Source organism: Schistocerca nitens, chromosome 2 (genome assembly GCF_023898315.1).
Source record: "Schistocerca nitens isolate TAMUIC-IGC-003100 chromosome 2, iqSchNite1.1, whole genome shotgun sequence".
Lineage (NCBI taxonomy): Eukaryota > Metazoa > Arthropoda > Insecta > Orthoptera > Acrididae > Schistocerca > Schistocerca nitens.
In genome coordinates, this window is record NC_064615.1 from 139,872,951 (window position 1) to 140,139,361 (window position 266,411).

The 266,411-nt window shown below is 39.7% G+C and overlaps 1 protein-coding gene across 1 annotated transcript; it reads right to left on the reverse strand.

Annotated features, from left to right (window-relative positions):
- Window positions 1–24,462: 24,462 nt before the first annotated feature.
- On the reverse strand, window positions 24,463–210,699 carry LOC126235840 (importin-5). The gene is made up of 22 exons (XM_049944703.1): window positions 210,543–210,699; window positions 210,000–210,149; window positions 196,597–196,823; window positions 183,240–183,336; window positions 183,057–183,161; window positions 170,022–170,147; window positions 152,882–153,093; window positions 151,516–151,638; window positions 137,504–137,612; window positions 124,314–124,467; window positions 119,775–119,884; window positions 96,968–97,186; window positions 92,459–92,585; window positions 83,635–83,808; window positions 81,263–81,454; window positions 61,638–61,750; window positions 60,805–60,945; window positions 60,566–60,715; window positions 54,671–54,878; window positions 45,464–45,626; window positions 41,400–41,619; window positions 24,463–26,537 (listed from the first exon to the last, which is right to left on the reverse strand). Exons 1-22 carry the CDS (start codon window positions 210,636–210,638, stop codon window positions 26,451–26,453), a joined length of 3,303 nt encoding a protein of 1,100 aa, XP_049800660.1. The 5' UTR covers window positions 210,639–210,699; the 3' UTR covers window positions 24,463–26,450.
- Window positions 210,700–266,411: the final 55,712 nt, after the last annotated feature.

The window sequence follows — 266,411 nt, forward strand, 5'->3', positions numbered from 1 at the left end:
ATGACTTACCAGTGACTGTGCTCAGCAGATTGGAAAAAGTGCATAGAAGTTTGTTTAGCAAAAATGATTTAATGTTTACAATTTACAGATCTAGAACTGCTAGTTTAGCAAGCACTCTGATGTTTATATCATCTGTGTGTTAAGAGTTTGCAGATTAGTCTTCAGAAACATTTGTAGCACATTTAGGAGAATAACACTAAAAATGTTAGCATACTGTGTTCACTTTCAATCCATATTGTTGTACGGGGTTATTTTTCGGAGTAATTCATAAACCAAACTAAAGTTGAGTCCAAGAATGTGTAATATGAATTACTTGTGTGAAATTAAGAACATCCTACAGAACCCTGTTGAGGGAGCTAGGAATATTAACTACTGCTTCCAACATGGTTATTCCTTAATGAAATTTGTCAGTTAAGATATATCTTTTTCAAGCCAACAGCTCAGTTCATTGTATCAATAGAAATCAAAATAATCTTCGTAAAGATTTGAAATCAGTCACTTTAGTCCAGAAATGTGTTCCTTCTACACTGCATCAATACACCAGCCACCTGACAGAGTGTCACGGAGGGTAGTTCTCGTTCCAATACCTGATCCCCACCTTTCCTGTTCCATTCACGACTGAAAAACCTCTATATTAGCTCTAATTTCTAAAAAATGTTTTGTCATTTCATGAGACGCTTATGGGAGATAGTAATATACTGTCCGATTCTTCACGGAACACACCCTCTCAGAATTTTAATATTACATCACTGTGATGCTCATAGCATCTCTCTTATAGTGTCTGCCATGGGGTTTGTCGAGCATCTCTATAACGCTCACGTCGACCAAATGACCCTGTGACAAAAGTCATTGCTCTTTGTTGGATCTCTCTCTCTATTCTACTAGTCCTACAGGATAAAAGTGCCAAAATATTGAGCAGTACTCAAGCATCAGTCAAACAAATGGTTTGTAAGCCAGTTCTTTTGGAGATGAGACACATTTACTTAAGATTCTTCCTGTGAATCTCAATCTAGCATCTGGTTTTCCCACCTTTTCTTTTATGTGTTCATTCCACTTAAGGTTGCCCCAGATGGTAATGACCAGGTATTTTATTGTATATACTGTATCCAGCAATTTGTCATCAATAGTGTAGTTGTTCAGTAATGTGAAATGTATTTTTCCCTATGTATGCACAATGTGTTACATTTATTCACATTCAGAGTCAACTGCCAGAGCCTGCACCATTCATCAATCCTCTACAGGTCTTTCTGCGAATTAACACTGTCTTCTGGTGTTGCTACTTTCTTATAGACAACTGTGCCATCTGTGAACAGAAGGGCTTCTGACATTTTCATTTATATACACTGTAAACAGTAACGGTCCTATCACACTTCCTTTGGGGTACTCCTGAAATTACTTTTACATCTGTTGATTTTGTCCTGTTTAGAGAAACAAGTTGAGCTCTCTGCAAGGAAGTCATGAACCCAGTTGCAAATCTGATCTTATACTCAGTACTTTCATATTTATTTTTTCACTATATGGCAGTGTGGAATTCTGTCAAATACCTTCCCGAATTCTAAGAACACGGCATAAAACTGATCGCTGTACATATCACGAAGGGATAGAGCGAGCAGAGTTTCACAAGATTTGTGAGGAATTCACTTTAATTTTTATGGAGGAGATTTTTGTTCACCAACAACCTCATAATACATGAGCATAAAACATGTTCCATAATTCTACAACAGACTGGCATCAACAATATAGGCCTATAATTACGTGCATCTGTCGTATAACCCTTCTCGAAAATGGGAAGGACTTGCACTTTTTTTCTAGTGATTAGGTACCCATCAACTTACGATAAACTGCTACTAGTAGGGTAGCAAGTTCTGTCACATAACCTCTTTAGAATCGGGTATCTCATCTGGTCCTGAAACACTTCTACTACTAAGCAACTGTAGACTTTTTTTCCTCTCCATCAGTTATCTCAATATCTTCCATTTCAATGATCAGACAACGATTCAGAGGGCCATATTACTATCTTCTGCAGTGAAACAATTTTGGAAGATCAAATTCAATATTTTAATCTTCTCTCTGTCATCTTCTGTTATTGGTCAGGAACACACATTTTAAATAACTTGCTGGCAGTCACAAAAAGTTTAACGATTAATAAAGTTCAGTTTAAGAGAAGCCCAAAAAGATTTAATGGTAGCCAACTACTACTACTCCTCCACTAATAATTATCGTAGTAGAACCAACTGATGATTATGGATTACTACTAACATCAAATAATACACGTATTGTGAACAGTTTGAATTCTGTACAAATTCAGTGCAGTAATGTGACCATTAGAAATAAGTATTGTAAAATGACTTTTCTATTTGATTCTGCATATTACATACTAAGCTGAGCATGGGCTGTTATCTTCTTAGGGTTCTCAAATGATGCATAAATGAACAGGCACTATTGTGTGCCTATTATGCATACTTCAGTGCCCATCTCAATTATGGACTCATATTCTGGGGAAATTCCCCAGCAGCTCAAGGGACTTTCAGAATACAAAAAAGAGCCACTAGGATTAGGACAGGGAGTGGTGCTCGACAGTCCTGCAAACTAATATTTAAAGCACTGAATATACTGCCTCTACCGTGTATGTTTATTGTTGACACACTAATGTACGTAAAAAAGTACATGATTGGAAATAATGATAATACTTTAAAAAACAAAGATATACATGATTATAATACTCGAATAAAATATAACTTGCATGTACCCCCAGCCAGTACCAGTTTGTATCAGAAAGGTACATGCTATCTGGGTATTAAACTCTATAATAGACTATCAAATAGTACAAAATGCTTACAAAATATTAGTGCTTTTGAAAGATCTGTCAGAGAATATCTACAGTACCACTGTTTCTACTCAGTAAAGGAATACGTGGACCAGAATAACTGTTAAGAACTAAAGCTGTTGTAATTTGTAACATTGTAAGAACTACAACTATTGAAATTGGTAGCATGTTGAAAAATGATTATTTAAATATGTATCATTTTGAACTTATTACTAAGTCCAATATCATCCTGTACACTGTACTACATATGATCAAAGGACTCAATAAATAAATAAAGAACTATAATATGCATCTTAGTGTACTAAACATTTACATGTTTTTTGACAAGTTTGCTATTACCTTGTAAGTGAAAATATGTTTAATATTTTTGATGTATTCCCACTTTCATAGGGACAATTTCATTTGGCACCTGTGAAAGGTACATTAGCAAATTTTTTGTTCTTTGTAAATCTGTGTTGTGTTTTCTGACATGTTCTACATTCTGGAGGACCACCTCACCATGGGTCTATTGGAACGTAAAGTACCTCACATCTAATCTAATCCAACTTGACCTTGTTAGACTACGGACTAAGGAGAGGACATGCATCTCTACTATGTGTCCTAATGATGACATCCTCTTGGGTAAAATACCCTGGAGGTATAATGGGGTAAGAGGTTATGTTGGATGGAGTGAGGGAGAGCAGAAAGGAGGATAGGGAAGGCAACAGGGTTGAGAAAATCATGGATATTTTTAAAAACTGACCAAATGGGCAAAACTGAGTTTTTATGTTTTCTTTTTGTATTGACAATAAAAAGGTTCAGTTTAAATTTGTATGATCAATTTTTCAAAACGCTAACCCATTCTCACAGCTACTTTATTAGCATTTCTTTCCTTGCCCTGTCAGCACTGCATCCATTGATGAGAGAATCTTGTTTGGTCAAAATCAAGAAATAATTTAGGATAGAAAATACCGAAGAAATTAATGAAGATGTATAAATTTCTGCATGCTTCCAGAAAATAGTGAATTGTACTTTTCAGTCATTATGATTTTTCATCAAATTAAAGTTCCCCACCCAACCCCACATTGCAAGAAAGGTTAAAATACAATTTTAATTAAGTAAATTCCTGTGATGGTAAATAGTTGCTTCACTGAATATTATGGCTGTTTTTAATTTATTTAAGGCTAACTATGTAACACATTGTATCTTAATTAAATTTTCATAATTAAATATAGTTATTTTTTTAATGTTTGTTTCTTTAACAAAAAAGCATTTTTTTTTTTTTTTTTTTTTTTTTTTTTTTTTTTTTTATCTGATTACATTGCAACTACCCTGGAAGGCAGGGCTGGAGAGAAGGGTGGCTGGCAGCTGGGAAGGAGAGGTAGCAAGAGAACAGTATAGGAATCTGGCACTGGTGAGTTCACCCTGGTGCAGGCAAGAGGAGTTGCATGTGGAACACAAGACAGCACAGGAGTGGGTTGGGAGTAAGAGGCAGTGAGGAGACAGAACAAAGGAAGAGGACGACTACATACAAGAAAATGTGAGTGTTGATTGATAGTGTGAAGTAAGCGCCATGAGGACAGCTGCAGAATTGAGAGTGGCATGGGGGACAGCAGAGACTGAAGTGGGATCAAAGAATGTGTAATGGGGACCATTCCAATCCATGTAATACAGCGAAGAAGCTGGTATTGGGGAGGAGGAGTTGTGAAGCAGCCATTGCAGTCAGTCAAATTCCAAGTTCCAGCACACTGGATGGCCATCTTTGGCCTTCAGATTCTTTATTCCATTGACCACATACAGTAGAATAGGCTTTTACAATGATAGTAAGATACAAATATTGATCACGTTACATGTAAAAATTAAATATCTTATATACAGCTATAATCTTAATTATTAATATCAATATTGTCAATATCATAAAACTCTTTTATATGATAACATGGTTTTTTTTTTTAGCCTGTCATATAATTTTATTTTGAACTTGTTAAAAGGCAAGGATTGAGCGACAAGAGGAAATTTGTTAAAAATTTTGAGGGCTTTTGCTTTACGGGAGTTTCCTGTTATTGCTAGCCTGTGCCTTGGAATGTCAATGTTTGCCTTATTTCTAGTATTGTGTTTGTGAATTGTTTTCCTGATGATACAGTCTTTAAATTTATTCCTGACAAAGATTGCAGCCTCATAGATATACAGATTCACCACTGTTAGTATCCTAAGCCTGGTAAACAGAGGGCGACAGTGTTCTACAGGACCAGCATTACACATTATACAAACAGTTTAATGTTACTGATATGAGGAGAATCCCTATATGAGTAGGCAATATGATATATGTAATTGAAAGAGTCCAAAATATGCTATACGGAGATAATTATTATTGACCATATCTCTGTTTCCACATGAGGTCTCTTGAGGGGTGTTTTTTTTTTTGGGGGGGGGGGGGGGCGGGCAGAATTGGCTTATATGCTCTTCCCAAGTTAATTTGGCATCAATATGTATTCCTAAGAGCTTGACACTTTTATTTTCTCTAGTCTTAGATAATCCTAACATAAGCTTTTGGGTTTTGTCTGGATTACACACAGATTTATTGCCTGCAAACCAGTTTAATACAGAGTCAAGAGTTTCTTGTGTAATCTTATCAAGGGTTGGGACGTCATGGTGTGAAGTAAGCAGAGTTGTATCATCTGCATAGCAGATTACAGACTGTGATACAGAATGGGGCAGATCATTGACAGCCACAATGAAAAAGAAGTGGCCAAGGATAGATCCCTGTGGCACACCTGTACCAATTTCTACTAAGGGATAATGGCTTATTTCTAATTGAGACAACCATCTTCTGTTGGTCAAATAGGAAGAAATTATTGCTAATGTAGATTTTTATACACCACAATACTCCAGGTTTGTTAATAATATGTTCAAAGGAATGCAATAAAAAAAGCTTTACTTAGATCACATAATACAAGTGACACCATCATCTTATTTTCAGAATCTGTTAAAGTCTGATCAACAATTTCCAGTACAGCTGCAGAGGTATATTTACCTGGTCTAAATCCATATTGATTGTTGCAAAGCAGATGACGCTTTTCAAAATAATTCCTTAATTGAAAGTACATGAGTGATTCAATTATTTTTGAAAATATTGGCACAGTAGGTACTGCTCGGTAGTTCTGGGGGACTTGTTTATCACCATTTCTGAATACGGGGATAATTTTCGAGATTTTTAGCAAATCTGGAAAAACTCCATTCTCTAAACATCTGTTAAAAATAAAGCTTAGTGGCTTACTTATGAGGTGGACTGTTCTTTTAACAACATAACTGGACATCCAGTAGCAATCCATACATTTGGAATTCGATAATTTAGCAACAATTTTACAATCTTGATCAGGTGTGATATTGTTCCAGTGAAACAAAGGTCCTTCAGACAGCTGGGGACCAAGCAGATCCCTTGTAGATGTGTCTGTGGCCTTAATTTTGTCTCCAAGTTCTCTGACTGATGAGACAAAGTAGCCATTCAGTTCTCCTGGATCAAGCAGAGTTTGACGTACTTGGCTGGAAGAATTATCTTGTCTAATAACTTCCCATGCTGCTTTACACTTATTTGGAGCACCTTCTATATACCTTTCACAAGCTGCTTTTTTGGCTTCTCTGAGCTTAGCTTTGTAACATTTTTTATTTCTGAGGTAAGCATTGTAGACCATATCCCTCTGTTCAGACTCTTGATTGTCCTTACTTTTATATGTTCGATACAATATGAGCATATTTTCTCTAATTTCTGCTATTTCTTTTGTATACCAGTTTATTTTTGTATTTTTTCATTTAACTGAGGACCTAACTTTTATTAATGGGTAACAGGAGTACCATTTGTGTCTATATTTTTTAAAGAAAGCTTCAAAATCATTTTCAACTCCTGTTTTTTCTGGATGACACTCTTAAACAGTGTCCCAGTTTGTGTCCTTCAACTTGTTAATAAATGACATACTGTGCTCCTCTCTCTGACCTCTTACCCATGCCACATTAAATTCATTGGAATAAGATGGTTTTTTTATGATAAAGCATTAAAAGCAATGGATCATGATCTGTAAAAACACCATCAGCCAAGCTAACCACATATTCCTCTCTCTGCAAATTAACAATAATATTGTCTAGGCATGCATAATTACAAGTAGGACACTTGTTCGTGCAGTGCAAGTTTAAAGATCTTAATATATTAAAAAATTGTTCTGGAGTCTTGTTGCCTTGAATTTCCCATTTCAGTATTAAAATCACCACAAATAACAATCTTTGTTTTAAACTTAAAAAGTTTCATAACTACTTGTTCACACTGTTCAAAGAAAACAAATTTCTCCATTTGGAGACCTATACAGGCAAACAATTATTATGTTTCCTTCAGTCAGTCTTATACAGCTGAACTCAGCATTTACTTCTGAACAATATGGCATTATATCTAATTTTGAAAATTGTTGGCCATGCTTGATATAAATTCCAGCACCCCCATTTTTTTCTGTTTTTCCTGCAAATTGTCAGCTAAAACATATTCTTGAGGAACAAAACTGTCAACTTGATCTTCTGTTAGCCAGTGTTCTGACACACATATCACATCTACATCCTTAATGTTACAAAAATGTTCTAATTCTGACAGTTCATTTCTTAAACAACAAACATTGACTTGTAGTAACCTTAATATTTTGTCATTGTTTTCATTCTCAAGTGAGTTGGCAAATCCGAGTTGCACATATTGTTTGTGACTAACTTGGAATTGCTGGAATATTTACTTCCACTAAAAAAGCATTTTCATCAATGCTCTTGGTATACGTTATTGTTACATCACGTTGCATGTTAAATTCTAAAGATACATCACTTTTGTCTTTCAAATGTATAACATAGTTTATATCCCACTGCATGTTCGATTTTGCATGAACTATATCCAATTGCGACTAACAGATGCTTTCCCCAGTCTGTTGATGTGCAAACTATGTGATGTATGGAATCGTTTCCGTAGTGTGCTTATATCAACGTATGTTGTATTTTTCAATTCCCTTTCATATATCTTGCACAGATTTATTCATTTTTTCTATTTCCTTGTTTACACTGGACCAATTATGTAGGTCATGATAATGTGGTACAGAAAAAAATGATCACATTCATGTTCCGGAATTCGTGCACCCTCCGTTTAAGGGAGAGCATGAAATCTTTTGCTTCGTTTTTAGCTACGTCATTTGTCCCCGCAAGAAAGACAGAAAAATCGCTACTGTTCAGACCTGAGATTTTCTCGTGACTGACTGCAGTTGCTACCTTGAAATTTATGCCTGGCTTCGCTATATTGTTGACCTTTATGTCTGCGTATACTTTGCAGTTCAGACACTATTCCTCACCCCTGGCTATCAGTGTAAATGTCAATTTTACTTGTGGGCCTATTTGTTGCTGGAAGATCACTGTTATTTGGTCTATAATCACAAGTACCTGTTGCGACTTGATTCACATTTTCCATGTCTTCTTTTTTGTCAACGTGAGATGATGATAACACACAAGAATTACTACCGGTCGGTAAATGAATATTGTTCACATTCATGTTATGTAGGTTGTTTTTCCGTGGTGAAATACTTCCTTCTCTCATCTTGTTTCCACCGTCTTCGATCCTGCCACATGGTTTCACATTGTTCACAGTCCATATTAGAAAGTAATTGATAATGATTGTCATTCACTAAATTTCCCTATACTACAGTGTCTTGCCCACAGTGTGGCAGTGACCATTCATTCGTGTGGGCACCTAATAGGTGGTCATTCACTTATAAAAAGACTGTGCAAAAGCAACAGCAAATCTGGCATTCTTTGAGTTTGAGTGTTGGTAGATTAGAGTACTTGAAGAAAGAAATGATTATGTTGAAATTAGATATACTGTGAATTAGTGAAGTGCTGTGATGTTAAGAATAGGATTTCTGGTCTGGTGAGTATGGGGTTATCAACACAAAATGAAATTAGCGTAAAAGTAGGAGTAATAACGAACAAAAAAGAACAGGAATTTGGGTAAGTATTATGAGCAATTTAGTGAACGGATTAACATAGACAAGATAGACACAAAGCCCCTCACTAGTTACTGCCCACAGTGGTTCAAGTATATACAGAATGATTCCATGATAATGTTTACAAACTTTCAGGGATGATGGAGAAGGGTAAACGTATCAATTTGAGGTGAGGGACCCTGGTCTGCAAACGACCAAGTTAAAAGCTGCAAATGAAAATCATTCTGATACCTTTGACATTTGAATACATGTACTAGTACTACAACTGTAGGGTATGCAACTTTCCGAGGTGGTAAAAATAAGTGTAGTAAACATGGGTTGTAAAATGCATACTTGTAAGAACTATGAGCACTTTTCATATTTGATAATGTGAAACATATCTCTTCTACTGAAGAAGTGCTCGTAGCTTTATGCTACAAATTTTGGATCCAATATTTACTGGAAATCTTTTTCTTGTTCTGGTCCGTATTATCTCCTCCAAAAATATGGAAACCAAAGAGCTTACAGCAAAGACATGCGTTTCACAGTAGAGAAGATGAGCAAGAGCTCATAACTATTAAGGAATGCATTTTAGAGCCCACATTTACAGCTCTTTTTTTCCATACTACCACATCTGAAAGTTGTCTACCCTAAAATCTCAGCAACGACAGTACTGGCACATTCTTTCCACTGGAAGAGGCATCATAACAATTTTCACTTATAACTTCTGACTCCGTCATTTCCGAATCAGGGTCCCTTAACTAAGCTTGATACATGTACCCTTCTCCATCATCCCTGAACATTTGTAACATCATCACAGAATCACCCTGTATGACTACTAGCTCTGAGATGATGGACGGAGTGTTGTCATGACAACACACTACAATGTAAATACTTCATGAGTAAGGATGTCACAAAAAAGCGGAAGCATTGAGTTGTTGAGAGGCATACACAGTAAAGAAAGAAAACTTGATAGCTTTTGGAGTAATCCTTGCCTGATGCCTCTACATGGCACCAACTGGACACACAATGCCAGTGCTGCATTTTGACAGGTAGACTATGTTGGGGCTGGGTTTTTTGTCAGGTGGGACATGGGGGGAAATGGGTTAGGGTGGGTTGCTAGTGGCTCAGAAGGTGGCAACCAGTTTGATGGCTAGGAATGCAGGAGAGAAGGTTGGTAATTGCACGGGCTAGGCGACTGATGCACTGTTGCCAGAGCTGGTGGGGAATGGCACACACTGGTGATGTGAAAACTATTGGGTGGAGTGTGTGGGGGCACAGGAGATCAAGGCCAGGACGTTGTGGGAGTGAAGGATGTGCTGCAGTTATAATTCCTATCTGTCTAGTTAGCCTGAGCTGTAAAGCAACCATTGAAACTGAGCATATTATACTCATCTTCATCTACATACTTACTCCACAAGCCACCAAATGGTGCACAGAGAGGGGACCTTGTACCATTAATCATCTTTTCCTTTCCTGTTTCATTCGCAAATAGAGCAAGAGAAAAACAATCTATGTGCTGCTGTACATGCCCTAAATTCTCTTATCTTCATGGTCCTCACACAAAATATACATTGGCAGCAGTGAAATTGTTCTGCAGTCAGTTACAAATGTCAGTCCTCCAAATTTTCTCAGTCCTCAGAAAAAAAATATCATCTTCCCTCCAGGGAATCCCATTTGAGTTCATGAAGCACCTCCAAAATAATCACATGTTGGTCGAGCCTACTGGTAACGAATCCAGCAGCCCGCCTCTTTATTGCTTTGATGCCTTCCTTTAAACTGACCTGGTAGGGATCCCAAACACTCGAGCAGTTCTCAAGAATGTGTGCACCAGTGTTCTATATGCAGTTTCCTTTACAGATGAAACACAATTCCCTAAAATTTTCACAGTAATCCAAAGTTGACCATTTGCCTTCCATACTACAGTCATTACGTGCTTGTTCCATTTCATATTGCTTCACAATTTTATGCACAAATATTTAATCGACGTGACTGTCAGGCAGCAACTACTACTGCTGTATTCAAACATTAAGGGGATGTTTTTACTACTCATCTGCATTAACTTACATATTTCTACATTTACAGCAAGGTGCCATTCATCAAACCAACTAGAAATTTTGTCTTAAACCATCTTATATCCTGCTACCATCACTCAGTGACAACATCTTCCTGTGTACCCCAGCATCATCAGTAAATAGCCACAAATTGCTGCTCATCATGTCCATCATATCATTTATGTATATAAAGGACGACGACTGTCTTGTCACACTTTCCTGGGGCACTCCTGAAGATACCTCTGTCTCTGATGAACTCCTACTGACAAGAACAATACACTGGGGTCTATTATTTAAGAAGTCTTTGAGCCACTAGCATATCTGGGAACCTAAACCGTATGCTTGTACATTTGATGAACAGCCTGCAGTGCGACACTGTGTTGAATGCTTTCCAGAAACCGGGAAGAAACAATCTGTCTGTTGCCTATCATCCATGGTTCACAGGATATTATTTGAGAACACAGTAGGTTGAGTTTCCCCCAAGTGATGCTTTTTAAAACTGTGCTGATTTGTGGAGAGAAAAGCTTTTCTGTCTCAAGGAAATTTATTATAATTCAGATTCATAATATTTTTAAGAATTCTGCAGCACACCAATGTTAAGGATATTGGTCTGTAATTTTTTGAGTCTGTTCTTTTACTCTTTTTATATGCAAGAGTCAACTGCACTTTTTTCATCACTTGGCACTGGGCATGAGATATGCAATAAATGCAAGCTAAGTAAGGAGCACTGCTGTAGAGTACTTTCTGTAAAACCGAATTGGGATTCTATCCTGACCTGGCAAATTATTTGTTTTCAACTCTTTCAGTTGCTTCTCTATGTCAGGTATGCCTGTTAGTATATGCTCCATAAGGTAATATGTGTGTCAGTCAAACGACGGTATGTTTGTGTGAAGTTCCTGCATGAACAAGAAATTTAAAACTTATTCTTTACTTTCGCTGTCTTCTGTTTCCACAACAGACTGGTGTGAATGAGCAACTGGATAGAAGCCTTTGATCTGCTTAGTGATTTTATGTAGGACCATAATCTTTTCTGGTTCTTGACTGCCTGTCGTCACATGCACATTCTATTTTGAACTAAGAGTGTAAGACACACTGCTTCCTAGCATTTTCCAAATTGTGTTATTAAACCACAAAAGGTCTGTGTCATTCAGCTGCACGTTGTGCCGCTGGGTGGTCAACATTATTATTGGTAGTGGTCATTCATCCTGGTGGACAGCTGGTTGGTAGTCATACAGACATAAAAAGCTGTGCAGTGTTGGACGCAGAGTCTGTATATGACGTGGTTGTTTTCACATTTGGCTTGGTGTCTGTTGGTGTAGGGTAAACCTGTGACAGAACTGGAGTGAATGGTGCTGGGTGGGTGGACTGGGAAGGTCTTGCACCTTGGTTTTACACAGAGATATGATCCTTCTTGAGAGCTTTGATTATTTATCATCATGCCCTGAAATGAGTGGCATCCTACCACAGATCCTTCCCAACCCTCCTAAAGTAGTGTTCCATTACTCATCCAACCTACATCATCTTATGAGGCAACTCCCAACCCTAATCCCATTCCACAGGGATCAAATTCTGTGGTAGACCAAGATGCAAGACCTGCCCAATCCATTCACCCACCACAACGTACTCCAGTCCTTTCACACATTTATCCCTCTTCATCAGGGGCTGGGATACATGTGAAAGTACCCATGTCATATACCAAATCTGCTGCAGTCATTGCACAGCTTTTTATATTGGTATGACTACCAACTATAGTTCAATTCTTTTATCTTGGCGGCTCGCGCATGCCCGCCCAGACGCGCGAGATTGCTGCGTTGCCAGTTGCAAACGACGCACGCGCCAATAGAAGCAGCGCCATAGTATAGTATAGTTCGCAAACTTACGTTTAGGGGGGAGCGCGCAGTTCATGAAGTAAAGCCACCACGGCTTCATTAAAACTTTCGCTGCTACAGAGATGTGCTCCCCGCATTCCGCGCTGTGCGCGATTTTGTCACTGCACTGCTCGCCTGTGCAGACACATCGTGTTGACAGTCTTATCATTCGATTCCACAAAAACTATTTGGCCCAAAAATTAGATTTTTACACATCTTCTTGACTGATACCTTCCCCCCATAAATGACTTAATTTTGTTTCGATGTTCAACACAGTTACTATGCAGCATTAAATATAGTAAACCATTGCACGAAATTTTGAAGAGTTTGCAGAGGTAAAAGTCCATAGAACATACTTTCCGTATGGTCGATTTTAGTTGTCACAATCTTGAGAATGAAATGTGGACAAGATACCTAAATTTCATATAAAATTTACTCTATAACAATATCTCATTTAAGTACCACATAGGTGTCGTATGTAATATTGAGAAATATTCCGTCTTTCGCGACTGTAACAAAAGTTTTATTTACACTGAGCACATTTGGCTTTATTTTAAATAAAGAGACAAAGCACTAGAAATTTCAAAAAATTGCATTCAAACGAATATAATTCGTGAAGTAATGCACTTCGAAATTGTCTTTAAATAATGAAAATATTACGCTCTGCACAAGGTTTGAACTCAAAACCTTTCGCATAGAAGCCCATCACCTTAACCATTACGCTATCGTAACTCGTTTGACTGTAGAACCCCATGAAGACCAACACGTCACGCAAAATACTGACAAACATTGTTGGTATGACTATGAATTACTCACGCTTCGTCGAAGTACAATAGGAAATAAACAATTACCACTGTTCTTTATTGCGAAAAAGCGGTTCGTGTGAATGATACAAACACCTTTCCTTGCTATCGCCTGAATTAGGAGTCTTATTGCTTGTTTGGTTTAATTAATTAATAGAATATGAAGCAATTGGTATAAAGAATGCTTTTTCCAAACTTTCTATAAAATAAAGTCTGCTATCAAGACATTGCTTTTGTTCTATTACTTAATTTATGACTGAATGTTTCTAAAGCTGAAGACACTCGTCCATGCTCTGCACTGCAGTCGAGATCTGGCAACGTCGTTCTCTGTTCATTGGCTGCCTGTTTTTTGTGACGTCAGATGCGCAGAACGAACCTAAACTCGGCCGCCAACATAAATGACGCGCACTTTAGCTATCCACCAGGATGAAAGGCCATAACCAAACTGTTGCCAAGAACAAAGTTGGCCACATGCTGGCACAATATACAACTAAACATAATATTCTTGAGTTAGATGGCTGTTTCACAACTTCGCCCATCTGCATCTTCCCACTCAACACAAGCTTTTCAGAACTGCACATCCTTTGCTCCTTCAACTGTCCTGGCTCAACATCTGGTAACTCACTGTCCCCACAGCCTCCATCCAACAGTTTCTACTATACATGTCCCTACATCACCTGTGTGTGTGTGTGTGTGTGTGTGTGTGTGTGTGTGTGTGTGTGTGTGAGAGAGAGAGAGAGAGAGAGAGAGAGAGAGAGAGAGAGAGAGAGAGAGAGCGCACATAACACATGTGCGTGCATGAGCTCTAGCTCGAACAAGGATTATGTACTACAAAAACTAGGAAGTTTTCTTACTTTTTTGTGTGCTTGTGTTGACACATCAATTTTGCTTTTCAGTATGTGGTCTCCTTTACTCAAAGTATGTACTTTTTCTGGAGATAGCATTAATAACATTAATTGTGCCTTAGTAACAAAGATGATGTGACTTACCAAATGAAAGTGCTGGCAGGTCGACAGACACACAAACAAACACAAACATACACACAAAATTCAAGCTTTCGCAACAAACTGTTGCCTCATCAGGAAAGAGGGAAAGACAAAAGGATGTGGGTTTTAAGGGAGAGGGTAAGGAGTCATTCCAATCCCGGGAGCGGAAAGACTTACCTTAGGGGGAAAAAAAAGGACGGGTATACATTCGCGCACACACACACACACACACACACATATACAGACACAAGCAGACATATTTAAATATGTCGTCCCCCCCCCCCCCCCCGACACCAGTTTCTCAGAACTCCGCAGGGAACTGGCACTACAACATGTCCTTGGTTCTTGCCACCCACCTGGCTTTAATTTACGTTAAATTCTTCCGTCTCAGCATTTCTTCACTGAAACTACTCTTTGCTTCACTCTATTTTAGTTTTCTACATCTTTCATTGTCTTTCCTGTCTTATTTTTCACTGCCCCTCCCACCTCTGTTACACACAATGCACTTAGCTTTTCACTCATGCATGATGTTTAAGCAGTAATCTCTGTCTGTATATTACCCTGTTTTCCACCTTTAAGCTCTCAGGTTTTCATATCGGATGCAGTCAGCAACAATGTCTTTCCTTCTCATCCCGTACGGTAAGTCTCCCTGAACCGCGGTTTGGGATGACTTTCCCAAAATCTACCCCTTTTCCTTCACCCTTCAAACCTTCTGCCTGAAGGAGGACCCACTGGCACCGGAAGTCTGCCAGTTGCAACCATCTTTTGTGTGTGTGTTCTGCCATTTGGTGAGTGGAATTGAAACTTTGATTGACTGGGTAGCATTTTAGAATGGAATCATTGGTTTGTATATCAACTAGTCTTGGTGCTGAAGGGTTAATAGTAGAAAATGGCATTCTTAGAAATTGTATGAAACTGGTGTAAAATATACTTACGTTGTGCATCCAAGAGACATGCTGAACCATTTGGAGAAATTGGAAAATGATGAGGAAGAAATATATTTTGCAATCCTACAAATGGTAATGGTGGTTTCAGAATGAGTATGAATGATAGTGTTAAGTTAAACAGTTATTATGTTTGCCTGCTTACTTATGAATATCAACATATCTTATAAAAGATAAAGCTTACCTCCAGGGAAAGAGGAGGATCATATCATATTGTGATCAGCAGAAGAAGATGATGGCTGATGAATATGAAATTGAAAACCTAATCTTTGATAGACAAATCTAAAGGTTTTATCATGTAAGTGAGTATTTAATAAAAAGTCATATTTCAGTGTCTATTCTTGCTAGTCTTGTCAACAGATAATGAAATTAAATAATTCAAATTACCAGAAAAAAATTATTAAACAACCCACTACAACATTATTGCAGTTTTGGACAGCACGTCTGAAGTTGGGAAGAAACTTAGTGATTTTTCTATTCAAATAGTGCCGCAGTAATCTTCCAAGTTCACACTGCAGTGAGAAAAAAGAAAAAAAAAAAAAAACTATATTTGGATAGTTTAGTTTCAGAGAAAGATACTAAGCTAAACTTTTTTTATTTTATTCATGGCTATAATTTTCAACCACTGTAGTATCTATTTCAAAATAAGATTCAATCATATGATCCTTGCTGCTAGCATAACATGTACATAGATGTGATTAGGTTACTTTAAATTGTCAATTGGTATTTACAATAATGAGATACAATATGTACTTTTTTGGACATATCACAACATTATGCTTATATGAAGATGCTGACATCTGCAAAACCGATACTTAGCTTCTGAAGATGACTACTTTGCTGAAACATGTGAAGCTAAATAAAAATATATTTGCAAGTAATGACAATCTTATTCTGAAATCAACTTTTTCACTTAATGAAATCACGTCCCATATGGCAGTTTATTACAGTCCTCATTCTCGCTTTGATCACAGAATTAACAAGCTTACATTGAACACCAGTAAATGGACAGCTAATATCTTATTGGAGTCACATTGGAAATCAGTTAAAATACAAAAACCTACATTCAACAATTCTTAGGTATATAAATGGAATGACTGCAGGCCCAATCATATGTATGGCAGGTGGCAGATGTAGTTAACTGTGGCATGTCATGTAAATGACGGCTCAGGCACCAAAAATCACTAAATTTGAGTTATTTGTAAAATTCTGCTGCAAACGTCAAGGGCAACAATATATACTCTGATAGAAGCACATCAAAACAGTGGCAAACACGAGATGAAACCCGTGTTAACATCAACGTTGCTGTTCAAATAATAGTGCCAATTCTCTGGTCTCTGTTAGTGTCTTGGTGCGCGTAAGTAATCTTAAAGTATTACAATGTGTAATTTATTATTGAAACAAACTCTGTGTTGACAACAACAGCCATTATGAGTCTGAGGTTATAGTTAACTACTTGCGTGGAATCATTTACTTCCCTGCTAAGAGCTAGGAATGTCGATTTAAAAATTAGTATATATACTGTTTCACTCTTTCAAGTTTCCTGTAAATGCCAGTTTAAATGCAGACAGCTTTCATATGACAAGAAACTTTTGTTGTTTAATGATTTCTCCTCACTGAAAGATACAGTGAAAGCAAAATACCTATGTAATATCTCATATACATGTTTGCATAGTGAAGAGAAGGTCAAAAGTAAATAATGGTAATAATGAAATTGCTCAGCCGTCTATTGAGGAAGGTGCTGAATTACAGGTAATAACACAGAGAAAAGAAGTAACTATGTTCTGTACATCACCAGATAATGGAGATGTAATAAGATTGTAGAAAGTATCTTTTTTGAGGTTCTCTGTTTGACCAAGAGTTCAGACATGAACACAGTTGAAGCAGAGTGGTGAGACTGTCAATGGAGACAAGCAATTTGATACAACAAAACAGTGGAAATATACAGAAGAAAATGAAAAGCTGGCTGTTCATCATATTAATAGCAAAAAAGCCATTATTTAACAGGAAAAATCAGCTGGCAAAGAATACTTAAGTGAAGACCTGATTGTTTTTAGTTTGTTCAAGGAATTTCAACAGCAACATGAAGACACTAAAATCACATACCACTTCTACGCTAAAGCCTTTAAAGACAAATTCCCCCAGCTAAAATTTTACTCATTGTCAAGTAGCACGTGTTCTACATGTGGTCTTCTTGAAGCCAAATTGAGGTATGATCCTAACAAAAATAAAGAAAATAAACTGCAGCTAGAACTCCATCCCTGAAAAGCAAAGAGAGCTACGGATTCTATGAAAGCTGACAACAAAGAGTCAAGGGTCTAACTCTGAAGTGTATATTACAAAAAGTAATTTATCTTCATTAATTAAGATACAGTGAAGTGTACTATTTACAGCAGTTTTGAAATGACAACTTTTGCAGTCAAGTTGGTGATAAACCAAGTCACTTGTTTTTTCTGGCATAGTGCATATGTGACAGGGGTGGAAATGAAATTGCTTCCTGTGTGCAGAAAAGCTTTACATTAAAACTTACTTGTAAAAAGAAACTGATAATGTGGAGTGACAACTGGTGCAGGCAAAATCAAACTAAGAAGATAATGTTTCTGTGGGTTTATCGAACAGCAAAGGGTTACCTTATGGAAATAGTACATATGTTTTTGGTGAAAGGATACACTTTAATGTCTTGCGATCGTTAATTTGCTCATATTGAGAAATGAAAGAGGCTAACTGAGTGTGATGTTCTGGAAGTTTTAGTTAGGCTCATTACTGAGCCTATACAAGCAGCACAATTCACAGTGACTCTCATGCAAGAAATATTTTTATTACTAAGCCAGCTGCTGAAAAATACATGAATTTCACCAACGTGCATACTTCAACAGCATAGTGGATCTGACTGAACAGTTCAAGAAACATTAGATGTTGAACAGGAACATGAAGCCTTCGGTACTACTTATCTCCAACAGGTACAGCTGGAAACACTATTGTGAATCTAGGTTCCCTGATGAAATGCAAAAGGATTTAGCTAAAATGATTACATTTGTCAAAAAGGTGAGTAGTAGTTTTACAAGAACCTTGTGAAATGAGTAAAAATGGACATGTTGGCACTTTTATCATTATTTATGTTTGAGCCATTGTATACAAAACACTTCATTTTCTTCAAATTTTCTTCTTAAGCTTAGCAATGTAGAATAAAGAAAAATCTGGTAGGGAATGTAACAATATTATGAAAAGGATAGTTGCTACTCACCATATAGTGGAGATGCTCTAAGTTGCAGACAGGCACAAAAAAAAAAAAGACTGTCAGGCAATCAGCTTTCAGCCAACAAGGCCTTCTTAGAAGATAGGAGGGGGCGAGCATGCGCGCACACGCACAAACAAGTGCGCACGTGCAACACACACACGACCACAGTCTCACCATCTCTGCTATGTGGTGAGTAGCAACTATCCTTTTCATAATATTGTAATGCAGAATAAAACCACATGTCAAGAAACCTGGTTTTTGTGTTTGTGTAGAGATCACCAGCTACTATACTGGTTTGATGCAAAAACTACAAGCATTTTGTTGATTATCTCCAAATCAGTTTTTCTGGCAATCGGCCCATTATTTACTTACATGTAACAATTGGTGTGGGACTGGAAAACTGCAGTCAATATACAAAGGAGCTTACTTTCACCTTGATGTCCCATTTTAGAATACTGCTCAAATGTGTTTGGAGCAGTACCAAATACAACTAAGAGGCTATGAAATGTACACAAGGAAATGCAGCAAGAATGGTCACATGTTTATTTGGCTCATGAGAGAGTGTGACCTAAACAAGTGCTTATTATTCCGCCAAAGTGCACTTACAAAGTACTGAAGGACCAGTATTAAGTTAAGAGTCTAGAGATGCTCTTTAGCCCCCTATGTATAGCTCCTGGAGAGAGGACGAAGACACAATTACCACTAATTATAGCACATACAGAGGCATTTAAACAGTCATTTCTCCCATGCTTGATATGCGATTGGAACAGGATACCACACAATGTAGATGTAGACAAACTTTGTTTTATTGTTGAGCACAGATGGATGTTTCTTTATGGTATGTAGTAACACATACTCACCTTTGTTGTTGTCTTCAGTCCTGCTAGCTTGATGCAGTTCTCCACACAACTCTCATCTGTATAAGCCTCTTCATCTCAACATAACTACTGCAAACTCCATGTATTTGAACCTACTTACTGTATTCAATCCTTTGTCTCCCTCTACAAAATTTACCCCCCCCCCCTCTCTCTCTCTCTCTCTCACACACACACACACACACACACACACACACGAGTTCCTCCCCTTACAAATTGACGATTCCAAACCTGGGCTTACTTGATATGACCCTATTTTAAACTTGCCTTTAAATTTCCTAAACTGCCTTGAATATCCCACAGATAAGTCATATTCTGATATCCTTTACTACTTCATACACGCTAAATGCTCAAGGGCTTCAAGTGGTAAAATGCTGAACTCTTCTTTCCTTTACTTGTTTTGAAGGTAGAACTAGTTTCTTTTCAAATGGTTCCATGGAGAAAAACATTTCACGAATCAGAAATTTTTAGCCTTGCACTCTGAACAGCTTAAGACAGTGGGAAAGGCAATATCCACATGCTACTGAAGATCGAGAAACATTTTGAAATTGTTAGTCTTTTCAGCTATTCTCAAAAAGAGTAGCACTACCCATATTCAACAGCATTTCCCAATGAGCCACTGAACACTTTTGTGATACTGAAAAATTTATGAATAGTTTTGATGGCATCCAAGAACAAGATATTCCCTAGTGTGGCATGGGGAAGACAATGTTGTCTACTTTTTGTTTGATTTTCGATGCTCCCTTTCCAACTGCTGTCAACCACCAATGTTAAAATGCTATGATAACAGTTAACTACACCAAGTCACACACTTCTGGTTTCTCGCCTGTCCAATACAATGTTATGCACTAAACAGCAAATTTTTCAGAAAAGCCACAAGTTCGTCAGTGTAATGAAAACACTGTTTTACAAAAGTATACTGCTGGCCATCAAAATTGCAACACCAGGATGATAGCAAATAATTAAATTTTACTTAGTCTGTTCCTACAGCATAGTAGGTAATTTGTCATTCCATGTTGCTTCACCTCTATGCCAGGAGTTCATCAATCAGAGGCTGATATGTTAGTGTCTCCGAAACTCATATGTTTTCAGTGGATTTGAGGTCTGGAACGTGCTGGCCAATGCAACAAATGCCTTCTATATTGAGGTGTATCACAACAGCATGGGCAACATGAGGTTTTACATTATTTTGTTGAAAGACAATGTCATGGAAACCTTGAACATAACCCATTACGTGTCAGAAATATAAAGATCGCATTCTGTACCATCACACCAAGTGCTGTGACTGTGTGATAACACTGTTGGCGAACACTGTCTGCTGCCACATCAAGGGAAGCTGCAACAATGGTCCCTAGGTTGACAGTTTGTTGTGCACCAACTATTACTGCTGCAAACCAGCCTATTTTCTGACTTACAGTGTGTGACACGGCCGCCTGATCATGCACGGCAGAACGAACAATGTCTGTCCTCTTGAGCCTAAGTCACACAGGGCCACTGAGATTCTGTGTGGCGTCTCGTATGGCACCCCTGAACCCACCAATTCTGTATTTACTTGACAGTCAAGGGATCCCAAACAACACCAGCAGCAATACCGCGCAACAAAGCGTAACACAATATTCTCACAAAACACCAGCGTTCAAATGGGATTTTTGAATGAGAGTGTTAGTTTTCCTTCTATAAAGGATGTAGGTGACCCCAAATAGTAATAAATTGCTTACACAAGCATGTAATACACTTCATGTCAATTTGATGTTAGTTGTATGGTCCCTTCCAGGTACTGCAATTTCAATGGCCAATAGCATACATTACAAACAATTATCTTCAAACTTTCAAGAAATGATTTTAAATTAGGTATAAAAGATAAACAAGGAAATTGAGATAACTTGAGCTGCTGTTGTACTTCAAATTGAATTATCAATTGGTCAAGAGATATGAATATTTTGATAGTTTGCTTACTGAAATATTAAGCACTTTCTGCAAATGTTAAACCCAGCACCAAAGTACTCAGAACAGATAAATACTTCCTACATTCTACTATTGTTTTTGCATTTACCACCAAATATTCTTCAAAATATTCACATTTTAAATCTATAAAATTTGTATTTGTCTGTGGCATACTGTACCTGTTCTACAAGTATGAAATGCTGATTGCAGCCAACAAATCTTGCACCAATGCTGACTGAGCTCTAAAGATTTGACACTGCGACATTTTGTTGTGTCATCGACAAGTGTCAGATGCACATGAGTGATAAGTGGAAAAGTGTATGTATAGTGTTGTTTTGTTACGTTCAGTATGTCGAAAATTATCCGAACAAAGAGCATTCGCGAACAACATTAATTTTTTGTTTCCATTTGAAGAAAACTGCTGCTGAATCATATGATTACTTTGAGAAGCTTATGGTGAACATGTTCCATCGCAAGATACGTGTGAACAGTAGTGTCGGCATTATAAAAATTGTGACTTCAATGTTGTGGCAAGGAACGTGGAAAACTGCCAAAATAAAAAAAAATAATAATTATGTGGAATTGGAAGCAATTTTGAACAAAGATGATTCAGAAACACAGAAACTCGTTATGAATGTAGATGAATACCACACACATTGAACAGGCAAATGGAAAAGGGCAAAAACGTGTGACAATTTTTTTTGTGTGGTTTTAGGGCGCACAACTTCAACGGTCATTAGCGCCCAGACTATGTTAGGAATGCACCGCGAGTCACAAGTTTAAAACAGCAACGAAACGGAAAACACGATAAAAGACAAACTGACAGGCATAGGATTAAAAAAGAAAACAGCGTAATCAAATGTCCTTTGAGAGGGTTGTCAAATTGATAAAATGAAGAACGCGAGCAGCTGCTCGTGGGTCATCCGCTAAAATGGCTTCTACAGTACAGGGCAGCCAAGATCAAGACGCAGGGTGTTAAAATCCGGACAGGACGTTAAAATGTGGCGGACCGTCAGCAATTGCCCACATGGGCAGAACGGCGCCGGCGCAGCCGTCAGCAGATGGCGATGGCTGAACCGGCAGTGTCCAATTCGTAACCGGGCCAAAACTACCTCCTCCCGCCGAGAAGGGCGTGAGGAGGACGTCCAAGCCACGGGAAGAGGTTTCAAGGCCCGAAGCTTGTTGTCTGTAAGTGCAGCCCAATCGGCATGCCACAACAATAAAATGCGCCGACAAATTACCCTGCTACAATCTGACGAAGGGACACAACAAGAAGCTGTCGGAGGCTGGAGGACCGCAGCCTTGGCCGCGGCATCTGCAGCTTCATTCCCGGGGATACCGACATGGCCAGGAACCCACATAAAGCTAACCGGAGAACCGACGTCCACCAGCTGCTGAAGAGAGCGTTGGATCCGGTGCACGAAAGGGTGAACCGGGTACGGATCACTGAGACTCTGGATAGCGCTCAGGGAATCGGAGCAGATGATATATCCAGAATGTCGGTGGCGGCAGATGTAAAGAACAGCCTGGTAGAGGGCAAAGAGCTCAGCTGTGAAGACCGAACAATGGCCATGGAGCCGGTATTTGAAACTTTGTGCCCCGACAATAAAAGAACACCCGACCCAGTCATTGGTCTTAGAGCCATCTGTATAAATGAAGGTCATATTAATGAACTTTGAACGAAGTTCGACAAAACGGGAGTGGTAGACCAAACCGGGGGTAACCTCCTTCGGGAGCGAGCAGAGGTCAAGGTGGACGCGAACCTGAGCCTGGAGCCAAGGTGGCGTGTGGCTCTCGCCCACTCGAAAGGTTGCAGGGAGTGAAAAATTAAGGTGTTGAAGGAGGCGACGAAAGCGAACTCCAGGGGGTAGCAGGGCAGACACATACAACCCGTATTGACTGTCGAGAGAGTCATCAAAAAAGGAACGATAAGACGGGTGGGTGTGACAATTTGTTCGCTCGGTACAAAAGGAAGTCATTTTAGCACCGTATAGTTACAAGGTGTGAAAAGTGTATTCATTTTGAGAATCTCAAGTGCAAAAAAATCATGGGTAGACCAAGGCACACCATTCACATTGACTGCAAGACCGAATTTCTTTGGCAGAGAGACAATGCTCTGTGTTTGGAGGGGCGTGTTCTATTATGAACTGTTAAAACCTGGGGAAATGGTTAGTATTAAACTTTACGAATGACAACTGACTGATCTGACCCGCTCGCTGTTTGGGAAGGGGGGGAAAAAAAACCTCACACCACAATACCAAAAGAAGCAACACAAAGTAATTTTTCTTCGTGACAACGCTCCTTCACATATGGCAAAACCAGTTCACGACACACTGGAAGCATTCAGCTGGGAAGTTGTACCCCATGCTGCTTACTCACCAGACTTGGCTCTGCTCCTGATTACCACTTGTTTGCGTTGATGGCTCATGCATTTGCTGAGCAACACTCTGGTTTGAATGAAGATGTGAATAGATGTTTCGCAGCAAAAGGGGAAAATTTTTACTGGCTTGGTATTCACAAATTGCCTGAAATATGGGGAAAATGTATAACAAATGATGGAGCACACTTTGAATAAAGCACTATTTATCATTCTTCTGAATTTAATGTGTTTCTTTGGGGGGGGGGGGGGATTCGCATTTCATACATGTACACCTGGTAATTATGTTAACAATTGTGTGTGTGTGTGTGTGTGTGTGTGTGTGTGTGTGTGTGTGTGTGTAGCGATTTAAATACTGAGCTGGGAGAGGCTGGGGCTTATTATCTTCCACTAAGTTATATACAATCACTCTATCCACATGAAGTAAAATAATTCACGTTTCAGACTTTATACATTATCATGATGCCACCAAAATTTGTGCTGAAAATCATAAAAAAAAAAGGGAGTGGAAACACTGACTGTTGCAAATGCTGTCTATTTATGTACTGATGCTCTAAGTGATAGTATAAGCAGCTAATCAAAAATTAAACTTTATTATGAAGTAGATCAGTAAACAGTGGATATATTATTTGTTCAGTAACTCTCATAAAAAGTTTTTACATTGCTTAACTGTTCTGACACATGCATTTGTTGAAGATTTGCAGTAACAGAAGTAACCAAAATTTTTGATTCCATAATATGGTGTTACTTTCAATAACCAAATATATGAGACAGAACAAGAGAGAGAGAGAGAGAGAGAGAGAGAGAGAGAGAGAGAGAGAGATCAGGGGGACTACATCTGTCATTGGCCAAATATAATCATGGAGAATTTAACAACTGCAGTCATTAGTAACATAGTTATAGGCCTCTTAGTGTTTGGACCATTTGCAGCTTGAGTGGAAAAGCAACAAATAAAGATCAATTCTGTTTTTATTTTCCATGCTTTAAAAGGATGACATGGTATTATCACAAATTCTGCTTTTCATAAACAAGAGCAGTGTCATTTCTTCTGGACCAATGCAATTCTTGGACCATCATGTATAAACCATACACAGATATGATCCAGCTAACGTCTATTATCAAGAGACAATTTTATATTATCCACCACATTTTTCTTAATACATGCAGCACCTGGGCATATTAAATTTTTGGTTTCTTAAATTTAGGTTTTTCAAAGTTGTCCATGTCATGCTGTCATAAAAACTTCTATTACTCCAAGTAGACTTTCATAATTGAATTAGAAATGGGGGTGTGATTACTTATCTCTTTTTCAGCACTGTCACTTTTCCATACAAGAGGCAAAACATAGCGCAGATTTATTTATTAAAGTCTTAAAATAAATATCCACAATGTCCTACAGTGATGCAATAATAAAGCAGTCTTGTGCCAAAGCTATATAACATTGGCAATACAGTTTCCAAATATTGGAATAATAAATCATCCACAATGATGCATGTGAATTATATTTTGTAAGCATTAGTAGCAATGTAATATTTCCTTTGGGCCAAAATTTTAAAACAAATTTTAAACAGCTTAACAGTTGAACAACAAATTTGTTTTCACAATTTTACACAAGCTACACAGGTTGAAAGTGTCAGTGTAGAAAAGCCCAAAGAAATGATATAGCATAAGTATACAGTTCAGACTTTTATAAATTCAAATCACTCCCTTAAATGGACTCCAAGCAAAATATGTGGTGGCATGGGAACAAACCTCAAGCCATGCCACTAACTTAAGCGATTTTAGTCACGTGACTATCACAGATTGTAACATTATTCATGTATTTGTTTATGTATATGAATTTCAACGTATGTAATAATACATTATTCTTTTACACATTCTATAGCAAATCTGTCATCAGATTACAATTAATATTTACAGAATTCCCTAATAATTACCCCACAAATCATTAAGAAGTCACATTACAATGCTTCGAAAGCCAATTTTGTCAACATTCTCCAGAATGAGTGAGCATTTACTATTTACATTAAATTTTTAATATGACTTCAAATGATGTGTGAAATGTAGGGACTATTTATTAATTATATTGTAAAATTATTTTATATAAAATATGGTCACTAGTATTGTATCTGTTGGTTGCTTAGCAACAAAATACGTCAACTTTGAATAGTAACACCAATACACATTACAAGAGGTGAAATAAGCAAACTCATGCTACGAAATTCTCTTAAAATAAAATCTGAACTCCAAAGAAAAAAGGCAGCATAAGGCAGGTTGAAAGACATCAGGGAATGGAAAACTCAAGCAGATGCACTAGAGCTTCAGCACGAAATACTAAATGTTGCCGACACACTTTCCAGAAAAAAATTAAATACAGTAATTTTAACACATTGTTTGGAAAACAGATATTTTCAATTATCACAGAGTGCAACAAAACATGAATTTTAAAATGTGAGAAGCAAACTAATTTAAATTTTCCTGTGTAATTCATTTCAAGATTCAGAAGTTTTATGTAAAATAAATGTGTTCATGTGCAACAGTAGTGGCACCTGGAGGCTGTCACTAGGCTCCACTGAGCACCTGGTGTAGTGCTTGCTGCTGCTCTGCAGTCAATTGACCAACACAAACCTGAAACATTTCACCTGTGCCCTGGAAATTGAAATCAATAACATCATTAGTCTGTAGCTTACTAATGGTGGCTTACTAAATACAATAAACCCCAAAAATTCATGACACAGATAAATAGAGAGAGAGAGATACAGAGAACAGGTGGGGGGCACTTAATTTGAGTTACGAATCTCCTAAACACTAAATGTAGAACATTTTCTCAATTTTGATCTGAACCGTCATGTGAGAATACATGATTTATGAGGAATTAACTCCATTCCAGTAATAATCTTCATCAACCAATAGTTTCAACCCTAATAAAACTGATATGATGTACAGCTCGAAACTGTTCATCCCCTGTATTTGTGTACTTTTGGTAACTATTTTTCCTTATTTCTGTAACAGCTTACTGGGAGGTTACTGATCAAGTTGATTATTTGATTACAGAATAGTGGTCTTCCTCAAACGTTAGTCATTGGAACTAGAACTATTTTCATATTTAGTATCCCAGTATAGATACTGATCTGTGACTGTCTAAGAGTTCCGCTTGTCCTGGTTTAAAGAAAGGCCAACACACTACTGCCTGTGATGGGACAGTGGATTTTCACTGCCTGGAGGAGAATCTCAAATGAGCCCATGATGAAAAGCTTCAGAAAGTGCTCCACATTCAATACTATGGATGGCTTAGAAGTTAACAAAATGTGAGGATTCCATGAAGAAAGAACTGGCACTAGGCTTACAAATGAAAGTAATGATGGTCAAAAAAGAGAGGTACCCTGGACTAGTGGCTTAGACAGAAAAAAAGGTTATGAAGATTAAAATACATGTAAATCATTTCTTTATTTGATTGCTTTTTTTATTACCAACATGTGGACAATAAATGCCATAGGTTTGCAGTAGGTAGTGTTCACTTTCATGACAGGTATTCAAGATATTTCATTCCATAAAACAGTTTGCAGTTTTGATTAACTCAAAACCTGTTTAAAAAAAAAATTCTCCACAAGCGACTCCAGAATGGGTTGGTAGGTGGTGGCAAGTTGAGTCATGTACTTAATTCTATAAAAATGCAACATATTTAAGTCAGGTGTGTTAACACAAGACGTGTGGAGCATCTGTTTTGAGTGAGAAATTAAATTACAAATTTTTATCCTAAAATAAGAAAACAAATACAATTCAATTAAACATTAAAGAAAAAGTGATGCTCAGGAGAGGGCTCGGGCACACATTCTGAGTCCATACTGGACTTCATTCAGGTCATGAATTCAATGTTTCCTCACCGTTTGGTTAAACTAACCAAAAAATTAGTGAAAGAGCAAGGCATTCCTCCAGTTTTAGGAAATAAGAAAGGAGTAGGTATACGTGAAGAAACAAAAAGATTCAGCAGTGTTTTAAGATAACAAAAGCAGTAGAATGTGCCCAGGTTGCAAAGATAGCAAAAGATTTGTTATAAATGGAGTTAAAGTAACAAAGCAGAAACGACTAGTGTTGTCAAATTTAAATCAACTTTATGTAGCTTTCAAAATTTCTCATCCTGAATGCAAAACTGGAAGGTCAAAATTTTGTGACCTCTGCCCTAAGTGGTGTATTTTGGCTGGATCCTCAGGGCCACACTCCTTACGTGTTTGTTTATATCGTCAAACTGTCAAACAGATGACTGTGGGTGCAATACTCAGTGATCTTAACTACAAAGAGTTACTAGATTTAATGGTGTCTGACACTAACATTTATGACTCCATGATGAGTTTGTGTAATAAATGCCCTGGTAAGGAAACCGTTATTGAATTGTATCACGAATATGATGAGGAAATGCCAGACAGTATTACCTTCAAACAGTGAGTCACAACTGATAGGGCAGAAATGGTAACAGTGGTTAAATCTCAGGATAACTTGGAATCTTTAACTGCTAACTTACAAAAACTCAAGTCCCCACTATGTTTCTAAAATCCAAAGTAAGTTTTTGAAGGTCAAAAAAAGCACGAGTTCATGAAACTGAATGCATAGTGCTAGCTGATTTTGCAGAAAATTTTACATTTGTGATTCAGGATGCAATACAAGGGTACCACTGGGTCAATGACCAGGCAACAGTGCATCCATATATTCTCTATTTTAAGAAGATGAAGTTTGCAGTTCTTCAATTTGTATTCTAAGTGACTACTTGGAGCACAACACTTTGGCTGTACATGTGTTCAAAAGTATATAATAAATGACATAAAAGAAACTTTTTCCCAAGGTTGATAAGCTGATATACTTTTCAGATGGAAGTGGTAGTCAGTATAAGAAGAAAAAGAATTTTTCAAATCTTTGCAACTACGAAGTAGACTTAGGGTTGGAGGCTGAATGGCACTTTCTTGCATCTTGCCATGGTAAAAATGCATGTGATGGAATAGGAGGTACAACAAAACATGAAGTAAGTAAAGCCAGCCTACAAAGACCAACCACAGACCAAATTCTCACAGTACGGGACATGTATGTCTTTGGCAAGGATAATATTGAAGGTATTACTTATTTTCTGATCAAGAAAGAAATGGTTCTGCATATGAAAACAACATTTCAAACCAGATTTGAAAACTATAGCAATAAAAGGAACAAGACATTTCTGATAATTCCTTGGCATTGCAGAAAACTTAGTTCGATGGTTTGTAACATCAGAAACCGAAATTTATGAGGATCATTTTGTCAGTAAAATTACATCTCTGTCTTTAACGTTGAATGCTACAGTGGCATGTGTGTATGATGGACAGTGGTGGCTTGCAGAGGTTGAAAGAATAAGTTTGGAAAACAATGATGCTTTTGTGCATTTTTACCATCCTGCTGGCCCAAGAACATCATCATTCAAGAAATCTAGTGACAAAGTTTGGATAGCATTGAAAAATGTTTTAAGGAAACTTCCAGTGCTTGAGGTCTTATGCAGTGCTAGGAGGTCTTATTCTATATCACAATAGCTGCCTGAAGAAATAAGTGTTCTTAACATTCACCGCCAGGTTTCGGAACAGTTGCACCTCGAAGGATGTTAATTGAATATTAATTTCAGTGATGTTTCTACTTTTTGTATATAATTCAGTACCTTACTTCAATAATAATTGATCATATCCTGCCAATATAACACATGAATAGGCAACAGCCACAAGATCAGTTGTAGAGTAATGTGAATTATCTTCTCATTTTCAAAAATTCATATCTTTGTTCACAGTCAGATATCAATGTTGAAATTTTTACAGTATGTTGCTATCATATAGATGTACAAACTATGCAAAAATCATATTTTTATATTCAGTCCCACCTGAGATAACTAACCACAAACTTTACAAAAAATGAAAATTTCCAAATTTCAAAAATTCGTAAAAATTTAAGGAAACATTTGTACGTGTTCTTGCTCTATATGAGGCCAGTAGTGTATGATACCAAACTATAGGAAAAAAGACAGAATCTCATAAATCACTCCTTGTTTGATATTTTTGGACCTAAAAAGTGGATTTTTGAAAATTTGTGTAGCAAACTTTGGGAGGTCATTTTGACTGGTTATTTTGAATGTAGGGTATTTTGTGTAATAGACAATGTTGTAACTTAACCCAGTGCAGAGATATTCTCATATTTTCGCTAACGTCTCTAAAACTGAAACGTTGTCGCGCGCTTACAAACAAAACTGGCCACCATTCAGTAAATGTGAAAGGTAAAATCTTTTTAAAAACTGTTTTGAACTTTTCAATTATAGGGTAATCACACATAAAAAATTAAAATATTTAAAAATGGTCAAGCAACCAACTTCATTTTTATTGGACCACTTCATTTGGATTGACCTATACAGAGAGAGGAATTAATGATCACTGTACTGTAGCGACAATGGTTATTAAAGCTCATTAATATATCAAGAAGGCTAGGAAAGTATTTTTTGAAGAAAGAGAAAATAAGTAGATGTCTGCATCTCAATAGATCTTGGATGGCCAACATTTAGTTCCAGTATGATGAACTTCGATTGGTTATGGGCAAAGTCTAAACAGATTGTGAATGACGCCCTGGAGAAGTATGTGCCAAGTAAGTGGACTAATGATAATGACCCACTGTGGATTAATAACAAAATTCAGAAAATGCTGTGGAACCAGAAACATCACAACTCTGTTCAAAAAAGAAAGCAAAAATGACAATAGACAAAGTTGTTTAGAGATTCAAGCACCAGGAAAAAGATTAATGCATGAAGCGTACAACTATAGCCGAGGTAGAGTAAGAAGACTCCAACAGCTAATAGTGCTGTTGCCAGCTTTCATCTGGGAAGTGGTAACGGCACCTGGTGAAAACTGTAACTGTCTACAGAGCTATGACAACACTAAGGAGTTGCCAATACACACATTTACAAAATCACATTATGTTGTTGGTTGAGGTAGACCTGTAAAGCTGCCGCACCCAGCCCACTGCAACTGTCGGGGATACACATAAGCAGACTCAATTACATGGCTGTCGTACCTTAGCAAAAGACCTTGCGTATTACCCAAGATAATTCTGGTACTACATAAAATCACTAAGCAGATCGAAGCCTTATGTCCGGTCTCACATTGAACAGTCTGGTGTAGCAATGGAAGATAGCAAAAGGAAAGTTGAAGTTTTTTAAATCATCCACACGGGAGGATTGTAGAAACATACTGTCGTTTGACTGTTACACAGACTCTCATATGGAGGACGTAATAATAGGTATCCCTGGCATATAGAAGCAACTGGGAGAGCTGAAAACAAATAAGTCACCAGATCTGAATGCAACCCCAATTCAGGTTTACAGGGAGTACACTACGGCATCAGCCTTGTACTTCTCTAGCATTTATCGCCTGTATCTCACCCAGAACAGTCTCAAGTGATTCAGAAAAAGTTCACGTGACTCCTGTATGCAAGAAGAATAAATGAACAGATCCACAAAGTTACAGACCAGTACCAACACGGGTTAGCTTCAGAATTCTTACACATATCCTCAGTTCAAATATAATGCATTTCCTTGAGACAAGAAAGCTCTTCTGTCCACAAATCAGCATGGTTGCAGAAAGTGTCACTCATGTGGAAATTAGCTTGCCCATTTCTCACACGATAACCTGTGACATGGGTAAAAGGCAACAGGCGGATTGCATATTCCTAGACTTCCAGAAAGCAATCGACACGGTGCCCTCCCCAGACTGTTAATGAACGTACGAGCATACAGAATACGTTCCCAGATATACAAATGGCTAAAGCACTTCATAAGCAATGGAATACCAGTGCACTGTCCTTGTCAGCGAGCATTCAGAGACAGGGGTATCATCAAGAATGCCCCATGGGAGTGTAATAGGACTGCTCTTATTCTCTACATGCATAAATGATTTGACGAACTGGGTGAGCAACAACTTACTGCTGTTTCAGATGATGCTGTTAGGTACAGGCAGATATCATCTGTTGAGTGACTGTAGGAGGATACAAGAAAAGACAAAATTTCTGGATGACAGGACAAACGGCAGCTAGCTCTAAATGTAGAAAATGGTAAGTTAATTCATATGAGTAGGAAAAACAATTCTGTAATGTTCAGATATTAGGATTAGCAGTTTGCTGCTTGACACAGTCATGTCCATTAAATACCTAAGGGCAACACTGTGAAGTGACATACAATAGAATGAGCATGTATGGACTGTAGTGGGGAAGGAGAGTGGTTGGCTGGTTTATTGGAAAAAAATTAGAAAATGGCGATTCCTCCATAAAGGAGACCATATACATCACACTAATGTGGCCCATTCTGTTTTGGATCCTTACCAGGTCAGATTAAAGGAAGACATCGAAGTAATTCAGAGGTGGGCTGCTAGCTTTGTTATCGGTAGGTTCGATCAACACAAGGTTATGATGGAGATGTTCGTGAACTCAAACGGGAATCCCTGGAGGTAAGACAATGTATTTTTCATAGGACACAATTAAGAAAATTTAGAGAACCAGCATTTTAAGCTGACTGCTGAATGGTTCTACTGCCACCATTGTATATTTCATGTGGTCACCATGAAGATAAAGAGAAATTAGAGCTCATGCCAAGGCATACACACAGTCATTCTTCCCTTGCTCCATTTGTGAATGGAACAGGAACGGCAATGACTAGTATTGGTGCACGGTATCCTCCACCATGCACTGACTTGTGGAGTAAGTATGCAGATCCAGAAGTGTTTGTCAACACTCTTCCCTTCAATGCTGGCTGTATGTACCGATAAATAATTTGTGTGACGAATACAAGTTTATGAGACTGAAAAGCCCCTCATGTGTTGGTGATGTCGAGTGTACCAATATTACGTAATAACCATATATGGTACACTCTAGATACTACAATGTACGATATTAACTCACCGAATCGACTATTTACGTTCCACCAACAACTTTTCCGTCATCCTGCATGTTTTTAGATACTCAAGCAGTGCTTGTCTTCCACTACTCCCCAATTAGTCTATCATGATAAACTTCTGGCAAGTAAAAAGTTTTGAAGTCTAGGCCATTTTCTCCCTACCCATTAATTCCATGAGAATAACAAAAAAACACCAGCAGCAACTAGAGGCTGTCACTCCTCCAACTGTACCATGAGGTAGTATATACGGTTTTCAACAGCACTAGTCTCCGGCACTCACCACTGATACTATATTGGTAGTTTGTAAAACAGAATGCCAGTTTATTTGAGAAGTATGGGCAAAGATGAAACAGGCATGAGGAGACTGACCCCAGACCGTGACAAAATCCAGAAATTAACTTATCTGCCTAGGATGACAGCAATATTCACAGTAACTTGTCTGTTGCATGCTAAAGTATCTGTATTACTATTTGGATTATTTGCTGTAGTTGTTCTATGCAAGCATGCCTACATTCAGTCACTTCTGAAGACAGATGATTTGAGAATGGATACAAGTCCAAAAATAGTCACCATCAATAAATAAAGTCTTCTTAATGGAACATCCACTACATGATCAAAAGTACCCAGACACCCCCAAAAACATACGTTTTTTCATATTAGGTGCATTATCATTTAGCTATAATATAGCAGGTCAGCAACTGGAAGCAGTGAATTCCATAAATTATCTGGGAGTAGGCATTAGGAATGTTTTAAAATGGAATGACCATATAAAATTAATCGTCGGTAAAGCAGACGCCAGACAGATTCATTGGAAGAATCATAAGAAAATGCAATCCGAAAACAAAGTAAGTAAGCTACAGTACACTTGTTTGCCCGCTGCTTGAATATTGCTCACCAGTGTGGGATCCGTACCAGATAGAGTTGATAGAAGAGATCCAACAAAGAGCAGCGCGCTTCATTACAGGATCATTTAGTAATCGCGAAAGCGTTACGGAGATGATAGATATACTCCACTGGGAGATTCTGCAAGAGAGACGCTCAGTTTCCAAATGTACTTCTGACCAAAAAGCGATTCTTGTAGCTGGAGTCCAATGTATTTGTTAATCCTTCCGTTTGCGTTCTTGTGGAGATATTTCCACATCTTTCATCCCCTAACAAATTTTTCTTTATATCTAACCAAAGTGAAATAGCTATTTTCATAAATTTAGCTTAATTTTTTTTACTGTAATGAAATATTTTCTTAAATATTCATCCCCTATTGCTCTCCCTTAGAGGTTGAATTTCCAGAACACTGAAACACATACTATTTCTAATCAAGAAGTCAAATACCAACTGTCGTAGATATAGTCTTAAAAATCCTTTAGTAGTTCTGTAGTAATTATTTATTTTCAAAAATAACTTTCACCCACTATTTTAACTCTTGTGGTTGAACTTCCAAAAATGCTGAAACATTTTTGTGTCTTCTGACTGAGTTTTTTTTTTTTTTTTTTTTTTTAATTAAGAACTCGGGTTTTTGCATTTTACCTAAAAACTAAGTTTTTAGGTAAAATGCAAAAACCCGAGCTCTTCAAAAAAAACCAACAAACCTAACTAACTCTGAGTTTTCCATTATCCAGGACACTGGATACCTCGTGACTATCTTACGATTCAAAATGCCTAATGCAAATCACATACCTAATGCCATTACTATACTGCATGGAACTAGGTTTGTTAGAAAAGATGTAACTACCATCTAAGTTCACATATTTTAAACTAGCGGTCGTCTTCTCTTTATATTTTCTATCCTTGTTTTACTGACAAGATCTTTCTGAGATGTATCTCATGCTATTAAGCACTAGAAGCCCAGCTTGTTCATGATAATTCCTGAAATATTGTGTCAGCTGTTGGTTCTACGCAGCCAAGAGAGGAGTGGGCAGACAACTTGTTTGGAAGCAAGGGGCAAAGAAAGACTGTCATACTGTCACATCAATATAAATGTGAAATCACTTACACATTTAGGGGGGGGGGGGGGGGGGCAAAACAGTGGAGTTCTAAGGCCCCGCCATAACCAGAACCTCGGAAAGCACCACAATATGTGGAAGAAACAGTCAAATATTTATGACAAGATCATAAATTTCACTACTGTTCTTATACAGAAATACATTGGCGTTTTCCTTGCTTTCGTTGGTTAGGTGGAACGATCATCGAAGATACTAATGCTACTGACAATTATTAAAAAGGATGAGACTACAGATAACTGACAGATTGTATGCAGAAATGTAGATAATCTATAAATGACGTAACAAAAATTCTCGAGGACCCTCTTGAAAAGGGAGGGCAGGGCAGGGGGATGGAGATGGTATCATCTCTTACTCTTGTAAAGACGGTGTATTTTACATATTTGTGAAGCAATGTCGTTGCTTAGTTCACTAACCAAACAGCTTGCAGAAGCTTCAAGAGAAGCAATTCTTACATTGTATGCCAATACATTTACTCCCCAACTGTATTTGTTGTTAATCATGAAAAGTGAATGTCAGAAGCACAATACAAGAAGTAAAATAATTACTATTCATATTGGAATTTTATACTCTGGTACACAGGTCTCTAATGGGTTGCTGGCAGACATGTAGAAATAAAATACTTGTCCATAACCCCGTACAGTGTCGATCTCAAAGCTACAGAAATATTAATTGCTTACATTAGTTATGCTAAATATTCCCACATAAAATTTTCAATAAAATCAGTTTATTTATCTCTGATTGCAGTCATAACACTTAGACATAAAGCCCGCAAACTTATCTGCAACCTTTAAAGGAATATTGTGCAATAGTCACAACATTACACACACACCACTCAAGTTAGATGACACACTGCTAATGTGGCAATAAAATATTGGAAAAAATGATCAGCCCCAGGCTCTTGTGGACCAGTATAATCCTTGTTGAGCCCTGTCAGTCATTCACATGTGCCCTCCTCACCTTTTTTCTTCAGTCACATATACTATCTCTTTTGAACGGGATGTGTCATTGTTGTTATTTAAATAACTTTTTGTTTCACAACTGGCTTCGGATTTTTCAACCATTACCCAGTATTTAGCTGTATAAAAAAGCACACTATATTACCACTATAAAACACTAATTAAATGGAATGAACATCAATTAATAAGAAAAGGTGGCATATCTTAAAAATATGTTTCCTTTTGTTTTGGTTTACAAATTTAACTTTTCTTGGTATTTTGATGGTTGATATACGTAAGGCATGAAATGTGCGAAGATATGATGTTGACTAAAGCCACAGCAAACAAAACCACATAATGTGAATAAGCTGCAATTTGTATATGTACTTCACCTTTTTCTGCTAGGTAACTACCTTCTTGTTAATTTACATTTGCGCCACTGTGTTCCCATTTCATAGTGGCAATGTCTGCGCTTTTTTAATGAACAGTTCAATTGGCCAGGGGACCTTTCTAGAGATTTAAAAATCACTCAGATACAACCAATGTATAAAAAGGGAGCTATCACAGACATTAATAACTACCGGCCAATCTCTTTGACTTCAACACTTGGCAAGCTGCTTGAAAGAACAATTCTAGATCAAATTGAATCTTCCTTCTGTAAATACAAACTATTCATTAAAACACAACATGGGTTTCTAAAAGGATGATCTACAATAACAGCATTAGCAACTTTTTCCCATGAACTACTGAACAGGCTGGATGAAGGAAACAAAGTTACAGGGCCTTTCCTAGATCTCTCTAAAGCATTCGATTCTGTGAATCATGCAGTACTGTTAGAAAATTACGGGATAAGAGGAGAGGCTCTAAAATTACTAAGTTCTTATCTCCCTGATAGAAGACAGTGCACAAAACTAAATTATAAGAATGAAAGTAAGATCCAAACAGTAAGTCAGCATAGAGAACTCTCAATTGTGGAGTTCCCCAAGGAAGTATTACTTGGACCATTTTTGTTTATAGTATATATTAATGATATAACACAAACTCCAAACTAGTGAACTATGCTGATGATACATCTTTTATTAGCTGGGGCTGTACAGAGCAAGCAGCATTCCAAAGCAACAAAGAGAACTTTTAAATGATCACAGAATATCTAACAGTGAATAAGCTTACACTGAATAAGGACAAGACTGTAGTAATATAAAGTTCTTGCTACATTTTAATAATACGCATACTCAATCACTTTCTACAGTTCAAACATCTGACAAACATAAGTTTTTAGGCATATTGATTGATGAACATCTCACTTGGAAAGCTCCACCTGCAAAAAGGTTTCTAGTAATATTTACTTACTAAAACGTATTGCAAATATAGTAGCTCCCCTTGTCCTTAAACAAGTGTATTATGGGTTAATACACTAACATCTGCAATATGGGATCGAGGTCTGGGGTGGGGCACCCACTGTCTATATGGATCACATTTTCAGGCTTCAAAAGAGAGCAGTTAGGATAATTGCTAATATAAGCAAACACCAGTCCTGTAGGGACAATTTCAAAAATTATAAATTACTGACTGTTTATTCATTGTGTGTATTTAAGGCCATGATGTTTCATCATCATCATCATCATCATCATCATTTAAGACAGATTATGCCTTTCAGCGTTCAGTCTGGAGCATAGTCCCCCTTATAAAATTCCTCCATGATCCCCTATTCAGTGCTAACATTGGTGCCTCTTCTGATGTTAAGCCTATTACTTCAAAATCATTCTTAACCGAATCCAGGTACCTTCTCCTTGGTCTGCCCCGACTCCTCCTACTGAACCCCATGAGTCTCTTGGGTAACCTTGCTTCTCCCATGCGTGTAACATGACCCCACCATCTAAGCCTGTTTGCCCTGACTGCTACATCTATAGAGTTCATTCCCAGTTTTTCTTTGATTTCCTCATTGTGGACACCCTCCTGCCATTGTTCCCATCTACTAGTACCTGCAATCATCCTAGCTACTTTCATATCCGTAACCTCAACCTTGTTGATAAGGTAACCTGAATCCACCCAGCTTCCGCTCCCATACAACAAAGTTGGTCGAAAGATTGAACGGTGCACAGGTAACTTAGTCTTAGTACTGACTTCCTTCTTGCAGAAGAGAGTAGATCGTAGCTGAGCGCTCACTGCATTAGCTTTGCTACACTTCGCTTCCAGTTCTTTCACTATGTTGCCATCCTGTGAGAATATGCATCCCAAGTACTTTGAACCGTCCACCTGTTCTAACTTTGTTCCTCCTATTTGGCACTCAATCCATTTGTATCTCTTTCCCACTGACATTACTTTGATTTTGGAGATGCTAATCTTCATACCATAGTCCTTACATTTCTGATCTAACTCTGAAATATTACTTTGCAAACTTTCAATCGAATCTGCCATCACAACTAAGTCATCCGCATATGCAAGACTGCTTATTTTGTGTTCACATATCTTAATCTCACCCAACCAGTCTATTGTTTTCAACATATGATCCATAAATAATATGAACAACAGTGGAGACAGGTTGCAGCCTTGTCTTACCCCTGAAACTACTCTGAACCATGAACTCAATTTACCGTCAACTCTAATTGCTGCCTGACTATCCATGTAAAGACCTTTAATTGCTTGCAAACATTTGCCTCCTATTCCATAATCTCGTAGAACAGACAATAACTTCCTCCTAGGAACCCGGTCATATGCCTTTTCTAGATCTATAAAGCATAGATACAATTCCCTGTTCCACTCTCATAACACTTCTCCATTATTTGCCGTAAGCTAAAGACCTGGTCCTGACAACCTCTAAGAGGCCTAAACCCACACTGATTTTCATCCAATTTGTCCTCAACTAATACTTGCACTTTCCTTTCAACAATACCTGAGAAGATTTTACCCACAACGCTGATTAAAGAGATACCTCTGTAGTTGTTACAATATTTTCTGTTTCCATGTTTAAAGATTGGTGTGATTACTGCTTTCGTCCAGTCTGATGGAACCTGTCCCGACTCCCAGGCCATTTAAGACCTGACATTCCACTGTATTTGATGAGTTCCGACTTAATTTCATCCACCCCAGCTGCTTTATTGCACTGCAATCTATTGACCATTTTCTCCACTTCCTCAAATGTGATCCTATTTCCATCATCATTCCTATCTCATTCTACCTCGAAATCTGAAACATTACTGATCGTATTATCACCTACATTGAGCAACTCTTCAAAATATTTCCACCATCTGCCCAAGGCATCCACAGGTTTCACCAGCAGTTTTCCTGACCTGTCCAAAATACTTGCCATTTCCTTCTTACCTCCCTTTCGAAGACTGCTAATCACACTCCAGAACGGTTTTCCAGCTGCTTCACCCAAGGTATCCAACCTGTTTCCAAAGTCTTCCCAAGTTTTCTTCTTGGATGCTGTAATTATCTGTTTGGCTTTGTTTCTTTCTTCAACATAACTTTCTCTGTCTACCTGAGTTCTAGTATGTATCCATTTTTGATATGCCTTCTTTTTCCTTTTACAGGCTGCCTTGACTGTCATTCCACCAAGCTGTTTGCTTCATCCTACCTTTACAAACTACTGTTCCAAGACATTCTTTAGCCACTTCTAGTACTGTGTCCCTGTACCTTGTCCATTCCTATTCCAATGACTGTAATTGACTACATTCAACTAACTGGTACCTTTCTGAGATCATTGTTATGTACTTGTGCCTGATTTCCTTATCCTGAAGTTTCTCCACTCTTATCCCCCTACATATGGACCTGACCTCCTGCACTTTCGGCCTCACAATCCCAATTTCACTGCAGATTAAATAATGATCAGTGTCATCAAAGAATCTCCTGAATACACGTGTGTCCCTCACAGCCTTCCTGATCTGTTATTATATAGTCAATGACAGATCTGGTTCCCCTGCCTTCCCAAGTATACCAGTGAATGTTCTTATGTTTAGAAAAGGAGTTTGTGATTACTAAGCCCATTGTGGCACAGAAATCCAAAGAGTTGTTTCCCGTTCCTGTTGGCCTCCATTTCCTCTCCAAATTTACCCATAACCTTATCATACCCTTTTGTTCGATTTCCAATCCTGGCATTAAAATCACCCATGAGCAGAACACTGTCCTTGTCCTTTACTCTAACAACTACATCACTGAGTGCCTCATAAAAACTATCCATCTTATCTTGATCTGTCCCTTCACAATGCGAATATACTGACACAATCCTAATTTTCTTGCTAGACACTGTCAAATCTATCCACATCAGTAGTTCGTTTACATACCTTATTACAACTACGCTGGGTTCCATTTCTTTCCTGATGTAAAGCCCTACACCCCATTGTGCTATTCCTGCTTTGACTCCTGACAAGTAGACCTTGTATTCTCCCACTTCCTCTTCTTTCTCACCCCTTACCCGAATGTCACCAACAGCTAAAACGTCCAGCCCCATCTTACTTGCAGCCTCTGCCAGCTCTACCTTCTTCCCAGAGTAGCCCCCATTGATATTAATAGCTCCCCTCTCTCAAATAGTGTAGAGAACAGTGACACCCATAATTACAATACTCGAGCCAAAAGTGACTATCATAGGATACGGACTAACAAGAAAGCTACAGACCACAGTCCATATGTAGGAGACAATTCTATAATACGTTGCCAAAAAATATAAAGCAACTCCATGGCAATCTTTTCAAGGGCAAGTTGAAAAACATGTTAACCGAAAGATGTTTATACTCGTTAAAAGAATTCTGAGCTGCAGTACTGTTAGTTTCTTCTTTTACATACTGCAGTATATTAGTGGTGGTATTGTTATAATTGGATAATTGATGTATATAATCATTATACGTATGGCGTGATATATAATGTGCTAATGTGTTTGTAACATTATTGCATGGAATGATATACAATGTGCTACTTGATGTATATATTAATTCTTGGAATGACATGATATTCATATAATTGTACAAAAAATGACGATGTCCAAGACTGTAAAGTTAACATGGACAAATTACTATTATTATTATTAACCTAAACAATGGATAACAGGCTTAAAAAGCCAAAACTGAGTGTTACATAACCAACTTATTGTTCCTAAAGTTAGATACTAAATTGTTTCTTGGTTATTTGGTCAGCCCCTTCCTATATATTCCTGTTCTGGCAGCCTTCAAGTAAGTACTGCTGTCACAATTATTACAACTTTAATTTGTAACTAAATTTTTGTGAAACAACATACAAAATTCAATAAATGCCGAGGAAGCAATCCTTTCAATCCTTCGAACTCCTAATGTATCAGAATGTATTAGATAATAAGTCATTTAAAACCATTTTCAAACAATAAAACTGGATCTATACTTACGAAAAAGTGAGATATAACTTGCGCACACAAAGAGTGTATGCCACTGACATGTACATACATGCATACTGTTAATTAAAAGTGACATCCAACTAGCTAGCTTGTTACATGGAATGCATTAAAATGATTCTTTTTACAATGAGGGGGAAAATCGTTTTTCTCTATGAAATAGGAGAACAGAACAGAATTTGCAGATAGTATTAACAGCCAATTAGTAAAACAATTTATTGGGTGCAGTTTTACTGTATCCAAATACACAATGCACTATACTATTTCCACTCAACTTACCTGAATGTGTCTAATTATTGCAACCATTCGTTTTGCCACATCATGTTCCGTATTGATGGCATCTTTCGCAAATGCCTCAGCAATAATAGCTATCAGTTTTGGTAAATTACTATTATTTGGACCAAGAACAAGTGGATGATTTGCTTCTATCAGGTCACATAAATAGCCATACACATGCGGTGATTCATCATCATCTTCCCATACAGGTAGCCATGACAACCTGAAGAAAATAAAACGAAGTAAATCAGGCAAATTACTTATACTGACAACCAAATTATTACATCAATATCTTTCCATAATCTGGCCTGTCCAGATAATATATTTTCATTGTTTATTGTGTACATCCTGTTAATAAACTAAGAATTTTTTGTGTATTTTCAGTATTCCACAGTGTCAACTGATTGTGGCATTCCATTTGGTTGGATATTTTATGAAGTATAATTTTGCATGCATTTTTTACTATCACATAACTTGGAAAGTGTCATAAACAAGCACATATTGTGATGGGTTTACTCCATTTCTTTCCCCATTTGTCATTTATTTTGTATGAAACTGACATTTGTGCAATGCTCGGACGCAATGCTTTTATAAAAAGCCCCTCTAGAAATTTGAAACAGTTTTTGCATTAAGGTAAGAAATAATTTCCCGTACTTGTGTAACCTCCATCAACTGGTATCCCAGTTTGGTGTAGCATGGTGCACCACTGAGTAAGTAGTAGTGCAACATGACAATGAAGTAAGACATCATAACCGGACAGAAGGAAATCTTTCAAAAAGGTCATCCCTGTAATGTCATGAGTCGAACGTATGAAATACAAGCTGTACATACAAGTGATGTTTGTAATGTTGCTAAATGTTGAATACAAAAATTGGTTATAATTTTAGAAGCAACATAAGCATTTGTTAAAAGAAGTATTTGTACTTCTTTACAGTAAGTTGAAATTACTTTAAGATTCACTGTAGCGGTGAAGTCAATCGTGCTGTGCTATCATGGTTCACAAAGTAGAGTTATTCTGAAGGTTCAACACATCAGAGTCAAATTTAAACACACAAAAATGTTTAAAGGGGAACACTCTAATTGTGTCCTTTCGAAATCAGCATGGCTGTGTACAAGATAAATGTTCCATGTTGACTGTTCAGATAATCCGAAATTATTTCTTGTAGCACTTGCCAAGCAGAAATATTTTCCTATCTTCCTGTGCATTTTAATTTAGACTTGCAGTCAGTGACACCTTGTAACACTCTTGTGATAACCGATTCCCCACCCAATGTTAACTCACTCAAAAAGTTGGGCTTGTTTGTGACCAGGACACCTGCCCTCAAAAAGGAGTCTGATTAGCTGCTGATGGCGATTTCTGAATAAGGCATTTAGAACAATTTAACATGATTCTCTATACCTACTACTAACCCCAGTCACTTCTGAAACCCAGTTTATAGCTGTCAAGTTGGAATGTCTCACTAATACTGCAACATCCACGAAATTTATCCGCAACCTTCTCATCTTCCATGAAATGTTGGGCCACTACTATTACTGAAGCACAAAGGCTATAAAAAGCATCCAATTACCATGTATGGCTAAATTAGTTCTCATTCCAATTCTGTACTAGCACCATTTGATATCACATAGTCAATGGCTATAAACAAACTGCCTCCACTGGGTTGCTGATCTTTGCGATACACGCTCCAACTGGGGTCACTGACATTAGATATCTAGCTTCAACAATTTTCTGTCCTTAGTACCAGTGTGCAATGCTACTGTTTGTAAGCGAGCCTAATTCCAGGACCTTTCCCAGTAGGTTAATGTTAAATTAATATTCTCTTTCTTCAAGCTGCCAAGATGATTGGTACTTTCTCTAATTAATGAGGCTGTTGGTTTACCCTCTGTGAAATCTGAACATTGTCAAATCAGTGGAGGCAGTCTCTACTCTAAACAACTTGCATGTGCATGCCACACATATTTTGCTACCCTAGTAGCCACTTCTTGTGTTTAGTATACACTTTACTTATTAAAGAGACAAATCCTCAAGAGCATAGGTTCGAAATCTTCATCCAAGATTGCCTATGGTTTAAGCCTTTTAGTTGGTTCAATTATTGGTTCTGGGAATTATGATGCAAAATGGCTTCCACATTGCATGTTATGTTAGCTGTCTTCACAACACTCTCGACTGCATAAAATTGTGACATTACCTTTACGTTATTTGTAATTAACACAATAAGGGGAAATCATGCATCACATAATCACTGAGCAGAAATTAACATCAAATTTTTAACATTAATAATGAACTGCTCATCTACATCTATACAGCTACTTTGCAATTCCACACTTAAGCCTTTGCCAGAAGGTTCATAGAACCACTTTCACGCTGTTTCTCAACCATTACACACTCTAATAGGGCATGGGAAAAACGCACATCTAAATCTTTTCGCGCAAGCTCTGATTTCCCCAATTTCATTACGATTGTCATTTATCGTTTGGTAGGCGAATGCCTACAAAATATTTTCATATTTGCAGGAGATCATTGGTGACTAATTTCGTTTCATGGAATGATCTCCCCATGACAAACACCACCTTTGTTTTAACGATCAGTCACCAACTCGCCTATCATATCAGTGACACACACTTTCTTGTGATTATATCCATGACACTCCCTTGCCCTTAATACAAAAATGAGTGCCCCTTTTTAATGTCCTCTGTCAATCCTATCTGGTACGAATCCCTTACCACACCACAGAACTCCAGGAGAGGACAAACATACTTAGTGTAGACAGTTTCTTTAGTAGACGTGTTGCATCTGCTAAGTATTCTGCAAAATTAAACTGTCTTTTCTATGTGATGTTTCCAATTCAAGTTGGTTGTAACTGTAACCCCTAGACATTTAGTAGAATCATCAATCTTTAAATTTGTGTGATTCACCGTGTAATTAAAATTCAACAGATTCTTTGTAGTATTCGTGTGTGATCTCTCACAATCTCTAAATCATTTTGTAATTTATTTTGAGGGTTTCATGACTTCACTGGACGGCATCATCTGCAAACAACTTAAGGCAGCAGTAGGCGACCGAGACAGACGCAGCAACAGGGAAGTAACCGCTTTTGTGACATTTAAGAGTTCCTAACCAGGAACGACTTTTATTGTATTACCTGTGTGCTTTAATAATTTAGTTTCTTGAGTTTCTACATGTAAAGGGTAAAGGAAAGGAATGGAGAGGTGTAGGAAATGGGGAGAGCTCAGGAAAGTTGCCCAGAATGATGGGTCAGGGGAGACTAACCGGGTGGGATAAGAAGGAAAGACTGACTGTTGGGGACTCCATCAGATGTGATTGGAAAACCAGGCTAAGGTGTAAGATACAGTAATACAAAAGACAGATAATACATGTGCCACCTGGATTCTTTCTCAAGACACCAGTTTCTCAGAACTCTGCAGGACGGAGAAATGGCATTACAACATAACTATTTTTTTCTTCACTCCCTCTTAGTTTTCTAATGTTTTATTTTCTGAACTGTCTGTTTTCTCCCTGCCCCCCCCCCCTCCCCCACCCCCATATCTACCACATACAATGCACTTAGATTTCTGTGCTGCTCATCCAGTGTAGCCCCCAACAATCAGTCTTTCATTGCCATCACATCAGGTAAGTCTCCCCTGACCTAGGGTTCTGGGCAACTTTTTCTATTCCTTCCCCTTCAACCCTTTTACCAACAGAAGGAGCCTCTGGCTCCCAAAGCTTGCAAATTTCGATACCTTTATATGTGTGTACTCCTGTCAAAGCTTGATGAGTAGTCTTTTCATCTGCATACTTACATTATAATTTGATATTTTGTTTTCTCAATTGTAATCCAAAACTGATCAACAGAAATACCAATTAGCATTGATTTACATTTCTTTTTCACTTTCTTATATTTCATCAGGTTCTCAGTATTGGTTTGTGTTAACATTACATTATTACGACATTTTCTACCGTGAGACAATCAAATTGAGCTACAGCTAACAACTTCAGATATGTCACTAGCATATGCAGATTATAAACTTATTTATTGTCGAAAAATATACACTGAACTGTTTCATACCAGTGTGGGAGAAGTTCTTGAACATTTACTTGCGAGCTGTTGTACTTCAAAATTTTTGTCACAGCAGAGATAGCATTCTCAGTTGGATTAATATTCTCGACAGCTCTCGAGTCAGCAGCAGTGATCAGTTCAATAAGCCTTGGAATTGCTTCAGCACAAGCACCTATGAAAAAGAGAAAGTAAATAAATCATCAAAACCTTTCACACTGAGAAAATGTGCAGAAATAATATTCTTGTAATGAGCTCACAAAAAGATAAAAATTGTTTGGTTTTTGTTGGTCTCTGGTACACAAAACTATGCAGCATACTCTTATTAATCTGCAAGCCACAACAACTAAACATTATAAAATGTTCATTACTAAAGTTCTGTGGTAGGGCGGGGTGGCAGCGGAGGGGTGGACATACAAATTGTCGTTGAGGTAGTAATTACTCATTGCAGTTCTCTGGTTGACAAATGGGTTGATGACATTCACATACAGGCGGGAGATTAATTTGGAAAGGAGGAGGTAAAAAATCTTGAGCACAGTCTGCAGCTTGGAGCTTTGCATTACTCACAGATGAGCAATGTCTCTAAAAGGAACAACTGACTGTGGTAAATACCAAATTTCCTTCCTGGTAATGAAAAAAGGCCTGACTATTTTGCAGATCTGCAGCGCACCAGAGGTGAAGTAGGACTTCAACTTTATCTTTAATGAAAGAAATGGTTGGAGTACCAACGTAAGTTGCATTAGGAGGTCTCCTTTATTTACTGATGGTGACTGTTTTTTACATGGGTCCATTCTCATTCTCAAATAATCCATCTTCGCAACTGATTAAATACAGCTATGTATGCAAGCACTGAACAACCGTAGCAAATAATCCAAATGGTAATACCAATACTTTAGCATAAATTGGACAGGTTACAACAAGTACTGCTCATTGTTAACGTGTCTACTTCAATGCCAAGGCTAGTCACAATTAATAAAGAAAGGACACTTCCTACTGCAACTTACAGCTGTGCTTTAACCATTACTTGCAATGACCATTTTGTTATAATACATTCAAGAAATACATTTATTACTAAAATGTAACTTGCTAAATAGAAGCTTAATTTTACTTACATGGAGGAGACCAGTTATGAGAAATTAATAGCAGAATTTTTTGACAATTTGAAAATATCATAGTATGAACTACTTCATGGTACCTGTTTAATTGCATGGAGCCCTAGTTCATGGTGGCCTTGTCTCTAGGCATACATATTTGTATCTAGGGCCACATCCTTGTACCTAGTGCCACTATGCAATTTATACCTTCTTATATATTGTAAAACTTGGTGAACCATGGACCTTGCCGTTGGTGGAGAGGCTTGCGTGCCTCAGCGATATTGATAGCCATACCACAGGTGCAGCCGAAGAGGGCTGTCTGTTGTGAGGCCAGACGAACCTGTGGTTCCTGAAGAGGGGCACCAGCCTTTTCAGTAGTTGTTGATTGATTGACTGGGTCTTGCAACATTAACCAAAATGGCCTTTATGTGCTGGTACTGCGAAAGGCTGAAAGCAAGGGGAAACTACAGTCGTAATTTTTCCCAAGGGCATGCAGATTTACTGTGTGGTTAAATGATGGCGGTGTCCTCTTGGCTAAAATACTCCAGAGGAAAAATAGTCCCCCCATTCACATCTTTGGGCTGGGACTACTCAGGACGACTTTATCAGGAGAAAGAAAACTGGCACTCTATGGATCGGAGCACGGAATGTCAGAGCCCTTCATCAGCAGGTAGATTAGAAAATTCAAAAAGGGAAATGGATATGATAGTGTTTGATATAGTGGGAATTTGTGAAGTTCGGTGGCAGGAGGGACAAGACATCTGATCAGGTGAATACAGGGTTATAAATACAAAATCAAATAGGGTAATGCCAGATTAGGTTTGAAATGAATAGAAAAATAGGAGTGCGGATAAGCTACTATGAACAGCATAATGAATGCATTATTGTTGCCAAGATAGACATGAAGCACACGCCTACCTTAGTTGTACAAGTTTACATGCCAACTAGCACCGCAGATGACGAAGGGATTGAGGAAATGTATGACGAGATAAAAGAAATTATTCAGATAGTGAAGGCAGACGAAAATTTAATAGTCATGGGTGACTGGAATTCGGTAGTATAAAAAGGAAGAGAAGGAACAAAAGAGGAAGCCACCTGGTAGAATTTTGCACTGAGAATAACTTAATCATAGCTATCACTTAGTTTAAGAATCATGAAAGAAGGTTGTAGTTTCAGACAGATTATATAATAGTAAGACAAGAGATTTAGGAACCAGGTTTTAAATTGTAAGACAGTTTCAGGGGCAGATGTGGACTATGACCCCAATCTACTGGTTATGAACTGTAGATTAAAACTGAAGGAACTGCAAAAAGGTGGAAATTTAAGGAGATGGGACCTGGATAAACTGACTAAACCAGAGCCTGTAGAGCGTTTCTGATAGAGCGTTAGGGAATGTTTGACAAGAACAGAGAAAAGAAATACATTACAAGAAGAATGGGTAGCTTTGAGAGATGAAACAGTGAAAGCAGCAGAGGATGAAGTAGGTAAAAAGACGAGGGCTAGTAGAAATCTATGGGTAACAGAGGAGCTATTGAATTTCACTGATGAAAGGAGACAATATAAAAATGCAGTAAATGAAGCAGGCTAAAAGAATACAAACTTGTCAAGGAAGGAAAAAAAAAAAAAGAGATCGAAAGGAAGTGCAAAATGGCTAAGCAGGAATGGCTAGAGGACAAATGTAAGGATTTGGGAGCATAGATATCACATGCAAGAAAATTAAAGAGACCTTTGCAGAAAAGAGAACCACCTGTATGAATATCAAGAGCTCAGATAGAAAACAAGAACTAAGCAAAGAATGGAAAGCAGAAAAGTGGAAGGAGTATATAGAGTGTCTACACAAGGGCGATGTACTTGAGAGCAGTACTGTGGAAACTAAGAGGACTCAGATGAAGATGAAATGGGAGATATGATAATGCATGAAGAATATGACAGAACTGAAAGACCTAAGTCGAAACAAGGCCCTGGGAGTGGACAACATTCCATTAGAACTACTGATAGCCTCAGGAGAACCACCCCTGACGAAACTCTTCCATCTGGTGGGCAAGATATATGAGAGAGGCGAAATACCCTCAAACTTCAAGAAGAATATAATAATTCCAATTCCAAAGAAAGCAGGTGTTGACAGGTGTGAAAATTATGAAACTATCAGTTTAACAAGTTGTCGTGTTGTTGTGGTCCTCAGTCTTGAGACTGGTATGATGCAGCTCTACCCTGTGCAATCTTCTTCATCTCCCAGTATCTACTGCAACCTACATCCCTCTGAATCTGCTTAGTGTATTCATCCCTTGGTCTCCCTCTATGATTTTTACCCTCCACACTGCCCTCCAATACTAAATTGGTGATCCCTTGATGCCTCAGAACATGTCCTACCAACCGATCCCATCTTCTTGTCAAGTTGTGCCACAAACTCCTCTTCTCCCCAATTCTATTCAATACCTCCTCATTAGTTATGTGATCTACCGATCTAATCTTCAGCGTTCTTCTGTAGCACCACATTTCGAAAGCTTCTATTCTCTTCTTGTCCAAACTATTTATCATCCATGTTTCACTTCCATACATGGCTACAGTCCATACAAATACTTTCACAAACGACTTCTTGACACTTAAATCAATACTCGATGTTAACATATTTCTCTTCTTCAGAAACGCTTTCCTTGCCATTGCCAGTCTACATTTTATGTCCTCTCTACTTCGACCATCATCAGTTATTTTGCTCCCCAAATAGCAAAACTCCTTTACTACTTTAAGTGTCTCACTTCCTAATCTAATTCCCTCAGCATCACCCGACTTAATTCGACAACATTCCATTATCCTCATTTTGCTTTTGTTGATGTTCATCTTATATCCTCCTTTCAAGACACTGTCCATTCCATTCAACTGCTCTTCCAAGTCATTTGCTGTTTCTGACAGAATTACAATGTCATCGGCGAACCTCAGAGGTTTTATTTCTTTCTCACTCCCTTCCCAACCACTGCTTCTCTTGGCTGACAAATACTAACACAAATTCTTTACAGACGAACGGAAAAACTGGTAGAAACCAACCTTGGGTACGATTATCTTAGAAGATACATTAAGGAAAGGCAAACCTACGTTTCAAGCATTTGTACACTTAGAGAAAGCTTTTGCACACATGTCTGCAGTCTCAGAGAGCAAGATGTGATGGTAGTTTGAGCTCTGAGACTGTAGACATGTGTGCAAGTTGCGCTTTTGTGTGTGTGTGTGTGTGTGTGTGTGTGTGTGTGTATACCGCTGACAAAGGCCTTAATGGCTGAAAGCTATGATTGTATGAATCTTTTTATTGTGCCTATCGCGACTCAGCATCTCCGTTGTATGGTGAGTAGCAACTTTCCTTCTCTCGTATTGTTACATTGCATCCTGTATTTTCCACTGTTTGCTACTTACAATTTGTACAGAAACCAGATGCAGTTATAATAGTCAAGGGACATGAAAGGGAAGCATTGACTGGGAAGGGACAGGGTTGTAGCCTATCCCCGATGTTATTCAATCTGTATATTGAGCAAGCAGGAAAGGAAAGGAAAGGAAAGGAAAGGAAAGAAAAAAAAAATTTGGCGCAGATATTAAAATACACGAAGAAATAAAAACTCTGAGGTTTGCTGATGACATTGTAATTCTGTCAGCCACAGCTAAGGCCCCGGAAGAACAGTTGAACGGAACGGACATGTCTTGAAAGGAGGCTGCATCAACAAAACCAAAACAATGATAATGGAATGTAGTCAAATCAAATCAGGTGATGCTGAGGATTAGGAAATGAGACAAAAGTAGTAAGTGAGTTGCTATTTGGTGAACAAAATAACTGATGAAGTTTGGAGTAGAGAGGATATGAAATATAGACTGGCTATGGCACGGAAAGCATTCCTGAAGAAGAGAAATTTGTTAACATCGAGTATAGATTTAAGACCAGGAAGTCTCTTTTTAAAGTATTTGTATGGAACGTAGCCATGCAGGGAAGTGAAACATGGACAATAATTAGTGTAGACAAGAAGAGAACAGAAGCTTTTGAAATGTGGTGCTACAGAATAATGCCGCAGATTACCGTATTTACTCGAATCTAAGCTGCACTTTTTTCCATTTTTTTTTGTAATCCAAAAAACCGCCTGCGGCTTAGAATCGAGTGCAAAGCAAGCGGAAGTTCTGAAAAATGTTCGTAGGTGCCGCCACAACTAACTTCTGCCGTCGAATATAAGGTGGAAGACGAGCTTTTTTTCTCCGCCCTGAGTTTCGACCACTGCATTTTCATAAATTATCCAACGAAGTAAATACAAATTCCGTATAGTTCATCTTCGAATGTAGCAGCATTACAATGTACTACGAAAATCCGACTGGCAAGACTGTTTGGGATGTCCTGAATTTTTTCCTTCCTGTGAGAAGAGATGGTTGCTAATAGGAACTTTTATGAACTGTGAATCACATGCAGTATTCTCTTCACCATAAGAATAATACGAATAGAAACGTTTTCTATGTATTGTTTCGTGTTTGCTGCTATCTCATTTAAATCCTGTCTGCCTAATGAACTACAAAACTAGAGTGAGACAACAGCAAACACGGAAGAATATACATATCATGTCATGTTTATATTCATATTATTCTTATGCCTGATAGTGATACAGTCAGAAATGAAGCACGGCAATTGACTACATTTTTAAATCTAAAATGACTTTAATTTCTGTGCAGAATGATGTGTACTAAAGAGGCGGTTGCAAAGATTTTCAAAGGGAGAAAAATTTTCGCTTAACTCTCGTTCAGAACTTCTGTCATATGCAGTATATTATTTGGTTCTTGTTGATCATTATCAAAGAAAGCAACAGTGTATGTAACAACAAATAGCAGTCTCTTGCCATTGTTTCGCTAATGAGACGATTCCTCTCTCTCTCTCTCTCTCTCTCTCTCTCTCTCTCTCTCTCTCTCTCTCCCCCCCCCCCCCCCCTCTCTTTCTTTCTTTTTTTTTTATATAATTGTAAGTGGCGGTAGCGTGCACAAAAGCAAGCCATGCTGCGAGCGGCGACAGGCCATAAACACTCATCATGAGAATGCGACAAACAGTGCATGACACAGTACAGTAATGCATTTTCAGCTTAGCGTGACGTAAACACCTATAACAAAGAAAACGGCGCTTATCAGATCAAAGAAAAATAAGCAATCAATTCAAACCAGACAAAGCACGTGAAAAAGGAAGGGTACCCGTATAAATACGGACGGAGCGCCTGACGCATAGCAATGGCTACCTGGTAAAGCTTAACTGCTAAGCTTACGACTCGAACCAAACTACTGTAGTATCGTCATTCATTCGACCTAAATTGTGTCTCATATTACAATGGACCAACTTTGTTTCGATTTGGAGGTGCAGCCTAAAACTTTTATCTTCTCTTTAATTTCGAGTCTCAAATTTCAGGTGTGGCTTAGATTCGGGAAAAATTTTTTTCCTTGACTTCGAGTCTCATTTTTCAGGTGCGGCATAGATTCGAGTGCGACTTAAGATTCGAGTAAATACGGTAGGTGGGTCTTCGTGGCACAACTTGACTAGAAGAAGGGATTGGTTGGTAGGACATGTTCTAAGGCATCAAGTGATCACCAATTTAGTATTGGAATGCACTGTGAAGGGTAAAAATTGTAGAGAGAGACCAAGAGATGAATACACTAACCTGATTCAGGAGGATGTAGGTTGCAGTAGGTACTGGGAGATGAAGCTTGCACAGGATAGAGTAGCATGAAGAGCTGCATCAAACCAGTCACTGGACTGAAGACTACAACGACGACGACGACGACGACGACAACAACAACAAAAATTGACAATTTTACTTAGCAGGGTAAAAACACAGAAGTCTTCTACCTATCTTACTGTTCAGCAATAGCGGATTTGCTTGGCTGCAAAAGGCGGGTGTAACGTTGATGTTCAGTGCAGCTTTCTTTCACGGTGCGTGTGGTTTGACATATGTAAGCCATACCACATGGCACGGTATCTTGTAAATTCCGGCCTTTCGTAGTAACAGATTGTCCTTAACTGATTACTGAACATTGTATTTCTACTGGACATTCAATGGAGTACGAGAAAACAATGATTTTATCCAAAACAACGTCTTTCTGGGACTCCATTATTAAAGAATCCGTAGAAATACGAGTGGCGGAAAATCTGTTAAACCGTGACAGCGGCTACCAGCTGGACAGTACACGGAATCCCATCATCTCCACGATTTGCTCAAATCTAAGACGACAGAGTGTGCCAACAGCCACGGCAAACAGCAACGCAGAGGGCGACTGAGTTCCGCTATTCCACCAGTGAGGGCACTGCCAGCGGGCAGTGTGGTTCATCTATCAAGTTTACGGCGCATACGCAGAATAGTTACAGTACGCTGTATATTGCAGAACAGAGGACGTTTTCACCAGTCTGCGACGGCTTACCTGAAAATGACTGGCAGGCGCCCAGTTGAAATATCGTGCGAAGTATTGAATGACAACCGGCTGCAAGCCCGAAATTTGTTTGAACATTATTGAGTTGCTCAACAAACTTCAATGGTAGATACTAAAAGGAAGTTGTTCTACCCACCATTCATAAACGAAACAGAGATGGGACAAAATGTATGTGGTACAAGAAGTACCCTACACCACACACTGTTGGGTGGCTTGCTGTGTATAGATGCAGAATATTCTTCAGCACACTTGCACTCTTCGTTCATTCTCCTTGCAGACAGAATGTCATAAAAGCTAAGGTTTGTATTACCATTAAGAAGTTAACAATTACTTGTGCTGGGCAACTGTGGATAATAGAATTTATTCTTAAGTGACACAAATAAGTCCTTGGTGTGTGTGTGTGTGTGTGTGTGTGTGTGTGTGTGTGTGTGTGTGTGTGTGTGCGCGCGCGCGCGCTGCTGAATATGAACTACACATTTATGACTCACTTTACAAAATGTAAAGCAGCTGCTGGTTCTTTTCATGGAGTGGATATAATAAACTATAAAAGTGATTAAGTAATCTATTCTTTTCATAATGTTGTTGATATTTCAAACTATACTTTCAACTATTTGTCTATTACTAAACTAACTTCTTTTCCTATTGAAGTACCTTGCGGCAGAATAATATCCACCCTGGTCACAGTCTGTTACCTTATGCTTTTCAAGTTACACGCAGGTCTTTATTTTATGATTTCTTTATTAATAGCAAAACTGATTTCACTTCCAAACTATTCTTTTAATTTATTTTTTTTTTAACTTTTATACACACAGTACGGAAAAAAAGATGTAGGGCTAATTACAAATAGCTTCATTCCTTTTAGATATAATCAAAAAATACAAAATTAAAGACCAGCTTGAATATTACACCTTACATAGTACAGTTGTGTACTATGAAGTAATTTGCAAGTATGTTGGACTGTAGACACTTGCACATTCTGCTTGAAGATGCACTGTATAAAGGAAGTGTTCTACTCTGCAAATGTCTAATGCAGTGAAACAGTGTTCAAACTGCAATAGTACTGTGCCACTGCCAATGAATTATGTACATTTATACTATTTCCTTTCAACAAAAAACTAAATTTGATATCACAAAATGGTTACATATCTCAAATTAAGAGACATTTGCTCTCTGCAGTCACGTCACCATAGGTTGTTGCTTTGCCACGTTAGCACTCTTTTTCGAGCACTGCTATTGTGAAAAAATCTCATTCAGACGTTGAATTTGGAGACACCTGTGTCCAAGTCCACCTCTGTGTCAAAACTCAGTAATTTTTTGGCAAAGCTGTTTCACATTTTTTACAGCCACTGTAAATTTTTTCAACTCTTGGAATGGCCCAGGAATCAGGAAAGCCTTTTGCGTTATTGGACTGTCCTACAGCATCATCAAGTGAATTTATTGCAGTGTATATAGCATTGATAACATAGAAGATACTTTGCGGATCTTTCAGAGCTCAAAAGAATGCTGGTGTGGGCAACACTGGATTTGACAATGAAAAGCACGTTGTAATTTCTGTCCCCTGCAAGGCATAGACGACGACATTTGCTGACCACTGGGCTTCTTAAAACTACTTCTGCAATACTTAATGTATGGTTCTCGAGCATACAAGCAGCCATGGACAGAATAGAAATAATTTTACTTCTGGGCTATCAACACTGACCTGCAAAGCCATCTCCTCCAAACTGTCCAAGAACTCCCCAGCCATAAACAGCTGCTTGTCGAACTTCTGCTGTTTTGTCTGTGATATAGTTCAGCATTGGCTGCAAGAAAAATTGCTGGTACTTGCTGCAGGCTGGGCCACCAAATTCAATTGCATCATCAAATACACACAGTGCCCACTGACGGTCCGACCAAGGCATCTCTGGAGCCTATGTAACACAGAATGTTATGCACATTAAATTTTTAGACCCCTAAGACAGTTTTAAAACTGTCATTTTCATGCCTTGATATGTAAAGTATACAGTGTACAGAACTGATACATCTCATCAACAGAGAATAAACTGAAACATAGAATAATTTGATTAAAGAAGAAAACTCAGTGAATAGCAGAAGCTTTTAGTTGCCAACAGGCACACAAAAAGAGGTGATGGTGGTGGTGGTGGTGGTGGTGGTGGTGGTGTGGTGTGGTGTTGTGTGTGTGTGTGTGTGTGTGTGTGTGTGTGTGTGTGTGTGCGCGCGCGGGCGCGCGCGCATCACTGTCTAATTTGTTAAAAGATTTGTCCAAAAGCTAATGAAGTTTTCATTGTGTGTGTGTGTGTGTGTGTGTGTGTGTGTGTGTGTGTGTTTTGACAACACTGCTACAATTTGGTGAGTTGTCAGCCTTATTACTATATTATTATATTATTTACATTCTACCAGAATATTCCTTACCATATGAAATGTAAACTTAAGTAAACTGCATAAAAATTAAAAGAGGACTATATCAATTAGTTAAACATGAATATTTAGTTTGTGTCTGATGCCAAAATAGCCAACGATTTTGTCTGATGAGTGATATTAAACCTGACCAAACCAATCGGGAGTTGAAGTTGGTTATGAAAAGAAAAGTTACTGCTCACCATATAGCGGAAATGCTGTGTCGCAGATAGGCACAACAAAAAGACTGTCACAATATAAGCTTTCGGCCAAAAAGGCATTTGTCGAAAACAGATCTCTCTCTCTCTCTCTCACACACACACACACACACACACACACACACACGTGACAGCAGCTTCTGGCAACTAAAGCCACACTGTTCAAGTCCATTGCTAAACATCAACATAAAATCTCTGAATATTTGGCAGAATTTGGAATGTAATAAACACACATATCAAATTCCAATAGATTATGCGACACCATTAAAGTTTATTATTTTGACCCATATGATTTTTTGTGCTAGTGCAAGCACCAAATTATCTATGCGCATTTTTTAGACAAAAAATACATATATATTAAAGATCTTTGGTGATTGCATTTATAATACCCCGAGAAACCACAAAATTAAATATTACTTTCATTCACAACAAAAACTGGCAAGGGACAATGGGAAAATACTATAAATCCAGAGTATTTAGTGTGGTCCTTGCATATTACCCAGTTCAACATAATCTACCTCTTACAGTTGCAATTATACATGCAATGTTCACAATGGCATTGAATTCACTATATAACCAATATACACCCACAATATGAAGGCCAGTATCATGATCAGGCTACCCATCTCTGAGACAGTGTACCTAGTAAACAAGTACTCAATTTCAGGAAGTTTGCGATCAGGCACTCAATTTACTGTATTTACCCACGTATAAGACGCCCCTGAATGTAAGACGACCTCCTTTTCTGAGAGGCTTCTTGAGTAAAATTTATTTTTAACGTATTCTTATTGACAGGGTACATGCCTAAAGAGTTACTATTACACATATTCTAAACTGAAGTCATTTACTGGTTTTCTACATTTTGATAAAATAAGGAGAAATAAAATAAGCAAAAGGAAATCGTTTAGATTAATTTTTATCTTCAGTGCCTCTTCTGTTTAGCCGGTCATCTGTGACATCGATATTTTTAATCACCATCATAACAGGGCAGCTGTGAAACATTTATCTTCATTGTCGCAAATATTGGGCTTTTTCTCCTGAACATGTTGCAGATTATTTTTTGAACACACAGTGGATTTTCCTTCTATACTTATATGTTTTTGTAGCAAAAGACATTGTAACATTCTCATATATCATCTGCCCGCCACTCTCTCATTGGCTGTGTAACCAGCATCTGACACCCCATCCCCCACCCCTACCGTTTCCTCATACCTCACGGATAATGTCGACACAATTGCTGCACGAAACACGTAAGTACGCCACTGGCCCCAGTCTGGACTTTTAGCATCTCCTGCAGAAATGTATGCTATTATTGAGTATTTTGCCAGTTTTAAAGGCAGTGTGATTCAGAATACAAAAAGATTCACACAGACTGCAGTTTACAAATGGTATATGTTCATAAGAAGCCAATGTTTACAGTATAGATTCCCACGATTGGCAGCACGACAAAATTTACTGGCACACATCTCTTCCCTCCCCACACTCATTATTGTTCTCAGCTAAGCTCGTCTCACTTTCTTCCCTCCAAGGCTTCCATAGTGCTGTGCTTAAGCAACAGTGAAAAAACAGACGGTTGCATATTGTAGGGTGCAGGTCATATGTAACAATAACAAAAACTAATATATAACTGAAAGATCACAATCACAATTCAGTCCAATTCTCAAACTTTTTTGCTCGTCCTGGAAATTACTGGAGTCTGATGGTACGATCTCCACAACGGGTCTTTCCTCTACAATTTATTCTTGCAGTAACAACTGCCATCAGTTTAATGTGATTTTTATTTTTTTTAATTTTTTTTCATTTGTTAGACATTTAATTCTGGGTTGATTTTCTTTCTCGTTTCATCTGAATGTCACCACCTCGTTCTAAAGCTGATTAAAAGCTGGTAATAACATTTTCCCTGGTATTCTAATACATGAACAACTAATGAATTTTTATTTGTGAAGCACCGCGTAAATCATTAGTTTCTCATACCCAAATAAAATAACGACTAAGGTACAGAATCGTGTAACAGTTTTATAAGAACAAGATCTTCACCTTTGAATGTTATCTTCACTTACAAAGCAGAATAAATCTATGTATACGGTATCCATACATTTAACAGAACTTATACTGCAAACCAATTCCAATGCAGCAAAAGTCTGAGTAGATAAAGTTAAATGTTGTTTCCTACTGTGTTTCACAAAGCTGTTGATTTTTTAAGCAGAGCATTAGACTGCTGTAATGCCTAGTACATAGTTTCTCACATATCCATCCACTGCACTAGTGCCGTGAGTTAAATGCCATGTGAATGATCAATCAGGATCGATACTGTATCGAGCACTTCTGCGTATCAGGGAATCTCGAGCCTATTCGAATGTAGGTACTGGCTGCTAAGCTATACGCACTGTAATTCTCCAAAATAACTTATACAAAACCTCAATAGCCAAAGCTTCACCCATAAATGTAAGGCGACCCCTATATTGATCAATTAAAAATGTTTATCTCAGCAGCGATAGTTTAATCTGCAATTATAAGACAACCCCATATTTTTGAATGACGAATTTGGGACAAAACCTCATCTTATAATCGGGTAAATACAGTAATATTATCTTAAAGTTAATCTAACCAATCACACTCAAAAATTGCACAGAAAATGCACGATTCACAACATAACGTACAAAAGGAGTGGGTGGTCTATCAAAAGTCATAGAGAGCACTAGAGCTTAAAACACTGCTACAACTAGAGGTTCAACACTATACCTGGGCTGGTGAAACATGTCACAGCTTGCATGCGGTTGGCTATACTGCGAGTGCGAAGTTGCAATAGCTGCCACCGCACACGCCCACAACTCCGAAGTATGTTTTGTAAATGTAAGCTACAATCAACGTTTATACGTAAGTGCAACAAAGTACGTTTTTCTAACAATGGAGAGAATGACGACGGAGGCTAAGCGTTTGATAGTATATGAAGCCGAGAAATAAAAACACCCATAGTTAATTACAATGTCTATGAAAATTCGTTCCAAATTGTTACCACAATAGCTGAACTTAAAATGTCGTATAATAATGTAAATCTAAGCTTACCAAGAAACACGCTATCCACACTCAAGGAAAGAAATAAAGCAAAACATACATAGCCCACCCGATTGCAGATAGAAAGAATTAATTCTGTATATATTTACACTCACCAATTTACGATGTCAATGGCACAATTCCATCCAGTTCTCCTTCACTATCATTGGAATCGGTGCCAAAACCGTTTTCATCATCAAGAGAAATCATTAATTGCTCATTTTCATTTATAATGCCGCCTATAGTCTGTGCTTCACTTAGCAGTTTAGCAACAGGGTCTACCTTTTTCCTCCATGAGGTAGCGTCTACAGTAGCAAGACCTTCATGTAGCAGTCTTTCCACTTCTGTTATAGTAGAAGTCTTGTTGGTACTTCTAATGCATGCCTTGACTTCACTCCAAATCAATTCAGTTGGATTGAAATGGCAGTGACAAGGTGGTAGCCTAATTACCAAGTGACTGTGTCCAATTGAAATTTCATCTCCAACATATTTAGGCATCAAAAGTTTATTTTGTTTTACGGGCGAGTATAACAGCAGCTTTGTCATGCTCATGTCTGCAGCAATGTGTATCATCTGCAACCAGCGCACCGTAGTTTCTTTACGATCACTATCGGTGGGAGTTTTGTCTAAAATCATGTCACAGAACGGTGCATTGTCCATCGCAAACACTGTCTGAACACTAAACTGGGGCAACAAATTTTCAAACCACTGTAGAAACTGTGGGTGGTCCTATCTTCACGATAGTCACCACGTTTTTCAATTGAATAACTGAAAATCCTTCAGGCAAAAAGCAGTTTGAAGGTACTGCTTGGGCCACAATTAGTCAGGATCCTCTTCCTGTTCACTAATGACCACTGCTATTCGGAGTACCATCTGTCCAGCATTTCTCAACTGATTCTCCAGCGTTGACCCAGGTTTCACCTAACCATATGATTGAGTATATGTCCTTTTCTACAATTCTGTGTAAGAAAATGGTACGAGCTGCAATGACACAAGCTTTTTCAACGAACAGTTTTCGTCCATTTAACTTTTTAAAACAGAAGCCCATACTTTTTAATATCATCTTAAGTGACGTTTTTCCCCTGAGAAAAGCTCACTTTCTTTTAAAGAAATTAGCAACTTTGCTATTGTGGGATATTCTTTCCTTTTGTAGATCCGTATATGTGCCGACGAATTGAATCAGATTGGAAAGAATCAATATAACACACTGTTTCTCCCACAGGGGCTTTCTTCCACACTGTTTACTTCACTGTCTTTGAAGTCTTGAAGTAGCACCCCTTTCTTATAATTGTTCTTTCACTGAGGCCTAGAGTGTTCGAGGTACACTCTAAAACTTTAGCAGCAGGAATCGACACATGCCCATGAACAGAAACAAATTGTTTTTCTTGCTCATAAAACTCTAGTCATCCGTAGAAATTCCAAGGCCTGACTATTTAATGACACTGCATGGCACAACGGATTGTTGCTTGGTGAGCGACATAATTTTGGTGACATTGTTTAACAAGCAGCAACACAAGGCGTTCCCGCACTAACATACAATGTTTACACAGAAGCTGGCAACCTGGTAGCGTCGATACAGGAACCGGCTTTTGTTCATTGCTATTACTTGTTCAGAAGACACAGTGCCTCGCGTTCCTCACTTGTTTGTTAGTTATATTACCAACTCTATGACGCTTGGGGAGTTACCTTGAAATGACATGTTTCAGTGGCCCAGGTATAACAATACTTCAAACTGGGTTGATGCCAGAACAACAAGTGCACTACTACTGCTCACAGCCAATTATGAAGAAAATATCATCATCTTATTGAAATACTATGTGCTCAATGGAAATTTTCAAGTAAATTGCAAACCTGAAAAGACACACAGCAAAAATTTAATTTAATAACATTGTAATATTAAGAAAATGAGTACACGTGAAATATCTCACCAAGCATTTTACGAAGTGTCCAACAACTTGATCAAAGAATGGGAAGAAGTCTGCTTTGTAAGTCAAAAAAAGGGAATGTACAATATCGGCAACTTTGCTCAATATATAAACATCTTCATTATTTTCATCAACAAGCTGCTCTTCTACCACCTGCAAAACAAGCATTTCAGTGTTATGAAGGCACAATAATAGCACTCATTTCATTCAAGTTATGGAGAGTAATATTTCCATAAACTCACCTCATCATAATCTTCATCTTTCCTCTTTTCTTGTCGTGCTGCTGCATTTTCGAAGTGGTCCTTCATAATTTTATCAACAATACGGATTAGTTCACCCACAGTTTCTGCTGTCAAGTAGAAACTACCAAGAGTTTCTATGCACTGTTGAAACACACACAGATTCAGTACACATAGCATGGGGCATTAAAATATAGGAAGAAAATATGCAGTAAGAAATATAACTTACGCTACCAAAGCAAGCACTGCGAAGTGTAAGAAACGGGCAATATTGGAAGCAGAAAGGAAATACTTTGGGGGGGCGGGGGGCAAAAAGATAATGCTGAAACACCTGCCACAAAAGAAAAACTAGTCGGTAGTAAGAAGTGAGGCAATAGCCCCGTAACAAATTACTTTTCCAACCTAACATCTCTATAAGATAAGTAAATCTATCCTCTTCATAATATTGTCTTTATTCCATCCTCTGCAGCTAGACTCACAACTTGTGTTCAGTGCTGTCAGATGTAACCCAAACACTAACATTTTTCATCAACGTAATATGTAACAACTTGGAAAGTAACTTAACCATTACGCAAACAATATTATGAAAAGGATAGACTACCACTCACCATAACAATTTCAAGTTGCAGGCAGGCACGAAAAGACTGTTGTGCCTGTCTGCAGCTCAACGTTATCTTTAAGGTGAGTAGCATTCTACCCTTCTCATAATACTATACTGTTTGTACTGCAACCTGGTCTTTTCATTATTTAATCATAGTCTAAAATTTAAGAAACATTTGGTGACAACAAAAATATTTATATATGATTTCAGTAAAGACAGAAATACATCTACAAACCTTTGCCATTGAATGCATGTGTTCTGCCAGTACCTCGTTTTCGGGTTCAGTATCAATTGCTCTTAGTAGTTCAGGGTAGATGAATGACCACATATCTCTCAAGTACTCTGGGCCTATTCAAAAGAACAAACATGCAGACAAGCATCACAACACCAATTTTGTGTACCAACCTCAAATTTCGCTAACAAATAACAGAGCATAATTTACCTAATAATTTCCATTTACTTTTTTTCCATCTATGTAATACAATTTTTACCCATATGATCAAATGTGTGTTCTTCACAATACTTAGGTAATACTAATACATAACCATTGTGAAAGCTCTATTTTCATGTGCCTGTTATCAAATCACAGTAATAAAATTAAATTCTAATGGTGAATCATGCAATACTAAAAATCACCAGACAACAGCTGAAACAATTGTTAGGAAAGAGACTAGTATACATAGCTATGTGGAGACACACTGAAATCCACACTTGCTTAAAATATTAACTTTTTGAAAACTAAGGATTATCAACCCCAACCCACTGGCATGAAGTGCTGTTCTCTGAAGGAAGAAAATCAATCCGGCAATTGATTATTGGATGGAGTATCGCAGATGCAAAAATCAAAAATTTCTTTACCTGCTTGAAAATACTGTTCCTCAGGTCCCTGAGGTAACAACACATCTTGTATCCTGCAGCCATCAATTATACACTCCCTCAAACTGCACTATACCTGCCTCCACCTCACCCTACAATCCTCCCCCTCTAACCCTGCTGCTCCAATCATGCGCAGTTGCCACTCACAAGGGAACTGTCAAACCTGACATTTCAATACCTGGCCTGAAATTTTTTATATGGGAAGAATACACCATAAGAAAAAAAATGTCAAAATTTTAGCAGCAAATATTTTTATAAATTATTGAAAATTGTCAAATTCCCAGTTTGCCAGGTGGCTGGAAAAATGTACACCCTACCATAGCTGTAGCAGATGGCACATGTGCAACATGACAGGAAAATATCTTTGATTCACAGCACATAGGTGAACGGATAACATGGCACAAAGCAAACTTAATTTGTAAAGCGAATTTCAGTTTCCAGTTACTATTCACTTGAATTTGCAACTCATTTAACATTGATAATAATTAGCAGTTGCCTCTGCAGTATCATTAAGTGTTAACGATGGGGTGAAACTGAATTAGTTTCCTTTTTGTTCCCCTCATATATGTTTGCTAATAGTATTTGTTTTTGGAGAGGTTACGTAGTTTCACAGTAATCTGGTATCCAATTAATTTTTCAACTTCACAAAGATGAAATAAGAGGAACATCGTATGTAATTGCAGTTGTCTATTTCTTCTGAAGATCTACATGCATGTTATTTATTTATTAATTTCTTGGACATTTATTTCAATGATTTCGACATTTCATTATAAATTGTGGAAACATTAGAAGACACAGGAAGTAATTCATGTGATTCTGTGAATTGGGATTTGAACAATGATTGTTGTGCTAATTAAAGTTCAGAGCACAAATACAGTATGTTCATGGCCCAAAGAAAACACAGAGGAATACCTTTCAGTAACAAAGATAATGCTGTAAATTTTTTAGTTAAACAAAAGAGGGAGAAAATGCTTAACTTTCAGCATTGCCGGTATGGTTTCGTAAAACTGAACTTAAGTATATGAATGGTACAAAGATTTACACACAGTACAAAATATGCATCAAAATGAAACTACAAAAATTATTCAAATAAAAAACTATTCAAAAGATTTAGAACCACTTGTGAAAGTCAATATACTGTTAATGAGGGAGGCCTATGAGACTAGACCCTCTGAATTGAAAGTGAGATGAACATCATCACTAGTTTCCAGGATTCTTTGAACTGGTTAAATAGTTTCAGAAAATTATACAGAAAAGGAAGTTACAAAATTACAAAGTTTACTTCCAGTACATGTGTAGAGGGGATGTCATTGATATGTATTACTATAGACAAATTATAGCTTCTTGGTATTCTCCAAAATTCTGTGCATAATAAGCCAGTCGGTCAAGTTTCGTGCAAGAACTGCAACCTGCACTTTTATCATTTTGATCAGAAAAAAAGAGTTGCTCGTGCAGTCTATGAACTTCTTACAACAATATCAGTGATAACGATCAGTGGATTACTGTTTCTGCAGCTTTATGTCTTCAAGAATCTCAAGGCAAATTACGGCCAAAAGTTAAAAACACTGTTTAGGTGCAACAATATTGTAACTGACATAGCAAAATCTGGAAAAACTGGAGAGTTGCAGAAAATAATTCATATTTGGACAGCATAAAGCATTTTGCAGGTAACTGTTAGACAAGACAATTTCCAATAGGTCTTTGTCGTTTCAGGTTTATCAACATAACAGTACTGTTAAACTTAAGTCATTTTTTGCACTGTCAGTTTCCTTCATCACATTTTACGAATTTCATCAAGTATGCCTGGTAAACTGCACAATACGCAAAACAGTGGCCACAACCATCTCTTATCCCATACTAATTCTGTCTAAATAACACTAGAAATCACTGTGAAGTGCCTGAATGCATTAATTTTTCTTTTATTGTGTGTGCCTTGTGTAATGTAAATAAAGGGTGTTTCAAAACGAACATACTGGTTTTAAGGTGTTGTAGCATTTATTACATTCAACTTACAATTGTAAAAAATACACCAAATGAAAGAGCAACTCAAGCAGTTTTTTTTTTCTTTTTTTTTTTGTATACCTGTGCGCAATGGGAAGAGTATGGAATGACTAAGAGTGACTGAAGAATGTGTTGAACGAGTGAGAGTCTTTCACACATAGCCACAAAAAATCATTTCAGAAGTCTAACCATGAATTAGCAGCTCCAGTGGAGTGTGTGTGGAAACTTTCAGAGAGACGCTTACAACTACGTCCTTATCGTTTACAGCGTTACAAGTTTTAATACCTACAGACTATGGTTTGCATGCGAATTTAGCAAACAAAACGTTGCTGCATGACAACGAAGATTTTGTGGATTGTGTCGTTTTCAGTAATATATCGACATTTCAACACACACAATGCACGCATCGGGGAATCAGCAAATCCCCAGGAGATAATACAGCTGCAACAAGACTCCCCTAAATTGAATGTGCCATAACCCCACACAAAGTTTTGGGTCTTTTTCAGTGAAGCAACTGTAACTGGTGTTTCTTATCTTGATGTGCTAGAACTATGGCCCGTGCCTCAACTGGAAGAAGCTGAACAACAGAACTTTATTAGGCAGCAAGATAGTGTGTCGCCTCACTGGCATAACGCATCAGGTGACTGGTCAAAAGACAATGTACCCAATCACTGGATTGGCCGCAGGGACCGGATGACAGACCATGTTGTGCGTGACCTCCACATCCGTACACAATCTGACGCCACGTGATTTTTATCTTTGAGGGTTCATAAAGGATCATGTGTATGTGCCTCTGCTGCCAGCTGATCTGTCCAATTTTAGAAACAGTATTATTGTAAAAGTTACCCCCGACACATTGAGCAAGGTTTTGGAACAATTCTCATATCGACTATGTGTGATCAGTGTTCCCAATGATTAATTGTTAGAAAAATTGTTTGTGTTACTCTTTCATATGATGTATAATTTATAATTGTGAGGTGAATGTAAAACGTGCTACGAAGCCTTAAAACCAGTATATTCATTTTGAAACACCGTGTATTTGTTTTCGTTACGCAATACATACTTCGCATTTTTGTGGTGACTACATGGGATTAACAACGAACTGTTTCACTGACAGTAATATATACACTATTCAAAAATCATAAGAACTGTGCTATAGGAATTTTTAAAAAGCATCTCAAGTCGACAGATTAAGAGTCCTGATTGAGGGAACTCATCTGTAATATAACGTAATACACTGCCTTCATTTTCTTCTGCCAGTCATTCATGTAACAATTACATGTGCAACAGTTTAGGAGTCAATATGTGCTGCAAGTTATTCAAAAAGATTAATGATTTGAGACATTTCTGGTACAGTGGGAGTGTTCGAATTTCACGTGTGTTCACTTTGGACTTCACGCTACACAGCACTATTTTCTCATCATGGCTGTGTCTGCTTATTCACCGAACCACACGCCAGGCAAAATTGGGTGTAGAAACCGCTGTCTTAAGTGGTTTTTCGTGCGGCAAAACTGAATAACCTAATATTTAAAAAAAAAAAAAAATACTTGCAGCATGTCTTTGTAGGTAAAATTTGGACACTGGATTTAATTTTATGTATTCTTCCTGTCTGAAAGATTTCTGGGTGGTTTCTGACGCGTTGGATTGGACCACTACCGTGTCAGTCCAGCTGCAGCAGCCAGACTGTTTATGTGCATGAGAGTTGTGTTTGTGTGACTGCGTGTATGTGTTTACTTCACAAAGCTAAAATGTATAAGAGTCTTTGTTGTGTTTGTCTGCAACTATGTTTCCCTTATATGGTGAGTAACAATATTGTCGCAGAAGAAGCTGAGTAGCACCATCACTGTGGTGTAGTGGTTATGATACTAGATTGTTGCATGGAGGGTCACGAGTTCAAAACTCACCTGAACTGTAAAATTTTAATTTCTATCTTCGGTTTGAGGACATTCTAGAAGTATCCACAGGTGCCAAGAATCATTGTACTGGAATGTTCTGTAGCTGTTTATATACCGTATCCACTAGGATCCACTATTTTACACAGCTCCAAGACTTTTGAATGTAGGATGCTGTTGTTTATATACTGGAGGCAGTTCGCTTCACATTCTTCTATGTGCAAGAGCTGAATAAACCATTGTTAAGTGAAGTTAGTGTTCAACATTCATCTACTTACACCTTCCTCTACGTGACATTATTCTGGTGGAGGTGCTGGGTATGGGAACTTGAGATACTGCATATCATCGACGACGCAGTGGCTCCCATCAGGCCATGACAGAGCCGCCGTTTACATGGCGAGAAAGCTGAGTCAGAGACATATTCAACAGATCGCAATCTATTGGAGACAGAAGAAGAAGAAGAAGAAGAAGAAGAAGAAGAAGAAGAGAACGTCACGATGACAACAACTGTGTGCCACCACATAAGACATCCTTCTGGGTTCTCTGGTGACTCTGGCCAAGATCGAAACAAGTGGCTGAAGGTATATGAGCGTATAACCAAATTTAATAAATGGGATGACACCGTGTGTTTGGCTAACGTATTTTTCTACTTGGAGGGCACTGCCAAGCAATGGTATTAGAACGAGGAAAAGTTCACAAGCCGGGAAGTATTCCAGGTGGAACTGCGCAAGTGCAGGGTTGAAGATAAATTAAAGTGTAGGACACAGCGTCCAGGAGAAATGACAGCATCCTACATTCAAGACATCTTGGAGCTGTGTAAAATAGTGGATCCCAGAATGAAGGAGGAAGATAAGGTTGCATATCTCATGAAGGGTGTTGCTGAGGACATGTATCAAGCCCTACTCCTGAAGGAGGTTTCAACAGCAGACGACTTCATAAAATGGTGCCAGTATATCGAGACAATTCATCAAAAAAGAATTACACGGAAGAAGTCTGAACGGCTACCAAACATCGTATTGATGTCTGTGTTGGAGAAAGAAACTGATTTCACAAGTGTTCTTCGTCAGATAGTGAGAGGGGGAGTTCAGAAGACACTTGGATTGCACGGCGAATGAAAAACAGAGACGCTTCAAGAGGTCATAAGGGAGGAAGTGGAACAGAGATTGAACCCAATCTCTCGTCCTTCATTTCCCTTTAAAACGGTAAAAAAGTAGAGACCCAGGCGAAGTTACGTTCCTACAATGCCGCATGAGGAACCAGTTTGGGCACCAAGGAAAACTGATGCCTGGAGGGCCCAGGATAACCAACCAGTATGTTTCCACTGCAGACAACCAGGACATGTGGTGCGCTATTGTTGAGATAGATCGCGGATATTTGATGATGCCCGCGCCAGAAGACAGCAGACCGATCTTAGGCGACGCCAACTCAAGGACGACAAAGATGAACAAGATAATGTGGGTGCAGGACGACGTAGGTCACTATCACTGCAAGCTAGCCGCTGGAAAGGATGCTCCCCAACATGCTGATCAAGGTCTCCATCGCTGTTTAGAAGCTCCAGCCGATCACCTAGCCACTGCAACCTGGGAAACTAAAGGATGCGACCATCCTTGGAGATGAGGCCGCCAAAGAGAAAAATCCTTCGCCGTTGATCACTACATAAATGATAGGAAACTACGTCAATATCCTCATGGATGGCCAACCCCAAGCTCTTGTGGACTCTGGAGCATCACATTCAGTCATTTCGGAGAAATACCGTCGCCAGTTGCAGAAAACTGTATTCATCGACAACAAAACATCTCTGCTGAAGGTGGCTAATGGGAAATATCTAAAACCTACAGGAAGATGTGTCATTCATGTGGGTATAAGTGGCCATACGCAGCCCTTAGAATTCATCGCCTTACAAAAGTGTAGTGATGACTTCATTCTCAGATGGGACTTCTTGATAGCTTCTCAAGCAATTACAGATTGTGGTCACTCAAAGATAATGCTAGACGAGATGAGATACTGTGGACAGGAAGATGCACATCCGAGTGTGTGGAGACTGTGTGCTGGATGAAGTATTCATTCCTGCAGTCAGCGCAAGAAAGGTAGCAGTCATGTATCATGCCATGCATCAACCTATGGATGTTGTAGTGGAATGTAAGAGAAGCATACCACTGAAGAATAACTTGGTCATCCCAGCCTATGTTGTCTCATGTAAGAACGGATTCGGTGAATTGTGGATAGTTAACGGTCGCCGAGAACCGCAGATCCTCCCCAGACGCATGTGCGTAGCAAATGCTGAGTCGTTAATTGCAGAACAGGTGAGCGTCGTAGAAACCTACCATTCTGAGCCTGGGAGAAATTAGCGCTACCACTATGACACAAGATCTTCTAGCTCTACTATCACCAGATCTCACTAAGGAACAATAGAGAAAGCTACTTGCCATTCTTCAAGAGTTCTCTGAATGCTTCAATCCACAGGTGAAGAGCAAGTTAGACAAATCAACGGTGAAGCACTGGATTAGCACTGGAAACCATCAACTAATAAGCCAGAGAGCATACCATGGGTCAGCAACAGAACATCGAATAATTCGTGGCCAGGTAGAGGAATTGATGGAAGAATGACATCATTCAGCCTTTGCAGAGCTACTATTTTTAAAGTGTCTCACTTCCTAATCTAATTTCCTCAGCGTCAACTGATAATCTGACTATGTTCCAGTATCCCTGTTTTGTTTTCGTTGATTTTCATCTTATATCCTACTTTCAACACACTGTCCATTCTGTTTAACTGCTCTTCCAAGTCCTTTGTTATCTGACAGAATTACAGTATCAATAGCAAATACCAGAAATTTTTATTTCTTCTCCCTGAACTTTAATTCCTACTCCAGTATTTTTCTGTTTACTTTACTACTTGTTCAATGTACAGAGTGATTATCATCAGGGATAAAATACAATTCTGTCTCACTTCCTTCTCAATCACTGCCCCCCCCCCCCCCCCCAAACTCTTAACTGCCATCTGGCTCTGTACAAGTTGTAAATAGCCTTTTGCTCCCTGCATTTCATCTCCGCTACCTTCAGAATTTTAAAGAGAATAGTCGTCTACACTGTCAAAAGCTCTCTGTAAGTCTACAAATGCTATAAACGTAGTTTTGCCTTAACCAGATTCACGCACTATTTTTCCTTATCTTTCTTTCCCTGCTACTGAATTCCACTCTCCCATCACAATTAAATTTTTGTCTTCCATAACTATCTGAATAATTTCTTTTCTCTCATCACACAGTTCTTCAATCTCTTCTTCATCTGGAGAGCTAGTTGGCATATAAAATAGGCATGGGTTTTGATAATGTGTTCACTAAGCTGTTTATAGTATTAAACACACTCCTGCTTTACACCTATTTCATTTTGTATTTATGACCCTGTATTCACCTGACCATAACTCTTGTTCCTCCTATCACCGATGACAACATCCTCCCAAGTAGCCCCTACCAGGAGATCCGAGTGGGGGACTATTTTACCCAAGATGATGCCAGCCACCATCATCATTTAACCATACCATAGAGAGCATAATCTCAGGAAAAACTATGGGTGTGATTCTCCCTACATTTTAGCTGTTTGCAGCACCAGCACAGCAAGGTCATTTTGGTTGATGTTACAATGCCAGATTGGGCCATCATCCAGACTACTGCCCCTGCAACTACTGAAATGGCTACTGCCCTCTTCAGGAACCAGATGTTTGTTTGGCCTCTCAACAGATCCCCCCCACCATTGTTCTGCAAGGCGATTAATGCTTGACTGTCAGAAAGGTGGAAATAAAATAAAATCTGAAACTAATAACATATTTTAGCCTTCCGTAATTATGGGAATGTATTTTAATTCACTCAATAGCTCCTGGCCACAGAAATCCGCTTTGTATTCATTTCACGAGAGGGCAGTAAACAAAGACGGAACAGCAAAAGCACTAAATGTAAACACAGGACATGTGGAGACTACACACTTCCCACTATAATTCAGACTGCACTGCGCAACAGCTCCGGATCTACAATATTTCTGCATCTGGACAATACTAGATAGCGCCCCCCCCCCCCTCCATCAAGTGTTTGATACACAATGTAAACAATTTTAAAAAATCAAATTCTCAAAAATATGTTCATTTGTAACACATATTTTTGAAGAGTATGATACATAAAACAAATGTGCTTGAGGAAATGTAAGGCATGTTATTTGGTCGTAAGTGTGCCAAAGTGCAGTGCCACGCCTCTTCACACAGCATTCTTCTATCACATGTCACTGTATTTTGCTCTGTGGAATTGAAATGTGTATATTTTGCAATCAATGCTATCACACTATATTCAGGACAGTGGAAATTAAAATGCCCTGTGGTGCCTCTCCCGCTCCCAATCGGCCAGTTTGACATTCTGTACATCTTAAAAAAACCTTGCAATTAATAGTTGATGGGATTATTTGTAATCGGGAGAACAAGAGCTCAGAAAATTTGCAGTCTTTATTGACTATTAGGCAATAACTTTTTCTTTTGCTTAACATAACACTAAATATAGGATACATAAAACCAGTAAAGACAAGAGACAAGCAAGACAGTACACTTTTCTTCAATCCTTAGCTCCTAGCATTTTTTTCCCTCTAATCTTGCTACAGCTTTACATGGCGCACTTTCCTTTCTGTGAAAGGATCTATTACGTCAACCAAGTTCGTCAAACGTTTTGCTACATGAAAAATCGTAATGTCGTTGTCTAATACTGAAAAAACTGTTAATACAAATAGTACCCAAGACTTGTGTGGTTTCTCGGACTGATTATGTCTATTTTGTCACTGTCTGCTAGATAAAACAAAATAGGCTTTCTAATATTGCAGCAATTGTAACACACATAAAATAAACCAGGCTGTTTTGTCACAAATAGTCATTTTTATAAAACGGCAGAATCTAAGTCGTGAAGTAACAATATCAAATGCCTATTAGGCCGACTACAAGCAAAAAGATTTATGTTAGTTTGACATTTCATTCATACGCTCCGGTTCCTCAAGCATAAGATCTCAATGTATTAGTACGAAATTTTTACATAAATTTGGAATCGTCATATTCTTACACACTTTTCCTGATGTCCCTGTTTCTTCTCCTTCCTCATTCTAACAATCTTGTCATCACTAATTCCACTAATTCCGGAACTATTCCTGCCACTGTCAAAACTTGTTAGCCGGTTAACTTCACTAACCCTGCTAGAATCATCGGTTTAGTTATCACACAATTACTCTCCAGTTAGGCGTTTTTACATGTTCGTACAACATGTCTTCCGCGCTACTTCCAGAATAGAACTTAAGCGGCTGCTAACCAGGGACTGTGCAACTGGCCCTTACTAGTGTAGCGATCTGACCAAAAATTTTCTGTTAGTCATTTATTTCCACCCTGGTAGACTGAATCTATGGCTTTCGCTAGTAATTATAACAATGCTTGTCATTCACAAACCCAATCAACCACATAATTAGACAGCGACTGGCATTCACCCATTCGGCTTTACTCTGCTCAGCTCATATAGCTCCATCCCCTTTTGCCTGCAGGAAAGTTTACTTCTAGATATGACGAGGATTCCCCTGACAAACATCACGTACACTATACACGCATTCGAAAATCAACTTATGATTCATTCAGGAATCAATTTAGAATGTGTTCAAAAACGAACAGGGATGCCTTTCAAAATCATATGAGTAAATGATAGACCAAGGTGCGCTGGATGCTAGGCACTTTGTGAAACAAGAGTTTTTCCCCCTCAAGAATATGCACCCCCCCCCACCCCCACCCCCATAGATCCGGGCTGATGCACATGCGTGAATCTGGCAGGTTGGCGCAGGAGTAAAATTTTTCCCGGTTGCTGCTTGTTGCGACTGCTTACACAGCCAACGATCACATTTCTGTAGCGAGAAGCGGGAGAAGATACTACTCATCCGCGACTCAACTGCGCATGCGCCCGCTCGTAACAGCTAAAATGAATCTAAATGCCAACAGTTGTGACATCACGCTCATCGGAGGCAATTTGTTGTTATGAAGCATTGCATAGTCTCCCTAAAGCCTTTGATACATTTTGCTACTGGCAGATGCTTGTATGAGCAGTGTATTTTTTTGTTGTATATGGCGCATTTCCTTCGCAATTTAAGTTCTATTTTCATTTTTTTCCCTCTAGTTCACGTTTTATTGCTACAGTATTATTCTGTTCCCACCAGTCAAAATTATAAAAAATCAACTGAAAACTAAAACAATGAAACATCCCCGGAATTCTAAAAAAATTCCCGGATTTTTCAAGGTTTTCTCCTGGATGAAAAGATTTCCAGGTTTTTCTCGGATCTCCCGGTTGTATACACCCTGAATTTGACATGTTGATTAATTGCACATACACAAACTGAATGTGATCCAGAAACACCAGCTGTACTACACCATTTCCGCCTGAGCTCACAAGATTTTGAGAAGCTTAGTTCATTTCCATATTGCTTACAATAAGCAATGAACATTTCTTTAAGGTTACAAAGGAGCAGGTGTTTCTCCTTGTGAATCTTTCCTCATTTATTCTTCCTGCAACACAATCCTTTTTGCCTGTGCATGAACGAGAAAACATCATCTTCAATGAAAGTGAGGACATTTTGTTTTATTTACATCAATGAGCTTTTTCCCCTTTTTGGTTTGCAGGTGTTGACAAAATCCCATATTCCATCTTCAGTTTCCTAGCCTTCTTCACCATGTTAGTTGAAACAGCGAACTCTTTACCCATTTTTTCAGTAGCGCAGCTATTTGTGCGAGCGTCAAAATTTGAACTTTACTACTGATATTGCTTGTAGTCTGAAGTTTAACCCGCGAGCGGGCGCGCCTGTGTATAAAGTGCGCCAACAAAAAATAAAACTATTTTGCATGGTTCCATTTTTGTTTCACAACTACACACCCGTACCTATTCGTTCATTATTGCTTCAGGTAACACAATGATAATTTGTGTTGCCATACGTCCAAGAGAGCAGCAGTGATATAAAATACAAAGCAAGCTAGGCAGAAAAAACGACCCAGATTATGGGCTAGCAGCCTAAAGCCACTTTGAGGCATTTGTCTATGAGATAATTAGTGAGCAAATAAGCAGCTGGATGGGATCTGATGCCACTGCACTGCTTAATGCTTCAAGTTGGTCATTACTGTCTCTGTAACACCTGCCCTTGGCAACAGGGTGTTGTACTGAAAATTTATTTCATTATTGTTTAATAAAACAGTGGTGTAGCTCATATTATGTAAGTTTATTTTCTTGTTGTTTAAATAAACTACGATTAAACAGTGATTTTGATCATACATAACTCACCTTGGCAACATAAATGAAGCTTTTCTATACATGTCTAGAAAGTGCGCCGCGCGCTCACACGTGTTATGAAAAACGGCGCGCCTGCTCGAGGTTTAATCTCAAATTGTGCAATTAAGATGTCCATACCTTTACATTTATGGCTCTCTTCCATTTGTATCTGAGCAATGACTACTTGGCTCACACCAGCAGCTGGGCCAATTACCTTAATAATGCTGCCTTGTACTTTCAGACATTTGCACTTTGTGTGTCCCATCGAATCCCTTTCGCTTATCCGTTTAAGCTTTATCAGTGATTCTCCAAGTGATGATAATGAAGTGTTAGCAAGCATCAACAACACCTATGTCTTCAGTGGATAGTGATTCTTGCTAATCCTGGTGGGATTATTCTTTGGGGGCATTTCATGTCTACATTTGGTACATATTTTCTGACCAAGTTTGAAAACTTTGTTAGTCAGTAACTTCAACCTATCAGACATTGCAGTGTTTACTGGTGTTCAAGCCTTCGGTTATGTTTTTCTTTACCAAATGGTTTGCACAAATTGTGCAGGAATTGAAATTTTGCCTTCAACAACGCATTCTGGTATGAACAAATTTGGGCATCTTCAGTAAAACCAAGCCCAGACCTAAAGTGAAGAGGCTCCTTATCAATTGGTGACATTTCCTTAACTGAATGTAGTTCCCTCTGGCCATGATAGAATGGCAATGACTTCAGACAAGATTCAGTATTGATTTTATATAAAATATACAAATTAGGCTATCAAAACGTATTGTTTTAGTGCTTACCTACAGCTACAACAATGATTACTGAGTATTCAAAAACTCGATACTCAACCCTAAGATTGTTCAGCACAAAAGACTGGCAATGCGAAAATTGCCAATAATGAAAGCAGCAACTGAAACTAGTGATTCAGCATGTATATCACTGCTGTGAGGATAGAGCCTTAAGAAACTATTGCTGCTTTAAAATACCAATGGAAACCGAGTGACAATGCATTGTAGGGTAAAAAACTTCTAAAGCAACATAGCATTCTTCTAGATTTTACAATCCTCACAGCACTTTCTGAGGTTTTATTATATTCAACACTGTAAAAAATAATGTAAAAACACTTCTTATTAGTGTAGTTACTTTCTCTAAACCACAGGAAAAACTTATAATATTAAAAGACACTACAATTAGACATTTTTTTGATTTACAAACTTCAAAATTGTGTTAATTTTTTTATTTATCAGTAATCCATTTTCCCTACTTTGATAGGTATTCTTACTCATCAATATGCAAGATCCATAAATTAAACAATATAGCTTTGAAAGCTTGAAGGATGCTATATCCAGCTGTGGCAAGGAAAAAAGGATTGAAGAAGACACAGCTGAGATATTGTCCCCCAAAAGTAGAAAATTTTGGCCAAATTTGCAGATGCATATCTTTTCATCTGAGCATCCTGTACTAACTAAATTTGACTGATATATAAACATCACAGGTAGTAACATCCATCTGATCTGAAGTTTTGGCGTGATTGGCTCATATGAAGTAGCTGTGGTTGGTCAAACCATGGCTCTTAGAATAGTGCTACAAATATTTTAGCCACTTTAGAGGCTTGACTATATAGTTAGATATGGCTAAATCCCTAACTTTTGCCATTGTGTGATTCAACATCAAAATTTTTCTATGTATATTAAAGCAAATGACCAAATGTTTGCTAGAAGTTTTAAAAAAGCCTAGCAAAGTTGGCACATCTGCACCTTCGTACATGATGCGGAGGTGAGTAGCCTCTCTTTAAAATCTCCTAAAAATTCAACCACTGAAGATACTGGTCTGAAATTAGGTATATAATCATCAAAGACCATGTAGAACCTTCACACCAAATTTCATTAGGTTTGGAGATGGTCAAGTGTGGACACTTTTTACTATTGGTCCCTCTGACGTGGAATGAGCCAACTGAAGCCTCTCTCTCTCTCTCTCTCTCTCTCTCTCTCTCTCTCTCTCTCCCTTCCTCCCCCCCCCCTCTCTCTCTCACACACACACATTCATGTTTTATTGCTGCAGTATTATTCTGTAATCAGAGTCATTAAGGTAGCTGTAAGCTGTTGTCCCAAGCAAAAAGTGAAGGTAAATGGGGGCACTCACTGAGGATCCACCATCCTTAGCATGAAGTCTGGGATAATGGAAGGTAGATTCATCTTGCCGACTTTCTACATCCTGAAAAAGCCCATCAAGGTGAACAGCTTTAGATTATTTCTCTATTTAGTACGTTCTTTAATCCCCATTACCATGCTTTCCCATCGTCAGTAGTTTTTGAGAACAGACTATGAGGTGGCACTGAAGTTCAGCATCCCCTTTTTGTTTTAAAAAGTCATCCCTAAAACTACAGTATAACTGCACTTTTACGTTTCCGGAACTAACGTTTTCCTGCTGGTTACGACATTTTTTTTCACTCCCTTCAGATTTCCTATGTTCAGAATGTCAATTCACACCCGTTTTTACTTTAACAGATCAGTAATTTTTCCACGATTTACATTTTATGAATCAATGTTCATGGAGGGGAAAAAACTGGCATATTGACATAAAATGATGCATGCACTGCGTATGCCTTCAAGTAGTGTTTATGTAAGTTACACAGTTAACTTTGACACCACGGTGCTGCACACTGCAAATCTCAATTCAGAACAAATTGTGATTTGTATCCTGCCACTGCCAACCCCAACTTGGTGTGGTGGCTGATGGGAGTAACTGTTTCGATAGAAGCCAAAATAACGTGCAACTTCTGAGGAACATTCATTTGTTTCGTGTCTATACCAACTTTATCATTCAGTACTATGTGCTACAATAAGTAGTACCCTTACTTTATTGTAGCCGCATCATTTCGGCGTTAATTTCACCCTGTCATAAAGATCACATACAGAGGATGTCCTTTCACAGTATTTGTAACTTGCTAATATATGGTAGATTCCTTTATGGTTCGTATAAGCATTGTACAGTATAGTTTGCTATCCAAGGTTGACAACGTTGGCAACGCTCACAAGCCTGTTCCTACAACCAAAGTGAGTCTATTTAAATCGATACAGCTACTTTAAACAAATGCCGTGAGAAGAGTTGTGTTTGTGACTTTCTTTGTGTGTACTGTTTAGCGTGTTCATAGCCTTGTGTGAAGTGATCAAAGTCCGTGGTTCTTTCACATCATTATCTGTCGCAGATTAAGATGGAAAATGGCGTTACTGTCAAAAGAGACAGGGAAACCCTTTCTATGGAAGAAAAGGTAAAAATTCTGGAAAGAGTTGAAGCTCGCAGTGGAACAAATGTTGCATTAGCACAGAGTTTAGGAATACCCGTTTCTACGTTGAACACTATAATGAAAAACAGACTATTTTGGAAAGTGTAACCAAGAGTGGGCCAAATTCCAAAAAAAGAAATATGCCAGCTATTCGAAATATGCAGAACTGGAAGAAATTACTGTTTCAGGCAGCACATGCACTGCATATTCCAATGAACGGTGTGATGTTGCACGAAAAGGTGCTTAAAGTTGCCAATGTACTTGATAGTGAGGCCTTTACAGCATCTAATGGGTGGATTCCTTACAGACGAATGGAAAAACTAGTAGAAGCCGACCTCGGGGAAGATCAGTTTGGATTCTGTAGAAATATAGGAACACGTGAGGCAATATTGACCCTATCTTAGAAGCTAGATTAAGGAAAGGCAAACCTACGTTTCCAGCATTTGTAGACTTAGAGAAAGCTTTTGACAATGTTGACTGGAATACTCTCTTTCAAATTCTGAAGGTGGCAGGGGTAAAATACAGGGAGCGAAAGGCTATTTACAACTTGTACAGAAACCCGATGGCAGTTATAAGAACCGAGAGGCACGAAAGGGAAGCAGTGGTTGGGAAGGGAGTGAGACAGGGCTGTAGCCTCTCCCCGATGTTATTCAATCTGTATATTGAGCAAGCAGTAAAGGAAACAAAAGCAAAATTCGGAGTAGGTATTAAAATCCATGGAGAAGAAATAAAAACTTTGAAGTTCACCAATTACATTGTAATTCTGTCAGAGACAGCAAAGGACTCGGAAGAGCAGTTGAACGGAATGGATAGTGTCTTGAAAGGAGGATATAAGATAAACATCAACAAAAGCAAAACGAGGATAATGGAATGTAGTCGAATAAGTCGGGTGATGCTGAGGGAATTAGATTAGGAAATGAGACACTTAAAGTAGTAAAGGAGTTTTGCTATTTGGGGAGAAAAATAACTGATGATGGTCGAAGTAGAGAGGATATAAAATGTAGACTGGCAATGGGAAGGAAAGCGTTTCTGAAGAAGAGAAATTTGTTAACATCGAGTATAGATTTAAATGTCAGGAAGTCGTTTCTGATAGTATTTGTATGGAGTGTAGCCATGTATGGAAGTGAAATATGGACGATAAATAGTTAGGACAACAAGAGAATAGAAGCTTTCGAAATGTGGTGCTACAGAAGAATGCTGCAGATTAGATGGGTAGATCACATAACTAATGAGGAGGTATTGAATAGGATTGGGGAGAAGAGAAGTTTGTGGCACAACTTGACTACAAGAAGGGATCGGTTGGTAGGACGTGTTCTGAGGCATCAAGGCATCACCAATTTAGTATTGGAGGCCAGTGTGGACAGTAAGAGATGAATACACTAAGCAGATTCAGAAGGATTTAGGTTGCAGTTGTTACTGGGAGATGAAGCAGCCTGCACAGGATAGGGTAGCATGGAGAGCTGCATCAAACCAGTCTCAGGACTGAAGACCACAACAACAACAACAACAACAACAACAACAACGGGTGGATTGATAGATTCAAGAAGCGGTACAATGTAGTGTATAAAACTGTATGTGGCGAAGAAAACAGTGGGGCATAAAATCTGTTACAGAATCGCAGAGTGGTAGGTTACAAGAATTTTTGAAACAATATAAACCGAAGGATATCTTCGACATTGACGAAACAGATCTCCTTTTCAATGTATTGGCACATAAAACACTTGCCTTTAAAGGCGAAAACTGCCATGGAGGTAAACACGATAAAGTTCACCTGACAGTAATATTAGGTACGAACGTGGATGGTTCCGAAAAAATTAAACTGTTTGCGATTGGCAAATCTAAAAAACCTCGGTGTTTTAAAAACATAAAACACTGCCACAAACTACAGTGCCAACAAAAAAGTGTAGATGACGTCGGAATTATTCAAGAAGCAATTACATTGCCTTTATGCAAGAATGGGTACTCATAACAGAAAAATTCTCCTGTTAGTGGATTGTTGCCCTGTGCATCCCAGAAATAAGCCTATGTAATGTGCAATTAGAGTTTCTACCACCAAACTGCACAAGCAAATTACACCCTTTGGATTTGGGTATTATCCATGCTTTGAAAACGCACTATAGGAAGGCGATTGTGCAAATGGCAATAACTTTGATGGAAGTTGGGAAATACTCAGCCTCCTTTAAAGTGCTAATTTTTTATGCTTTGCATTATATTGCAAAGGCATGGACAGAAGTTATGTTTCCGAATAGCGGGATTCATTGAAGCCAACAACTGAAATGGATCTGATGCACCAGATGCGAGTGTTAGTGGCAACGGTGAAAAACTGCTTGCTTCATCATGGGAAAAGCTGCAGGTCCAGCATCCGGTTCACGATTTCTTACACACTGACGACGATGTTGTCACTGTGGAAAGTGTTTCTGTTCATGATGTGATTGACTTTCACACACAAGAAAACACAGAAAGTGGCAGTGACAGTGATGAGGACAATGAGGTTCCCTCACTTGCAGTTGTTAATGCAGCAGTGGAATCAATTAAAAAATATATATTTCAGCTGCAGAAAAGTTTTCATTGTGTTTATGAACTCTAAAATCACAATGAAAAAATTCACCAGAAAAAATTATAACTATCCACAATTTTGGATTTTTTTGCTAAAAAGTAGTAACTACTGTACCCACTTGTTCAAGTCACATTTATAGACCAACCAAACTAAAGGTCAGTATAATAAATATAAATGGCATATTAAGTTTTGTAGATGTGTGCTTAAAATGCTTAAGTGTAGTATGGTTTCCTTCCCTGTAATCTTGGCTGTGGTACAGACCGATCTTTATTGTAACCCTGATGTCTACATCGATTTGAACGTGTCAATTTGTCTGGGAGCTGACTAAGCCAGTGAGTTTGAAATAAAGGCTGCAGTCACAGACTAATCTGTAGTGTAGTGCCATATTTAACGCACCCTGCAAATTTCACACACCTATATACGCAAAATCAAAAACAGCATGTTAAGTGACCAGTACTGTATACATCAGCTGACGTCACTTTCGCAGGAAAGTTACACTAAAAATGGAGTTTAGAGAGATCTTTAATGGCGTATACTCTTGACCCGCACTTTTCATATGCATGAAGTATAAATACTAAAACTGCCATATGCATCACTTCAGCTTTGCAAGCACATAAATCAACATGGCGGCTGCATGGTATGCATTAGTTTTAATGCGATTTGTTGTGCTAAAGTGTTGGTGAATGTTATGTCACCTGCTAAACATAGCACTAAATTCAGGTTACCCTTTATTAAATTATAAACATTCCTTGACGAGTATTTTGTTGCCTATTATCTACATATATCATACAAAACTATGAAAATGGAAAGGTGGTCCCATACATAACCAACAAAACTTAAAAAAGCATGTCCCACATTTTACATTTTCCCGCACTTTATGCCATTTTTTCCCACGACCCTTGAAAAGTGTAAAGGTAGCGTTTTACTGTACTTTAGAAGCATACATCACTTCTGCATATAAGTAAGTTATAAGGGACAGTCAAATGAAAATGAGACAGGTGAAGAAAAATAAGTAAACTATTTGTAATTTCAAAAGTAATTGTTGTAACTGTTAATACATTTATCCCACTGTGATACAATTGGTCAATGCCTTCATGGAAGAAGGTTTGCAGTTGCCCATGGATACCTGATTGTATGTACCTAGGCATGCACCTCTTCGTTTGAAGCAAATCAGGGACACGAATGTCTTCCTTCAGGACTCCAAAAATATGGAAATCTCATGGTGACAGATCAGAATTGTATGAAGAAGGTTTAAAGGACTTCTCAGCGAAATTTCTGCAGTGTAGGCTAAACAACCTTGGCAATGTAAGCAAGCATTATCCTGCAACAGAATGATTCAGTCTGTCGACATTCCTGGGCATTCGAACTCGATGGCACACTTCAATTTTTACGAAGTGTCTACATACTACACATTGTGGTGCTGTGTTAGAGAAAGTCAATGAGCAGTGAGCCCCTGTCAACAACGAAAAATGTCATCATGACTTTCCCAGAGTTATGAGTCCCGAATGTTCCCCATCCCCATGCGAGTGCCATATTTTTGGAGCCCTGCAGGAAGACATTTGTGGCTGGCAATTTGCCTCAAACAAAGAGATACGCGCCTGGGTACAATCACAGTTCTATAGGCAAGTGCAAATATTCTTCCATGAAGGCACTGACCACATTGTCTTTCAGTGAGATACATGTGTGTGTGTGATGGTGATTACTTTTGAAATAATAAACAGTTTACTTACTTTTTTCCATCTGTTTCGTTTACATTTGCCTGCCCCTCTTACATATCCGATATGTTTGCCACCTGGAAGAAAGATATGGTAAGATATATCCACCAGCATCTTGTCTAAGCACAAAAAGTGTTCCAATAGCAAAGCTGAATAATGTGTGCATGATAAAACATAGTAATTACAACATCTGTACAACAAAATTACCAATGTAGAAAATAATTACCTTTTATCTTGGCACACTCTAGAAGATATGGGAGGCTTTCAGCAGCAGCTGTTCTCACTCCATCATGAAAATAAAATTTCAGCATTGGTACCATGAGCCTCACTACTTCCTCCGCATAGTCCGCAAAACCTTCTTTTAGTTCACGGGCATAGCACACTAACATTTCACAAGCAGTGGCCTTATCTTCCAGACCTGAGACATAAAATATAATAATGTACCAACAATTCGCTTTGAACAAAACTGAATCATTCCCACAGTAACTTCTAACTGGATTTTTGTTTTCTTTCACAACCCTAACAAAGACGGTCACCAGCAAAGATAGCAATTACTATTTTATAAACTATGCAGAACCAATAGGTGCATACATAAAAACAAATCATATTCAAAATAAAAAAAGTTTGACTAAATTTGCATTTTCTTTCTTGGGATTTTGCAATTTGTTAGGTATCAAACCTACTCAGGCGACAAATTTAATTGTTTAAAGTCATTGTTATCACCACATTGGTCAAAAAATAAGCTACACCCCCCCTCAAAAAAACTGATACAAAAAATTGATACAAAAAATTAGCCTACTAATACTTGTACATTTTTACATCATGAGAACCTTAACTCTAGTGCTCATTCCTTCACCGAAGACATACGATCATTGCACCTGCAGGCATGATTTCACACTTGCAGGTCCTTGAATATCAATCACCCTGCGAAGGCACTATTTCATTTAGCTTTTAGAAAAGGAGATAATGCAGTACTCCACCTGTCCACAAAGCCATCATGAGCTTTATGCGAGTGAAGTCTCTCCTCATGGACTGCTATATAAACAGTTCTTATCATCAAAGGGTTCTGACAGTACTAGATATCCATTGCCCTAGCAGGTAGTAAGGATAATGTATTCTGATAGGAGGATGATGAAAATAGTGACATTGATGAATGAAATACCAATAGTAAAGTTAACAGTTGTAGCGATGCAAGGGGTACCAAATTTGTTATAAAAGTCAGTAAATTACTCAACAGACAGTATTTTTCAGTAAAGGTATTTCGTTCATTCCAAACAAGTATCAATTCGTGAAGTCATCATCTAGACACAAGTTGACTGCAATCTGAAGACGTTTTAGCAAACTAATATTTTCTTTCAGGCGATAAAATTTTATTGACTACGAAATATAAGTTCTTGAAGTTTATTCAGAATAGGAAATGTTAATTAGTAATTGCAGGCCATAATTTATCTGTTTAATATAAAGGTGTTTTGAATTTTGTGCACATGAAAAAGTGTGAATTTATGTTCGGCTTTTACTCTGAGACTAGTTATCACAGAGTGCAAAAAGTGCGCGTGAACAGTTCGCTGACCTACGCGGTGAATTTTATTTTTTGTGATTTTGACCTGAATGCAGACAAATCCAGTTTCATTTAGATTTTACGCGAGATAGAAACATCACGTTATTACAATAGAGTCGTTTAGCAAATTTGGGAAAACTGAAACTTGCGCACTTGATTTGAAATACATTACACACTAGTACGTGATCGAGATGTCAAGCGAATCGTGAACAATAGTTGCAAACTTCTGAACGAAGTTGGAAATTAATTTTGAGACAAGTGCTGATTTTGACAAAAATGAACCGAAAGTTTATTCAAAATATCGAGGTTCTGTTTTAATTAAGATACACATCACCTTGTTGAGCAAGTTGCATAGCAACACTGTAATGCAGATTAATTAATTCATAAAAACAATTTGCGACGTAGTAAGTCTCATTACACATACAAACTGTTACACGAAATTTGCTGACCGCATGAGAGTGATTTTATTTCCAGAAATGCCAATAAACCAACGGTTTGAAAAGTTAAATTACTAACTGTTGTGTAACTTCATTGCTTGTCCCATGCCACTGCTGAACATGTTGTATCGTGTCTCTTCACAAGAGATCTCAAGAAGCCAGGATAAATAAGAAACAGGAAGAAGATTAAAGAGGAGGCATCAGTATACAGTGACATCATAAAGACTGATTACAAGGCTGGCAGGTCTGTGCAATTTACAACACGAAAATGTTGTTGATGAGAGTGACTATTAGGACACGATTTGTAAATGGGCAAGATGATAACTATTTTGCAGTGAGTCTTCCCCCTTTCCTATCAAAATAAAGGGTGTAGCTTATCTATGGACAATATGGTTGTATTATAGCGAATGTTTGTGATTTGGAGTTAAATTCTCCATATTACATAATATGAGAGATGTATTTACAGAATGTAGTCATGAATTAACTTTGGAACATTTATGTAATTTCCATCTATAAGGAACTACGGTGCACAGCCAATTGTGTATGTAAAAGTGCAGTATTTACATCAGACTATCTAATTTTAACAAGACTTTTATGACTTACCAGATGTACGGATACCAAAGTTCTGCTGTTCACCAAGGTAAACAAACTGCCAATCAATATCACTCTCAATGCCCTGCATATCTTCATTATCCAACAACGCTACCTCTGGTTTCATGCCAGCAGTCTTCATAACAGGACCCATGACAAGTGGCAAGTACTGCTCAAACTGTTTTCCTGCAAAATAATCAAGAGTGTTTTGTTGAACACAATATTTAAAAGCTGTCAAATGCAGGAGTAACTCGTAAATTACCATATTCCCAAGATGAGTTACCACAGTTACGATTCAACATCAATTTTAATTTGTCCTCTGAACTTCGACACTATTCACATTTGTGAATAACAACAAGGTTTTATGATAATGGAAATTTCAGGATGGAAACAACACCCAAAACAGAGGATGTGCATCCACTCATTTATCGTATTGCTGTGGCACATAGGCATACTCAATAAATCATAAATGACCCCTGGTTTTTCACTATTTGTTCTTCCCATGTTTTATTGTGGAGTGTGTGTGTGTGTGTGTGTGTGTGTGAGAGAGAGAGAGAGAGAGAGAGAGAGAGAGAGAGAGAGAGAGATTATTGGTCGCTGTGGAATCGTGTATATCAGCACCCAGTCAGCTCCACAGTTGAACCTCACTACATTGCCAATACTGAGAATGCTTGCCTTCAATTATATGAAAGGTGTAAAGAAATTAGTAAATAGAGCCACACAGCCTGTTTTCTCAACAAAAATGTAGAACCCATTCTCACAGCTCCCACCCCCCCCCCCCCCCCACCCCCCACCCAGAAGAAGAAACTGCAGTCAAATAATTGTTTCAAGATAGCAAAAATAATCTCCCCCAAGAACCATGGACCTTGCCGTTGGTGGGGAGGCTTGCATGCCTCAGCGATACAGATAGCCGTACCGTAAGTGTAACCACAACGGAGGGGTATCTGTTGAGAGGCCAGACAAACGTGTGGTTCCTGAAGAGAGGCAGCAGCCTTTTCAGTAGTTGCAGGGGCAATAGTCTGGATGATTGACTGATCTGGCCTTGTAACAATAACCAAAATAATGGCCTTGCTGCGCTGGTACTGCGAACGGCTGAAAGCAAGGGGAAACTACAGCCGTAATTTTTCCCGAGGGCATGCAGCTTTACTGTATGGTTAAATGATGATGGCGTCCTCTTGGGTAAAATATTCCCCCATTCGGATCTCCGGGCAGGGACTACGAAGGAAGATGACGTTATCAAGAGAAAGAAAACTTGTGGTCTACGGATCGGAGCGTGGAATGTCAGATCCCTTAATCTGAGCAGGTAGGTTAGAAAATTTAAAAAGGGAAATGGATAGGTTAAAGTTAGATATAGTAGGAATTAGTGAAGTTCGCTGGCAGGAGGAACAAGACTTTTGGTCAGGCGAATACAAGGTTATAAATACAAAATCAAATAGGGGTATTGCAGGAGTCGGTTTAATAATGAATAAAAAAAATAGGAGTACGGGTAAGCTACTACAAACAGCATAGCGAACGCATTACTGTGGCCAAGATAGACATGGAGCCCACACCTACTGCAGTAGTACAACAAGTTTATATGCCAACTAGCTCTGCAGATGACGAAGAAATTGAAGAAATGTATGATGAAATAAAAGAAATTATTCAGAGAGTGAAGGGAGATGAAAATTTAATAGTCATGGGTGACTGGAATTCGGTAGTAGGAAAAGGGAGAGAAGGAATCGTAATAGGTGAATATGGATTGGGGCTAAGAAATGAAAGAGGAAGCCGCCTGGTAGAATTTTGCACAGAGCACAATTTAATCATAGCTAACACTTGGTTCAAGAATCATGAAAGAAGGTTGTATACATGGAAGAACACTGGAGATACTAAAAGGTATCAGATAGATTGTATAATGGTAAGACAGAGATTTAGGAACCAGGTTTTAAATTGTAAGACATTTCCAGGGGCAGATGTGGATTCTGACCACAATCTATTGGTTATGAACAGCAGATTGAAACTGAAGAAACTGCAAAAAGGTGGGAATTTAAGGAGATGGGACCTGGATAAACTGAAAGAACCAGAGGTTGATCAGAGTTTCAGGGAGAGCATAAGGGAACAATTGACAGGAATGGGGGAAAGAAATACAGTAGAAGAAGAATGGGTAGCTATGAGGGATGAAGTAGTGAAGGCAGCAGAGGATCTAGTAGGTAAAAACACGAGGGCTAGTAGAAATCCTTGGGTAACAGAAGAAATATTGAATTTAATTGATGAAAGGAGAAAATATAAAAATGCAGTAAATGAAACACGCAAAAAAGAATACAAACGTCTCAAAAATGAGATTGACAGGAAGTGTAAAATGTCTAAGCAGGGATGGCTAGAGGACAAATTTAAGGATGTAAAGGCTTATCTCACTAGGGATAAAAGAGAAAGGAAAATTAAAGAGACCTTTGGAGAAAAGAGAACCACTTGGATGAATATCAAGAGCTCAGATGGAAACCCAGTTCTAAGCAAAGAAGGGAAAGCAGAAAGGTGGAAGGAGTATATAGAAGGTTTATACAAGGGCGATGTACTTGAGGACAATACTGAGTGAAGAGTTTGACAGGGCACTGAAAGACCTGAGTCGATATAAGGCCCCGGGAGTAGACAACATTCCACTAGTACTAGTGACGGGCTTGGGAGAGCCAGCCCTGACAAAAAATTCTACCATCTGGTGAGCAAGATGTATGAAACAGGTGAAATACCCTCAGACTTCAAAAAGAATATAATAATTCCAATTCCAAAGAAAGCAGGTGCTGACAGATGTGAAAATTACCGAACAATCAATTTAATAAGTCACTGATGCAAAATACTAACACGAATTCTTTACAGACGAATGGAAAAACTGGTAGAAGCCGACCTCGGGGAACATCAGTTTGGATTCCGTAGAAATACTGAAACACGTGAGGCAATACTGACCCTACGACTTATCTTAGAAGCTAGATTAAGGAAAGGCAAAGCTACGTTTCCAGCATTTGTAGACTTAGAGAAAGCTTTTGACAATGTTGACTGGAATACTCTCTTTCAAATTCTGAACGTAGCAGGGGTAAAATACAGGGAGAGAAAGGCTATTTACAATTTGTACTGAAACCAGATGGCAGTTATAAAGAGTCGAAGGGCATGAAAGGGAAGCAGTGGTTGGGAAGGGAGTGAGACAGGGTTGTAGCCTATCCCCGATGTTATTCAATCTGTATATTGAGCAAGCAGTGAAGGAAACAAAAGAAAAATTCGGAGTAGGTATTAAAATCCATGGAGAAGAAATAAAAACTTTGAGGTTCACCGATGACATTGTAATTCTGGCAGAGACAGCAAAGGACTTGGAAGAGCAGTTGAACGGAATGGACAGTGTCTTGAAAGGAGGATATAAGATGAACATCAACAAAAGCAAAACGAGGATAATGGAATGTAGTCGAATTAAGTCAGGTTATGCTGAGGGAATTAGATTAGGAAATGAGACGCTTGAAGTAGTAAAGGAGTCTTGCTATTTGGGGAGCAAAATAACTGATGATGGTCGAAGTAGAGAGGATATAAAATGTAGACTTGCAATGGCAAGGAAAGCATTTCTGAAGAAGAGAAATTTGTTAACATCGAGTATAGATTTAAGTGTCAGGAAGTCGTTTGTGAAAGTGTTTGTATGGAGTGTAGCCATGTATGGAAGTGAAACATGGATGATAAATAGTTAGGACAAGAAGAGAATAGAAGCTTTCGAAATGTGGTGCTACAGAAGAATGCTGCAGATTAGATGGGTAGATCACATAACTAATGAGGAGGTATTGAATAGGATTGGGGAGAAGAGAAGTTTGTGGAACAACTTGACTAGAAGAAGGGATCGGTTGGCAGGACATGTTCTGAGGCATCAAGGGATCACCTATTTAGTATTGGAGGGCAGTGTGGAGGGTAAAAAATGAAGAGGGAGACCAAGAGATGAATACACTAAACAGATTCAGAAGGACGTAGGTTGCAGTAGGTACTGGGAGATGATGAAGCTTGCACAGGATAGAGTAGCATGGAGAGCTGCATCAAACCAGTCTCAGGACTGAAGACCACAACAACAACAACAACAGCAAAAATAAGGGTAAGCCATCAATTAGTTGACAAATAATGAGCATATTTCTCTTGTTTTACTGTACTGCTCTTTAATACGATACAGCCACACTGTCGCCTGATAAACAAAGTAAGAGCCCTCAGAATATCAGACCAGCTGTGTGGCTGGATTGAAGAGTTTTTAGCAAACAGAACACAGCATGTTGTTCTCAATGGAGACACGTCTACAGACGTTAAAGCAACCTCTGGCGTGCCACAGGGGAGTGTTATGGGACCATTGCTTTTCACAATATATATAAATGACCTAGTAGATAGAGTCAGAAGTTCCATGCGGCTTTTTGCGGATGATGCTGTAGTATACAGAGAAGTTGCAGCATTAGAAAATTGCAGCGAAATGCAGGAAGATCTGCAGCGGATAGGCACTTGGTGCAGGGAGTGGCAAGTGACCCTTAACATAGACAAATGTAATGTATTGCGAATATATAGAAAGAAGGATCCTTTATTGTATGATTATATGATAGCAGAACAAACACTGGTAGCAGTTACTTCTGTAAAATATCTGGGAGTATGCATGCGGAACAATTTGAAGTGGAATGATCATATAAAATTAATTGTTGTTAAGGCGGGTGCCAGGTTGAGATTCATTGGGAGAGTCCTTAGAAAATGTAGTCCATCAACAAAGGAGGTGGCTTACAAAACACTCGTTCGACCTATACTTGAGTACTGCTCATCAGTGTGGGATCCGTACCAGGTTGGGTTGACGGAGGGGATAGAGAAGATCCAAAGAAGAGCGGCGCGTTTCGTCACAAGGGTATTTGGTAAGCGTGATAGCGTTACGGAGATGTTTACCAAACTCCAGTGGCAGACTCTGCAAGAGAGGCGCTCTGCATCGCAGTGTAGCTTGCTGTCCGGGTTTCGAGAGGGTGCGTTTCTGGATGAGGTATTGAATATATTGCTTCCCCCTACTTATACCTCCCGAGGAGATCACGAATGTAAAATTAGAGAGATTCGAGTGCGCACGGAGGCTTTCCGGCAGTCGTTCTTCCCACGACTGAAACAGTAAAGTGCCCTCCGCCACACACCATTGGGAGGCTTGCGGAGTATAAATGTAGATGTAGAATCTACATGATAAGCGAACGCTACGACACTACCTTGTGACTTCTACGAGTTACTATGAAGTGTAATTATAAATACAGTGAGTTACGTTGCAAGTGCATGAACATTTTATTCCTCTCAATTATCCACAGAAGTGGGAAGTAATTATCTTTCTCTATCCACAACTGCAGCACCTGGCCTGCATTAGTAAGTAAGCAAAATAAGCGGCCATCTACTTTTCATCCATCAAGTTATCAGTGTTTCATCATTTCACTGATCTGTGTACTTGTACGGACAACTCTGATAACCAAATGGCCTTCATATCAATATCATGAATCATTCTTGAATTAATGTAAAATGTTTTGAGGGCACTGCAGAAGACATAATCAAATGGACTCATTCAAAATTTGGTATCATGTTTACCAAACATGTGTTCTGTATTTTAACATCTTGCTCAACAATCGATCATATAAATAGAATGCAGAAGGTTCTTTATTCTCTAATTTTCTGAGAACATTCTCAAGTCCGCATGAATAAAATGAGTCTGAGAATATACTTCACCTGAGAATGTTCTCAATTTGAGTAACAGCATGGGGGAAGTTGATCAATGTGAAACACATTCACTGGTTTTGTATGAATAAAACTAGAGAAGTTTCTCATAAGTGGAGAAGACTCCCTGTATTTGAAGTGAGCTCTGTAGCATACTTCAAGCTGTTTTAAGTCCTGTTGAGGTTTTACCCAAATTTTTAAGTAAAAAATTTATGTTGCTCTGAAGGCAAAAAATGTATACATAGCCCCAAGAAAAACTGAAGAGAGAAACTGTACAAGTTAAACAATGAAAACATTATTTGGCCCATGAATCACTTCCTTCCTGAAAATCACAGAAGACGATGGGGCACCCTTTCAAATGAACTGAATATGAAAACATTTCTGCACTATTCAGCAGACCCAGGTTTTCAGACTGGTGTAGTAGAAGACAGGTATATGCCAGACAACTGTATCACTGATATCTTCAGGCATTCTTAATCATGTTACCAGAAAAACACCTTTGTGGATTTGACTTCCTAGAAGTGTAGGAGAACTACAAATAGTAAAAGCCATGTGGCAATCAATGAGTCAGTTTACAAGTGAAGTGGGGAACCTCAACTGCCCACACATATCAATGATGAAATCTTCTGTAGATGGTGACGAACATATGAACTGAAAGAGTTTTTCCAGTATCAATGTGCAGGCAACATTTGATTTTAATAAAATGTTTGCTAGAGTTGATGTGTCATGGTGTGTGTGTGTGTGTATATGATGCTAGGACATGAAGAAACTGTGATGTATGCCAGATACAAAGAGAGAACCAACGTAATGTTTTACTTTTAGGAAATGAAGGGTATGACACTGCACCATGGTAACTAACACCATTTCAGAATCTACAACACCTTATGAGGGCCTACAACAGACTTCAATATAACAAAAGGTAGCTGTTCTGGAATATTTTGTGTGTGTGTGTGTGTGGGGGGGGGGGATGATTATTTTATTAAATAACTACAGTGACAGCAAGATTCAACTATCTTCTATATGGATGAGAGTGATGTCAGTGGAGGTTTTCCACTGACACCATAGAAACAAAGCATTCAGCTGCATGTTTCAAGTGTGTAGTTTACAATTGTAAATAGCTGCTTTATGACATTATACTGTCTTAAGTTTTGAAATTTTGAAAGGAACCCTTATCAGTAACTAGTTCCAAATGAAGTACATCTCAGGAATCCACACACTTTATCAGTAACTAGTTCCAAATGAAGTACATCTCAGGAATCCACACACTATCTCCCAACATTGCTGAAATACCAAGATACTGTTTCTATATTGCTTTGGTTCTTTCACCCTACACCAGCCCTATTTAAGATGTTAGAAATAAGGAGGCGGATCAGAAAAAGTAATAACTGGTTAATTACAAACCTAGCGGTCTACTTCCCATAACGAAACCACACAGGCGACTACGTAACACTTTATGCACCATGATGACCATAATATGTCATACTTGCTTAAAATTATCTTATGTTAGAAATCTCTGACAGGGTTATGGTTTTGAGTAGACATATTTTTAAGATTTTGTTTGCATAACATTTTCATCTAACTTCAATAAAAAAAAAAAGGATTCCAGGTTTCGAAAATTCAGTAATATCACGAAATCCATTTTCATAAGCTTCCTATATATTGCAGTCTATTTGTTGCCACACATGAAACTAAAATCTGAACCTAGTGCACCTCTTCCAGAACACATTGATGCCCATTCCATATTTATACAATGAATAGTTTGTCTGTTTAAGCAATCTGAACAAAATGTAAGATTACGCGTATATTCCGTGCTGGACATGGCATGCAACATACACCGAGAACTTTGTCAAGAAGGAGAAAAAGTAATGAGAAAGAACAGGTGTGTACTGGGTGATGAAGTGAGCGCTCCTTTGTAGCTGGTTCTCAAGGATGGTAGCAGGTTTGGGAGTGTATGGGCATATGGCACAGGAAAGCTGTTGGTGGACAAGGTATGGTGGGGTAGTGCCTGTCTGAAGGTCTACACAGTACTGGGCAAGGGAGTTTTTGTCATTGCAGATAAACTGTCCCAAGGTGGTCAGGTTGATGGCAGCGATTTTTTGGTGTGGATTGGATGGCAGCTATCAAAATGCAGGTGTGGTTGGTGGGTTTGATGTGTACACAGGTGTGCATGGAGGCATCAGAGAGCAGATGGTCAGCATCTATAAAAGTGGTGTGCTGTGTTGAGGGGGACCAGGTAAAGCAGATGGAGAGAAGACACTGAGCTTGTGAAGAAATAAGAAAATGGTGTCTTGGCCCTGCCACAGGGACCTGCCGAATTCACCCACCCACTGTGCACTTCCTATTCCAGTCCTTTCACAAGCTTATCCAACACCACCGGAGGCTGGGCCTCCTGTGAAAGCAGCCATGTCATGTACCAGCTCTGCTGCAATAATGGCACAGGTTTTTACATTGGTATGGCTATCAACCACATGTCCACCACAATCAACAGTCTGCCAAACTGTAGCCAAGGTTGAAGAGGACCACCCTGTGCCAAAAATCTAAGTGAACATAAAATGTCTGACTGCTATGTGTGTCTCACAACTGGGCCACCCGAATCCTCTCCTCCACCACTAGCTTTTCTTAACTGCACAGATGGGAGTTATCACTCAACTATTTCTGCCCTTTCTGTCCTACCACCATCTCCCCTCACTCATTGCCACTGCACCCACCAGTCTTTTCCCCTCTCTGGTCCTCTCCTTTTCAGCTCCATTTTCCCTCCTTTCCTCCCCTACAGCCTCCCAACACTGTGCCAGGCAGCCTTGTTCTGCCGCCTTCTAGTCTCTGCCAGGCAACCTCCCCCCCCCCTCCCCAATCTCAATCTGTATACCTCTCCCTTCCCTGCAACTCAATGTGTCTACCAATTCTTGTTCACTTAAAACTGAGCACTTTCTCAGGGAATGTCCTTTTGCTCCGAGAATGTTCTTTTTTATTCATGCTACACAATGTGTACATTCATTTTCTAACACAAGGATCTACTAGATTATGAAGAACACAAAATGGTAAGGTACATGACAAGGTTACAGCAGCTTGCAACAGAATAAATGAGTTTTCCAAGTGGATTAACTATCACAGTAAAATATTGACAGACACTAACCTAATATTTTGCATATTCTTGCCCAAGCAGATATCAGGTACGACGTCTGTGGATCATCATCTGCCAATTCACCAGTTGTCTGAGTTTTTAGAAGTAGGTCCATTACTTCACTGGCGTCTCGCATAAACTGCAAAATAAAATTTTCTACAGCAAGGATGTATTAAGTAAATATTATAGGAAACTGAAAACTTACTTGGCCAACAATGAATGAGGAAAACGGAAATCAAATTGACAAAAAAACACAAAAAGGCATACATTAAATCTTTTACCAACAGAGAAGGAGAAAAAAACAATCTTTATAACGTGGATAATAAAGTCTAGGGCAGGAGAGGTAATCAGCACAAATAAAATTGTACATTAGTAAGAAGATATGCACAACAATTGAGACTTGAGCTTAGCTCTGCAGAAATTAAGAGTGTTCAGATAAAAGGTAAAGGAAAGTCTCCCCCCCCCCCTCCATCCCCCCCCCCAAAAAAGTGAAGAGGTATGGAGTAGAGACAATGAAGTATAATTATCTCAAATGGTTGGTTAGTGGAATCCAATCAGAGACACCATATTTCAGAAGTGCAGGTATTTTAAGTAGTTATTAACCCTTTGATGCCTACAAATATGCTTGCTGCATTCCGTGAAAAGTGCGGCTTTGTAATCACCTTCTGCGCTGAATATTCCTGGAGCACTGGGAGTGACGATTTTGTCTGCCGCTCTGGATTTCACCGCCCCCAACAGAAAATAAACACAGTTACTCAAACAACTTCAGTTTTTCACTTTGAATCTCCTCCAGAAATGAAACACTGCATAAATACACAAATATTGTCTGACGCCTAAGAATCACACCTTTACTAGAGTTTTTAGTAGGACGTTAGAAACCTGGTGTCCTTCCATGATTACTCTTATGAACCTGCTGTCCTGCATATATTAGGAACTGTAATAACTCAAGGAAACAATGACTATCAGTGACAGCTCTCTAATACATCAGCAGTCATTGGGAACCACAGAATTAACTTCTTCACTCGATTCTGTTTACAAATTGTCAGCAATGTTGTCGAGTGGACATGTGGGCCACTAGTGAAATACCTATCGGATTTTAAGAAAACTATTTGGCAAGATTTGATTCTTTCGCATCTTACAGTATGATATCTTTGCTCGATAAACGACTGAATTTCTTTTAGTTATTCATCTTAGTTACTGTGCAGCATACAATGAAGTAAAGCATTCCACAATATTTAGAAATCATTGCGCAGACTTTGTGTATGGGTTGATTCAGTTAACTGATTGCTGTGTATGAAATTTAGCTAACATAGTGAAATTCTACTTTAAGCTGAGAGCAGAGCAATGATTATATTTAGACGTGCACATGCGCACCTGTGTGTGGTCAAGCATGCACGCCATTTTATACGCTGTCTAAAGAGGCTATAGTGGCACTGCACACACAAATTTGTACCATATTCACTGTGAGATATTCAGCTTTAACCAAAACCTGTTTGTTGTTTGTCACAGGATGTAATCAGTAAGTAAGTAAATGTTTTAGCACCCCGGGACAATAGCAGCAATGCACGTTAACACATCCAGAGCAGTCAAAGGGTTAAAATTATTTATGCCAAGACTGGATATTTGAGTGCACGAGTGGGACCACACGTAACACAATCTTTTGTCATATTTCATGGTATGTCCAGGGAACTGACTGCATGGTCTCAGAGTACACAGTTTGCAGTTATTCATTCAGCCTGAGCTAAATTTATCATAGTAAATCCCATTTTTAAAACCTCTCTATGGGCTTATGTTTTTTCTTACATGGACATGTTCCTTTATTGGGGGTTCACTCAATAACGCTGAAGGAGTGACCAAGAATCAGAAATGAAACATTCTGCTGTCATAAGTACATTATAATCACTAGCTGAAAACCGTAAATAGCTTAGCATGAACTCAATGATTTAGAGTTTTTAAGTCACATGCAAAATGTCAGACGGGTGCCTTGATTTTGATTCATTTAAAAGAAATTAATCTGAAAAGAAAACACTGACTTTGCTCAAATACTGTTTCATCCTGTTCACAGAGCTTCACACAGCTTACTTACATCCACATGGTTATTGGAAGTCGGGGTTTTCATCATACTAATAGCCCTGAAGTGACTCACTTGGCAGAAACATATGACTTTCCACACTTAAATGTAAACAACTCTTTCCTACTGCAATGACTGTTGTGCCACAGAGAGCATTTAGAAAACATTTCAACATGTCACAGGATTCGTGGCAGCAACAGACACGTGCATAGCTGTATAATGTTAATTATCATTACTGCCTTTCACTTCAGTCACGAAACTGATGACCTATGCGCACAGTTTCTTTTCATTTTGCTTTCACAGACTGAATTTCATCTCCCTACTCAGATGTGCAGGTGATCTGTGCAATTATGAGAAAAAAGCCAATATAATGTTCCCCAAATGTGAAGCTGTCTGTTTTTTACTATCCAGTTATTCTTCACCCGCTCCAATTTTGCCATCTAAATCATTCAGCAATATTGCAAAAATTTCTGCAGTCATCCACTATAAAAAGTGAAGTGTACAGTAGTATTTTTATGTTTTTCACACATCTAAAGCAGAACTTATCAGGCAACAGTGATTTCCATTTTTCTTTTATTATTTTGCATTCAGCATATATTCCTCACTAACATGAAGTACGTACATTGCAAAATACCTGAATTTCATTGAAAATTGCATACCACTATGTTAGATGCAACAGAATTTTTTTCTCCAATTTAAATGTATCATTCAATCTAGTCCAACATTTGATGTGATGAATCTTCAATCATGATCTCCAGCACAATTTCTACCTATTTGACAATACATTTCTTCCTATATGAAATATTCTAGTCATCATTCTATTAAATCATTTTTGGGGGATCATTTTATTAAATCAGTTTTGGAGAATGAATGTAAATACTTTGGATGACATGCACAATTTTTTCCCTTCATGTGTACTGCAGAACATTTAGTTTCAGAGTGCCAGTATCGAAAGGCCTCTTTATTCAACAAACAGCTGAAAGAAGATGGTGGCAAATATTTTCTTGCCAACTCGAAGAGTTTAATGCTGTGATTATTTTTAATATTGTAATTTATGCTGGCTTTTGTTGAAAAGGAAGTTTTCTTCTCTTTATGTACATAAATACAAGTACACAAATCTACATTTGGGAAATTAAAAAAAGTGGAAGTTCATTTTTAATGGATAAGGCTTCCTTTTCTTCAATTTATCATGCAAACATATTGTACATGGGATTAATGCCCTTTTAAGTGGTTTCTTTATTGAGTGATGAAGACTTAAGAGTAACTGAAATGTAAAATTATTCTGGCAATTTCACTGTAATCCAAAGTGCGAAAATTAAATCACTACTGACATTTCTTATGTTGCAGATCTTAAGAAATCTTATTTTTCAGTATCTCTAGAAGAAATTCCATATGGAAATTTTCACTTGTTACTTTATATGCTCAACTCCCACAACAATATAAGTATTAATACAGCGATTTAACAGTTACTATTTACCTAGTTATAATGTAATAAGGCACATTTCAACGGTAATGACAGATGAGTATGAGTAATTCAAGTACATACAAATTTCTGTGTAGAGAACATTTTATAGCTGAAGGATGTTCACATTCTGAGCTGTGCGGGTTTCCATTTTCGACAGTAACGAATTATGTGAGCATGGTCCTACTTATTGAGATGATGATGATGGTGTGAAGGACATCCCAAAATTACAGCCACAGATTAAAACACAAAGTGAACAACACGGTATTGGACAATGGGAAATTAAAGGCCAGGGGTATGACAGAAGTGAGGGTATTTGTTGAATGCTAACCACAAGTTGGGTGGGGGGGAAAATGTTTGGAATTCTTAAGTACCTTTGCATTTCTCCTCTATCCACTCCTGATTCATCATTTTATACTTTATCAACCTCTCTTTTTTGAGGTTTTTATTCCTTTATGCCTGCTTCATTTGCATTTAGTTGCCTTTTGTCAAAGTGCATCATATCAAGTGCTAGCCAAAGATTTCTACTAGCCTTCACTTTTTGTCCATTTGATCCTTCACTATTTCATCTCTCAAATTTAGCTATTGTCTTCTTTTGCATTCCTTTCTCTTGTTTCAATCAACTGTTTCCTAGAACTCGAGTGCTCCCTTTGCATCTCTCAGCTACCACTGATTATTTCAACTGACCCTGGTCCCAATGCCTCAATTTCTTGTCTTTTTGCTTTTTTTTTCAGATTTAATATAAAGTTCACAACAAACAGATTAAGGTCACAGTCGACATCTTCACTTAAAAATATTCTGCAATTTCAAATTTGCTTTCAAAATTTTTCTTACCATCACATGATGATCTTGAACGCTTCTGCTGTCTTTTCCTTGTAAACAGCATTCTTTTGCAATTCTTAAACCCAGTGTTGGTAATCATTTAACTGTGTAAACATGAACTAACTATACATAGCAGGCAAGTAGTATTATTGTATCAGTGGCTTACCTTTTCAGGTCCAACAGCTAACCCAATTAAGCTTACACATTCAATGGCTTTGCCTCTGAGTGTCTTCAGCTCCTCAGAATTAGCATTTTGTATTATATACTTCAGGCACGGCATTAAACGATCATAATAAGCAACAAACTGTTCCTCTGATGTATCTGCAACTGATGCTATAGTTGTCACTATTTGCTCAAGAACCAATTTGGTCCCTTTCTCCACAAGCTATAATCAAACAAGTCACTTTAATAAATACCAAATTTTCATTAAGTAAAATATTAAGATAAGCATATCATTTCATGAACACTGACAGGTCACAAATTAATGTTAACAAAAATATGTTCCCACAGACCACTTGAAACATAACAACAAATGAAACTTGACTAAAGCTGCTACTGCTCTATAGCACTTGATTTTTGAAGGTTGGCTACAGACCAAATCTGAAGTGGTACAATTTCTGCGGATTAAACTGTACAGGACCAAGAGGACAACACATTATTGTTATGCAGTTTGCTTATACTATCAGAGCTACAATAACTGTAAACTGCAGCAACTGATAATGGATGCAAATTACAGCTGTACCTCTACTGAGACATGTGAATCTGGAAGTTTGGGATTTATAAGTGGTTCATGCATACTATGCACCACTACTTTTTAGTTAGTGGCGAGTCATGAAGTAGAGGCCATAAACAACGGTGCAACAGGGAGAATATTTGATGTCACAGAGCTGTATATTTGCAGGCAGCGTGAGGTAAAGAATAAATTAAAGTATCCCAGCTTTACACACCACCCTTTCAGGGGACCAAAGCAGGGAAGGTTTCATAAACTACAGCAGCAGGTCATTCAGCAAGTGCAAGAGAAATGCCATGAAGGCTTCCCAATTACTCGAGAAATAATCCAAACAAAGGTAATGGAGATACAGGGAATTTTCCATCTGCATGTGTCACAGGAACCAATGCAAGTACTGTCTGGTGTATGAGAATGATGAGAGTGGGGCTTACATTATGACACAGAAAAATGCTAGCACAGAGACTCCCCTCACTGACAAAAAACAACTTGTGTCTCAGCGTATCACTAATGCACGTGAAATAGTATATCCAGAACTGTGTGTCTTACATAGACATAATTCTGCAGGTACATTCAGTGGTAAATGTGGATACTGTCTGCAAGATAGGTTCCAAATAGTGGTAAAGAACTAATGTCTGAAGTTTTACTGCATGAACAGCAAAAATGTCTTAAATAATAAACTTTTCCCCCTTCATTATTTGATACGGGGTGAAAGTGAGAGAAAGTGTCAAAAAAGATTTGAAATTACCGTATTTACTCGAATCTAAGCCGCACTCGAATCTAAGCCGCACCTGAAAAATGAGACTCGAAATCATGGGAAAAAATTTTTCCCGAATCTAAGCCACACCTGAAATTTGAGATTCGAAATTCCAGGGGAGAGAAAAGTTTTAGGCCGCACCTCCAAATCGAAACAAAGTTGGTCCATTGTAATATGAGACACAATTTAGGTCGAATGAATGACGATACAGCTACAGCAGTTTCGTTCGAGTCATAAGCTTAGCAGTTAAGCTTTACCAGGTAGCCATTGCTATGCGTCAGGCGCTCCTTCCTTATTTATACGGGTACCCTTCCTTTTTCACGTGCTTCATCTGGTTTGAATTGATTGCTTGTTTTTCTTTGATCTGATAAGTGCCGTTCTCTTTGTTGTAGGTGTTAACGTCACTCTACGCTGAAAATGCGTTAATGTACTGTGACATGCATTGTTTGTCGCATTCTGATAATGAGTGTTTACGGCCTGTCGTCGCTCGCAGCATGGCTTGCTTTCGTGCGCGCGCAGAGCCACGTGTGAAAGCACCCATGTGATCTACCAACTGACCTGCCTACACTGTGATGCATTCTATGTGGGAATGACCAGCAACAAACTGTCCATTCGCATGAATGGACACAGGCAGACAGTGTTTGTTGGTAATGAGGATCACCCTGTGGCTAAACATGCCTTGGTGCACGGCCAGCACATCTTGGCGCAGTGTTACACCGTCCGGGTTATCTGGATACTTCCCACTAACACCAACCTATCTGAACTCCGGAGATGGGAACTTGCTCTTCAATATATGCTCTCTTCCCGTTATCCACCAGGCCTCAATCGCCGCTAATTTCAAGCTGCCGCCACTCATACCTCACCTGTCATTCAACAACATCTTTGCCTCTGCACTTCTGCCTCAACTGACATCTCTGTCCAAACTCTTTGTCTTTAAATATGTCTGCTTGTGTCTCTATATGTGTGGATGGATATGTGTGTGTGCGCGCAAGTGTATACCCGTCCTTTTTTCCCCCTAAGGTAAGTCTTTCCGCTCCCAGGATTGGTATGACTCCTTACCCTCTCCCTTAAAACCCACATCCTTTCGTCTTTCCCTCTCCTTCCCTCTTTCCTGATGAGGCAACAGTTTGTTGCGAAAGCTTGAATTTTGTGTGTATGTTTGTGTGTCTATCGACGTGCCAGCGCTTTTGTTTGGTAAGTCACATCATCTTTGTTTTATATAAAACAAAGATGCTGTGACTTACCAAACGAAAGTGCTGGCAAGTCGATAGACACACAAACAAACACAAACATGCACACAAAATTCTAGCTTTCGCAACCAACGGTTGCCTCATCAGGAAAGAGGGAAGGAGAGGGAAAGATGAAAGGATGTGGGTTTTAAGGGAGAGGGTAAAGAGTCATTCCAATCCTGGGAGAGGAAAGATTTACCTTTGGGGGAAAAAAGGACGGGTATACACTCGCGCACACACACACATATCCATCCACACATATACAGACACAAGCAGACATATTCAAATACAAAGAGTTTGGGCAGAGATGTCAGTCGAGGTGGAAGTGCAGAGGCAGAGATGTTTCTGAATGACAGGTGAGGTATGAGTGGCGGCAACTTGAAATTAGCGGAGATTGAGGCCTGGTGGGTAATGGGAAGAGAGGATATATTGAAGAGCAAGTTCCCATCTCCGGAGTTCGGATTGATTGGTGTTAGTGGGAAGTATCCAGATACTTACCTTAGGGGGAAGGTAAGTCTTTCCGCTCCCGGGATTGGAATGACTCCTTACCCTCTCCCTTAAAACCCACATCCTTTCGTCTTTCCCTCTCCTTCCCTCTTTCCTGATGAGGCAACAGTTTGTTGCGAAAGCTTGAATTTTGTGTGTATATTTGTGTTTGTTTGTGTGTCTATCGACCTGCCAGCGCTTTAGTTTGGTAAGTCTCATCATCTTTCTTTTTAGATATATTTTTTCCACGTGGAATGTTTCCCTCTCTTATATATATATATATATATATATATATATATATATATATATAGAGAGAGAGAGAGAGAGAGAGAGAGAGAGAGAGAGGGGGGGGGGGGAATCGTCTCATTAGCGAAACAATGGCAAGAGATTGTTATTTGTTGTTACTTACACTGCTGCTTTCTTAGATAATGTTCAACAAGAACCAAATAATAGACTGTGTATGATAGAAGGTGTTCTGAACGAGAGTTTAGCGAAAATTTTTCTCAGTTTCAAAATCTTTGCATGTGCGTGTTTAGTACATTCCATTCTGCATAGAAATTAGAATCATCTTAGATTTAAAAATCTAGTCAATTGCCGTGCTTCATTTCTGACTGTATCACTTATTAGGCATAAGAATAATACGCATATAAACATGACATGATATGTATATTCTTCCGCGTTTGCTGTTGTCTCACTAGTTTCGTAGTTTATTACGCAGACAGGATTTAAATGAGATAGCAGCAAACACGAAACAATACATGGCAAAATGTTTATCTTCGTATTATTCTTATGGTGAAGAGAATACCTCGTGTGATTCACAATTCATGTAAGTTCCTATTAGCAACCATCTCTTCTCAAAGGTAGGACAAAATTCAGAACGTAGAGTTGGCCATACTGACAAGCATCCCTAACAGTCTTGCCAGTCGGATTTTCGTAGTACATTGAAATGCTTCTACATTCGAAGATGAACAATACAGAATATGTATTTACTTCGTTGGATAATGTATGAAAATGCAATTGTCGAAACTCGGGGCGGAGGAAAAAGCTCGTCTTCCACCTTTTTTTTTTTTTTTTTAATTTATTTACCGACGCAGAGGTTTTGGCGCTAGTATTTATCTTTATGCCTACAATGCATGCCTGTGTAATGCTACATATATTCGACGGATGCCTACAATGCATGCCTGTGTAGCGCTACATATACTCGACGGCAGAAGTTAGTTGTGGCGGCACCTAACAACATTTTTCAGAACTTCTGCTTGCTTTGCACTCGATTCCAAGCCGCAGGCGGTTTTTTGGATTACTAAAACCGGAAAAAACGTGCGGCTTAGATTCGAGTAAATACGGTATGTGTTAAGTTTGTTGGAAATCAGTAAGCGCTCTCATTCTCCAATACAGAATGAATAGTCTGGGTAATTTTCACACCCCAAGTTATACTGCCTCAGGACATACAGCTTTAACACCTGACTTACCGAGTTGAATCTTTAACTTCTTGAGGAGATGATGACAGCATTTTAAGTTTTGAAATTTACTCAATAATTATATGAAATACTGAAACCAAATTTTGCTGTCCTGGAAGCTGGTAAGTAGGCAAGCTGCCATTGGGACTGAATGACCATAGGCATTGTGTAATACAAACAATCGACAGAAATTGCACTAATATTTGCTGGATAATATGGGTATCACTGTTGAGATGTCTATTTTTTTGTGTGTGTTACTGTCCTATAAGTAATTCTGGCAATGAAAAGATCAGAACAACAGTAATGTTGGGTGCATTAGCGGATGGAAAGAACCTCCCTGCAAGTGATTCTTTGCACGAAAATAATACTGAAAGCAAAACTGCCGAGAAAAGGGGAAGATGACAAATAACCAGGTGCCTCATTGGCTGAAGGTTGCTTGGAACATACTACCACACCTTACTTAACAGCAGAAAAATGTCAACACTGGTTCTTTCAAGGGACATCTCAACAAGGAAGTTAAGGATCTGATAGCAAAGAACACAGACTTCGTAACAATTCCATGTGACATGAATTCCAGCAATCGATGTTATTGTGAACAGATCTTCGTTCACCTGTGACAGCTTTACAGTGCGTAGCTTCAAGGAGCTCATGCCCTCACTCCAGGGGAAGATTAAAGAAACCCCCAATATCCATGCTGGATCAGAAGAATCTTGCTGCTCAAGGAAGAATATCTGAAGTGAGCCTATCGTGAAAGGAAGATGAGCTATACAGCCAATGCTATGGATGGCTGTCAAGAATGCAGAAATGCCAGTTGACTTACAACGAATGATGATTGAAAAGGGAGATACCACACACAACTGGGTTAAATGGTAAACGAAGTTGCAGTGAAACGTGCATGTACTTTCCAAAGGCCGTAAGTGTGGTAGTGCTATGTCGTTCACAGAGGGCACCTCAGAAGAGAGAGTGTGTGTGTGTGTGTGTGTGTGTGTGTGTGTGTTTGATAGAGACAGAAATCTCTGTGTACATAATTGGTTCCTGCTGAATGTTACTTACATACATGTTAATGCTTTCATGGAATAAAGCTGTGTTCAGTCTACTGGTCATGTTGTACTTATACCTAATTATAACAGAAGTGAAGAAAAAAATTAATGTAAACCATTTCTTTATTTAATTTCTCTGTGTATTACCAAAAAGTAGGCAATCAATAAATGGCGTATGTTTAGAAAAGACACAATGTTAACTTTTTTAGGTAGATATATTTCATGATGTAACAGCCACCAGCCCCAATGTAGGATCAACAGTTCAATTACAGAACATACTGATCAAGTAAATGAAATGTAGTAAGCTGTCACAGAAAAAAATGTACTATTTAACACAAGCGTTTCATGCAGATGGCTCAAGATTAGTTTAGGCATTATAAGGACTAGCTGTAAATGACTACATATAAATGCACACCATATCAAATAATTTTAATAATTTTTTAGAATTTTCTCATCTTCCTATAGATTTTTGTTAGCCTTCGGGCTGTCCTACAAAAAATGAAATCAATAACTGCCAACCATGACTTCCTGACAATCAACAGTGTTTGTTGTACATTCTTATCAAATCAATAAGAAATGCAAAGATAAAATATTAAATTTTCGTGAAGCAAATAGATAAGGAACGAAACAAAGGCACAAGCTGGCTTTAGAACTGGATACAACAGTAATGAATTATTTGCATATTGCGAACGAAAATGTTGAAGAGAACTATGTACAAGGCAAGAACTCCGGAAGGCAGAGATGAATCCGGGGGGTGGCTACGGGGCTGCACTGTGTGTGTGTGGTGTTCCTATTCTCATTATTATATACTAAAAACAAAGATGATGTAACTTACCAAACGAAAGCGTTGGTCTACATCTACATCTACATTTATACTCCGCAAGCCACCCAACGGTGTGTGGCGGAGGGCACTTTACGTGCCACTGTCATTACCTCCCTTTCCTGTTCCAGTCGTGTATGGTTCGCGGGAAGAACGACTGTCTGAAAGCCTACGTGCGCGCTCTAATCTCTCTAATTTTACATTCGTGATCTCCTCGGGAGGTATAAGTAGGGGGAAGCAACATATTCGATACCTCATCCAGAAACGCACCCTCTCGAAACCTGGCGAGCATGCTACACTGCGATGCAGAGCGCCTCTCTTGCAGAGTCTGCCACTTGAGTTTATTAAACATCTCCGGAACGCTATCACGGTTACCAAATAACCCTGTGATGAAACGCGCCGCTCTTCTTTGGATCTTCTCTATCTCCTCCGTCAACCCGATCTGGTACGGATCCCACACTGATGAGCAATACTCAAGTATAGCTCGAACGAGTGTTTTGTAAGCCACCTCCTTTGTTGATGGACTACATTTTCTAAGGACTCTCCCAATGAATCTCAACCTGGTACCCGCCTTACCAACAATTAATTTTATATGATCATTCCACTTCAAATCGTTCCGCATGCATACTCCCAGATATTTTACAGAAGTAACTGCTACCAGTGTTTGTTCCGCTATCATATAATCATACAGTAAAGGATCCTTCTTTCTATGTATTCGCAATACATTACATTTGTCTATGTTAAAGGACAGTTGCCACTCCCTGCACCAAGTGCCTATCCGCTGCAGATCTTCCTGCATTTCGCTACAATTTTCTAATGCTGCAACTTCTCTGTATACTACAGCATCATCCGCGAAAAGCCGCATGGAACTTCTGACACTATCTACTAGGTCACTTATATACACTCCTGGAAATTGAAATAAGAACACCGTGAATTCATTGTCCCAGGAAGGGGAAACTTTATTGACACATTCCTGGGGTCAGATACATCACATGATCACACTGACAGAACCACAGGCACATAGACACAGGCAACAGAGCATGCACAATGTCGGCACTAGTACAGTGTATATCCACCTTTCGCAGCAATGCAGGCTGCTATTCTCCCATGGAGACGATCGTAGAGATGCTGGATGTAGTCCTGTGGAACGGCTTGCCATGCCATTTCCACCTGGCGCCTCAGTTGGACCAGCGTTCGTGCTGGACGTGCAGACCGCGTGAGACGACGCTTCATCCAGTCCCAAACATGCTCAATGGGGGACAGATCCGGAGATCTTGCTGGTCAGGGTAGTTGACTTACACCTTCTAGAGCACGTTGGGTGGCACGGGATACATGCGGACGTGCATTGTCCTGTTGGAACAGCAAGTTCCCTTGTCGGTCTAGGAATGGTAGAACGATGGGTTCGATGACGGTTTGGATGTACCGTGCACTATTCAGTGTCCCCTCGACGATCACCAGTGGTGTACGGCCAGTGTAGGAGATCGCTCCCCACACCATGATGCCGGGTGTTGGCCCTGTGTGCCTCGGTCGTATGCAGTCCTGATTGTGGTGCTCACCTGCACGGAGCCAAACACGCATACGACCATCATTGGCACCAAGGCAGAAGCGACTCTCATCGCTGAAGACGACACGTCTCCATTCGTCCCTCCATTCACGCCTGTCGCGACACCACTGGAGGCGGGCTGCACGATGTTGGGGCGTGAGCGGAAGACGGCCTAACGGTGTGCGGGACCGTAGCCCAGCTTCATGGAGACGGTTGCGAATGGTCCTCGCCGATGCCCCAGGAGCAACAGTGTCCCTAATTTGCTGGGAAGTGGCGGTGCGGTCCCCTACGGCACTGCGTAGGATCCTACGGTCTTGGTGTGCATCCGTGCGTCGCTGCGGTCCGGTCCCAGGTCGACGGGCACGTGCACCTTCCGCCGACCACTGGCGACAACATCGATGTACTGTGGAGACCTCACGCCCCACGTGTTGAGCAATTCGGCGGTACGTCCACCCGGCCTCCCGCATGCCCACTATACACCCTCAAAGTCCGGCAACTGCACATACGGTTCACGTCCACGCTGTCGCGGCATGCTACCAGTGTTAAAGACTGCGATGGAGCTCCGTATGCCACGGCAAACTGGCTGACACTGATGGCGGCGGTGCACAAATGCTGCGCAGCTAGCGCCATTCGACGGCCAACACCGCGGTTCCTGGTGTGTCCGCTGTGCCGTGCGTGTGATCATTGCTTGTACAGCCCTCTCGCAGTGTCCGGAGCAAGTATGGTGGGTCTGACACACCGGTGTCAGTGTGTTCTTTTTTCCATTTCCAGGAGTGTATATTGTGAAAAGCAATGGTCCCGTAACACTCCCCTGTGGCACGCCAGAGGTTACTTTAACGTCAGTAGACGCCTCTCCGTTGAGAATAACATACTGTGTTCTGTTTGCTAAAAACTCTTCAATCCAGCCACACAGCTGGTCTGATATTCCGTAGGCTCTTACTTTGTTTATCAGGCGACAGTACGGAACTGTATCGAACGCCTTCCGGAAGTCAAGAAAAATAGCATCTACCTGGGAGCCTGTATCTAATATTTTCTGGGTCTCATGAACAAATAATGCGAGTTGGGCCTCACACGATCGCTGTTTCCGGAATCCATGTTGATTCCTACATAGTAGATTCTGAGTTTCCAAAAACGACATGATACTCGAGCAAAAAACATGTTCTAAAATTCTACAACAGATCGACGTCAGAGATATAGGTCTATAGTTTTGCGCATCTGCTCGACGACCCTTCTTGAAGACTGGGACTACCTGTGCTCTTTTCCAATCATTTGGAACCCTCCGTTCCTCTAGAGACTTGCGGTACACGGCTGGTAGAAGGGGGGCAAGTTCTTTCGCGTATGTTGATCGGCACACAAACAAACAAACACACACACAAAATTCAAGCTTTCGCAACCCACGGTTGCTTTATCAGGAAAGAGGGAAGGAGAGGGAAAGACGAAAGGATGTGAGTTTTAAGGGAGAGGGTAAGGAGTCTTTCCTATCCCGGGAGTGGAAGACCCCCCCCCCACCCACACACACACACATATCCATCCGCACATATACAGAGACAAGCAGACATATGTAAAGGCAAAGAGTTTGGGCAGAGATGTCAGTCGAGGCGGAAGTACAGAGGCAAAGATGATGTTGAATGACAGGTGAGGTATGAGTGGTGGCAACTTTAAATTAGCGGAGGTTGAGGCCTGGTGGGTAGCAGGAAGAGAGGATATATTGAAGGGCAAGTTCCCATCTCCGGAGTTAATATACTAATTAACAATAAGTCTGACTAATTTTTGAATTTAGGGCAGCTGTAGATGACTGGACAAGAAATGAAAACAGTAGAAATGGCTTGCAGAGATTTTGGGAAACAAGTTTTCCACAACCAGTGTTACAATGGATTTGTATGAAGTTTCAGATCAGTTTTTACTTGTGACTGTGACAAAGATTTTTAATGTAATAACCATTCAAAAATTGAAGGCTGTTCAGTGAGTGATATGGAGATGCTTATAAGTAGAGTGGGAAACATTTTAGAAAGGTCTACATAAGAAATGTTACGCTTTCTGCGGATTATGAACATAGTTTGAGTTATTTTTTAGAGTGTTACAGTAACGAGATAATTTTTTTCAATTGAACTTTTAATTTTTTCTGTCATGTAGCTGATGTATTAGATGTGTACCAATCAATTTAAAGCACATTTGTATTAAGTTTAGTTCTGGAACTGGAAACCTTCAAAGTGTTAGGGGTGAATGCAACATGTTGTACACAATACTTAGCTGTTAGCAGATGGATATTCTTGTAGTGGAATGATGATGTAACTGAAGTTTTCAAATGTATGAATATGTTCCTGAATGCACTACACAACGCGATGTAACGTTGCCAATGTCATGTACTAAGCAGCTTCCTCGATGCGCTGTTAAGATACTATGTTTGGTCAAACTGCTGACCATCATCTTAAACTGCCATATACATGGCAGGTTGGAGCACACAAACAAATGGAGTTCAGTGTGCCAAGGTCCGTCCAATGTTGAGACGATGCAATGAAGCAGCTGTGGTGTATACCATGAGATATTAAGATCAAAGAGTTTCAGCAACAATGACATTCTTATGCGCTGAAAATGACGATTTCAGGAAACAAGCAGAATGAGAAGGTACGATAGTAAAAGACAAAAACCAGCAAGAAGAAAGGAGACATTTATGTTTGTTTTAGCTGCCAATACATGTATGACCCTTATGCCATCTGAAAGAGACATTGCTAGAGCCACGGTATCAGCCTTACATCTGTGAGGCATGTAGTGCAGGGTCACAGGTTTCACCCATACCACCTGTCACTGAAAATGAGCTGCATGGGAATGATTTCAATCTGAGAGTTACTTCCTGTAAATAGGCCGTGCATAATTTCACTCTGGATACCATATAAAGTGTTATATTCTCTGATGAATCCACATCCACAAATTATGGTTCAGTGAATCATCATTATATGCCTCACTGTGCCACAGAAAAATCCTACGTGGGTATGTCCTGACAATCGTCAATGGAGGCAGTCCATTAATGTGTGTATGGTGCGGAAACCTTTGGGATGAAATAATCGGTCCACACTACTTCACAGGTACATTGGTATGTCAGATGTACTGAGCTTTTATTGTTGACAATTCACCTTGAAAATGCCCATCTAGGCATTAGAAGCCATATGTGAATACAACACAATGGTCACCCAACCAATTCTGCGCATGATGTGCAAGAACTAAACAACAGATAGTGTGGAATATGATTGGGACACCGTGGTCTTCAGGAATGGACCTTACAGTTGTCTGATTCAACACCAGTAGACTCTTTTTGTAGGGATAACTCAAGAATCATTATGTCACTGAACCCACAAGTGCAGATGACTAAGTGGTGCATAGAGGAAGCTTGTCACTCCCAGACACCAGAGACGTTACATCCCTTCTACACATAGTTTAGAAGGTGCATTGTGCAATTATGAACATGGGCATACATTTAAATACCTCACTCGCACCAACATTCTGCCACCAGAACATCCATCTGCACACAGCCAAGTATTATGTACAGCATCCACCCCTAATGCTTTGAAGGTTCAAAAATGGTTCAAATGGCTCTGAGCACTATGGGACTTAACATCTATTGTCATCAGTCCCCTAGAACTTAGAACTACTTAAACTTAACTAACCTAAGGACATCACACACATCCATGCCCGAGGCAGGATTTGAACCTGCGACCGTAGCAGTCGCGCGGTTCCGGACTGAGCGCCTAGAACCGCTAGACCGCGGCCGGTGCTTTGAAGGTTTCTAGCTCCCAAACTCAACATGATAGAAATGTGCTTCAAATTGACTTGTACACAGCTAGTTTAAAAACATAATCTACATCACAGAAAAAAACTTAAGTTATATTTAAAAAAAAAAAAATATCTGATAACTGTAACTCTGGAAAATAGATTTATGTTCATAACACAAAGGAAGTGCAATATTTCTTACGTGGACCAATGTCTATAAATATTCCTGTCTGTAAGTTCCTGAGGAACACACTTTATCTGAAACACCCTGTATAATCAAGTGATTGGATGGAAGCTGCCAAACTAAGGAAATTCTTTTTTGGATTCTTAGTGTTAAGAAAAAACCTGATGCTGAAAATTTCAATATATCTACCTCAGTAATGTTGAAAATTTTCTTGGGATATGGCTGCAACATACCAAGTCATATCTGCATATTGGGATTCCATTTTGTTGAGTGCAGCATTTAAGACGGGCACATTGTGTGCAGGCAGAGTTTGTGCCACTAGCCAGCTGGTTGCTGAAACGTGGTGGGCAGTGGCTCACTTCTGGCAGAGGTGGCCTGGTTCTATATAGTTTTTCACTGGCAAGGTGTGACATCAGCATCCGGTAGCTGTTGAAATCGCTTTGTACTTATTTGCAAATGTGTAGTGTGAACTGTGCTGACTTCAGAGGAGCATCAGGGCAAATGAAAGAGAATTTGATTACTAATCCAATGGTTTACAGGTTGGACCTGGAAACTTATATGAGAGAAGAAACAGAGCTTAATAGATCTGAATACCTATTATTCACTAAATAATTTATAACTTTTAAAGTTCGCCCCACCACACAGATGGCATTCAATCTGTATCTCTTGATAAGAAGCATAGGACGGAACTACTTACATGTTCAATAACTTTAATAATTAAGCTGTGACACACATTTTAATTGGAAAGTTAATTACAATTGGCGTATCTTTTGAATGAAGAGATACACTGACAGCATGGCAGTATATGTTGGCTGTGATTACTCTTCACCACATACGCCATTTAGATATGAAGAATTGTTATTTTATGTGAAATTTGCATGGTTTTGGCCATAATTTAAATTTCACTAAAGATACTGAATTCTAATATGAGCAAAGGAAATAGGAAACAAAGTCCTGTAAAAAGGATGTACCATTCATAACTGTACCACAAATAGTAAAGGTAACAATTCTCACCATTGTAAGCACAAATTGTAAACATTTAAACTTTGATTTGAGGATGAACTATGGCACCTAAAAATTATAATTATATACATTTATAACGTGAAATTTCAGCAAGCAGCTAATGGCACAAACAGAATTTTAATTAAACTTATTATCATAAGTTACATCAAAGGACTGTTGATCACCAGCCCCTAATATGACGTCAATGAGTGCACTATTCACAGGTGAGGTTCTGGAGAGTTGGAAAAGGGTGACTAGTTCTCTATATAAGATTGGCGCCCACGTTCCTCATAGCCACTCAGCACGGGAAGATGGCAGACAGTTTGGGATGATGCTGAAGGAGTTAGCATTTGGGTGGGTATGACCGGTGGCTCAGCCACATTCATGAAGTGTTTGAAATATTTAATGTTCCGGGATTCAGAAATATTCCGCTGCTCTTCGAACTGATTATTTTGGACGTAGTTGGATTTAGTCTCAAGAGTAGTAGGGACTAAATTTCTTAACTAATTGGCATTAAGGACAGTGAATCAGTGTCTTATTAATCTATTGGTTAGGGTGATTCAGTAATCTCCCCCCCCCCCCCCAGAACCATGGACCTTGCCGTTGGTGGTGGTGGGAGGGGGGGGGGGCCTTGTGTCCCTCAGTGATACAGATAGCCGTACCATAGGTGTAACCACAATGGAGGGGTATCTGTTGAGCGGCCACACAAACGAGTCGTTCATGAAGAGAGGCAGCAGCATTTTCAGTAGTTGCAGGGGCAATAGTCTGGATGATTGACTGATCTGGCCTTTTAACATTAACCAAAATGGCCTTGTTGTGCTGGTACGGTACAGTGAACAGCTGAAAGCTAGGGGAAACTACAGCCATAATTTTTCCTGAGTAAAATATTCTGGAGGTAAAATAGCCCCCCATTTGGATCTCCGTGCAGGGACTACTCAGGAGGATGTCGTTATCAGGTGGTCAGGTGAATACAGGGTTATACATACAAAATCAAACAGGGGTAATGCAGGAGTAGGTTTAATAATGAATAGAAAAATAGGAATGCAGGTAAGCTACTACAAACAGCATAGCAAAGCTACAACAAAGAGCATAGCAAACATTATTGAGCCAAGATAGACACAAAGCACACGCCTAACTACAGTAGCAGATGTTTACATATCAACTAGCTCCGCAGACGACAAAGGGATTGAAGAAATGTATGATGTGATAAAAGAAATTATTCAGATAGTGAATGGAGACGAACATTTAACAGTCATGAGGGACTGGAATTCGATAATAGGAAAAGGAAGAGAAGGGAAAGTAGTAGGTGAATATGGAATGGGGCTAAGGAATGAAAGAGGAAGCCACCTGGTAGAATTTTGCACAGAGAATAACTTAATCATAGCTAACATTTGGTTTAAGAATTATGAAAGGAGGTTATATACGTGGAGGAGGCCTAGAGACACTGGAAGGTTTCAGATAGTTTATATAATGGTATGACAGATTTAGGAACCAGATTTTAAATTGTAAGACAGTTCCAGCAGCAGATGTGGCTTCTGACCACAATCATATTGGTCATGGACTGTATTTTAAAACTTAAGAAACTGCAAAAAAAAAGTGGGAATTTAAGGAGATGGGACTTGGGTAAAGTGCAAGATCCAGAGGTTGTAGAGAGTTTCAGAGAGAGCATTAGGGAACAATTGAGAAGAACGGGGGACAGAAATACAGTAGAAGAAGAATGGATAACTTTGAGAGATGAAATAGTGAAGGCAGCAGAGGATCAAGTAGGTAAAAAGACGATGGCTAGTAGAAATCCTTGGTTTACAGAAAAGATACTGAATTAACTGATAAAAGAAGAAAATATAAAAAGTGCAGTAAATGAAGCAGGTGAAAATGAATACAAACGTCTCAAAAATGAGATCGACAGGAAGGACAAAATGGCTAAGTAGGGATGGATAGAGGACAAATGTGAGGATGTAGAGGCATATATCACTAGGGGTAAGATAGATACTGCCTAGAGGAAAATTAAAGAGACCTTTAGAGAAAAGAGATCCACTTGTATGCATGTCAAGAACTCAGATGGAAAACCAGTTGTATGGAAAGAAGGGAAAGCAGGGAGTTGAAAGGAGTATATGGAGGGTCTATTCTAGGGTGATGTTCTTGAGGACAATATTATAGAAATGGGAGAGGATGTAGATGAAATGGGAGATATGGTACTGCGTGAAGAGAGTGACAAAGAACTGAAACATCTAAGTTGAAAGACGGCCCCGGGAGTTGACAACATTCCATTAGAACTACTGATATCCTTGGGAGAGCTAGCCCTGACAAAACTCTACCATGTGTTTAGCAAGATGTACGAGACATAATTCCAATCCCAAAGAAAGCAGGTGTTGACAGCTGTGAAAATTACCGAACTATCAGTTTAATAAATTGCGGTTGCAAAATACCAACACAAATTATTTACAGATAAATGGAAAAACTGGTACAAGCCGACCTCGGAGTAGATCAGTTTGGATTCCATAGAAATGTTGGAACACGCGAGGCAGTACTGACCCTACTACTTATCTTAGGAGATAGGTTAAGAAAGGCAAACATACGTTTCTAGCATTTGTAGACTTAGAGAAAGCTTTTGACATTGTTGACCGGAATACTCTCTTTCAAATTCTGAAGATGTTCAAACACAGGTAGGGAAAGGCTATTTACAATTTCTACAGAAACCAGGCGGTAGTTATAAGAGTCGAGGGGCATGAAAGGGAAGCAGTGGTTGAGAAGGGAGTGAGACAGGGTTGTAGCCTACCCCCGATGTTAGTCAATCTGTATATTGAGCAAGAAATAAAAACTTTGAGGTTCGGCGATGACATTGTAATTCTGGCAGAGACAGCAAAGGACCTGGAAGAGCTGTTGAACAGAATAGACTAGTGTCTTGAAAGGAGGATATCAGATGAACATCAAAGAAAGCAAAACGAGGATAATGAAATGTAGTCGAATTAAATCAGATGATGCTGAGAGGATTAGATTAGGAAACAAGACGCTTAACCCTAGGACGCCCAAGCCTTCTTTTCTAACTGGGATGCCTGGGGGAGGGGGGGGGGGGGGTTCGGCGAGCCCACAGGTATTACATAAGTTTACTGACGAAAAATTACAACTTTCAAAATGGTTTATGTATTTTAACTAAGGCATCGGTTTATAAATGTCGTTAATTGCTATAAATAATGGATTGAGTGAATAAAACATTGACATATTACAATACAAAATACAGATGTGCTCATATACAATAGACTACGCCGAGTCCTCAACTTCACGGCAAGAGAGACACTTAACGATTTTTTCTGAATGTTTTTGTTTATGACACTGTCCACAATACTGTTTTGGTTTAGATTGTTGTGCTTCTTTGTTTTAGCTTCTCTTACACGAATATGGCACCAACCTTTCACTGCAGGAGGCTGACGTGCTTCTATTGTCACTTCTCTGATTTTCTTTTGTAGAATAGTCAACACTGATTGAACAATTTGGTTAGATAACCCTCTTGAGGTTGGCACTTCTTTTTTCTACCTGCAATTTCACTAGTTCCATCCCAGCTTGCAGAAGATAAAGTTTCCGTTTGTTGTGTTTCTTTTCATTCCATCTTGGATGCTGCTAGATAAATATGGTGGTTGCACTGATAGCACGAATGTCAATGAGAGAGTAAAATACAGATAGAGGCCGTCTCACTGTTCCCCTCTTGCAGGTGTACATACGCACCATTTGATCGATGGTATCAATTCCACCTTTAGTGGAATTATAATATGCATTTATCTCGGTTTTATTCTTCTCTCCTCCAACAGTGCCTTTATCTTGGTGCATTGTAGACAACATCACTAAGCTTTTACTTGCTTTTGTTTTTGCTGTGTAGGACACCAAAGTTACTGGAGGCCTACGTGTTGGGAACTGCACTAACTCACTGCAAGTTTACAAGATAAATAACAGCTGACTGACATCAAAAATCACTTCCTCTGAAAGTAAACCGATTGTTGTGAATATCAACCATCAAGAAACTAACTTATTTTTTCTTTCAAAGCAGGAATTTTCTATAAAATATATTGACACTAATGTTTCATAAAATAGCCAACAAACAATAACTCAAAGGGAATATGTAGTATGAAATTTACTTGGGCAAAAGCAGGGGACATAAAAAAATTGTGGGTTCAACGAACCCGCCCCCCCCCCCCCCCCATAGGCGTCCTAGGGTTAAAGTAGTAAATGAGTTTTGCTATTTGGGGATCAAAATAACTGATGATGGTTGGAGTAGAGAGGATATAAAATACAGACTGGCAATGGCAAGGTAACCATTATTGAAGAAGAGAAATTTGTTAGCATCAAGTATAGATATAAGACCAGGAAGTCTTTTCTGAAAGTATTTGTATTGAGTGTAGCCATGTATGGAAGTGAAACATGGACGATAAATAGTTTGGACAAGAAGAGAATAGAAGCTTTTGAAATGTGGTACTACAGAAGAATGCTGAAAATTAGATGGGTAGATCACATAACTAATGAGGTGGTTCTGAACAGAATTGGGGAGAAGAGCACATTGTGGCACAACTTAAGTAGATGAAGGGATCGGCTAGTAGGACATGTTCTGAGGCATCAAGAGATCACCAATTTAGTACTGGTGGGAAGCGTGGAGGATAAAAATCGTATATGAAGACCAAGAGATACATACACTGAGCAGATTCAGAAGGATGTAGGTTGCAGTAGTTATTCGGAAAAAAAGACGCTTGCACAGGATAGAGTAGCATGGAGAGCTGCATCAAACCAGTCTCTGGACTGAAGACCATCACGACCACAACAACAACAACAATTCAGCAGTATTATAGCTGAACACAGACTGGTACTTTCCAGGTAATTTACTAAAGTATTTATAAAGTGAGTTGCTATCCATTGCATCGGGGGGCTTCAAGTATTCTGTCAATTCATCATAACAACTTGTGTTGGCCACCAGTCCGCAGTTTAGTGAAAGATTAATGAAACAATAAACTATTTCATTATGACTTAATCATTGGTAGTTGGGCATCTATGTTCAACCTAGTAGGTATAAAGAGTTCTGACTAGTTGCCAGTAACTATTTTACTCTTTTTATGAGGGTCGGAACTTAAATAGTGGCAATTATCTATTCACAACCAATACAAAAGAGTTACATGTTTGCACCTGTTACTATCCTTCATAGTAGTCACCAGCTTTGTGTAGAACCCGCTGATAGAGATGTGGAAGGCGTACTATACTGTTAGAAGAGCCTGTTCTGTTGATGGAGCAAATGGAGCGGTCTACTGACTGCCGGATCTCTGGAACAGTTCTGAAGAAAATGCCACGAAGTGGTTCCTTCATGTTCGGAATCAAATCAAAGTCACAAGGATTCAAGTTCAGGGAGTATGGTGGATGGGACAGTACTTCCCAGTCCCAACGACCAAACAGATCAGCCACAGCTTGCGCTGTATGCACCCGTGCATTGTCTTGCAAAATGATGGGTGGGTTGCACAGAAAGTGTCGCCGCTTCTTTCGCAAAGCTGGTCGCATGTGATGCTCCAGAATCACCATAACTTAGACTGCTCCATTCGCGCCATCAACAGAATACGCTCTGCTAATGGTATACCATGCCTTCCGCATCGCTAGCAATGCATTCTACACAATGCTGGTGACTACTTTGAAGGTCAGTAACAGGTGCAAACACACAACTCTTTTGTATAGGTTGTGAATAAATAGGCCACTATTTAAGTTCCAACCCTCGTATATTAAATGTAAAGCATCTGAACCTTAGGAAAGAAGTAGCCTACCTTTAGGTTAACAGAGTGCCACAGATTTACAAGATTAAGCAGCTCGGCAGGTGCATCCACAGAAATTTTGCAATAGTATGTGCAAATAAATATCCACAAGGCAGGTAATTTGTAAGTCACTAACATTCTTAAATTTAGAACAAATAGACCAGAAGATTAATAAACATAATTTCAGAATTACTGAGGTTTTTGCCTATTTCAAATATCAGCTCTTTAAACCAGATTGTGTTTGATGGTGGACACTTACTGTTTCTCTAGCACTATTCCCAAAGAGGAAATCCTGAACCAACTGTGATGGGAGTAGAAGAAAGAAAATAATACAATTATTTTCTTTCTGATTAGGAATATCCCAATATCTATTAGCGGACATGAAAATGGAGTGTGTCCATCCTTCGCCTTTATGATGGCTCGAACTCCACTGGGGACTCTTTCAATGAGTTAGTGAGATATCTGAAGAGGAAAGGCAGCCCATTCTTCCTGATTAGCTGGAACCAGGGAAGTTCTGATGCTGAACACTGGAGTATGGAGTGTAGTAGACTTTCTAATTCATCCCAGATTTGTTTTTTTTTTTTTTTTTTTTTTTTTTTTGGATTTAGGTTGTGATTCTGGGTAGCCCAGTCCATTGTCCACAAACCACTGCCTTACAGAGGCTCGAGTGCACTGACATGATGATACAAAAAAAAAAAAAAAAAAAAAAAATCACCATCTCCAAACTGTTTGTGTATTGTACTCAGTACACAATATGAAACTGCCCTTCTGCATGTAAAATTTAAGTGCAATAAGGGGAATCACACCCTAACCACAAAAATTACCCCAACTCCTCAATACTCACTTGTTGGTCCTATACTTTACGGCACGAAACATTCTCCTGACATTTGCCAAAACCACAAACCCAAACCCTCCCATTGGATTAAATTACTGATTTTCAGTCGTACACTGTCCAGCTGCTCCACTCTTTAAAAAAACCTAAAGCACTGCTTAGCACTGACCACTGAAATATGTGGCTTACGAGGAGGTGCTTGACTACTGTGCCCCCATTCTTTTTCATTCTCCATGCACAGCACCATGCAAGCTGGGCTGCTGGTAGCATTTTGGAACTCATGAGCCATTCCTTCCACTAATTTCATGGAATTTTTAACAAACATCCTTCGCAATGCTCTAGAGTTCCTGTCCATCAATATATGACATCTACCTGGCCTTTGTTGTGCTATGGGTGTTCCTTCCCATATCCACTTTACAGTCACGTCAGCAAAAGTCAACTTGGGTAGCTTTAGAAGGGTTGAATACTCAGGTCACATCCAATGACTAGTCCACATTCGAAGTCCTGACCTCTCCCAAGTAATTCATTCTGCTATTACTGCTTCTCTCTACTGAGAACACAATACTCCTAACCGCCTTTTATACCGGCAGGCCTCTCATGGCGTCTAGTGGTTAATTAGTTGTATCAATAGAACAAAATATTGGTTTTGTTATGTTGGTACCAGAGTACTATAACAAACTCCCACTTGGGCCATAAAATAGTTTTGTTTATGTGGCTTTTAAATATAGCCACGTTGTTTTTTGCTCAAATGGATCAACTGGAATAGCCACTCTGTACTGATCTTTGTTGGGAACATTTTATTGACAGAGAAAATTTAACGCAGAGAAAATTTATTCAACAATGGAGGTAGTTTAAACGGAACTTTATACTGATTTTTAACGGTCAAAATCCTAACAATGTTACATTTCGGGCCATAATTGTATTAAATACAATTCATATGAATGGCGTACCAAAATCAGAACTACATATTAAAACACTAAGGATGTGCACAGTATAGTATTGGAAAACAGACAATTTTAGGCCTGGACTTTCAGATGAGACAATGTGGTGTATTTCACATGTCTTGCGAACTGCTCACCAGATGTTGGATGGAAGAAAAATACTTTCTGCTTGTTTTAAAAGGAATCTCACTGATTTAGTGCACCAGTTTTTTATGGTGCACACCATATTCGTTCATAACATTATGACAAGACTAAAATTGGAATTAAATCAATGGTTGAAAGGTGTAGGTCTACAGCTCAAAACATGCAGTCGACATCAGACAAAGGTTGGTGGCATACACAATCTTCTGCCTCAGAAAATTCAATCTACAAGTCTAAGACGTTCTTTTCAACTGACTTCACTAATTCCTCACATCAAGTTTAAAGTGCATTACAGGCAAAACAAACATTATAACCTCAAGTAACATGCGTTTTTGCTGTACTCAAGGGACTTAACAAGTCACACAGCACCACAAGAACAACATAACATTCAAGAAATACTTTAACTACTGATTCCACAACAAGGACATCTGATCTTATGTGAACATTACCTTTTAAACTGGATTATATTTTTTTAGTTATTCCTTCAGCAAAGAGGATGATGAAAATATCCCACAACTCTTATCAAGAACTTAGGTTCCTTTCTGAGTATGCCGATTCAATAGCTCCATACTTAATCACACACAACCGCTCACAAGACGAAAGATCCATACCCAAACACTGGAAATTTTCACAGGTCATACCAATACTGAAGAAAGGAAATAGGAGTAATCCACTAAATTGCAAGTCGCTGTCAGTAACATCAATATGCAGCAGGATTTCGGAACATATACTGTGTTCGAACATAATGAATTACCTTAAAGAGAATGGTCTATTGACATAACAGTCAAACCGGATTTAGGAAACGACATTCTTACGAAAAAACTACCTCTTTACTCACAGATGTCACAGACTGCGCGGCCCCTCCCACCGGAGGTTTGAGTCCTCCCTCAGGAGTGTGTGTGTGTGGTGTGGGGTTGGTCTTAGCATAAGTTAGTTTAAGTAGTGTGTAAGTCTAAGGACACCCCCCCCCGCCCCCCCCCCCCACACACACACACACACACACACAACGATGAGTGCTATCGTGAATGGATTTCAAACTGATTCTAGATTTCCACAAGAGTTTTGACACTGTAGCTCGTAAGTTGCTTGTAATCAAATTGTGTGCTTAGGAACATCGTCTCAGTTAAGCAGCTGGCTTCATGATTTCCTGTCACATTGGTCACAGCTTGGAGTAACTGACGGAAAGTAATCAAGTAAAACAGAAGTGATTGCTGGTGTTCCCCAAGGTAGTGTTATAGGCCCTCTGCTACTCCTTACCTATATAAATGATTTAAGAGACAACCTGATATGGAGATAATGATGTCATTCATCGTCTAGTAAAAATCATCAAAAGATCAAAACCAATTACATAACAACTGAGATACCTGTATGGTGTGAAAGTTGGCAATTGACTCTAAATTATGAAATGTGTGAGGTCATCCACATGACTGCTGAAAGGAATCTGTTTATCTTTGGTTACAAGATAAATCAATCAAATCTGAAGGCTGTACATTCAACTAAATACCTAGGAATTACAATTACAAACAACAAACTGGAAAGCACACAGAGAAAATGATGTGGGGAAGGTGAACCAACGACTATGTATTAAGGCCAGAACACTTGGAAGATGCAATAGATCTGCTAAAGAGATTGCCTACACTACACTTTTCTGTCCTCTTGTGGAGTATTGCTGCGCAGTGTGGGATCCTTACTAGTGGGATTAACTAATTATACTGAGGAAGTTCAAAGAAGAGCAGCACATTTTGTATTACTGAGAAATAGGGGAGAGAGTGTCATGGACATGATACAGGATTTGGGGTGGAAATCATTAAAACATAAGTGTTTTTCATCGCGGCAGTACCTTCTCACGAAATTTCAATTACAAACTTTCTCCTCTGAATGCAAAAATATTCTGTTAACGCAGACCTACAAAGGGACAAGCTATCATCATAATAAAATAATGAAAATCGGAGCTCGCACAGAAAAATATAGCATTCTGTTTATTCTGCATACTTTTGAAGAGTGGAATAATGGATAGTTAGTGTGAAGGTCATTCAATGAACCCTCTGTCAGGCACGCGAGTGTGATTTGCAGAGCAGCAATGTAGATGCAACAATTTTCTACATTCAAATTCAATATGGATTTGGGCAGTGAAAATGCCATCAACATTTTCAAGGCAGGAAATGGACTACTAAATATTATTAAATCTAGAAATAAAGGAAACCTTTGAAAATTTAAAGGCTATGTTACTGCCATAGAAAGATATATACCAAAAAACCAAACAAATGATACCAACCTCCTTGAATTTTGCACTAAGTACAGCTTCCAGTTTTTCCATTATTGCATCAAGATATTGTGTTAAAATATTTTTGGGACAGTCTTCACTAAAATTGACAAGAGCAGCACCTGGAACACAAGATACAAAGATACTTTAATTGTGATTTGTAAGTACACATACAGTACATTAATTCTGAACAATGTGATACCTTATTACCCCCTTAATATACTGATTTTTAACTAATTATGTTCCAAAAATAGTATTTTTTTTATTAATGAAGAACTTTTGATATACGAAAAGCTAAGTTCAAAATGATGAGTTAAAAATTGTTGAAGATCGCCGTTCATAAAATACAGTATACTCTTGCACTAGACTGACTGCTGTATCCTGAAACTACTGAGCATGCCAAACTACACACTATTAGATAGTCACAAGAAGGGCAGTTTATGAGAACTGGTCCTCTGGAGAGTGAGCATGAGACTGATTTGATGTGGACATTATTTCATATCCAGCTGTTAACACTAGATCCATTCCTTTTATATTACCTGTGCTTACATTGATGCAGTCATTTTTGTCGCTAGAAAGACTCCCCGTTTGCCTCTGCTCTACTTCATTCTCCTTATCACGGGCATGCATGAATGCATTTCCAATTATTCTTTTCATATGATTTTTGTTTATTGTATTTCTTGTTAGACTATGTATTGTATTTCTTGTTAGACTATGTCAATGGCTGTGTCACAAAGTCACCTAGGTAAACCGCTGCTTGAACCACAAAACCAAACCAAGGAAGGAGTTTGGTGGTGGCAGTATAGGGTCAGTATTATTCACCTGGAATTATATGGGACTTGTGGTAGGTACCGAATACACCACAACGGCTGTGGACCTGGTTAAAATTATAGCAGACCACCTAAATCCGCTCATGCTTGATGTCTTGCATGATGATAATGGCACCTTCCAGCGGGATAACCGTTAGTGGGACAAGGCCAGGATCACACTACAATTGTTTGATTAGCACGATAGTGAACTCAAGTTCATGTCTTGTCCACCAAATTTGTCTGCTCCAAACCCAATGGAACACAATCAGGCAACAGCTCTGCACATACACACCAGCAACATGTAATTTATGAGATTTGTGTGATCTGCGCTTACGCATCTGGTTCAACATACCACCGGAAACCTACTAAAGACTTGTTGAATTTACACCACGCGGAATCGCTGCTGTATAGTGGTCCAAATTTAGAAAAACATACTATTCAGCTATATAATTTACTGTCTATAAAACTTTAATCTCACCCAAAATCCAAATGACTAGTTCGTACAGATGACCATACTTTTAACTTCCTATCACAAGATTCAGGGAACACTCATACAAAAATAATATGGTCCTAGGTGGCCATCTGTTGAAAGAAGGGCATACATACCAAGCTTCCGATTAACAGAGGAGTGCATACCCTCCACTTTGAACGTAAAGGGCATGATCTGGACATTCTGGAAGGGAGACGGAACTATACGTACCAATCATTTGAAAAGCTTGCAATACTGGATGAACACCTTGTGCTCCAGTCACCAATGGTTTTTTGATATTTTTATCAGCTTATTGGCTATGTCACTTTTGATACATCACAGTCCCTGTCTACCTACCTTGATTCTTTTCCTTATTTTATGTATTTTAAAATTGAGCACTTCAGCATATATAAAATGTTACCACTGTCAGATTCTATGAGATACAGCTTTACTCTAGCTGTCTTAATATGTCATTTCTGTTAATCTCTTCACAATACAAACAAGAAGCATTTAGTAAGTAATGCAATGGATTTTTATAGGCCAATTACAGTTGAAAAAATGCAGAATATGTTTTGGAATTATCATAGAATATTCCCACTTCAACCTCTATAGTTTCACAGAGTTCCAATAGTTGACTGCACTATACATAGCCGTCAAAATGGTGTCTGTAACGGAGATGCTTTCCAAGCAGGTAGCTGTTCTTGAGTTTCTTTTAGTGGAAAACACACAGCATCACAGATATTCAAACGTGTTTGCAGACCGTCTATGGAGATCTGTCACGTGAAGCATCGGTCATTATCGCAACAAGGTCACGCAAACCTGTGCAATCTCCTGGATGCCAGTGGGCTGAACACAGCTGTGCCACACTCAGGAAATTAGGAGCTCAAAAAATTTCATTGACTGTTCTTCCTCATCCACCCTACAGCCTGGATTTTGCATCTTATAATGAAAAATTGGGTTTTTGTAGCCAAAAGAATGGTGAATAATGCAGCATTTTGGAATCCTGAACAAAACCAACACACTTTCTGGGGGGGGGGGGGGGGTTATACAGTGTGTACCATTTATCTTGACCACCCTAAATAACTGTTTGCCCATATGCAAATTACAAATTGTTTCAAGCCTTCAGGGGGACATCAATCAGCATGATTGCCTTCATTGTAGCTTTGTTTTTATTACAAAGATGAGAACAGTGATATGACTTAAATGGCACCCTGTATTTTTTATTCGGCAATTCATTTCCTCTCCTAAAGTCCTATTCAAAAATGCATCAGTGTACCATTCACTGAAACACAGCATTATTAATTACATAACACAACATTGATGTTGACGCTCCCAGCACTTGGTGGAGGTACTCCGGGTAATGGAATACATACATGTGCTGATGTTGACAGAGGACAGGTGTAAATGTAAGTAGAATGCACACCTATCATTCCATCAATCATCGTCTGTTGAAGAGTTGTGTGAGTAGAACGTACACCAAGGAAGAGGAGGTAGAAATGCTACTCATTTATGGGGAATGTAAGTTAGCAGAACAGTCATTGCAATACTTTTTTCTTATGTATGGGTACATTTAGAACAGTAGTTTAGTCTTTTTAAATACTGTTGTGTAGAGTAGGCATACAGTAAAGGCTGTCCTTCCTAAAAACTGCATCGACACAACGTTTCTTTTATTATTGTTGTTGTTGTTGAAGGTTGGCGAAATGCTACGCAAGCAGCACAACTGTACAGAGAGTGATATCCTGACAAGAACCCACCTGCCTGACTGATGTTTTCTCATTTTGTTGCGACGCTTCAGGAAACGGGAAGTTTCAACCCACAATAACGCAATTGTCGTAGCACTTGCACAGACAAAGCTGCCGAAGTTACTGTTCTTGCTTCCGTTGCTATGAATCCACATGTGAGCACACGACAGCTTGAACACGAGACTGACATTCCTAAAACCAGTGTACATTGCATTTTTACATGTCACCGGTTCCATCCTTAACATGTACACTGACATCAAGAATTGCATGGGAATGATTTCCACAATCGTATACAGTTCTGTCAGTGGGCACCCCAGCAAATCCTCGCCATTCCGAACTACTTCTCCAATGTTCTATTTACCGATGAATGTCCCTTCTCAAACAAAGTACAGGTAGATACAAGGAACAAGCATTATTGGTCCAGCAACAACCCACGACGGCTTAGACAGGTGGAACATCAGAGTCAATAGAGAGTTCATGTCTGGTGTGGGATGCTTGGTATGACAATTATTGGCCCTTATTTCATCAATGGTAGTCTAAACGGCACAGCGTATGCCAACTTCCTCGGACGAATTCTTCCTCCTCTTTTGGATGAAGTGCCGCTAAGAACCAGAACACTTATGTGGTATCAACATGATGAATGTCCAGCACATAATGCCCTGTGTGCATGTCGTGTTCTGAACCGAAGGTATCCTGCCAGATGGATTGGTTGAGGAGGAACAGTTACTTGGCCTGCTATGTCTCCTGATTTAAATCCTCTGGACTTTTTTCTTTGGCGATGCATTAAAGACGCCTATCGCGATATTCCAACAACTCCGCAGGGCATGCAGGAACGTACTGTGCTTACTTGTAATTCTCTTCAGCAGGCAACACTGTAAGCAGTAAATAGTTCTTTCATTCAACGAGTGCACCAGTGTATCGGTGTCCAGGGTCACCACTATGAGCACCTTTGGATGTTCTACTCCTGGGTAATGGTACAGGACAGTCAAAGTCAATTTTGTGTAATGTTTTTACTTTGTGTTATGCTTTTACTTGTTTTCTGACAACTCCAAGTGGACAAGTTTGTCATCCCAGGCTCAAAGTCAATGTTGTGTTATGTAATTAATAATGTTGTGTTTCAGTGAATGGTACACTGTGATACATTTTTGAATAGGTCTTTAGGAAAGGAAAGGAATTACCGAACAAAAAATACAGGGTGCCTACCACTACTCATATCTTTGTAAAAAGCAAAGCTATAACAAAGGCAATCATGCTGATTTATGTCCCCCTGATGGCTACAGAACATTTGCTTGAGAAATTTTGTAATTTGCATCTGGACAAACAGTTATTTACGGTGGTCAAGATAAATGAAAATCATTCAGTTGTTAGCTGATGACATTTTATTAAAAGACCTATTCAGTATTTGTGCAGCACTGTTCTTACACCAAGTGTTTGAAAATCAATTGTTTCTGGAAAAATCTTATGTTAGTTGTAAAAAAGTAACCAACAGTGAATAATAATGAAAATTTTTTAAATGGAAATGCTTATTAACCTGCATGTGCTTGCACGCGTGGGTTTTCATTGTCTTCCAGAACCATCAGAAGACCTGGTACAACTTTGTCATGGAATTTCTTCTCAAAAGTTGGAGCAAAATCAGTTGACATTTGCCCAATTGCATTACATGCAGCATAACGTACTCTTGGGTGCTGGAAAAAAGGAATGAAAAAATTAGTACTTTAAGAGTTATTACATACAGGTATCAAACAAACAAAAAACTTAAAATGAAAACTTCAATAAAATCTTAATAGAAAACCCACTTCCCCAATAAATGCATGATAGCAGACCAACAGCTAGGGGTCAAACATAATTTCCTGATAAATCTCCCCCTCGAATCACCTCACAGCAAGTCAACTACTGGTTAGGATGATAATATTTCACTTTTCTGTCCATCTGTTGCCATCCCACAGTTTAATAAGTAATAATGTCTTTTTTCACCTTCATTTTAAAGAACAGATGGATGGGACACTTCTCAAATCAGTGGAAGACAGGGCAATACCACTCTAAACACGACTATTAAAAGAAATTTGTTCAGTGCAAACGACAATGAGGTTGGTGACAGCTTCACACTGTACTTAAATACTTAACACTCTGATACGACAATGAAATGTATATTCCTGAGGAGAACCTTAGATGTAATCATTTACTGTGCAAATAATTCCATTTCCATTCACAATTTAAAAAAACGATCACCCTTCGAATATCAATCTTCCAGGTTTTGGGTTTTGGTTTATGGCCGTACAAAAGCACCTCTGGACATTAGTAAACTGTCCATAAACACACACTTCATAGATCTTATATGCAGTATAACAGTAAATTTAACAAAGAATTTTTAGGAACAGGGAGTTGCTTGTTCTGATTCAACATTTACACTTCCTCAACAGAATATCTAAAATAACACTCTCACTATGATGAGCACTTCAAAGCTCACTCCTTTACAACCCCTGGACCCTTTTTCATGCACATTTCTCTGCTGAATAATACTATTCCATATTGCACTGACAGCCACCAATGGATATCAGCCTCTGTATCACCCACTCATCATCAAAATTTATTTCACAGTGCTGTTGCTCTATCTTGCAGAAAGCAGTTCGATATTAGTTGTTCACTCTAAGAAGTCACAGCACCGTGGCTGATGGGTGTAGCTTTTTCAACAGAAGTTAGAAAAAGGTTTAGGATTGGACCAATATTCAGCTGTTTCCTTTAGTTACTAACCTTAAGCTTTCAATACAGTGCCCAAAGAGTAGTTTCATCAAATATATCAACAAACTTAAACAATTTCAAATTCAATTACATAAAGCACTTCTGTGATCTCTAGCAGTGTGTGTTAAGTCTATTTTTGTTTACAAGTACACTGACACTGTTGCCTGCTGACTGCAATTGCTGTGCTATAAAAGCTGTTTGCACTGACTGAGGCCACTTCTACTGAGACAGTTATTTCATCAGCCATCTTAGCGTTAACTAAGATAACGAACAATTTAATATGTCAAACCAGATCAGTTTTTATAACTAGGAACAAAGTTAAAATATTTGATTGGAAACAAATATAGTATTTTTCATTGACAAACTGCTAATAACTATAGAATAATTGTGTAATAACAGCACATACGTATTAAATTCTCTTTATACAATTTATAGTACATGTTGATGTACAGTGTACCTATAACACTGTAAGAGTGGTTGTTTCTTTAACTGACAGCTGATATCCCGAACATCATGTCCCAACAAAATTGGAGCTCTGCCTCTTTGGAAAGAACTGGGGCATTGCCATCTTAACAAGGAACTTCCAAACCAGGGGTTTGGCCACTGTGCTCTGGATGATTTGGCTCTCTTCGGGTGGTCCCATAGGTCTGCTGATCTTACACTTCCAGATTCTTTTTCTTTAGGCATTTAGACTTTTTTTTTTTTTAAGCCAATGTTTTTGAGTATCAGCTTTGCCGATAATACTGATTGAACTACAGAATTGTATCACTGCTGCCCTGGCGAACATTGGCAGGCAGATGCTCAAATGTGTAAGGGCCGAATCTGACTGCCCCACAGATGTTTGTCATATAACACAAGGAGCCCACAGAGCATTTGTAATTATGTGTAATACTTTGTGAAATACATTTACCCAAACCCTGATGAATCATTTGTAAACATCCTGAATATGAAACACTAAACCTCCCAAACGAATGATACTGGAACTGAAATTCAGGGTAGCGAAGGAAAAGCTGGAATGCTTAACTCCATTTTCAAATGTTCTTTTACAAAGAAAAACCCGGGAAAATTGCCCCAATTTAATGCGTACCACTGAAAAGGTGAATGAAACAAGTGCCAATGGTGCTAAGAAAATGCTAAAATTGTTAGAAGTGAGCACAGCTCCAGAACCCAATGGATTTCCTGTCAAAATATACTGAATCTGCGGCCTAGTTTCTTGATTTCCAAAAAGCATTTGACTCAGTGCCAAACCTGCGCTTATTGTCAAAAGTACGATCGCATGAGATACAAGTGAAATATGTGACTGGACTGAGGCCTTTTTGGTAGGGAGGATGCAGCATGTTATCTTGGATGGAAAGTCGTTCTTAGATGTAGAAGGGTCAATCCAAGTGAAGCGATCCAATCAAAATTAAGTTGGTTGCTTGACCATTTCTAATTTTTTTGAATATGTGATTACCCTATAATTGAGAACTTCAAAACAGTTAAAAAAAATTACCTTTCACCATTACTGAATTGCGGCCATTTTCATTTTGAAACACACAGCGGTTGGATACATTAGTGTTAATTTGAATCTTCCTGCACAGGGTTAAGTTACAACACTGCAATTGACAGAGCTGTTTTTTAAAACGTCTCCTCTAAAACACTGCTTATTACCTAAAATACCCTAAATTCAAAAATAACAAGTCAAAATGACCTTCGAAGTGTGGTATTGAAAATTTAGACAATCCACTTTTTAAACCCAAAAATAACAACCAAGGAATGGTTTATCAGTGTGTATTTTTTTCTTCAGTTACATATCATAAGCTACTAGCCGTATATGCAGCATAAACACTGACAAATGTTTCCTTGATTTTTTACAAATTTCTGAAATTTGAAAAATCTTTATTTTTGTAACGTTTGGGGGCTAATTATCTCTGGTGGGACAGAATATTAAATTTTGATTTTTGTACATTTTGTACACCTATGTGATAGCCAAGTACTGTAAAAATTTCAACATTGATATCGGACTGAACAAAGATATTAATTTTTGAAAATGAGGAAATGATTCACATTATACTACAATTGGTCTTAGGATATTTTGGGTAATGAACAATGTTGTAGAGGAGACTTTTCTAAAAACAATCATGTCAGCAATTTGTAACCTAACAGAACAAGTGAAAGAAATTATGAAGGAACTAGTGGTGGAATGGAGGCCTTTGCAGCTATGGAAATTTTCAGTCTTCCTATGAATGAATAGGTTATTTGTTACTTAGGTGACAGGGGCACAAAGCGTAAAATAGTGTGGTAAAAGCTCGGCTTTATGGTAATGTGATAATCACAAAACTGAAATGTGTGACCAGGTCCAGAAGTACATGGGCACCATGTCAACTATGTTGAAATTTTAAGGAACAAGAAACTTTCAGATGGTAAGACTATTAGGGGTGGACTGGCAGACAAAATTATTGATGAATTATAACAATAGGAATAACACATGATTTGTTCAGAATGTGACACGCAGTATCGGCTACCTTCTTCCACAAACTGTCAACAAATGACAAACCCATACGTAAACTTCGGCCTCCTACAACAAATTCATGGTGCAAGTATCATAAAGCCCTGTACTCAAAACACTACATTCCATCCCTGCAACACTCCTGATGATCCTTGTGAGTGCCGTGCAAGACAGCACCCTGAACACTTATTGGTTTGCAGTAATCGGAGCAAACCCTATGACACGGAGGGCTTGTTTTCAGCAAAATAACCATAGACCATTCTGGCTAATGAACACAGAACACAGAAAGTGCTAAGTTCTCTCAACCGTTACTAATACAGTGTGGTTTTAGGATTGTATTATGTTTTAGTGTTTTTCTGGGTTTTGATAAATAAATAAAGCAGTCTTGGAAATCATAAAGCAATTATAAAATGGTTGACATAGCCAATCCGAAAGCGAGTGCATAAAGTGAAAGGTTCAAATTTAAAACTAGAATGCTTACTGGATGCAGTAACAGTCTTCTTCATAACTAATGCCACATTACAGGTCACCATACATGTGCTCACTTTTGTTGCTGAAAATCCAACTGTCACTTCTGTCCACATGGGAAATAATTACGGCAATCTGAGTTAGTGTGTCCATACCTCAATATATCTGTCAAAGGCTTACTGTGTGTTGAATATAATAGAGGGAAACATTCCACGTGGGAAAATATCTGCTTTGTGTGTGTGTGTGTGTGTGTGTGTGTGTGTGTGTCCTTTTTTCCCCCCTAAGGTAAGTCTTTCCACTCCCAGGATTGGAATGACTCCTTACACTTTCCCTTAAAACCCATATCCTTTCGTCTTTCCCTCTCCTCCCCTCTTTCCTGATGAAGCAACCATTGGTTGCGAAAGCTTGAATTTTGTGTGTATGTTTGTGTGTCTAACGACCTGCCAGCACTTTCGCTTACTGTGTGTTGTTATACACACACCAAATAGAAGTTCAAAATTGTAAAATACAAACCCAGAATGAACAGTGTGCCACACATCAAATGTGTGTGCAGAGTGGGTGGAAATCCCAGAAAAGGAGAAGCAAAGTTTTTATTGCACTTTGGACATAAAATAATTACAAATTTAACTGCCACACAGTACATCATTAGAAACTAACAAGTGATTATATAACAACATACAATATATGACAAATAATGTTTACATTAGCCAGAAAGTGATATTTTACAATTGAATTCAGAGGCTGAAGAGTTATTAAATAACAGTGCTATGCTAGATGTCACAGAATAGAAATGTATGTAACACGTTACAAGTATATATTTAAAAAAGATGATGAGCTGTCTGCTGTAAGAAAGTATAATTTCATGTTGTCCGTTGTAAAATATTATTTTTAGTATGTCAGTAAGCCAAACATATACTTGTGGCGTCTCTGTTCTTTCTTTGTACACCACACTTGAAAATGGCCTGTAAGGCCGAAATTGACCAATCATGCAAGATTAATAAAGTGAATACTTGCCAACAAATGTCTTTAAAGAAATACATGTTGTTGCTGCATTCTTACGGGAAGAGTAAAATTTTAGAATGAGTGAATAATGGTCAACAGACCCTTTGATCATAAACATGATCTCAATAATTCTGAGGGAAAGTAGGTTATCCAGGGGCCTTGTTTCAAACTAGTTCTCCCAGTATTCTGTTAAATTCTTCTCATTTCTATTGATTCAACTTAAACTACTCATTTACTCTCTCTTTCTAGAATACTGTTTTTAAGCTCATTTATTTCATGGTACTTTTATACACTGCAATTCCATGTTGTTACAAACTGTCAGGGATGATGGAGAAGAGTAAATGTATCAATCTGAGGTAAGGGACCCAGAGTCCGGGTTATACGGAAGAATCATTCTGATTTCTCTAGCAGTGGAACACGTGTACCAGTACTGTTGGTGCTAAGACTGTAGGGTAGACAACTTTTAGAGGTGATAATATGAAAAGAGAGAGAGAAAAGGTGAAGCCCCCACAGCTCTCAAGGTATGCGTTTCAGAGCCAATGCTTTACTACTTTTTTTTTACTATCACCCCTGAAAGTTTTCTACCTTACAATCTTAAAAACAACAGTACCCTTACCTATCTTCCACTATTAGAGGTATTAATGATTTTTGCTTATAACTTCTGACTGTTGTTCCAGGCCATGGTCCACTGCCTTAAATTGATAAGTTCACCATTCTCCATCATCCCTGAAAGTTTGTAATATCACCAAATCACACTATATATTCCTTCCAATTTTCAGCTATCCCCCTTTTTTGCTTAGTACCAGCTTACCATCTGCGTTCTTTGTATTCATACAGTTCCTTTTCTTTTCTTCCAAGGTCTCTTATATCTTCTAACAGGCAGCATTTATCTATCTATTCGCTAACTATACATTCTTTTACAACCTTGCACTTGTCATCCAGTCATAGCTACTAAGCCATTTTTCACTTTCTGTCCATCTCTTTAGAAATCTGCATCTCTTTCGCCTGCTCTTTATTTTTTTCTCATTTGTCAATTGAACTAAAAATATTTCTTGGGTAATTTAAGGATTGTTACTAGGCCTTGTGTGTTTTTAACCATTTTGCCTCCACTATTCAATGTCTCACAGCTACCCATTAATGTTCTCTCTTATTTTGTTTCACCTAATTCTGTCAATCTCTGCCTACTGTCTGCTTGGGAACACTCAATAACCTCAACTGACCGAGGTTCAATCTCTACAATTTCTTCCATTTTAATCTGCAGTTCATAACCAATAAATTTTGTTCAGAGTACATATTGTCCTGGTGTAACGATGATTGTTGACACGAAGATCAAGAACAATACAGCAGAGACGGCTGTGAGACGATGTCAGCCAATAACACACTGACTAGGATGTCAGCAGGATAGGAGCGGCCTCTACATGAAGAGAATAAAAGCAACACGCCGCCTAGCCTCAGCCATACTAGAAGAGAGGAGTAGAGCTGCACTAGAAGAGCCACAGTGCTATTAACAATAGCAGTGGCTTATAGACTTGTGTGATTAGCTTACATGGTAATTGTACATATCAAAGGACATCGATTATTTGCATGTCGCCAATTGCTTCCGACCCATCATGTAGAAATGAAAGTTAAGTATTGTCAATTTAATTACTGTAATAAATTCCATTAATATGATTTGCTTGTATGTTGTCGAGCTATCCGAGAAAACAGCTTCCTAGGCACCCTATAAGAGACGAGTGGGCAGGATCCCACACATATCTAGTTTTAAAACTCTCTTTCCATTATGCAGGGTGTTTCACAATTCCTATTGCAGGCTTCTAGGGCTTGTAGTGGGGACCTAAAGTGCGTGTCATTTACGACAGCGGCCGAGTTTAGGTTCGTTCTGCGCATCTGACGTCACAAAACACAGTCGGCCAATGAACAGAGAACGACGTTGCCAGAGCTCGAGTGTAGTGCAGAGCACGGACGAGTGTCTTCAGTTTTAGAGACGTTCATTCATAAATAGAGTAATTGAACAAAAGCAATGTCTTGATAGCAGACTTTCTTTTATAGAAAGTTTGGAAAAAGCATTCTTTATACCAATTGCTTCATATTCTATTAATTAATTAAACCAAATAAGCAATAAGCCTCCTAATTCAGGCGATAGCAAGGAAAGGTGTTTGTATCATTCTCACTAACTGCTTTTTCGCAATAAAGAACAGCAGCAATGTTTATTCCCTATTGTACTGCGACGAAACGTGAGTAATTCATAGTCATACCAACAGTGTTTGTCGGTATTTTGCGTGATATTATAAAGTCCTCCGGGAGATCTATTGAATGACGAGCTGCGTTAGCGTAATGGTTACTTCATGAATTTAGTCGTTTGAACGTAATTTTTTGAAATTTCTAGTGGCTACTAAAATCGACCATACGTGCAATGGTTTACAACATCTAATGCTGCACAATAACTGGGTTGAACATCGAAACAAAATTGAGTCATTTATGGGGGGAAGGTATCAGTCAAGAAGATGTGTAAAAATCAAATTTTTGGGCCCAATAGTTTTTGTGAAATCGAATTATAAGTGTGTCAGAGCACGTGTGTCTGCACAGGCGAACAGTGCAGTGATGACAAAATCACGCACAGCGTGGAATGCGGGGAGCACGTCTGTGTAGCAGCGAAAGGATTAATGCAGCTGTGGTGGCTTTACTTCATAAACTGCGCGTTCCCCCCAAACGTAAGTTTGGGAACTATACTATGGCGCCGCATCTCTTGGCGCGTACAACTGGCAACGCAGCACCGCCAAGATAAAAGAATTGAACTAGAGTAGATACAGTCTGATAAGGAACTCATGTCTGGAAATGTACCATTTGGATATAGAATAAGTTCAAAGATCTGATCACTGTCACGCATAAGAGAACCAAATGATGAACATTTGTTACGTTGCCCATGCCATGGGCTTCTGTTAGAGCACACAGGTGAGAGCCCATTGTCTCTGCTGTCTGTGTATGTGTGCTGCCCTCTGCTAATGTAGCCAGCCATCTTTCCCCTGCCCAGCTGTTCTCGTCCCCCCTCCCCCCCATGCTGCACCTAGCAGTTTCCCCATGTCTTCGTTCAGTCAATGCACGCTCTTCCAGACAGCACTATACATATACCACCACCACCACCACCACCACCACCACCCCCCGTACCCTGCTTTGTCTCCCTCTTCCCTGCCTCATACCAGACTGCCGCTCAACATGACAGCTGCATTCCGATCCGAGCTGCAGGAAATGGCAGTCGTGTGCTTTACGTGTGCTTGCTTGTGTGAATGTGTGTGTTTTATCTTCTGAAGTTGGCTTTAGCCAAAAGCTAAATGTGTAACTGACTTCTCATTGTTCCTGTCAAACTCTGTGTGGCTTTACAGTGACTAGTAACCTATTCCTTTCCTTATTTTACTACCGCTATATTTAACTTCAACCTAACAGTTACACCTTTTTACTTCTTTAACGTACCTACCCAATTAACCCTCCAGCTGTGTGCACGAGTGCATTCAGCTTTTCCGTACAATTCCCGAGGGCATGGATACAATTTCTAGGCTATTTATACACAGAAATTCACTGTTTTCCTATCAAATATTTTCTGTTGCTCTTTGACATCAGGAGTTGAATTTTATACATTCTCAAGCATCATGGACAATGGAAATCAACAAATTATGACCTGTCTGATTGCTTTTTAAAATATGCGCGAGACACCATGAAGTTGTAAGCAACAAACTGTTGCTAACAATTAACATCAATATTATGTAACTTACATCTCAGCAGCAAGAAAAATACGTCATTTTTCACTAAACAACAATCGTCAAATTGCATTATACTGCTTCATTTGCTGTACAACTAATGTTACTATTTGCAAATACTGGATGTCACTTGAAAATGGACACTATCATCTGAAACCACAAATGACACAGTAATGCAGTTATTATGTTGAAATTATTTCCTCAAATATTACTCAGCTGTGAAACCTTAATAGCGGAAAAGATCACAACATTCTTCATTTGTGTAGTCACATTACACATAGTTGCTTTACAATACCTGAAAGTATTTTTGTTTTGTCTTCACAACTACAAGAAAATGTGTGTTTTTCTTACCAGATGCATGTTGCTTTCTTGAAGTAAGCATCACCAGTGGTTTGTAATTAAATCAGATTATAAATATCTTTGTTTTCTAGATAAAAAAATAGTTCATTGATAAATTGTTGGTTTTTACCTGCAGTAATTGCTGCTTGATTTTTCGCCTACGACAGGGGACACCACCTGCTAGCACATTTTTGGTTTCTTTCTTCATTACACACCGATACTTGGAACCTTACTGTTCACTGCTTTGCACCATGTTTTATGCAGTACACTTTTCTGTGAAGCAGCACACTTTTTTTTTATAACAGTGATATATGAAAAAGAGCACTGTGTAAAACATAAAGAATGCATAGTTCTGCAACGCATAGTTCTGCAAAGCATTGACAAATTAGACCACAAATAACAGTGTCTAATGAAGGAAGAAATCAAAGGTGTGCTAGCAGAAAGTGTTTCCTGATGTAGACAAAAAACCAAGCAGAAATTACCACAAGTAAAAACCAACATATTTTAACTGATTGTTTTTCTATCTAAAAAACAAATCAGATTGTAAATATTTTTAATTACAGACCAATAATGGTACTTTATTTCTCAGTATGTCAATATATTCTGGTAAAATTTGCTGTGTGTCGAATGAAACTGATGTATGTAACTTTCCTTCTTTTTCACCAGCTTTCCCTTTTACTTCAAACCCAGGAATAAAAATAAAAGAGACAAGTGCTGCATTACTTGAGTAGTCTGAAATATTTTTTGACAATATGTTGATTCATATTATAACAACTAAAACCAAAAAGTATGCATACCAGGAAAACTCGCAGTTCAAACAATAAAAGACAAAGAAATGGAAGGATGTTGGAGAAAAAGGAGGGAAAGTTTTCATAGCTTTCTTTGTTATTACAAAGTGTAGTCTGTTTACCTAGACAAGAATGGCACTGAACCACAAACGAAACAATTTGTATTCTGAGTTTTTTCAGTCATGCCATGAGACAAGATTCAGATTGATTGTGAAATAATGGTACTTTTCAGATAACTTCTTTCAACTAGGAAAATAACCCATGTTACGAAAAGCGTAAAAAGTTATTGAATATTTACAAAACAAGTTCAGATCAGCTTTTGTTCTGGAAAGAAAGGCTAGTTTGGATGAAAGCTTTATGTTGTTTTAGTAGTTGTTGAAAGGAAGGCTCAGCTGGTAACAATATTTACGAAGGAAAAGACCTCGCTCTGACATAAAATAATTTGTTCTATGTGACTCTTAATCAATTTACATAAAGAATTTTTTTTTCATTGGCAAAGACAGTACACCATAGTTGTATGAGCATTAAGGAGTAATACATCTACCAAAACTGTTTTACATCTCATGGATTCTCTATTACACAAAGGCTACCGTGTAACCATTTCTACACATCACCTGAAATTATCGATCATTCGGTTGGTTGGTCTAAGTGGGAGATGGGGAACAAACAGCAAGATTATTTGGTACAACACAAAACAGGTATCAAGGGAACTCTTTGAGCAAGTAAAAATGATCTAACAACCATGCTAGTAGCCACAAAACTTAACAAAAGGGAGATCGGGGCATTCCAAAGAGATAAAGTCATGGTGCTCAAATGAAAAAAATTGCACTATCATATATAACGGAAACAAAAAGGTGATGAAATAACGGAAACAAAAAGGTGATGAAATAACGGAAACAAAAAGGTGATGAAATAACGGAAACAAAAAGGTGATGAAATAACGGAAACAAAAAGGTGATGAAATAACGGAAACAAAAAGGTGATGAAATAACAGAAACAAAAAGGTGATGAAATAACAGAAACAAAAAGGTGATGAAATAACGGAAACAAAAAGGTGGTGAAATAACGGAAACAAAAAGGTGGTGAAATAACGGAACCTCAGTTGATACATGGCTATAATGATAGAAAGAATGGCCTTGACAGTGCTAACCAAGCAACTTTCTTATTATGAGACAATGCTGAAACAGCAGAAGATATGTTAGAAGAAAGTATTTCAGTACCGGTATTTTCCTGATCAGCCTCTATTCAATGCAATTATTTTATTCCAAAAAAATTCCAACATCAGGGAAATATTTTTAAAATTTGAAACGAAGAAAATGAAGTTATTCTTGATATTTAGTTTTTGGTTTCTTCTTACATTTCTTCAAGACACCCCTTGTAACTATCCTAATTATTGAATAAAATTGATATATTTTATACAGAAAAATCACAACATTGCTTGCGGTTGGAGGATTATGGAATGGAACAATCCGCATTCTGACACACAGAACTCTTATTTTTCTTGGTGGCTACATTCTGCTCAGTAATCCTCAATTGGAGATTCAAATGGGGAACTATTTTACCTCCAGAATATTTTACTCAAAAGGATGCCATCACACATTAAGCCATATAGTACAGCTGCATAACCTCGGGTAAAGTAACAGTTACAGATACTCATTGCATTCAGCTATTTGCAGTGCCAGCGTAGCAGGAGCATCCTGGGTAAATGTCAAAAGGCCACATCAACCATCCAGAAGGTTGCCCTGTAAAAACTGAAGAGTCTGCTGCCCTCTTCATTAATCACAGCTTTGTCTGACCTCTCTACAGATACCTCTCACTCTACAATAGAGCAATTTGTATTATTGAAGCACTTAAGCCACCCACCTCAGTAAGGTTCATTATTCACAGTGGCTTTATAACATTACTCAACCAGACCAGGATAGAGCACACACTTTGTAAATCAACTACTGCATACACACCCAATCCATTTTCTTGGCAGTATTACAGAGCAACTACTGCATATGGTAGTTGGGTGAAGAAGTAAAGAAATACTACCTATAGAGGAGACACTGAAGAGTGAAGAAAACATATTTCAATCCCAAAATCAGGAAAACTAAACCACTCTGCAAAAGCAGCCCAAAAAGGAAGTTTGCGTGTTACCGACATTCCAAAAAGTTAAAAAAGTTTAAACTTTGAAAAGAAATCCAAAGACTTGCAACCCAAAATTTAAGAGTGTGGAGACTTTAGCAGTAAAAACCTAATTCAGGTTTTGACAGAATATGTGGCTTTATCACAATTGTAAAAGAAGACATGTGAATGCAATTAAAAACATAACATTAATGAAATGAAAGTACAGCATTGATGGCAGGGAGACCCCACCTGGAGGAGTTATGCTGACAAGTGGCAAGTCTTTTCAGGTGAGGCCACACTGAACAACTTGTGTGTTGTTGAAATGATGAGGACAATACAACACCCAGCTCCCTAATGGAAAAAGGCCCAAACCATAAAGGAATCGAACCTGTGCCCCTGCATGATAAACACGCTGGCCCCTCAGCTAGGGAGGTGTACAAAACATTAATGTAAACAAGGTAAAGGAATACTAATCCCACACATTTTCAAAAAATTTGAAGGGAATAATCAGAAACTCAATTTCTACATACAAGTCTAAAAGAATACAAGGTACAATCACAAACATATGAGAAAATCCAACAACTTAATTCATTAGCCTCAAAAATTACCCCAGTGGCTAACACTACATGGAAAGTATTGTGCAGCACTGATAGATTTAAAGTTAAAATTCTCATAAAATGATCACAATTGCAAAATATGGAAATTTGATCTCATATGGAGTTCTACCAAGAGTAATTCTTCCTATGTGCATATGCAAATTGAACAGGATGGGAGAAATGATTACGATACCTGCAATAATTGTCCACATCACAATGTAAACTGGCTTGCACGGTGTAGATTTAGGTGCAGAGACAGTAACATTAATATTATGCTGTTTAAAATTAAGTTTAAAGAGTTATTATTATGTATAATCTGTCCGACCTAGATTTTAATATGCAAGGGTAGCAGATTCATGGAAACCTTTTATGACACTAGGACAAAGCTGTGACTGTTTCTAAATTTCATGTACAGAAAGGGTAATTGACATCATACTTACAGGATCCCGAAGAAAGTTGAGCACACCTTCCATTATTTGTGGTAGAAGATTCTCCATCTGTTTATGGCAACCTTCACCCACAGCTGAAAGAGCCATAAGAGCAGCATGCCTGGAAAATTTTAGTTCAAGATAGTTGTAATCCTACAAATATCACGATAGTAAAAATGTGGAGTAGAAATATCAAATGTTGTAAGTGTGAAATTTAAACTTAGCACAGTGAACCAAAGGCAGTATGTCTTTTGTACATAACTTATTCATATCCAAAAATCTGAAGTCTTCTATCATACAATTATGCTGTGCATCTCACCACCATAAAAAATTATGAGAAACCAGAAAATAAATAATTCATTAGAACATTCTAGGTTCCCTACCAAGAAATGACTGGTTTCAGGTGCCAATAAAGTTTTTGTTTCTGCAATTAATACCAAAGCAATGCGATTTGTGATAATACAAGTATAGAATCACAGCAGCAATGTTTTAACAATAACTGCAATAAAACAAAAACTATTCCGCTATATTATTTTTTTAACAGGAGAAGGTAAAAATTACTGACTTCTGTTTCTTATACAACTCCATTTTCCAGATAACATGTTGCAAATATTACTGTAGAACTCTGTGCCAGTGAGGAAGAAATAGCAACAATGTCTACAGGTGTGTGTTTTGCAAGTGACAGATACAGCTGGTCTTTCAGATGAAACACAACTCAGCATACATCAGCCAGTCTTCTCTTTTGAAAGAAATGACATTTTTCCATTCTTCTCTTGTAGAGTAATAAGTTTTCATAGTTATCTGAGACAGATAAGTTTGATACACTTTGCTCATACCGTAGGTCTTACATGCTTGCATTGACATCTTTAAAATCAGAGAAGTCAGTTTACACATCAGTATGTGTTCATAGCTTTAACAGACTCAACACACTTGTGCAAATCTCTCAGAACAAAGGCCATGCATAACTCTATTTCCCTGTAACTGCAAAATCTGTCAACTGCATCCAACCACCAAAAACTTGCATTCTCTCATTTCAAACCTTATAGATTTTGAATATAAATGAAGCAATCTAAACTATCTTGTGCAACAAGACTTATCACACATACCATAAAAGCAGCTGACATGAATACTCAAAACTGTAGTGACTTAGCTGCCTGCTGTAATATATACTGGAATGTGTTAATGTTGGAACAGATAATACTTGCTGTATATCAATAAATATAACAGTATTTACACAACTGGGGAGTTTTGACCTGACTGAATCAATACACATTAAATCCATTGCATATTTGTAATTTTTATGATGAATCTCCTGTTCAACTACAGCTGCAGTTGATGTGTCCTTCTCACCTCAGGTCTGAAAACTAAATATCTGAAGGCTGACCGATCCATCGTCATTCTTCCGGCGGACAAGGGTTCCACGACCGTGGTACTTGATCGTCGGGAGTATGTGGCTGAGGGACTGCGTCAGCTTTCAGACAACACCACATACAAAGTTTGCCAAGGTAATCCCATTCCCGATGTCCAGGCGGAACTTCAAGGAGTCCTCAGAACCTTAGGCCCCCTGCAAAACCTTTCACCTGACTCCATCAACCTCCTGACCCCACCGACACCCCGCACCCCTACCTTCTACCTTCTTCCTAAAATTCACAAGCCCAATCATCCCGGCCGCCCCATTGTAGCAGGTTACCAAGCCCCCACAGAACGTATCTCTGCCTACGTAGATCAACACCTTCAACCCATTACATGCAGTCTCCCATCCTTCATCAAAGACACCAACCACTTTCTCGAACGCCTGGAATCCTTACCCAATCTATTACCCCCGGAAACCATCCTTGTAACCATTGATGCCACATCCTTATAAACAAATATTCCGCACGTCCAGGGCCTCGCTGCGATGGAGCACTTCCTTTCACGCCGATCACCTGCCACCCTACCTTAAACCTCTTTCCTCATTACCCTAGCCAGCTTCATCCTGACCCACAACTTCTTCACTTTTGAAGGCCAGACATACCAACAATTAAAGGGAACAGCCATGGGTACCAGGATGGCCCCCTCGTACGCCAACCTATTCATGGGTCGCTTAGAGGAAACCTTCTTGGTTACCCAGGCCTGCCAACCCAAAGTTTGGTACAGATTTATTGATGACATCTTCATGATCTGGACTCACAGTGAAGAAGAACTCCAGAATTTCCTCTCCAACCTCAACTCCTTTGGTTCCATCAGATTCACCTGGTCCTACTCCAAATCCCACGCCACTTTCCTTGATGTTGACCTCCATCTGTCCAATGGTCAGCTTCACATGTCCGTCCACATCAAACCCACCAACAAGCAAAAGTATCTCCATTATGACAGCTGCCACCCATTCCACATCAAACGGTCCCTTCCCTACAGCCTAGGTATTCATGGCAAACGAATCTGCTCCAGTCCGGAATCCCTGAACCATTACATCAACAACCTGACAATAGCTTTCAAATCCCGCAACTACCCTCCCGACCTGGTACAGAAGCAAATAACCAGAGCCACTTCCTCATCCTCTCAAACCCAGAACCTCCCACAGAAGAACCACAAAAGTGCCCCACTTGTGACAGGATACTTTCCGGGACTGGACCACACTCCAGCAGGGATACGACTTCCTCAAATCCTGCCCTGAAATGAGATCCATCCTTCATGAAATCCTCCCCACTCCACCAAGAGTGTCTTTCCACCGTCCACCTAACCTTCGTAACCTCTTAGTTCATCCCTATGAAATCCCCAAACCACCTTCCCTACCCTCTGGCTCCTACCCTTGTAACCACCCCCGGTGTAAAACCTGTCCCATGCACCCTCCCACCACCACCACCACCTACTCCAGTCCTGTAACCCGGAAGGCGTACACGATCAAAGGCAGAGCCACATGTGAAAGCACCCACGTGATTTACCAACTGACCTGCCTACACTGTGACGCATTCTATGTGGGAATGACCAGCAACAAACTGTCCATTTGCATGAATGGACACAGGCAGACAGTGTTTGTTGGTAATGAGGATCACCCTGTGGCTAAACATGCCTTGGTGCACGGCCAGCACATCTTGGCACAGTGTTACACTGTCCGGGTTATCTGGATACTTCCCACTAACACCAACCTATCCAAACTCCGGAGATGGGAACTTGCCCTTCAATATATCCTCTCTTCCCGTTACCCACCAGGCCTCAATCTCCACTAATTTCAAGTTGCCGCCACTCATACCTCACCTGTCATTCAACAACATCTTTGCCTCTGCATTTCCGCCTCGACTGACATCTCTGCCCAAACTCTTTGTCTTTGAATATGTCTGCTTGTGTCTGTATATGTGTGGATGGATGTGTGTGTGTGTGTGTGTGTGTGTGTGTGTGTGTGTGTGTGTGTGTGTGCGTGCGTGCGTGCGTGCGTGCGTGCGTGCGCGCGAGCGCGCGAGCGAGCGAGTGTATACCCATCCTTTTTTCCCCCTAATGTAAGTCTTTCCGCTCCCGGGATTGGAATGACTCCTTACCCTCTCCCTTAAAACCCACATCCTTTCGTCTTTCCCTCTCCTTCCCTCTTTCCTGACGAAGCAACCGTTGGTTGCGAAAGCTAGAATTTTGTGTGCATGTTTGTGTTTGTTTGTGTGTCTATCGACCTGCCAACGCTTTCATTTGGTAAGTCACATCATCTTTGTTTTTAAATATCATTTAATCTACACGAGTACATATGAGAACTGTGAAAGAACACATGTTGCATCTCTCTTAAAAACTGACGCATAAATTTGTAAGAAACAGAAGTCAATGGAGACTTTGCCTTATATGAAATGTAAGTTCTTTACAGTTTAATGTTCATGTGCTCTTCACTCAACTTTGACTGATTAATGGCTTTCATTATGTCCTTTATGTGATCTTTAACTTGCTGTCTATCCATCACATTTAACAGCCGGCCTTCTTATTAAGGATACCTTCTTATATAGACACTACTTTTTTCTAGCCTGAAGAGCTTGCAAAAGTGTGTGTCTGAGTCCAAATACTTTATTGGAAAGCTGTCTTGCAAACTTGCTTAGTGCCACCACCAGTATCAGGTACTGTGTAACACACTGTCAACTGAAGACAACTGCTTGCTGGATTATATGTGCCAGCCCACACAGTTTGATTTCTTGTTCACTTTTACTCCTCTTCCTTGTGCCTTTGTACTGCAACAGTGCAGGGTAGACATGGTTGTAAATGGATTTGACCCTACCTGTCACTAACCCATTATACCCAGGGACAGAATAAGTTAAGCCCGACCACATATAGTGGTATTCATATAAAAGCAAGCAAAAGGTTTCTAAATTTTGTGAATCAAGTAAAGGAGACAGGCCTTGGGTGCCAACCCAATGTTAATATACAGGGATGTGGGAAACAGCCTAAAAACCACATCCAGGCTGCCTGGCACTCCAGTCCTTGTTAATCCACCAAGAGGATTCGATCTGGGGTCTGTGCACCTTCCCGTTCTGGAAGTGGTACTTTAACAAGCACGACTATCTGGGTAGTTTCATTTTCACTCTCTATTCTGTAATATTCATTGAAAAATTTGTACTTCTAGTGAAACGATATATCATTGTACGAAGCCTAAAACAGTTCTATGAACTATACTCTACAAACTGATCCAGTCCTTCATAAAGATTCAAACATTAAATGTGAGCTCACAAATACTACTTGCAGTTCATTGGGTGAGTTAAGTAAATGAAGAAAGTTTGTGTTATCAGATCATTAGTAATACCTTACTGACCTCATTGTTTTGTGCCCCTTTACCAAAACTCCCCCCCCCCCCCCCCCCCATAATGTGACTTTTGCAGACCATTTGCCTGTTCACTTCTCTAGATTTTTGTTACTATGTTTGAGGCCAAAATTATCTCCCTCCGTTACAAAGATGTCTTACTAATACATACCAAATCTTACATGCACTCTGCTTATCACACCAACTGTGCGTCTACAACTGGAGGGGACCTTGACACATGGCACTTTGAACGCCAAACAGCACTGCTTGGCAAAGAGACCACGAATTTGTGGAACACTTTCCCCAAGACAAACAATGGAGAGTGCTGGATGGAATAAGCTTGTAGAAGTGGTGCTGAGTCACACACAGGCACATTGAAAAAGACTGCTAAAATGTTGAAGCTTTCTGATCAAGTCCTCCACCTGTACCAGAAAAAAACATACATTCACACAAGCACAACTCAGGGGGATGGGACAATACTACTGATGCTGAAAGTTAGTACAGTAAAAACCCTATTTTACGTTTTTGTGCACCGCACACTCAAAAAATGCAAATTTGAGGAAAATGCAGAATTGGGTAAAACATTAAAAATATGAGCAATATGGCATATATGATAAAAAAAATCACAGTCCTTTCCAATAGTTTGTATAAAACCTGTTTAAGCAAGGAAATTAAATGTACAATACAATGTTTATACTATAATTCATGGTAATGAATTTCATCAGTTCTTAAAAAATAACAGTTGTGTAAAAGCAAGTAAAAACTCATCAAAAAAATTGAAATTGGTGTATGGATACAAGGTAATCGAGCTGTTTTCTCGCATTCTTCAACTACAAACTATATGTTCAAAACATGCATTTTTTTTTTATGTTCACCCAGAAGAAAGCAAAAATTGATGAACATGTTGAATAAAACAAAAAACACCACAGCAGCTCATTGGTTAAACCATAAACATGAATGCGGAATCTTCTTCATGACATACTTTCCCACCATTGATGTTTTTGTTCAATGCTTTTATTATAAGCAGCACTACATCTGCTCACCATCAGGTGTAAAGTGTTATTTCAGACTTTATGAGAGAAACAGAGGTGAAAAAAAAATAAGTCTACCTCCCCATTTGATGTTACAAGCTTATTAGAAGTCGGCTCAGTGAATTCCTGTACACTGTGTAAAATGTAAATTTGAAAGCAAGCTCAGATGCTACAGTTTCGTTTCATGCGCTCTATCACCGCTGTCAATCTTTACGACCTATAGTATATGGTGCAAAGTACATACATGAGTACTGTATGTAGTTGTTGCAATTGTATCATCTCACATTTGAACACAAAAGTCTTTCAAATGTGCTTTTGCAAAACCCGTTCTATTTCCGTGCGACATCTGTCATAGCACATCATCTGCATATACAGTATATTTTCAGCACTTCACAAATGCTTTCACCCTTACTTGCACTCCAGTGGCTGAAGGGCCACTCCACCTCTCCACACATCCAGTAGGTGGTTGCTGCACAGGCTATTGGCTGACTTAACGAGTCGCCAGCCAATAAATGTTCACAAGCCAGAAATGGGTGATGCTCCCTCAATTATGAGCAAGCATATTCTTCAAGATTCTGTGTTTGAATTTAAAAGGCCGACAACTGATACTGCTGCTGAATACAGTACATGAAAAAAAGATAAGACCCAGTTCTATGACCCGAAAAAAGGTATTGGCTCGGTCCCGAACACTTCACGTCGGCTGTCTTGTTATTTCATAACCGCTGCAACCCAGCAGTAATTGTATCGTAACTACGCAGTGAAGCTAAATGTTGCAAGTTGTGCTGGCAACACTGAATGTGGATTACATTAGCATTTCCTCTCTCACACCTCCCCTCTCCACAAGGGCCTAAAATATTCCCTTAATTCTACCATCACCTGTGGTGCGAACCATCTGTCTTTTGAACCACTTTTAACTTGTTCAGTCACATTAAATGTCAATAAGAAGAAAACAGGACAAAGTCAAGCGAGGCATCAAGTAAGAACTTGGAATAGAGATAAAACTTACAAGGAAGAAATGTAAAATCAGGGATTTTTAGCATTAATCTTTTGGTTTCTCACAGAGGTTATAAATTTATGGTTTAGAATCGTGAAAAGTGTAAAATCAGAGAATGTAAAATCGAAGTTCCACTGTTAATGTTTACACTTAACCCAATGTATATCATTTATTGCCTTCATCACTGAGAAAGAAAGGAAAGAAGGTTACTAACATTCCAACTTGCAGCACCAAGGAAGAGCTTGTGTTGCTGACAGCTACTTATTGTTTATAATGCCCCCACCCCCCCCCTCTCACACACACACACACACACACACACACACACACACACACACACACACACACACACACCTACCCTGAACAGCTGCATAGTGACAGTCTGTACTTAACAAAATGCTTTATATCTAAAAACAAAGATGATATGACTTACCAAACAAAAGCACTGGCAGGTCGATAGACACACAAACAAACAAAGAGTTTCGGCAGAGATGTCAGTCGAGGCGGAAGTACACATCTCTGCCAAAACTTTTGCCTTTACAAATGTCTGCTTGTGTGTGTATGTGCGGTTGGATATGGGTGTGTGCGCGCGAGTGTATACCTGTACTTTTTTCCCCCTAAGGTGAGTCTTTCCGCTCCCGAGATTGGAATGACTCCTTACCCTCTCCCTTAAAACCCACATCATTTCGTCTTTCCCTCTCCTTCCCTCTTTCCTGATGAAGCAACCGTTGGTTGCGAAAGCTTGAATTTTGTGTGTTTGTTTGTGTGTCTATCGACCTGCCAGCGCTTTCGTTTGGTAAGTCACATCATCTTTGTTTTTAGATATATTTTTCCCACGTGGAATGTTTCCCTCTATTATATCCATAACAAAATGCATTGTCAGATATAGTAATCTGAGTCAGACTATAGTTTTATATTTTGCTGTTTTCTTATGTACTTCCAGATGACTGCACTGCTGTGAAAATAGACTTGACCTAATTTAATGTATAGAAAGTTATGTTTACAGTCCAATTTATTTCCCCTCCTAGCTCTCCCCTAACTCTCAAAGCAGCTTTTTCAGCTTGGTTACCCAGCCACTACACAAGCAGTGTTGCAAATCACCTTTTCAATACAAAATATCGGTTTAAACATTTTCATAAGTACCCATTATCAATTAATCTTTAAAATGTATAAATTCCTGGGCATTTGCCCCAACTTATAAATGCCCAGATATTTTACATCACTAGGAGTGGGAGGGAAAAGAGAGAGAAGTAGGGAAGGTAAAGGACTTGCATGTGTTTCGGCAGGGTAGATGACATGTTTAGTACTGGAGTAGGGATGGGAATGAGTCAGTAGGAACAGGGACTAGTGAATGTATGGGTCACGGGCATTGCAGGAGTGAAGGATATGTTGTAGGCAGAGGTCACATCTGCCAGTATCCACAACATCTACAAGAGTCTCCATCAAACCTCTCCTTATAGTTGCCAAACCCTGCCTTGCAGACCCACAACATTTACTACACACTTAGAAACTCTGTCCCATCACCATTCAAAATCCAGAAACAAAACAGACCCACAACAGTGTCATGAAATGTCCTCCAAAAGCCTCAGCCTTGTAGGAGCACTGTCCTTTCCAAAGGCACTACCTTTGGCACCACTCACTAGTTCAATCATTATGAACTTGTTAAAGACTCTCTTCTCTTCCCAATGCCTATAGGGGAAACACTTTCGCCACCAATCGGAGTTGAACCAAATCCAACAATGAACCCTGCCTGACCTCAAGTACTCCTCCATCAACCACCATCTACCCCAACTGCACCTAAATCACTGTTACCATCTGGAGTCTGCCTACAAACACCAATTTTTTTGAATAGCACAGATGGGAACTCTCCCTACAACATGTCTTTGTTTCCATAACCCTCTAACCCTCTCTGTCCTAAACCTTCATTCCCACCTACCTATCCCCTTCCTAGTTGCTGATCTGTCAATCACAGTTGCTGTAGGACTGTAATGGCCTGAAACAGTGGACATGGTGTGTGAGCTGTGTTAGTGTGAAAGTGTGCATTTCCAACAGGAAAAGAAAGACTGCCTGAGAGCTTTAATATATTAACAGTCTTTTCCACTGTGCCTGTCTGCGACTCAGTGCCTCCTCTACATGGTAAGTAGCAATCTATTCCTGCATTTTATTACTTCTCCATGACAAGGCATATGTCCAGGTATATACGACTGAGTAACGAGAACACATTAGCACTAAAGATCCATTTTGTGAAAAAACTGCACTTAGAACTTACTAAATTTCCATTCCTTAATTATAATCAGCAGAAATGGCACTAAACAATACACGGACTATATAAGGACCCTTGACATACTACTATGGATAGCGGAGAAAAATTAGAGGATGAGGTAGAAGATACACTGAGAGAAAAATACGAAAGCACACTGAAAGATCAAGTGGAAACGAGGAACTTGGATTAGATGACATTCTGTCAGAATACTTTGGAAAACAATGACAAAACCACACCACTTGGCACCCAAGATATATGAGATGGGTAAAATGTCCTCAGACTTCAAAGAGAATGTAATAATTTCAAACCCAAAATAGGCAGGTGCTGATGCAAACATTACTGAACCGAGAATTCATGATATTTACACCAATTATTTACAGAAAAATTAAAAGACTTTAAAGACAACATTGGAGATCAATTTGGCTGCCTCAGAAATGTAAGGACATTTGAAGCAATACTGACCCTACAGCTTACCTTAGCAGATAGGTTAAATAAAGGCAAACCTACATTAAGCGAATTTGTAGATTTAGAGAAAGCTTCTGACAATTTTGACTAGAATACACACACCAAAATTTTGAAGCCACCAGAGGTAACATACAGGGAGCACAGAACAGAAACCAAATTGCATCCATCAGTGTCTACGGTAATGAAAAGGACATGGCAGATGAAAAGGACATGACAGATGAAAAGGGAGTGAGACGGGGTCCTATCCCAATTGATGTTCTATTTGCACAACGAGCAACCTTTGAAGGAAACTATGGAGAAATTTGGCAGGGGAAATTAAAGATCAGGGAGAAGAAATAAAAAACTTTGAGGTTTGTCAATGACATTTTAATTCTGACAGAGATAGTGAGAGACTTGGAAAATCAGTTCATTGGATACTGTTTATAAAGAAGACAAGATTAATATGAACAAAAGTAAACCTAAGGTAATGGAGTGTAGTCAATTTAAATCAGGCAATCCTCTGGGTCTTTAAGTGAGACACAGCAAGACACTGTCAGTCAGGTAATGGAGGGAAGTGAGGGGACTGGGATATTATAAATTATAGAGAGATAATCAGGTTTAAATGGATGTAGTTGCAACAGTTAGGTAAAGGTAATCAGCTGGCATGGGGCTGTGCAATCCAGTCTTTAGACTGAAGACCATAACACAAAAATTTCACTGGAGGCAAAAAGAAATTAATTCAACATTAAACAAACACTCAAAACTTTATTAGCTGTGATTCTATTGGAGGTAAAGCACCTTTGGCTTTCTCAAATCTGCACACAGCAAAGAGTGAGATGTATCTGCAATTTAAATCGTGACATACTGTGGTATCAGGTTTCCCTGGAATTAACCCAAAACCATTAGGTGTCAACACATATTGAAGGAAGCTACTAGATAAAAGAAAATCCGATAACCACTGCGAGAGAAACAATAAGGCGAACTGAACAACAGAGAAATATCAAAATATATAAATTAAAATGTGAGCAACAATAAATAGAAGCACAATTGTTGGAACCAAAGATAGTTTTCAGTCTGAAAACAAATGATGCACGTCTACGAGATTTAATAATAATAATAAAAATAAATCAACATTAAACAATGATTCATTTACATGGTGTACAGTATTTTAAAGAATAATAGTTGACATTGTGCCACCTCCTAGGTATTATATTTTGTTTTGGGAAGGAAAAATTAAAGATGACAAAATGAGTTACTACTTCATCAACAAACTCATAATATACAGGGTTATTACAAATGATTGAAGCGATTTCACAGCTCTACAATAACTTTATTATTTGAGATATTTTCACAATGCTTTGCACACACATACAAAAACTCAATAAGTTTTTTTAGGCATTCACAAATGTTCGATATGTGCCCCTTTAGTGATTCGGCAGACATCAAGCCGATAATCAAGTTCCTCCCACACTCGGCGCAGCATGTCCCCATCAATGAGTTCGAAAGCATCGTTGATGCGAGCTCGCAGTTCTGGCACGTTTCTTGGTAGAGGAGGTTTAAACACTGAATCTTTCACATAACCCCACAGAAAGAAATCGCATGGGGTTAAGTTGGGAGAGCATGGAGGCCATGACATGAATTGCTGATCATGATCTCCACCACGACCGATCCATCAGTTTTCCAATCTCCTGTTTAAGAAATGCCGAACATCATGATGGAAGTGTGGTGGAGCACCATCCTGTTGAAAGATGAAGTCGGCGCTGTCGGTCTCCAGTTGTGGCATGAGCCAATTTCCGCGGGCTACGCGTGAAACTTGCCCGCACGCGTTCAACCGTTTCTTCGCTCACTGCAGGCCGACCCGTTGATTTCCCCTTACAGATGCATCCAGAAGCTTTAAACTGTGCATACCATCGCCGAATGGAGTTAGCAGTTGGTGGATCTTTGTTGAACTTCGTCCTGAAGTGTCGTTGCACTGTTATGACTGACTGATGTGAGTGCATTTCAAGCACGACATACGCTTTCTCTGCTCCTGTCGCCATTTTGTCTCACTGCGCTCTCGAGCGCTCTGGCAGCAGAAACCTGAAGTGCGGCTTCAGCCGAACAAAACTTTATGAGTTTCTCTACATCTCTGTAGTGTGTCGTGACCATATGTCAATGAATGGAGCTACAGTGCATTTATGAAATCACTTCAATCATTTGTAATAGCCCTGTACTTAACTATCATTTGCCCACAAAACTGTGATGAGCTTAGAAATCTTTGTATGGAGGCTTCAACACAAATTAACTAGCACTTAGAAGTCACATCAATTATTGTTTTGTTTATAGCTGCAGCAGCATAAAAGATTCCTTAACAGGGTGTATACGTGGATGAGGAAAAACAATTCCCGGATTTTTCCCAGTTAAAAGTACATTTCCTCCCGGGTGAAAATACACCTTTTCCATGTTAAGTAAGAGTATACTTTTCCTCAGAACTGTAAAACTTATCAGTCTTTTGAATGGTTATGGTTTCATACACCAGCATAGAATTTAACGGCACTTTAGAAAACGAAACTCAGGGAACAAAACATGTTTTGGGAAGATTTCTAACTTGCAGCAACATGTACACTGCATATTTTCGTATTACGAAAGTATAAATTCGAATTCCAAACACCGCACGTTACTTTCCGAAGCACTGAAATCTTGATTGGGATGCACTTTTGTAAGCCAGTCATAGCTCACATCACGATCTCACCAGCCGATGACAGCGGATATTCAGAACATAGGACACGTGATGTAGTCAGCCAATAGCATCATCACTGTTACGTAACGCGAACACACAAATAGGGAATGTTCATGGTTTAAATTAATATACGTAGTGTTGCTACAAGAAAAGAAAAGCTTTCACATATAATGTTGCCCCTTTTAGCGCATGTTACACTTTAAGATACATCACACAAGTGTGCCAGTAAAATGTTTAAGAACGACATAAATGTCAGATCATCTGGGCTCAAAATTATTCTAAACCATCATAATCAAAGAGTTGATTTTTAAATGAGAGTCATAAGTTCTGTGATTTACGAAATTCATCGTACATTCTCACACATAGTTCATCTTGCATAAAAGGAAATTTACTTTGAAAGTAACACTTTTCAAAGCACCATTCGCAATATTTTCCCGCGACCTGTTAGAAATAGGTTTGCTTCAGCAGTTGCCAGAGAGCGCCAGATAACAAGCGTCTTACATAACGTCATAAAAGAAACAACACATTACAGGATACTCTTAAAGAGCACGGGAATTTCGTGAACCATACTAAAATGCGTAATTCGGCTTAAAGTGCACATTCGTATGTAAATATTCTTAGAGTACCAGTACTGTATTATCTCAGGTTTGGTTCTTTATTATGGCATAATGCCATAAGTTCTAGAATATGAAAACATGCACCTGCAATGCAGTGAACAGTTGAAACTAGCCAATAGTGTGGAATTAAACACTCCCTTTCAAATAAATTGGCAATAAATTGGCTGGTTCAGTGGAAAAGATTAATAAAAGCCAATTTTCTTTAGAAAAATAACTTCATTGTTCTGCAATGCGATTAATGCTTGACTGTCAGAAAGGGGAAATAAAATAAAATCTGAAACCAATATCATATTTTAGCCTTTCGTAATTATGTAATTCACTTGATAGCTCCTGGTCACAGAAATCAGTTTTGTTTTCATTTGATGTAAGAGCAATAAACGAAAAGGAAACAGCAAAATCACTAAACGTAAACACGGGTTGTTGTGACACTACCCACCTCCCAATGACAACTTAAGACTGCTCTGTAGATCTGCCCCAGATCTACAATATTTCCGAACCGGGGAAATTCTAAAAAAAATCCCGAGTCTTTCCCGGATCTCCTAGTTGTCCCAGGTCATATACACCCAGCCTAATCGATCACTTTCTTTTTTTACAGCTTCAATTTACAGATCCAATATATCACTTTCTAATTAAAAGTTCCATCTGCCGCGGAAAACTAAACGTTGAACAAATATATGAAAAATTTAGTAAAACTCAAAATTTCAATTATGATTAGCATTTTAAAAATCTGCAAGGATCAGTTTTAAAAAGGATGCTTAAAAAACTTCTTCAAGCTATAGTAACGAGATTTTACATAGGAAATATTGGAGGTGACACTATCTGACTTGTGCTTGCTTTACATCATGAACTTTGCATTGGTCAAGTGCTTCATCACAAAAGGAAGTAAACCCAAGAAGTAGTGTTTTGACCAAAAAATGTAAGAGTGATACTAACTAGTTCAAGAAGTCTCCAGTGAAGGAAAAAAAAACAATAATTAAACCCTTCTATCACTATAAAAGAATGCTATTTACAACATGTTTCATGGTGTAAATTAAACCCTTCTATCACTATAAAAGAATGCTATTTACAACATGTTTCATGGTGTATTGACACACTGTTTGACCCCTTTTATAAAAATTGAAGCACAGTCTTAGCTTTTATGAAACTCTGCCAATGATGTTTTTGACAATGTAATGTGAGCCTGATATGTTCCTCTCACTGTTGTCTATTACATACCTGTGTCTCCAATCAGTACTTGACAGCATGGTCGGAATTGTGGATTCAATATGTGGCATTAGAGCATTACCACCCAAACCACATGCCAAACGATCCAGTGCTGATTCAGCTACCACGTTATTACTGAAAACACATTAAGAAAGAATTTGTTACGTAGTAATGTCTACAAACAATCCATTAAAAAAAAGAAAAAAAAAAAAACGGAATTCCTCAAATGCTACAAGATGCATCTTTTAATGCTGCTGTGCTTCATGAATCCTAATTCCTATCCCTTGCATATCAATAGTGCTTATTTTTAGAGCATGCATGCGAAAGTATTACACCAAGTACAAAATATATTTATGGAGAAAGATTCAATGCCTGTCTATTTCAATCCTATGCTCATGGGAGAACATTTAACACTCCTGTTTTGAGTACTCTTTTCTGATGAAAACATCTAAACATGAAACAATTTTCAAAACTAATGTACTGAAAGATGAAATCCTACACAAGAGTGGTTGGCTAAATACTTTCTAGAAGGATGACTCAGTTAGTCTCCAGAACTCTACTCATTTACACCACACCTGTATGTGTAAATTCCACAAATTATCTGACAGTTAACCTTATCTCAAAGTTGAAAACACTCACATAAAATCAGATAGACAATCTTCCACACTGCACATAGCTGCATTACGTTTCCTTGCTAACCTAGTATGCATATATCAAATGCAAGTGTGCTACGTAGAATTGAACACTACATCTTGTGTAAGTTGCTGAAAGCAAGTACACCAGAGAGAGGTTGTTTGTTTCAACCAGCTACAAATTTGTCCATTCAAGCAGATATGTATGCTTCACCAGCAACGGAATTACAGTAACCAAGCAGCCCACTGCACAATAATTCTCCTCCCAATCAACAGAATCACCCGTCACGCATGAACGTATAAACAAACTAATCATACTGGATTAATGTACGATCTTTGGCCAAGGGTACTTACATAACTGTTGCGAACTATTGGGAATACAATGTGAAATCACAACTTGCTTCAATTCTCAGTTTTTGTTTTTTTATTGAAAAGTAGTGTCATATGTAAAATGATAGGTCCTACTTGTTTCACATTCAAAAATGTATTCCAAAAAAGTACCAGTGGCACTACTGCCAGTTAGAACTATTCAAGAAGACTTGGAACCTTACCCCAAGTGTGCACCTGTGTGCTCACAGGCATCCTGCACACTTACTATATTCGTAAATTTAACAGCTTCATTTAACAACATAGAGCAGCCAATATTTCATATACGACCAAGGTTTCGAAGTAGCTTAAATAAGATCAAATAGTGCAACATTTTATAAGTTGGACACAGAGCTAAAGGCCTTTATAATGAAAGATACCTGTCATTATCTTCATCCACGACCTCATCTGTAACACTCCAATCTTCCTCCTCTTCTAGGTCAGTCATCATTTTCAGTATTTCTGGTATCAGTTGTGTGAGATACTTGCCACCAATTTTTCGTAACATAGCTGGAGCAGTTTCTGCTAATGTTACTACAGTTTCCAATGCCAAGTGACGCCATGAATCAGGCATATTTCCATCAGAAATGACCTGTGAAAACATCAAACTGCTGTATTGTAATAAACTGCTGTATTGTAATAAAAAACGTGATTCTGTGGATTCTTACTTAACAACTCTCAACAGATCACTGGTGTAATGCATCACTTTTCAGTTCTAGAACAATTATTTGATTAGTAATTTGAAATTATCGTTTTATACAAAATAATATGTGGTTCAGTAGCTAATTAGTAAACTACAAATCCAAAGTGCTTTTAATTCAATTGGTTCTAGATTTATTTTTGTCTCTTATTGCTTCTTTCACCTCTAACAAAGATTCATAAATGAGAAAAATGCCACACTGCACTGGGCTTAAGGAGTTGCAGCTGACCTGTAACTCCTCGCAACCAGTTGGTTAAATCAGTTGCGGGTGGAGGAAGGAATATGAGAACTACTTCCAACAGCACTACGCCAAATAAATAGGGACTTCAAACATTCACATTTATTATAAAAGAAAATTCTGTCTCAAAATCTGAAAACGTAAAATTTACTTCAAAGCAAACTGTGATCCAAATTTCCTCTTAATGTCATTGAACATCATTTAGCAAAGGCCAATTTGGAAAGACTGTAATAGTAAGTGCATGAATTCAACAACGTGTCAATGCACTCATTGCTCTTGTGCCACATCACTAGCAGTTGGTTGAAAGGTCTGTATAAAGGCTCCAGTAAATGATCAAAGTGCTTGTAAAATTCACTGTTGCCTATCCACGGGTTTGTCAACCAAGTGCGCAAAGATACCAGGAAAGCTAAGTTCATATTTGAAGCAGCTGTCATGAAATATTTTGACACCAGCAGGAATAGCTACCAGTGTAAAGCATTTCTCTCTCTGCACTCCCACTCTCATGTTATGCACATAATACAGATTTTCTTTGCAACACCTTCCTGCATAATATATGGCTGGGAAATACACAACACCTCTATCATTCTGGTAATTTCATGCGCTATTTTGTTTATATCCATACAGAGCGCCTCCGCAACTGGATAACTCACAATGCAATAAGAAAATCTCTGTCACTAAACAATTTGACTGTCAGTCAAAATTTCTCTCAAATATGTCAAATAGTATCTATATGACAAGCATGTCAAATGCAGCTACACACAGGTAAATAATTTGATAAACACTGAGAACAGAAAATATGATGAAACTGGTGATATTTGACAAATTACTTGAACATTTTCAGGGGCCTTTTTTAAAATACACACCACGTAATGCAACACAGCACTTTGACATACTGTATCATCATCGTCAAACGAAGAAATGCATAGATTTGTTTGCTACCTAATGTTCAAAAGTTCAAGTAATGTGGCAGTTTTCAGTGGCAGACATTTTGAACTGTGTTTGCATGAAATACTAGGAGAGGCTGGGCCTGAATTACCTCATTTATGGCGCTGCGAACCTCAGCAGCCGATTGCGTGATAGCCATTACCAAATGCTTTGTCATTTGCATTGCTCATTGTTCTCTTTTTGTATTTCAAAAGGAGTGAAGATACTAATCCAGGCCACAACCAAGTTTGATTATGACCCTCAACACCAAAAGAGATCAGTGATTTCTGTTCCCACGTGTCAGCTCTGCTTTCACAGAAATACACAATACAGGTATGTGCTGATTGCCCTGCAGGAGATAGGCAGGGCTTGTTTCACCACACCGCTTCTGTGCCGTCTTGCAGTCATAATTCTAGTTTCTTTACACTCACAGCTGACAGTCAATTTATAATGTCCCTACTCTGCACTGTAGCAACCAGAAAACAAAACCAGCTAAGGTATCCTGACTATGAAGTCTTTCTCTAACATGCAAATAATGAGTCATTTTCTGTTCTCTTTCTACACTAAGTACCTTGTTGGTTCTGTCTGTGGTCTTACACATGAGTTGCTCAGCTTGAATGCCCACAAAAGTTCAAAATCAATATTCTGTAAGCTTTTTGATTATCAGATTGTGTGAGAAAAGAAAAATAACACCTTAAATCAAAGAAGCACTCTGTAAACAGGCATGAAAATGCTTCTGTTTCTCAAAAGAGACTATCATTTGATGAAAGATGATCATTAGAAGTAAACAAAAGACCGTTTTGGGGAGAGGGGGGGGGGGACTGTTGGAGTTTCTGCAAAAGCAACCGATAAAGTATAAAAGCTTCCCAAAGACCACTTTTTTATCAGTTAACTACAATAACTAAGGCTTTGTCTTCAGGCATATAATATGACAACCTTTTAAATTTGTTCATCTCAAAATTTTGATGCAAAGTTGCTAAAAATTGGCACTAAATTTTCAGGTCCCTAATTACGAATTACCATGGATTTCTTTCAAATAAATAGATATTGTTATTGGGTTGGCTATCAAGTAATGTTTATAAACTTTATGCCTTTGTTTTACTACTCCCTAGATCTGCTTCAGTATTAGTCATGAAAAGTTGGAACAAACTGTGGCACTCATGCTTTGTTGTCTTTCACTGTCAGCCAAACAATATCTAATAATCTTGCACGCCAAGACATCTCTTGTTGTGGTGGCTACTTGGATTAACTGTTCCAATGGATGTCGGAAAATGATGTATGACTTCAAATGGACATGCACTTGTGGTCACTACCAACTTCAGCTATCAATACTGTCTGCTAGTATGCTAACATTATGGTAGTCATATTATTTCCGTGTTAACTTGGCCTTGGAATTATGATTCCATACCAATGACACCCACTTCCCAATATTTGTAACTAATAATATAGCATAGTTGCAGGCAGGCACAATGAAAAGACACTTACACATTAGCTTTTGGCCTAAGCCTTCGTCTCATACACACCATTCAGTCACTTAAGCAAGCTCACCTTTCACACATTTCTCAACAGCTCGTACCAGAATGCGACTGTCACGAAGAATGGAAGCAGTAACCTGGGTGTGTGCGTGCGCGCATGTGTGGTGGGCAGAGAGAGGAATGTGGTAAGGGAAAAATGGGTAACTGGATTGGCAGAGGGTGGCACATGCAGAGGATGGAAAACAAGAATAGGGAGGAGGTGGCAGGATAGAGGGGATAGAAACTGGTGGAGGGTGTGGGGACAGTAGGTTGCTGTAGGATGAGGCCAAGATAGTTATGGGAGCGGAGTATGTGTTTGAAGGACAACTCTCATCTGTCAAATCTCCCTCTTGTTCTCTCTCACTGTTACTACTCGTTCATTCCTTCCCGCTGATGCTGTCTCTTCTCACTGTTCCAGGAGAAAGTGTATAATATTCCTACTATGACCCTGTGCTGTAGGAAAGGAAAACTAAGATGATCCTTGTGTTGGCTAACAAATTGTCTTTAACCGAAAGCTAACCAAATTGCTCAGCTCTACATTTCTATGACCAACAGAACCTGGGGTACAAAAAAATCTGTTTCTGTGTGCAGCGTTGTGGTACTATTGGGTAGTGCATGCTGCCACATGCATACCAACTGAAAATCCCAGAGAAAAATTCAACAAGCTAAAACAGACTACAATTCTAAAATTTCTGACAAAAAAGTAGACTTCAGTCAAAAAGCTGCAGACGTGTTCATATGTCAAATTTATGTAAGATAACTGGTTCCCACTTAAAGGTCATTACAATTAATACAAGACCCTGTTGTTCTTTTATAATGTACTTGCTTCAATAGTAATTTCCATTTTTAACTCCTTTGAAAAGGGTAGAAGTGTTTTTCACAGTATATATTTCATATTACTAGTCTTACAAGTAAGACAAAAGGACTGACTACATACTGTAGTCTGGAAAGTCCAAAATGGTCATTAATGTAGGGCCAAATATTATACGCAGCAACACCTTTCTGTAACAATGTTTGAAGTTTTCAATGATGCCCCAGTTCATCAGTTGGAAGACTAGAAAAAACTAACTTGCAGTCTTCTCTTTCAAGTAAGAAGTTTGGAGAATGACCTCAAGCATTATCAATCAACAACATACCATATCCAAAGTCCCAGTTCCAAGCTGCTGCTGTTTTTTTGACTTAAGAGGTACATACAGTGTCATACCTTTCTATAAACGTCTGTCTGTGAATTCTTTTTGTTTCTGCAGATGACCAATAATTTTATTCCCTTAAATCACTTTGACAGCTACAGACCCATCAGTTTCACAAATGTCGCGTGAGAATTACTTGAGAGAGGAAAGAAATCACTTTTAATCGGTAAATGTGAAATTGCAAAATAATATTTATTTTGAGCATGTCCAACAAAAAAATGCTGCTGCATTTTTGAAACAGCTTATGCTATACTGTTAATAGAATGGGATCACAAACAGGGAGCACTCAGCACAGCAATCATCATTGGAATCACCTTCGTTTCTAATTTCTTCATTTTTTCATTCTTGTTTACTTTTACTTCCAGTTAATAAATGTCAGTGTATGAGACTGACAAGGAGCACACTGCTCTGTAAACTGCTGGCTCTTTGAAGACTTCATACTCCTTGTCACAGATGTCTTCTCTCGCACAGACGACGACAAAAACCTGGTCAGATGGTTTTCGACTTTTTTTTCTGCTTATTCCTGTTTTACATTGACTGTTTATCTTTTGGTGAAGTTTGTAAATCTTTATTTTGGGCCTCATACTTTTCTTCATATTCTTCCGGTACAGTACGAACAGTGATATTCAAGGCATGCAGTTCTCTGGCCATTGGCTGTTCGGAATTATATTTTTGATTATTTTTCCGTTGATCTGGTACGGCAGTTACATTTTTGGATGGTTGAGCCAGTAGTACGCGTTATGGTCGATGCACTACAGAGATCTTGGCAGTGACCTGTTTTGTTGCTGTGGCGAATGATTTGATGAAAGTAGGGGACTGTATTGTCTGAAATACCTTCTTCGCTGCACATACAGTACACATCTAGATCTTCCATAATCCCTTATCAATAAATACTGAGCATTTTTAGCTCCTCGAAATGTGGCTGTTCGAAAAATTAACCTTTTCAGGTGTAGCTGTACAGTGGGTACCTGTTTCATGTGCACAGACTGCATCTGCCACACATACGGCTGACTGCAATACCATAAGCAACCGAGGGTCTCATGACCGCTGTTAAAACTTAATTATAATTAAGTTGTCTCAGAACTAATGTTAAACAACAGTTAACAAAATAAGTTCAGCTGAACAGGAATTTAATTGCAGTTAACTCCTTGTGTTACAAAGCAAAGTGCCGATGATATATGAAAAAATGATACTCGCTGTCTGTCGTGCTTGTGCATGCTTTTCAGTTTGTCATCGTAACATAACAGAGCTGCACTATACAGAGCAAGAAAAGGAAGCCTAATGTCAAAATTTGAAACTGATATCGTTTTAGAGCTGGTCAGCTGTAATGAAAAAACTTAACAATACAAAAAAAAAGGGCAGGTGTAGTGTTAAGAAGATTCTGGACTCTTCAACAGCTTCAACGGTGGATAATGCTGTACTATGATCTGACCTACACACAAGTAGAAATTATTGTTAACATACTTCATCATATAGATTTAAAGATCGAGATTGATTTTGTACTTTCATTTGAATGGAAGAGGTTTGTCAATCTAGCTCATTATCAATGAAAAAGATATTTACTGACAAGATATCACGAGGCAGTCAATAAAACCAGAACACACACACACACACACACACACACACACACACACACACACACACAAGTTTCATAGTACCAAAAAGTTCCAGTGTGTAGCTTGGGTTTACTTTCTGGCATACACTGACAATTATTTTAAGATTTCTGGCCACTGGATAACATTTCAACATGTGTCCTTTACAATAAGAGCAGCAAATATATTATTTACAATAAATAACATCGGCTACTGGATGTAATACTTCTATTAAATCAAATGTGTGTGTCTGTGGTTTGTTGTGTCTTTATATACATTACTTTTTAGGTAGGTGGACACAAGCTGGCTTCCTTTACCTTCGCAGCTCACAACACACTCAATTATGCTACGGCTTAAATGGAGCAGCCACCTCTCCATGTCAGTATACTGTGTAAAGACTATATTTACAAATGTCATTATTTGATGTTTAACTATGACAAATTGTATGAAAATGACGTGCTTTTGATAGACCATCACTGAGTCATAGTAGCGAAGTCCACTGTACCAGCAACTCCAGGAAATACATCAAGTATGCTGAAGCCATTTACCACGGAATGCAATTCTATTCCAGAAGGAAACTTTATTTATTGTGGAGACATTTCTGCTATGTCCCTGAAGCATCACTATAATTCTCTGTGCTGTTGTACTACGTACATTAGTGCTGTCACCACCAACTATATTAAATGCACTAACTGCATATGTCCCGAAGTCATTCTATCTGTTCACATGCGAGACGGGGTTACCCTCATATGTAAAAAATTCCAACCTCTCACTGATTTGACCTAATAATCATTACATTGTTTCTTCTGAACAACAAAATCTAACTTCAAATGTCCTTTGTAATCTTCAAAAGGATTTGCCCTTTTCACATGTACACCAATAAGGCTGTAGTGACTGTTTAAGTTATCGAGATAACATTGTCCATTTTCTAGGCCTCCTGAAACATCAAAATGCACCACCGTCTTGATACAGTACATGTTTACTTTATTCTAATCACTATGAGTTCAAGATACACGAGCCTCCAACCTCCGTCAACTTTACCTGTTATCAACGAACTTACTTAACTTTAACCAAGGTTCATGTACTCTAATTTTGCAATGACTACAGTTAATAGCCAATTTAACCACAATTAACTTTTAATTGACACTGGTGCAGTCGGGCTAAAGTCTAGCTTGTACACCTTACAGAAGAATGCTCGAGACTTAAAAAGTGAACGATGTTGGAAACAGGGTCAGGCTTTCATGGGGAATGAAGCCAACATAAATGAGTTTCAGTACATTTAACACAATGAATGCTGCTGCCTTATCCAGTTACCCATTAACCTTTTTCATGATATAAACTTGTACTACACCACCACCTTTCCATTCCTGAAGCAGCTCATGTGTCTCCAAGTACATCATGTGCCTGCAGCTGACAACTTCACTGCTGTACTTTGTTACTTTGTAGGAGTGGCTGTCAAACGCCTACTTGCTAAGCATATTAGCATTTAGCAGCTCGTGTACTTCAGCAGCTTTTGCTGTGTCAATCCAGAGCATGCCAATTTTAAATTACTTGCCCATGCTAATCCTTATTTATATGGAGTGGGGATAATAAATTTAAGAGTTTTCTTCCTTTTCCCCAGTGACGTGCCTTGTAACTAGAATGGCCTTGAGTAGTTTTATCGGATTCCTCAGATGAACTGTCACAACAGCACACCATGAGATTGGACGTTCTTTTCCAGTGCTCACAAAAGCATTCTCAAGTGTACAGTGTAAATAAATTAGCTGTGCTCACAGGACCCCGACCCAGAAAACCCAGATTCACATAAACCTTATCCACCTATTACCAGCCAGACATCCAAGCGGAGTATACAAGACAGTCAAGAATCAGACTCACTGCAGCAGAAACAGTGCCACAAAGATCTCAGAGCCTTGTGCTCACTGAAAAATAAATGTGCTAACTCATGAATTGTCAACCCTTGGGAGGGGGATAGTCAGATGGAATACAGGGAGACTGTGGCATGGGAAAAGAAGAAATGTTACAATGGCTCATGACCTTGTGAACAGTGTCATGGACTCACAAGAGAGACAAGTGACCTGTGGGAACATGTGAAAAGATTAAGGTAAGAAGAACTGCACTGCTGGGTGTTAATACTGAAGAAAATAAAAAGTTAGTAACATGAATCATTGGAGAAAATCTTTTAACTACTGTGGACGAGTTAACTCTTCATGCTCTGTCACTCCCCAGTTGCTGAGTGCATGTTTAAACATGGTGCTGGGCTTCCCTGAAGTGCCATTGATGCATTTGTGTGTCCTGTTCTGCCAACTTCACTACTGCCACAAGTTACTTCCATATCTCGGTGAATAAAACCTCATTTCAATATCTTAACCTGTTTATGAAGTATCATGATTGTTATGCTCATGACTCCCGATGGCAGGGACACAAATGGGCATGGTGCGCATGACTGCCCATCAGATATAAAAACCAGTAACTCGAGAACGAAATAAGGTATCGCCCCACTCTCAGAGTTAAATAAAATGTCGATATCTTATCTACATTTAGTCTACAACAATGTACAGGCTAAAACCAACCGCACACAAAGTTTATGTTGTGTGTTTTTACCTCTGCAAACACACTAAAATTTGACCTAATGTTCTATTTAATTTTATGCAGTGTAGTAACTAGCTTTGGTTTTTAGTTTAGTTTAGTTTAGTTCCGTAGATCATTTTCCTGATTATTTTATTGATAAGATGTGGCACTAGATCAGGGACGGTCACGGCACGCCAAACTGCACGCATGTACAGATGTGCTGCACGCGTGCCGTCCAGGGCTTGGTCCGCCTCGTTAGACTAGCTGTGCGATGTGACATCTTTTCATCCGGCATAGGGTGCGTTAGTTGATTCGTAGTGGCAGCCATGTTTATTCCTCGCTATTTGTTAGTGATTCGTAGGAAGTTTATAAGTACTGTACAGTAGTTGTTGCAATGGAACACACATTCACGAAGTGGCGGGGTAGTGACAACGCCACGAGCCTTCAGAGCTGAATGGGAATTGCAATATTTTTTCGAAGAGAAGATGAAAATTCTCAATGTCTATTATGCAATCGCATACTCACGGGGAACCGCAAATTTGCAACAGAACAGCATTATAACACCGCACACAAAGAACTTAATGATTTAGTTGGGGCTGATAGATCAAACGAGTTGGCGGAATTAAGAAGACTTAGTGTTATGCAGCGAGACGGACCGAACGTGAGTACCCCTTACAAATCTTTGTGTTTCTCATGTTTGTATGCCTACATATTTGTCGTTAGAATTCGAATTTAGAGTTCACTCAATTTTTGTTTCTTTTTTTTTTAGCCTGCAACCAAACCTGTCTTTAAGAGCAAGCTACAAAATAGCGCTCAAAATTTCAAGAGGAGTGTATTGTTGAGGTGTCTGAACTCTTGACGCCACTGGAAGTAAAGTAGTTTAGTGAAATTAGTCTTTCCAGACAGACAATAGTGGATGTCTACAGGCAGTTAATTGATAGTGCCTGCAAGTTTATTGCATTCTCGATTGCTTTGGACGAGTCGACAGACATTTCAGACACAGCACAACTAGCGATTTATGTTCGTGGAGTTGACACAAATTTGCATGTGACAGAAGAACTGTTAAGATTTAGTACCAATGAAAGACACAACGAGGGGTACCGACTCACTTAAAAGCAGTTGAAGAGGCAGCTGAAGCCGTTGACCTGAACTGGAAAATGTTAGTTTCAGTCACCACAGATGGAGCGCCAGCAATTCGAGGGCTCAAAATAGACTTGTAGCATTGTTGCGTAAAAAACTTAGGATGATCGACATAAGATTTGTACGGAATCATTGTTTTGTACACCAAGAAGCTCTTTGTGCTAAATATGCATATTTGGAGCACGTGATGAAGTTGGTAGTCACCATAGTAAATTTTTTGAAGTCGCATGGCTTAGTACACCGTCAGTTTAAACAGTTTCTCATGAAACTGAACGAAGAGTACGGAGATGTTATTTAGCACTGGGAAATACGTTGGTTAAGTCGAGGGTCATGCCTCGGGAGATTTTTCAATTTAAGACTCGCTATTGTTGAGCTCCTGAAGAAAAAAGGAAAGGCAGAAACAAAATTAGAAGAAACAAAATTAGAAGATCCAAAATGGATTGCAGACCTCGCCTTTTCAGTTGATCTGACTGCACACTTGAACGCTCTCAATAAGACTTTGCAAGGTGAGAAGCAGCTTATTTCTGATCTGATGAAAAAAGTGGATGCATTTAATAAGAAACTCGCATTGTGGAAGGAACAACTCATGACAAAGAATACCGCCCATTTCCCTACGCTCTCTAAAGTCACAGAAAACGCAACTTCTGACGAATTTGTTTCTGTGTTGGAGGAACTACAGGCACAATTTTGTAAACGTTTTCAGGATACTGCCAGTCTGACATCTGTCCTTGAACTATTTTCTAAACCCTTTGCCGTTTCAGTTGAAAGTGCCCCAGTGCATTTGCAAATGGAATTGATCGATCTGCAGTGTAATTCCCGTTTAAAGGACAAATTTTTTTATGAAGGTTTTCCTCGGGAAGAGTTTGCCCATCTCAACAATGAGGCTGCAAAAGTTATATCAACGTTTGGTTCGACATACGTGTGCTAAAGGTTTTTTTCGCTTATGAAACTAAATAAGTCACGATTACGTGGCAATCTGAGTGACGAAAATACGAGAAACTGTCTACGTTTATCCATGTGCTGTGAGTTTGTGCTGGATATGAACTTTATTATATCTACAGCGAACCAAAAATAATTAAATTAATGGTGATAATTTTGTTGTATTTGTCATATGTTTTGTTGAGAATTGTAGTTATTGCAAATTCTGTACAGTAGTTCCAGATAATAAAATTTGCTTGTTTCACATGTAGTTGGAATCACTTATTCCACATCATACTGCATGCTGTAGACTACTTTTACGTCCGTTTTTATATCTCAGCTTAAATGTTGTAAGAATTTTACGAGTGACAATGTGAGAAGCACAATATTGTTGGTGTAATGCAGTTTCAAACCCAGCGTTATTGTTATTTTTCTGTAGGTGTACCAACAGCCAACAAAGATTCAGTATTGCTCAACATGATGTGTTGTACAGAGCTTAATATTATCAAATGTCATAATATGAAACTAAGCCACATGGTAGCAGGGCGGTATTCTTTACGCGAATGCACTGTCGCATGTGGCGTGTTCGTAGTTCCGCGCATGTGCGCGTAGTCAGCTGGTGTGGTAGTGGGGGACGTGTGACGTCAGAAGGGAGCGATACGCACGCGTTCTTGGCCGTCCCTGCACTAGATAGATACACACACACACACACACACACACACACACACACACACACACACACACACACCACAAACACAAATGAATAATAATAACATTAATATTACTGAAATTTTTAGTTCTACACATGCAACTACATTTAGAGATACCCTTTTTTTTACCATTTCTGAAACAGAAACTCATCCATGGAGTAGGAGGAGTTGCCCAAAAGAAATGATTTTAAGCTAGATTTAAAACTTTATCTGCTACCTGCCAGACACTTTATGTTGTTGGGCAAATGATCAAAGATTTTTGTTGCTGAATAACGTACTCCTTTTTGAGCGACTGACAGCTTCAATAACGGATAGGAAAGGTCATTTTTCCCTCTAGTGCTGTACGTATGAAAATCACTGTTCTTCGCGTATTGAGATGGATTATTTGTAACGAATTTCATTAGCGAATATATGTACTTTGATGGTACAGTTAAAATACCTAACTCCTTGAATAGGTGCCTACAAGACGTCCTTGGGTGAACACCACTAATTATTCTCACTGCTCTCTTTTGTGCAACCAATACTTTATGTCTAAGTGGTGAGTTACCCCAGAACACTATTCCATAAGACATTATTGAGTGGAAATATGCAAATTACATTAGGAGGCTGATGTGTTTATTAACAAGACTGGCAATTACACAAAGAGCGAAAGAAGCTTAACTTAGTTGTTTGAGAAGCTCAATAATATGCTTCTTCCAGTTCAAGCTGTTCGGTGTACAGAACTGGATATAGTGAGTTTTTTTCAAAATTAAGGGAGAGTCCATTTCCTGAGAACTAGCAAACTACTATTGTTGCATTCTTTAGTTCCATAATTAGTTTGATGTAGCTCTCCAGGACAACTCATCTGTATTCATCATTCCTTGGCGTCCCTCTACAATTTTTAATACTCAGACTTCCCTCCATTATCAAACTAACTATTCCTCAATGCCCCAGAATATGTCCTATAAATCAATCCCTTCTTTTAGTTTAAGTTGTGCCATAATCCCCCCCGCCCCCCAATGCGATTCAGAACCACCTCATTAGTTTCACCATCAACCCATTCAACCTTCAGCGTTTTTTTTTAGCCTTACATTTCAAAAGCTTCTATCTTCCGCACCCTGTGTAATAGCACTACATTTGGATTTCAGAGAGTTAGGATTTCCTTTATCTGCAAGATAAGTCCTAGGATCAGGACTGCCTCACATGTTCTTACATTTGTCCAAAACCCAGAGTGGTCTTCCATGAGGTCAGTTGCTATTATTTTTTTAATTCTTCTGTAAATGTTATTGTTGTTGTGGTCTTCAGTCCTGAGACTGGTTTGATGCAGCTCTCCATGCTACCCTATCCTGTGCAAGTTTCTTCATCTCCCAGTACTTACTGCAACCTACATCCTCCTGAATCTGCTTAGTGTATTCATCTCTTGGTCTCCCTCTATGATTTTTACCCTCCACGCTGCCCTCCAATGCTAAATTTGTGATCCCTTCATGCCTCACAACATGTCCTATCAACAGGTCCCTTCTTCTCGTCAAGTTGTGCCACAAACTCCTCCCCAATTCTATTCAATACCTCCTCATTAGTTATGTGATCTACCCACCTGATCTTCAGCATTCTTCTGTAGCACCACATTTCAAAAGCTTCTATTCTCTTCTTGTCCTAACTAATTATCATCCATGTTTCACTTCCATACATGGCTACACTCCATACAAATACTTTCAGAAACGACTTCCTGACACTTAAATCTATACTCGATGTTAAATTTCTCTTCTTCAGGAACGCTTTCCTTGCCATTGCCAGTCTACATTTTATATCCTCTCTACTTCAACCATCATCAGTTATTTTGCTCCCCAAATAGCAAAACTCCTTTACTACTTTAAGTATCTCATTTCCTAATCTAATTCCCTCAGCGTCACCCGACTTAATTCGACAACATTTCATGATCCTCGTTTTGCTTTTGTTGATGTTCATCTTATATCCTCCTTTCAAGACACTGTCCATTCCGTTCAACTGCTCTTCCAAGTCCTTTGCTGTCTCTGACAAAATTACAATGTCATCTGTAAATAATCTGTGATTATTTTGAAATTATGACCTGTTAAATGGATGTTTTGGTAATATTCAAATCTGCGAGGACCTGCTTCCTTTTTGAAAGGATACAGAATTCAGCTGAACTGAATTCAGGTATTTTCTCACAATCATTCGACGTGTGAAAATTTATGAACCCTTGTTGTTTATAAACAAGCAAGCATGTGTACAACTAATTTTATTAAAAATTTAACAATAATTAGATGTGATGAGTACAGCAAACTTATTACATATAGCTGATATCCTATACATAAATTCCAACAGTTCACAAGAACACCACCTTTTACAAGCTGCACATTATTTTATTAATGCAACAGATGACTTTCACCTATTTAAAAAAGTATCCCCAGAGGGTGACAGTAAATCATCTAATTCTTGATCTGAAAACCATGCATCCTTCCTTTATGTGGAAATCCAGCTGAAAACCTTCACTTTTCTGTGCACTAACTGTGGTTTTGTAACATAATATTTCAATTGCCATTTTCAGTGAGAATATGCTGGCCAACAGAAGAAGACACCCTGCACCTTGTCAGAAGGCAGAGGGCATAACATTCTCATTTGACCAGCAGGCCCTCCCAGTCACCCAGTCACTACAAATGGCTGGTCAGATCACTAAAATGTTAGGAGGAAATGAGGTAATTCAACTGAATTAAAATGACAAAGGCTGGAGAGACATATATGAATTAAAAGATTATTTCAGAACAACCCACGAGCCAAGGCAGTAAATATATGCTGGACAGTAACTTCCTTTCTCCCTTTGGAAGTGGTATCAGGGTTTAATGATGGGTGTTGGTGTAGCAGTGAAAGAATGATTGAAAAACTTGTCACTGGCTCAGCTGAAGAAAATTGGGGACTACAGACCAATATACCAACAGACGAGAAAGTATTGTGTTCTGTGCTAATGTGAGTGGGAGGCCCAGAGTTCAAAACATAATTAAAATTTAAACACTTGTTCCTCACCGTATGTTGGAGATGCTGAGTCAGAGAAAGGCACAGCAGAAAGAAAGAATCCCTGCTCTCAACACGTGTCACAGCTCATATCCCCATAACAGACCTGGATGCAAGACCTGTCTCGTACATCCTCCAACAATCACCTACTCCAGTCCAGTCACAAGCATCACCTAACCCATCACATGCAGTCATGTGATCTACAAGTTAAGCTGCAACCACTGTGCTACATTCTACATGAGCATGACAACTAGTAAGATGTCTATATGCATGAATGGTCACCAACAAACAGTGCCCGAGAAACAGTTGGACCACAAAATGCTGAGCACACCGCCCAACACAACGTTCTTCATTTCAATGACTGCTTCACAGCCTGAGCCATCTGGATTCTTCCCACCAACACCAGTTTTTCTGAATTGTGCAGGTGGGAACTCTCCCTGCAATATATTCTACATTCCTGTAACGCTCCTGCCCTCAACCTTCATTAGTCTTCATCCTCATCTTCTAGGCCCTTTCCTGTTCCCATTACAGTAGTACACAGTCCTCTATACCTCTCTCCTTTTCAGTTAACCTACCCACCCTCCGTCTAACCTCCCAACTGCACCTAGCTCCCTACCCTCTCTCCACCGCATCCCTGTATGCTCCCACAAGCAGCACTTCACTGTCCCCAACCCCTACCCTACTATCCCTCCCCCTCCCCACCCCAGCCTCCTCCCTAACCCCACATCTGGTTGCGTCTCCCACCATGCACAGCTGCTTGCACAGTGTGGCCTCACCAGCCAGAGACTGTGTGTGCGTGTGTGTGTGTGTAGGCCTTGTTGGCAAATGCTCATTTTCTAACAGTCCTCTCGTTGTGCCTACCTGAGACTCAGCATCTGTCATATGGTGAGTAGCAACTACCCTTTTCATAATACTGTTACATTCCATCCTAGATTTTCCACTGTTCCGATTGATTACCATTCCAAGAAATTTTGCACATACTTTAGTACAGGTTGCATGCATAAAAATCCCCCTAAGATTGGGGGTGGAGGTATGTGGAATGGAGGCAGTTAGAAGATCAAATCACTGACCATCCAACATGTGGCCTCACCTTCACAGGTAGTACATTAATTGGCCTCACCGTCACAGTTAGATTAATAATATGTAATGTGAAATCTATGCAAGACTGTAAACATTCAGCTATCACTTCCCTAAAAATATGATGTGGTATCTGAACCCTGAAAGTTGTCTTTACGACCAATGTAAGCATGTTTGACAATAAATGTTTAACCACAGGGGCTTACCACTTATGCTGTGTAAATCTTCTCTACCTTTGATAATGATCTCCATATGGCGAGAAAGCTACTCCACAAGTTTCCTCAGGTATCCCGAATCTAAGCAAGTCACTCATTAGCGATTAGTACCTATAAAGCTATCAACTGGCAGGAATTTTGACCCCTAATTTCACATGCTGTTCCAAATAGTCCCTGATGTTTTCTATGGGATTAAGATCAGCACCAGATTCCAAATTTCCATTGCATAAATTCTCTCTACAGTGTTCACACACTGAAAACTAATTGAAGTGGACTTCCATTCTGGATAGTAGCAATTCCTTTTGTGTTCAAAACTGATTGTCAATGACAAGGTGTGACACTCGCCTTCCGTCCCAGTCATTTTAATAGCCTTTTATGATCACGGCTCTTGCACTGTGTTACATGGCTGCAATTGGTACACTGTTCCTTATTGACACATGGCACAGTCTGCGATGATACACCAATAAATTGGGAATTTCGTTCACGTTGTAGTCTTGGGCACAACCGAGCACATTGCTTCTTTAGACTATTCTGCCATCTCCACACCAACCTATCTTTCTGTGCTGATCCCATGCAATTAAAATACACAGCACTTAACTGTCATGGATTACATCAGTGGTATGGCAGGTGGGGCCACATGACTGCTTGGTAACACTACAACACTCCAAAGCAAACACTGTGGTCTTACGGGAGGTGGGGTCCAATGGGCTTACAAACCTCACCCAATGCCCTCCAAGGATATCCTTGATTTTCTCAAGAGACTTTGTAATGTCTCAAAGTGAATAGCTATCTGGGAATAAGGTTTTCTGTAATGATATACAACTGATTAGTAGTGTTATTAGAGAGTGTAGGGTTAAGTTAAGCAAGGTGACTGGAGTAGCTGTTGCAGTTCCGTTGGACACTGTGCATTTTTACAAGGGGGGGAGGGACCGGAAGACACAAAAATTTGTTTCATAATTAAATGTGAGTCAATTCCGCTTATTGTGAAGGACTGTTGCCAATCTGTATACCTCTAATTGTTGGACGATCTGGGGCCATTGCGGTTACCAGAGAAGAAATCAAAGGGTTAGACGGATTCAGCAACCCCAATGGCCCCAGATCCATCTGTCGCTCTGAGTTCTAATTCCTTCATTTTTGTTATGGGCTTTAGCCCCACAAGGGAATGTCTGTCTGGGTTTCTGGATCTGAACAGGGACTGTTCAAGAGCCTATTGCCTGTACCTCTTTTAGTCACATCGTATCACCAGGACAAGCAGTGATGCTGGTTTGCAGTGTGGATCTGAAGGACCACATCTGATTAGCTGGAAATTGTTATAAGATAGGTTTGCGTGTGACAAAATTTAGTCACATTTGGCAAGCTCAGTATGAAACAAAGAAGCCATTATCGGTTAGGAGTCATGAGGGAACTACAGCCAGAGAGAACCTGGAGAGTAGAGGGGTGGAAGTTTTCACGACATTAATGCAGCATGGGTTAATAAATGCTGCACTGACCGAGTATTTCATTGCAATCATTCAAATGTTCACAAATGTTTTGAGCCACCTGGGAGACAGGAAGAAGGAACGATCAAGAATATCCTATTCTGGTCATCTGCTCCTATTTCAGCAGCGAAAGCTACAAACATTAAATGGAATAAAATTCTACAGTATTATACCTAGTCATCTGTGTTAAATGTAATATGGCTGCAACTGAAGTAAGCATATTGAATGATCTTTGTATTTGATATCTTACCTTCATGCAAACACATAACAGGCTGTCCAGTTGGGGTCGTAAAAATTTTGGGGAAGATTCACTCATATCAATGAAACATTTTAACAATGAATCATCTTCCTGTTTCTGTATACTTTCAACTGTGACCTGAAATTTCAGAAAAACAACATAATTAATGGCAATTATATAGTTCTGCTGTTAAATGAGAAAATCATGTAGTTTTCCCCAAATAATGTTAACAAAACTGAATTGCCCTACAACGAAGTACATACAAAAAATTCATTTTGTGCATGTGGTGCCCCACATCTTGTCAATATTTGAAAAAATTCATTTCAAAGCTGTCAGCACCCACTGATACAATAATTCTTTATTAAGAACCACTTTCAATCATTAATTGTTTTCAAGGATTATTTATTACGCATGAAAGGTAATGTTCTTACTGAGGTTAAATAAAATAAGAATCATCCTGTGTTACTGTTGCCAACAATTAAGTGCATCAATATCTAAAATCTGCAAACCACTCTGAAGTGCATGATAGAGGGTATGTCCCATGGTACCAGTTATAAGAGCTTTCTCCCACTCCATTCACATAAGGATTGTGGGTAGAATTGAGTGCTCAAATGCCTCTATGTGTGCTATAATTAATCTAACCTTGTCTTTGCGATCCCTATAGGGGCAATGTATAAGGGGTTGTAATTTATTCCTAGATTCATCACTTTCAGCTGGTTCTAAAAACTTACACAAGGTTTCATGGGTTAGTTTGTGTTATCTTCGTGTAGCTGACTCCTCCCATGCATTTAAGAAACCTGCAAACACTTGTTGTTGCCTTCTTTGTATACCTTCAATATCCCTGTTAGTCCGATTTGGTGGGTTGGTTGGTTAAAGGACGAAATTACTAGGTCATCAGTCCCTTTGTCCTCGAACTGACTGTAGATCAGAAAGGCTACCATGCAAAACCCAGGGGAACAGAACCCCGAGCTCTACTGATGTCAGTGAAGCTAAAGCAAGGGACACAACAATAGAGAGACAGAGAAAGAAAGGTAAGCAAGGTGCCCCATCGAGGGGCAGCCGGAAGCCCCTGAGGGCAAGTGCAAAGAGGGGACATACATCTCCCAGCCCCTGCCACTTACCAGAGGTACTCTACTCTCAGTTCGCCTTGGAAAGACTAGCAGCAGAAAGAGCAGGTAGGGTGAGGAACAGGCTGGATCGTGGACCACCTATAGCCCAGACACCTGCAAAGCGGCAAAGGCAACAGTGTTTTCACCAACCCCTCAATGGGCCAATATGGTTAAGCAGCCCTCCCTTCAAGGGACTGGAGGTCTGTTACCTGTCAGGAGTGTGTTTACTGGTAGCCAGTTTGGTCAAGCTATCAGCTAGTTCAATCTCCTGGATATGTGCCATTCATGGAGAAAAATTGACGTCGGAGGGCCTCAGGATGAACTGAGTCATTTGGACCTTGTGACAGGTCAAGACGAAACTGTGGCCATGGGACACACCACAGAGGTGTACAAGAGTGGGTCCAGAGGAGAGGAGGAAGAGTAAACATCTGGAGTTCAGAGAGGATGGACTGGATGCAAATTGCAATCATAATCCCTGATCGGGACCCCCCGTTGCGGATGACGGATTACCATGTTCAGAAAGAGGAGACAGTAGTTCGGATGCTTAGAAGAGCTGTGAACTTGGGCAACATAACTGACAAGCTGCGGTTGGCGTCTGATCCACAATGGAGGGATCCCAGCCTCCACAAGTAAGCTGTTCACAGGACGCATTCAAATGGTTCCTGTTCTAGGTCGAACCCTGAAGCGGATCCAGAATCCACGACACTAAGTGATGCCGAACAATATGACAGACCTGATAATCGAGGCGGGATTGTATCAGGGCTTTGTAAAGCTGCAGAAGGGTAGTGCGATCTGTACTCAACCTGTTGTTACTTAGGCAGCAATGTGTATTAAGGTGCAGTCAGCACTTTACCTTAAGCTGGTGAAGAAGGAGAATCATTGTCCACAGAATTTAAGACTAGTCCGAAAAAGCAATAGTTCTGCACAACATTAAGTAGTTGGTCGTCGTGGTAAAGTTCTGGTTGTGGGTGAATGGTACGACATCAACAGAAGTAAATGACGCGAGTCTTGGCGGTGAAAAATTAAAAGCCAAGGGTGATAGACCACGTCTGCACCTTTCGTATGGCATCTTGTAGTTAATGTTCAGCGACACCCACCCTAGAGGAGCAACAGTAGAGGCAAAAGTCATCAGCAGACAAGAAAGGTGATACTGACAACACCTCAAGTGCTGCTAGACCATTGACAGCTACCGAAAGGAGAGGGGTACTCAATACTGAGCCCTGCGGGACCCCATTCTCTTGGATTTGGAGGTACTGTGCGAAGCACCAACTCGAATCCTAAACATACGGTGTGACAGGCACTTCTGGATAAAAATCGAGAGTGGACCTGAGGGACCCCACTTACATAGGGTAGCAAGGATGTAGTGTCGCCATGTGGTGTCATAAGCCTTTTGCAGGTTGAAGAAGACAGCTATAAGGTGTTTACGTCCAGGCAAAAGCTGGTAGGATGCAGACTCCAGCTAAACTGGATTATCAGTAGTGGAATGGCCTTGGCAGAAACCATCCTGGGGCATAATCAGAAGACCCTGAGACTCAAGCAGCCGAATAGCCGCCAGCTCACCATTTGTTCACGCAACTTACAGAGAACGTTGGTGAGACTTATTGGCCGATAACTGTCTATCTCTAGAGGGTGCTTACCCAGTTTCAGTGCTGGCACAATGATGCTTTCTCACCATTGTGATGAAAACTCACCCTCATTCCATATGTGGTTAATGATGGCAAGAGTACGACACTTACAATCCACTGGTAGTTGTTGCTTGATCATTTGGCTGTGGATACGGTCTGGGCCTGGGGCTGTATAAGGACAGTGGGCTAGGATACTGATGAATTCCCACACACTGAATGGAGCATTATATGGCTCCAGGTGGCATGTAGTGAAAGATAATTGTTTTTGCTCCGACTGCCGTTTTCGGACATGAAAGGCAGGTTAATAATTCTTAGAAGCCGAGGCTTGAGCATAGTGCAGAGCAAAATGTTCAGCACCAGCATCTGGGTCAAAGTAGACAGTGCCACTCGAGGTAAAGTACCATGTACACCTGCAGGTGTTCGGTATTCTCAGACATCTGATCTTAGCCCAAACCTGAGGATGAATAGTACATGGTACGATGGTTGAAACATACTGTTTCCGCTTCTGACTTTTTATTAGGTGCTGGACCTGGGCACAGAGCCACTTAAAGGAAATGAGGTGCAATATCCATGGGTGCCACTTTTGGTGTTGGAGAGCCCACCTACAATCCCGAATAGCCTTTGCGATTTCCGAGAACCACCAAGGCCTGAGGAACAGGGAATAAATCAGGTGCTGAAATAATGGCTGTAGTCGTATTCCGGACTGCCTCATTGATATCGTCAACTGGGATGGTGGGGGCAGCCAAGGTCGACAGCAGAGGCAAAACATCCCAGTCAGTGCTGTTGAGAGCCCATCTGGGCAGGCGTCCAGGGGAGTGACACCAAGGGAGGGATAAGATCAGGAAGTGGTCAATACCACACAGGTCATCATGGAGCCTCCAGTAGATGGATTGGAAAAGACAAGGGCTGCAAATGGAAAGGTCAATGGCCGAGAAGTTTCCGTGTGCAACACAGAAGTACGTGTGAGTACCAATACTCAAGGCGGTAAGGTCAAGTTACGACAGTAAATTTTTGAGGTCTTTACTGTTGTCAGTGACCATGGTTCCACCCCACAAAGGGTTATGGGCATTGAAATCACTGAAGATTAGGAAAGGTGGAGGGGAGCTGAGAAACCAATGCAAACAGTACCATCTGAGACACTTAACCATCAGGAGGGAGGTAAACATTGTTGATGGTGATAACCTGAAATACACTTACCCAAACAGCCACAGCCTCCAAAGGTGTATTGAGAAGCACAAGTTTACTATGTAGACTGTCTTGAACATAGATGGGCGGTGAGAGAGCCGTGGCCCCGAATCCACCTGCATGAATGTGGGCAGAGCTGAGAGCAGCTGACCTCTATCTGATAGTTTGTACTGTAAAGACCAGATGGCTACGTGCAGCCAAGGCGTAAGCATAGCCATTGCAATGTACCTGACTGAGTATATTGTGTTATGGTACAGAGTGTGGTGTATTTGAAATGGCTAATCAAAGCTATGCAGTAAAGCAGCATTCTATTTTATAGTTCAACTCTAGTTGGGTTGTGATTACTTGTTCACTGAAAGTGAAGGAGGAGCATAATGTTTGATGTATGGCAAAATATCAGCCACAAAAAAAGTACATTTAAAATGTCACTAAAGAACACATTACTTGGAAGTGTAGTTGAAATATGATTTAATCATCTTAATAATCTATGCAAGGAAGGAACTAAAGTAGATGTATGTATTATACTGTTCTACCTACACACAATATAAATTACGGTGCATAATAAACAAAATTTTCCTTTGAAATGACAAATTCGTTAATTTCTTACTAAGGAATGTGATGCCACCTCTTCCGAAGCGGCTGTTCATGCTAGTTACAGAATAGCTTTGGTGATCGCCCATCCTTCAAGACCATTTTGTGATGGTGAATTTGTGAAGCAGGTTTTGGAAGTTGTAGGAGACGCACTGTGTCTACAATTATTGTATTATTTTGGGAGTTTGAGTCTGCCGTGGCACATTATAACTAGTCGTATCGAATGTTTGTCAAGTGATATCGTGGAACAATTAATGGAGGTCAATTCGAATGTCTTGTTGTTTTAACCGCTGCATTAGATGAGAGAACCAACTTAGTGGACACAGCCCAGCTGGCAATATTTATTAGAGGTGTTTATACAAACTTGGTGGTAAGGGAGGAACTCCTTGATTATGTCCTCTCAAATAAAACAATGACAGGTGATGACATATCGCAGTGCGTGGAAGATGTATTTGCTAGGTTTGGTCTACTGTGGGAACAGCTCATCTCAGTTGCCACTGGTGGAGAACCCTGCATGGTCGGACGTAGAGCAGGGCTTGCCGGTCATCTGAGAAGCAAACTAGTGCAACACAAAGAGAGGTTTATACCTGCGCATTGTTTGACTCATTAACAAAACATGTGCGCAAAAAAGTCACAATGGCAAATGTAATGACCACAGTAATGAGAACAGTTAATTTTTCTAAGATTCATGGACTGAATCACAGACAACTTAAAGCACTACTGAAGAATACTGAGTGCGAATTTGATGATATTCTGTACTTTTGTGAAGTTCTTTGGCTCAGTAGGGGTAACACGTTGAATTGATTTTTTGATTTGTTGTATGAAATAGTTTTATTCATGGAAATGAAGGTGCATCCCATCCATGAGTTCACTAATCCTAAATGGATTAACGAGTTAGCATTTCCCACCGACATCACATCCCAAATGAAAAAAATTAAGTTGCAGGGAAGCAACACACTTATCATTCATTTTGCAGACAGTATTACGGCATACGAGCAAATGTTGGAGCTTTGGCAGCGTCAGATGTTGAAAGGTGAGTTAGTCCATTTTCCCACATTGTCAATGCCAAAATCTAGTTTAACTCAAGATCAGTTGCAGACATTTTCAGGTACTTTTGCAAGTGATTGTGAATTGAAGGCTAAATATGAATAACAAACAAGGCTATCACTTTTTTATGAACATTTTTTGCAAACAGTTTCCCAAATATGCACAAAATGATTGCCAAACTGCTATCAATGATCGGCTCAACATATCTTGTGTGAAAACTGTTTTCTCTAATGAAGATAAATAAATCTCCATAAACAGCAACACTGATGAAGATCTCACTGCAGTTCTATGAACTGCAAGTGTGCACCAAATTTAAGTGTTCTTCAGCAAAAAGAGACCCAAAACTCCACATCATCTGCTGAATGATGTTTCAGATATATAACAACTCATAATCCTATATTTTATGTATGGTGAATTAAATTTTGTTCATTTATTTATTTCAGTGCTTCACCCAGAGATAGTCTGTCATTCATTGGGTTTGCTGTACTCCAAATAAGCTTTTATGTTGGCCTACTGTATTTTCATGACTATAGGTAGAAGCCAAAGGAGTATTTAGTTGCCACATGTCTAAATACATTTGTTTCCTACGCATAATCTAATGAAGGAATATAATTGACATATTTATTCAGCATATCATGATATAATGCACTAAATAGAATGAGACATTAGATACCACAACATCAATGCCTCAAGTTTACATCTGGTATGATATGCAGCCCTTCTCCAGTTGTTACAGCAAGCTGAGCAAGAAGCTACAAGGTTAACCTCCGCCTGAGTGCAAACTCTGCTCTTTTTCCTGCCCACACTGGAGCGCTGCTCATTGATCCGATTTGTGCCCACCTCTGGTCTACAACATATGTGCAACCTCTACCTGACACCATTATAGGCAGCATGATTCTTATTTATCATCCCCAGTATCCAGGAAGGGCTGGGGTCTACTTTGCTGCTAAAGAGCAATGCAGAAGGCAAGTGAAGTGCTTAAAAGACGTAGCTCAGCCAGGTGGTGGGAAAAACCACTACAATTTCACTGGAGAACAATGATGTCGATGTACAGTGAGGCCATGAAGGGACCAAGGGGGCAGCTTTTGGCTTAGGGTCACCAGCTGCCACTGGTTGAGGTGTTACAGCATCAATATACACAAGTTCTGTTATGTGCTGTGAATCGGAGGCTAAGGGGCCATTGGAACCTCTGCCTCAGCCACAGTAGAGGAGCAGGTGGGATCTGGTGGTGTAAGGACCACAGGAATGTCCTCTTCCTTGGAGCACTCTTTCTTGTCTTTCCTTCTTCATTTTGATGACTGCGAGAGCTTCTCTGGATGATGATGATGATGATGATGATCACCATCACCACCACCACCACCACCACCACCATAATAATCATTTAAGACTGATTATGCCTTTCAGCATTGTCTGGAGCTTAGTCCCGCTTATAAAATTCCTCCAGGGTCCCCTATTCAGTGCTAACATTGGTGCCTCTTCTGATGTTAAGCCTATTACTTCAAAATCATTCTTAACCGAATCCAGGTCTGTCCTTTACTCTAACAACTACATCACTGAGTGTGTCATAAAAGCTATCTAGTTTATCTTTATCTGTCCCTTCACAATGCGAATATACTGACAATCCTAATTTTCTTGCTAGACACTGTCAAATCTATCCACATCAGTCATTCGTTTACTTACCTTATTGCAACTACACTGGGTTCCATTTCTTTCCTGATGTAAAGCCCTACATCCCATTGTGCTATTCCTGCTTTGACTCGTGACAGGTAGACCTTGTATTCTCCCACTTCCTCTTCTTTCTCACCCCTTACCCGAATGTCACTAACAGCTAAAACGTCCAGCCCCATCTTACCTGCAGCCTCTGCCAGCTCTACCTTCTTCCCAGAGTAGCCCCATTGATATTAAAACATCTACATCTACATTTATACTCCGCAAGCCACCCAATGGTGTGTGGCGGAGGGCACTTTACATGCCACTGTCATTACCTCCGTTTTCTGTTCCACTTGCGTATGGTTCGCGGGAAGAACGACTGCCGGAAAACCTCCGTGCGCACTCGAATCTCTCTAATTTTACATTCGTGATCTCCTTGTGAGGTATAAGTAGGGGGGAGCAATATATTCGATACCTCATCCAGAAACGCACCCTCTCTAAACCTGGACAGCAAGCTACAGCGCCTCTCTTGCAGAGTCTGCCACTTGAGTTTGCTAAACATCTCCGTAACGCTATCACGCTTATCAAAAAACCCTGTGACGAAACGCGCCACTCTTCTTTGGATCTTCTCTATCTCCTCCGTCAACCCGCTCTGGTACGGATCCCACACTGATGAGCAATACTCAAGTATAGTTCAAACAAGGGTTTTGTAAGCCGCCACCTTTGTTGATGGACTACATTGCCTAAGGCCTTTCCCAATGAATCTCAACCTGGCACCTGCCTTACCAACAATTAATTTTATTTTATATGATCATTCCACTTCAAATCATTCCACATGCATACTCCCAGATATTTTACAGAAGTAACTGCTACCAGTATTTGTTCTGCTATCATACAATTATACAATAAAGGATCCTCCTTTCTATGTATTCACAATACATTACATTTGTCTATGGTAAGGATCAATTGCCACTCCCTGCACCAAGTACCTATCCGCTGCAGATCTTCCTGCATTTTGCTACAACTTTCTAATGCTGCAACTTCTCTGTATACTACAGCATCATCCGCGAAAAGCCGCATGGAACTTCCAGCACTATCTACTAGGTCATTTATATATATTGTGAAAAGCAATGGTTCCATAACACTCCCCTGTGGCACACCAGAGGTTACTTTAAGGTCTGTAGAAGTCTCTCCATTGATAACAACATGCTGTGTTCTGTTTGCTAAAAACTCTTCAATCCAGCCACACAGCTGGTCTGATATTCCGTAGGCTCTTACTTTGTTTATCAGGCGACACTGCGGAACTGTATCGAACGCCTTCCGGAAGTCAAGGAAAATGGCATCTACCTGGGAGCCTGTATCTAATATTTTCTGGGTCTCATAAACAAATAAAGTGAGTTGGATCTTACACGATCGCTGTTTCCGGAATCCATGTTGATTCCTACAGAGTAGATTCTGGGTTTCCAGAAACGACATGATACGCGAGCAAAAAACATGTTCTAAAATTCTACAACAGATCGACGTCAGAGATATAGGTCTATAGTTTTGCGCATCTGCTCGACGACCCTTCTTGAAGACTGGGACTACCTGTGCTCTTTTCCAATTGTTTGGAACCTTCATTTCCTCTAGAGACTTGCAGTACACGGCTATTAGAAGGGCGGCAAGTTCTTTCGCGTACTCTGTGTAGAATCGAATTGGTATCACGTCAGGTCCAGTGGACTTTCCTCTGTTGAGTGATTCCAGCTTCTTTTCTATTCCTTGGATACTTATTTCGATATCAGCCATTTTTCGTTTGTGCGAGGATTTAGAGAAGGAACTGCAGTGCGGTCTTCCTCTGTGAAACACCTTTGGAGAAAGGTGTTTAGTACTTCAGCTTTACGCATGTCATCCTCTGTTTCAATACCATCACATCCCGTAGTGTCTGAATATGCTGTTTCGCGCCACTTACTGATTTAACGTAAGACCAGAACTTCCTAGGATTTTCTGTCAAGTCGGTACACAGAATTTTACTTTCGAATTCACTGAACGCTTCACGCATAGCCCTCCTTACGCTAACTTTGACATCGTTTAGCTTCCGTTTGTCTGAGAGGTTTTGGCTGTGTTCAAACTTGCAGTCAAGCTCTCTTTGATTTTGCAGTAGTTTCCTAACTTTGTTGTTGAACCACGGTGGGTTTTTCCCGTCCCTCACAGTTTTACTCGGCACGTACCTGTCTAAAACGCATTTTACGATTGCCTTGAACTTTTTCCATAGACATTGTCAGTGTCGGAACAGAAATTTTCGTTTTGGTCTGTTAGGTTGTCTGAAATCTGCCTTCTATTACTTTTGCTAAACAGATAACCCTTCCTCCCTTTTTTTATATTCCTATTTACTTCCATATTCAGGGATGCTGCAACGGCCTTATGATCACTGATTCCCTGTTCTGAGCTTATAGAGTCGAAAAGATCAGGTCTGTTTGTTATCAGTAGGTCCAAGATGTTATCTCCACGAGTCGGTTCTCTGTTTAATTGCTCGAGGTTATTTTCAGATAGTGCACTCAGTATAATGTCACTCGATGCTCTGTCCCTACCACCCGTCCTAAACATCTGAGTGTCCCAGTCTATATCTGGTAAATTGGAATCTCCACCTAAGACTATAACATGCTGAGAAAATTTATGTGAAATATATTCCAGATTTTCTCTCAGTTGTTCTGCCACTAATGTTGTTGAGTCGGGAGGTCGGTAAAAGGAGCCAATTATTAACTTAGCTCGGTTGTTGAGTGTAACCTCCACCCATAATAATTCACAGGAACTATCCACTTCTACTTCACTACAGGATAAACTACTACTAACAGCGACAAACATGCCACCACCGGTTGCATGCAATCTATCCTTTCCAAACACCGTCTGTGCCTTTGTAAAAATTTCAGCAGAATGTATCTCTGGCTTCGGCCAGCTTTCCGTACCTATAACGATTTCAGCTTCGGCGCTTTCTATCAGCGCTTGAAGTTCCGGTACTTTACCAATGTAGCTTCAACAGTTTACAATTACAATACCGATTGCTGCTTGGTCCCCGCATGTCCTGACTTTGCCCCGCACCCTTTGAGGCTGTTGCCCTTTCTGTACTTGCCCGAGGCCATCTAACCTAAAAAAAACCACCCAGTCCACACCACACAACCCCTGCTACCCGTGTAGCGGCCTGCTGCGTGTAGTGGACTCCTGACCTATCCAGCGGAAGCCGAAACCCCACCACCCTATGGCGCAAACCGAGGAATCTGCAGCCCATACGGTCACAGAACCGTCTCAGCCTCTGATTCAGACCCACCACTCGGCTCTGTACCAAAGGTTCGCAGTTAGTCCTGTCAACGATGCTGCAGATGGTGAGCTCTGCTTTCATCCCGCTAGCGAGACTGGCAGTCTTCATCAAATCAGATAGCCGCCGGAAGCCAGAGAGGATTTCCTCTGATCCATAGCGACACCATTGGTGCAGACATGAGCGACCACCTGCTGATGGGTGCACCCTGTACCTTTCATGGCATCCGGAAGGATCCTTTCCACATCTGGAATGACTGCCCCGGTATGCACACGGAGTGCACATTGGTTTTCTTCCCCTCTCTTGCTGCCATATCCCTAAGGGGTCCCATTACGCGCCTGACGTTGGAGCTCCCAACTGCCAGTAAGCCCACCCTCTGCGACCGCCTGGATCTTTCAGACTGAGGGGCAACCTCTGGAACAGGACAAGCAGCCACGTCCAGCCGAAGATCAGTATCAGCCGGAGACAGAGCTTCCTATCTCGTTACCATTCGTTTGCCGAGACTGTATCGCGACTCTCTTGGGGAGTCATAGTTACTGATATGTCACCCAGCTCGTTACAAGCGAGCTGTGCCCATCACGGGGCAGAGGATGCCATTTTGATCAAAACTGACCCACTTCTTATTTTGGGAATGGCTGCCAATTCCCCAAACTTGTCTTCTAAGTTCTCCAAAAACAACAAGGGCTTTGTGGCCACACACACACACACACACACACACACACACACACACACACACACACACACAGAGAGAGAGAGAGAGAGAGAGAGAGAGAGAGAGAGAGATTACACCTGCAATTACCATTTTTTATATTGAACTTTCCTGCCCACATGCCCACTATGTTTGTGTTGCATTGACAACCATTACTACTCATGCCATAAACAACATCTCTACTCCTTGAAAATACATTAAAATGTACACCAATTCCATCACATTTCCACCCATACCGAGAATGAAGGACCTTCTCAGCTCAGCAAAACATTTCAAAATACATAAATCTTATCCATAAAATTTGGCTACAGCAACGTACTGATTGAAGCTGGCAACCTAAACTCGTCAACCAACTCTGAAAACTTTAATCAATATGGCAGATAATTAGAGCTGATTATAAAGCAATTGCCCTCAGATTAACATAGAAAATGACCTCAGATTAAACCAAACTCTGAAATATGAATTGTATACACATTAATCTCAGATTATGTGGTCATCACGTAGGATCATTTCTGACTGGTGAAAGTTTGTGGAACAAATCAAGTGCAACTACAGTTGCTAGATCACAACCTAGAGGCGTTACAACACAATGCACTTGTTTTGCACAAATATGAGTTAAAAAGAAGTAAATGAGGTGGTTAACAACACAAAAAATGGTAAGTAAATATATGAATATGCCACATACCCTACAGAGGTTAAACAAAATTTTAGGTCTGTAGGATTAGGTTATGAAGTTATTGGCTACGTGAGTAATGGCTGTAGATAACTGACCTCATTACAATTCTTACTAATGACTAAATGTGATGAGTTTAAGGTGTTTTATGAACACTTTGCTGCAGTGTAACAGACAGAAATTTGAGACATTTGCAGTGAAAAATTAAGTAGATTAAGCTCAACAGCAACTAATAATGACTGAACACCTCTTACAAAAATATTCTCTTGGCCTGAATAGCAGTAACTATACAATTCATATTAATCTTTTGCATTGTCATTATAAGGCTTGCAAATTGAAATAAACTGAGGCTTCAGGTCTGCAACCAGCTTCTGCCAATTTTCTTTAACAAAAGGCCTGATAAAATTATTACTTCCAGTTATAAGCGCATGTAATTTACAAGGATACGCACTGTAATAATAAAATTATACTGTCATGCATGAATACTTTCTTGTTCTTTTCTTAATATTGTCATACCATGGTTTCAAACATTTCCAGTCACAATTTGACATTATATTCTATGAATCAAAGTCAACAGCAACATCTTTCCATATCGTTCCTTTGTGGGCCATAGTAACTATCACTTTTATTTTGCCTTGTGTTGTTTACATAACGATTCAATATGATATCCAGCAGCAAATCTTTTTCGGCTGGGGAGAAGTTTGAAGAGTGCACCTTTGTTAGCTTACTTTTCGCCAGCTTTGTAACATGACACCCTTGACAATAAATACAGTGTATCTACGTTGTACGATTAACATCTGGGTTCAATAATCAATTGGAGCAGTGTTGTGAAGTGTGTTTTGTGGTAATTTGTATCAACACTGCATCTCCTTCAGTGGATCCAAGTTTTGTGTTACGTAATGAAGCAGAGTCAAACTGAGTTTAGTTTCTGAACTAAGTTTAAAACTGACCTCCAGTCAGAAATGTTAACATGACGATTAAGTATTGAACTGTGTGAAGCAGTAAGTGAACATCTGACTCTCCAACACACATTTCTATATGTAAAAGAATGTATATACACTATACAGAGACAGAACTGCACTGCAATTAAATATTGTGAACTAGTGGTACCAAGCCAATTTTTTAAACAAATTATAGGAATATTTCATGACTTAATTAATAATCTTCACCTGTATCATAGCTGGCAATAAATCTGAGAAGTTTTTCTGAATTGCAATTTCTTTTTCATGAAGTATGATGAAGGCCGAAACTGCTCTGACTGCCTGGAAACGAACCTAGAAAAGTACAAAATAAAAAATAAGTAGCAAATTCATGGAACATTGCCCAATGTTATGAAACACACCACACTTTACCTCATAGTTAGCAGTGTCCATCAATGACCTCTGAAGCATTTGTTTGATGAGTTCTAAATAGTTTGCTTGTTGGTTTCCAAATACCCCAGGGACAGAACTGTAAAAAGAAAATTGAGACGAGTTAACTTAAAATTTTTCACTCTGTTGTCAACATATCAACAAAATAGTCTGTTCTAATAAAACTACTATAGGAAAGGTATGTCACATACATTCACCATCCTTGGTACACTAAAGCTGCAACTGTGTAAAAATACTGACCAACACCAAATTCAAGATTCCAATAATCATAAAATACAGTGATACACGTAACTCCCAATTACTCTTTATATAAATGTCATTCTTTCACAAATCAGTTTCACTAACACCATAATTTACAAACACAACAACTTTTCACCCATTAACAGCCCATGCCATTTCTACCATAAACTGAAGATATAAAGTCTGTAAACAAATCTACAATCATGTTTGGTATTTTATTCAGAAATGTCCATCTTGGTCACATACATTATACAATTCACAATGACTGACAGCGGCTTACTGCCATCATCAGATCACTGAAAGTATTCCAGTACAGTTATCAAAATATGTATAGGTCTGTGTACAGATTGTATGAACATGATATTGTTATCAGAATACTTTTGATGATCTGATGAAAGTAAGCTGAAATTAGTAATTGTGAATTGTATAGCATATGTCATCAACATGGACATTTATAAATCAGATGTTATTTATATTTAGTCTTTCAGCTATCTATCTGCATTAATTTGTAAAAACTTGAAGCAGTGTCAATGATTAACAAATACTGTACAAATACAACAGAAAAATAAGGCAATAACCATATAAACACAATGCAGCATATATGTTTCCCAACTAAGGCAATAACATATTTAAACTACAAGCTGTATTCAGTTACTTGAAATATGATCTCTTTCATGCACTACATTACTCACCAATTTTCAATTCTTTTACAGTCGCTGAGAAGTACATTTTGAACTATAATAAAATTATTTCAATAAAATCAGTCTTGATTGCATACATGTTAATTATTTCATTCAGTGACTTGTTTCGATCTCTTATAGGATTATCAGAGCATTTTATTCTGCGAAAAAAGAGTACACTTTCTTAGCGGTCAAACGACTTTAGTCTTAAAAATAAAACAACATAGAAGTATGGCTGACACACCCTTGGTGACAGCAGGAGACGGTGGTGTGGAGCAGGCCATTCTGGAGGTGTGAAGGATACTGCTGAATGAGGATTAGTCGCTAACAGTTTAATATGAAACTTCTGCCCACCACCTCCGACATAAGGTCACTAATAACCAATGGTTGTGCGAAATGCCTTTTTAAAAATATACAATTACTAGCAGTTTGGTCATAGAATGAACAGCTAAGGATGTTTTGAGGTGCATTATAAAAAGTTCAGAAGCAGAGAAGAAGGCTTTATCCAATGGCATGGGTTTATTTAAATGTTGGGGGCAAACCATCTTCACTATGCTTATATCTGCCCTAAGTCCCTGGAGAGCACCAGCGTATGTATAAATGAGTCCATGTCATTGGATAATGATTTCTTCTATGCTTTTGAGCTAAGCACATCTTTTACATAACATTTTAGAACAACCTCAGCCGTTCATTCTATGACCAGAGTTATAACAACTACGTATTTTTATAAATAGATTCCACAGAATGTAGATGAGTCACACAACCACTGGCTATTAGTGACGTTATGCTGGAGGAGGTGGGTGGAACTATTGCTAATAAGACTACTAGTGACAGCCTTATTCAGCAGTATTCTTCATGCCTCTCCAGTGGCTTGCTTCGTATCACCAGCTCTTGCTGTCACCAAGGGCATATCAGCAATACTTTTATATTATTTTATTTTTATAATTATATTCAACTCCTCTGAATTCTAAGAGTGTGTATTCCTCTTTTTCATAGTGTAAAATGGTCAGATGATCCTATAAAAGACTGAAACAAGTCACCAAATGAAATAAACTATCTATATGCAATCTAGATGACTTTTATTGAATTACAGTTTATCAATAGCTGTTTTTTCCATGGACAATTTTACAAATTGGAAATGTCTACATGTGTTCATCATAGCTTTTAGGGACTCAGTCTAATCTTGAACTTGACTTATGAATTTTTAGTTCTGGATATAGGAAATTATTGCAGGTGTTACATTTGATGAGTAAGTTCACTGACACAAGAAATTATTTTCAGCAACAAACTTTTGAGTCCTTTTGCTGAATGCACCAGTGTTATGTTGCAGGAAAGGAATAACATCCCAAGAGATAAAGGTACAGATTCACGCTAGCAAACATTTTAGCACTGACAGAATTATTTATTTACTGTCCCAATACAAGAATGTTGTACTTGCACAATGACTGTTATTGAAAAACATGAAAAGAATTTTTCTCATCCTGGAAAGGAAAATTTAGATTTATATCCTGTCGACCAACAAGGACTTGCACAGGATTAGATTAGATTAGATTAATACTAGTTCCATGGATCATGAATACGATATTTCGTAATGATGTGGAACGAGTCGAATTTTCCAATACATGACATAATTAGGTTAATTTAACAACATACTTAAGTTAATATAACAACTTTATTTTATTGTGTTTTTTTGTTTTTCTTTATTTTTTTATTTTTATTTTTTTAATTTTTTTTATATTTTTTGTTTTTTTCTTAATTTATATCTAAAAATTCCTCTATGGAGTAGAAGGAGTTGTCATTCAGAAATTCTTTTAATTTCTTCTTAAATACTTGTTGGTTCATGTTAGGGAGGGTATGGGGAAACTAGTTTGCATCCTTTTGAGACACGCTGTTCTAACAACTGCCTTAAACAACTTTGAGAAAACAGAGACTAAATTTGGATGGCGCGCCAGGGATTTGAACCACCACCCTTCCAGATGGGAGACAAGTCCATTACCACTCTGGCACGTCACTTGGTGCTATCAGGCAATAGAACTTGCCTACAAGTTTATTTTAAACTGCAAAAATGAAACTAGTAATCAGTCCAATCGTAAATTAGGTTCTGCTTCCACATCAATTTTAGGGTGGGTGAAATGTACCTCCACAAAATATACGCACAGTGTGGCAACACAGGATTCAGCCATGGTCTTATAATTATTACCAATACGTTTTTGTTCCAGCATAATTTCAGAGAAAGCTTCTACCTACAGTGCTGTAATAAATAACACATGGCTGCCAACTGTTCACAACAGGGTATAGCAATTTAATGGAGTTCACATGCTACAAATCCAAAAACTACACTGCGAACTGGATGGGAAAAGAAAGATAATGTCAAGAAAAGTCAGAAGAGACTGGTTCATACAGACTTAACAGAACTAATGACTAATTGCTGTAAGGTTATACAGTGGCTGGAGGAAGAAATATGACAAAATGACTTAAGAATGACAGCCATCAAACTTTATAAAGTCATGCAAATATTTAAACTTAAAAGCAAGTTCTTGACAAAAAAATACCATATGCCATTAGATTATTATTATTATTATTATTATTATTTCTCTTTCCTGTCTGAGACGTTATGTCTGGTTAAAAATGGAAAGTGACGCGGACCTTGATCAAGCGTGACTTCCTTTTAACTGTACGGTATATGTTAGATTGCATTTAGGAACTTTCGGGTAATTGAACATGTATCAATAATTACAGATTTCTGTAGTTGTGTATATATGTTTGGATGTAGCTGTATTGCGTTGATGTACTGGTGGATACTGTGTGGTACGACTCCTGTAGTTGATGGTATAATTGGTATAATGTCAACCTTATCCTGATGCCACATGTCCTTGACTTCCTCAGCCAGTTGGATGTATTTTTCAAATTTTTCTCCTGTTTTCTTCTGTATGTTTGTTGTATTGGGTATGGATATTTCAATTAGTTGTGTTAATTTCTTCTTTTTATTGGTGAGTATGATGTCAGGTTTGTTATGTGGTGTTGTTTTATCTGTTATAATGGTTCTGTTCCAGTATAATTTGTATTCATCATTCTCCAGTACATTTTGTGTTGCGTACTTGTATGTGGGAACGTGTTGTTTTAAAGTTTATGTTGTAAGGCAAGCTGTTGATGTATTATTTTTGCTACATTTTCATGTCTTCTGGGGTATTCTGTATTTGCTAGTATTGTACATCCGCTTGTGATGTGATCTACTGTTTATATTTGTTGTTTGCAAAGTCTGCATTTATCTGTTGTGGTACTGGAATCTTTAATAATATGCTTGCTGTAATATCTGGTGTTTATTGTTTGATCCTGTATTGCAATCATGAATCCTTCCATCTCACTGTATATATTGCCATTTCTTAGCCATGTGTTGGATGCGTCTTGATTGATGTGTGGCTGTGTTAGATGATATGGGTGCTTGCCGTGTAGTGTTTTCTTTTTACAATTTACATTCTTCATATCTGTTGATATGTGATCTAAAGGGTTGTAGAAGTGGTTATGAAATTGCAATGGTGTAACCGATGTATTTATATGAGTGATTGCTTTGTGTATTTTGTTAGTTTCTGCTCGTTCTATAAAGAATTTTCTTCAATTGTCTACCTGTCCATAATGTAGGTTTTTTATGTCGATAAATCCCCTTCCTCCTTCCTTTCTGCTTAATGCGAATCTTTCTGTTGCTGAATGTATGTGATGTATTCTATATTTGTGGCATTGTGATCGTGTAAGTGTATTGAGTGTTTCTAGGTCTGTGTTACTCCATTTCACTACTCCAAATGAGTAGGTCAATATTGGTATAGCATAAGTATTTATAGCTTTTGTCTTGTTTCTTGCTGTCAATTCTGTTTTCAGTATTTTTGTTAGTCTTTGTCTGTATTTTTCTTTTAGTTCTTCTTTAATATTTGTATTATCTATTCCTATTTTTTGTCTGTAACCTAGATATTTATAGGCATCTGTTTTTTCCATCGCTTCTATGCAGTCTCTGTGGTTATTCAACATGTAATCTTCTTGTTTAGTGTGTGTTCTCTTGACTATGTTATTTTTCTTACATTTGTCTGTTCCAAAAGCCATATTTATATCATTGCTGAATACTTCTGTTATCTTTAGTATTCGGTTGAGTTGTTGCTGTGAGTAGTTTTAGATCATCCATGTACAGCAAATGCGTGATTTTGTGTGGGTATGTTTCAGTAATATTATAGCCATAATTTGTATTATTTACCATGTTGGATAGTGGGTTCAGAGCAAGGTAGAACCAGAAAGGACTTAATGAGCCTCCTTGGTATATTCCACGCTTAATCTGTATTGGCTGTGATGTGATATTATTTGAATTTGTTTGGATATTAAGTGTAGTTTTCTAATTTTTCATTACTATGTTTAGGAACTGTATTAATTTAGGATCTACTTTGTATATTTCCAATATCTGTAGTAACCATGAGTGGGGTACACTATCAAAAGCTTTTTGGTAATCAAAATATGCATAGCGCAGCGACCTTTGTTTAGTTTTAGCTTGATATATCACCTCTGTATCTATTATAAGTTGCTCTTTACATCCTCGTGCTCCTTTGCAACAGCCTTTTTGTTCTTCGTTTATAATTTTGTTCTGTGTTGTATGTGTCATTAATTTCTGTTTAATGAATGAAGTTAATATTTTGTATATTGTTGGTAGGCATGTTATGGGGCGATATTTAGCTGGGTTTGCTGTGTCTGCTTGATCTTTAGGTTTCAGATAAGTTATTCCATGTGTAAGTGTATCAGGGAATGTGTATGGCTCTGCAATGTAACTGTTAAATAATTTAGTTAGATGTGGATGTGTTGAGGTGAACTTCTTTAACCAGGAATTAGCTATTTTATCATTTCCAGGGGTTTTCCAATTTTGCGTGGAATTAATTGCCGGGTGACTTCATTTTGCAAAATTATCACTTAAGGCATTTGTGGTATCATCTTGTATGAGTCTGTTTCTGCTTGTATCCACCGTGCATGTCTTATGTTGTACCGGGTTTGACCATATGTTGCTCCAGAAGTGTTCCATGTCTGTTATGTTTGGTGGATTGTCTATTTTAATGTGTGTGTTATCTATTGTCTGGTAAAATTTCTTTTGGTTTGTGTTGAATGTTTGGTTTTGTTTCCTTCTATTTTCACTTTTTTTGTATCTTCTAAGTCGTTTGGCCAATGCTTGTAATTTCTGCTTATTTTCGTCTAATTGCTCTATTGCTTCTTGTTGTGAGATTTTACCTAACCTTTTTCGTTTTTTTTCTGACATTTCATTTCTTATAAATTGTGTTAGCTGTCCGATGTCTTTTCTCAGTTGTTCTATTCTGATCTGTAGCCTGTGTTAACATGCTGGTTTTGTGGGTTTCTTCTGTGTGTTGGTTGGTTCTGATCTCTGCCTAGTGTGCATATTTAGTGTAGTGAGTGCTCCTACATAAACCAGTAGTTTTAACTCTTCCATAGTTGTATTTTCATTTATTTTGTTGTGTATGATTGTGTTGATAGTTGTTAGTGTTGTTTCGACTTGTGGGTTATTTGGTGGTCTATGCAAGAATGGTCTAATGTCTGTATTTGTGCCTTTGTATTCTATATATGTCAATTGAAATTTTTCTTCTATATCTAACATGTGTGTCACTTCGTGTACTATTTGTGCTTCTTCTGGTGGCTGTCTTAAGATTTTGTTTTCCTCTGATTGTTTAATTGACGCGTGTTGCTCTGGGATGTTTTGAGTCTATTACTGTATTTTCTTCTTCTTCTGATTGCACATTATTTTGTTGTACTTGTTGTTTGATGTTTTCTAATTCTGACTGGGGTATCCTGTTATTTTTTATTATTACACGAATCTGATCAGCTAGTCGTCGTCCTGTTAAAAATTTTAATTCTGGGTATCTGGTAATAAATGATGTGTATACTTGTGATCTGTATCCAGTTGTGTTGGTTCCTAGGTTTGTTGCTTGGCAATAACAGAACATGAGGTGTCGATTAACTTCATCTGACCATCTCATCCTCTGTCTTTGTTTTCCTTCTAGAGAGGTTGCAGGAAGCATAACCTGCAAAACACCTCTATTTGGATTTAAATCATTTGCCGTGTGGTAAGCAGTGTCGTTACCATTGTGGACGGGCACAGGGTTCAAGCGTCGTCCCCGACCATGACAGCGCTTGTCCGAGGCTTCATTAGTTCTGTCCTGAACCAACTAATCACACTAAAAGGGGGGTTAGCCCTATTAGTGGTTTGTTCTTTTCGTATTATTATTATTATTATTATTATTATTAGTATTATATTATTGTTATTATACAATTTTTACCTGAAAATGAAGGTAAAGTGACATGTTCTAGAAAACAGAAAAAAAACACTCCAATATAGCACATCCAGAACACTTCAACATTTTTCTTTATGAACACAGAGGGATACAGGCAGTTTTGTTTCTCCTATATGCCGTGCAGCAATACTGGCAGCACTTACCATGACTTGCGACAGGAACAGAAAAGGGTTTTCTAACAGATTTTTGAAGCACTATATATAAAAGACACTTCACAGCAATGAGTTCAAGAAATTTTGTCAAATCATTATGAGAATACAGGGTTTTCTGAGGAGGAACGACAAGTGTTCAGGTGTATGACAGCAACGATCATTCAAAGCAAGAAAGTCTAGTAAACATGGCCTCTAAAATACATGCCTTAAGAGCTACTGAACACTTTTCCCATAGAAGAGATGTATTTCACAGTATAAAGATGAAGTAGTCCTGATAGGTCTTAAAGTACGCATTTTAGAGACCATTTTTACTAGGCTTGTATACTCTGAATGATATTTCTTGTCATATACCTGAATATTGACTATTCCTCCTCTGACGCTCTGTATATCCACATAAACAATATATTCGGAAAAAAACAGCAGTCCTAATTCTGTTAGTTCAGAAGATATTCACCAAAGCAAAAATAATTTTATGCAACATGGTACATAGCCAAAATAACACTGGCATTAATATGAAATATAAGTAAACTTTGATAAACAAGTCTTTTGACTCAACTATAATTGTTCAGTAACTGAAGCAGAGCTGTTTCACTTAACACATTCACTGCCTCCGCCATCTCACTACCAAACGGACTTCCAACCTAATTAAGGCCTCAGGTTACTCTACTCTACTGTACTGTACTGTACTCTACCGGTAAGTCTATCAGTAAAATCTTCCATAAAAAATATTGCAGCTGTGACAAAATAAATTTAATGTAACATCTGTGACAACAGAAATTTTTATGTAACCTTTTCACAATGTGATGTGACGTGACGTAACTTGACAAGAAATAATCTGGAGAGAATATCCAAGTATTTCAATGTAGCAGCTCAAAACACGTAACCTCTTTATTCACTTACCATTGGTTATCCGAAATGTTATCTTAGAACAATATAATCTTACAACTGCTATCTCCATAGAGGCAGACAATTTGATAAAGCAGTCAGAACCACAAAGGTGTATATTTTAATGCCTGTAGCTCAACAAGTCAATGCCGTACTCTCTAACAAAACATCATTATTGGTAGCTTGTCCAATACCTTAACTCTGGCACTATAAAATTTTTACATAGCTCCTGATTGTGGTGTCACCGCTAGACACCACACTTGCTAGGTGGTAGCTTTAAATCGGCCGCGGTCCATTAGTACATGTTGGACCCGCGTGTTGCCACTGTCAGGATCGCAGACCGAGCGCCACCACAAGGCAGGTCTCGAGAGATGTACGAGCACTCGCCCCAGTTGTACGACGACGTTGCTAGCGACTACACTGACGAAGCCTTTCTCTCATTTGCCGAGAGACAGTTAGAATAGACTTCAGCTAAGTCCATGGCTACGACCTAGCAAGGCGCCATTAGTTACTTCATGAATCTAAAGAGTCTCACTTGTATCATCAAGAATGCTGTATACCAAAGGACGATATAAAAGTTAAGTGTTCTAGTAGCTACGTTCTTTTCTTTATCACATTCATTACGAATCCTGTTCCAGACTTCGCGCCAGTCGGCGTGTGTGTGTACGTGTGCCCTTTCGGCTACCCGTCACTGTGGACTGGCTGTCTTGTCAGTCCACTACATTGGCGACGAGTCTCAAAAGGGACTTTAGCGTTCGTATTGCACTAATTTGCTTGTGTCATGGCTTCGCCACATTCTCCAGATGTACTGTCCGAATTTTATCGCTTGCAGAATCAGCAGACGCAGGCGTTATTGGATGCCCTTGGACAGCTCGTCCAGGGTCAACGTGCGCTGCAAAACGATGCGGCGGCCGCCGCTTCATCGCTACCGCAGCCACAACCAGCAGTTGCACCACCGTTTCGTCCGTTTAAGGCGGACGAAGAGTCTTGGACGGAATGGTCACGACAATTTGGATTTCATCTCGCCGCCTACAGAATTCAAGGTAATGAGCGGCAGCCGTTTTTGCTTTCATGTGTAGGTGTGTCCACCTACCGTGTGATAGTGAAATTGTTTCCCCGACGCGACGTAGCAACTCTGTCATACGAAGAAATTTTGTCTGCTTTAGATGCCTATTTCAAGGAAACAGTAAATGTCGTTGCAAAAAGGTATGCGTTCTTTCGTACAAAACGTACGGCCGGTCAGACTAATAGGGAGTGGGTTGCAACTTTGCAAGGACTTACTAGGGAGTGTGCATTTGAATGTGACTGTGGACTCCCTTATTCAGATACAATGGTACGTGATGCAATAGCACATAACGTTTCTGATGTTCGCATACGGGAACAGATTTTGAAACTAGTTAATCCCTCCCTTCAACAAGTGCTAGACATATTGGATAGGCAGGACACACTTGACTTTGCACAGGAATCATTTGAAACTTCGCCAGCTGTGTGTCGCATTAACCGGCCCGCCGGGCGCGCTGCGCGGAACTGTAAACAGCCTTCGCGCACGTCTGCACCGCCACGTGTCCCGCGAAAGCAAGCAAATGCAGTGAAATCATGCCCTCGGTGTGCAACTGGACATTCGCGTGACAATTGCCCGTCACGCCAAGCTATTTGCTTTTACTGTCATAAGAAAGGACATGTTCAAAGTGTTTGCCAGAAAAGCTCAGATCAGACAATCGCAACCATTCCCGGCCCTTTGCTTCGCGCCGGAATCGAATCAAGGACACACAGGCTCGGGAACCTTCGCCCATGGACATTCATGTAGTTAGTGCCACTCCGCCCAGTGTTCCTCTCCCTAACAGTGACTGTGTTCGTCCCACAAAAAGTGTGCGTCGCCGTCGACGCAACTCCCGTCACGTCGCACGTGATTCTGTACCAGTGTCTGTTCACGTTGCACAAAACAGTCGCTCTTGTCGTCAGCAGGACAATAAACTTTTTGTAGATTTGGACTTTGCCGGACAAGTGATACCGTTCCAGCTCGATACCGGAGCTGCAGTTTCACTGCTCAATCACGCCACGTACAAACAACTGGGCGCACCTCCGTTGTGTGCCGCAAATGTTAAGCTAAATAGTTATTCCGGACAAGATATCCCTGTATTAGGACAGTGCACTCTTCTTGCCACATACAAGGGACAAACAAAACTTGTGTCATTTTACGTTCTTCGTTCTTCTACTGCAGTGAACTTGTTTGGTTTAGATTTATTTCAGTTGTTTAACTTGTCTATCGTCAATCAGGTCCTATCAGTGAATCACACTGTGCCTTCAGCCAGTGTTTCTAGTCTATGTGAAGAATTTGCAGACATTTTTGCACCGGGCCTTGGTTGCGCTACGAACTATGAAGCACATCTGGAACTGAAAGTAAATGCGCAACCGAAATTTTTCAGGGCGTGCAATGTTCCCCACGCATTGCGTGATGAGGTCGCCAACCGCTACGATCTCTTGTATCGGTCCACTGCTAAGCACGGCAACGCTGATGCGTTGTCCCGTTTGCCTGTTGCTGAGGATAAAGCATTCGATTCTTCCGAACTTGCTTGCATGTTCATTGATGCGGCAACCGATAACGTCGTCGAATCGTTTCCGATTGATTTTCGTCGTGTAGCTACAGCCACAGCTGCTGACCCTGTCCTTGCTACTGTTTTGCGTTTTGTTGCTACGCAATGGCCCTTGTCCAAGTCCCGGATCGAGGATCCGTTGGTTCGCCGATTTTTTGCTCACAAGGAGAGACTTTTTGTACGACGTGGTGTTTTGTTGTTGCGTTCTGATGATGATCAGTCCAGAGTAGTGGTCCCACGTTCGTTACAGTCCTCTGTCTTACGGCTCCTTCACCAAGGACATTGGGGTATAGTGCGCACGAAACAACTTGCTCGTCAGCACTGTACTTGGTTCAGAATCGATGCTGCGATTACGAATATGTGCTCTTCTTGCATGGCGTGTGCCGAACAACAATCCGCGCCGCCGCGAAAATTCTTTGCATGGCCGAAAGCCACTTCCCCTTGGCAACGCTTGCACATAGATTTTGCCGGTCCATTCTGGAATGCTCGATGGTTGGTTGTGGTCGATTCTTTCAGTAATTTTCCTTTTGTTGTCCGGATGTCTTCCACGATGTCATCTGCCACCATACAAGCGTTATCCGCTATTTTTTGCGTTGAAGGTCTTCCGCAGACTATTGTTTCCGACAATGGCCCACAATTCATGTCCGCAGAATTTCAGTCATTCTGCACGGCCAATGGTATTCAACATCTGACATCCGCGCCGTTTTCGCCTCAGCCAAACTGTGCCGCTGAACGATTGGTCCGGACGTTCAAGTCACAGATGTTGAAGTTGAAAGAGTTGCATTCTCGGAAGGACGCGTTGTTGCTCTTTTTGTCCTCGTATCGCTCTCAGCCCCGCGATGGTCGCTCGCCGGCCGAGTTGCTCCACGGTCGTCCTCATCGAACCTTGATGTCTTTGCTGCATCCGCCGCATCAGGTTCCTGTGCAGCGGCGGCCTCCTGCTTTTGCTCCTGGTGACGTTGTCTTCTATCGCAACTATCGAGGTTCACGGCGTTGGCACGCAGGGCGCATTCTTCGCTGCCTCGGCCGCGCGATGTATTTGGTTTTGGGGGCCTCTGGTGAGGTGCGTCGGCATCTCAATCAGCTGCGCCTCTGTCGTCGCCTGGGTTCTGCCGCTCCCCGTCTGCTTTCAGCGACGGTGCCGTCCGGTCAGCGCCCTGGGGACCCATCTACTGGCTGGCCTCATCCCCAGGTGTTACCGACGCTGCCTTCCCTATTGCCTCATGGTGACATGCCGCCGCCGCCGCCTGTTCTCCCGCCGGCGCTGCCCGCAGTGGACCTTCGCTGCAGCCGCCCAGCGCCTCCCTGGGTCACGCGCCGCCGATCGCTTCCCGTGACCAGCTGTCCTCCGCCATGGAACTCTTGCCCGCTCCGGCCCAGATGTCGTCATCGCGCGTCGGATCCCCCGACGCAATGGAGGTCGACCCTTCGGCCCCTCCTGTCTCATTACGGGCGCATACACCGCATGTTGACGTGCACCCTGGACTAGGTTTTCAGGCGTTTCCTAGCTCCCCTCGGACCGAATGGCAGGGTGCGGGTGGCACAGCCTCGCCTGTTGTTAGGCTCCCCACCCCATTGCATACGTCAACATGGGGTCCTCCCCACAGCGGGCGGAAGCCTTATCACACGACCGTTCGCCGATTTGCGGGGGAGGAATGTGGTGTGTGGTGTCACCGCTAGACACCACACTTGCTAGGTGGTAGCTTTAAATCGGCCGCGGCCCATTAGTACATGTCGGACCCGCGTGTCGCCAATGTCAGGATCGCAGACAGAGCGCCACCACAAGGCAAGTCTCGAGAGACGTACGAGCACTCGCCCCAGTTGTACGACGACGTTGCTAGCGACTACACTGACGAAGCCTTTCTCTCATTTGCTGAGAGATAGTTAGAATAGCCTTCAGCTAAGTTAATGGCTACGACCTAGCAAGGCGCCATTTGTACCATTGCATGTATCTCAAGATAGTCTCACTTGTATCATCAAGAATGCTGTATACCAAAGGACGATATAAAAGTTAAGTGTTCTAGTAGCTACGTTCTTTTCTTTATCACATTCATTACGAATCCTGTTCCAGACTTCGCGCCAGTCGGCGTGTGTGTACGTGTGCCCTTTCGGCTACCCGTCACTGTGGACTGGCTGCCTTGTCAGTCCACTACACTGGTATCAATCAAATGTTCAGTTTCTGCAGAAATCATGAGTATAATCCTTAACTAATAAATAATAATTACTGTTGCTCAGAAACTTGCTCAAGAAAAGTCACAAATGAAGTGAAAATTAGACACGTTGAATATTAACCTGACACAGCATTTAAATCTAAGTAAACTTTAGCTTAGCAATAAATACCTGCAAGTATTGTACAACTACCCTAAGCGAGCATATCAAATCATATATGAAACAGATTCTGTAGTAGTGTGTGTTCTCTATAAGTATGTACAACTTACATATCTAAATATATTCCTCACCTGAACATTCGAAGAGCACTTTCTTTGAGGTGCGGAATTGGTGTACTTGCACACGTAAATAAGAACTGTAAGAATTCTGGCCACTGGTTGTTCCCATCATCATCTATAAGATTTCGAGCAACTTCTGCTGCTACGTCACAGACCTTCCGTCTTATTGTATCCACTTGCTCTTGCTGGACCGCCTGAAGAACTTGATCCTTTAACTCTTGTTGAGCAGCAGGTGGCAGCTGTGTGTTAAAAATACATCAATTTTTGGCAATAATAAACTAAGTTTATGGACCAAATCATCAGAAATGTTTCATGTGCCCTTAACAATGGAACAAGATGATGCATTTTTAAGTATTATGGTACACACTGATGCCAGAACAGCAGTAGTAAATGTGTTTAGATTTACTGCTTTTATGGAGCTGACTAGTAAAAGCGGCATTCATCATGCCAGTTTCTCCTTCTCTCAAACGGATTTTAAAAAAGGGTGAAATTCTGGTTGCCAAATTTCTATCAATACTTATTCCTATAAGGGTATTTAGGGGCACCAAAGCACTGAACTTTCTGAAATGACTTAGGCTAATCAGGGGAAATGTGTGTTAAATTTGGTCATTCAATGGATCTGAGATCTGTATCTACAACTAAGACTAGGAGCAGTTCTACATATCCTGATTTGGATTTAATACAGTTTTATATTTGTGTTATTTATTTATTTAGGGCAGATTGCTTGCTGTCTTGAGACATGTCAATAGGACACTGCGACTGACTAGTTTTCTTTAGTTTCAGTTTCCAGAGCAGTTTTGGGTATGTATCCTGGGGAAAGCAATATTTAATCTGCAGTTCTAAAAATAACACCAAGAAATTTTGGTTGTACGTAAAATCTGTGAACACTACAAATAATTCAACACCTTCTCTTGCTGACAGTACAGGTAATGTAACAGATGATGATATACAAAAGGCCAAAATTCTAAACCTAGCTTTCAAAACTCATTTATGGTAGAGGACTGCAGCACCATTCCCCCTTTCAATTATCGAACAAATGCAAGGATGGCTGACCATTCCCCCTTTCAATTATCGAACAAATGCAAGGATGGCTGACGTAGTGTTTAGTGTATGGAGATTGCAAAACAGTTAAGATCCTTGGACACCAGAAAGGCATCTGGCCCAGACAGTACCCCCAGTAAGATTTTATGTTTACTATGCGACAAATATAGCACCATTCTTATCCATCATCTATCAGATATCATTGGAACAGCGGAAAGTTCCACAGGACTGGAAGAAGGCGCAGGTCATAATCTATAAAAAGGGGTAGAAAATCGGATGCACATAATTACCGGCCAGTTTCACTGACGTCGATTTGTTGTAGGATCATGGAACATATTTTGTTTTCAGACATAATGACCTCTCTAGACTCTGAGAAGCTCATCTGCAGGAACCAGCACAGTTTTAGGAAACAGCAGTCATGCAAGACACAGCTCGGCCCTCTTTGTGCATGATACACAACAGGCTCTAGATACCGGCTCCCAGGCTGATGCCATATTCCTAGACTTTCAAAAGGCGTTCGACTCAGTTCCGCACTGTTGCTTGATCCAAAAAGTGCGCGCTTACAGTCTATCCGATGACATTTGCAGTTGGATAGAAAGTTTTCTAACAGACAGAGAGCAGTATGTCGTCCTGGATGGGGAGACTTCAATAGAAACAAGTACAGCATCAGGTGTGCCCCAGGGCAGTGTAATAGGTCCGCTGTTTTTTACGATTTCCATAAATGATCTGGTTGATGCTATTGACAGCGGCATTAGACTGTTTGCCGATGATGCTGTGGTCTACAGGAAAGTAGTATCACACGAAAGTTGTGAACAAATCAATCACGATTTGCAGAAAACAAATGTGTGGTGTAATGACTGACAGTCTCAATATTAGTAAGTGTAACCTACTGTGTATAGCAAAGTGAAAATCCCCATTAACGTAAGAGTACAAAATAAATGCCCGGTCTTTTGAAGTGGTAACATCCGTCAAGTATCTGGGTATGACTACTCAAAATGACCTCAAATGGAACAATGAGATTAAACAAGTAACGGGTAAAGCAAACCCTAGATTGTGGTTTATTGGTAGAATCCTGAAGTGATGCAGTCCTTCAGCAAAGAAAATTGGGTACAATACTTTAGTTTGTCCAGTCTTAGATTATAGTTCGTCTGTATGGGACCCTCACCAGTTAAGTCTGATTCAAGAGATTGAGAAGGTCCAAAGAGGATCAGCAGGATTCGTGACTGGTACATTTAGCCATCGCAAAAGTGTTACAAATCTCATAGAGGGTTTGAAGTGGGACACACTTGCAGATAGACGACGTGCTAAATAGAAGGGGCTGCTCACTAAATTCCTAAATCCAATCTTCGCCAAGGATGTAGAGCATATATTATTACCACCAACTTTCAAATTGTGCAATGATCGCCATTCAAAGATAAGGGAAATTAGAGCTCGTACTGAGGCGTTCAGACAGTCATTTTTCCCCCGCGCGATCCACGAGTAGAACAGGGGGGAGATGGGGGGGGGGGGGATATGATTTTGGTCAGAATAGTGCCCTACGCCACACACTGCTTGGTGGTTAGCAGAGTACACATGTGGATTTAGACTCAGTATTTTAGAGTAATTTTTATTCAATTTCAACAATGTAGGAAAAGATAGAGTGCTACCTGCCGTAAAGATGACACTTTACGTTGCAGACAGGTACAATTAAAAGACACTCACATAAAGCTTTCGGCCACAGCCTTCATCATCAGTAAAGGACGGACACGGACACGCACGCACACACACACACAAGCATACCTCATGCTCACTTGACCCCAATGCCAGCATCTTGGGTCAAAATGCAATGCTCACATGGGATGCCAAGTAGCAATTTGAAGGGGGTAGGAGAGGGATAGTTATCAATACATTTATACCTATTGATCCCACCTCATCCTGACGTACTTTAGCATTTTGTTTTCTACATCTGCCCATGCCACACAAAGTTTTAATCCTTGACCTAATCCAACCCCCCTTCCCTCACCCTTTACTTATTCTGCCAATCCCTGACCCTCACAAACCTAGCACTGCAAAAACGTATCTCCATGGCACAGGCATCTCAGAACAACCTCTGCTCCCTCCGCAAGATACTAATACTCGACAATCCCTACTCCATACATCACATCTCTGAAACTGAATCCCTTGCTCTCCAGCACCTGGAGGAGCATTCCAGACACCATCTCCATAAGTTATCCAACCTGCTGACATCCTACTGCCACCTCAACCCCTATCGTACCCACAGTGTTCCTCCTTGTCCAACCCTCATGGAAGCTAAATCGTGCCTAGCTGATCTTTCCAACTTGCCATACCCTCCAAATCTCCCTACCAGCTCTCCTCCAAATCCAGAGCCAAAACATCCCCATAACACTGTTATTAACCTTTCCACCAAAACTCTCAGCTCCACAGAAGTTTCTGTTCTATCAATAGGCATCACCTTTAGCCCTACATCCAACTTTACCTATGCTGGACTTGTCAAAAACCTACTCTCCTGCTCCTGATGCCTGCAATGGAAGCACTTCTTTGCCACCAATCTCTCAAACCAAATCTACGCTAACTCCAGCACTGAATCTTGCCTCTTCCAGTTCATACCACCTTCCATCATCCTCCCCCTCCATCTAACCACCCACTAGTCAAATTCCAGGAATTCCTTACCTCCAACTTACCCTCACCAACCTTCCCCAGTTCCCTTCCTCAGGACAACCACCTTCCAGTACAAATAGCCATACACAACCTCAAAACAAACCACGAGCTAATCAACCTACCTGTAGTCAAAGGTTCCAACACTGTTGTTACGAATGACAGCAACAACCTGGCGGAAGGCCTCCGCCAATTATCTGACTATTCCTCTAATAGAGTGATCCTACCGTAGAAGCCCAACACAACTTCCAATCATTGCTTAAATCCTTAGGCCCCTCCCAGAGCATCTCCACTGAATACATTTCCCTCCTCACCCCCTTTGATACCATGCGCACCTACCTTCTACATGCTCCCCAAAATCCCCAAACCTGGATATCCCATTGTGGATAGTTATTGTGCCCCCACTGAAGGAATTTTGGCCATCACTGACCAACCCTCCAACCAATTACCCGTAGTCTAGCTTCCCATGTAAAAAGACACCAACCACTCTTCCACAGACTCTCCACCAACCCATCCTTTGACCTCCTCGATCCTTACTCTTCACTTTTGACACCACCTCGCTATACGCCAACATCCCTCATGCCAATGGTCTTACCGCTATTGAACACTACCTTTCCCAATGTCCTTAAGACTCCAAAAATCCACTGCCTGATTCCTCATACACCCTACTAACTTTGTCTTACCCTACAACTACATCTCATTTGATGGGAAATTATATCAGGGTGTATATGTGGACAAGGAAAAAAAATTTCCGGATTTTTCCCGGTTAAAAATACACTTTCTCCCGGGTGACAGTATATTTTCCCTTATCAATCATTTGAATGGTTATGGTTTTTATACACGGGCGTACAATTTCCCGGCACTTTAGAAAACGAAACTCAGGGAAAAAGACAAGTTTTGGAAATATCTGATGTGCAGCAACATGTACGTTGCGTATTTTCGTATTACGAAAGTATACATTGCAATTCCACCAAACACCGCATATTACTTTCCGAATCATTGAAATCGAGATTTCAATGCGCTTTTGTAAGCCGTTCGTAGCTCATGTCATGTGATCTCGCCGGCTGATGACACCAGCTATTCAGAGCATAGGACACGTGATGTAGTCAGCCAACAGCAACATCACTGTTAAGTAGCACGAACACACAAACAGGGAAAGCTAACAGCTTAAATTAATATACATAGTGTTGCTACAAGAAAAGCAAAGTTTTCACATATAGTATTGTTCCCAAGCTGCAAGAGAAGCTAAGCTTTCGCATATACTGTTGATATTTTTTGCGTGTGTTACACTTTTAAGATATATCACACTAATGTGCCAGTAAAATTTTTAATAAATGTCTGATCTTCAGGGTTCGAAATTATTCTAAATGGCTTGTCACCAAAGAGTTGGTTTTTAAATGAGAGTCAAACGCTCTGTGATACAATAAATTCATGGTATATTCTTGCACATAGTTCAACTTACGTAAAACGATATTTACTTTGAAAGTAACGTTTTTCAAACAACTATTCGCAATATTTTCCCATGACCTGTTAGAAATAGGTTTGTTTCAGCAGTTGCCAGAGAGCGCAGATAACAGGCGACACCGCGCTTGGGTAGCTATCATGACGTAGGAAGCCCATATGTACGTTCGTGTAGAACACTGAAAGATCATACATTATATCATAAAAGAAACAAGAGTTCAGAGGGTACTGCAAGAACATCGGAATTTTGTGAACCATGTATTAAAATGTGCACATTTAAAGTGGATACTTAAAGTGCACATTAGTATGTCCGGATTCCCAATGAAGTAGACCTCGACCTGATCTTAAGCTTTTCACAGTGTGGTTTTCGGGATATAAATTTTCTTGGCGCACCAGTACTGTATTATATGATGTTTGATTCTTTATTATGGCATACTATCAGACGTGCTAAAAAATGAAAATGTGCACTTGAAATGCAGTGAACAGTTGAAACTAGCCAGTACTGTGGAATTAAACATTTCGTTTCAAATACATTGACTGCCTCTGTGGAAAAGGTTAACGAAAGTCAAATATCATTAGCAAACAGACAAAAATAACTTCCTTGTTCCTCAAGGCGATTAATGCTTGACTGTCAGAAAGGTGGAAATAAAATAAAATCTGAAACCAATGATATATTTTAGACTTCTGTAATTATGTGAATGTGTTTTAAGTCACTTGATAGCTCCCAGCCACAGATATCAGTTTTGTTTTCATTTGACGTGAGAGTAAACAAAGGGAAAACAGCAAAATCACTAAATGTAAACACGGTTCATGTGGAGACTACCCACTATAACTCAGACTGCTCTGCGCATCAGCCCCGGATCTATGACATTTGCGAACCGGGTCAATACTAAAAAAAAATCGGATTTTCAAAAAAAAGACCCTATGTTCATCTTGCAGCGCACATCTTTCTGAAAAGTCTGAAACATAAAACATATGTATTCGAGGAAATGTAAGACATATTAATTTGGTCTTAAGTATGCCGAAGTGCAGTGCCACACCTCTTCATAAAGCATTTTTCTTCCGCACGTCCAAACTACATTCAGGAGAGTGGAAATTGAAATGTCCTATGGTGCCTCTCCTGCTCCCAGTCGGCCGGTTTGATAGCCTGATCCTCTTAAAAAAAAAAAAAAAAATCTCGCAATTAATAGCGGATGGGATTATTTGTAATCGAGAGAACAAAAACTCTTCAGAAAATCTGAACTCTTTATTGCCTATTAGTTAGTAACTTGCTGCTTTGTGTGACATAAAATTAAATATAGGGCATATAAAATCAATACTGACAAGAAATAAGCAAGAAATTACACATTTCTTCAAACCTTAATTCCTAGAATTTTTTCTCTCTAATCTTGCTACAGCTTTACATGACATGCTTTCCTTTCTGCGAAAGAATCTATTACCTCATCAAAGTTCGTCAAACGTTTTGCTACATGAAAAATCGAAATGCCGTATCTAATACTGAAAAAGCTGTTAATACAAATAATAGCTAAGACTGGTGTAGTTTCTCGATCTGATTACATCTATTTTGTCACTGTCTGCTAGATAAAACAAAATGGGCCTTTCTAATATGGCAGCAATGTTGTAACACACCAAATAAACGAGATTGTTTTGGCACAAATGGCCATTTTTATAACATGACAGAATATAATCCACGAAGTACCAATATCGAATGCCTATTAGGCCTACTATAAGCAAAAAGCTTTATGTTAGGAAATAGTTTCACATTTCATTCATACGCACCAGCTCCGCAAGCATGAGATCGAACAGTGATATTAAGAAATTTTTATGTAAATTTGGAATCGTCTTATTCTTCCATAATTTGTGTGATGTCCCTGTTTCTTCTCCTTCCTCGTTCTAACAATCTTCTCATCACCAATTCTGTAGCTATTGCTGCCATTGTCAAAATTTGTTTTCCGATTAACTTCACTAACCCTGTCAGAATCACAGGGTTATTACTTCCAGAATAGAACTTACCCGGCTGCTAGCCGGAGACTGTACCTCTGGTCCTTACTAGTGTAGCGATCTGGCCAAAACTTTTCTGTCAAAATTTCATTTTCTTGGATACACCGAGAAGATAACACGTAATCTTTCTCACCTGTTATTCCTGTTAGTTGTTTATTTCCATTCTGGTAGTCTGAATCAATGGATTTCGCTAGTAATATTAACAATGCTGCTAATTCGCAAACCCAATCAACCACATAATCAGACAGTGATTGGCGTTCATCCGTTTGGCTTTACTCCCTCAGCTCGTATAGCCCTGTCCCCTTTTGTCTGCGGAAAGTTTATTTCTAGATGCAACGAGGATTCTGCTGACTGGCACATCACGTACACTATGCCTGCATTCGAGAGTCAACTTATATTTCATTCAAAAAGCAACTTAAAATGTGTTCAAAAATGTTCAAAAACCAACAGGGAAGCGTTTCAAAATCATCTGAATAACAGATAGACAAACGTGCGCTGGATGCTAGGCGCTTGCGCTGGATGCTAGGCGCTTTGTGAAACAAATTTTTTCCTCAAGAATATGAATTTGGTGCCCTCTTTTCGCGGTAGTATCTAGCTGCTTGCTGCGACTGCTTGCACAGCCAACAGCCACATTTCCTGTAGCCAGAAGTGGGAGAATCTACTACTCCAACATGACTCAACTGCGCATGCGCATGAGCCCGCGAGTAACTGGTAAAACAAATCTAATGTAAACAGTTGCAACTTCACACTCATTGGAGGCAATTTGTTGTTATGAAGCACTGCCTAGTCTTCCTAAAGTCTTTGACACATTTTCAATTGGCAGACGCTTGCATGAGCACTGTGTGTCGTCGTCGTACATGGCGCATTTCATTTGCAATGTACGTTATTTTCGTTTTTTTCTCTCGTTTATGTTTTGTTGTTGACGTATTATTCTGCAGTAGCGGGATACAGTAATATCCTTAGTTAGAGTATCGGTTCTTACCAGTCAAAAGTACAAAAATTTAACTGAAAACTAAAACAATGAAAAATTCCCGGAATTCTAAAAAATCCTGGGTTTTTCCCGGTTTTCTCCCGGATGAAAAAATTACCGGGTTTTTCCTGGATATCCCGGGTCATATACACCCTGCATATAAACAAATACGCATCACAGCAATGGGCACCCACATGGTACCCTCCTATGACAACCTTTTACGGGCCATCAAGAGGAGACCTTCCTAGCCTTCCAATACACCAAACCTCTAGTATGGTTCAGATTCTCTGGTGATATCTTCATGGTCTCGAATCAGAACCAAGACACCTTATCTTCCTTCCTTCATAATCTCAACATCATCTCTCACATTCACTTCATGTGATCCTCCTCAGCCCATCGTGCCACCACCTTCCTAGATGCTGACCTCCTCCTCTCCGATGGCTCCATTCGTACCTGTCTCCACATTCCACATTAAACCCACCAACCACCAACAGTATAAGCATTACAACAGCTTTCATCCCTTTCACACCAAAATATCCCTACCACACAGCCTGGGCACCAGTATGCTGAAGGTCTCATCAAGGCCTTCATCAACAGGCACTACCCCTTGGACCTACCCCCCACCCTCTCCATCCTCCCATCACCCCAAGAACCAGCCAGTCACAAAGGAGTGTACCCTTCATCACCCAGTACCACCCCAGACTGAAACAACAAAACCACATCCTTCGCCAGGGCTTTGGTTACCTATTATCATGCCCTGAAATGAGGGACATCCTACCCGAGACATTTCCCACTCCTCCTAGAGTGGTGTTCTGTCACCTGCCAAACTTCCACAACATCCTAGTCCATCTCCAAGCCACTCTCAAACCCAACCCTTTGCCACAAGGATCATATTCCTTTGGAAGACCCGCATGCAAAACCTGTCCAATCTGCTCACCCAGCACTTCCTATTCCAGTCCATCACAGGTTTATCCTACCCCACCAGGGGCGGGGTCACCTATGAAAGTAGCTCTTCTGCGATCACTGCACAGCTTTTTATATTGGTATGACTACCAACCACTGTCAACCAGGACAAATGGCCACTGCCAAACTGTGGACAAGAGCAAAGTAAACCACCCTGTGGCACAACATGAAGCTGAACATAACACACTTTATTTCAATGGCTGTTTCACTACTTACACCATCTTGATCCTTCCCTCCACCACCAGCTTTTCCGAACTACGCAGATGGAAGCTATCCTTACAACACATTCTCCACTACCATAACAATCCCGACCTCAACATAGGATAATATACTGTCCTCACACCCTCCATCCAAAAGTTTCCACCCACTCTGTCCTATCGTCTCCTCCCATCTCTCATCCTGTTTATTTGCTGCCCTCTGCCAATGCATCTGTACATCTTTCCCTTTTCTGCTCCTGTTTTCTCCACCTCCATGCCCCACAACCTCCTGATGCTGAACCTGTAGGCGTTCTAGTCCCTGCACACTCCATCAGACAGCATTCATCTTTCCCCCTCCAGTACACTACTATCCCTTCCCCTTCTGCTCCCCCTACAGATTGCTGTTTGCATCCCACGTAAGAGTTGAATACTGGTTGTGTGTGTGTGTACCCTGCAATATTTTTGGACGCATATGTGTAGAGGAAGAACAAGTCCAGGTGACTGTTTTCGACTTCTTTTACTGTCTGGAGAAGCATTGAAATTTTTGTTTTTGCCGTTTATTTTACAGGGAGAGGGTTGGTCGGCTCATAACTGTATTAGGGGGCTGGGGAGAGAAAGTGGTAGCTAGTACGTGTATGTACACTCAACAGCACAAAAAATGGCTGTGAAAAATTTGAATTACCCGCCATGTTAAGCACTAACCAATCACATTACAGGTTGTACAAATCTGTTCATAGTAAAGAACAATTGTAATTTTGAAAGTAGTAGAAGGATTAACACCTTTTGGACACTTAGGATAAAGATGCAACCTCTAAAACATGTAAGAAGACTCCGCTGTGTTATTCGTAGCATAGCAGATGATGTACAGGCATTCCATTTCATGATGTGGAGCCGGGAATGGTAAGTATCTAAATGTCGGCAGCTGTAGCTCAATGGCATAGTTAGCGGTTTAGTAGGCAACTGCTTGGCAATGAGGTCTGATTCATATGCGGCTTAGTGCAATTTTTCTTGCATTACTTCTTTAATTTTTTCAATCTGTAAAAATCACAAAATCAATAGAAAAAACAATTGACAGTTCTTATCAAGGCATTTTCAGCCCTCAAATGGGCACACCATATTTCTTTAATTCTTAATGTAACTTCCAAAAGACCTTCAACTTCAATGACTGACTGCAATCTGTGAGAAAGGGGTCTCATTTTCTGACCCCTCCTCCCAGGCAGCTAGGGTGACATCTCAAAGGTCATCTTGGGTTCTTTGTGCAGGTCAGGCCAGTTTTCTTGCACAGTCCATTTCATCTCTGCCCCTACATATTCAACAGGGTGGAGAAGGAAGCCATTCATGAAGAGAAATGCCATTCTGTTCTGCAAATCACTCCTCTACCATTGCTGATATGTCTACAGGAGACCGATCTTGGGCAGCCAAGTCGACATACCCTTTGAAGCATTCCAAGTCCACGTACACATCCAGTCCCAAACTGTCACTGGCACAACCACAATGATTATGAATAGCCTGTTGATGATGACACTTTGTGCATGAATAATGAGTCTGAACTGAAAGCAATGTGGTACAGGTATTTGAACTTGCTGGTGTACTGTCCTTGGGCATTACTGAACAAGTCATGTGCTCTGCTTCAACAGACTGTCTGTTACATGTCAATGAAACAGTGTGAATAAGTCTCTCATATTACGCCAAACAGAGGTAGTACATTTAAATTCTTTTGACTCCAGAGGGGTCATACTCCACCAGATGTGACTCACTGAAAGTCAAAATTCTATTGCATTTTCTATAAGAAGTTAGCTGCACATCATCAAAATATGTTTCATGTAACACAATGGAGAGCATCATGGACAACAAATTATTGGACCAGAAGAATGTCTCTCTTATGGCAAAAAACTGAAAATATTCACATGGATCTGAACATGAGATGCTTAAATATATGCAAAGCCTGCTTGTTGCTTGTTCAGCTACAGCGGCCACCTACATCTACACTCTGCAAACCACCATGATGTGCATGGCAGAGGCTACATCCCATTGTACCATTATCAGAGTTTCTTCTCATTCCATTCACGTACCGAGGATGGAAAGAATGACACACTCCCACAAGTCAAACAAACGTGACCATCTTCAAACCTGTATCTATTCAGTTGATATACACTAAATCTATAGATATTACACATTATTTGCAGAAAAGATACTTTACCTTCTTGGAACAGTCAGACAAGAACAGTTTCCTGTAGTTTTTCAAGTAATACTTTCTCATCTCCATGTTCCAATGTAAATAGAAAAATATAGCACATTTGTTTTCAATCTTATCAGTGCTGCACCTGACCAACTGGCAGTGATTTAAGTGCAACAATTTTTGTCAAGTGTACCTCTGCTTTTTGTTTGTTAGTACATTAAGGGAAGGGTTGTTTGGATTCTGTGGTTTACTGGAGCTATACATGTCTAGTGTAGATGGGGATCCATTGATGGGGACAGATTACCTGCAGTACATTGAATCTTTCGTGCAGATTCAGCGGAATTAGTAATGACTTTTAAGAGTTGCAGATGTGGCTCTTTTTACAAGGTTGTGGCAACAGACTCAGTTATACAGTAGGCTGAGGGCTAGGTTAGGTTGGAAGGTAACAGTTTGGTTGAGGATCAGTGAAACTAAGAAATCATGATGATCTTTCCAGAATGAGATTTTCACTCTGCAGCAGAGTGTGCACTGATATGAAACTTCCTGGCAGATTAAAACTGTGTGCCGGACCGAGACTCGAACTCGGGACCTTTGCAAAGTTTTAATCTACCAGGAAGTTTCATGATGATCTTTGTTTATAAAAACACTGCTCATTCCATATCACATTTAGGTCCCTGAGAAAACACCTATTTGATCTGGGACTTACAATATAATTTGTTGATAACAGCTCAAAACTTATTCCCAAGGAGGTACAACATGCTGAATTTTACTTTTGCTGTTTTCATGTTAATAGCGACGTGAAAAGTTCTCATATTTCTGCCACCAGCCAATTGGTAAGGTGTCGCACTGCTGACTAATCCCAAATAACTTTATGACTGACACAATGGTTGGGGTGGGAGGGGGGGGGGGGGGGGGGGGGGGGGGGGGGGGGTTGGCAGTGGTGCCAGCATGCCATGCGCTCATGTGGATAATATTAATCACTATATTTGGTTCTCCCCTCGCAACACATGCAACTTGCCTCACCAGGCAAAAGCACTGCATTAACTTACGAAACATTCAGCACAACAGTCCCTATGGAACAGCTGATGTTGGCTGGAGACTGACCACTCAACTTGCACAAATGTCATCACTGTACTGAGAGTAATAACACTCTTGCTCACTCGTCTGCTGTAACTGACTGCAAACCTGCCATTTTGCATTCCAATTACAGCCCGTGACAAGCACTGCCCACCCTACTCTGCAAAACATAACATGCCAACTACTGCACGTCTATCCAGGTACTATGCACTTGATGAAAGTATGTAGCCTATCTTTCAAATTGTGTCTTTCTTGCTAATGTAGAATTTGTCACTTACCATCGTGAGCCATGATGAAACAATAATGAAATAAGAAATCACTAGATAATCCACCACTATGACACTTGATGTCCATACAGGCTATGACATTTACAGCGGAGAGCTCAGAATATTATTGAACACTCATTGGCTGTCTGATAAAGCATTACCTCAGATGTACAAAACATGTACACTTTACCTGCCATCATTTGTGACTACAGACACGAACCACAACAGCTGAATGTCAACCAACATTTAATCATTTCAGAACTAGCGCATCTTTAAGGATTTACACAGTACTGCTTGTACAGTATATAGATCAAACATATCATAGCATTTAAAATATAGCGAGAGTAGACGCTACTACCGAGCACAGTAAGACCTGTACAAAATTCTATATTATTCAAAGATTTGATAAAATGTACTGATGTAATGCACAGAAAGAGAAAACGAGAGTGACGACCTGAGGTCTATATATTACATTAGACTACATTTAACTGAGGCAACTACTGTGTTCTTCGGCAGGTACAAAGGCTTAGACATGAAACACGAAGAGATTCTTTTTGACAAACACTATGGTGACTAAGTCATAAAGCAATGAAAAGTTATGTTACCTTAGGGTAAAATGTCATGAAGTCTGCTGACAAGAGTCTTCGTAGGAGGACGGCTGCCATTTGACGCTCATCTTCATTCACTGCTGCATTCCTAACTGTGCTTAGTAGACATGGAACTTTCGATTCGAATGGCAAATTGTTGTATGTCTCCTGAAAAAAGTTAACAAATATTAGATGAAGTGGAAAGGGTAGAGCCATTGATTAGCTGATTTTTTTCCCCTGAAACGGTCACCTCTTTAACTTATGCGCAGTCTCCCGTCACAAAAGGTTAAGTGCGTTCCATCATTTTCTCCCTACGCAAAAGATAAGTCATTCCTATTACACTATCCTACTGAGATTTACACATCTCAAATAAACGAAAACACTATCAAAATACCATCAGCGAGAATAATTACGTTAGTTAGTAATAAAATAGACAGGTCAGTGACAACACGAGGCGACTGCCAACGTGTAAATTATTGAGAAATATGTCCATTAATGACCTATGCAAATCACAGATCTGATGGATTTTTTAATACAGCTATATTTCGCAGAATTTCTTACCTCTGCTGCAGATCTAACAGCATTATCAGTACTTAGGAGGCTGGTAATTAGTTGTTGAAATTGCTCCTGCTCTGCCGCCATTTTACCCTCAGACATTAAAAGAACGGCTACGCATGCGTTATTCAATTCGCGCGTTTTTGGCGCCTATCACAGATATTGTTGTTCTGTCAAACACAATGAGTATGAGTAACCTATGGTAATTACACTTGGTTAACGAAAGAAATTTAATCCTATCAAATGAACTTGGCAGCACGGTAGTAATTAAAAGGTACAGCAAATACATATCAACCACGTTCAAAAAGTAATTACTTCCTTGTTCGACATCTGCAAGACTGTTATGTAAATAAGTGCAGGCTATTAAAATGTATCATTATTATGTATTGACCAATTCCCGTTGGGTGTCACGTCACGTCACATCGAAACATTCCACAATTTATTTGTAATGGCGGGATTCACATTGGCCGTCATGTCACGTCACGTTACGGCACGGCACCGTCAAGGTTTCTCGGGAACAAGTTCATCGTCTGTTGTTGATCACGTGACCCCCCAAGCTTATCTCCTTCCAATACACAGCCATGCTCTCATTCTTGATACTCCATTTCTCCTCGCTTGCTTAGGTCGTGGTTTTAGGCATTGATATCAGTTGTTATTCTACGTCTTTGTTAATTGTTACGGAGGACAGCCGTACGAGTTGAGATCACGTGACTTGAAATGACGTGACATGACGTGCCGTGACGTGACAGACAGCGTGAATACACCCGGGCGTGATGGTGCTATGATGTGACGGTGCCGTGACGGCCAGTATGAATTGGCCTTTACAAAAATTTAACCTCTTTCCGTGTTTTTTGGTCGTATTTACAACACCTGGTTACTGTTGATTATTTGTTATTACTATTATTTAAGAAATATATGTTTTTCCATATGAATGGTTAATTTCTAAGGAATTTTGTGTTTTATGGATAAAACTTGCTACTTAATGTGCGAAATTGATCTTATTTTTATTTGGTGTTGTTAAATTAAGTTGTGTACAAAATTGTAGGACAGCTGGAAGAACATAATATTACACTGAGAAAAACAAACAGCACCGCAAACAATATACATACAAGGTATTCCTAATGTCAGCAGGCCATTAAGGTATGTTAAGATCAGTTGTCCAAGGATTTAGCCTTTTGGGACAATATACTAAACACATGAACGTGTTGTGTCTGTTCTTTCGGACATGTCCGAAAGAACAGACACCATGCAGCTCCGCAGCTGTTTTACATTGTATGTCAATCAAAGGAGGAGAGGGGAAGAAAGGAAAGGAAAGGGGAGGGATCACTGCTGTCAGCTGCATTGGGACATTAGGCGGAATCGGTGGCGACGAGTGAAAATGTGTACTGGACTGGGATTCGAACCCGGGATCTTCTGCTTACTAGGTAGGTCTAGTAACCACTGCACCATCCAGGACACAGTGTTATCGCAACTGCACGGACTATCTAAGCTCGCCTCACATCCGATCTACACGAGTGCCACCTATCTTCTTTCAGACATGCCCAATAGAACAGACATCACACAGTCATATAATTTGATAGGCCTAGCTGGGCAATGAATCTACCTTCTTCATTGTCGATGCAGAAAAACGTCCGACCACCTGTGGGAATCTCAGAAGAGTGAATATGGAGGAAATGGACAGTGGCTGCATATAGGTGGCACTCCATGGAAGTGTGGGTCAGCAGTGAGGCGAGCCGAGATAGTCTGATCCGTTGTGATAACACTGTGTCCCACAAGGCGCAGTGGTTACCACACCTGTCTAGTAAGCAGGGGATCCCGGGTTTGAATCCTGGTCCAGTATACATTTTCACTCATCGCCACCGATTCTGCGTAATGTCCCAATGCAGCTGACAGCAATGATCTCTCCCCTTCCTTTCCTTTCGTTCCCTCTTCATCTTCAACTTACATATGACGTACTGAATAGTTTCCCACTCTGTTTCACCTGCAGCTGATAAGCCAACTCTTTATTTGCTGTTATGTCACTTGAGATTCTAGTCAAGCAAGTGGGTGGTCTTTGATGCCATAGTGTGGGAGTTTTTGTACTAATACATTATGTTTTACACAGTCAATCGCTTTAGCGACATCAAGAAAATCCCCGCAGGATGCCTACAATTCAGTTCATCTAGAACTAATATGACTGTAAAATACGATCTATGGACAAAGTAAACTAAACTAAAACACAAGATTGTAGTCCTGCAGACTATAATGTCATTTACTATAGAAAAACACAAATAAATTCTATAGATATTACACAAAAATCTCATGTCTGCCCACATTCACCAATGTCGGTCACGACTGTTTTTATACAACGTTTCAAACAAGGCATACTTATCTACATCTACACTCTGCAAACCACTGTGAGTTGCATGTACGTGGAAAGAATGATTGTTTGAATGCCTCTGTGCATGCAGTAATTATTCTAATCTTGTCCCAACGACACATGTGTGAGCGAAACGTAGGGGATTGTAGTACAGGGTGTATCAAAAAGAATCATCCGATTTTTAAAAAATCAGAACTATTATGTTATTTGAGATATGCATGTGAATAACAAACTGTTGGAAAGAACGAACTCTCGAGTTTTACATGGTTCCTATTATGGTAGCAGCAGTGTGCGCCCACTTCAGTTCTAGTAAAAATGGTTTTGGGTCAACAGAAAGCATTTCGTATTTTACATTTTGCACAGTTCATGTCAGTAATAACTGTTCAGCGTGACTTTCGTACTAGGTACAGTGTGGATCCTCCTACAGCACAGACCATTAGATGATGGCATGAACAATTCCAAGAAACAGATTGTTTATGTACAAGCAAATCGCTGGGCCATCTTCGAGTGTCTGACACAGATGTTGAACTCATTCACCATAGTTTCACAAGGAGTCCACACAAATCCATCCGCTGTGCAACTTGACAGCTTAACATACCCCTGATGTCTGTCTGGCGTGTGTTGCGTCGACGTTTACAAACGAAACCATACAAAATTCACCTACTGTAAGCTCTTCGTGAAGGTGACGAACAATGAGTCGAGTTCTGTAATTTCGTTCTTGGCAAGATGGAGGATGACAGTTTTCTTCCATGCTTAGTGCTAGTTTTAACGGTAAAAGGTGTATGGTCCATTTTTCTTTGGTAAGAACAGTGTTATAGGTAGTACATATCTCGATATGCTTCAGAACTTTATTTTCCCACAGCTGGAGACTAATTCGAATGACTTCATTTACCAACAGGATGAGGCACCACCACACAGCGTGGGAATTTTTAAATCAAAGGATGACTGAACGATGGATCAGTCGCACTAGACCAAATGATTCAGCCTTACAGTACTGGCTAGCTGGATCACTGGACCTGACTCATTGTGATTATTTATTGTGAGATTTATGTGCCTCCATTACCAGCAACATGAATGAACTGAAACATCGCATAACAGTAGCTGTGGAAGCTGTAACTCAAGACATGCTCGCTGCAGTGTAAGAGCAGTTTGAATATCACACTCACATACGCCATGCATCTCAAGGCGGGTATACTGAACACCTATGAAAAGGTATGAAAAAAATTTTTGAGTTTCCTGTTCACCAAAAAAACAAAATTCATTGTAAATGTTCTTAGTTTCAGAAATATGGACGTGCCAAATAAGATTATTCTTTTTGTATATCCAAAGAGTAATCATTTAAAGCCAGTTCTTGAAAATTTGTTAATTGACTTTCTCAGGACAGTTTACGTCAATCTTCAAGAGTCTGCTATTTCAGTTCCTTCAGTGTCTCTGTGATGCTCTCCTATGGATTAAACAAACCTGTGACCATTCGTGCTGCCCTCCTCTCTATATGTTCAATATCTCCTGTTAGCCCTATCTGATACAGGTCCCACACACTTGAGCAGTATTCTAGGATGGGTCGCCTTAGTGATTTGTAAGCATTCTCTTTTGTAGACAGACTGCACTTCCTCAGTATTCTGCTAACAAACCAAAGTCTACCACCTGCTTCATTCACGACTGGACCTTTGTGATCATTCTATTTCATATCCCTGCAGAGTGGTGTACCCATGTATTTATTTGTATGAGCTGGCCGATTCCAACAGTGACTCATTGATATTATAGTCATGGGATACCACATTTTTCGTTTTGTGCAGCACAAAATTTTACATTTCTGAACATTTAGAGCAAGTTGCCAATCTCTGCACCATGTTGAAATCTTATCAAGATCTGATTGAATATTAATGCTGCTTCTCTCAGATAGTACTTCATTATAGATAACTTCATCTGCAAAATGTCTGATTTTACTATTCATATTGTCTCAAAGGTCATTAACATACACCATGAATAGCAAGGGTCCGAGCACACTGCCCTGGAGCACACTCAAAGTTACTTCTACAACTGATGATAACTCTCCATCCATGATAACATGCTATGTCCTCCCTAGCAAGAAGTCCTCAATCCAGCCACAAATTTCATTTGATACCCCATGCTCGTACTTTTGAGGATAAGCATAGGTGCAGTATGGAGACAAATGCTTTTTGTAAATCACATTACATTGCATCTACCTGGTACTCTTCATCCAAAGCTTACAGTATGTCGTGTGAGAAAAGTGCTAGTTGGGTTTCACATGATCGATGTTTTCGAAAACCTTGTTGGTTGCCATTGAGGAGGTCAACGATTATACAATAAATCATCAAAGATACTGGATGGTAGTTTCGTGGATCACTTGTACTACCTTTTTTGTAGACAGGCATCATCTATGCATTTTTCCAAGAACTGTGCGTGGTTTTCTGTTCGAGGGAGCTATGGTAGATTATAGCGAGGAGAGGCTCTAGCTAACTCAGCCACAAATTCAGTATAGAATCTGACAGGAATTCCATTGGGACCTGCAGCTTTGTTCAGGTTTATTGATTTCGGTTTTTTCTCAACACCATTTACACTAATACTTATTTCATTCATCTTTCCAGTGGTACGAGGGTTAAATTAGGGAAATTCTTCTGGATTTTTCTGTGTAAAGGAACATTTGAAAATGGAGTTGAGCAGTTCAGCTTTTGCATTGCTACCATCAATTTCAGTTCCTGTATCATTCGCTAGGAACTGGTCAAAATTTGCTGCTATTAACAGCCTTTACATAGGACCAAAATTTTTTTGGGTTCAGTGAAAAATCATTTGACAATATTCTGCTATGGTAGTCATTGAAGACATCATGCATTGCTCTCTTGACAGCCAAACGTGTTTAATTCAGCATATCTCTAACTATAGCCATACACTTTGTTTTACGCCTATTATCAGTAATGTCTGTTTCTTTAGAAGTTTCTTTACAGTGACTGTGTAACGTGGACATTCCCTCCTATTATGAACTGTTCTACTAAGTATATATCTATCCGGCGTGTAGTCAACTATACTTTTAAACTTCAGCCAGAGTTCCTCTACATGCTCCTGACCTGCACTGGAAGTTTCAAGTTTCTCACAGAGACATGACATTAATGATTTCTTACCTAGTTTAGTGAACATATATAACTTCCTGCTTGTTTTAGTCGTCCATTGTGCTATGGAAATCATAATTGCCACAACCACATCATTGTCACTGATAATAGTTTCGATGTGGATATTCTCAAAGAGGTCAGGGCTTTTTGTTGCCATTGGATCCAATATATTTCCATCATGAGTAGGGTTCCTAACTATCAGTTCTAGGTGGTTTTCAGGGAAGACATTTAGCAAAGTTTCACAGGATGTCTTATCACACCCACCACTAACAGAACCGTAATTTTCCCAGTTAATTGTTGGATGGTGAAGGTCTCCACCAATAATTACAGAATGATTGGGGAACTTAGATACAAGTGAACCAAGGTTTCATCTGAATTTTTCAGTTACATCAGGAGATGAATCTGGTGGGCGATAGAAGGATCCAATTATCATTTTATACCCACCCCTGACACTGATTCTTGCCCAAACAATCTCACATACAGTTTAAATTTCTATGTTGTGGATTTGAGTTTTTTTCTCTACAGCGCCAAACACGCCATCTCCATTTCTCATTTGCTTGTCCTTCCGATATACACTTAAATTTTGCCACAAAATCTCACTGCTATCAATTTCAGGTATCAATCAGAATTCTGTTACTAGCATTATATGAGCTTCACTGCTTTTCATCAGTGCTTCAAACTCTGGCACTTTGTTGCGAATGCTTCGGCAGTTTACCATTAAGATTTTAATACTCTCACCTGTGGGAGGCATTTCTTTCGATTTTACACTGACACTTCTGAGTTTGCTACAGCTGTCATCTGGATTGGATGGAGAGTCGCCTAATCCAAAAACCCCTTGTGTGCACCCCACACACAGTCCGCCACTTGAGTAGCAACCTCTGATGTGTAGTGCACACCTGACCTATTTATGAGGACCGTTGCAGCCTAGGTTGTCACAGAACTTTCGAAGTCTCTAGTTCAGTCCTTCCAATCAACTCAGAACCAAAGGGCCACGATCAGTTCCGAGGAAAATGCTGCAAATTGTGAACTTCGCCGAAACTCCATGCACAAGGCTGGTCTTCTCAACCTTCTCTGTCACTGGCTGAAATGACCCAAGAATGATTTGAAGCCCAGATGACAGGCATCATCTGTTCCAATGTGCGCCAAAGTCTGCAGTTGGTTGCACACTGTTCCCTCAAAGGCTGCTGGAATAACCCCTTCAACATGTTGAATGAGCCCCCAGGCACACACACTGATTGCATCTGGTATGCTTTCCTGTCTCTTGTTGCAATTTCCCTAAGGGATACCATCATTCACCGTACATTTGAACTGCTGACGATAAATAGACCCTACCTTTTTGTGTTTGCCTCCTCCTGACACTGGACAAAACAGGCTTCCCCACAACAAGTGAAGTGAGTCCCACTGGGTGAATTTCATTGAAAGATGGCACCTCGAAATTTTTGGTTAGGGAGATCGGTACAACACCCTGAGTTCTCTCTAGTCCCCCATCCACCTTATACAAGACGCCTAGATCTACTATTGACACGCCACTTGCAGTCAAGTGGATGGGTAATGACAGATACTGTACTTGCTGCAGAGGAGACAGGATCCACAGGAGTGGATAGTACTTGGGGTACCTCTGGTACAGGCATCACAGTTACACGACTCTCAGGAGCTCTTCCAACACACCAATTCGTAATAGTTGTCAATCGCTTGGCAGTAGTCAGGGCGATTTCCAGCTGCTTGCAAACGTCCTCAGTGTTTGAGGACAGCATTCACAGTGGGGCTGAACTTTGGCTGATGCCATGTATTACAAGGCATTGAACAAAGGATTTTAAATTAAACTTGTTGGTTATCTTTTAATCTGTAGAGCTAAAAAGTTGTTATTCGCTATAAGAATTGAAGCAGATACACAAAATGAGATATCTATTAAGGCAACACAAAAACCTGCAGTTATAATGACTAGTTTCCTAAAACGTTTTGTGTTAATTGTAGTTGTTAGCGAACTCGAAAACCGAGTTAATTTACGATAAAAGCAGTTAATATATAGGGCTACTTCTTCAGGGAAAATTAGATGTAACACAAAATGTTAGTTAGTAAATCTGCTACAGTAACTAAATCACAGACTCCGATTTGTTACAAACTGCTCGTAGATTACACAAAGGACAATGGTAACTTGCGAAATTTCTCAAAAACGCATATTTATTTAGGTTGATATACAATTAAACTCAAGATTAATGTGTACTTTGGCTGAATTGTGAACCACAAACGCTGATTTGCTACTAATTAAATCACGTTTCCAAAACACTTGTGCCACTAACTTACGAATATATAGTTTTGCAAGCATCTGAAATTTCTGAAACTAACCTATTTCTCAGGTAATTGTACAATGAAATTATAGAAAGATTGTTTTGAATAATTATAGGCGTAATGTGCTTAAAAATTTGGTTTAAGCGTACATTTGACGATAACGATACTAGTTATCGCGGCATATGCGAATGTTCGAAATTTCACAATATATCACAGTACAAACGGTTTTGATACTATCAATGAAATATTACGCAGAAGAAGCGACGTGAACAGTAAAGTAAGCGAATATAGAACTTAACATCGACACACGATATTGTACAAGCGGTCTCACACACAACGGTAAATTCCTAAATCGGCTTTCATATATAAATAAACGTGGGTATTGGGCGCATTTTTCACTTGGCTGATACTGTGCACACTTCTACACTGGTGTACCGAAGAAGAGCGGTGCAGAGTAAGTTTATCTCGATGAAGATCGCTAAAATGTGCAGCAGCAACAAAGCATGTGTTCTGCCTGTTGCCCAATGAGATAATGTAGTGAAAATCTTTTTTAAAAGAATAAGTAAATGTGTGGACAATTACTGAGGTACCTCCTCATGCAGTCTGCAGCTAAAATACTAGGCCTGATTCTTGAGTAACAATTTTCAAATCAACAACCAGATATCATATATATCACATTTTCAGCAATCTTATAACAATTCACGATTTGTCACGTATGTTGGATGTTAGAAGCGTCTAGCGACAGAAAAGCTATCGCAAGTACCTACCGAAATATAAGAGAAAATGTATATGATGAGCAACATTAAGTATTCCACCATAAACAAATAAGTAGAGTGAATAATTCTAAGTTAGATTCTTAAGTAGAATCATTAGTGCATAACTTAGGAAATAATAATCATGAAAACATAAAAATAATGTTACTATACTGCCTGAAATATCAAACAAATGCATGCTTTACTGGACGAACATCGACTGTCCCACGAAGAATTAATAAGTGATCCAATATGATATCTAAAATTATCATTTAAAAAATGTTAATATAATGTGGTACAATTTCACTTGACTTGTCCTATAAGTTTCTGCTAGTACACTCCTTGAAACAGGGCCAAATAAAAATCTATTAGTGAAAGGTCATGGGAGATCAAATCTGTAATGTGGTCAAGTACCAGTGTACACCAAGGAAAGATTTAAACTGATTACTAAATTTATAGTTAAAAATTAACCTTAAAATAAAATTCTGAGGGCGATGTTACTGTAGGCAAGTATTTCCAATGCTTAATTGTTTCTGCTATTTCTCTGACAAGTCTATGTAGTTGACAGGTGGGGTAAAAAATTTGCAATGCTCAATTTTCCTCCCCATTTCTTTGACAAATCTACACAGTTGATGGGTAGCGGTGTGTCGTTTTTCAGGGAGCAGGCGTTTGGGTCCTAGGTGCTAGTATTATAGCTTCTTGAGAACCTTCTACAATGCAGGTAGCAGGCACCAACATTACATAAGGCTAAAACAACAGTGTGCTTCCACACCACTCTTTGGACCCAATAAGACACATACAGATTCCAGACAGGTTAGCATTTGTTATAGCAGTTCAGAGAAAGAAAATGTTAATGTAGCATTACTTAATTGCAGGAGTATCTATGGAAAGGTCCTGAACTGGTCTTGCTTATAAATGATAACAATGTCTGCATTATTACAGGAAGCTGGCTGAAGCCATATGTCACTGTATGTCACTGGCTATAAAACTCTAAACTCCAAATGGAATGTTTGTCACGAAGGTAGGTTGAATGCTGGTGGTGGCGGAGTGCTTATAGCAGTACAAAATGTGATAATACCTAGTGAGCTTAATCCCAGTTCCGAGTATGAAATAATTTGGGGGAAGACAGGTGTTAAAGGAATGTAAAAAATGGTCGTCAGATTCTTCTGAAGACCCCTTGCCTCGGGATCAGTAGTGGTGGAACATTTGAAGGGAATTTTGGGAATATGTCTCATAAATTTCCTGTTTGTATGTGCTATTAGGTCTTGATACCAACTTATCAACTGTACACTGGGGGACTCAAGTGATAGGGAGGGTAGCAGAGCAGGGAATCATACGAAATTATTCTAAATACTTATCGAAAAAAATTGATTGAGCAATTAGATTAGATTAGATTAGATTAATACTTGTTCCATAGATCATGAATACGACACTTCGTAATGATGTGAAACATGTCGATTAATAAAAGATGTCTGTACAAGATATTACATTACACAAAATATTGCATGACACTAATGTTTAAGTTTTTATTTGCCCCCCTTAATTTATATCTAAAAATTCAGCCAATGAGTAGAAGAGTTGTCATCTAGAAATTCTTTTAATTTATTTTCAAATGTTAGTTGGCTATCTGTCAGGCTTTTGATGCTGTTTGGTAGGTGACCAAAGACTTTTGTGGCAGCATAATTTATACCTTTCTGTGCCAAAGTCAGATTTAACCCTGCATAGTGAAGATCATCCTTTCTCATGGTGTTATAGCTATGCACACTGCTGTTACTTTTGAACTGGGCTGGATTATTAACAACAAATTTCATAAGTGAATATATATACTGTGAGATTACTGTGAGGATCCCTAGATCCTTAAATAGATGTCTGCAGGATGACTGTGGGTGGGCTCCAGCAATTATTCTGATTACACGTTTTTGAGCAATGAATACTTTTCTACTCAACGATGAATTACCCCAGAATATGATGCCATACGAAAGCAGCGAATGAAAGTAGGCATAGTAAGCTAATTTACTGAGATTCTTATCACCAAAATTTGCAATAACCCTAATAGCATACGTAGCTGAACTCTGACGTTTCAGCAGACCATCAATGTGTTGCTTCCAGTTTACCTCTCATCAATGGACACACCTAAAAATTTTGAAAATTCTACCTTAGCTACAGACTTCTGTTCAAAGTCTATATTTATTACTGGAGTTGTGCCATTTACTGCACGGAACTCTATATACTGTGTTTTATCAAAATTTAAAGAGAGTCCGTTTGCTGAGAACCACTGAATAATTTTGTGAAAAACATCATTTACAATTACATCACTTAGTTCTTGGTTTTTGGATGTTATTACTATACTTGTATCATCAGCAAAAAGAACTAACTTTGCATCTTCATCAATGTGGAATGATAAGTCATTAATGTATATCAAGAACAGTAAAGGACCTAAGACCGAACCCTGTGGGACCCCGTACTTGATAGCCCCTAAGTTTGAGGAATCAGCTGTTGTTTTAACATTACATTAACCACTCATTTCAACTTTCTGCATTCTTCCAGTTAAGTATGAATTACACCAGTTAAGCAGAGAATCGACTTGGCACTCCACTGTGCAGGCAGCATGCTTTAGTTGGGAACATTTCTAGCAGAGGGGGCTCCCTTGTGCTGAGGAATGTAGTTCTACTGCTGACACCTTCACACGGACACCTGTCATATGTAAGCTGTAAGCTACAATTAGTGTGCATTTTATTAATGTGGACGTGAGCTGACTCCACAGAGCTGACTAGTCTGGACATGACACATTTATATCTTATAATTATGTGAGTACACCATTCTTCACAACTTTATCTTTCATTTTGTACGTTAACCCCTTAGCACTTGTACTCTAATAGGACCTCCTCTTGTTTACAGTTGGTGGCACCTGAAGGTGACGCTTGAGCTTCAAAACCTGTTGTGCAATAAATTAAGAAATTGCTGGCAACTGAAGTGGATCTTTTATTACATAAAGACTTACGTGGAGTTGCAGTATATGTGGTATTTTTGAATAAAAACGCAATGTACGACATGAAAAAGATGAAAGCTAGGTGTCAGATTTTTCTTGCTGAGCTCACTGGAGATTTGGTTCAACCAAGTATCAAAATATGGCCAAATAGGACTTCGTAAATCTGTTCTTCATTTATGGAATGTTCTGTGCATGAACCTCAAGACTCCAGTGTAGCAGTAAAAGGAAAAACTCCAACAAAAAAAAGTGTTGATACAGAAGTGATCTAAAAAAGGAAGACAGCAGAAAATTGTATGTAATAACTGCAGAAGAAATGTATGTGATGAGCATTCGAACTCCATAGCGATTAGATTGATTAGATTCAGTTTACGTTCCATAGACCCAAAAAATGAGACGATTCTCGTGGATGTGGAACATGTCAGAAAGTATAACATAAAAACATAATACATTTGAATATAGTACTTACTATCCTGATCATTTCTTAGGAGATTGTCGAAATAGGTGAATAGGATGCAGTAAACTGGAACAGCTAATATTCAAAGAATTAACACACTGTCAGAATGAAACATTGTTATGCGCTATTAATAAATTTATCATATGAAAAATACTTAATCTTGCCTGTTGTGACCAAGTGCTGTCAAAACTGAAATCTAACAGACATTTTTTACTTAAGCTGGCTTAACAGTCCCTGTTGAGATATTCATCTATATAGTATGTACAACAATTGCTCTGTGTGAAAAACACAAAAACAGAACTTTTTCAAGAATAAAATCTATGAGTGTAATACAACGAACTACTACACATGTACAGGATCCTTTTTTCCGGGGTTTATGATACAGTGAATTTTAGAAAATAAAATAAAAATTTTGTGACTTAACCACATTAAATTCTTATGCCGATGTTAATAAAATCTTGCTGAAACACTATTTATTAATATTTTCATTGTTGTCTCAGTGGAAAAATATCATTATGAAGAAACATTGCCTATCAGTCTCACAGGCTGATCTCACATGTCTACTGTGAAAAAATAGCTTGGGTATTCTAGGATTAACATATAAATATCACAATAACTTCAACCGTTATTGAAACAGGCAGTTCATAATGAAGTTGATGAATGAGGCTATGAGATGCACCGAGAATGATTTTTTTAAAACCGAATAGTTCCTTTAAAACATTTGAGAAAGTTTGCAGTGTAGCTGGCATGTGTATGCCTCCAGTCCTGACTGTAACCGAGGTAGGCAGAGAACGAATTGACATAATGGATGAAGAACATGGCTCAATAGGCGAAAGGCATCTGAGGTGGCCGCTTCTTTGGAACAGAGGATTGAAATCACCTAGCACTGAGAACGAGAACGCGTTTCTGTGCATGGACCAAGTTATACTGCGCGACCTCTAACATCTTACAAGGGGAGGCCACGACGTTGAGGTCACGGATTTATTTCAGACTTTGTACACCATTAATGGGCCAGCAAAACAACATAATTAGCAAGTAGTAAAGTGCACCACTCTGAGAATTCCGAGAAAACCGCGGGAGAAGTTTTACACGTCTATTACGTAACGGATGTATCTCTGTGAGACAGGTATTGTAGGAAGTCTTTGTGGTCAAGTGGTTAGCGTTCACGCTTGGCAAACGGGTGATGGAAAAAGCAGTGATTCGAATCTCATTCGTACAGAATTATTTAATGGAAAAGGCAGCGATTCGAATCTCAGTTGTACTGAAATTTTTAATAATTTTTTCCTTCTTGGTCACATTATTTAATTTATATGACATTTGAGAGGTAATATAATAAAAAAACCTACGTGCGTTTTCATGAAGTTGTACTGAATTTCATATATTACTTGACTACTTACTATTTGTAGCTCGCCCGGCTATCCGTGCAGTCTAACATGCTGCTTCCCGAGCGGAAAGGCGTGCCGGTCCTCGGCATGAATCCGCCCAGTGGATTAGTGTCGAGGTCTGATATGCTGGCCAGCCTGTGGATAGTTATTAAGGCGGTTTTCCCTCTACCTCGGGGAATGCGGGCTGATTCCTCTTATTCTTCCTCAGTTACACTACGTAGGCGATTGCTGTGCAAACACTGCCCCCACCCACGCATACACCATAATAATTACACTACCATGCAAACATTTGGGGATACACTCATCTGGTATGAGTTGTTCTGGGCGGGTGGGGGGGGGGGTTTACACTGGGGGCCGAACCGCACAATAACCCTGATTTCGGTGTGAGGCAGCTGTGGGGCATGTGGACTGCTGTGGCCTGTTGTGAGTTTGTGAACCAGTGAGGGCAAGGTGGGATGAAGTCTCTCAGTCGTTTCTAGGTCCCTGGTTTAATACACACAATACAATACACACACTCACTATTTCTAATTAAAATTTCAAGGGCGAGGGACAAGCCTGGAAAGGCCAATTCAAACCTTGATAAATAATTATGCGGATGACATTATTCACAATGAGTACTATAGTAAGTCACAATGTGCCAGACCACAAGAGTAATGAACAATTACTCGCCGGCTGTCTCTTGATATCACACCTTGCAGGATACTACTTGTCATACAGACATGAAAAACATAAATTTAAACTTCAAGCAAGTACACGTCGTTTTTTTATTATATTATCTCCCGAGTGTCGTATAAATTAAATAAAATGAACAGTGATGAAAAAAAGATTATTGATTAAGTTTGAGTGGGAGTCGAACTGTCGTCTCATTCACAATCGTCCCAGGAAGCTCGAAAGCTAATCACTTGACCACCATGAACTCTATCGTCCAGCACCTATGCACATATACATAAGCCACATAACAGACATGTAAAACATCTCTTGCGATTTTCTCTGAATTGCCAGACTAGTGCATTTTACTAACTGCACGTTATGTCGTTTTAATGGCTTACTAAAGGCATACAAAGTTTGAAGTAAATTTGTGGTCCTAATGCCGTGGCCTCTCTTTATGAGGTCAGCTGGTGACAAACCGACCAAAACATTTCGACTCAGTGTAGAACAGGAAATTAGTGGTCATAAGACCTTTACATTGTCACTAAATACGGCTGTGAATAGGAATACAAAGAAGGTGGGAGGATCTTTCTTCTTAGCAAGAGCGACAAGAAACAGATTTAAGATTATCTCACTGGTCAGCATGAAAATTTCGTCTCCAAAACTAACAACATTGAGTATCAATGGACAAAATTCAAAAGTACAATATTCTTTAGAGAAGTGTGTGCTGAGCAAAGTTGTGAGACAAGGAAGAGACTATGTTAGAAAGCTGCTAGGAAAGCAAAGAGAGCTTCACTGCACATTTAAATACATCCAAAGCCTCACAGACAAACAAAAAATAAACATAGCCAAAATTCGTGTAAGGAGAAAATTTGTGAAGCGTCCAATAAATTCAGAAGTAAAATTCTTTCCAATGATTTGACAGAAAATCCTTGGAAGTTTTGGTCTTATGTTGAATCAGTAAACAGATCAAAGGCATTTGTCTGATCACCATAACAGTACTGAAAAGAAGGATGACACACAAAAATTCTAACAATACTAAACGTCTTTTTCCAAAACTGTTTCACAGACGAATATCGCACTGCAGCACCTCCTTTAAAACGTCACATGAACAACTAAATGGCTGATATCGAAAAAAGTGACTGCGGATAGACAAGCAGGTGAAATCGGTCAATGGAGTGAAGGCCACTGGACTTGATGGGACATCAGTAGTATTCTACATAGTGTATTCGAAAGAATCTGCCCCTCTTGTAGCAACAGTGTGTGGGATTACGGCGCTGTCTGGTTTATGAGAGCTTGAAAACTATTTTTGTGGCCATTCATAAAGCGAAGGAGAATATACTGACCATAGTATCACTGAAATAAATGTTTCTACTCTCCATTTACTCAGCGGGATCAGGAACTATGTTTATATATTAAAGTTTCGAGGTTTAGCTGATTCAACTACATTCTTTTAAAAAATTCACACGCAAAACATAGTAATATTCCTGACAATAATGGTAACAATAATAATAATAATGTCTCCATCATAAATAGCACTAGGAGCAGTTCCGAGGCGACCTCTGTGATAAGTTCTCATTAAATGGTCTTTCGTCCTGACTTTTACTAATGAAAGTTACTTGCTCGCCACAAAAGTGGAAAATGATCTTACCATTTGCCACACGGTTTTATTACGGGAGGCACACAAACAGTTATTTCCGCGAAATCTGAGCGAAGCAGGACAGTGTACAGTCCTCGCGAGTTTATTTCCCATTTGCACCGAAAATATGCGTTTAGTTTCAGTCTGGCTGTGACATCACCCAAGACAGCGAGCAAGCCAGTATTTGACTGATGAGGACCATATGGTAGATGGGTGCGAAGTGAAGTCGTCGTCTCACTGATGCAGCAGCATCAGCCTGGAGCAGGTTAAGCACGGTGTGCTGTTCCTGCAATACCTGATGGGATCGGGATTTGTGACTAGACAGATCGAGGGTCCTAACAGTTGATTTGGGTTTGTCCTGAGTCTGCTGGGAAGTGGATCACTCCCACAGCAGATCCAGCCACTGTGTTCTTGCCCAGTGGTGTGGTTGGTGGCCCAGGTCTATGATGAGCCCGTTGTGAGATTCACCTTCTTTCTCATAGAACTTGTGTGCTGTGGACCGGAAGTGACCCCTCAGCAGCAGGATGCCGGTGTCTTCATGTAGTTGTTGCCTGGGTTATGCCCTGGGTACACGCAGGACGAGTTTAAGCGCCCTGTTTTGGGCCCTTTGCAGGCTGGCTGTCTCGGAGTCAGCAGCATTACCCCACAGCATGGCCGCGTACTCCAGCACTTGGCGCTTCAGCCATATAGAGGGAATACAGTGGGGGACGCAGTACGAACCCCTGAGGTACCCAGCGTGAGTGAAATGCCATGGTGAGGAGGCAGGGTAAAGGGCGTGGAGGCGTCCTATAGCCCTCTCCCTCATCCAGAGAATGTAAGGCCCCCACGAGCAGCGCTGGTCTTGCTTGACGCTGAGGTAAACTACAGTCTTGGTCCATGGGATGGGGCCTCCCATGATGGTAAGTGGCGCATTGTCCGACGGTATCCTCCTCTTACTGAAGGTGACCACCTGGCTCTTCGGGGGGATTGAACTTGAGGAGTCATTTAGCAGACAAAGCCCCCAGTGCCTCACAGTGGAGTTGCAGATGGTGTCCCATAGTGTGAGCGTACAGACTAAGGGCGAATAGAGCAGTGTTGTCAGCAGAGAAAGCTAACTCCACCCTATCCACCAGCGGCGCTTCAGCCATATAGAGGGAATACAGTGGGGGACACAGTACGAACCCCTGAGGTACCCAGCTCGAATAGGCCAGATGGTGGACATTCCTTAGTCGGCCCGTATGTGGAATGAGCTGAAAGAGAGGTATGACTTCAGGAGGATCACATGCGACGTTGGAACCCCATGTACAAAGAGTTTGTACATGAGGCCATCATGCCACATGGAGTCAAACGTCTGGGAGACATCCAGGAATACTGGTCCAAAGTATTCCCTCACCGCCATGGCCCTCAAACGGGCTCCACAGGACGTAACAGCCGGTGAGTGGTGGCATGGCCACCCCAGAAACCAGACTGTTCATCTGGGAAGAGATGCCCCTGGTCGACATGCCGAAGAAGGCACTTCATATAGATCCTCTCAAACACTTTCAAGAGAGCCAATAACAGATTAATGGTCCAGTAACTTTATGACAATCATGTGTGCTTGTTGAGTTTTGGGATGGCGATCACTTCCACATGCTTACACATGGATGGGAAGACGCCTGAAATTAGGATCTCATTGAAGATATCCGCCAGAAGTTGATGTACCATTGGCAGTTGTTACAGCAGGAGCATGCCAGTGATGCCATCACTGCCACCAGACATTTGGGCGTTCAGTGTCCAAAGTTGTGAAGCGACATCCTCAGCAGAGATTGGGTGATTATGTCGTCCTCCTCCCTAGTACTGAGCGAGCGAGGTGGCGCAGTGGTTAGCACACTGGACTCGCATTCGGGAGGACGACGGTTCAATCTTTCAGTAACTCAAATATTTTCCCAGATACAGCACTCAATTCTGCACCCGTGACGATCAACACGTTTAGTTGTAGGTCGTGCATATTAACAGACACTACTATCTGTCTACACTTGTCCGCGACTGTTTCTTTATTTTCCTACAGTAAATCCTCGTCTATATCCAGGTCATTCCAGAAAAAACCATCCGGCTTTTATCGTAAATCCGGTTTATCTGGCGGCTTTTTCAGCCTCTGTTCACATACAGTTTTAATTTCAACACGTTTGTCCTGATGCTTAGTCTGTAGCTTCCCCTCCAATACCGAAACCTTTTCCTCTAACTCGTCAACTATTGAGTGTTGCTTTGCTATCAATTCACTAATTGTCACCTTCGTTGATTCCTCTTTGGTCAGATTGATCTCATCTGCCAATCTACCTGGAGGAATGTGCCCAGTAGTATCTGCAATTACTTCCTCTAGATCTGTGCAACCCACACTGCTATCGTCTGACCGTATAATGTCAGCTCTAACCTCATACAAGCTGTAATCTATGTGCTTTTCTACCAGTCGTGTCCGGCTATCACTAAAATTTTCATAATCTTTCTCCTTAATACTCTCGCAATGTTTAAACTGGAGGTTGGCGTCGGATGGGTCGGCTACTTCTACCACTATAACTTTCGGTAAAGTCTGGCGCTTAGGGCCAGAACTTTCCGTTACTACTTCAACATCCAACTCCTGCGGGACGAAACACGACGAATCTTGCTCGTGCTCCCCATTAATATCAACTATTTCTAGTAAAGTCTGCCGGTTAGGGCCAGAACTTTCTATCATTTTACAAACACTATCTTCCTGCGGGACGAGACGCGGAAAATCCTGCACGCGCTCCCCATAAACACTTCTCCCATACAGGCCCCTATAATCTCTTAGTTCGTCGTATAAGCGACCGAACTGCCTTAACCAGACCTCATCCCTCTCTGCATCCCCTCGCTCAATGACGGACGTGTTATCCGACATCTGTTCTTCTCTCAACAATTGCGAATCATTCTCAAACTCAATCTCCAGTTCTGCTGTGGGTGTTACAGCTGCCACTTTATAATCTATTTCCGGAACACTACTTACCCTGTTCTCACTGACAGTGAATGTATTTTCTACTGCCGTGTCTACAGCTGATCTACTACTTGTGGGCGCACTCCTTTCTCTTAACACTGGCACACTCTCCCACCGTTGAATATTCCATACGGAATTTTCGTAACGACGACACCTGGGTTTTCTCCTGTTATTGGGCCTCCAAAATTTCTCCACGCCCGGTCGGCCCCTCACCGGCGCGGCTAATGGTTTCCCTGTCTTGTCCCAGCAGATACGCTCCCCGGATGAAGGTGATCTTGCCAGCAATGGTGTCGATCAGCACGCCAGTGGCCTCGATCATGGCCAGCTTCAGTAGGTGCACCTGGTGGTGCTGGATAGAATTCTTGACATAGACAGTAGTGCCACCACCGGCAGTTACTCTATCTGTCCAGTAGAAGCTGAGGTTTGGCGACCTGACAGGAAATTCTGGGCTTGAGGTGGGTCTCACAGACGAGGCAAATATCTATTGCCTCGGCATAGAGAAATTGCCTGAATACTCCGTATTAAGTGACAACACTATTTGCATTGAAAACACAGATCTGCAGGCCTTAAGTATTATCGTCATCCATCTATGGCGTGGTGGCAATATCGACCTGGAGGGCCGTCGAGACAACGGAGACTAGAGCTGGGAGTTGGGACATGACTGTATTAAGGGTTTGCAGCAGAGTTCAAAGCTCGTTTTCAGGAATCCCATTGGTCAGCGCGGCCATAGGAGTAGAGTCCTGATGAGCAGGTGGAGCCTGGGTGGTCGTTGCTGGGAAGGCAGGCTGTTTCAGCACGACTGTGGCAGTGTGCTGGGTAACACAGTCAGCCTGTTGAGGGGCGGGGGCCACAGGAGAGCGACCTTCGAGGCGTCCACAATGTTGGGAGGTGGACTCCTGGTCGGTCACCTGTGCTTTGCCGACAGACGCGTAGTTGACTCCAGACTGCACATTGTGTGCCACCTGCTGCTACCACGGTTGTGCGTCTTGAATGCAGTGCAGCCCCTGTAGCTAGCAACATGGGTTTCACTACAGTTGCAGCACTTTTGTGGGTCTTCTTTCTTCTTAGAGCATTGCTTGTTCTGATGATGCCTAGCGGACTTGACACAGTAGACAGGCGCGGTACATTTCTTGGAAACATGGTCGAGTTCTTAGCAAGAGAAGCTTTGCAATCTCTCGCTCTTGGCTCGAAATGTCTCGGCCGAGGTATCGATGACGGCGATCCTGTCAATATTGAAGATCTTTCGGTTGACGCAGTTGTCAACCAGCACGATGAGGAACAGTGGCATCTTCCTGTGCGTCCTGGGAGACTTCATCTGGTCAACTGTGCGAACCGCAAAGCCCCTCTCAGGCCTATTTATATATGGGCGCAGCGGACGACCGAAGGGGACACCTGCCATCATTTTCTCTATCCCCAAGAAGCAGCATGGCCGATTTCCCAGACACATATCATTTTATGACACTATTGTGTATCAATTTTCAATTTTTGTAAATTTTGTATCAATGGAGTTAAGTAGACACAGAAAAAGTTTTAGCTCACCTACATATAAACTTTCTCGTCTAGAATTTTTAGAATTGAACTGACAGTAGAACATGACCTCTGAACTACATCTTTAAGAGACCTTGTATTGATTGTTATTTACATCAAAGTCTTGAAACTTGTTTTATCTTCATTATTTAATAGATGTAATAGTGCTGCAGTCAGAACTGTCTATCATTAATATAACTAATACTTAATCTACTACAAATAAGAACGTTTTTTGTTCCAAATTTAGTTTTCAGTAAATTACTCAAAAACAATTAGATGTAGCTTAATTGTGTCCCATAGTTAATGTTTCTATATTGTACTGAAGCTTCATATGAATTTTCATATTTCTAAGTCTAATATTTAGCGCCTTCACGTTTTCGTAATAACGTGGGTTCTGACCAAAATATTGTTCTGACCAAGTGAAACTTGTAAAAGTTGATTTTGACATACATTTGCATGTTCTGAGCAATTTTTGACTTTCTGGGTTTATTATTTAGCGCCATCTGTTTTTTATATAAAACGATGTATTTAGGGAAACATATTCATCTGATCACTCTGAGATTTCACAATTTTAGTGGACATTGTACATGAAATTCGTTGAAATTTGACATTTTCTGTTTTCTACTCCATAATGTACTTTGGACTTTCCTGAACATTTTGATATATAATACATTAAAATCAGACAATTGTGATACCGTCAAATAATATTTTGAATGTTGACATGTGACTGTCAAATTTCGCAGCTACACATATACTGCCACAGTTGAGCAGTCATATCTTGGGAACTACATAGTCTAGAAGGCTGTGATCGGCTTTGTTTTGTGCCTACTGCTACGTCTCAGAAGTTGGCATTACGAATAAACAAATCAGTCCTTTGTTTCTGATACTAGTTTTTATTGAAAGTAGAGTGATTGTCGGCTGTTTTTGTAGTAATATAACTTCTATTGCTTTTTATGTGTAAATAAAATGACTAAGCATAAAGTACTGGCAAGGTTGTACAGTGAAACAGAAGAACCGATTACTTCATAAGCAGCAGTGTATAAATAATTATGATGGCACAAATGGGGGAATGGAGGTAGAAAGAGCAGTTAACATTTTCCAGCGTTGGCAGAAGGAGAGAGGTGTCACATATGTGAATTACTTAAGTGATGGAGACAGCAAGGCTTTCATTGCAGTACAAAACAGTGAACCATATGATGTTCCTATACAAAAACTTGAGTGTGTAGGACATGTCAAGAAAAGGATGGGAACACATCTGTGTAACCTGGAAACCAAGCTGGGTAACACAAAACTGTCTGATGGCAAGACAATAAAATGTGCTGAAAGACTAACAGACAAAGTAATTGATGAACTGCAGGAATATTATGGGAAGGCCATTAGAGATAACTGTGACAATTTAGAAAAGATCAAAAGAGCTGTGTGGAACAATTTCTTTCATCGAATATCAGCCGGTGAAAAGCCATGTCATGCCTTGTGTCCACCTCCACCAAACACTTGGTGTAAATATAGACAAGCTGAATTTTCTGGCACCCTGCATGAATTAACACATAAACATATTCTTCCTTTGGCAGTAATGGAGACAATCAAACCTATTTACAGAGATTTGGCAAAGCCTGGGCTGCTAAAGAAGTGTTTACATGAGAAAACTTAGAATGTGAATGAGTCCTTCAATAATGATGTGTGCTGCTGTGTGCCTAAAATGTATTTGTTGGCCTTATGACTCTAAAGTTAGCAGTGTCTGATGCTGTAATAAATTTTAATGGTGGGAACTGTGAAAGACTTAAGGTTCTGGAGAAGTTAAGTGTAAGATTTGGACAGAACACAGCTAAAGGACTGCGGGAACTGGATGAGCTTAGTGTATGTGAAGCAGAGTTAGCTGCTCAGCAAATAACAAAAGAATCAAGAAAGAAAAGGAGGAGTCAAGCACTGGGCTGTTGTGAACTGAAGAAGACACAGACTAAGGGCCAGGGCAATTCTAGTGCATAAAAGATACAGAAATGCAAGTCTGTAAAAGAATTTGTAATAAAAAAGTTTTAAACCTGAATATCTCTGAACTACATTGTTTGCAATAAATGACCCATTTGTAAAAAAGGTACTGATGGTAGAGACATGAAATTTTCACAGCATGCCAAGTGTGAGATTCAACACATATGGAACTAGAATAATTAAAATATCCTGAGTTGTTTTGTTTTTATTTTCATTGATTTACAAAATTGTGTCAAAAAAATTGAGTGTTTGAAAAGAAAGATAACGTGTCCCACAAAACAATTTTAGTAGTAGTTCTAGTTCAGTGTATCTAGAAAAATGCATTCAATAATTATGGAAAATGGTAAGTTGGTGTCTTAAAAAGTTTCCAAGATAATGGGTCACGAAATTCAATAATTTAACATTGGTGGCATAGGACACACAATGTCCCCTTAAACATTAATATACTGAAACATGAGCTGACAAACTTTGGAAAAGCTTCTTTAATTTTTAATTTCATTCTTAAATTGTTTGTATGCTATGCACAGGCGCGGTATGATGATATGGCGCTAGTAGCAGTGAACTGGTGTAAGTCCCAGCGTACTTGCTCGCCTCTGTATCTCTTAAACGATACGGCACTTGTTTTGCCACAAGTGGACCGTAGGTCTTTGGAGAAGTGAAGAGTTCCTAATGGTCGGAAAAAAGCACCTATCATTCCTGTTTTCAGGAAGGGTCGTCGAACAAACACACAAAAGTGGAGGTTTCAATCTCTGATGTCGCTCTGTTGTAGAATTTTGGAACATGTTTTATGCTCACGTATTATGACATTTCTGGAGACTGAAAATTTCCTCTGTGGTAGTCAACATGGATTCCGAAAACAAAGTTTGTGTGACTCCCGGTTCGCTCTAATAGTCCTTGAGACCCAGAAGGCAGTAGATGCCGTGTATTTGACTTCAGCGCATCTCAGACTGTTCTACACTGCTGCCTAATGAGCAAAATACAAATTATGGAAAATCAGACCAGCCGTGTTTGGATTGAAGAAACACAATACAGAATGTCATTCTAATGGAGAGAAGTCTTCAGATGTAAAAGTGATTTTGGGCGCACCTCAAAGATATGTTGTAGGTCCACAACTTTTCACAGTATAACAAGTGACCTAAAAGACACATCGGAAGTTCTGTAACGGTTTTCGCACATAATGCTGTTTTATACAGAGAAGTTTCAAAGCTTGAAACTCGTAGGGAAATGCAGAAAGACCTGCAGACGATCAGTGCTTGGAAGTGGTAATTGATACTCAAAATAAACAAATTAAACTTATTGCATAACCATAGAAGGCAGTGCAGGATTCTGATGCTAATCCCTCGATCCCAGCGCCTGTGTCTGCCAAAAATTCTGAAAAATATCAAATCATGCACATAAAACGTACAGCGCTCTGGAGGAAGGGCTAACCAATGCGGAGGCTGCAGCAGCTGAAGCAGTGTCCTGTCTTGCTGTCCGTGCAAGAGCTCCACCAGCGATTTCCCATCGCTTGGCTGGGAATGGTAGGACGAGAGAAAGAGCACTTGAGCTTGGTTGAGAGTCCTGTCGAAGTGTACCACATCGCCGCTGAATCGAGTGTGGAATGGTGCGGTTGTTACATACTTGATGCTGTTGGCGCCACAAAACTGCTGAAATTCTGCCAATGTGAACTGAGGCCCATTGAATGAAACCAATATTTCAGGGCTAAAACTTCAAATGCGAAAGATTGATATCAGAATCTTAATAGTCTAGCTGTTGTGAAGAAGTGCATGGGCATCATGAACCGAAAAATTTGCTAACGGCATGTACGAAAATGAGCCAACAGGAATTACAGTAGGGACCTGCAAAGACAATATTCAAATGTAGCCAAGAGGCACTGGGCTCGGGCAAGTAAAAAAAAAAATGTGACAGAGCAGCCTGGCGTTCCATACACCCTGGATTTTGTGTTGTGTATGAGTGTCCATGCTGATCCGTGTGCAACAGCGTCAGGCGAACTGCTTAGTGCGTGCAATGCCCCAATGGCCTTGATAGAGAAGGCGAAGAATTTCCTTCTGAAATAAATGTGGCACAACCATACAGGACTGATCATCGTCTGTTTGTAAGAGGATGACACCCTGCTGGACTGATAAGTTCTGCCAAAGCGCAAAATACTGGAGCGTGACCGGATCGCTAATCCACGTAACTGAATGTAGCAACTGGTGCAGAGGAACTACAGCAGAATTTTGAGACTGGGGATCCACAGCTGTTGCTTCAGCAATCCGTCAGTAGTCAGTGGGAAAACTATCGATTGTTTCATTGTCCTGGACATCAACGTAAAAGGAAGACTCTTATTGGCTGTCAAACGCCGGGTTTTGCCGACTGGTAGGCGGTAAAGAGTATCCACATCCAAATGTTTACCCATTGGCCTGTGCAGATGACTGTAGGGAAACAAAAACCAATACTGCAACTTTTGCACCATGGCCAGAGGGACAAGCTTTGAAGGCCTAAACCATGAGGTAAGTGGCATGTGTTACATTACCAAGTAGAATTCTCTGCCATGCAAGTGTGGGAGGAATTTGGTCGTACCTTGTACAATAGCAAGAGCTTCCTGCTGAGTCTGTGAATGATCGCACTGTGCTTTGTGGGGGGAGACTGGAAGCGAAGGCAATGGGTTTGTGTAATCATCCAACTCTGTGTGAGAGACTAGCGATTGGTGCAATATCCTTGAAGTCAGCTCTATGGTGGTGCTGGCCACACAGACTGAGGAAGATGTGTCGCAGAGTTGGCCTTAGATTAGCAGTGCTCCAACTTCCAGGGATGGACTGATGTGGCATGTTATCCATAGCACATGATACCACGGGACAGACAGAGGAAATAGAAAAGATCCAAAGAAGAGCAGAGCATTTCGTTAGAGGTTTATGTAGTAAGCATAAATGTGTCATGTATTTGATCAACCAAGCCCAGTGGTGAATGGTGCAAGAAGGCATTCTGCATCATGGTGTGGTTTGTTGTTCAAGTTCCTTTCCTAGAAGAGTCAACGAATATATTGCTTTCTCTTAGGTATATCCCACGGAAGGACCATGAAGATAAAATTAAAGAGATCTAAGCCCACTCGGAGGCTTACTGGCAATCACCCGTCCTGCAAACCATTCGCAACTGGAACAGGAAGCATGGAAGTGACAATGGTACACAAAGTATCCTCTGCCATACACCGCAAGCAGCTTTCGGGGAATAGGTGTAGATGTAGATCACAGAAGTCCCTCCATGTGTGAAGCTTCTAGGCATCCAGATGGATATTGAATGTAGGTGGCATCAGAAGTGGATAAATTAACTAAAAACCTTAATTCTATGTGCTGTGTATTTAGATATAACTCAAATTATGTTGTCCTTCTGACAGGATTGCTAGCAAATTCAATACAGCCTACGACATTAGTTTCTGGACCAATGAATGTAAGTAAAAAAAGTGAATATTTTGCAGCAGCATGCAATGAGAACATTGTGTGAAATTGATGATTGAATGTCTTTCAAAAGCCTTTTGAGGGAACTAGAAATTCTTACACTCAAGCGACAAAACGTATTCACTCCAATGATATTTCTATATTTCTTGTGAACAACAAGAGTGACTTTAAGAAGAAGTGTGCAAAAATATTACAGTTGAACATTTCTACACTTTAATAGCATTTCTATGCATATAAAGTACAGCCATGATTTGCATTTTTGTGTTCAATTGTTGTTTATTTCCTATGTTCCTGTATGTTGCAATATTATTGTACAGGATTTCCTCTTTGTATTAATAAATTTGTGTATACTGGCTATTTCAAGAATTTAAATTCGTGGCTGCTAAGCAAATAACATATTATTTGGTGATGAGACGTCAAAGCATCATAAAGACCATCCAGAACGAGTACTGGAGAACTCACAGGGTTTATTAAGAAATTGGGGCTCCAACAGTGGCCATTTCTGGAACAATAACGAGAAGTGTCAAAAGAACAAAGCTGTTTGTTAAACCTGCTGACAAAACGCAACACTATATCACTAGATCAAAAATAAAAGTTACTAACGTTTTCCTCAGCAGAAAGCTCAAAGGAACGATTGGACACATACCTGTGCTGCCTAGATCAATATTTCGAGGCACAGGCCATGAGCAGAAATTGGTGTATTTCCTTTCATGGTTCGACACTGACACTTTCAACCTGGTGGCGAAACTGTTTGGACAGAAGGATTCATTAAGGACAAATATTTCAAATACCTATTGGCCCATTTTAAAGCAAAAACTCATGTACTGGCAGCCAGTATGTGAGTCAAAAAAGAAGCCTGGGCAGGCATATTCAGAGTGGGTGGCTGATTTACTTGGTGTTTCAAGGGATTGCATATTCATATGCGAACAAAACGACCAACAGATTGCATATATTGCTAGATCTATCAGTGATGTCATTATACAGCATGCCCCTCTGCTCTACAATGAAGCAGTCCTTCACTGGATGATGTTTTACAGCTTGGTGAAGTGCATGAAGCTACTCAACGAATTTTGAAAACAATCAAGGATGAAAATACAGAAAACCTACTTGACATTTTTCAGATGATTAGCCTTTACAAATCCAAAAGGACACATCCAAGAAGTTTATAAAAAAAATGAACCCTAACCCCAGTAAATATGAAGGAACATAATCATAATGAAAGCAAATTCAGAAATCTAGTGTGCAGTGTCTGCAGTAAGATTGGCTACATATCCACCATCCAGAAGCAGAGAAATAAATATCCATTCACTGCCGAGTAGCAAAAACATTCAGACTTATTGACCAGAAAATACCAAATGTAGCAAATAAATTTGCTTGGTCTGAATAAATCAGCAGCAATGAAATCATCAGCAGTGAAGATGCAGGGAAAACCTACAATCACTGGAAACCAATGGCTACACAATGATATTTCTGGGAATACTTGTGCAACTTGCTCATTAATAAATCTGGATGCTTATCAATTTCTGGGACCACCAGAATATTTCAATTAAAATTCAGATTTGAAAACATTCCATAGAGTCTGGGTTAACTTACAGAGAAAAATGATGGCACTGGTCGAATACAATGGAAAAACCAAAAAACTTCCATTAATAATTGCCAGCTCACGAAAAACAGCCTATCTCTTTCACATGAATTGGCTCAATGCCTTCAATTTAAATATTAGTGGAAGTAAATCACTTATTGCAAATATGGTGAATCAAAATAGTATTAAAGAAGGCAAGAAGAAAATATGTTACAATCATGAATCAATTTTGTAGCCTGGCATAGGCACCTGTAAACCTGCAAAGCAGCCCTAAAACTGAGGACAGGAGCCACACCCAAATTTTTGAAACCCAGACAAGCACCGTTTGTTCTGATGGATAAAGCAAAGAATAAACTGAAAGACTGACCAAAAAAGGAATCTGAAAACCAGAGAAGGTCAGTCAGTGAGCTACACCAATTTTGTCTGTACCTAAACGAAATTGATCAATTAGAATCTTCTGAGATATCAAAATAATTGCAATTCTGCAGCTGTAGATAGAACAGTATGCGATACCAAGGGCTGAGGAATTATTTAAAGAAATCAGAGACGGCAAACATTTAAAAAATAGATTTATTGGATGCATAGCTCCAGTCAGAAACGGGCGTAGAATCCAAGAACATGACACTTGTCAATACTCCACTTAGTCTATTTGAATACCAGAGGTTTTCATTTGGCTTTGCAAGTACTCTTGTGATAGACCAACAATTATGGAACAGATCACAAGTATCATACCTGTATGTGACAATTACCTATACGATATAATTGTCAGAGGCACAAATGTGGATGTGCACAAGAAGAATTTGGACATACTTTACACACAAGTGTAAGAAAATGGCGACATATACAATAGGAACAAATGTTAATTCCTCAAAATACCTAAGCCACATTGTTCATGCAGGTGGAATCCAGCCATCCGAAATTAGTGTGAAAGCAATAAAATAGCTGCCTCATTCCAAGAACATCCGGGAACTCGAATGTTTCACAAGACATGTAAATTATCACAACCGGTTCATCCCAGGATTTGTTTAAATTGCTGTACCAGTGGACTGACTTCGAAAGAAAAATACATCTGTCAAACGGAACAAGCAAGGTTGACTAAGCTAGGTGCACTTTGACCGAACTTGAAGCTTGCTATTATCCACCAATGTATCTTCTTATGAAATCTGAGCAGTACCGTCTTAAAAGTAACAAAATGGATCAGAAAAAATTGTCGCCTTTGCCTCCAAGAAACTAAATGGGCATCAGGCCACATACAGTCAGATTGAAAAGGGACAACTATCCATAATTTATGGGCTCAAGAAACTTCTCCAATACTTGCATGGAAGAAGGTTTGAAATGATCACAGATCACAAGCTCTGGTTTCAGTATTCCATCCAAGCAATTGCAGTGCTCTCTGTTGATCCGGATGAAAAATTCGGTGTGTCAGAGTAATCTATCACAAAGCGAAGAAAGTGGTCCAACTAAAACATTCACATTTCTTTACATACTACACGAATATGTAATAAAAAATGGCGGTTCCTATTTAAAAAAAGAACGCTGTTGATATCCGTTTGACCTATGGCAGCGCCATCTAGCTGGCCAACCATAGCGCCTTCTGGTTTCCCCCTTCAAGCTAGACGAGTTTCGTTCTTTGTAATTTTTTCGTTTGGTGCTTATTTCGTGAGATATTTGGCCCGATCACTATCAATGTACCACCCTTTATATAAAGGGTGGAGAAAAAATGTGTCACGAAATTTTAACCCCGGATAGCTGACACCAGTAGGAGCCAAAATTACAAATGTTGTGTTGGTCGACAAAGCACCATTTTTAAACTACGGGAACTTGGCGCCACGCATTCTGATTGGGCGTGGGATTGCCCTGTTGCCGTTCGTCGGTTGACGGGCAGTGCTATGGTTGTCGGTTCACACATACAAACGTCCCTCATCCTGTCAGTGCCCCTACATGATAAGCACACGTGTCGAATAGGTTTGCTGTTTGTCTCCACCTCACGTCAGAAGCACTCACACGCAAGCTTCGCTTCGGAGCACACACACGTCACCTGCGATTTAGTCACACAGTAAGCATGGCGGCACAATATTCGTTGGAAGAACAATGAGATAGGGTTTTTGTTTATGGACTAGCCAACTGTAAAGCGCATGAACCTCGACGGTTGTATGAGGAACACGACCCAGCAAAACGCCATCCAAACCTACAAACGTTTACAGCAACTGACCAGCAACTTGGCGAAACAGGATCGTTAGTGGGATATCACGATGATGCTGGAAGACCTCGAACGCGACAGGGTGCTACATTTGAAGAGACTGTTCTCGAGCGCTTCGAGGAAGCACCTACGATAAGTACTCGAGTGGTTGGACACAACATGGGGTCATTCATCGGTTAGTCTGGGAGGCCAGCATCCACTTATTTTCCACCCTGTCCAAGACCTAAATCCTGCGGCGGATTATGAACACAGGCTAGGGTTTTGCCGGTGGTTTCTGCGACGTTTTGCACGAGATCCCGACTTCCCCACTGTTGTGTTGTTTACTGACGAGTGCACCTTCCATCGGAATGGCCTTTACAACATTCAAAATATTCATTACTGGGCAAGGGGAAATCCTCACATCACGTACGTCCACACACACCAGGAACGATTTTTTCTCAACATTAGGACAGGCATTGTTTGTGACATCAGATTGGGCCAGTCCATCTACCTCCTCGACATACTGTGGCAAATAACCTACACTTTCTGCAAGAAACTCTACCCAGACTGCTGGAAAATGTTCTCCTGGACATTTGGCTACTCATGTGGTTGCAGCATGATGGGGCACCAGCACATAACAGTCGTGTTTTGCATCGATATTTAAATTAACTCTTTGGCAGAGGTGCTCATAGGACATGTCTCACTTGATCATCAGACCTCACGCTACTGGACTTTTTCCTGTGGGGATTCTTCAAGGTTTTACTTCATCCAAGTGGACGCAAACCACCTAGAAACGAAGAGGAATTAATGGATCGCATTCAACACCACTCACATCAGGTCAATTCCAGTAACCTTTGAAAGAGTCTGGCCAAACACTGTTCGACGTTACCAAGTTTGTGTCGTGTCGCAGGGTCGCCATTTCGAGAACCTGTTTTAAGTAACCAATGTCCTAGCTACAAAAAAGACCCTTTTCAGGGCCAACATAATTTATAAAAGACTTTCTGTGCATGAACTAACAGCTGTTGACGGGTTTGTTCCCGGTACATCTTATCATGAAACATGAGAGTGTTTTGCTAAGAATGTATACTCTTCATATATATATATATATATATATATATATATATATATATGAAGAGTATACATTCTTAGCAAAACACTCTCATGTTCGTTAGTTCAATATCTTAAATTTCCAGTTACTGATTCCTTTGAAACTTTGAGAAGATGTTGCATTCAGATGTGTGTGTTTTTTATACCTGTGGGAGCACCATAGAGTACATAAATACACATATTATATATACTACATTCTTATTTATTATGTACATAAAATATATGTTACACATCACATGGCACTCTGGTAGGTATATAAAAACACAAGAACATTCAAATGCAATGTTCTGTTAAAATTTCAAGCCATTTGGTGAAGAATTTTGGAGCTTTACAGGTTTGCACAAATGAACATTTACCTTTTTATAGATTACCACTACGACTATTACATACATATTCATATATTATATATGGTGTTCTAGAAGTATATAAAAACATGTTCATATTCAAATGCAATGTTTTGTGAAAATTTTAAAGCTATCGTTGAAGAACTTTTGTCCATTTATGATACTGAACAAACTACCATGAGGCTTTTGTTAACAATATATATATATATATATATATATATATATATATATATATATATGTGTGTGTGTGTGTGTGTGTATGTATATGTATATATATATGCCATACCAGAAGGTACATATGAACATACTTGTATTTGAATGCAACATTTTTACAAGATTTCAAAGCAATCAGTCAAGAACTTTAAGAGCTATACTATTTTGAACAAACAAACATTTACTTTTTCGTTCATACGGCTTTTCAGTATACAAATAAAATCTATGCTACTGTAGAAAGGCGAGTTATTGCCTAACATCGTTACCAAATATCTCTAAAAGTTCTTGAACAATTTACTTAAAATTTATACATGATTCTCCATGAAATATTTTGACAGACATAGGCTACATTTTTAAATATATATGGTATATAAACCTGTATATGCTTTATAAAGAAGAACATTGTTAGCATAATTACCAGAAAGTTCGTGACTGATTTCCTTCAAATATTTACGCAATGCTTTAACAAATACTTGGACAGACATTATATATATAAAATGTAAAAGGGAACCACCGTTAGCACAAATCTCGAAAAATTTTTAGTTTATTTTCTTTAAGTTTTTAAACAATATTGTAATAAACATTTGGTTGGATATTGGTTACATTTTTTAAAAATATATGTTATGGAGATGTATGTACAGGGTGGTCAGAAACAGCCTGAGAAACTTATAAGGGTGCTGCAGGGTAGGTTGTGCTGTGAAATAATCGTTAAGACAAAATTTGACATATTGGGAGATTTCCAAGTTAATTAGCATTGAAGTTAGCCAATGAGGCCATTACACATGCCAATTCAAGCAGCCTGCTAGAGACAATGTTACGAAATATGTTCTTCATTTCGTTTCCTAAAAATGTTCAAGACAGCGATATAAAAATTGGACATGGGAAGGCAGTAAGGATGGAACCTGAGCCAAAGGCTTGAGAAGTCTCTTGAGTTACCATCTACACTATGAGGAAAACTGATACTAGTTGTACCTGATAGACTACCTGAATTTGCATGGGCAACAGCCAGATTAGCTAACTTCAATGATAATTAACTTGGAACATATCGCAACATATCGAGTTCTTCCCTGAACTAATATTTTTTAGTACAACCTACCCTACAATAACATTGCAAGCTTTTCAGACTGAATCTGACCCCCCCCCCTACGTGTATAATATATTGTATAAAGCGGAAATGATGGTACTAAAACCTCGAAAAGTTCTTGATCGATTTACTTCATACACTGAAGAGCCAAAGAAACTGGAACAGCTGCCTAATATCGTGTAGGGCCCCCATGAGCACACAGATATGCCGCAACACGACGTGGTACGGACTCGACTAATGTCTGAAGTAGTGCTGGAGGGAATTGACACCATGAATCCTGCAGAGCTGTCCATAAAACCGTAAGAGTATGAGGGGGTGAGATCTCTTCTCTACAGCATGTTGCAAGGCATCCCAGATATGCTCAATAATGTTCATGTCTGGGGAGTTTGGTGGCCAGCGGAAATGTTTAAACACAGAATAGTGTCCCTGGAGCCACTCTGTAGCAATTATGGACGTTCAAACTCACTTAAGTCTTGATAACCTGCCATTGTAGCAACAGTAATCGATTTAACAACTGCGCCAGACACTTTTTGTCTTGTATAGGCGTTGCCGACTACAGCGCCGTATTCTGCCTGTTTACATATCTCTGTATGTGAATACGCATGCCTATACCAGTTTCTTTGGCACTTCAGTGTAGTTTTACACAATATTTAATAATGTTAGGCAGACATAGGCTACACATTTTAATGTATATGGCATATGAATATGTATGTATACTATGCGAGGTCTGTCCGCAAAATTTTTCTACACTTACATTTTACTTATCGTGCTTGGTCTCCTAAATACTGTCCTTCACAATTGATACACCGCTTCCAGCTCTGTTTCTGCTTCCGGAAGCAATCCGGAAGCTTAATTGCGCGAAGCGCCGTCTGGGAATCTTCTCTATCTCTTCTGTCATTGCAAATCTTCGTCCTTCGTTTTCTTCTTTGGAAATAAAAAAACGCCAGTAGGGACCAGGTCCGGAGAGTACGGAGGATAAGACAGCAGAGTGATTTCGCTTTTTGTTCTGTAGTCACACATCAACAGGAGCGAATGTGCGGGTGCGTTATCGTAACGCAAGAGCCACGAATTTTCTCGCCGCATTTCAGGCCGTTTACTTACAACGTTTTCCCGCAGGCGTCACAATACGTCCCGATAGTACTATCCATTAACAGTTTGCCCCAATGGCACAAATTCATGTTGAACTAATCCTTCAAAGTCAAAGAAAACTATCAGCATAGCTTTGACATTTGACCTGATCTAACGACCTTTTTTTGGTCTTGTCGAAACTTTCCCTAGCATTGTGAAGACTGAACCTTGTCTCAACATCATAACCGTAGACCCACGTCCCATCACGACTTATGATTCTCTTAATGAACGTGTCGTTCTCATTTGCGTGATCCAAAGGCTCTTCACAGATTGGTCTTGACTCATGAGCCGTGGGACGAACCTGACGATAACGCGATGCACTTCAAGATGCTGTGTCAGGATTTCATGACATGATCCAACTGAAATGTTAAATTCTTCTGCAATCTCTCGGACAGTCAATCTTCGATTGGGACGTACAATTTCGTTGACGTACCTGACATGAGCGTCGTCGGTAGTCGTGGTAGGGCGTGCTGAACGGAACGAGAGTAATCATTAACTTCCGTCCGGCTATTCTTAAACCGCACGAACCATTCGTAACACCGAGTACGGCTTATAAGCTCTCATCGCCGTAGGCTTCCTGCATTCTTTGGTGTGTCTCTGTAACGGCTTTTTTGAGTTTCATGCAAAATTTAATGCAAACGCTTTGCTCCTCTAACTCCGTCATCTAGAAATTCGTAAACTGTTCGACACAACGTTCTACTCAGTACAAATACCTCCAGAAAGAACTTCCTGACGCTTAAATCAATACTCGATGTTGACAAATTTCTCTTCTTCAGAAACGATTTCTTGCCATTGCCAGTCTACATTGTATATCTTCCCTACTTCGACCATCATCAGTTATTTTGCTTCCCATATAGCAAAACTTATCTACTACTTTAAGTATCTCATTTCCTAATCTAATTTCCTCAGCATCACCTGATTTAATTCGACTAAATTCCATTATCGTCGTTTTTCGTTCGTTAATTTCCATCTCGTATCCTCCTTTCAAGAGACTGTTCATTTCGTTCAATTGCTCTTCCAAGTCCTTTGCTTCCTCTGACAGAAGTACACTGTCATCGGCAAACCTCAACATTTTTATTTCGCTTCCCTGAACTTTAATTCCTACTCCAAATTTTTCTTTTGTTTCCTTTACTGCTTGCTCAGTATACAGATTGAATAAAATCAGGGATAGGCTACAAAACTCAGTCCCTTCTCAGCCACTGCTTTCCTTTCGTGTCCCTCGACACTTATAACTGCCATCTGGTTTCTGTAGAAATTGTAAATAGCCTTTCACTCCCTGTATTTGACCCCAGCCACCACTGGAATTTGAAAGTGAGTATTCCAGTCAACACTGTCGAAAGCTTGCTCTTAAGTCTACAAATGCTATAAACTTAGATTTGCCTTTCCTTTGCCTATCTTCTATGAGAAGTCGTAGGGTCAGTATCACCTCACATGTTCCTACATTTCTTTAGTATCCAACGTTTCCTCATGACATAGTATACATACTTATTCATATTTTAAAGTATATGGCATATAAATATGTATGTATACTATATAAGGAGGAAACGTAGTTAGCAAAAATTTCAAAAAATTCTTGACCAATTTGCTTCAGATTTTTACATTATACTCTAATTAACGTTCAGACGAACTCGGACTATTTTTTAAGCAATTTAGAGGTTTCCTGTTAAAACAAACAGCGAGAAAGAAAACAGTGTGCTGTGAAAATGCAATGTTTAGTTTTCTTCCTTGCAGTCAGTTTTTGGTGTGATAGTCAGCCATTTAAACCATAGATAAATTATTTCTAACATACACTTTTTTTCTCCTTACACACAGGGCGATTAAAAACAACCTGACATCGCTCATCAAGCATACAGCAAGTATCGGAAATCACCTAGGAACCAAGAGGGTGCTACGATCACGGGAGGACGTTGCTGTACAAACACGCTCAGAGCACACAAACACCGTCGCCTGTGTGAGTTAACGAGCATTTCGCTCTCATTTAAGAATGTGGCTGAAACAGACAGCCTTCCCGGAATTGTGAAACGAATTCTGTCGTCCAGGACCATGTGCCACAGAGCGCGCAGTTTCGCCACGAGATGGCGTCTATTGTGCTGAATGAGGCCAGGCTGATCAAGCCTAAGCGCTGTAGTGTGCGAGTGACACGAACGAGAATCTACATCATAGGGAATCCCCGTAGGAGCTGTTTGTGCCCAGGGAGATGTAGCAGTGTGAAATATGGCGGACTTAAGATCGTCCATAAGGGGAAACATTTATGAATACTATTTAATTCTGTAATAATTCAGGGAATGAAGCCACAGTAATTTTAATCTACCATCTTTCTTAAATTTTCGTGGTGATTCCAATAAAACTTGAATATTTATCATATCTATAATAGTTTACGATTTACTGTTAAAGTGAAATTAACAAGTTATGTAACAAAGACCTGAATGCTAAAATCTGAACGCTTTGGTCGAGCTTAACGAGCGACATTTCATATAAAAGCGCATCATTAAAATTACAAATGTTGTAAATATCTACTCTGTAACTTTATTTGTTTAAAAGATATAGTAAATTTAAATTATCAGTATTTTCAGTTAAGCATCAGGTCCACATTTTCTCCACACAAAACACGTTGAATGGTGACAGCATGACACCATATAGAATCATTGGGTAGTAGAATATTTGTTGTAGAGTTTAGTGCATAATAGTTACTTTTCTTCTTTATTTATTTATCAGAAGGCACGTTGGTGCAAGGCTACTGGCTCTGACATTCAGAGTTAAGAAGGAAAATGTATTGGTTTTATATAAAAGAATTTAACGTTTATTATGTGATAGATATTATTGTTACTTTATTTAGAACGTGAAAGTGGTCAAGCTTTGATTATTTAAATATGTTGAAATGTAAAATAATTTAGAATAAAGTGTAGTCAATCAGATGGACGGCTTCAGGGAAGTGAACTGCACTAGTCAGTTGAGCGACGATGTTCGGCACGCGGGAGACGCGGCTGGAGACGGGCATAGGGACAGTGCTGGTGCAGACGCGAAAGCGGACAGTTCGGCTGGAGACACCAAAGTGGACGGTTCTGGTCTAGACACCAAAGGATACAGTTGGGATTGAGAAGCGAAAGCGGACAGTCGGTCTTTAGGTAGCTAGGAAGTGAAACGACTTCGAAAATTTCGCGTTGGTGGTATCGCGGGACTTCGTCTCTGAGCGGTGAGCAGCCGCGCGCCTGGAGTGAACTCTTAACTTTTCGCTTAGATAATGAGGTGGAGTACTGGACTTGTATTTCGCTATGAGATTGTGAATGATCGAACTGTGTCAAATGGATATGCGCTCGAGTGTAGCAGTAACTCTAAATACGACCACTTTCGCTATTAGTTTACATTCTGAATAACATTATTCTAATCAAATCGCAAATGTGTGGCCTACATCATTTATATAGGTCATTAATTTAGTTCACGATATTATTATTACTGTTATTATATGTTATATTAACTTTGTACGTTTCACACAAGTTCGCAAACTTCCCATCAGCCAGACAATGTAACCAAAGGGTCACAAGTGTCTAATTAAGGGCGTGTAATGCGACACGTGCGGTTCAACCCCTAGACGAGTTTGAGCCAAGACATTTCGACGAAGAGGAACCGCATGTGAGCCCGAACATCTTTGGGATGTTAGCTTGCATTTGGGGGCTTGTCCAGGATAGGAATTTGGAAAGTGTTAGTTGAGGGATAAGAATCTTGCAAAGTGTTGGAACAGGATTGGATTTTGCAAAGTGTTACTTCCGGAGTATGAACTCTGGAAAGTATTAAAATTGGATTTGAATTCTGTAAAGTGTTTCCAAAAGTATTTTCTGAACTTCGGTAGGCAGGACTTCTCGCAAAAGTTAAACGCGAGATTGGTTCAGGACTGAATATTAGGTTTCCTTAGTAGTTGTGAAATTACAATATTAATTCTCACAGTTAATGACATTCTGAGATCTAGGTCCTAAGTATGTGGCAGTTTAGGCAGTTTGCGCGGGGGCTCTGAGCTACGAATTTTGCGACAGTTGTTTGTACGGTGTTTTAGCAGTGGTTAGGATCGATAAAAAAGTAATGCGGAAGAAGAGGCAACATCGGAAGCACGTGGTTCCAGCCATCAGCGGCATCTTCAACGACGATTCATCGCGTAGCGGCGGTTGCAGTACCACAGCAGAGGCTATGAGATCTTCAGCTTCGGCTTCAACTGCAACATTGGCAGCAATACCATGGCAGAAGAATCCAGCACAACAAAGCGAAGTACCTGCGCTGATATCGAGATTATGTATGATTCTGTAGTTCAATCGCCAATAAAGACGTCGCTAATATTAAGCAGTCGGCCAGTTTGTGTGGATCCGAAAATACTAGCGAGCCGCTTAGCCGAGTTGGAGTGGGAGAGCGTGATCGGCGGTGAATTTAGTAGGGCAGATAGTCCGAAAACAGGCGAGGGGGATGAATATGGGGGAAACATGATGTCGCAATTAATGCAAATGATAAGAGGATTGAGATCCAAAATCGATTCTGTTAAAACCGATATGGGTGACGTAAATTTAAAAATTGATTCGGTTCAACGCGAAATAGCTTCGGTTGTGAAAGACGAAGCAGGTAAAATTGCTAGTGGAATCGAGGAATTGATAGACGGAAAATTAAAAACCATTCAGGATGAAATGGGCAAACTTTCTGATAATGTTGGTTTACTTGACTCCAAGGTAGATCAAACTGAGAAAAATTTCAGTGATAAAGTGAAGTAGTTGCAGACAGATCTGGGAGGCAACGTAAGAAATTGTGTGAGTAGGCAAGATGCTCTAATGGCTGAGACGACAGAGGCTATTAGCAACTTATCCCTTCGAATGTCCGCCCCCAGTAGCTGAATGGTCAGCGTGACGGATTGTCACTCCTCTGGGCCCGGGTTCGATTCCCGGCTGGGTCGGGGAATTTTCTCTGCCGAGAGACTGGGTGTTGTGCTGTCCTCAGCATCATCCTATCATCCTCGCTGACTGCAGATCAAATTGAAAGACCAACACCGGGCGAACGGCCTGCCAGATAGGGGGCCCTAGCCATACTATTAAATAAATAAATCCTTTCGAATAGGTAAAGGGGAGAAAGAAGTGGATAAAATAAAGGAACAAGTAGAATCTGGCATTAAAACTGAAAATGGTGAAATTAAAAAGCAAATCAATGAAATAAAAAGTGAATTGAATTCCTTAGTTGCACATCAAACCTCTACAGTGATAAGTGTTCCGTGGATGAACTCGGGAACGGCCAAATGTTTTGGAGGCGACGGGAAATATCACCCAGTAAATTTTCTAGCAGCATCAAGGGATGGTTTTATAAGGGGAATGTCCGGCGAGGCGAAGATAAAATTCGTGAAAATACATTTGGCAGGTGAACCGCAATCGTGGCCAAATATACACAGTGATACATCCACTACCTACTAAATATTTGAAAGCAGGTTCCTGAACAAGTTCTGGAGTGAAGTGAAGTAAATGAGACTCCAAAATGAGTTTCTGAACGGACCAACATTTAAATACGGGAACAGGTCGATGCGAATATTTTGTAAACATGAAATTGTGAGATTGTTGCATGTGAAACATCCATTGGGAGTACTTACTGAAATTACGACGTTGAAAAGGCGGTTACCGGAAAATTTGCAGTGGGATCTAGGTCTCGCTGTATGGTGGTACCCCCATGAAATGTGTAGTTTTCATGAGCAATAAAAGTTCGGAAATGATGTTTATGTTGATCTCTATTCCAGTTTCCTGTACAGGTTCCGAAAGTCTCGGAACCGAGGTGATGCAAAACTTTTTTTGATGTGTGTATTTCCTAAAATCATTTGACTCAGTACCACACCTACACTTATTATCAAAATTACCATCATATCGGATACAAAGCGAAATTTGTGACTGGATTGAGGATTATTTGGTATGGAGGACACAGCAAGTTGTCTTGAATGGAAAGTCACTGACAGATGTAGAAGTAACTGCGGGTGTGGGCCAGCAAAGTGTGTTGTGACCCTTGCGTTTTGCGTTGTATATTAAAGACCTTGCAGATAATATTAACATGAGGCTTTTTGCAGATGATGTAGTTATCTATAGTGAAGTAATCTCACAAAGAAACTGCATAAATATTCAGTTTTTACCTAGGTAAGATTTTAAGGTGGTGCAAAGTTTGGCAACTTGCTTTAAATATGCAGAAATGTAGAACTGTGCTCTTCACAAAACGAAAAAAGGCGTAGTATCGTATTACTATAACATAAATGAGTCAGAATTAGAATCAGTCAATTCACACAGACATCTGAGAGCAACACTTCATAGGGATATGAAATGGAATGATCATGTGGGCTCAGTCGTTGGTAAAGCAGGTGGTAGACCTCAGACTAAAATAATGAGGAAATGCAATCAATCTATAAAGGAGACTGCTCACAGATCCAATGTGCAACCCATCCTAGACTATTGCCCAAGTGTGTGGGACCCATATCAAGTAGGACTTACTGGGGGTGTTAAATGTATCCAGAGAAGAACAGCACGAATAGTCATGGATTTTTTTTTTACCCTTTGGAGAGTGTCACATAGATTCTGAAGACCTTTAAATAGCAGACTCCTGAAGATAGATGTAAACTATCCCGAAAAAGCTTAATTACAAAGTTTCAAGAACCGATTTTAAATGATGATTCTGGGAATATACTACATAACTCTACGTATTGCTCCCATAGGACAAGAATAGATTAATTACAACACGCTCAGAGACATTTAAACAATTATTCCTCAATCGATCCATGCATGAATTAAAAAAAAACACTGCATCTACAGGCCACAAGTGGCCCATCGGGACCATCCGACCGCCGTGGCATCCTCAGAGGAGGATGCGGATAGAAGGGGCATGGGGTCAGCACCCCGTTCTCCCGGTCGTTATGATGGTATTCTTGACCGAAGCCGCTACTATTCGGTCGAGTAGCTACTCAATTGGCATCACGAGGCTGAGTGCACCCAGAAAAATGGCAACAGCGCATGGCGGCCTGGATGATCACCCATCCAAGTGCCGACCACACCCGACAGCGCTTAACTTCAGTGATCTCACGGGAACCGGTGTATCCACTGCGGCAAGACCATTGCCTCCATGCATGAATAGAATGGCAAAAAACTCTGATAACTAATACAATGGGAGGTACTCTCTGAAATGCAATTCACAGTGGTTTGTAGATTGTGGGTGTTGATGTACGTCTTTATTATGGAACCTCTTGTCACCTCCTGTACGTAATTTTTCACACAACTTGAACTTGAGTCTTTATCATTCTGATGAACAATGGTAACTTTTCTTTAATTTCATGTTTGTGTCACACAATGTATGTTATGCTGAAACTGGAAAAATTATCTTCGAAAGCAGCAAAGTATCGATGACCCTCCAGATCATTTCCTTCCATTGGTCCACAAACACCTGTATGAACTAATTCTCCAGGCTTAGTGGGTTTCAAAATTCTTTCATCAAATGCCAGTCAATGATATTTACCACAGACACACCCACACAAAAGCTGCTACCGATCATTGTCTGTGTTCCACGCTTCTTCAAATAGTGATGCACATCGCCTTTGTTTTTACATACTCATTTTTTCATGCCATCTCTGTAAAGTATCATCAGTTTCATCAATAACACAACACTTCTCTTGATGAACAACCTTCATAGCCAAACGATAGAACCAATTTTGGTCATAGGATGTAGCATAAACAAATGCAGTATTGTTTTCAAAAATACTCACAATATGCCATCATTTTCAATTATTTGATTTATTCATTTTTGTACAGCTTTCTTAACACAAAATAACTTACAGAATCCGTCTTCAAAATATTGCTCTGTCTACCGAATACCTGCACATCAATTCGACCTATACCTAATGCTTCAATTAATGCACTATTTTTGGCACTACCCACTTCAAGTGGTTCATACATAGCACACCGATCACACTGATTTTTTTCTGTGATGTACTGCGCCACTACCAATGTGCAGTCCGTTTATGCCTAACGAAAAACTGTGGCTTCACAACATTAAAATTTTCTTCTTAATTTTTTGATGTGTGGGTGTTGCTACAATTTCTTTAACTTCCATTGATGTTACACTATGGCACAACATAGCAAAGCCTTCTCTTTTGTCTGTGCTAGTACACTCTTTTAATCGATGGCCCTTTTTCTCAGATTTAAAATGAACTAATCCTGTTTCATATTGCTTTGATAAGTGACCTCCTTTACCAGATGAAAAGCATTTTCTATCTTCATTCCTTTTATAATGAGATGTTTTTGATGTACCTCTTTCAGATGAAGTTTGATTGGACCTTTCTCACTGTTCGTGGATCTTCATTTTCAGCGTCATTTATATATTTCCTTATTTAATATCTATGTAATCGTACAAACCTTACTGGACTGTTGTACATAGAAATTAAAAATATGGAATTTACAAAATGAAATTGTCTAAAAAAATATCAATACTTTTACAGTTTTTTGCATATGAATGGTGAATAGTAATTCGTTTCCCACTAATAACTACATATAGAGTGTATAGTAATATAGATAATAAAGTAGTATAGTATAAACTGAAACATACATCTTCTCACTAGATTTATCATACAAATGCATTACATATATTGGAGCTTATAAAATCATTTTCTTGATCTTCGCGATATTCATTCATTGAGTAACAACCTTTATCTATTACCATTGTTAAGTTATAATTTAAATTTGTATTATCCTTTAAGATATGCATTGTAGAGTTTAATATCCATCTAGGTAACATGCTCCTGAGTTCCTGCTCTTCTTATTTGTTCAATGTGGAGATAGTTCCTCTTTCTCGTGCGCCTGAATCATTTTATCAAATTATGCATAATTTGTTTTCTTTGCATTCAGCGGAATTGTATTTGCGCCGAACCAAGTTTCAATGTGTTTAAGGATTTTATCATCAGTGAAATGTAGCGAGTTTTTATAGTCGCTCACTATTAGACTTGTATCATCTACATATATTACGGTAGTGAATGACATTGCTGTAGCAACACCTTCATCATCAGCATCTGTTATTCTCAGCTCACAATGTAAACATCGTAACTTACTCCATGCCTTCTCTTAAGCAGGTAAATAATACCATGCAATATAAATGTAATCAAACTCTTTCGGCAAAATTTGCAAAAATTGTACTCAAAGATCACTATCATCAATGAACTTGTTAAAAAAAATGAGTTTGCTGTATGTATTCCATCAAATTTTATCTAGATGGCCTGGTATACCACAAGATGCTTTCCATACAATGTTATGAAATTTTTGTCTAAGCAAGTCAATGTTTTCAGCAGATTAATCATCATAAACTTTATGCAGCTTATCCCAGCTTATCCCAAACCTCTTTTGCAGTCTTACAAGTCTATGGGATGCTAGACTTGCGAACTCGATGTTGTGTTCTAGTCACAGCAAGAATTATATGCGAACGAATGTGTGGTTTTATTTTGGTAAATAGCTTGCCTTTACATTCAACATATTAACAAGAAAAAATTATCTGCTCACTAACCCAAAACTTCTGTAGTTAAGTCTTTCTGGTAGTTAACCAATTAAACAAAAAAGGAAGGAAAGCTAAAAGCACCAACAAAATTAAAGTCACGGAACTCTGTGCTGAAGCAAGAAGAAAGCAATTCACAGAGCTCCTGGTGGCTAGTCCGTGAACCCTGTTGACGTCTGCCAACGATCAGCTGATTATCTGACTTCTGCAGTCGCTATCCTTCGTCATTGCTACACAGCTCCCTTCTGGAAAGCAGAGCATGTCCTTGAGTAATATCCAGAGCGCCACCCATGAATCATGCCAGGAAGTGTACCCAGCGCCCAGGATGTGATTGATACTGAGTCACAGTCAGCGAAGTTTCTAGTGGAGGCTGTTTGCTAATGGGCAGAGTTTCAAGATTCAAGATTCAAGATTCTTTATTAGCCATTGATCATGCAAGATGAAATAGGCTTCGTCAGTACATAAAATAATATTAATATTCCAGACACTATATATAAGGCATAGATGTAATTAGCATATGAGTAACTTACAAATAACATAAACCTTAAGCAGGTGACTACAATGCTTAATACATATTCTTGTTTCAGATACATACAAAGGTACCAAAAATGAGTTACATTGTAGTAGCAAACACAGTAGTTACGCAACACATCATAACACTGGCAAATAAAGTAGTTACCTAACACAGTTGAAATACAAAGGTATTAGATATGAAATATTTTGTAACAGTATATATAGTAGTTAATTAAGTTAATTATGCAATTACAGGTTTATCTCTGTGCTACTCAGATCATAATATTCTTGCATAGAATAAAATGGATTGTCAGATAACCAATTGTACAAATTTTGTTTAAGAATTTTTGTGGGCATGTCCCGAGCAGATTGCGGTAGTTTGTTGAATATTTTTAAGGTATTCACTTTGTGTGAGTTACTACTTTTTGTTAGTCTGTGTCTTGGTATATCATCTGGTTGTGTGTGAGACACAGGTGTAAAGGTTCTTGTATGACAAACACTGGCTTCACTCTGTCAATGGAGCAGTAGTCATCTCTCTGTTTACGAAAATTTCAAATGTTTCCTCACTTTTGTTAGTAATGCGATGGGGACCAGTATAACGTGGTGTTACTGGCAGTTTGATGTCATCTCTTCACAACATTACTTGTATGCAGTACCATAACTGACGATGTGCGAAAGGTTGCAGAGCACCATCGCGTGATGCTTGTCGCTACTGGATCTGCATCAAAGGAACAAACAGACGACTTTTTCCATTTTAAACCTCACAGTACAACGGCGCTTGAGGCTGGAACGTCAACAGGCTTAAGCTGAAGGCCAGATGTAGTATCTTTTTAAAAAATTCTAAAATTCCCAGTCAGAATCTTGCACATGGGAGTAGTCAGGCAAGGCCAGCACAAGTACGTTTTGTTGGTGTGGGTTGTTTACATCAGAGGCAACTATACATTCCGGGGCAAACATTGTGTTCCCTTTTGACTGTCGGGTCTTAAACCAATTCTTTTGTTAAATGAATTACGGCCCCCAGGGGATAATCCATCCTTCTGAGAAACCTCTTGCCATCCCTCCCCCTTTACCTACCAACCCTTCTTGAAATTTCCAACTCTCCCCCCCCCCTCCCCCCGCACTTGCTGATATAAGTACACTTTCAGGCTGACTTATACGAGTAGCCCCCTCTCACTCTATCAATTTGATTGACTAATTAATTAAATTGAGTAATTAATTAACCCCTCCCCCTAAGGTAAATCCCCCCCCCTCTCCCCCCTGTGCTGGAGAGGATGGATCACTTGACAGGAAATTCGATTATGTAGCAGAGGGTATACTGTTTATTTATAAAAACTTCAATTTGCAGTGGTTGGATGTCTCTTGCTCATTATTTTCCGCTGTTTGGGAAGATGCAGGTCCTGTACAATACATCGACCAGAAGTAATTAATTGATCACTTTTTTTATTCCAATAACACATGAAAAACTGTCGCGAAACACTCATCATACTGTTAAAAATATTTAGATCACGAAGTACTTGCCAAACTGACACGTGCTACCACAGCAGCTGCCAGACAGTGCCACAAGCTGGTGACGAAGAGATCACATTGTGCCCACTTGAGACCTTGTGACCACTGTCATGTCAGCTGTTGCACTGCCAGCAGCCTCGTGCAGTGCACTGACCAGATGTCGCTCTAATCCCCGAACAAAAGCGTCAGGTGGTGGCGTCCCTCGATATTGATACCTGAGAAATTCCTATCGAAATGTTTACTTTCCATGTCTCAAGGAGCCACATCCTGTGGCATGCTACTGCCGGGCCCACACTCACCATCGTTCACTGTCGGATCGAACTGCAGACAAATCAGCATTTACCTGGGAAACCCCCAAGCTTCCCCCTCAGAATACCGGTGCATGTGAGAACTCCTTCCAAGGCAAATACTTGACACAGAATCGATGCAGAAAAGCTGCTTAAGGCAATAAATTGATTGGTTGATTTATTTCTGGTCACATGATCTTGATGTAGGGGATAAGAGGTGGGTGCGGTGTCTCACCAGTCCCAGTCACAGTCAGTCTCTGGAAGAAGAAGAACCATGAAGCGTCACCAGCAGCAGTCGAGATCCTCATCTGCCTCTTCATTACAGAAGAAGTGTAAAAGTAAGCACTCACTACATGTCGTTGCTACTATTACCACATGTAGCGGTTCCTCCCCCTCCTCTTCTTTGTCAAGTTCCCTTTCTTTGTTCATCTCCTTATCATTATCTGTTGATGCTTATTGTTTCTTCTTCTTTGTTCAGTGGCCTCCGTTGTGTTTGAATCAGCAGTAGCAACCATCGGCTTGTCGTAACTTGCAGCGAACTCTGGCCTGGCGGTATCAGCAGCAGTAGCAGCACCATGGGATCCTGTAGTGCACCAGCATGTTGGAGCAGAACAACAGGCTGTTACTATCTATCCCTCTCACTGATTTAGACACTCAGCAAGTCCCCAGCCCTCAGAAGAACTGTACTGGGGTCTCTACACCACACAGTGCAGGTCAGTACAGGGAATGTCTCTGACATATGCACCATTCCCGAACATTTTGGTGTTACTGCAAGGACAGAGTGTTGAGGTGGCGGATGAGAAGCTGCCGATTCCCCCCCGTGCTCTACTAGTTTTCTCTTCAACTTATAATTTAACAACTGGTGGTTCAAAGTGCTTAAATATTGGTATAGTGGACAGTAACTGGTGTGTTGTGTTAGAGACTGAAAATTCATCAACAAGTATTAAAGTGCTGTTTACGGAGTTTAATTGGATGAACTGTGTTGTGCAGAACACTACATCAATCAACAGATAACCTCTGAGTATTGTCCATCATTTACTCTGCTGGTATGAGACTTTCTGTAACATTATTGTACGACAGTGTGACACTCATGGTGAGATCTGGAGGTCGATTAACCCTTAACTCACGATGTGTGGTCTCTCAGACCGCGCAAAGGTGTTCAAACTCTCTCTCTCTCTAAGGCCATTTTTCGTGGAATGCTTGTATACTCCCCCTACCCTCCTTAAATTGCCAAGCCTACTATGTTTTGCTGTCGGTTGCGTGATAGCCTTCTGTCATAACACACAAGATAAGATTTAAAAGCAGCGCTCTCCTCTCAAAGACTTAAAATTATTGCAAACAATTTGAATTTCCTTTTGGCTGACATACACGTAACATTTGTCTTCTTTAGAATAAAAGTGTTCCCCACGAAGTGGTGTGTTCTATGTAGACATTGTTGACTTTCATTAGCAGTAGCCATTTCCCTTTTAATTATTTCCATTTGATTTATTTTTTTTTTACATTTTAAATCCGCTGCCGCTGCATGTGTATTTTATTTATAACTTTTGGAGGGTATGTGTCTAAATTCGTGTGCCGTAGCATTTACGAGAAGTATTGTAATGCTTTGCTACTTGGACAAGGGCGCCCGCCATTAATTTCTTAAACGTCAACCAATGACAGTGAAGCTCGCTTGTAGTAGTGCTAACATTCTATAGTGGGTAATTCAAAGGTGGGTAGCTGTCAAACCACATGGGTTGTGATTACTTTGAATGAGAGTCGTGTAAAATTGTGGGTTCATTACTCAACTTTGGTATTCTTTTGTTTATTGATGTTAGAAACAAATTTTTTTGTCAATGTCCTTAAATTTGATTTAATATGGTTATTCAATGCTAAACTGGGATAAATGCGCGGTCAGATATTGTGTTGGGAAGTAAAATTTGGAGAAACGTCTATTAAGATACGACTTGATTTGGACTGCATTAGTTAACACGGTATTTTAGGGTATTTTGGCGATACTTAGTGACAGGGTAGAATCGCAGTCGTCGCAACTCCTACCCTATAACTGTAGATCCATCAAACTGTGCCAAGAGAAATGTTCTCCTGTCACTGCTAAGACACCTGGACAGATTCCGCTTTGAGCATGTATGTGTATTTTAAAAAACGCTGTTTCAGTACCAACTACTGCTCGAGAAACTGCAGGTTGTTGGTGGTCTAACATACACGACATTCAGTCAAAATAGTCAGATACTCCCAGAAGAAAAAGTAAAGCCCACACAGTGTGCGTGTTTGATGTTGCCATGGAAAACAAAGATCAAATTTTACGATATTTCTGTTTTAGTCGTCATATGGATATTTACGTATTTTATCTGAGTCAGACATATTCCAGAATCCCGAAAGAGCTGGCGAGGAGTAATTCAAATCTCATTATAGCTTTCAGACAAGATAATTTGAATCTAAAACACATTTACCAGGTGCATTGTAGGAATTGACCTGTCATTCAATGATTTTGTAAAGAAACATGCAGGTTGCTGGAGTCACACACAGTACAGGTCTCTCGTTATTGATAAGTCAAGAAAACTGAATGACAGTTGGTAGAGACGGAACTTCCAGGATTTTCTATATATATGGCTACGGAAAAAGTGATGAGTATGTCAGTAAACATCACACCATGAACAAGTTCGCACGTATGTCAGGCATTAGCCTGAGAGGATTGGTGTGCAGGGACAGAGAATGCGTCTGTACATAGATGGCAAAATTTCAGTCTCTCGAACACAAAGTTCAGGAGATAGAGACGTGTGCCCAGACCCTTCTGAGACTGATCAATGATCAGATGCTGGGTTTAAAGAATTCGACACATACACCCACATCATGCTGGGAAAGAAAGTACACAACTTAGCTGTAAAAGTTATTGGAACTGAAAAGAAACTACATGATGTACCCGGAAAGGTTGAACGAAATGTACATAAGGTGTAGCGATTGAAGTACCCAATTTAGTACACACGTCAAAAAAAGTTTTGCAACACCCCAGTTCCCAGAACTCCTGAAGATAGACGTTGACTGTGGATATTGTATCACGTACACAGTCCCTTCGACTGCTCAGAGATGTCACTAAACCTGCTCAAAGATGTAAACAACCATGCATGAGCAGCGCCTATTAGACGGAGGGTGTCCGTCAGCCGATCAATTTCAGTATTTCCATCAGGAAGGAGGTACACGGGTCATGTTGTCTGTAGTTCAACCATGGCTAGACGGTCAACACCGCAGTCTGATCGCGTCCGCATTGTTACTTTGTGCCAGGAAGGTCTCTCAACAAGGGAAGCGTCCAGGCGTCCCGGAGTGAACCAAGGCGATGTTGTTCGGACCTGGAGAAGATACAGGGAGACAGGAACTGTCGATGACGTGCCTCACTCTGGCCGCCCAATGGCTACTACTGCAGTGGATGATCGGTACCTGCCGATTATGGCTTAGAGGAATACTAACAGCAACGCCACCATGTTGAATAATGCTTTTCGTACAGCTACAGGACGTCGTGTTACGACTCAAAATGTGTGCAACAGGATGCATGATGTGCAACTTCACTCCTGACATCCGTGGCGAGGTCCATCTTTCCAACCACGACACCATGCAGTGCGGTACAGATGGGCCAGATGGATTGCTCAGGATTGGCATCACGTTCTCTTAACCGATGAGTGTCACATATGCCTTCAACCAGACAATCGTAGGAGACGTGTTTGGAGACAACCCTGTCAGGATGAACGCCTGGGACACGCTGTACAGCGAGTGCAGCAAGGTGGAGGTTCCCTCCTGTTTCGGGGTGGCATTATATGGGGCCGACGAACGCCGCTGGTGGTCATGGAAGGCGCCGTAATGGCTGTACGATACGTAAGTGCCATCCTCTGACCCATAGTGCAACCATATCGACAGCATATTGGCGATGCATTCGTCTTCATGGACGAGAATTCGCGCCCCAATCGTGCACATCTTGTGAACGACTTCCTTCAGGATAAGGACACCGCTCGACTTGAGTGGCCAGCATGTTCTCTAGACGTGAACCCTATCGAACATACTTGGGATAGATTGTAAAGGGCTGTTTATGGCCGACGTGACCCACCAACCAATCTGAGGGATCTACGCAGAATCCCCGTTGAGGAGTGGGACAATCTCGACCAACAGTGGCCTGATGAACTTGTGGATAGTATGCCACGACGAATACAGGCATGCATCAATGCAAAAGGACGCGGGTATTAGAGGTACCGGTGTGTACAGCAATCTGGACCACCACCTCTGCAGGTCTCGCTGTATGGTGATACAACTTGCAGTGTGTGGTTTTCATGAGCAATAAAAAGGGCGGAAATTTTCTGTACAGGGTCTGGAACTCCCGGAACCTAGGTGATGTGGGTATATAGCAATATGTCAACCAAGCATAAGCTCATCGCTGCACGGAAGGTCACTCAAGAGAAGTTGTGGTTGCTGAGGTTAGGACGGACTGAGAGGAGACACTGCGAGAAATGTTTAAACCAGTGACTGAATCTCCTGTGAAATTACGGAACGACAACGAGGATGCTATTGCCAGTTTCATTAACTGTCACAGCAACGCTAGGATACACAAGACTTTCGGTGTCAGTGGGGAAAAACCATACATGTTGGACACACAGCCTATAACCTTAAATGAAAAACGATACCGGTAAGGAATAGGGAATGTAAAAGAACATCAGGTCTACTGAACGTTATTTTCCTATAACTTATTTTCCTAAAACCCTCAAAAACAGTAAAATTTTCAGCCAAAAATCTGGAACTGTATGGTGAAATACTACAATTGACCAGTGCACACAGGAAAACAGGAAACCAACTCAGTGTGAAATACAGAGACATTATAAAACCATTATTATTAGACAACCGGAATAGCATTGGTGGTGGTATTGACATTCAGCATAAAAGAGTCAGCAGTCAGTCTCCTCAGTATAATTATATACTATGAGGACCCCAGGGAGGTAACAGATCGATTATATCTGCTCATGGCATCAGCTGCTGCGGGCAATATGGCTCATTCAAATGAGGTTGTTCAAATGGCTCTAAGCACTATGAGACTTAACATCTGAGGTCATCAGTCCCCTAGACGTAGAATTTCTTAAACCTAACTAACCTAAGGGCATCACAGACAGCCATGCCCAAGGCAGGATTCGAACATGCAACCGTAGCAGCAGCGCGGTTCCGGACTGAAGGGCCTAGAACCGCTCGGCCACAGCGGCCGGCGAACGAGGTTGTCTCAATAATTTCAGAGCATAGAGAGAGAGGTATAATCGAATAAGTATGCAGACAGTAGTTCGAGAACTGCACAAATCTGCATACAACACATATCCTCGTAGGCATGTTACGATAAAGGTTTGAATGACTTATGGCAGGCTGAGCTTGTAGATATGAGAGAATATTTAGATGAGAATAATGGATTCAAATATATTTTAATGGTTATTGATACATACTCCAAATTTGCCTGGGCATTATCCGATGAAACCAAAAGGGAGATAAATGTTGCGGATGTGTTTGAGAATATGTTGCAGACAGGAGCGAATCGATGCCCAGACAACCTCCAAACTGATCACGGTGGAGAGTTTTACAATAGGTATTTCAACACTGTGATACAGCGGTATGGAATACATCACTGCTCAACATTCACCCACCTGAAGGCGAGTATCGTGGAACGTGTGAACAGAACAATAAAATGTCAAATGCGAATGCATTTTAACCTTAGCGGCTCATACAAATGGATATATATCCTACTATAAATAATTGCACACTCTAATCGAGCCAAACGTAGCGCAATATAAGTGGGGCCAATCGATGTTCTTGATAATGGACTAATTGATACAGTGTACCATTGTATTAAAATGCTGGATCCACCTAAACAGAAATTTAATGTGGCTGATCTGGCATGTATCTCAAAACACAAGAGAGCATTTGAGAAGTCATACCTTCCAAACTGGTCGACTGAGATATTCAGTTTCCAAAATACAGAGAACAAATCCCCAAATTTAGGTCTTAAAGAATAGCAATGGCAATGGAATTTCGAGATGCTTTTACAGCAAGAAAGTGCAGAAGAGCTCAGAACCACACGTGTTTCTCTTAGAGCGTGTTATAAAAGACAGTGGGAATAGAGCACTAGTTAAATGGCTTTCCTGCAACACGAAGCAGCTGGATTGATGCTGATCATTTGCTATATAATGGAGTGCACGAAGCACAACCAGCACAGTAATGTAACATGCATGATAGGAGACGCATTAAAGGAGGCAGTGGTATTCTAGACAAACTGTGAGTGGAGTTGCACATTCCAGGATGTATTTCCTGGGTGATAAGGGGATTAACCCACTTGACAAGGCGTTCTTGGAACACGATGTTGCATACACGGAACATAAAGATCTCCCAGGATGTCAAGTCACAGATCGAATTTTCGCTGATAAGGTTAAGGCGATACGCAGAAGAAAGGATATTATTACAGGACAGCTCATTACCCAAAAGGACAGGTTAAAGCACCCAGGGTTCTGCCAGTGCCCAAAAAATCATGTGCAATTATCCCCTTCCTCATTCCTGCCCCCGCAGGTCCCTCAGCGATGGGCTGACTGGCGATGGTGCTGCGGCTACTGCCAGAACAGTCAACAACGCACAGAACTCACAGGAACAGCTAGAGGAAGCAAGAAGATATAACCACACGATGGAAAGCAGCAGCCACTGGAAAAGGACCATACCTGAAACCATACAAGAAAGTACTTGATCTCTTCAATAAAAAAAAAAACAACAACAGCTTTAGCTATTCTACCGGACAGACCGCTTACAAGTACAGACCTACTCAAGTTTGTCAGGGAAAAATTCAGCATTCCAAGACTCCGTGGTGTGCTTATGCGTGATGCATTACCGCCGATGACTCTGAGGAAATCCAGAGAATGTGGAATTGTAAATTTAAATGTTGCTGTGGGACCAGGAACCCATTGAGTGCATATGTTAAGAAAAATACAAATAACGTCCACTGTTTCGACTCATTGGAGACTTGCAACCGCCAGCAGAGTTACAACGATACCTCACCGATAGAAACTAAAACTAAACTCCTCTCGAACAGGCCGTGAAGGCCCAACGGTCCGACCGGCCGCCGTGTCATCCTTAGCCCATAGGCGTCACAGGATGCAGACATGGAGGAGCATGTGGTCAGCACACTGCTCTCCTAGCCGTATGTCAATTTCCAAGACCAGGGCCGCTACTTCTTAGTCAAGTAGCTCCTCACTTTTTCTCACAAGGGCTGAGTGCACCTGTCTTCCCAACAGCGCTTGGCAGACCGGATGGTCACCCACCCAAGTGCTAGCCCAGCCCTACAGCACTTAACTTCGGTGATCTGACGGGAACTGGTGTTAACACTGCAGCAAAGCCGTTGGCAATAGAAAACGTGTGTTCTACAATTTTCGTCGCTACCATGGCTTTAATACTTACTTATGCGGCCATCTGTGCATCATGTACCTCCTGAAGTTTACGAAGAAGCATACACAGGGTGGTCCATCGTGCGTGATCGGGCCAAATATGTCACGAAATAAGCGTCAAACGAAAAAACTACAAAGAACGAAATTTGTCTAGCTTGAAGGGGGAAACCAGATGGCGCTATGGTTGGCCCGCTAGATGGCACTGCCATAGGTCAAACGGATATCAACTGTGTTTTTTTTAAATAGGGACCCCCATTTTTATTACATATTCGTGTACTACGTAAAGACATATGTGTGTTTTAGGTGGACCACTTTTTTCTCTTTGTGATTTATGGCGCTGTAATAGTCACAAACATATGGCTCACAATTTTAGACAAACAGTTGGAAACAGGTAGGTTTTTAAAATTAAAATACAGAACGTAGGTATGTTTGAACATTTTATTTCGGTTGTTCCAATGTGATACATGTACCTTTGTGAACTTATCATTTCTGAGAACGCATGCTGTTACAGCGTGATTATCTGTAAATACCACATTAATGCAATAAATGCTCAAAATAATGTCTGTCAACCTCAATGCATTTGGCAATACGTGTAACGACATTCCTCTCAACACCTAGTAGTTCGCCTTCCGTAATGTTCGAACATGCATTGACAATGTGCTGACGCATATTGCCAGGCGTTGTTGGTGGATCACGATAGCAAATATCCTTCAACTTTCCCCACTGAAAAAAAAAAATCCATGGACGTCAGATCCGGTGAATGTGCGGGCCATGGTATGGCGCTTCGACGACCAATCTACCTGTCATGAAATATGCTATTCAATACCGCTTCAACCGCATGCGAGCTATGTGCCGGACATCCATCATGTTGGAAGTACATCGCCATTCTGTCGTCATGCAGTGAAACATCTTGTAGAACATTACGTAGGAAATCAGCATACATTGCACCATTTAGTAGACACAAGGTGTGAGATAAAAAATCGTTTAGTTTTCATCCAACTTAAAAGTAATATTACATTTTCATAAGCAGACACAATAACACTATTTTTACAAATCTTCTTGTGTCGATGGAGAGCAGGAAACCCATAGAATTCCAGATCTTGAATAGCAACAAACTTGATGATTCGACGCATTCATCAGATCTTCTCCTTCCCCTCTTCGTAGAAGATAGTATCTGTGTGATTGAATAACTGAAGCACCATCACCATATCTTTATAGGATATACCAGGATCGTACCAATGAATTCCGTGGTGGAAATGTATTAACCACTTTGCACTGTTCTGTGTGTTAGCAAACTTCACATCCTTGATAAACCTCGGTAACGCAAAGTTTTCTGAGAAGGTCTCCATTATTCCAGCATCTTGAGTGTACGCTATGAATGCGACATCTTTAAATGTGACCTGTCTATGCTCATCATCATAGAATCCCTGAGCGTTTGGAATTATGTTCACACCTTGAGACAATATTGCAGTCATGTAGAACTAGAGCATATGTTACAGCGTGTTCTGGGAAATTTGTCAAAGATTGAAATACAATTCGTACATCAGTAGGTCCAGATTTAATTAACTCATTCTATTTTGAGAAGTCAATAATGAGGATCGGCACCAGTTCCTTGAATTTCCATGGACTGAGTAGATATCCCTCCTCTTCATAGTATGATGCATGGAACTTCGCGTACATGTCAGATGCTGTATATTGTATACATCTTCATTCCACTGCAGGTGTAAGATATCATATGGGTAGAATAAAGAGTTCAGGTGGACTCTGGCATTATTTAACTTGTAATTATGAAATGTGGTGGAACCATTTGCTATATTCTCTCTTCTATTGGTCTGAAACGCAAGTGTGATGAACTGGGCGTCTCCATCTGAGAGGTGGTTTTAATAGACCACGTTTGTCTGCTTGCAGTCGGTAGGACTAGGTACTCGAAAACCTCCCATGAATGGAAAGATAACAGTAGAAATACACCGGCACTACTTTTAAAAGCTTCAAACGCTACTCATCCGATATTGTGATGTGTGGCATTTTCCATATTATGTTATTCATGGAGATCTCCTGAAGTTTACGAAGAAGCATACACAGGGTGGTCCATCGTGCGTGATCGGGCCAAATATGTCACGAAATAAGCGTCAAACGAAAAAACTACAAAGAACGAAACTTGTCTAGCTTGAAGGGGGAAACCAGATGGCGCTATTTTCCAGTTTTATTAATTCTTTTGCTAAATTCAGTCAGAGTGTAGCGAAATTTATTACTTCTGACAAACTTTCAGTTTTCACACTAGATGTGTCAACCTTCAGTTGCCACGCTTCTCGTGCTAATTATATGTGTAATAACCTTTCTTTTTCAGTTACTATAGTAATTGTCCTTACGACTGGCGACCGTGATTTCCCCCAAATCTCAAATATCTAATTACCGCTAGTTAATTGTTAACCTGACGACCGCACATTTACTTTCTTTATTAACTTTACCCTTTTTCAAAATTAATTTCCAACAGTTTCATTTGCATTTTTCCTTTCATTTAAATGTAACCCTTTCCTCCCTCTTTACTGACAGATTAACTTCGGTGACGATTGCTTTTCCAAAATTCCCATCGTGCGTGATCGGGCCAAATATGTCACGAAATAAGCGTCAAACGAAAAAACTACAAAGAACGAAACTTGTCTAGCTTGAAGGGGGAAACCAGATGGCGCTATGGTTGGCCCGCTAGATGGCACTGCCATAGGTCAAACGGATATCAACTGCGTTTTTTTTAAATAGGGACCCCCATTTTTATTACATATTCGTGTACTACGTAAAGACATATGTGTGTTTTAGGTGGACCACTTTTTTCTCTTTGTGATTTATGGCGCTGTAATAGTCACAAACATATGGCTCACAATTTTAGACAAACAGTTGGTAACAGGTAGGTTTTTTAAATTAAAATACAGAACGTAGGTATGTTTGAACATTTTATTTCGGTTGTTCCAATGTGATACATGTACCTTTGTGAACTTATCATTTCTGAGAACGCATGCTGTTACAGCGTGATTATCTGTAAATACCACATTAATGCAATAAATGCTCAAAATAATGTCTGTCAACCTCAATGCATTTGGCAATACGTGTAACGACATTCCTCTCAACAGCTAGTAGTTCGCCTTCCGTAATGTTCGAACATGCATTGACAATGTGCTGACGCATATTGTCAGGCGTTGTTGGTGGATCACGATAGCAAATATCCTTCAACTTTCCCCACTGAAAAAAAAAAAATCCAGGGACGTCAGATCCGGTGAATGTGCGGGCCATGGTATGGCGCTTCGACGACCAATCTACCTGTCATGAAATATGCTATTCAATACCGCTTCAACCGCATGCGAGCTATGTGCCGGACATCCATCATGTTGGAAGTACATCGTCATTCTGTCGTCATGCAG

Excerpts from the sequence above, each read along its gene's own strand:
- LOC126235840 (XM_049944703.1), bottom strand. The coding sequence starts at position 210,638 with ATGTCTGAGGGTAAAATGGCGGCAGAGCAGGAGCAATTTCAACAACTA. Across the intron at positions 183,337-196,596 it reads AGTGCTCTTCGAATGTTCAG|TTCTGTCCCTGGGGTATTTG; the intron begins GTGAGGAATATA and ends TTCTTTTTACAG. Across the intron at positions 183,162-183,239 it reads TGGACACTGCTAACTATGAG|GTTCGTTTCCAGGCAGTCAG; the intron begins GTAAAGTGTGGT and ends GTACTTTTCTAG.